A 249089-nucleotide genomic window follows, 5' to 3' on the forward strand; every position below is an offset into this window, starting at 1 on the left:
TCATCGGCCTGGTTTGTGTTTCAATCTCTATGATGTAGTGATCGCTACCCAAGGTGTGTCCTGTGTTTGACCATCGTTCACCCTCGAGGTCTTTGCCTAGCGTCAAGTCTGGGGACGTGTCTACGCTGACGCTATTGCCTATCCTCGTGGGGTCTTGCGGGTTGCTTAGTAGCGTGAGCCTTAAGTTTTGGATTTCTGTCCATAGTTTGTTTCCCTTAGGGGAGGCCGTTCGATATCCCCATGCCGGATGCGGGGCGTTGAAGTCCCCCGTGATTACTAATCCCTTCTTATAAGATAGTCTAATGGCTTTACGTAATAGGTCCGCCAGCCCTGTGCCCCGGTTTTTCGGTGAGTTGTATATATTCAGAATAAAGAGACTGTTGTCCCCCTTTCTGTTTGGGATTATTTCTAACATCACGTAGTCCTCGCTTGTGTTTTCGAGTGCGTGTTGTGTTGCCGTTAGATTTCTATGCACTAGCGCGGCCGTGAACGACTTGGGTTTGTGCTCTTTTTGCACTTGGGTCGACATGCTTTTTCGAGAGGTGTCGTGGGGTCTGAGAGAACTGAGAGACGCTCTTCGGTCTCCGCGCTCGGCTGAAAACGCGTGTTTTTCAACTTCGGAGGCAAGTTTACGGCGCCTGTTCATTCGCTATAACCGAGTGGTGAAGCAACAGTTGTTCGTCGTATCTGAGACGAATTTCCATTGCCCTGATGCATATTCTGACGGTAGCACAGCACTCCTTCGTAACAAACCGATTTACTGGTTTTCTGGTGTCCGATACAATTCATACTGGTATTATTATGCCGCAAAAGCCGTCTGTTATACCTCAAAAAGCCTATCTTTAAAAATGAGTGCCAGCCTTCCCTTAAACGCCTGGTATACTTTGTAGAATCCAAACAAACACTCTCAGTACACCTTTCCGGCGATTTTTACGCTGCAAATTCAAATTCACTTTATTTCTGGTAGAAAGCAAGTATACATCATGAGCAAGAGAGTTTAAAAGAGGATGATTCTACCAAGGAAGACGAGGCAAAAGGCGTTTCATCTACGCCTGACAAGGCCTCGCCTCCTGGCGAGATACATTGCACTCTCTATGCTACAAAAGCCGTTGAAAAAAAGTATGTTACACCATTCATTACGTGCAGAAAACAGAAGCATTGTGAACAAGCATTATATGAAATTAAAACCGTAAGTACTACAGAAAACAAGAGAATTTTTCTTCAAAAAAAAAAAAAGCTTACGTCACAACCTGTTAGTTATTGTGTCAAAAGGTAAGAACCACAGTTGCATAAATATTTATCTCAACAAAAGATTAGCTCCTAACCAGAAAAATTATTACAGTGTCAAAAGCATGAAGAAACAACATTTGTATCGACATATTTCAATAATCTAACAATGAACACAGCAATACAAACGAAACACAAACCTAAATGAGATAACAAGGAGACAGATCATTTTTTTTCTACCAGGAGTACTTTTTTTATCCGTGCTTTATAAGTATATGGTGACTGTACATTCACTGCGATGTCAATAAGCTCTGGAAACAAATTTAAAAGGACAGGAATCTGGTAGTCTAACGATTGTGTACCATAGGAAGTTCTGACTTTTTTCTTAGCAAATGAATTTGCCCTAAAGTTATAGCCGCATTCTTGACGTCGGTACTTCCCAAGAAATTAATTTAGGTTGCTTTTTATTTGAGTGAATATGTTGAGTGCCAAGCGCTGTCGAAATATACTTGTAATTGCAAGTATTTCATTTCCGTCTTCGCTCTGACCCCTCCTGTTCCAACTGTCCTGCTCTATGTATGCCAATCTAGAGCACTATCTCTTATGTCCTGTAGCCTTGTTTATCCCCAATTCCCTTCGCTCCGCTCCTGAGTACACCTGGCTATCGTCGGCGCAGCTGGAAGATGATCATGAGCTTGCCTTGGTTAACCACGTGCAGCATATATGCTGAAAGCATAATTTCTGTCCTTTAATTAAGTGCCTCTCTCTCTCTTCAAACAGTGCCTGGAGACTCGCGAGCAGGCAGTACAAACAACTATTTCTTTCTTGTATTGTGTGTATAAAGCTCTCATTTCCTTTCTCGCTATCCCTCCCGTTTGTACTTCTTGCTATCCTCTCCCTGAACTTTTTTTTTTATTCCGCCGTGCGTAGCTCGAGTGCTTAAGATATTAAATACTTCCTTCCTTTTCTTTTTTTTTTGCAATAAACCCCTACTACTATACAACTACCGCATCTTTCCTTTCCTCCTCTCCACTCTGACCCCGAGGCTTCAAACTGACCAACTATGGCGGCATTTTTTTTTTTTTTGCGAAGATGGCAGTACTATGATAGCAGTACTAACGCTAATGTATTGAAAAAAGTGGTGGGTGGCGCTTCTGAAGGGTAGAGTTTGTGGGCAATTCCTCTGCGCGGGGACGCACAGGCAGTCACTCGAGGCAGGACTTGGTACAAACGGTTTATTCTCACATGGCAGGGGGGCCGGTCGTCGTCGTGGCAGCTGGGTCAGGTGGTCCTTTTGGCAGGGCTGGTCCAGGAGCGAGAGCCCGCGAGCCTGCCCGGTCTCGCCTTATAAAGGCTTTCTCCTAGCCTCTCTCCCACCGCCCCACCACTCGGGAAGAAGGGGTCCGAGACTACTCGCGGTGAGCGGCGCGAGATTTGACTTGCCCGCGAGCAGACCCTACATCTCCCCCCCCTCAAACGTCCGTCCCGGGGTCCGCCAGCAGGCGTTCGATGACCTCCGGGTCCGGGTCCATAGAGTCGTCGCAGGGGGGAGGGGTGCTCGCCGGGGGGCCGCTCACCGCTGGCTGGACGGGCTCCTCACAAGCCGCCTGGGGGAGCGAGGCGCCTGGCTCCGCTGGGGGCCCTGCCGGCAGCGCCCTCCAAAGCTCCTCGGCCGCCGGGGACAGCAGGTCTGGGCGGCTGGACTGGAGGATGCGGAGGGCCGCCTCCTCCGGGCTGACCCTCTGCAGTGGCGCAGCGGGGGAAGGCGCTGCAGCCGCCAAGCGCTTTTCCGCCGCGAAGGGGCTGCGCCTGGTCCCGCCACCTGGACCGCGCGCAGTAAGAGATGACCGCTCCGTTGGCGACCGTGGTCCAGGTGGCCACGTGCCGCAGGACCCTGGGCCGCTTGGGTTGCGGCTGCTCGGCGGCCGAAGCGCCGGCTGGGTGCTGAGGGGGGCCCTGCGCCTGGTCGTCTCTGGCCCTCTTGCGTTGGCCTGCACCACTGGGAGGTGCTCTCCAGTGGTTAGGCATGTGGTTTGGCGGGCGGTGGGGGCCACCGCGGCCGTGGAACCTGCGCCACTCGCGCGGCTCCTGCCGCCAGCCGGGTGGCGCGCCTTGATGGCGGCCACCGTTCGACGGTGGTCTGCCTTGCCTTCTGGAGTCCGAGCCACGGGCGTCGGTCCGCTGGAGCTTCCTAGAAGACATACTGAGAGGGCGAGAGCACTGCGAGTGATAATTGATCGAGAGACACGGGTGCTACCTGGTCCTCAGGTTGTAGCGTCGGTTGCGAACCGCACCGCCACCTGCTCGTCCTCCCGGGGGTGAGATCGCCGCATCGCGCTGATTTTCCACCGCTTCGCAGCCATCGTCCTTGCGAAGGTGGAAAGCCTTCAAATCAGCGACATGCACCGGACCGGCGGTTTCGCCGTTTGTCAACAACCGCAACTGGTAGGTGAGCGGCGTAGTCCGTGCCGTAACTTCGTACGGCCCAGCCCACTTGTGCGCTAGCGACGCGGCGAAACCGCGCGCTGCGTTACTAAGTGGGTGCGTTCTCTTGAGTACTAAGTCGCCCGTGTTGAAAACGACGTGACGGCGACCTTTGTTGTACTGATCCGCCTGCTCCATGCGCGCCACATCGAGGTTTTCGCGGGCTGTTCGCTGCGCTGCCTCCAGGCGCTCCCGGAGCCTTGCCGCGTACTGCGAAAGCGGAGGGGGCGCAGGCCTCGCCGCGTCGAGTAGGGCATTCTCTAGCGGAAAAGCGATCTCTCTCCCAAAATTCAAGTAAGCGGATGTAATACCCACTGACCTGTTCACGGTTGTCCTTGTAGCGAACGCCAGTTCGGACAGCCGCGCGTCCCAATCTCTGTGCTGCTCGGTCGTCGCGACCAGCATGCTCTTCAGATTTCGATTCACCCGCTCGGTTATGTTGCTCTGAGCGTGGTAGGGACTCGTTCTCCTGTGGCGGATTTGAAGCGCCCGACAGGAGTCTACAAAGACTTTGCTTGTGAAATACGAAGCATTGTCTGTAATCAGGTCGGAAGGGAAACCGAAACGAGTGAAAGTCTCCAACAGTTTTTCCCAAATTCGTTCCGACACAAGCTTCCTAAGGGGGAAAACCTCAACCCACTTGGAATAGTGGTCCGTTATTACCAGGATGAATTGGTTTCCGCGTGCGGACCGAGGGAGGGGTCCCATGATATCGCACGCGACCACTTGCCACGGGTAGTTGCTAACTACCGCCTTCATCATGCCAGCGGGCTTGCCCGCCCGCGGCTTGGCTACCTGGCATACCGGGCAGGTACGGGCGTATCCCAGCACATACTTTCTCATGCCTGGCCAGGTCGCGACACGGCATAACTTGTCGTAAGTCTTACTGCCGCTGCCATGGCCTGCCAGCGCTGAGTCATGGAAGTACTGCAGGAACCGTTTCCGCAACCTTCTCGGGACCACGACTCGGAAAGGGGATGCTATCGCCTCTTCCTCGTCAAGTTGGGGGATGTAGCGGAGCAGCAAGCCATCATCGCCCAGCAGATACGCGTCGTATTTGCCCTCAGCGTTCCCGGTGCAAGCTGCGCTGCTCGCAAGCTCGTTCAGCACCCGCTGGCAAAGACCGTCTGCTTTCTGGGCCTCGATCAGCTCTTCTCTACTGACCGCTACTCCCCAAGACAGATTTCTTTCTGCCTCGCTCCTAGGCAGGCGAGCGGTCGCCGCCACGAGCTGCTGTGTTTCCCTTCCGTCACAGCACCGTGCGGGACCTTTGTCCGTCTCCTCTCTCTCCAAACCGGGCGCGACACTCCCGTCCGCCCTCTCTTCCTCTCCAACAGCGGTGACGCCGCTCTTTACAAAGCTGGGCTGCGCCTCTGAAGCGCTTCCACCAGCATTCCATGGTGCGCGCGATAAAGCATCGGCCACCTTGTTCAAGCTGCCCCGGCGGTACTCGATGGCGTACGCGTAACGTTGCAACGTCAGCGCCCATCTCGCGAGTCTGCCTGCGGGGTTCTTAAGCCTCTTTAACCAAGACAATGCCTGATGATCTGTCTGCACGGTGAAGACCGCTCCGTCTAGGTACATGTCGAACTTCGACAATGCGAACATGATCGCCAGGCATTCTTTTTCGGTCACGGAGTAATTCCGCTCCGCCGATGTGAGCGTGCGACTAGCGAACGCGACAGGGCGCAGTTTGCCCTCGTGTTCCTGTAACAAAACAGCTCCAACACCGTAGTCACTAGCATCTCTCTGTCTGCAAGACAAACTGCTTGTTCAGGTCGGGGAGGCGCAGACTAGCGGTATTCGCTATCGCGCGAGCCAAGACAACAAATGCGTCACTCTGTTCCTTGCCCCAGACCCACTTCGAGCCTTTACGCAACAGCAGGTTCAGCGGCCTTGCAAGCTCCGAACAGCGCGGGACGAATTGCCTGTAGAACGCAACCATCCCCAAAAACCTCTGCAAGCTTTTCACATCCATGGGGCAGGGGTAGTTCAGAATTGCCTGCAGTTTGTCATCATTCGGTCTCAGTGTGCCATCATCCACGACAAAGCCCAAGAGGTTCACTCTCTTCGATGCCAACTGCACTTTCTTTGGATTAATGGTTAGACCGGCACGTCTCATTCTATCGAGAACGGAATTCAGGTGAATGAGGTGCTCTTCGAACGACTGTGAGAATATCACAACGTCGTCGAGGTACGCCATGGCGTAGTTGAACCTTGCATCGCCCAGCACGATGTCCATCAGTCGCATGAACGTGCTCGGGGCGTTAGACAAACCAAACGGGAGTCGAGTAAATTCGAAGAGCCCGCGGTGGCAGGTGAATGCGGTTTTCTCAATGTCACCTTCGGCCACCTCAATCTGCAGGTACCCTCTGCTTGCATCTAGGACTGTGAAGAACCTCGCGTTCCCTAACGCGTACATCACAGCCTCGATCGACTGGAAAGGGTACGCAACCGTAGGCGTCAGTGAGTTGAGCTTACGATAATCAACACACAGCCTGACCGATCCATCTTTCTTCGGCGCTAGAACCACTGGTGACGCCCAGGGACTTTGTGAGGGTCTCACCGCACCGGTGTCAATCATCTCGTCAAGGGCACAGTCGAGAAGCTGCCTCTTATGCGCACTTAACGGCCTCGGGTTACACCTGAAAGGGCGCGTATCACCCGTCTGAATCTCGTGCTGAAGCAGGTCGGTTCTGCCCGGTTTCTCCGTGAAGCAATCCGAAAACGGGAGTAAAGTTTCCGCGAGCCTTCGGCGCTGACTACTGGGTCCTGAGAAAGACGCAATAATCGCTTCTAACGGGCCACCGTCTCTCAGCGTCTCGAGGGAGCTCACCTGCCTTTCTGTCGCACAGGTGTGGACAACCACCTTTTGTGCAGGACAGCCGGGCAAGGATGCGCTTTCGAAGGGAATGAGGGGGGCGAGCTGGCTGTAACGATAGCCATTCTCCCCCATGTCGAGCACAATGCCTTCGCTCGAGAGAAAATCCCTTCCCAGAATTACTGGTATTGACAAGCCAGGCAGATAGACGAAGCGATGTCTCCGCTTTCTGCCGTCAAAAAGACGCACTGCTCCCTTTGCCCTTGCCGCCCCAGCTGCTAAGCTTAACGGGGTTTCGGCCGGTCTGACGCGGATGTTACCTATCCGGCAGGCCTCGTACACCTCGTCACCGACCAGTGACAGCGTTGAGCCCGTGTCTACGAGTGCAGAGTAGCATCGACCCGCTAACTGCACTAGCATAAAAGGGCTTGAGCGCGGAACGACTCCCTGAGTTCTACAGGCGAGCGGGACAAAGGCCTCCCCGTCGCCGGCGCGGGAGTTCTTTTCCTGACTAGCGCCTTGACAACCATGAAATTCTCCCGCTGACGGTGAAAGGCCGCTGCCACCAGACATCACCGCCAGCGCCTGGCGTTTCCCTGCATACGCCTAGCTTGGCATTCGCGTGCCACGTGGCCGGGCTGGTTGCAATTCCAGCAAAGCCGGTCATTCACCCGCCGCGTAGACGGAGGACCCCTCGTTCCACGAAGCGGTTGGGGACGGCTCTCCCCTTTCTCCGCGCATTCCTGACGCTCGCTCCGCGCGTGGCCTGTGAGACCGGCACGACGCCGCTGCTCGAATGCGTACGGGTCAAGCGCACGAGGGACAACAGGGGGTTCCGCCTGATTTTCCACGGCCATTACCTCGGCGCGCCGAGCCCTCATCGCGCATTCTCGGCCTCCATCCCATGCGCATCCCGGTTCTAGCGATTCGGCCGGCCTGGGGGGCGGCTGGTAGCGCAGTTCGGCGAGTAAATCCGCCTGCACGGTCTTGGCCTCCTGCGCTAGGGCCTCGAGGTTTGTAAAACTGCGGCCCCGCAGATACGGCTTGAAGCGTGGATGGCACTGCCTGATCACACGCGCAACCTGATCTCGGTCGGTTGCCGTCGGGTCTGCCCTCTTGTACAGCTCTTGCATTGCGCGTACGTACTCGAGGAGGCTTTCCTCTGGGTGTTGGGTGCGCAACGCGAGCTCCTCCAGCATCCGGCGCTCATAATCAGGCGGCAAGAACTCGGCGCGGAAACGATCTTTGAAATCCGCCATCATCGACTGGAAAGTCGGCTGGCAGCGCCTCCATCGCGCCGCGCTCTCGACGAGTGCTACAGGCAGGACCTGCCCTAGCATTACGTCATCTGGGGCGCCCAGAGCCGTCTGGTAGTCCTCGAGTTGTTGTAAAAACTCGTGGACTGATTTCGCGTCCGTGTACCCGGAAAAGGAGGGGGCCTCCATATTTATCCGCGGGCGCGATGCTGTCGCCGATGCTACCGATGCTGCGGCCTGGTTGGCGCCAGCCACCGAACCGAGCTGACGGGCTAATGCGGCAAACATCTCAGTCACCTGCCCCATTACGGCCGCCGCGTCGGCCGTCTCACTACCGGCTGCCCCGCCATCCAAAGCCGTGGCTGAAACATCCTTTCTGGGAGGCATAGTTCGCGCTAACTGTCCGGCCGCACCGGCTAACTGCTCATGGCAACAAGAACATTCACATACACAACAATCTATCTACAAACACGCGGAAATACACAACACAAAACGCCCGAAAACTACATAAATAATACAAAACCCCTAACAAATTTACAAGACTACACAAGTCGCTACTCCGCGAACATTCCGCCTGACCCGCTCCTTAACCCTATCGGTCCGGCGTGGCCCTGAACAAAGAGGGCCTGCCACGAGTCTGGCTGCACATCCCAAAATCGGCAGAGAAATCGTCCACAAGGTGTTAATTAAAGCCGCACGTTGGGCGCCATTATTTGTGGGCAATTCCTCTGCGCGGGGACGCACAGGCAGTCACTCGAGGCAGGACTTGGTACAAACGGTTTATTCTCACATGGCAGGGGGGCCGGTCGTCGTCGTGGCAGCTGGGTCAGGTGGTCCTTTTGGCAGGGCTGGTCCAGGAGCGAGAGCCCGCGAGCCTGCCCGGTCTCGCCTTATAAAGGCTTTCTCCTAGCCTCTCTCCCACCGCCCCACCACTCGGGAAGAAGGGGTCCGAGACTACTCGCGGTGAGCGGCGCGAGATTTGACTTGCCCGCGAGCAGACCCTACAAGTTGAGTGGGCGGGTGGTAGATCACGCCTCTAGAGGCTGAAGGGGGGAAGGGGGGTGGACGGGGAACGAACGAGGTGGATTAATAGCGGCGCTGGGGGTGGGTCGCCTGGGCTCCGGCTTCGCCGCAACAGACAACAGATTCACGGAGAGTGAGGGGGTGTCTGCTTTCTCAGCAAGAAGCGCGGGAATCGCTCCGTCCGTCAATAAAAAAATAAAAACGCGCATTCCCACGAGACACGAGTCGGCGAACAGGGAAGCGGTGGAAACTGGGGTGACAGGAGGAGGAAGCACCAAGAGAGGGAGGTATAGCACCAGAGTCCTTCAAAGCATTGAAGGACTCTGGTAGCGCTTCGCGAAGCACTGACGCAGAGCCGCTCACCTTTCTTCCTCCTCCGTGTGACGCCAAGGCCGACGATGGTAAATTGGTTTTTGAGGAAAGGAAATGGCGCAGTATCTGTCTCACATATCTCGGCGGACTTCTGAACCGCGCCGTAAGGGAAGGGAGGAAGGTTGGAGTGAAAGAAGAGAGAAAGGGGTGCCGTAGTGGAGGTCTCTGGAATAATTTCGACCACCTGGGGATCTTCAATGTGCACTGACATCGCAAAACCGGGAAACGTGCCCTTAACTGCTGCCGTAATAAAAGAACAGTTTGTTGCCTCGTGGGGTTGCGTATTAGATGTACGAAATATGCAGCACTGCGGGTTATCGTGGAAAGTTGCCCGTCGCGCCAAATTGCGCGGACGGTGTCGGATCAGGAACGAAGCGGCCGGAGACGCACTAGCGAGAGCCAAAGAGTGCTTAAGAGAACAGCATATTTTAGATATTTACAGCAGTTCTCAAAAAGCATAGCATGTGAAAGCCTGCCATGCGGCGCGTTTTATACGGTGCCCAGCTGAGGAATGTAGCTACGTGACGAATGTCCTGCAGTTGGCTGCATATCCATGCTGCCTTCCGTGGCCGCCCACAGCAGAAGGCGTAATCGGAACCGTCTCGCAGCTGTTTCGGTGACAAGAGTAGCTCTTCCAACAGCGATAGCGATGAGGCCTCCGTGATGCAGCACTTCTAGCAGTGACGGATGTTTACTACCAGGTAAAGCCGGACCCGCTGGAACCGAGCGTTGACCAGGGTCAAGTTGAAACATGATTCCCAGACAGTTCACCGCTTCCGAAGAAGTCGTCTTCTGTCCTCCACGACTCTTGGGAAAAGACACCTCCCTCCCCTGTCGCCGCCATTCTCAGTACAGGCAAGATTGGGGCCTTTGTTTTGCCCGGCGCCGTCCGGGTGACGCCGTTCCGCTCTATTGGTGGAACCCTGCCGAAGAGGTTTGCAGGCGAGGTGACGATGGACCCCTTTCCTTCTGAAACAAAGGGGAGTCGGCGCCGCTGCCGCCGCTGCCTGTTTGGTGTCGGCGCCCTGCCGTTTGCGAGGCTGACGGCTTTGTGGTCAGCTCGCGGGTCCCTCGTGCTCTGGTCCGCGTTGCTAACGAACACAACAGGGACTAGTTAGCTTAATTGGTAGCTGGGTTCCTCTGCATGCTTCCTTTATAAGAAATGTCTTAATACGACATCATTAGAACTGTCGGCACACCAAAACTATGCCAAAACCCCGCCGATGTCCGAGACAAAATGCGCTGATTGGTCGAGAGGAATTACATGACCTTGTGACGTCATCCCAACCTGCCCACCATTGCAGATGGCAATTGAATTAGCGATTGGTCGAGCTAGGTCACGTGACCTTGTTACGCCATAACAACCAGCTCAGCGGGTTGTGAGCAGCCTAGTTTCTAGATAGCAACTATTGAGACAGATATCGATCGAAATCAAAAGCCAGAAAAAAAATGCGATATACATGCAAATGTCGACACAGACACAGCATAGACGATAACTCCTACTGCAGCTAGCAGCGTCCGAAAAGGAACTGACGCAAACACACACAGAAGTTGCAACAGAAGCTACGACAAGTGTGAAATCTAATGCTATCGATTTCCACTCTTAAAGTGACCTAACCGTCCCCTAATTTTTTTTTTATTTGCCGGCATTTTCCAAGCTTTCACTGTACGGCAAGTATCTGTTGTGCAGTGGCTTCCTTTTGCCATTTGCGCAGTCGGCAGCAGATCGAGTTGTGTACTCGGTCAATACGGCGCGCGCTCGGAAAAACCCCCGCTGCGCGTAATTCTACTGCATCGACTGCAAATATTTTCGAAGCTACGAGTAACAGACTCTCTGGTGACGATGTTGCATTCTCGGATTTTGGTTCAGACGCTGTAACTGCGCAAACCGATCCCGGAACGTTGGCCGGCTAGTTTCGTTTCCTTTTTCCCGTCCGCTTGCGCGGGCGCATCTCGTTTGTTGTTCAGACAGTTAGTTCCGTTTTCGGCCTAGTTCGTTATTTCCCCGCGAGGCGTGCATTTTTGAAGTTCGGGTTTCTCTGATTCGGGCTCTTCGCGCGCTCGGAGGAGTACCGCTGCTCGTGATTCTGCCTCTGCAGCTGATTTTCAAGATGCTCCGAGCGGCAGTGACTCGGACAACGATGTTGTAACGTCGGATTTCGATCCCAACGATGAAATTTCAGAAGCAACGCCCGGAACGGCAGCGCCTGTCTGCCGGCAAGTTTCGTTTTCAGCTCCTCGTCCGTTTGTTTTTTTGAGCCGGTTCACGCGGCGCATGAATTTCATGATTGATACTTTTGTTGTTATCTGCAGTGTCCCTACATCATACGGAGGAGATGTAATTCCACAAAACCTACGAGGAATTGAATTCAAGCCGACCAGAAATCCGGGCATTGACCTTGGACTGACGCTTCGCAGTAGCCCGAAACGGTTTTCAAAGGTTGTGGACTTCTTTCGGTTGTTTTTCACAGCGGAAGTTATAAATACTATCTGCCTGAATACGAACAAGTATGCGTGGATGAACATCGTTGAAAAACCATCGTACGGGGAGAAGGATATATCCTGGAAGGAGGTGACAGTGGAAGAAATGACAAAGTTCATTGCTTTGCTTCTCTACATGGGTGCCTTGGAGTTGCCCCGTATCCACCTGTACTGGAGCACAAGCACCTTGCTCCTGGTCTCCTACCTTCAAAAATCATGCCTAGATGTCGTCTTTCAGCGCTTCTAGCCATGCTCCATGTTTCGGACAATGGGCTGAATGGCGCGACTGCTAAAAAGCTTGACAAGGTGTCGTGGCTTCTAGAACACATCAATGACCGCTGTGCGCATTTTTTTTTCAGCCCTACCGGGAGATTTCTGTGGATGAGGGGATGGTGAAATCGAACGCACGATCAGGAATTCGGCAGTACATGAAAGATAAAATTACCAAGTGGGGGTACAAGTTGGCGGATCCAAAATCAGGATACACTATTCAATTCATGGCATACACTGGAAAGCGCGAAGAACCGAGTGCAAATGGTCTAGCCTTCGATGTTGTCGCCAAGCTTTGTGACAAGTACCTTGACCAAGGTTACTTTGTATACATATGGACAACTTTTATACATCGACATCCCTGCTTTTGCACCTTCTGGAACGAAAGACTCTCGCTTGTGGCCCAACTAGGAAAGATCGACGTGGATTTCCTCCTGAACTCAAAAGTGTGGTAATGAAAGAGTCAATTACGTCAAAACCCTACCATTTTTTTTTCTTACTGCGCTAGCAATATAGTCCTCTTTCAACAAAAAACCCTGTATAAGCCCCCCCTCCCCCCTTTAGCTCTCATAGCCCCTAGCGTTCGGAGCGGATGGGGGCGTACGTCTTCGGGGCCCATAAGGCCTGAAACATATCCACCCACCCACATCCACCCTCCAGAAGCCTCCACCAGCCCCATAAAAAAAAGAACATTAGAAATTAGAGTTGGAATCAATTGGCTTTTCCATTTGTTTCCAAATGTGTTTTCAGTCCATCAATTAGACCCAACCAATTGGACCCAAATGGACCAAACCAAATTAACTTATTAGGTCCAAGGTATTGCATCCAGCAAATGTTCACATAAGTACCTCACAGTGAAGTAGTGCGAAATACACAATGTGAGAAATATTTCAACAAATTAAGATGTAAAAGGAAAACTAATTTCTGAGGACTGCAAGGAGATGCTCTGCTTGGTGCCAACATTTTTACAAGGGAGTTGAAAACTATGAGGCTTTCATGGAAATCAAGGCAAACAGACAAGTATAAATCACATACAAAAAACACTGTATAAACTGGTTCTTGCTCATTTAGCACAGTTATTTCATTTCGACACAAGTGATAGCGCAAATGATGAATACAATTTAGTAGGTTAAGCTGCAGATAGCTCTTATAAGAACCATATTAGTTCCGCCTTGCTTGTCGAATAGGCAAATGCTCACATGGATACACTGGGTGCAGTTTGTACAGACCAATTGGGCTCGCCAGTTGGAAACTCAATTGCTCAAATTAGGAGTCCATCTGTACTATCCAAATGGACAGTACAAACTGCTCGGACCATTGGCCTAGCAGTTGGCCTAGTAGTCTGAGCATCTGCCTCCCATGCAAGAGGTGCGTGGGGTTCGATCCCCAGTGCTGCCGGGTATACACCGGTGATACAATGCATACAAGCTTTCCTGTGACCTTGTGCTCGGCTTATATGGGGTGAAATGTTTGAGAAATGGTTACTGCTAAGGTAAAGTTGTTGCTTATTATCTTATGATTACTTGTGCATTTTGCGACAGTAATATTTTTTATTGCATACAAAATTCTTTTTGATGCTATTGTTATACAGTCATCAGTATAGTAGAACAACAGTATGATGGGAAAATGACTATCTTACTTTATTTAAATGAATATAACGAGAGGGGGGGAGTCTAAGAACTCGGAAGATTTTTAAAGAAATATTAGGATTATAAAGCATTCCCAAACTGTTCAGGCAAACCGAGGACCCTCCCAAAAACACAGAATTAAGGAAAATAAAAAATTGCCTTTTGTTTGGGCTCACATGCCTGGTACAAACATATACTTTATAGACACCATGTTAAAATATGGAAGCAGTGCATGCGTCGAAAGCTTCAGATGCGCGCGCTACAACCGAGCGATCGCAGCAGCAGCCACCATCGCAGCGGTGTGCTGCCGCTACAGTGTTTCGAGCTGCCCAATCCTGTGCCCGTTTGCCCTCCTTTGCTTTCCCTACTCCACTCTATTCATAGCCACCTCTCCCTTTGCATTTGCACAAGTAAAACACTAGTTTGGGCTAGTTAGTTCGTGGTGAAGTAATATCCCTGGTAGCACAAAATGTTGCAGCAACATTGCAGCAATGTTTCACTGCAACGTTGCTACAACGTGGATAATGTCCTCTTGAAATCGCATTCAGGTAACGTTAGCATGCAACATCACAACAACGTTGCTGCCACGTTTCAACAATGTTGCTGCATCATTGCTGAAACGTTTAAGCAACGTTATGTAATGTTTCAGGAAACATAAAACAACATTCCAGTAACATACAATATACGCACGCATGCTGCATGCACACCTTGAAGATTGTGCTCCTGCCGTTCATAGCTTGACCAGCCAGCAGCTTGTAAGAACGGCAGTGCTTAAACAGACAAACAAATGTGCAGAGTGACTAGTAAGACTTTTTATTGCTCTCCGAAGCTTGACCTCGGAACTAATGTAGATATTTCTGGCCTGCAATCGGCAATGCTTTATCCTGCACGAGTCCCTGCTGCGTGTAGCCCAAGTTCTGCAAAGTAAAAAAAAAAGTTGCACTTAAAACTAGGAAATCTGATGGAGAATACCTGCAGGAACAAAAATGTTCTACTAGCTTTTGTATGCAATCACTGATACCACAGACATGTTTTGACAGAAACATGCCATGAAGAGTGCGAAACATGGAACTTAGATGTTCTTTGCAGTGCAGTGCTATGACTGCACAGAAGTCATGGTAAAATGAATTTGTGTCCGCAACCAAAGCACGGTATAGCTGAGAGTCGGCACTGCAAATGGTTCATATCGACACCTTGTTCAGTTTGTTTTTGAACCTTCTGTTGTCCCAGGAGCGTATCTGTGAATAATACTGTGCATAAAAAGAGAAAAACATGAGCAGGGAGAGATTCTATAGAATTACTAGTTCACAATACCACCACGCAGCCGCTGTCATAACTGTTCCACAGGTGCTGTCCAGACTAAGGTCTGCTGTCGGCCAAGTTGAATGTCACAGTACGTGCTGACAGTTGTGCTCATGAAGCGCAATACACTCAAAAGGCATCTTGCACTTGCAGCAGCTGCATCTCTCCACATATTTGACAAAGCACTGAGGTGAACGACTTATGCAGAAACAGTTTCTCACCTTTGCTTAATCCTTGATGGGGCATAGCATAGTCAATCAGCTCCATATGAGTGCACCTTCTCTGTGACTCCCGCAAACTTTTTCTTCGCTTCCACTGAAAAGTTCAAAACCAAGAATGCAGAAGGTTGTGTGATCAGCCATTGCAGCAAATGATATACAAAACCTATTCTACAATTAGAGAGAATTGCGAGCCATGACAAATTTTGAAGAATTCAGTAGAAAGTTAGAAAAGGACAAGTAATTAAATAACTAATTACTGGAATGTAATGGGTCTAAGGGCATTACACTTCATCTTTACTCTAAATTATTTTGATCTTTTTATTGCCATTTGTGCACATTCTTTGCCTGCATATGGAAAAGCAGACTAGTTTATAAAACTTAATTTGAGCCTTGAATTGAAGTCTCTAGGACCTATTCATATGCAAAGAAAAATTGAGCACAGCAGTGGATTTCAAGAAATGCAAACCGAGGCTTTCAGCTACTAGTGATGCTCTGAAAGTGACATGGCTAGATCAAAATGACCTCCGATACTGTTGACGCAAGGTTGTCGTGATCCACATGTGACAGATATGTGAGGTCTCACTCAAGTATTTGAATATCTGTACTGAGTTTCTGAGGGCCCATCACTTCGTCTTCTCGAGAGAAAAACACTTTTACAGTGTCGATTTCCCCAGCGACCAGGAGAAATTTGTCCTAAAAATTTCAAAGAACTTGCCTCTGATTGGCTAGATAAAACTATGTGACAGTTTACCAAAATTGATCTTGATATTCTCACAGCCGTCTTTCAAGAGAGAGAGAACGCTCAAGATCTACATTCCATGCTAACGCAAATAGCAATTTTCATCAACAGAAACTTGACTGCTCATGGGGTTGCAAATGTTGCGAATAGGGAACACAGCAATATCAATTTAAGGCATCCTTTCGAGATAGTCCATGTGAGCCAAACCGGCAATCGTGGCGTGGAATGACAAAGATAATAATGCCCAAAAAGAAAGAAACGAAGATGGGAAGCAAAACACATTATTAGCAGGTTGTTTGCGAGCTCGAGACTTGAGCCCGCGCGCGACAAGAAGACCACAACGGCACTTCAGAGCACTTTTTGTCGCACTAGAACAATTTATTAGTAATTGCTTCCGCTTCCAGCTCTCTCCAGCTACGCTGATATTTTAAGCTTTACACCTCGAACTTCTCAGTAGCGAATAAGGGCCGTCAAAAAATAGGGGAGTACTCTTAATTTGGATCTGTTCATTGGGTAAAGCCATATCAGTCCGGTACACCACACGTCAGCGGCGAAAATGAACTGTAACAAGTAACCAGTCAAGAAATTCTCCGGGCTGCATGTGGAATGGACACCTCCAGAATGCTTCAACCACAGTCCAAAAATACTACGGGGTTTAGACTACGCATCTTTCACCTCAGGCCTTTCCAAGGCATCTGTCTGACGTTTCCGCTGTGTTGTCGGCTACGGTGCTGACCACGCTTGTGCGCAGCAGGCACACTCGCGTCGCGGTCGGCGCTCTTGAAGATTTCGGGCACACCACATTCAACGTTCCAAGACATTCACCCTTGTAGCATAGTGCCCTTCCGGATACGAGACGGCACTGAGGCAAGGATTATCTTTTTCTTTATCTCAAGGTCGGCGTTTCCAAAGTAACAGTGCCGAGGGAGCCATCCGACTCACGCATGGAGCCATCTGAGCCATGCGTAAAATGCGTAAGGGGACTTACCGTGTTTTTCGCCGATCTTATGATGAGGCGCTTTCTTGCGTGCATCCGCCGTAGTGTTGCATCCTACAAAAATGATCTCGAGTTCCTCAGCCCACTTGGACCAGTCGTGACCGGTAATGCTGAGGTGTTGCTCGCAGACCGCCACGTTCGCGCTTCGTTGTTTCCGCTCGATGTCGGCGAGGATTGGCGCGATGCACTAGTCGCTTGCTTTCCACTTACACAAGTGACACGAGCACTTTGACACCATTGCAATGTTTGATTAGGCCCGATTGCGTTATTCGGCGTACAGATTGAGACCGATTGACACCGACTTGCCGCTTCAAGCCGCCATATTCTTTGTTGTTTCACTGTTGCCAACAGGATGTTCGTACTTGGATATACACAGACAACACTTCGCATCTCTTGCGCTGTTTTATTTCATATCTTCGGGCTACACGGCTGGACAGAATATGTATTTTATTTTTATATTTATCGTCTTCACCGCGGCTACGAAAGCGCAATTCCTTCAGGACACCAATCAGCAATTTTAGCTGATTAGCGCGCTTTCCAAAACTAAAGAGGTCCTCCGCGGCTGAAAGCCTTTTAATAAAAAAAAATTGCTTTCTTTATCAACCGCCACATTTTTAGAATTTTTGAAAAGCTCACTGAAACACTTTAGGGACGCCCCATAAATTTTTGTGCTTATTTCGTGCTAGAAACAAAAAAATTCAGGGTGCACTCTGACGATCCATAGTGCGCGAGGCGATAGCCTTTCCCCACAGCTTGCCGTAGGCACACAGAAGGTCATGACCCATGACTATTTGGATAATGACCAACTAGTCATGAATAACTAGTGATGACTGGTTAATGACTACTTTGTCATGACTAATTACTTGACTAACTAGTCATGACTAATTAGTTGACGACTCATTAATGACGAACTAGTCATGACTGGTTAATGACTAACTAGTCATGACTAATTAGTGGACGACTCATTAATGACTAGTTAGCCATTACTAATTAGTTCACTAGTTAATGACTAGTTAGTCATGACTTCTGAGTAGTAATGACAAGGTATGCCTCACTTCAGATGTATGGACACAGACAGGGTCATGGCTGCGAGTATGAGCCATTAATTTTTCGCCTTAATATATTTTCACAGAAACATAAAACAACATTTTGCAACGTTACGCTAACATATGGCAGTGTAACGTTGGTGCTGAGTTGCGTGTGTAACGTTTTAACAATGTTGTTGTCTAATATTGCAGCAACATCCCATCAGTAATGTTTAAACAACATTGCTATAAGTGTGCTAATGTTGCGCAACATTTTGCAACGTTGTGCTAACATTGTAACAAGTTGTTGAACGTTGTGCAACAAAGTACAACATAGGTAACATTGCTGCAATGTTGTGGCAGCATCATGTGCTACCAGGGATGAAGACTACGCAACAAGCGCGGGGGGGTTCAGGGGTCCAGTCGAGCATCTGGCTTTCATCTTACGAAAAGGGCGATACTGCGCTAAAAAACAGACCAAAGAAGAAGTGGACACAACGGGTGCAGTACCCCCCTTTTTTTAAGATGAACATCAACCAACTAGCCCAGCTTACCGCTCTACTGAATATTTGGCTGGCTTCTCCTAACGGCTCTCAAGCCTTGTGGCAAAGGCCGCTTTAACTAGCTTGAAAAGCTAACAGAATTCATACTGTTACTTTCGAATATTATTTGACGTCTACCGCGGAATTTCGTGAATTCTTCATTTTCAATTTGCAGAAATGTAGATTTTCTGTCGACTAACATTAGGGGCCTTAAGGGGGTAAATGGGTTTCAGAGGTGAAATTTTTTGGAGTGAAAAGCTCCACTTCTCGCATGCAAAGCTGAAGGTGGTTAAATGATGCTTGGATTCAACCTCTAGGCTCGCCAGAGGTGTGGCTGTGACATTACACCACGTGACTTGTCACAGCTGTTACCACCGCTCCGACCATTTGCTCTCGCCGGTTGTGTCACTTGACTAACCACGTGATTCGCTCTTGCTGAATAAAGGCTAACTCTAACCACCTAGACACAGCACAGACGTGGAGCCAGAACCGGCCACCGGGACGAGTTCTTCGAATGAGCTTTAGAGGCACCGGGCTGCTTCTAGCGATCCCTACAACAGAGATTGTCATGAAGCCATGTTGGCTAGAGATAAGTCGCAAAGCGGGCTCGTCAAGTTGATGAAACTGATGAAGAACTGGAGGTACGTGTGGAGAAGCAGTGGCACAGGCAACAAGAGTACTCAAGTGGAAAAGGGCAGCGGATGCTGCAAACGTCTCTGCGTCGACATCGGCCACTGGTTCGATTGCCTTTCACTCATAACCTTTTCTTTTTTCGTGCAGAGCATGACATTCGGCATGCTTTTTGAAAGTCTACAAAATACAAAATTTCACGGAAATATCTTAACTAGCTTCGACATTGTAAATTTTTCATGTGCTTCACTGCAATACCAAACCTGCAGAAAGCCTGGCGTGACAACAATACTTATGTTCTGGTCTGCAGTCACTCTTTAAGCTTTACTCAAAGGAATGGTTGGTACCGTGGCATTCTCCAAATATTTTTAGCAGCCCGATATTTCTCAACACAAAATGTCATACACACGCTTGCATAATGCACTCATTAACATGAAGTCGAATTAATGATGGACTAAAAAGAGAAAGTAATTCAAAAATGTAGGAACGTCGCTGTATGAAGAATTTATCTGGAAAAACAATGCAACAAACTGCACGAAAATCCCTGAAGCCATTGTCATGTATGCTTTCTGCAAGCAGGGCAGTCAAGTCAAAAACCAGTTTTAGAAAACTTTCATTTTCAGGAATATTAGAGTTTTTTGTTATATACGGTCGTAACATTTTTAATAGAGACTTCTGCACTGTTTACAGGGAAATTTTTTTCGGGATATCATTAGAAAGACCTTGTAGACAAGAAATCTGTTTTCTAAAATTCGATTTGAGATTTTCGAGATTTGAAAGCCACACCCCCCCCTTAATGATGCCTATAGGTCCATATCACGAAGGCAACGATAGCTTAGAGCTTAAGGGTCACTGCAATTTTTTAAAGATTATAATGCTCATGGGCCATCAGAGCTTCCACACGTGGTTGATTGAGTTAGGACGACGAGCAGCCACGGAAGGCTGTCGTTAAGCACACCATAGTAAATACAAAAAAAAAAATTGTGCAACTACTGATGTGAAACCTGGAGAAGATTATTCGTGCTTTACAATGGTTACTAGCCGAATCCCAGAGGTCTCATCTGTGTGGTAAATTCCAAGTTAGGCCAATTCCATTTAGAAGACAACTGTGCCATGGCCGAAACAAGCCAGTGATTGTTTTAATATGTTCGCAGAAAAAACTGAGTACAGAATGCAAAGCACTTCAACCATGTTTTATTTCAATTTGAAGAATTCTCTACAACACTCATAACAAGGAGACTTTACACATCCATAAAAAAGGGTTAGAAAAATTGAAATTTGGAACCCTTGTTGTATGGTGTGACTTGCATGAAAAATGGAACACCCACATCTAGTCAATCATAGCAAAGACAACAGCTTCACACGACGCACTTTTCATCCTGCACACGCATTATGCAATACTGGATGCGGTGAAAAAAAAAATAAAAAATTTAGTCATGCTTGATGGGTAAAGCCTGTTCATGACACGTCAGTTTTCAGCTTCTATATACATTGATGCAATGTACAGAATAGCTTATTCTACAATACGGGGCAAGAAAAACGATCTACACTATGCATAAAACACTGAATCACAAAAAAAATTTGTTGACCTCTACTCATTAAAAAACAAACAATTGGAAAAAATTCCAAAAGTGGCAGGCCGCAAAATAGGGCCAGGAGGTAACCACCAATTCATGATGGGTCTTCCCAAAGTGTACCCTGATCAGGACTGTTCAGAATATACATGAATCTTAAATACAACAGACCATGGCCAACAACTACAACAAAAAGAAATGAAGCAACTATAGTACAGCAAGTGGCCAGAACAGAAATCAGTTCATTTGTAATGACATCCCCATGTGAATATGGAGGATGCTTTAGCAGCTAGACCACGAAAAAGCAAATGAAAGTACTCCTCTCAAACCTTATCCTGGGTCATCCAGCTTTGGTGGTATTCAGACATGAACAAATGAAATGCTACACCTAACCAGCACATGACTGCACATCACGAATACTCAGGGTTTGGACCATAATTTTGCATTAAATGTGTACAAATGGACTTGTGCCTAGCCCTCTCCTTTTCACTACGTATCCACACTATGTATCCAAGGGCACAACCATGACAAGACAGCAACCCACCTAACCACATGCCATGCAAGCATGAGCAAGCAGCACCAAAAAGAATGAACTGTGCCAGCAATGCTCCACCCCTTAGGCAGATCATGTGGTTATGAAAATGTCACATCTTTGCCCAAGAGCAATGCACCGTGAAATGGCATGGAATGACATGAAACTGCGAGTAGGCACACATTACTGAAACATTCCCTCATTGCTCCAGCTGCAATAAGTGACAATACATGCAAGCTGTTGTACCAATCTGACAGGCAGCCTTAGCTGAATGTGGCTGCATAGAGCATGCATGGATACTTGTTCCACACTGCAGCAGCCCTTGCCTGGACCATGTGCAAAAGATTCAGTAGTGTCTTGCTGCACACACCAATGTATTCCACGCAGGCACGAAAAATTGCTTCCAGCCTTGTTTCACATTCTTGTTTCCAAGAGGCGGTGCCTTCTCACAGTCTGTGTGCCGCATTCCTTTTGAGCTCTGTGCGTTCAAATGGCAGTTAAGTGTGACGCAAGAAGAGCAAATGCCATTCCTCTTGTGCAGTCCTCAAATGAAAGTGGGGAGCAAGCAAGAAACCTGGAAGTGGACGGTGTCGGGAGATGCACCACACCACAGGTGCGTAATAAGCGGCGGCCCTACTTTGTCCTTAGCAGGCCTTGTGCGTACTTTACAGCAGAGGTCAACAGAACCCAGTTGATTGCAAGGTCATAACTACTACATAGTTTTGTCATCAGACCAAGCTGCTTTCTTTTTCCCCAAAGCAAGCCCAATGTTGAGACATGTAAGACCATTACATCACTTTGCCTCAAACCAGACTGCTAGCACCATCACTGGAAATGGCCATTTCTTGGTCAGTAGGTCCAGCCGTTAGAAAATTTTACTTCACTAGTTATCATAAATGCAAGTTTTAACAGAATGCAATAACAGAGATCTGCAGGTAACTTTAGATGGGAAATATGTTGGTGCACCAATGAGAAAGTCACAATGGTCTGACATTATTATCCTTAGCTGGCTTCTTGCTGCTGTTTTATAACTGTGCTGCTGTGCCTTATAGCACTTAATTCAAAGCAGAATTATGCCTCTTTTTTCCAGTGTCTTGTGCAAGTTATAGCACTTACAGCCTCTCACAACAGTAGTGACTTGTTGCTCAAAAAGCTGAAAAATTCAATTTCACTTAGGAATGCATTTTTTATACAAAAGAAGGAGCTTGCGCCTGGAAAAGCAGGAGACCACAAAAACCGGAAGGACAGTGAATGAAACATGACCATGATAACAGCAATGACTGCAGGATTCCCTCTCCCATTTAATAGTTTTTATACATCCTAGAAATGTTGCGTAGCCTTGACATGGCCTTTTTGAGACAGGCACTGAAGTGCTCTGCAGAGGTCGAAGAGCGAAAGGAATGATAGAGAAGAGTCACTCGTGTCCTTGGTCTGAGTTGCTGCTGCTGCTAACCCAGCTGTCCCAGGACCGCAGTTAGCACGGGGAAAGCACCACCCTTCTTTGTAAGATGGTACACTGGGATGAACCACACACGGGGGGCCAACTGGCACACGGCACTAGACAGTCTGTGGCGCCAGCAGTGATCACAGCAAAATGAGTCCAGTGAGGAGCAGCAGGTGTAGCACCTCAACCATAGGACCCGAGCAAGTCTACACAGAATGAAGAACCAGGGAGGGCCAGACGACAACGATGGGAGAGGGCTGGATCCTGTTGTTGCTACCTGCGCTGCAGCAGGCCATTGCTCATGAGCAGTAGCTCGAGCTGGGCCACCAAGGGCAGGTGGTCAGAGGGCACATGGGGGTGTGGGCAGCCCACCACCTTGTTCTCTTCCATCCAGAGAGTGTCCAGGGGCCCCAGCACCCCAAGCACTGACATGCTTGGCCTCGAGAAGAAGATGTAGTCGATGACGCCCTTGAAGTCAAACCTGCATACGACAGCACTAATGTCACATCCCATTGATCCATCAGACCCTGAAGGCCAAACCTGCATGGCCAGATGCACGCTGTTCAGTTAGAAGAACCAAACTTTTGCACTGCGCTCCATTTGAAAAATTGGTCAGAAACATGATTAGTCCTGCAGGAAAGCTGGTGGCTCATCATAAAAGAAAGGTCCATATATTCAAAGTCTGAAAACTTGTAATGGCAGCTGTTATAGCAGTGGTTGTGCTGGCTTTGGACAATAACCAGCCTGTGCTACCGATTATGGTTTGCCTATGTGCATTGTTCAGGGAGTTTTTATGGGGACAATTTTCAGGAGAAATAATTTCGTGCCTGTGCCATCGAGAAGCTAATTTGGGAGTTTAGTGGACAATTCGGGAGAGTTGGCAGGTGTGAGTTTTTCAGAGAACTCAATTCATGCAATCCCAAAGCTCTTAAGCGAAGGTACTGGAGTATATCTCCACTGGTGCAAAGTATAAGCAAGGCCCTCTATTTTCAGGTAAAATCCAGTCTTAACAGATTCTTGTACCCTGAGCAGATTTCTTAAAAATCGGGTCAAATTTAATTTCTGACCAAAACTGCAGCTTGAAGAAAGTAATTTGCACACTGCATAAAGCCAAAGGAACAGCAAGGAAACAAGTGCATGTCTTTTAGTAAAATGCTGATTTTAAACCTCTTTTCATGCTTGGATTATTCGACAGATAAGTTTTACAACTGTTTTAGAAGAGAAGCTGGAACACACGTACTGATAAGACAGCACTACCCATGCTAATGACACTCAGCTCCAAGATTTTGCAGCATGCAAACAAAGGCAGGCAGGTCAAGCACAGATGCAAGAGTGTTGCATATGGGGCTGATAGTGAATGTGGCAAAAAAGTAATTGCAATAAATGAAAAAGTAAAGAAACAACCGACAGATGAGCAGATTCTGATGTCAACTATTAATTATAACAAGTATTTCTAAAAATAACTAGCAAAATACAGAGTATTTTATGTCCCAAGCAAAAAGTGCGGAGGAGTTATTTATTTTTCGTGTAAAAAAAAAAAAAAAGAGGGAAGAAAACGAAGGGCCCAAAGTATAAGGAGCCTTTGTTATCTCTGAAATGACACGAAATGATTGCAGTTAGGAAAGATATGAACCGAAGTAAATTGCCCAATGACAAATTAGGCAAAAAAAAAAAAAAGTCGCTTCTGGATGTAGGCCTGAATCGATGAGGACTAACTTTGCCGCTGTTGTAGTGAACAGTACACAAGACTGCTCTACCACCAAGCTGCTACTGCAGATAAACAGAACACATCAAAGTGGTTACTTACGTATAGTTTGTGTAGGGCATGATTCCATCTGAATAGGCTTCCTTCATTTTGAAAGCGTGAGTGTACGATGTACCAACGAGTGAATTGGACTCTAGGCACATTTTGCGCAGGCAATCCTTGTAACCAAGTTTTTTGAAGTCTGGATGGTCTGATGAGACAATGCCTGTCTTCAGGTACTCAACAACACCTGGAAAAAGAAACATAGCATCTTTAGTCATAAGGTTCCGTAGTAAACAAACATTCGCACATCTGAAAAATTACTTTGGCTTGCATAAAGGGATCGGACACTGCTGGTAAGTGGGACACTGAGCCATTTATGATGTGCTGGTGACACAGTGCACAAAGAACAAGAGATGTTGGACAATGCAAAAAAAAAATAAAAATTTCCAGAGGAAAAGAATGATAGAGATTGTGGTATTTTCATTATGTGTATCAGAAAAGAAGCTCCCCACTTCCAAAAGCTGCTCTTTTAGTTATTACTGGGCTGAACTTCCATAATACTTATGAACATACACCAGCAATGGAAATCATGGGACTCAATGTGTTGTAAGGAAGATGATAATAATGGATGTAAAAGTAATTTCTTGTGATCAGTGTGAAAAGAACACAAGACCAGGAATTACAACTGACTCCTGTCACGATGAGCAATCTCAATGGCACTTCCTGGGAATCTGCACAACAATCACAAAGCAAGCAAGCAAGAAAGAAAAAAAAAAATCTTCCCCACATCTTCGTGTAAATGTGCGGGGAAGCTCTTTTGCAGGGAGGTGTTCTTGTGGGGAAAGTTCTTGCAGAGTTTCTTAAAGGGACATTGAGGAGAAATTGAAGTTGGCTTGTATCGACAGAATACCAGCTCCTAATTACAAAAACGCCACTCTTACTGACAACAAAGCTCTTGTAACGTAGAAAAGAGCAAGAACCAAAATACAGGTATCGCCGCCACAGGCCAAACTCGCAAGTACAAGCGTGATGATGTCATAGGACAAAGCAGTGTTGCTAGAACCAATGGTTCTAGCAACACTAGGACATGAGAAGCCATGAATCACTGAGGCGCAGCCAATGCACGAGCAAATCTCCTTGACGTCGCCAGATGGCGCCACGTACCCGATGCTGCAGGCGCGCGCCTGCTCACTGGCGGTAGGCGGGCTCCCGGTATTCCGCTAACGGTAACAAGGTGCACAATATGCTAAAGGTGTCTATTTGCAAGAACTTCGTTGACGACTTCGAGAACGGGATCCATCGTAATGCTGGCAAAACGCCGGTGCAAACGTAAACAAAGCGACGGTAGCGACGGCTGCAACAGCCGATAAATGCCTTTAACGTGCGGCCGGCAGCAGCTTTCTTTTCAGCTGCTGCTAGGCCGCACCGCTGGCCGAGAACCTTCAGTGCGCTCGGAGCCAGGGAGAAAAAACAACTAGAGGTTGCTACAGAGGAGAACAAATGACAAGGGAAGAAAAAAAACTAGACCAATTCAGTTACCAAGCGGGATGATGCGAGCTTGTTTCATCCCCTCACTGAGCAGCTCATTTCATGCAGAATGTAATCAATACTCTCTAAGAAATTATCCCTCCAGCGACCACTGAATTATGACCATCCAAGACTTCAGTGGCAAAAGAATACAGTGTCATGACAAGAAAAATGCATGTAATGAAAATTGGCTGTGGTTTGACCAATGGCCACCTCGAGTAGAATTTCGGAAGCAATGGCGCGGCAATCGCAGCGGCGGCAGCATCTCAGGGGGCACTTTGACTGTCTAAAGTGCGTAGAGGCGAAAGCGTTTTCCGCACCACTTTGACTGCCTCTGTGGCACAGGTGACGTCACCACTGAATGACATCACACATAATTAAGTACTAATTACTAAGTAATGACAAATTATTAATCAATGGCAAATTACTGATTAATGACTAAGTACAAATTAACTGCTAATTAATGAGGCTTAAGCTTCGCCTTTAGGAGTGGAACGCGACAGCGTGTTGTAGCGCTGCCAGGGAGCTAGTCCAAGGAACGCCACTACCCGTTCGGCGCGATGCCTTGCCCTTTGAACGCAACGCTTTTTGAGGAAAGGAAATGGCGCAGTAATTCTCTGTCATCTCAGTGAACACCTGAACCGCACTGTACAGGAAGGGAGGAAGTCGGAGTGAAAGAAGAAAGAGGGGCCGTAATGAAGAATGAAAATTGTATTTGAGGAAAGGAAATTGCGCAGTAACTGTCTCACATATCTCGGTGGACACCCGTCATTCGTTTGCAGAGGAAGGGAGGAAGTAAGAGTGAAAGAAGAAAGAGAAAGAGGGGCCATAGTGAAAACAATGAAAATTGTATTTGAGGAAAGGAAATTATGCAGTAACTGTCTCTGCGCATGTGCAGTTGGGGCTCTCTGGGGCTCCGCGAAATAGCTCACACCTAGCGTAGTGTTGCTTCCGCAACGAAAGTTACTGCTAGGCCACATACACCTTGCAAGCCACACTGCCAATTCTGATGCCATTACTACATCTCGCAGTGGCTTCTTAAACAATGACTGCACTTTTGAAGTAGTAAACCCTCTACAACAAGCTTTCAATGCAACTATCAATACTAACTCTGCATGAAACAACATGCAGAGTTCGAAATAGCTAGAATACTGCGGCATTTAGCATCACATAATTTCTCATATTGAGGCCACTTCATGCCTGAAACAGATTTCTGCAACACCTACAGTGCAATGCGGAGCAAACTTAATGACCTCATGTTTGCACACTAACTACCGTAAAAACCCGCGTATAATACGAGGTTTTTTCCCATAATTAGCGTCCTAAATTTCCGCCTCGTACTATTTGCGGATCCGAACAAAAATTTTCGAAGTTACTCGATGTTTTGGTTTCGTTTTTGCGGCGTGGCTATGGCTTCGCTTCGCTATTGGCGCGTGGCTACGGCTTGGCTTCGTTACTCTCGACAAACGACGTCACGACGTCGTTTCTTTGTTGATCCGTTGGGTGCGCCGGGGGGTCGCGGTGTGCCGTGCGCCTGTTGACAACGCACGTGCTAGCATGTAAGGCACGCTTCGTGAAGTGGATATTGTTTTAGAGAGCACGATGTCACGGTCTCGAAAACAGTACTCGGCTACTTTCAAGCGATTTTGGCTGCGGAGAACATCGGCAACGGTGCGGCCGGGAGGCAGTTTGGTGTCGTCGAAGGAAGCATTCGTGGATGGCCACAACAGAAAGAAGCCCTTTTCGCGTGCAGCGGAATGCGACAAAGCTTTCGCGGCCGTTTGATGGTTGTGTAAACAAACCGTTCAAGGACGCAGTCAGGCAGTGCTACGCAGAGTGGATGCGCTCAGGTGAGCCTGCAGTGACGCCAACCGGGCGGCTGAAGCGGGCTTAAGAAGTGCGGCATCTCGAACGCCCTCGATGGCACGGAAGATGAGTACATTTGGGATGATTTGTCGGACAAAGAAATGTTCGAAGAAAGCGCTACTGAAGAACAAAGTAATTGAAGTGAAGTGCGGGATGCGATTTGAATAAATGTCTTCTATGAGCTTGTGTTACTCGTATTATACGCGGGTGAAACTTTTTTTCCCATTTCGCGTCTCTAAATCTTAGCCCCGTATTATATTCGGGTTCGTATTATACGCGGGTTTTTACGGTATACTGGTGCCAACCACTGAAACAAGGAAATGTGCAAGGACACCAAAAATTGTTAAATATAATATCAAACTCACCGGACTCTGGCAGGGAGTTCATGTCACCACAAAGCAGCAGTGGAATGTGGGAAGCATCTATTGGAAGCCTACGATGCGGTCCTCCAAGGGCTCCACTCCTGTACATCTGCGCAGCTTCCTCAGCAAGGATGCGCAGCTCCCGCATCAGCAACATCGTCTGGATCAGCTTCACATCACAGTACTCTGGGTCCCAGTGGATGTGAGCCGTGCACACCAGAATTGGTGGCTGCAGGGGCACAAGGCTCTTGTGCTCTGGGCTCCCTGCATGACGAGCAATGAGACAGGTCAGGAGCTTTTTAAAAGATGGCCTTGCCGGCTGCTGAATGGAGTGCAAACAGTGGGCACATCATCTGCACCTCTTCTTTTTCTCTCCATTGAAACAGAAGTGTAGGCCTGATAACATTGCACATTTTAGGATGCTACTCTATGTTTTGTTTTCTTCCTACTTTCTATGAAGATCAGAATCTTGGGACAAGGGAGCATATGTTTTTTAGAAGCTGTTTTCACCAAGACTTGAGGAGAGAACAATATTTACAGTAGACAAGAAAAATAAATTACTACTTATCTCCAGCAACTGGTTAGACATGGGACAATGTTCAAAGTGGGAGAAACGGGCACACATACACACAAACAGTGTAAAGATAATTTATTAATTTCCCAGCACGTTTATTATCACTCTTACAAATGTTCTCCCTCCCAATAAAGGACACCGGTCAATAACGGCGTCTTATTCGATGCCACCCGTATGTGTCATCACCAGGGCAAATGCACTCAAATCTCCCAAAGAGTCTATTAGAGATGCTAAGATACAACAAAATACATGCTTTCGAACACCTATACTCCGTTTCATATATAACAGTCAATGCTGCCAAAGCTAGCGTGCCTGTTCGCGCAGGCTAACTCTATGCCCAATAAGTAAGTCGCCATACAATCGACGTGAACATAGGCATATTTCGTTGCAGCAAATCTCAAGTACTGTGAGTGGCAACCTCCTGCACTTCGTGCTACCTCTTGCCACATTTTCGTTCTGCGACTCATCAGGACTTTTAGAAGTAAGAATAATGTGATGGTATGATTCGTGGCTCGTAGGGTGAATCTCTCTCTCTTACTCCATCCGCACCTAAAAAGTAGTTCACACTATGAAAATTATAGCCAGAGGGCCCGAACACCGAGTGCCTCATAGCTTCGACTGATTTTCAATGCTATCAGATCGTTTTATACCGCTTTTTATTTTTGTCCAAACACTGACCGAGGCTTTGAGAAGAACAAATGATACATGGCAAAGTAACATGGTTTCGTGGATGCACTACTTCTGCAGCCTCCACAGGGTTGCCTGCTATGTATGAAACGGAGTATACAGCATGTGTACACGGCTGAGCCCATCCAACTTTTCAACTTGAACTTTCAACTTGAAACTTTTCATGCAAAACTTTCCGGCAATAAAAAAAAAGAAAAACAACTGCACTGTTAAGGTGGACACTGGGCAGATTTGCAGATAACTGTCCGCTACTGTGCTGGTGGTAGGGAATCGTTCAGAACTTGCCCAGTAGCTTCAGAGAGGCCCTGAAAGCAGTGAATCTCCTCAGCAATGGCGGAAACAAAAGTTACAGACTGGCACCCGTCAATAGTCTGGGCTAGTAGGAGTGATCACCTCTGTCTGAACTTAAATAAGATGAATGGAAGTCATTTTTTTGCACAAAGCTGTTGCTTGGACCTACAGAGTAAGGTGTCAATGCTGCGAAATTGCGAGAATACAGTCACTGCTGAGGAGGGTCAGTGCGAGAAGAGGCTGTCACATTGACAGCCATGCTTGTGCTATTGCTCCGTGTTGACAGATTTCGTGTGAAGTTTAAAAATATTCCCTCGTGCATCTAACGAAAAAAACAGATTCCGAATGAAGTACACTTCTTTTACAACATACTGAGTGGTGTTACCTGTCCAGAAGCAGCTCGGATTGCTCAGAATGGGGCATTTTGTGCAATCGTTCAAACTGATTTATTTGCATAGGCGTGGTAAGGAAAGGTTAAGGGAGGAAGAGGGTCTTAAATGTAAATTTTCAGTAATGAAGTCTCAGTTGTTAAAGGTGCACTGAAGAGGAATCTGAACCCGTATTTTTACCGCCGGAACTCTATCTACACGTTCTCAGCGTTCTTAGAAACTTCGAATTTGCCCTGTGCGGCCTATTTCCCTAATTTAAATCCGATTAAACGTCCCAGTTTCCCCCGTTTTTTTTTTTAATTCCCCGCAGATGGTGGGAGGGGTCGACCAACCTTACAACCAGTCTCGCGGCGCCTTGCCGCTCTTGCGTCGGCGGAGTGATACGTAGTGATCGGAGAAAGCAAAGAGTCCACGTGTATTTTTATTTCCGTGGGCCTAATTGCGGAGTGATACGTAGTGATCAGCGAAAGCAATGAGTCCAGGCATTTTTTATTTCCGTGGGCCTAATTTGCAGCCATGTAGTCTCTGACTACATCTATTTATTCACGGAAACCTAAACTAATAAAAGCAAAAGCAAAGCTGCCACGCCACTGCCTGAAAGGCACTCCATGCGTTGCTTGACTCCTCCCACCGTCTGTGGGGAATTAAAAAAAAAAAAAGGCGGGAGCCGGACGCCAATCCGATTTAAATTAGGGAAATCGGCCACACAGAGCAACAATTCGAAGTTTCTAAGACTGCTCGGAACGTGTAGGTCGAGTTCCCACAGCAAAAAGACAAGTTCAGATTCTTTTTCAGTGCACCTTTAAGAAACGTGAATTTTTGCACAACAATTCTATGTAATTTTTTGTAAAGAGCTTTTAAGAAATTTCGGTGCAGGAATTTTGCTAAAATGCAAAATGCACGCCACTGGTTCATCTTGACATTAAGGAATGCAATAAGAGTAAAATTATCCTCCTGCCTACCATAGATCTGGTTCATCTTGACATCAAAGAATGCAATAAGGGTAAAATTATCCTCCTGCCTACTATCATAGATCTGAAGTTACAAGGTTTTAAAGTTTCCACAACAGAAACGGGAGCACACTTTCCTTCCTGTTTCTGGAGTGGCAACTTCAGAACTAAGTCAACTTCTATGATAAGCAGGATGATAATTTTACTCTCACTGCATTGCTTAATGTCAAGACAAACCAGTCGCATGCATTTTAGCAAGCTTCCTGAAGCAATATTAGCTCTTCAGAAAAGACCTGCATAACAGATTATGTAAATGCACAAGGACTTGCTTCATATGAAATTATTATTAAGGATCAGCACATAAAAATACATGTTCCATGAACGTTTCGTAATTGTGAATTCATAAAAATTTTTTTAGGCCCTCTTCCCTCTTTAAAGAAAGTAAAAAATTTATCAATTTGCCTTCGAATAACATGGGCATGCTTCCATGTTTCTGAAACTCTGTACGCAGCATGTAGAAACACTGTAAGCAGCATGCAAACTTTCACTTTGTTTTCTATCGTAAGCAGAAATAATCGCAAACCAAACTGAGTCCCAGGTGAGCTTACCATCGTTCTATCAATCATTTCTTACCATCCTCCCTTAAATCATTTACAGGCAATATTAAACAACCTCAAATCGATACTACACTTCCACTACATAGAGGAGTTCAGAGAACAGATGTCAGTTCATTTGATAATTCACAGTTATATTTTCGGAACTATCTTCTGATCAATATATTAATGTTTCCCCTCATATAACACCCCACCTAAGGACCTTTAAGGGTTAATAAGTTGGTGACTGCAATGGCAATGACATCCACACCACGCTAGGTATCAAAGGAGTCACAGACTTGACTTGCCCCACTCCATTAAATTTTTTTTGTGCTCTCTGAATGAAGACTGACTTCAAGGAATTTAAAAACCCGGCCCCCCACCCCTTTACTGTGCCAGCCCTAAGAATTTGCTTGGGAGCACAAGAATTTTTTTCCAAATTACTTTATTTAGGTTAGTAGACAGTGCAAAGGAACCAAATATAACTTTGTTCAACAAATACTGCAGCTTGGTCAAGCATTATCTGAAATTTTAAATGCTTCAATAAAAAAAAGAAGAGTTCATTAAGAAATTGTCGTTCACAGAAAATATCAGCCTAGTTGTGCTTTATGTCTCTAAGTGCACAGATATACTGTATAATCTCGCGTAAGGGTTGCACTGTGTATGGGCCGCACCCCCTGTTTTGGACTAGACAATTGAGAAAAAAATACGGTTATAAGATTTTTTTTTAAAATTTGTGTATGGGCCACACCTTCAAGATTCACACCCGAATTAAAAAAAAAAGTGCGGCCCTTACAACAGTTTATATGGAAAGCATTCGGATGCAGCCCATACCATTTTCCACAATTCCTTCTCTGAACTGCAACAGGGCTATCAGACCAATGTTGTCCTTGGTCATGACCCTGTTGAGCATGTCATCCGAGCCATCTGCAGTAGCCATGGCCAGCTGGTTGAACTCCACAAGGTGCTCTTTTATGAGCGTGAACCTGCAATCACATTAGGCAGGATTAGATTATGCAGTGGAACCACATGAGGTATTTCTGCCAAACACCTGCTCACAGAATACATTGCTTTTAAAAACTGTACTTTAGCATGCCCAACCAACAAAGAGGAAGGGTTAGATACTATGCATCTAATACTTGCAGTTTTTGTTATTTAATAACTTGCTGGTCTCAACACTGGGTATTCAGAGAACTGCGAAATTTCGGCATCTACTATGGCTGTTTGTAAGCCAGGAACATGAGCTCAGCCATTCCTAGTGGGCTGCAAAGGACTGCAAAGGGTGTAAAACTCCTCACTGCAGGAAACCAACAGGAAAAAGGGTGTTAAAAGCCTGAGCCAATTTTATGGCCAACTTTCCATTGATGACAAAATTAATGAAGGGACCAACAGACAGAGGAGATATGTGTATGGGCTTTCTAAAAACTACCGCAGTCGTGGCAATAGTCACAAAAAATTTTTTTGGCATGATGACAGGCAGAGTACTGCCAAATTCCAAACAAAAACCTAGCAATCCAGACTCCGCTTCAAAAGTTCCTAAGTTCCCTAGTTCCCTACGCCACTTCAAGTGTGATCGACGCTGCCTCCAAGCAGTGGCGTGGGCCCCTTGTTTCACTCTTGATTACTCAGCAGCCGTTCAAGTTGCAATCTAAGATACCTCAGCCTATGAAAAGCAGTGCACATACCAAAACATGCCACTCCTTCTTTATGGAACCTATCAAACAGGGCATTTCTGTTCAAACTTGTCAAAATACAAGAATAACAAGCATATGGCTACATGGCAAAGGTATGCAATAAATGCTGTTCTCTAAAAACTCCAGCACAGAATTCCCTTTGCTGTAGCAACTTGCTTACAGCGTCTGGGAGTCACACCGGGTGCAAGTGCAAGCAGTGGTGTAATAAAATGGAGGTAGGTGCTTGCTATAATTCTACTCAAACAAAATAATTACTAAGGATTCTGCACAGAAGGATGTACAACTCGTGAGCAACCGGACTGCAATGACTAGAGGTCACAGTCATAAAACGATCCAGCTGCAAAAAGAAAAAGATCAAGAGAATTTTTCAACATAGAAGTGTTACTCACTTGCTCAGTCGAAAGAAGATGGCACAACCATCAACGTGCTTCCGATCGCACTCAGCCATGGTCTTAGCACGAGACTTCGGGGAAAAGATGCCATCGTAACCATCTCGTTTCAGCTCCGGCAGGAAAAATAGATGAAACTGTTCCATTTCTACCTCCTAGAAAACACAAACAAAAAATGTAATGAATGCTGAATTCCAACCACCAGTATATTTGCTTTCTTAAAGGAGTATAGACATGAAATTTTTGGTTGCATGCGTAAGTGTGCTGCACAATTAAACATCTGCCGTAGAAAGCTTCTCTCAGCTAAACTGGTCAACTGTTCGAGCCCAAATTTCACACAGATATGGCATTCGTTCGCCAGAACTGGTTTTTATTGCTTTGTTTGGGGTAGTTACCTGTATCGATCAGAAGAAGTAGATATCTACATCGTCTGCAGAGACGCCAAAACACAAAAAGCCGCTCTCTCAGCGATTAAACCAGTGGCGCCACCTCGTGTGTCGGCCGTTGAGAATTGGCAAAGGAAAATGGGAGGGATGGATGGAAAAGCGGGGAGGAGGAAGGGGGGGGGGGGGGGGGGGGGGGGGCAGCAAGAGGTTTGAAGATGTTTTTTTTTTCTCTTCAAATTTAGCGCAGTTCTGTCCGAACTAAGTTTTTTATCACTACTGAAGCAGTTGAAAAGGCGTCCTCAAACCTCTCCCCCCCACCCTCTTGTAAAATTTCTACGGCCGACAAACGAGACTGCTGCACCACCAGTGCAGAAAGAGCAGCTTGTTTGTTTCGTCAGTGCTGCAGGCGATGCGAATATCCAACTTCTTCTGACTGATTCAGGCAAGTACCCCAAACAATATGGTACAAAACAATTCTGCTGACCAAATGCTATTTCTGTATGAAACTTGAGCTCAAACAATTCATGGTTTAGCTGACAGAAACATTCTATCGTACGTGCATAATTGCGGAACAGTCTGCACACATGGATCACCACGTGGTATTCACCGACAACCGTTAAATAATTCACAATTTATTTTCTTATTTAACCTGTTTCGGTTTCAACAACCGAACGATGGCATCAAAGGTCAGTATAGGTCACATGAGGAATGAAAAAGCTACAATATAATTGTTCCTTCATCGTTTCAATGCACTACAATGCTAAAGTCAGCCTGCCTCAAGCAAACAACAAAAACTGGTTGGGCATGTTGGTTTCTGTGTCCCATGGTAACAGTGGGACACAGCACAGAAGGAAGGACACAATAAAGTGCACTATGTCCTGTCTGTTGTGCCATTACCATGCTGTACTGCCTCAAGGGCTGGAATCAACGAATAAAAAACAGCGATTACAGTCGAGCACACTTATAATGAACCTGACGCTTGCGCAGATTGAGTTCAAACAAAGTTATAAAGTCAGAAAAAAGAAGTTTAAGTTTTAAAATGTGCGCTATGTGGATCTGCTTCTTCAAAGCAGGCCCTATCAAAGTGCTTTCGAAGCTGTTCAGGGCGGTCATGTACTCCCCACAATCTGCTTTAGGGACATGATATAACGTTCATGGTATCTGGTAGTAGGTAGGCCGCCTCGTCACAGTCATCATAAGATTCCTGGCAGTCTGGTAGTGCTCATACTCTGCGTACAATGGCTTCATCAGTTCATGGCTCAGCGATATTTGCGTCATCACCCGCAACAATGAAGCCATCCCTGCTGGCCAACTGTGCATTGCCAGTGGTGGAAATGGCCAAGAGCCTTTTGGAGCAGGCTTTGTAGCAGGCGAAAATTCAATTTTAAGCAGCTTCCCCATGTTTTGTAGCAGGAACCCAACACAGAGAAACAAGTCAAAAATGCAAATATAGAGGGTTTTCAAATAACTTGCACTACGATTTAAAAAATGACAACCGGCTGTACGAAAATTTGAATGGTGCAGGGTTGTAGGCAGTCATCTTGGCCAGGTCTGCGTATTTTTTTAAGTGCGCCAAAACTGACTTATTGTTCAGCGAAGAAAAATGAGCAAAATTATGTACAGTCAAAAGTAGTGTAAAGATTTCTTTGCAAAAGTTGCAGATATGTTGAGAAACGTTGATTTTACTTCAATTTCTTTTTTAAAACTTGAAGCCCGGGAGATTTAAAAATTGGAATGTGACTGTGTTCCTGCATCACAATCTTAACACTCACTCCAAATGAACGAACTGTGTTAAGGGAAAGCCAGAATGAATAAACAGGTCACTGGTCACAGCGATCGTTCTGGGATGAGCTCAACCACTTCGCTTCATCAGAGTCTTATGACGCTGTAGCAGGAGAGTGACTATGCCACCGCCACTTCATGGCACAGCACAGGTTTCTTGCAGTCCAACATAGGCACACTTCTTGCGACGAAGTGTTCTATCGCGCATGCGCAGTCCTCATTTCAAGAAGCACCTTTTCTCCACTAATGGGCTCTGTGTTGCAGTGTGCTTTCCTCGCGCTTTGGTGTTTCTGACAAAGAGACTCAGTTTAGACTTCCTCGCACCGTAACTATAAACAAAGCTTGTGTAGTGGACAACGTCCGGCAATAACACAAGCTTGAGACCACGCAAGAACAATGGCCAACCCATGGAGAATGCCACGCCGAAGTGGCTATGTTTAGCTAACTACTATTTATACGAACCAACTTTCTACGCTGAAAGTTCGCATTAATGTGGTACTACTGTAAAAATAAACCGAAAGCTCGGACGTTGACGGCGCTGTTTCAGCAAGTGCGAACGAGTTCTGTGGAAACAAGCTATCAATTGCAGCACGTCCGAAACCTTTTTGCGACTTGATCTTATGGGACATACAACAATGCTGAGCAAGAGCCCGATAAATCAAGCAGGGCGTGCATTCGCAGTGTTCATTTCGGACAGTGTTGGCAGCGCCATCGAAGCAGATGTGCAAAACATGCGCACATCATGTACCAACAGTAGGCGGTAAGAGGCTGGGAAGCAAAACGGTACCGGGTTCTCTCTCGTCACAAATCGGGATAAGAAGAATTGTTCCTTTGCAGGCGTGCGCGGAGGGAAGGGGGGGTGCCGTGGACCTCTTAACAGATATGGGGGAGGGCGCAAAAGTTTGTCCCATAGTGTTCTCTGCTCTTCAGAAGTCATAAAAAGGTGCAACCATTCATCTATGGCGAGATCTCTGCACGCCTATGCTCTACACATTATGTGGTAGCCTCAGCCTCTTCGCATTTTCTGTAGCTTTTGGTCTCTGGCATAGTATTTCGGCACAGCCTTGGCTCAATTACATCCAAAACCACCAATTTGCAGCAGCATGTAGCAGGTGAAAGGCGCAATTGGTGCAGCATTCCCTCCACTGCATTACCAATGTGTTGCTACAGAAATCCCGAGCATCTCATCACATGAGCTTTAGACGTAGCCATCTGTCACGCCTGGGCCCATGCAGCAATGAAGCTATCGCAAGGCCTTGTGAACACATGAACTACACAGGCTGTCTGTGTGCTGTCTGCTCGTGGTGGCAGTGCAAAATGTGGAGAGCCGATTGGGGCCAGTAAGGCATGCCACATGACTGCTATTTAAACTTCTCTAATCGCTAGTACTGGCTGATGACCAACCGCGCGCAGAAGTTTCGCTTTCAACTCTATTCCTGCGTTGCGCCCACCTCACTTCTTTCCCTTCAGACACCTGTTCAGCCAGCACACCCTTATGCAGTGATCAGTGTTGCATCCCTTAAAGCCTGTTGGCACGTGCTTGGCCGGCGAGTTTACACTGTTTGAATGCCACCTTTTGTTGCTTTTTTGGGTCTGGGTGACGCTCTGCAGTTTCCATAGTCACAGTCACGGGAGGTCGAGTTCACGTCATCTCCTTATTCTAGCCAAGTCGCCCGGCCACAGTTATTTATTGCATCGGAGATGAGGTGCCATTCCCCTAACACGTCTTTTGACGGTAGCACCGCCCTCGTTCATAATAAGTGAGCATTCGTCATAAATGCGGCCGGTATAAGTGGCTCAACTGTATGGCTCAACTGTATATTGCAGCTTTTTCATGCCTCACGTGACCTATACTAAGCTTTGCCATCACAGCCATCGTTAAACTGTTGAAACCCAGACCAAAGCACGTAAAAGAAGAAATTCAACAAATGCCACAGAGTGATACATGTATAGGAATGTGTTATGTACCAGCACAAAGAAGAAAACATGATCAAAATTTGGAGTCTACACTCCTTTAATAAAGCTAACTAGCTGCTGTCAGAATACATGCAGTTCTATATTACAGCTTGTACATATGATGCTAGATTAGGAGCAGGGCCATATCCTTTTACAGCTACCAAATAAAAAAAATGTACTAGAAAAATATAAACACAATATGCTGAACAAAGCAGACGGATTTAAAGCAACAGTATGTGAGCAATGCAACTATACCAGTAGGATTATCAGTTCTGCTCACAAATGTGCTATGTAGCCAAAGAGTCATGCAAGCCTGTTAGGCACCCAGTGTTGTTCAGCATGTTGTACCAACAACAAAGACAGCGCAAAATGGTTGACAAAGTGGCCCTCCTTACAAAGGCTCACGCCTGCTTTATATGTTCAAGCTTATTTTCACTCTAAAAAGGTTTAAAATTCCTTTTAAGAGCAGTTCAGGAAATTACCTGCAGTGAGATGACATCAGCTCCGTAGTGACGGATCTCATCCATGATCCCTTTTCGGCGGTACTCCCAGCTAAGTGCCCAGGTAGGACAGTACCCATAGACCTGCCGAGTGGCATACTTGTCGCACAACACATTGTAACACATTACTGTGAATACAGCTGCAAAAAAAGAAAACATTTTGACATCATTATATATGTGCTTTTAGCAGCCAGGTAGGTATTGCAACATACTGGGTGAATTTTTTTAATGCTTGCAGATTTTTTTATTTTTAAGAATGGTGAGAGAGACATCTGTGTGGTCTGTGCAAGTGGACTGTACAGCAGGATGGACATTATGTGTGTGGCGACCTCAGTAATTAGGCAATTAACAAAAATTAACTTGTCAAGTTTTTATTATAGACTTTAGGGGGCCAGATTTAATTGCTAAACTGAAGGCCAACAACACTGAAGGCCAGCCCAGTTTTTAAATGATCTTAATCGGCAATGTGATTTAAAATTCGAATAAAAAATACGCATCTGAAAGCTTGTTTAGTTGGCTTTTCCGCATTGCATAATTATAAATTGGCATCACTGCGCATGGTATCGTGGCTGAAATCAAGTTAACTTCTACATCAACAAATAAACAAACGGCATCTGCATTGCATAAGAAAGGTGAGCAACACCATTTTATAATTATGCATTGTGGGAAAGCCAACTCAGTAAGCTTTCAAAAGCACATTTTTGATGTTTTGAACCACATTGCAGATTAAGAAAATCCAAAACCATGGCCCACCTTCGATGGTGATGGCCTTCAATTTCGCAAATAACCTTGCCCCCTAAAATCAAAATCAAGAAAGTTGATTAGGTAATTCCAGTTAATCATGTAATTATTGATCCTATCAGGTATAGAATGTTCGCTGTGCTGTACAATTCACCTGCAGAGACGACACCGACATATCTCTCAGTTTTTAAAACAAAAATCTGAAAATGTTCAAAATAAAATCGCCCTGCCTATACGGTTATGGGTACTCACATGATTTGATACACTAATAAAAGAACAATGCATTTTGCATTCAATTTTTGGTATGCTTCATTTTCAAGAACAAAAAGGAGAAGAAAGGGCCTGCACCCTATTTCTTTTGTTGGAATCTAAGTTTACTCCTTCCATTTCTGTTTCAAGGCATAAGGGAGTAATTACTCATTGGCATCCACCCAAGCACACCCATACGTCTACAAATTCTCAGAAACTTCGTCCTGGTCCGGGGTTCCAACCCAGAACCACTGCTTCACCGGAGCAGTCGCTCTACCAACTGAGCAAACCGGGACGGCTAGCATATGGTAGGGCGAGAGCGAATTAATGAATGACTAAGTGCTTCGGAACGGCGTTGGTCTAATTTTTAGGGGAAATCCCCCAAGGTGGAGTAGATTTGTAATAAAGGAGTAATTACTCATTGGCACCCACACAAGTGCAGACGTATGTAGTCGTATGGCTGTGCTTGGGTGGATGCCAATGAGAAATTACCCCCTTATTACAAATTTTCTACTCCACCTAGGGGGATTCCCCTAAACATTAGACCAACTCTGTTTCAAGTGTTTAATTTCATTCTGGAGCTTAGTTCCATCTATTCTTGCACATTTTTTAATGGAAAACTTGTTTTTGTGCTTGTGTTCTCTTTGAGATCCTTTAATATGTGAACTCAGAACAATGGCTTAGCATCAAGGCAACAGATTTAGACACTGACCCTTGAATGCTGCACGGCAAATGGCAACAGAGTACAGTAGAGCCTCATTTATACATTCCAGATCTATACAGTTTACCAGCTCACATGCTCAAAATTCTTAACATGAAAATAATCCATAGGGTTACGGTATTTTTTCTGGTTAATATATTCCCAGATAACATGGTTATCTGGGTAGCATGTTTAAAAAATTTAACAAATTTTGGTAATATAATACTGTTTAGCAGCAAATCACACACTGCAAAAATCTGTGGGGCAAATCTGGGGGAACACCACATGAAGATTGGTTTGGTTTATGGGGTTTAACGTCCCAAAGCGACTGAGGCTATGAGAGACGCCGTAGTGAAGGGCTCCGGAAATTTCGACCACCTGGGGTTCTTTAATGTGCACTGACATCGCACAGTACACGGGCCTCTAGAATTTCTCCTCCAAAGAAATTCCAGCCGCCGCGGCTGGGATCGAACCCGCGTCTTTCGGGTCAGCAGCCGAGCACCGTAACCGCTGAGCCACCACGGCGGCACCACATGAAGAGCTAGAATGTAGCGAAGTTCACCAACCATGGTGGATTCTCTGCAGTGTCTAGGTGCTAAGGGGTAAAAAAAAAAAAAAAAACTGTGCTAACATACAACTGCGGGCCGTTCTCGCGGGCATGTGACATGAAGAGGAGGAATGCAGTGGCTCGTTCGCAGCGCCTAAGGTCAAAGGAGCGAAGCATATGAGTGGGCCAGGTCTGGGGAATGCAGCATTACGATCAAGAACGCAGATGGTCACATGCCACACAGTTTCCTCGTAGTACATAGGCGCAAGGGAGTGAACTATCTGAAAATAATCGGGAAGAGGTACTGGCTACTATCGCCAGTGTCATCGACGGACTCGAAGCGTTGCTAAGTATCTTTTCCACGCTAAGGATGACGCAAAAGTGGACTGAATTTTGCAAGCACTAGAAATGAAGGTGTTGAGAGACCTCTGCCACAAAATGCTAATCGACATTTTTATAAAGTGAAAATTGTCAATAAATGCCTTCGTATCTCATTCAACAGTTACATTCTTTAAAATTACTGTTAGAAAACAAGCTTTCCCGGATGTGTTTTAACAAGGTTCTACTCTATTACACTGTGCATTGGCATACAAAGCAGTAAATGCAACAACAGCCTAGTGTGTGCAAATGCCATGCCACACCAGTAAATTTCTCACAAGAGCAGATACCTAGTAGTTCTATTCTTTACAAAAACACATGCAAAGAAAAATAACAACACAAATAAAGACGTGAAAACTAGTAAGTGAACAAATGCGCTGCAATAAACTTGAGAAGAAACAACACCATGAAATGTTCGATTACAGTAAGAAACATAACCATTAAAGTGATATCACAAGAAGCATGCAAATCACTTTGCTATGTAAAACAAAGTGGTTATGTTAGATATCCCACATCGTTGAGGCTGTATTTGTATCAGTCAAACCAATTATTGCCCGGCTAACAATGCTGCTTCACTTAATGCATTTGCAGAAAACAATTTGTTCCTGAATTGCAAATTCTATGTATGGATGCCAACGTGCAATTGATATAAAGTTATATGCATATGCATCCCTTACAAAGGAGCTAGACTACCTCAGCAATTACTTGGAACTTGCGTTTTCCTTCATACTGCTTCATTGTCCTTATTTACTGTGGCAACAAACAAGTTCAGTTGCTAGCGGGTGCACGTCATTTTTTTTGTGATGCGTTTCTTACATTCTCCTCGCGACATGGAGTCACCCAATTTAAAGCTTTATGCACTTGCACATGATATAACCACTGAATCTGAATGGCAAACAGTGAAATCCATGACCCCTTTAGAGCTCCCTGAATTGGGGAGTGTTAAACATGCAGGCAACACGTCTCGAGTAGCACTGTTCCACATCAAAAAGAGTGAGGAACAAAGGAAGAGGGGTTATATATTTTACCAGGGGCTCTCTCTCTCTCTCTCTCTCTCTATATATATATATATATATATACACAGCGAAGTATACGTTTTGTTAAAGGAAATATTTTTATTTGACTCGACGTTACGATCGGAGGACCGACCTTTTTCAAGAGTGATTTGTCTTCACTGGCATTTCCCCTTTTATAGGGGTTGGATACAGAACAGGTGAGCAAGAATGGATAGAAAGCACAGAAACAAGTAGATAGAAGTTAAAAAGTATACGAGTAAAAATAAAGACATAAGCATGGCTACTGTCGAATGCAATACATAGGCCAAACAGACAACTCCTTCAGATTCAGGTTTAATAACCACCGCTCACTGCTAAATCCCTCCCCAACCACCCTCTTTCGAAACACCTCCGCAAGAAAGGCCATGAGTTTGATAAATTTAAAGTAACAATACTACACAGTGGCTTCAAAAACACTCGTCAGCACGGACAACAAGCTGCATATTTTATTTTCACATTTAAATACTGTGAAAAGGGGCATTAACGAAAGCCACGGCACCCTCACCTCTCTTCTGAGGTAAGAGACCCACAAAAATACACAAAGCACTACTGACTGCGTTGTCTGAGGTCAAACCCCTTTTTGCATGCCACATTTGGGTAGTTACTTCCACTCCCAGTTTGGTTCACTTTCTCACAAAAAAGTAATTGCAATCCTTGAGGTAAAAAAAAGAATTAGTAAGCAGATTCTATAATGCCCAATTTCTGCCAGCAAATTCTGGAGAAGATAAAGAATGAAAAAGGAAGGGCCCCTATAATAGTGTGAACAGAATTTTAGTCACTTAAGATTAAATACGAGCATGCAAGCAGTACTGATTGACTATCCTTAGTACTTAACAAATTAAGAAGATACTATGATGCTCCTTCAAGCCACACAAGGAATGCACATGGTGTGCCACAAAAGGCAGGCCCTTAGCCTCTCCCGACAAATGTATCGTTCTGGTTTACACTACTCACTCGAAGGCTGAGATCGTGTTGGATTCCCAACGTGCACCCATGGCCGCTGAGGCGGTTGAGTGTTGGTGACTGCAAAGAAAACAACACATCAGTTACTTATTGAGCATTTAGAAATATGTGATGCAGAGCTGACAGCTGACCACATGCAACCAATACACCAGAAAGAACAACTCTATGCTGCAGGTTTTTTCATAGGTTTGGACCAGTCATGGCTCAATGAACATGGTGTTTAGGCTTCCAAAAAATAAATCAAAACAAACAAAAGAGGGCAGACTTACAGCCTCAGTATAATTTTTGTCATCCTTTCAGAAGCAATGTTAACAGGACAGCACTGAGTGCTGTTCAGCATTCTAGTGAAGACTCATTTTTGCTTCCAGATAAAGGCTTGCTACATGGAATGTTTTGCATGCTCCACATGGAAAGATGCAGACCTTGATAATGTACTGCATCTAATTGTTTTAAATATGATGGTCTTGCTGAATCGTAGACTACACACCCATAATTTAAAAAAAAAAGAGCGTATCAAAGAATGATAAATATGTAGAAGGCATCTCCTATCAGACCCCCAACATTCCATGAGATCACTTTAAAGATGTTCAGAGCTCAATGAAGCTTAGGCCTAATGACAGCTGCCACGTTCCCGTATTTCCTCCTATGAAGTACAGGTCCATTTGCGTGCGATGCATGAGTGCCTCCAAATTCATTCCTAAAAATTTGTGCACATGTTTTAGTGGCGGTGTAAATTCTCTTAAAGAGACTGTCGAATCAGAGTGCAGTCCTTGTGTACGCAGCAACAGAACAGCCAATGATTTTTTAATGGAAACTTTAATCTATTTCTATCTGCCCATGTCTCTAGTTTATTTACTGTCAGCTGTATTCATCACTCGCATGTTGATACACTAGGGAATGTGCAGGCAATTTGGAGGTCATTAACACAGACCTAATACATAATACATTTTGGAATTATTTTCACTAAATTTTTATTACGAAGAACATAGTGTTTAGAACACCAAGGGTCTAAATACAACTCTGAAAGAAGATCCTTGCAGGGGTTGAACCCCACCACACATACATGAACTGAACGGTTGGACAGGAAATCTTTCAGGCAGTTCAACATCCCCTGCTGCAAATGTATAAATCTGCTAGGAGTGCAGAGCATAGCAATAATTCATATGAGCGCACGGTAAGTCCAGTGCACTCGCTAGCATATGGGCCCGGGGGATGGGCCAGCTAATGGAATGACCGTTCATGGAACCTAGGTATTGAAGCATCCGCGTGCAAATCCCCAGCATTATTTTTCGTGCGTGCATCTCACAAAATTGTGCAAGGGTCTTGGACGACATTTCGTTCCAGACGGGAATCAATCTGATCGCGGCAGGCCAAGAAACAACACGATGCAAAGACGACGCGTTTCGGCGCCCACGCCGCACGCTCGCGCTGCGCTAGTTAGGGATAGCGAGTGGTTCATCTTTGTGGGTCATCACCTGCCTACTCGAAGCTCGCGGGCCTCAAAGGGAACCTCGACTCGCAATCGCGTCTTGTTGGGCTCGCGCCGTTGCACGTGGCGACGAACTGCGCAGACCCTTGGCAGGCAGGCCTAATGACAGCTGCCATGTACCAGCATTTCCTCCTACTAAGTACGGGTCCATTTACGCACGATGCACGAGTGCTTCCAACTGCAGAGCTATGGCAAGAGCCGCTTAAGCGCGCGGTGCCGAGCGCAAGCATCCATCCTAGAGCCGTTGCCAGCAAATCGCAGCTCAAGCAACTACCGAACGCAAACTATTACAAGCCACGTAGCCCATCCGCATCCTGGCAGCAATCGGGCGCTACACGACCCTGGCTCGGGAGCTAGACCGCTGTCGGCATGGTTAACTCACCCCGACGACGAGACTTGAGAGCTGCGATGGCGGCTAAAGAAGGACCGCTTCGAGAGCACCTCACTGCCCTGAGACGTTCCTTTACACGGAGGTCACAACAGCATAGCCGCTGCATGGTCACTCTTGCCTGTTCGTGCAAGACAAAGAACTCAAACACCGTGCCTGTCCTCGGGACCCGCGACACCTCCGCGCCTCTGGTTGGACGCTGGGCAATGGTTGCCAACGCAACCACGCTGCTGTAACGCGCTGGAACGCGGGCCTCGTGGCATGCACAGCAGGCGATGTGCACGCGCGGCCTGGCCGTGCACTCGAGTTTTCGTGGCATCCCATTCTACAGATCTCCTCACGCGTGCTCCATTCCCGCGTTCTGGTGGCGGCCTAGCAGTGGCGTCACGACGTTTTCGCAGGCTACTTGGTTATGAAACACCATGAAGTGAACAGCGCAACCTGGAACAGCGCTGTGTTCGTCATGGCTCGTGAGGAAAAGGAAAAACACTGAGCTTAAAAGCTGGTTGGTCTCAGTCCGTGATGGCCAGAAGCACTGCTCGCTACGCAGAGTGGCCTCCCAACGCTGACAGGTTGTGTCAAATGTTTATTCTTAATAGTGGACAGTTTCTATGGCATAGACACGTCATGTGAAAGATTGTGCCTGGTGCACCGCACAAGGGGCAGGCCGGACATGCATGTCGGGGTACCATTTGTTCAGAGTGACTGGACTGGTTCCCCTGTCACATGGGCATTTCGAAGGCCTTCGAGCCGATAGTCTGTCGACTGAAAAGCCACTGTGCGCCACTGCACGGGCGGTTCCAATGGTCATCGAGTCAACGGAGCAGCGCAGAACATCTAGATTTCGAGGACCATCGAGCGTTGCCCAAGGTTGCTAGCGTTGCTTCGAGCGGCGCCAACGCTCACTTCCGTGTACACCCTCCCACTTTTTTAACCTGAACGCGCGAGCGTCGACTGCCTGGCGCTGCGGCGCCGGAAGAAGAAGGAGAGGAGAAAGCGAGCGAGGGTAAAGGCACGCCCACAATTCGTGCCGCTGTACTAAGGGTCGTCTGCTAGGCTATTCTGATTAGTGCGACGCAACCCCTTCCCATCATCGGCTGTTAAGCATCGGCACCCCAAGAAGCTGAGAACAATTGTTTTTAACCGCTGCCTATAGCGTTGGCGATTCTGAAAAGAGCATACGTTTGGGGACAGCCTAGCATGCAAAAGAAACCAGTTGCAATCGTTACATACAAAAAACTGACTGAAGGGGTTCCTCGCTAGAGCCGCGTTAATTTCGCTAAAGCAAACGCTCTCTAGGCGCTACAGGCAAATGAAGCCAGGGCCTGGAGTCATGCTTGGAACGCTACGCGTTTCCACCAGCCCGGAGCCACAAACACACAGCAAATAGAACATGAAAAAAAAATCGCAGAACTCTGCCACAAAAGACTGCTTCGCAGGGGTTGCTTCGCACGGAGCAGAACAGCCAAGCAGACGACGCTAGCTACAGCGCCATGATCAGCGCGCATGCTCGTTCCCTCTCCCTATTTCCGCTATGCTTCGCCTCGGCACCGCTGCACTGGGCAGTCGACGCTCGTGCGTTCAGGTTAAAAAAGTGGGAGGGTGTACAGTACAAAAGCACGAACAAACATTTCTCTTCTAAACTTTAATGCAAGCAGTAAAATATTAGTCTGTACAATAATTAAAAAATTGTATCAGTCTGGTTTAAAGCGAATTAATTTTATACTGTCCATTGCAAACGACGGTAACGCCAGCGGTATCAGTGTTGCCAGAGCGTTACAAAACAGATACAGAAAAGCGTACAAAAGGCAGCGTCTTTTAAGGCAAAACAACTGGCTTTTAATAATAACTAAAAATCTCCCATGACTAAAAATTTAGTTTAGATTTATAAAAATATTTGTTATTTGCGCAAAATTTAAAGTAGCGATTGTGGCGCCACACAAGCTTGGCGTAAAACGCGAACCATTTCAATGGCCATTGAGATTTGCCGTGTAGCAGCGACACAACTCCTTCGAGTTCGACAGTGATTGAGAATCTGGAAGGCTCTCGACTCAACGTCCATTGAAACTGGCCGTGTGACAGTGTTTGGAGGAAAAGTGAAACCTTGGCCAGAAGCGGCCGCTACGAGCGCCAGCACTGAGCCTCCACGGCAAAACCTTTGCATATGGAGAGAGCCTGCAGTGCTAAGAGTGTGACAGGGAGAGCCAGTTTATTAAAATGAAAGAAGCGGTGAAACAGTACAGCGTAGTACACACACACACACACACACACACACACACACACACACACACACACACACACACACACACACACACACACACACACACACACACACACACACACACACACACACACACACACACACACACACACGCGCACACACACACACACAAAAGTATGCGGAGTATCCAGGTTCGAAACCGACCGCTGCGGCCGCGTTTCGATGGAGGCGAAACGCAAAAGGCGCCCGTGTGCTGTTCGATGTCAGTGCATGCTAAAGATCCTCAGGTGGTCGAAATTATTGCGGAGACCTCCAGTACGGCACCTTTTTCTCTCTTTCCTCTTTCACTCCCACTTTCCTCCCTTCCCTTACGGCGCGGTTCAGGTGTCCATCGAGATATGTGAGACAGATACTGCGCCATTTCCTTTCCTCGAAAACCAATTTTTTTTTTAAGCACACCCGAACGAATGCATTTTTTTTTTAAAGAAAATTTGACCGACGTCTGACTAAAAGGACTCTGAAAGAGCGGCCCGCAAGCGATTTATTTGCATGGTAAGCGAATGTGTGGAGCTTTCGTCGATATTTATGAGAAACAATGCACCGTAGACATCGTGCCGGCCAAATTTTTTCTCCACGCACCCTTCTCCGCGCCACAACACCACAAACTGTCCTATAGCGCCGTTCCTGGTGCGCCGGCACAAAGTCCGGGCCGCGGCCACGGTGCCCTCGTGCGCCGCTGGGTCCATATCAAGCAAACGCGAAACCGCAGCCACCAGGGCTAGCAACAACAGTTTCAACGGCTCCAGGCAGGTCTCCGCCACTGGAACCTGGAAGGATTTCGGGGCTGTACATCGGCCCATCGGCTCGTCACCGAAGAACACGAGCTTGGAACCGGCGGGGAAGGAGATCGTCAATAAAGCGCCAATAAACCCGGGATTAAACATGTCAGGCTGCCAGCACATTTCAGAAACAACGCGATCGGCGAAACGCCGTAATACAGCGAAAAAAAAAAGGGGGGGGGGGGGGGGGGAGCGGACAATAAAAAATATCGCGAAACGAACACAGCCACGGGCAGCGGCGCACAATCGTTCCAAATGCGTGAGGGGTGGTGCGGTCGCTGCTTCGCCTCTCGTCGCGAAACGCAGATCGCCAGCAGACACGACGCCCAAATGACGGTGTGCGGCATCACCATTTGAATGACAGCAATCCTGACGTAGGCGTGGTCCACAAATGGCGCGGGCTCTCTCGACGCGCAACGCAGCTCGCCAAAACAATCGAATGTGTACACGGTATTCAAGCAGCGCTTGCTGACCACAGGGGTGGCGCGAACGCTACAGAGGCGAACCGGCAGCGCACAGTGCTCGTGGTACAACCACTACGGAAGCATCCCTTGCAGAAGGCGTGCCAGCACATGCTACAGGCACAACGCCAAGGGCTGCCGCGGAGAGCCGACGTGGCCGTACGCTGGTCGCTCCTTTTCACGCCATCAATAAATGCGGGCGCGTCCCGTCCTCGAAGAACCAGGCCCTACGCAGCCAGCCATCACCCCGACTGCTGCGCTACCAGCTATTCAGCTAGCCCACCTCTACCGCGGAACGTAGGACACCTACCTTTCCTCATTAGCCTGGTCCGCGCAAGCCGAGGCCGTTGTGTACACCAACGGCACCGGCTACACCTCCCCACGCTACACCCTGAAAGGTGCTTTTCGCAAGTATACTACAGTGCGAAAGCGCTACTGCAGACTTACTAGCTCCCAGCAAGAATCTTGCCTTGTACAGTGCTCCGAAATAGCCCTAGCTTGCCCGAGTTACTCGGGTAAGCTCGGGTTATTTCGGAGGAACGTCGTGCAAGCTGCAGCCAATGGGAGGAAGCTCGGGTAAGTTCGGAGGAGCGTCGCGCCAGCTGTAGCCGAGGCAGGTGGCAATTAAATTTATGACTGGTCACGAGAGGCTGCTCGGGAAGAGCAACATGGGTCGCACAGTCCCGACCGGTGGCTGTGACAGAAACAGCCACCTGCCAGTGCAGTCAGTGGCGCATCGCTTAACCGCTGCGCCACTGCGCTGGTAATGGTATGAGGACTCGCCGCGATCTATGAATGCCAAGTAGAGAATGACCAATTCTGCAGATATGGGGGCATTAACCCACTAATGCCACCGCGCCATATCCGTAAGGAGGAGCTTAAGAGCTGCTTTCGTACGTCTACTCTGTTTAACTACGTTTAAACCCCCCCTTTTTTTCCGCGCGCCCCACGTCAAATGCAGCAGTGCGGAACTCCCCCGTGACTCAAACCGCCTCTATAGATAACGCCGCCGCTCCGTAACCTAGCTAATAGCCCGGAGGTCCTCTGGTTCCTCACCGACGCAGACCCACTTCAAAAAGCTCCCTGACAAGCTCTTTTCCACGCCCACAATTCCTGTCGACGATACGGTCCCCTCCAGCGACATGCAGACGCTTCTGAGAGCTACGACCTCGAAACGCCCCTCCTGGTTGGTGGCGCCTGCTCTTTCAACTGTTAACGCAGTCTCTTTCCTGCATCGAGGCACCCTAGCCGCATCTAGTGTTCCTGTATATGCTAGTCGAAGCAACTGCTCAGCGCCGTCCTACCCCATGGCGGCCAGGGCAGCGTCGACAATAGGGCCTTCGCTGACGGCTTTCAAAATCACAATCGTCTACAGGGCAGCAAATATCGGGGCAGTACCATTTGCTACTACCTTTGACCGTCCTCTCGTGATACTTTCATAACAGTCTTGCTAATTTCTACGAAGCAGCTTCGTCGACGCGTGGTGTTCACACAAGGGGTGCCCTTCTGCTACGGGCCACTTCAACTGCGATAGTGCCGGCGGCGACTGCACCACGCTGCCCACTTATCACGAGGAACTGGCGCCCTGTGTACCTTACGTATAGACTCCGCCGTCCCTCACTGGCGTGCCATCGGCACCGATAGCTTGAAGCACCACAGCGACACCGGCAGTCCAGCAGCCTCGGGCTCATAACCACCCTGAACGCATACCTGGTCCGGGACGACAATGTCTTCATTTGGGCCAACCACTGTACTTACATGTAGCACGAGCCCAGTGAAAGGGCCTCCGTGCCTCGCTTCCCGCGACCGACGTCCTTCTGCGCTTCTCCAAGCGCGACCTCCGGCAGTCATATCTACCAACCCTGTTAGCACTACCGATTTAGACTGAACATGAATGCACTTGCACGTAGTTCGCGCGGCCTAGGTAGAGTCTTCAAGCCGCAGTTTGCTTTCGAGCCGCATAGTGGTCTTGAGAGGCGAGGACGAGGGGTCTACTTGACAGATTTAGTTTGAAAGGTGCAAGAAGTGCTTCACTAAACAGCCGGAAAAAGCAACCATATCGCCTAAAGATCAAGGGTGCACTGAAGTAATTTTACATAGCTACTTTCGCTTAGATTTTTTTTTTTTTCTCGCCGGTCGGCGGAAGGGGGAGCGGGGAGGCAGCCAGAGACGGCGCAGAATATTCGTAGTGTGGTGGCGTCGAGGAGAAAGTGCGGGTGTACACGAAGTAATCTCTTGTTAGGTATGACGCACCCGCGCATTGCTCCTCGTGATGACGATATAAATTAGAACAAAACTCGGCGACAAGAGCTTCACATAATCGCTGAAAATCCACAACTGAACGCAGGGACTGAAGCGTTTATGACTTTTTAGTGAACAAAACCAGCTCTCCGAAAGAGACCAGATGCACATCGTCCGGGGAGAAATGACGTGGCTGTCAGGTCTTCACCCGCACCCACACAATATTTGTGCGGCATTCTGGAAGCAGTATCGAATCGCGGCCCAGGCGCGGCCGCTACGTCTCCCGACGCACAACGTAGAACGCAGACAGACGACGCTCAATCGAGAGTGTACGGCACTGTGCACGCGGTATTTATGCGGCTCAAACGCTACGGAATCCTGAATAAGCGTGGACCAGACTGGCGCCGCGGACGCTACGCATACGCGCAACGCAGCTCGCGACGGGAGACGACGCCCCAATCGACAACATGTAAGAATATTCGTACACGCCATTTAGCGAGGCATTTGTCAATCTGCACAGAAAACTTGCTGTTTTCCTGCTGCCAACTTCGCGATTAATAGCGGACGGAAACAAAACTCGAACAGGACGCGTCCTTTCAAGCGCGCAACCCCCGGCATTTCGGCGGCGTCGCTGTCCCTATTTCCGCGCATGCAGGTGTACAGGAAGCGAATGCCGTGCGCATGAGGGCCGGAGGGTGGACGGTCTGGGCCCGCTTGAGGAGACATCGCAGTGATCTCGAGTCGCAGGACGGCGATTCCCCGCAATCGGGTCAGAGACGCCGTTATCGTGGGTCGGTTCTCCCGGCCGAGACACGGAAGGAGGAGAAGCGGCCGACACGGAAGCCCGCGCACGACGCGGCGCGCTGCGCGTGCGCGGCCGGGCGTACGTGAAGCACGAGCTGGAAACTTGACACGGATCGCGTATGCAAATGAGGCCGCTTACACACACGGCACGGAAGGCCGGCCGAGCAGCCGTCACGATTCCGGAGCAATGTCACGGCCGAAACAAGCGCGGCACACGCGCACCGGCCGATGGGCAGCTGCCCCGCGGCGATCGCCCAAGGCCGCTATACAGACAGGGCACCCACCGAAGTCCACGGTCGTCAGACTGGCAGCCGCAGAAACTCTCTACGCTAAATGGAGTTTTCGCATAGCGCCCACCGTCACCGCGGCAGGTGTCTTCGCTTGGCGCGTAGGTGCAATCTGCGCGTGCGCATTGGCGGCCGCGGTGACGGTAGACTCTATGCGAAAACTCTCATGTCAAGCGTTTGCTGCCAGTGCACGATCTAGTTTTTAGCACGAATGAGGCACGAATGTGAGCACCCTAGCCCGGGAACGTGCTTGCCATCTACTTGTGCCATGAGCTCATTGCAGTATACTGCCCACGGCACCGTGTCGCAATTCGTTTACACGTGCACATTTAAAGCCAGGTGCCAGTTTTCAGCCAGGATCATTCCCCCAATCGGACAGCTCTGAAGAGCACTCCGGCGTCCAGATTCTATTCTGGTTGCAAAAATACTCCTTAAGAGTTTGTCTTACGTGACACAGCGCAGTGCCGACGATCGATGCATTTCAGCCGGAACGCTACTCATCTAACAATACGCTAAGGAAAACGTTAGTGAATGATGGCAATAGGCAACAACGCGAAGGCTGCATATGAAGGGGATTTTGGGATTGCAAAATTGTCCAACACAATGGGAAGTTTTTTTAGGCTCCCCGCCCAGACGCCGGCCAAGAGGTCTTGACTTTTGGCGGCAGCTTCGGCCAGTCGGACGGCCTCTAGTTTGTTCTCTGAACTAGAGCTGAGTAGTAAAGCTTCCCAATGGACCCTTGAGGCTCCCTTGCTGCCTAGCTCTGTATCCCGATTTGCTCTCCCCGAAGTGAATTTGCGCAACTCTATCTGAAAGAAAATTTCTGACGTAGTTGACATTTTCACCGACTCCTAAGTGTCTAAGATTGTCTAGGATCGCCTTGCGCGTGACGTTGTCGAAGACCCTCGCCAGATCTTGACCCGGATGACCTTCGCGTCCCGTGTGTCGGCGTCTAGAATTTGATGCTTTAGTTGTAGCGGTACGTCTTGCGTGGAGAGGTGGGCTGTTGTCCTCCCCATAGTTGTTGCGACGCGTCTGCACAACGTACTCCATTAATTCTCCGGTACACGAGGGTAGTAATATAGGTCTGAGATTCTCGATCAAAGGGGTTTTCCATTTAGGAATTAGGACAACCTTAGCCGTCTTGCACTGCTTAGGGATTTCGCCCGCCTTCCAGCATTTCTGCATGTAGGCAGTGAGCGCGGTTATAGATTAGTTATCAAGACTTCTAAGCATATCGTTACTCACCCCATCCGGTACCGGTGCCGATTTTGCATTAAGTCTACCGATTTCGGCTGGCAGTTCGGATTCGCTAATGGGCCTGTCCAAGTGAGCGTTGGGTGTCCCGTCATAAATGGCGGTGCGTCCTATTTACTTGGTTTGAATTTCCTCGAGCAATTTTTGCTCTGTACCGTCATATTTACGCTGAATCTTTCCTAGATTTCGCCTGGGCCGTTTTACAGTCGTCGGGGTCGCGGAGGTATCTGAGTAGGCTCCACGTTCACAGACCTATATTTCCTTTCATTTTGTCGAACATTGTTTCCTAGTTTTGTCTAGAGCTAAAACGTGTAGCCTTCAATCTCTTTGTTGTGTCTTGCTAAAAAAAACCCCGCAAGCTCGCGAAGCACTCTCGCATTGAATAAAAACATGCTTGCAGCACTTAGCAAAACAAGTCCAGGATACGGTAGATACATAGGGCACACGTAACGCTCCACCGTGTGTTCTGCATGTGCTTCTCTTTGTAAGCACTAAAAGCATGCCACCACTCTGTTGCTTGGCTAGCCGGTTCCTATTTGAACAAAAACGGCACTTAGACAACGATGCTTGGCTGAAGCTGTTTTCGCACACTCCCTCGCGGTTCACTTATTCTAGCCGCCAATCATGTGCGCATACTGCGTTCGACGCAGACAGACAGTCCCGCAGAAGCCGACCATACGCAGAGGTGAGTCTTTTGCCCGGCGAGTCGGGCCGTGTTTTGTGACGATCCCTTTTATACAACCTACCCACTCTACCATTGGTGATACAGCCAGTGGCGCCCCGGCTGACGCACGTACATGCGCACAACAAATGTCTTACGTCACCGTCTCCGGTGTCAAAAGGCGATGCTCTACACACGGTAAAGAAGCAATGAATCGATAAAAGGATAGTCACAAAATACGGCTCCCAAGTAGGTGGGCACGCCCATCGCACTACGCTCGGCCCTGGCGTTCCGCCATTCGCAGAGAGGTATGTACAACGCTATACGTACCAAAGACCAAGTAATTAAAAAAGACAATTTTACCCTGAAAACGAGGTGGGAAGCTACAGCTGCTCTAACCACCGCTCCTCGCGGAGAAGTGTGGCGAAAAACTCGCTTAGACAGCTTGGACGACTGGCGACGAGCTAGGGTATAGACTGGGCGCTCCATTCTCAAGTTAGCCCAGCGCCACCATAATGTCGTTAGCTCACGAAGCCCAGACGCTGACCGGGACATCTCGCGCTGCTCACTGAATAGGCGCAGGCTACAAACTAGGAGTGTGGGCTGCACGCTCCTACGCCAACTGTACCTTCCCATGCGGCTATGAAAGTGACCGAAATTTTTTTCCGAAGTCAAAAGTATAGAGACCATGGCGTTCGCTTTTACGTCGATTACTGGGGCTTTCGTAGCATCCGCGGAAGTCCCTTGTTTCGGAGGGGCGTTCCTCTCGCCATCCTCTGGAGCACTGGCGATGCCACACAGCATGGCCCAGGATGAAACACCTTCGGGGATCCGTACTTTTGGCTGCACATGCTAAGATAATCATACTTAATACGTCTCTATTCCTCAGGGAAAACTTTGTAGCGGAGCAAAGCGAACATCTTTAACACCACTGCTGGGCACAAAGAGTCGCCGCAGCACACAGCCTTCCTGCAATCGCGCGCTTTCAACGGTTTGGCTTGGGGAGGGCGGGTCCGTATAGATCACGACTGTCTGGTACGCATAAGAACCGAGACAAGAGAGTTTTAGCACTGCTTTTGCCGCCTACCACGGCTGCCAGCCGCCTGTGGAATCTGACTCCGAGGAGCCAGGTGCAGCGCCACTACTGGACTGCACACGTGTGGCAGTTCGGGCTCGTCGGCACACGCTACGCTAAACCTTTCCGGCTTTTTATCATGGCAAGATCCGTGATCCGCTACCGCGAGGCGCCATCTGCGCATGCGCGCTTCCAAGAGGCACCAAGAGCGCATGCACAGATGGTCCCGAGGGGCCAGCCTGTCATTGCACAGGCGCAGCTACAGGTCTCCGAAGGCCGTAAGACACCGACCATCCGCCCATGCTTGAATAAGGGTCCACTTTCCTTTTTCATGAGATTTTGAATGTTTTAAAAAGCCCAGCAAGCGTCCATGCGATTATAAGCTGTCGTGGCAGGATGTCCTGAACTTCGTGTCCAGAGCTGGGGCGGAAGCACTGAAAGGTGTGACACGGGAATCCAAGGGCTGCAGCATTACCGCTTGCCTGTACGGCGGCGAAAACGGATCGCTCCATTACGCCTAGCGGGAGTGCGATCGCCATGCGTGCCCGAGGATCGCGGCGCCTTTGCCGACGAGTGCTTGGACCTGACGCGACGGATTCAGCGACAAAGATTAGCCGTGCTTAAATCACCAAGTTTTTCACGTCTTGTCCGCTCGAATTTTTCCTCCGGCATGCGGTTACACAGTATCAAACCTTCCCCCGGCTGCCGCCGTCTTGAATTTAATGATCGGTCGCCGAACCAAGCAAGGGCCCATCATGTGCCCGCACTAGACTTCCCCGCCTGGACCTAGCAATTAAGCGCCCATCCCCCAATATTTAGCGACTACCTTTAAATTTTAGGTGGACGCTCGGTTGGCATTTTCCGGCAGGCCGATCACAGTAGCTGGATGAAGATGACGCTAGATAGCTGACCGCAGAGTTTTAGCATAGTGCGATCCAGTTCGGCAATATGGCATCGAGGGGCCACCTCACCGAATAACGGCCCGCGAAAATCGAACGACAACCACGCGTCTTTTCGCCCCGTCGCCGCCGTGCCCCCTATATAGCGGGTTCCGAGAGCACAGCACGCTTTTTGATCCCGCCGCCGACGATTTGGAAAGAAGGGCCGCCCCCGCTCCGGTCACGACTGGCGGCCGCGCATCGCCAGCTATCGAGGGCGACGCCACATTGGGCAGCGGAAAACAAAGCGCGACAAGTGGACCGCGAACGCGAAATCCCGCGAGGGCGGCGAGACGCCCGGCGAAAGCTCGGCGCGGGCCGACCGTCTCTCCCCACCTCGGAAAGCGCGCTCGCCGCGGCAAAAACAGCGGCCGCCAGCGGTCGGCCAGTTGCGAAGGGAGAACAGCGCCAAGCACGCGTGAAGGCGCTCCTTTGGGCCGCGCCTTGACGCCTGCAGGTACGCTCTGAACACGCATACGCCTTTATGGAGTAAAAAAGGGGAGTAAGCTGCCCTCCAGCGCATTCCCTTTTTTTAAAAAAGGGAGTGCGATACGAGGAGAGCTTGCTTCCTTTTTCCATTCCTTTCTGTTTAGAGTGTAGGCACCAGTCGGGCCGCTGGAAGGTATGCTTTGCGCACTAAAGAAAATGAAGAAAGACTCCCGTTTCTCCGATACTTGCGATCTGAGGCGCTGATATTTACCTCCTGCAAAGAAGAGAGAGAGAAAGATCGAATTTATCAGCTTGATTCCACAGATTACATTTTCGCGTTAGGACACTTTCAAGCTTGGAAAACCTTCACACAAGAGAAGAGAAAAGGACTTGTTTGCAGTTTCAAGCAACAAACAGTTTCTGAGGATGTTATAATGGCACCAAAGACGCTGTCTGAACGCGAATTCCATCTTCAGTCGGGGGGGAAAAAATGAGGGCTGGAGAAGATTAAATTGTGCCACTAATTAGCTTTAAGGCACATGCTTGCAGCCAAAGAATTAACTGCTCTTGAAACGAATACGAGTTGACATCCACCCGAGCGCAGCCATACGGCTACAAAGGAAAGCTATACAGCTTTCTCAAACTTCGTAGTTAAAAGAAGAAAAGCTTTCCTTTGTATACCCGTATGGCTGCGCTCGGGTGGATGTCAATGAGTAATTGCTCCCTAATTAAAAATCTACTCCACCTTGGGGGATTCCCCTAAAATATTTCACCAAACGAACACGAGTATCGCGATATCCGTCGATATCCGTCGCCAACGTTACAACTTTAATTTGGCCGACGCTGACGGAAAAAGCCCGCTTTTCGCGTTCCCGCCGAGGGACCAACCGCAGTCAGACAACTCGAATACAATGTGCGGCCTTACGCATGGCTTGTATAAGCTACCGTTTACCGCATAAATGCGGAGACTTCGCGGGGATTTACGCTATAGATATATATGAAGCCCCATGATAATCACAAAAAAATTCACCGAGTTTACCTCGGAAAATTATTTCGAGAGTAGTTACCGAAGAGAGTGTTACGTGGTTATACGCAGTACGTGGTCTCCAAGTGCTGAGAACAGGAACAAGCAACAAGGTCTATTTTACTTTATCTAACCAGGGATTTACCGTCTTGAAAGTTATCTTGTCATAAATGTCCGCCTAGCTAAGGAGTACCACTGCTCACTCCCTCGCCCTCCTGCTGTCAGGTGGCGCCCCCACGTAGAGCGGCAAGCATCGGAACACGAGGAAGGGGGCTTTTACTTCTGCCCATGACTGAACGGCGTCGTAAGGACAGTCCGACAGGGGCCGTTAATAAGGTAAATGTTCGCGACAATGAGCACAACGTACCGACAAAACAAGCACGTTTGCGAAGCCCTGTCGTATCCTCTGCACCAGCAACAGATATTACTAAGCTTTGCACCAAAAACAAGGTTCGCGAACCGGTTCCCAAATGTCCTCGCGAGTACTCCCAGTCGAGTGTTTCACATTCGACGCCGGTCTTAGAATAGGAACCATGTCAAGAGTATCTGGTGTGCAAATCTTACATTCGAACCCCACTACTTGCAAAGCGTCATTAGCTGTAGAACGTGTGCGCTGCCTTCAACAAACAACCACCTCAGATCTGCCCCTTTCACAATGAGAAGAGCCATTAGCAACACGCAGTCAGCTCTAACTATTACAAGTTTTAGAAGGGGCGTAAAGCAGAGCGCTACACGCACGCTATCCCTATGAAATAAATTCCATCGGGGCAAACAAAATGAATCTACAACTGCCGCATTATCACGCCGCACGGGTACTGACCGAGTATTCGTCAGCCTCGCGACGTGGAACGAGGCCATTAGCGGCCGCTGGGAAACCGAGCTGAGGCCGGCAGGCTTGATCCAAACACGGTGAGGTTGCGTGAGGTCACTTGCCCACCTCCGGCAACCCCTCGCGCGGATGAGGATCGGAGGGAGCGGCGCGAAAACGGTGCACCTCTCCACCGCCGAGGCCACGCACAGCGGCGAACTCGGTCAGCGGTGCCGACGGCGGACGGCCGGGCTTCCACGCAACGCTTGAGCGGGACGTCGCATAGTGAAACCAACCAAGCGGCACCCGCGAAGCAAAAACAAACAGGAAGGAAACAAATACGCAGCCGCTACTAGAAAGGTCCGGGCACAGACTCGCCATAGCGATTTCCGCTACCTCCTGGATTGGAAATACACGCGGCCGCATGCGCCCGCCGTCTCCTATTCCGGGCCGCGCATATCGAGGAGGAATAGGCGCACAGACCGCTCCGGCAACGACCAGGAAAAGTCCGCGCGCGTTCACCCCGAGCGGCAAATCTAATCGGCCTCCATTCCGTCGGACGAGGCGCCGGCGGACACTCCGAGCAACAGCTGCCAGCGCAGGCTCGAGTCCCGACGTCTCGTCGAGGCAGCGGAGATAGGCGGCTGCAGCAGTGACTGCCCGCCCGACGGTCGACCTTGACCCCGGCGCCGGGTGGCAAATATTTGCCGCCAGCAGATCGCGCGGCCTCGACACGGTTCCACGCCGGGCGACACGCCCCCTCCGCAAACGGACGTGCGAACAAAGCGCGCGATGACACGTCAGCGGGGACCGACGCCACTCCCTTCTACCCGAGAAGAAGCCGAAACCACTACTCGCACTTACTACGCACACGACTGCGGCAGAAGCAAGCCAGCAGCCGCCGTTCTTCGAGTCCGCGCAGAGGCCCGAGCACAGATCCGCAGCGGGCTCATTCCCAGAATAGAGAGAGGCACGCCCCTCGGTGGCTCCTCCGAAACGGCCCCGCAAATTATGCGGGCCGCCGCTGAGCTCGGACACGCGATAGCGGAACCCTTTTCCTTCTTCGCCAGCGGACGGCGCAATAAAGATAGCGGAATTCGCGCCGCGGGTCAGTGGGTCACGCGGCGGCAGCTCTCGCACGGCGGAGCCCGGTGTTCCCAGCAGCTCTATTGGCGCATCTCTTTTCTGGAACAATCGCTTCCTTCCCCCCGCGGAAACTTCCTCCCCGGCTAATGGGCAGCGGGAAGAGACGCCACAGAGCAACAATGCCATCGGCCGAGGGCACTTCGATCAATTATTCTGCGCACCTCCTGCAGAAATACGCCGGAGTCAGAGTTCGCCGTGGCCCACACGCGCCACACTTCGCAAGGGAGATTTCGTCTTTTTTGTTTGTTCGCTCAGGGAAGGTTGAGGTCGCGCATGTTGGTTATAAACCGTGCGTTGAGATAACCCTCGGCACTATGGTCTCCACCGAAATCACTCGCAGGCCTGCCCAGAGCAGGCCAGCGCGCGAGAACCTCGGCCGACCACAACGAATCGCGCAATCTCACACGCCAATCCCGAACGTCATTTTCTTGTTTGTTCTCTATGTGCTGAAAAACGGGCGACGCCCCAGAGAAGGCTGCGGCCGTTCGCGCGCACTGAGCGCAGCTACGGACAAGCTGGACACGCCATTTCAATGTCAGGGGAAGAAGTGGATATGTCGCGAGAACCGTTCACAGCATTTGTAGCTTTTGTGCCGAATATTTCAATCCGAAGAGATGCTTGTAACCCGTGGTTCAACACTAATACGACGATATCAATGATAGGAAGCGACTCTACCCCGCGCCAATAACTCAGGTTTAAAGGCAGCATGGAAAAAAAAATTACCATGCCTGTGCTAACGAACTCAAAACACATATTAGGTGGGACATTCTGGGGTTCCATCAGACCTGTTCTGCGAACGGCCAGGGTAGTCCTCTTGAAGTAACCGCTTATACAATGAACGCAAATCGGTTCAATTCATTTTCTGGCACTCTTTATGCTAATGAAAATTCCCCTCCCCCACACTTTCCGCCCCTTCGCAGCTCTACATGCACCTGTCAAGCAGCCAATTGAAGTCTCGCCTGAAGGCGTCCTTTCGGTGACTGACAAGCTGCCTAGTCCGTCTGCCCCTGATAAAATCCCAGCGCAGTGCCTGAGGATAGCTTAACAATGTTTATCAACCAATCATCGGGCGTCATCCAGCAGACTGAGAAATCGCCAATGTCATTCCTGTGTTTAAAAGTGGGGATAGCCATTTACTAACAACTCTTACTAACAACAGCTCTTATCAACAGCATTATCTACTCAAATGTTAAAATTCACACTGATTTCAGTGATCAGATCTGGTAGACCAGCACGAATTCCGAAGGAATTATCTCGTAGAAATCAATAATTCCATTACTCACATTCATTCTAACCTGCATTCCTCAGAAGACACTCACGCCATATTCACTGATCCTATGAAAGCATTCGATAAGGCATCTCACTGTCGGCTTGCTTTTTAGAGCCCTCAATACAAATACATTAGTTATCAGCTGGACAGAATTTTTTTGTTGAACAGATATTTAGCAGAACTTTGACCTTTTTAATAAGTTCGCTCAGGCGTTCCTGGAGACGTACTCGTGCCTATAGTAATCCTTGCTGATGTTACTGGCTTGACCCCCAAGTTGTCTTCAACAGTACGCGTTTTTGCGGACGATTGCGTTTTTTATAAGCCTGTAAAACGTGCATCATACTGCGAGGCTATTCAAAATGACCTCGATAAGTAATCTTCATAATGATGTGACTAGTTGGTGGCTATTAACACTTCTAAAAAGATGGACATGATTTTTCGACTCGCAGAAAGCCTATTTATTGTATACAACTACTGCATACTTCTGTTCTCAAATTATGACTGAACGCCTTGAATCCCTAGAGAAAAAAAAAAAGCAGCCCGATACATCCTATCCGATTCCAACCGGACATTCAATGCGCTTGACATCCAGGTGATCTTATCTCTCTCTGATCTGGCTGACAGACGTAATTATGAAAGTGCAACATGTAGAAAATATTTTGCAGTATGCCCCAACCGAAGCGTCTTTGTCCCACCTCCTGCAAATATTTCTGCTAGAGCCGATAACTCTTGGAAATTTTTTCCCCCATTCATGCGTACTCTTGTTTTCTTCCGCACCGTTATTTGTTGCCGTTCGATCACGGAACAAATTCTTTGATTCAATTGCTACCATGACTCAAACTGAAAAAGGCTAGCTTTACGATCACTGACCGCCATTTATGTGATTCATCCGAGCTGTTGCAACCGGTACATTGTTTGCAGTCACCGTACTTCTCAAGGTTTCTTTTGCAATTTGTTTTCTTATTTCTACATTACCGTAAATCTACACGTACTTCTACACTGCCGTGCTGGTGCTACTCTGTGTGACGTTTCGCGCCCATCTCTTGTCTTTATATTCGCTTTATTTAATGCCTTTAGAGCCTTCAAGGGTGTACTAAACAATGACGATGATCTGAAAACTCACGAATTAACAAACTTTTCGCATATCTCCGACGGCTAAATGTAGACGGGTCACGCTGACCTAAATAATTTTATTAATAGAAAGACAAACTACTCCTTACTATCAGCGATCAATAACGATACTGTTTCACCTTGATTCCGGCAACATTACCGGTTTTAGTTACGGCACTTTACGCGGGAAATACTGCACCCGCCGTTTCTGTAGGGCGGGAGACTCTCCGCGCGACCAGTGGCCGGCAAAAGCTTCACGATGCATTCGTACTCCAATAATTACTGGAGGGCATGGGCGCCTGACGGAAGGCATCAAGGTCGCCGGCCCAGTCACGCGTCAATCGCGATGAACGGTGCCCGTTGTGGCGCCGTCGCTCGTTTCCGCGTTAATGGTTGGCGCCCAGCAGCAGCACTGTCGCTTTCAAGCTCAGCAACAGCGGCCCGGTGGATCCCACTGAGCCAGGACAGTTGTGGCGTGTTTACAGAGGGCGTAGGCAGGGATGATGCACAAAAGGGGGACGGAGGAGGGGACCAGCGACCCAGATCTGGGCGCATGCGCAGAGAGAACAGCCGCTGCCACGGGTCGCCGACACGGCGGCCCCGTTTGGGGCTGCAAAGGCTGCTCGCGGCCCTCCCCTGCCCGCTGCAGATCACCGGCGCGAGGGAGCACACTGCCCGAGGCTTGAGCGGACAGCCCGCAATCGCAGTGTGCGGCTGCAGGCGGCCATGTGTCATCGTAGAGCGTTTGTTACGACAAGCGCGGCAGAGATGCCGACGGCACAGACACGGGACCCACACAGAACGAAACGAGAGCCGCGCGATACGCGGAGGGAAGTGATAAAACAAAAGAGAAAACAGCCACCCACAACTCCGCCGCCGACTAACTGCGGGATGAAAGGAACGAGGTTCGCACGCAACTTTCGTCCACTGCCCGAAAAGGTATACCCACGAAAGTATGCGTGGCGCCAGTGACACGTCACTGCCAAACACACTGCGACAGCTCCATCTTGGAAGGAAGAGAGGCGCGCGGATCACACAAAAGGGGCTCTGGGAGCCACGGGGCGCAGCAGCGTCACGGCTTTGTCTGTTCCCATCGAACAAAGACGCGACGGAGCGCCGTTGATGTCGTGACTCGCGCGCGCAGTACACGCGGCGAAGGAGGGGGTCTCGGGTAACGGTAGAGCAAGCAGAGCCTTGTCCCCTTTCGGCCCGCTGCTTTTTTCCTCCGGCTCCTCCCGACGCACGTCAGGCGCAAGTGTCGTCGTGCGCCAGCGGGGAGCCCCTCCTCGGGCTACCGTGCGCTGTAGGTCAAGGCACCGCCCGCGCACCGGAACGGGCCTGCGCCGCTCCACTGGACTGGGCGCAGCAGCCCGCCGCCCAGGTGGGGAGGAGTAGGGTGTCTCGATGCGCGCGCTCCTACGCGTGGTCATCGCTGCGCCACAGGGTGGCCCACGGGCGAGGAAGCACCCGTCACTCTCCAACCGCCACCACGAATGTGGCACGCTGGCTGCCAAAATGAAATTGGTCCCCGTCTTTCGCGGGCCTAAACGGAAATGAATCACACGACCCACTATTCGTTTCGACGGCGGGTGAACCCTCCACGCGCTAGATTCGTGGAACTGCGTGCTTCGCTTGTGCCGCGGCTTCTGTCGCATTTTAGAGGGCCGGCACAGAGCAGCCGCCGAAACGGCGTAGTGCACGGCCGCCCCGAAACAGCAGCGGAGAGGTGCGATTCACCGCCAGCCGCACCACGCAAGGCACGCGCGTGACTCGGCCACGGAGGTAAACCGGCGTGCGCACGACATCATCTGGACGTCCGCGCCTCCCGGCAACTCAGGTCCAGCGAGCAGCCTTCGAGGGGCCAGCCTCGATCTACGTGCCCAGCCTACGCGGGCACGGAAGGCGTAGTCGACCGGTCCAAACTGCGTGCACAGCCTATCAGGACGTCAACATACGGCACACGCGAAGAGCGCCGGGTGGCCGAGGAATTGTTTTGACAGGACCGGCAATTGCTGCCCGTAATGAAAGGGTGCCGGATACAACAGAAATCAGCCAGCAGGCACGCCCAAACAATATTAAAATATGCGCCGTAAACAACGTCCTAGCGGGTGAAAGTGGCGACTTTTTTTTTTTCTTTTTATGTGACTGCGTGTGGGCCTCGGGCGAGCACGCCAAGCGCGCATGCAAAGCCGAGTAATGTTTTCACCATAAGAAACAAGCAAAGCCGGAGCCGCAGCCAGAACACGCCTTCTAAGTGCGGACACGCACAGCGCCGCGCTGCATAAGGTGGGGCACCTGTCCGACGCAGTGAGGCGCAGGAGCGAGCCCCCCTTAAGCACAGGGGCGCGCGCAACAGGTGCCCTCGAACCGGACCCCTATTACTACTCTGCTTGTTGCATTCCCTTCACGTCCTCCTTTGTGCGTGCGCAGTTAGCTATGTGATAACGAACGACCGATTCGCCTACCAACCTCAGCGTTCGTTGCGCGCACCGCACAGCCATAGCTGCTTCCACCACTCTGAAACCTTCGATGAGAGGAAGGGCGGAAAGCGCCTCTAACGGAGGTACTGCTCGGCTTTTTTTTTTCGGCCCAACGATGACCACGCACGATCGCACACAAACGCATTGCTTATGCAAGCCCAATACAAGCACCACTCGTTGCAACCCCCGCGAGCGACAGGGCGTGACATCGGTTTACTCCGACGTTCTGCGCGAATGATAAAGGAAGGAAAACCGCCGACTACTTCTCCGGGAAAACTGCACCAGTGGGCGTCTTCCCTGACGACTGAAATTGGTTAGGGAAATTTATAGAAATGATGCGTGACGTTAAGAGACAGGAAGAGGGCAGAGTGGGTCAGAGAACAAACGCGGGTTAACGACACCCTAGTCGAAATCAAGAGGAAGAAATGAGCGTGGGCAGTGCAGGTAACACGAAGGCCGGATAACCGACGGTCATTCAGAGTAACGGAGTGGATTCCTAGAAAAGGCAAGCGTAGCAGGGGGTGGCAGAAAGTTAGGTGGGCGGACGACAGTGAAAATTTAGCGGGGATGGGTTTGCCGCAGCTGGCACAGGACAGGGTTAATTGGAGAGATACGGGAGCGGCCTTTGCACTGCAGTGGACGTAGCCAGGCTGATGATGATGATGACATCGTCAAATTAACCCGATCAGCCCGCAAGGCTGGCAGCAGCGGCCACAAACAATTAGAGTAGTTTTCAAACGGGCGCGTTGCCCCGCTCGGAGCCTCAAGGTGAGTCGGCGCAGAGGCAGCACCGGACCATGCAGCTGCGGGGGCAGCGGCCGGGAGCCCTCCTCCACGGGGGGGAGGGAGGGGGGGGCGTCTCGGTCCGGCGTGCAGCGCTCCAATGACCTCGTTTCTCGGCCGCCGCATCCTTGGCCCGCGCCGGTCCACAACGAGAATAGGCGCCGGCGTGCATCAGATGCGGTCCGTCCGTGTCCGCCGAGGGGGATTCAGACGCGCGCACAGGCCGCTCCAGCTGACCGTGCCCTTGCCGCGCCCCCGCGTCATCGCCGCCCGAGTGGACACGTCGCCCGGTCGCCGGTGACCGATTTCCCGCAGTGAGCGCACAGCTCGCCAATGAAAGCACGTCTGCGCCGCTAAACTTTGCTGCTCGTCTGCCATGCTCTTCTTTTCGAGCTGGCAGTCCGCGACGCGTTTGAAACGGCGCTGCAGTTTGCACAACTATACATACGCAGTGGCCCTGGTCAAAGCATAACCTGACGAGATCACGCACGCGTCAGTCGCAAGGCTTCCTGCGTGGGAGGACGAAGCACGGTTTGTTACCACGTGCTACACGCTCAGAACGCGTAGACGCCCCCCCCCCCCCCCCCCCCCCCCCCCCCCCCCCCTCCCCCAAACCATTACCGTTCACTGCGGTACATACTGCACCGAACGGTAATCGTTTGAAATTTTACTTTTTACGCATTTCCCACAATGCGAAAGCAGAAGCAAAAATTAACAGCAGAAGCAGTTAGCGAGAGTTGAACCAATATGATGTTGCTGGAAGTCTACGTCCAAGGGCATGGGTATGCATTTAATATCGATTAAGAGTAATTATACCCGCGCTAACGAATAAGCTCGAAAAAGGGGACTAAAGACCGTGCAGAGCGTAATGGAAAGGAAAATGACATGCGCAACATTAATAAGTCAGAAGAATTGACTCGAGTAGCTGATATTCTAAATAAAATTACTTTGCGCAGGACTTGTAAACGCATACAAAAGGTAAACGACGGTGGTCTTTGATGGACTCGACACCAAGGGAAAAGAAAAGTGGCAGACGGCCGCAAATGCTATATGGTTTTCGGAATGGTGCGGTAATAGTGCGGCCGCCGCTGTCTCAAGGCAAGACAAAGTGGCGAACACTGCGAGAGGTGTCCTTCCTACAGGGCTGATGATGTGAACAGCAATTACACGATTTCACAGAAAACACCGTAGATAGTTATCAAACTGGGTTCACCTGACACACATGGAGCGTTTCCCACACCCAGTATGTCTTCACCACGCCATCCGTAACCTCACACCTGCCTGGACAGTGCTTTTAGCAAGCGCCCACACGGTAGGGCCAACTTCCACCACACTCAAGTTGGTGTCAGTGCAGCTACGGCATCCGTCGTGGCCAGTACTGATGCGATGAGTAGCGAAATAAAAGCAAAAAAAAAAACGGCTTCGGGGCCGCTTTCATGGCCGTCTTAACCAGCGAGAGTGCCCGAACAAAAGCGGCCTAGCATTAGCATTAATATCACGTGGAAACGAAACAATGGAAGGGCCTTCCTCGAAAACTGCGCCCGCGGAAAGATCAGAGACGTTCAAAAGTGCGGCCGAATCAACACGGAGCGCTGCAGTCAGCCGGCGTGCACTGTGTGCAACCTACTTTTCTTCCATGCGAGAAGTCTAAGACGAAAGCGAATGCCCTTAAAGACGACTGCGCAAGCACACTTGAACAGACAAAGGAGAAAATGACCGAGACAGCAGGCACGCAGACGCACGTGGGCCCCGCTGGGCGGAAACAGAGACACATCCCACGCTCGGAGAAACGGGCTGGACTCGCTAATCCTACTCGGATCCCAGGCGGCCTTCAAAGCGATCTTGTTCACTCGAAGCTTTCACCTGCGACACCGGGCCCTCGGATCGCGCGTACGCCGATTTCGCGGGAACGTGCCCCGTGACTGCAGAAATTATTTTAGCACCCCCCCCCCCTTCCTCCCCTCCCCACACACACGCACGCACATTTCTTGAAGGCGAAGCGGGGGCGTCCTTTCGACGCTGCGCACAACAAAGGCGCTTTGCGAGATGGTGCCTCCACTGTCTCCAGCCTGTTGACGGCACCGAGGGCGCACCATGCGCCACGAACGCTGGCTGCCACAAAGTCCACCAGTGCGTCGGAGGAGCCTAAGCGGTGGTTAGCACCAACCTGACAGCGAGGAGTGGCCATTCATTAACGCTGCGCATCACGATCGGAGAGTAGCGACTGACCCAGCTCGTCTAACGTTGAATGCTGAATATCAGGCGCGAAGCGACGCCGCGATGTGTTTGACAACAGCGCTCACTGCTCCGGCGTTGTGAACTACGACAGGGGTACCGGTGGCGACAGCTAGCAAAAGAGCGGTGGCAGCCGAGCGAGACCCACCTGCTGGTCGGCGGCCAGGCAGGGCCCGAGGCCTGCAGCGGGCCGTCGGCAAAGAGGGCAGCGTGACGGGGCTGCCGTTCCTCTCGACCGGGCAGACGAGCGGCGCCGCGACGTGACACAGGCGACTCATGCGGCGGCGCGAGCACTCCGAGCGCGTCAGCCCGAGACGCGTTGGGACGCCACGCGCAGCCGATCGGCTTTGTATCTCGCCCGCGGAGAGCGCGGGAGAGGGGACGGCCCGAGAAAGCCCCCAACAACAACACGGCCGCCGCGTCATTGAATCCGCGACGGCAACGACCCTGCCCGCCACTGTCGAGGCCCCCAACCTTCCCCGACCCGCGGCCTGGCCTCGGGCCAGCATCGCGCGCGCACGGCCTCTGAGCCGACGGCCTCGATCTGACGATGTGGGACCCGCTCGTTCCACCGGTTCATACCGTTAGCTTTTTTCACGGTCTTCGGAGACGAATGGCGTCGCTGAAAGCGCGAGACGCGACGGCCCGGAGCAACGATCACAGCTTCAAGGCCACCCAAATTCTTCCTCCAGGTGTGACCCACCCCTTGCCAAAACAAAGACCGCTAACACCGCGGCGAAGTACGCTGGTACTAAAAGCCTGAACAGGTTCGAAGCCCGTGGAGCTGTGGTGGCGCGGGTACTTATGAGGGGCCCCACATCACGCGCAACTGCCCTTAGGAAGAGGGGGGGGGGGGGGGGGGGGGGCTGCCATCAATTTCCACGCCTGGGTGGTTGGTGAGCGGGAACAGCACACAAACCACAAATTATGTTTGCAGTGACTTGACAGCTGTCTAATAGGGCCTTAAAGAACATGTTGCACAGAAATAAATGCCTCTGGCGTGGGACTTCGTGTTTGCTGAATTTGTGCTACCGTAAACACCGCAAGTCCATCTGCAAACATAATGGACGAACGCCAAGATAAATTAAACTAAATTGATTTTTTGAGGATTTTTTTGTCCCTCATAGCCTGAGTTGCTTTGGGACGTTAAACCCCAATAACCAACCATTTTTTGAGGAAATGAAAGGCGCAGTGCCTCTCTCACGTATCTCGGTGGACACCTGAACCGCGCCGTAAGGGAAGGGAGGAAGGTGGGAGTGAAAGAAAAAAAGGAAGAGGTGCCGCAGTGGAGGTCTCCAAAATAATTTCGACCACCTGGGGATCTTTAACGTGCACTGACATCGCACAGCACATGGGCGCCTTTTTCGTTCCGCATCCATCGAAACGTGGTCGCTGCGGTCGGGTTCGAATCCGGTTACTACGGCTCAATAGACGAGCGCCTTAGCCACAGACTCCCGCGGCGGGTGCGCCAAGATGAAAAGGATTTTTTTTTTTTTAAGGCCAAGATGAAAAAAAAAATGTATAATTCGCTTTCTTTTTCCCTGCTAACAACATGCAGCAGCAGCCGGTGGTAATAGGTTTGATTAAGCAGAGAGAAAAAAAAAAACGCAGCGAGAAAGACGAGCGTGCGGGGAGGGCGTACCTCGGACAGAAGGTTTACGTCACGATGCGTGCGATCCAATGGTGGAACGCCTGCCGTTGACAAGAGCTCGGGATACGCGTGCACGACGCCCGAAGCAGCGGCATCTTCGGCGGCCGACGGCAGAGGCTCGCCGCACGGTCACTGACCCCCCCCCTCGGCTGTTTACAAACAGTACTACCGGGCCGGATAGAGAACCGCCTGGCAGCTGCCCAAGAACGAGCCCGACCTTCGCGGTGCGGTATGTGCTACGCACGCGTCCCGTCGCATCCGGCGCTGTTGGAGAGAGCACCGGCCGCCAGCTGCACTCGAGAGCGTCTCGAGGAGGCGTCAAGCGCTGACGCCGAACCGCGAGCGCGGTGCACTGCACCCCGCGCAGAGCGACGCGAGTTCCGCACGAAGGACACGCGATAAATGCGAGTTGCGCCGAGCGTCCTGAAGATGGGGCAGTAGCAAAGTGCGGCCTAGTGTCATATACAGGAACACCAGTGCGGCCAAGCGCGCAAGCACACACATACGGAAGACCCACTCGAGGCGATGCTGCGGCTGCCAAACATGCCAGACAGAACGGCCTCTGTCACGCTTCTCTGGCACAGGTGCGCTGCTACGGTACTAAGCCGTCGAAACTGACCACTTAGCACAGAGGTTAACACTAAACGTAGAGCAACGAGTTTCAGCCTTTTTTTTTTTTACTCTCTTGCTTAACTTGTAGTTCAAGGGAACACGTGTCAGGTGCGTTCAGGTGAGAAGCTTTCCATAATCGCCCACAGGGCCGCCTTACAATGCGATTACGAGCCGATTTGCCGCTACATCGACACAGGAGAATACGTTCGCAGAAAACAATAAAAGCTTAAACCTCGCAGTCGCGCATTCCACCCATTCAGGGTTTGCCTGAGCGCCAGCAGCGCTACGTGCCCGCCGCCTTATGCATCCCCCCTTCCCCTTTTCTCTGAGCGAGCCTCGAAGGAGCCCCCTGCGCGCTTTGCCGTGCGCCGAGAGTCCTTTCGCGTCATTTATCCAATCTTGCGATGTCGAGGCGCGCGCCTGGCGCGCTTCGTCAGAGATGAAGAGGGATCGGAAAGACGGCCATCCATCCGTGCGCATTCGAATGTCGTCGCCACTCGTCGAATCGGCAGCGGCTCCATCCTTGACATATATACGCGACGGCGGCTCAAAAAACGCTGGACGAAGATAAACAAGCCGGTGAAGTGAGGGAGGGAAAGAAAAAAAAAAGAAGCGGGAATTGCGCAGCCGCCTTCCTCTTCAGCCAAGGGGCACGCGAATATAGAGACGACGAAAGAGGGGGTAAGCACCGATGATGCTGCGTCGGACGCAGAGAACAGGCGCAGCAGCACAACTTGCTGACGTCACCCAAGAGAGAGAGAAGACAAAGGACATCATCCTCATCAGCGCGGCAAGGCAGCACAGCCCTCGAGCTGGACGTTACGGAAAGGCGCAGTCGTAGCCGAGACTGAAGCGTTCGGAAGGCGGCTGCGGATGGCTGCGGCGGCCGCGCACGTCGACTGAGAAGACCGCGGCGGCCAAGATGCTGCCGTTAGCAAAGAGTTGAACGTCACAGGACGGTACTGCCACCGCCGCACAATGTCGGGGAAAAAAAAGGGTCCGCGCGTTGCGTTATTGACGCGCTACAGTCACTGCGCAATGATATATGATGCGCAATAAACACGAAGGTTCCAGGGACAGCATACGTAGCGTTACTTCAGCGGACCGTGGGGAACAGCGCACGGCCGTTCTCACGCTGCAGTTGCCCGCCGGAACGCGATCGCGTGTTCGCTGACATTGCGCGCTGCCACTGCGGCGGATTAAGACGGCAGCGCTTTCATTCCCCGGCTGCGATGCCGTCATAAATCCTAACTGCCAGTAACCACCGGAGACGGGGGAGCGCAGCTGCACGAACCGCCGGCTTGGCGAGTGAGCGAAATTTGAATAAAGACGTCGTTATGCAAATGCATACCGACCGAGTTTTGCGAGGAAATCTCCGAGCAGTCCGACCAACGCCGAAGAGAACGACAGCGCTGCATGCGGTTGCGTTTCCGGACATACACGGGTAGGAGTCGCGGTTCGTTAAATGCTGCTCTCGACAAACTCCACGGGCCACGCTCATTCTGTTTTCGAAATTAGGCCAGCCCGCTTGCCACGCAACTGCGAAACAGAAAGTGTAGCTATTATCTATAATCCGCCACCGTTGATAGCATCGTTCTTGCCTGCATTTCCAGCCGCCCGTCAGATTGGCTAGCACGCCCTAACGTTCAAACGGGCAGAGATCGCTCACAACGCTTTCTCCCACAGGCAAAGCGGCGTGAAAGCCAAGGAGGCCCGCACATACGTATACGTATAGTGTCACAGATAGGCGGCCGCAGGATACGTCGAGGATGCATCCCGCTTCAATTCGCTCTCCGGAGCTGACCGCGCTACGGTAGAGGATCACAACAGAAGGCTCCGGCGGTGGCACAAGTAGAAAGCGTGCCTCTACCGCCAATGCTGAGAAGTGCCCTCCAGTAATATGGCAGCGCTACATGGTGGCGGTACGGCCATAACTCTACAGCCCTGTCCACGGCCTATTTGCGGGCCGCCCAAATACCCGGTGTTTCTGCACACAAAAGAGGACAGCGGCTCCCCTCCCCATTCCTTTGAGAGAAACTGGAGCTGCGACGGGGTATGCGAGGCCGCCGGGCCTCCGACGAACAGGATCCACGCAGAGAGGAACATGCGCCCCTTGGACTGTCCTACATGGGCGGAGAAAGCCCGGACTGGCGCTTCGCGCATGCCGGCGCGAGCTTTTCGGAAAGGCTCGGCGCTCAGTTCACTTCAGGTCCAGCCACATTCTTGCCCAGCGTTCCTCTGTCCAATTACTGTTCGTAGTAAAAAATGATTCGTAAGCTCTTTGCGGCTATGTTAACGCTTGTCCGGCAGAGAACATTTGATTTAAAAATCTTCCCACCAGTCGATTCAAACTCGTGACGTCCGCAGCGAAAAGAAGGGGTTTCCGTCATTTTGATATGACTGGCGGTGTAGCGTAGCCTCTGGGATCCGCGTCGCAAAATCGGTGTCGACGCACGCATTTTACCTCCGAAATCGGTCGGGCCGGCGACGTCTGTATTTCGTATTACAGCGACAGCTAGCGCCCGTTCATGGGTTTCGCGTTGGTGCAGTAGTAGTAGTAGTAGTAGTAGTAGTAGTAGTAGTAGTAGTAGTAGTAGTAGTAGTAGTAGTAGTATGGTTTGGTTTATGAGGGTTTAACGTCCCAAAGCGACTGAGGCTATGAGAGAGGCCGTAGTGGAGGGCTCCGGAAATTTCGACCACCTGGGGTTCTTTAACGTGCCCTGACATCGCACGGTACACGGGCCCCTAGCATTTTGCCCGCATCGAAATGCGACCGATCGAACCCGCGTCTTTCGGGTCAGACTCAGCAGCCGAGCGCCATGCAGGTGACGAGTGCGGGAATGCAGGTGACGCGTGTGGCACAGCGCTTGGTCAGCTCATTTTGAAAAGCTGTCTCCTATTGGTTGAGCTTAGGCGTACATGGAATGAACGGTTACAAAAGATGTATTTTAGGCAGTTAAACATCCTGCCGCGGATGCCAAGCTCTGTTAAGTCGACAAAAATCCCAAACCTCCACGTTGTGTCGTATATATGCCTTCTCCAGATCGAAAAAGACAGCAAGGCAGTGTTTGTCTATAAAAGCTTCTCGGACAGTATATATATTCAAGGCGAACTAGATGGCCAGTTGTTGAGAATGCTTTTTTTTTTTTTTAAGCCGCACTGATGAATGTCAAGAAGCCCACGTGATTGAAGGATAAAAGTCAACCTTATATTCAGGACACTTTCAAAGGATTTGGCGAGGGGTCTATTACTGCTAGGAGAGGTTAGTGGCTTCCCGGGTTTAAGAAACGGCACAGTAACAGCTTTTTGCCAAGCGTCAGGTCTTCTTCCTAGTATCAAAATTTTGTCAAAAAATTTCAAAAGTGCCTCAACAGCAGGCTGGGAAAGATGGGCCAGCATTCCGTAGCGGAATTCGTCCGGCCCTGGAGCGGTTTGTTTCTCAGCGGAGTGCATTCTATTGATTTCTGGGACAGTAATTAAACTATTGTACGGTTAATTTGTGCTGCCGCTAGTTGGGAGCCTTTGTTTTTCGGCTACGCTTTTGTATATAAAAAAAAAAGGGGGTGTGGTGCGAAGAACTAGAAACTGCGGCGAAGAGCTCCCCTGATGAGTCTGCCTGTTCACATATATACTTGTTTGTGAACCAGGTGTTGTCAAAAGAGAAACTGAACGGTGAGAAGCTGCCATTTAATTTTCGAACCTGCTCCCACATTTTTTTTTTTTCGATGTGATTTGGCTGTAACTCCGCCATGATGCTTTCTCAGCGCTACGACGGACGTACCGAACGTTAGCTCTTGCCTTTTTAAAAGTAACGAGGTTCTCCTCTGTCGGGTAACTGCAAAATATATCTCAAGCTTTATTTTCTCGTTTTTTTTTTTTTCTTCCGTGAATTCTTGTGTGTGCCACACTTTGTGGTTTTGTCGCACTACTCCTGAAGATTGAGGAATATTGCACTTTGTCATGGACCTGGACAAGTATAGGTCGCCGCTGGCCAATTTCGTCACCTTGTAGCCAAGACCAAACGCATCAGTTAGATTTAGAGACAATGAATGAAGATATTTTCCTGGCTGGTTTGTCTGCGACTTCAATATGCGTCACTTGGTATCTCGGGAAAACTTTGGTGAAGTAAGCGAAGCCATAAAGAATGCGTGTTTCGGCCACGGTGTCAGCCGCCCACCATGGAGCCCAACAGGGGGGTGGAACAGGAACTCGCAAGCAAACACTGCCGACAGCAGCTGTACACCTCAACTATATAACGTAATACGGCGTAACACGGCAGTTAGGCACACGAGGTTAACCCCAGCCGCCAGGAAAAAAGGAAAACACACAAAAGGGAGCAGGAGACAGGAGAACTGTGAGAAGGGGACAGGAAAGAAATAAGAGGGGAGGACAGAAAAAGGCGACTGCCGATTTCCCCTGATCGGTTCAGGCCGAAGGTGCCGTCTACGGGAAGCTGGGGCCAAAATAGGTGTGTTGCCTCCGCTGAGGGTCCTTAAAGGTCCAACGACTCGGCATCGGCTCAGCCCCCTTTTCACCGGACACGGCTCGGCCACGCACGGTTAAGCGTGGGTGCTCGGGTCCGTGATGGCGCACTGCTCACCAACATCCCCCAGCGGGGATGTTCCTGCGGATGCTCGGGAAACCGTGGTGTCACAAACTCACCACCATCTGCAAGTTGCACATGCCCCTGCGGTGTTCTTTCCTGTCGAGTCAATGGCCCACCACACGGTGCAGAACACACCGCGGTGGCTGGCAAGTGCTGCATCGCTCGAGAAACGCAGCTATCCAGACTCTTGAGACACAGTGGTGAAAACACGCAGCTCCTCCGTGTTTCGTTTCCCCGTAACGCTGCCCACCCGCACAACAATCACTGGCCAGCATGTGAACGTGGAACTTCTCCATTTCAATACACCAACGATACCGACACCACCTGACCCACAGACTGTGCGATATATGCAGCTATCACCGTGACATTTCGAGGAGAGGGGGATGTGTGCCTGCCCTGCACCCGCTCTGCGGTGAAATTCGAAAGGGCAAGCGAGAGCCGCGCGAAGGTTTGCCCCCGAGCGACGAAAAGGGGGATCCGGAGGGGAGGGGGGGGGGGGGGGGGGCAGTGGAAACTTCCAAAATTTCCTGCCACGCACGTAGGTACACCGGGGCCCCGGTCACGTCGTCGATCCTTCGTTCAATGGCACACGCTCATTCCGGCCGGCTTTTCTCCGCTCACCGGTGCGCCCTCCCTTCGTCAGGCGGCGAAGCGATAACGCGGGACGTATATACATTTGGCCAGAGCCCAACTGGCCGTTGGCAGGAGTGGCCGGCCTCCGTCTTCCCTCGCCAGCCCCTCCGCGCAAGAGTGCGCCCCGATGAGAGAATTCGGGAGACGGCGGCCGAAGGAACGCGAGATAAAAAACGGGTCCGCGTCATTATTTCGCGTTCGACTCGGCGAGGCAGGCGGCCGCACAGCGAAGCATTTTGGCCACGCGATGTGCCCGACTACGGAAAGGTCGTTACCGAATTTCGATGCGCCCCGCAAGAGCAACGTTTCCGGCTATAGCTCCGCCCGATGAACATGCGATACATACAGCGATCTCAGATGCTGCTTTTCTTTTATTTTTCCCCACTGCGACGAGGTCCCAGAGACTGAAGTACACAACTTCGATGCGGAACAGGAGATCAGGCTCACCGAAAGGCTCCGTAATGGCGTAGCCAGTAAACGTGACCTCGACCAATACGTTTCTCGTTGAATTCGATCGCCATCCGCCCTTCCTCGATCCGACTGCGGCCCCACGGGACATCACTGTCGAAAACTGAGCGCAGAAGTTCATTAACGATGTGGGCTCGCATTAAAACCTCCTTATTATAGCTTCATCGTAAGCCTCACTGGCGTGTTCCGAGGCGCTATAGGTGTCCAGTACCGACAATGTCATGGTGCGCGTCAAGCTAAGAAGAGCCTGGAGATGCCGGCCAGTTTACACGGCAACATGTAGACCTGGCCGCCAGCATCGCCAATGGGCGCACAGAGGAGTAGGGGGAATCCACGTACAGTCGTGAGCAACACAAGAGGGAAGAAACTTTTTGCACAAAATTGCGAACTTTCTGTTTACTTCTCCACTAGATTTGAGAATGACTTGAATAATATATGCCAGGAGGAAAACTAGTTAGAAAACAGAAAAACTGTACCCGCCACAAGTAATTATGGAGTAATAAATAAATTAATGCCCAGACATTGTTCCCTCTCTCACACCTGTACCTCCCGCTGCACAGTATAGTGGTGCAGTGACGCAAGTACGTGCCCCACTGACACCCACACGAGTAGACGTGACCGACAGTCGGGATGCAATACTTCCAGTGCTCGACCTAAGCGGAATGCGCACAAGTGCAGCGTGACTTTTCGGTCACTCGACGCTTGACGTCGACGACGTTTCCGCTGCAGCACGCGGCGCGCCAAACGCGCCGCAAAAACACGCCAACTCCCGGGACTCACGCTAGCAGCTAAGAATTTGGGAACATCTTACGCTGTTTGGCGGCGGGCCACGAGCAACTAACTCTACGGCAGCTCAAAGATGATGAAATACGCGGGTCCTGGATTCATTTCCGCCCGGAAACTCGCGGTTGATTGCGGCCAATCGTGGTAGTCCCAGCCTGCCCCGTGCAAAAGATGAAATTCCCTGATTCGCTTCGGTTAGAGAGGTGTTTTTATGCAGTGCGGTGAAGAGCAGGCATTCTTCTCGCGATAGGCACGAGCCCCCTGATGTTACTCGCGGTACCATGTACTGGCTCGTTCAGGATTGCCAAAACCTGCGCCCCCAGCGTGGGTAGACCCTCAGCGCAGTCACCGTACGCTCGGTGACCGCCTATCACGGGCTCTCTCCGGTGGGCAGCGACAGACTGCCCTGCACCCAAGAATGTGGCAGACAAACTGGGTCGAAGCGCCGTACGCATTAGCATAACCACGAAGGTGCACCACCGCGTGAAGGCCGCATGACTACTTTCGAGCACCGAGCGGGATTTGCCCCAACGTGCAGCGCAGAGTGCCGCTCGACTCGGGCCGCCGCAGAGGCCTCGGATGTTTCAATCGCCTCGTACGACGGATCGTGGACCGCATGAATAGCGCGACTGCGTTCGATTCCGCTGAAGCGGGTGATCGCCGGAGACGAGCGGCGCCGCCTTGTGGGCCGCCCGTAGTCACGATGCTCACTCCAGCGGAACACCGCGCTACCAGCACAAGAGGGGCGCGCGAGAGGGTGAGCAACGAGGGTGGCACAATGTAAACACCCAAATGCCAGAGGCCCGGAGGCACGCGGTCGGAGCGAACATCGCTTCGGGGTCTGTCCGCACTCCGTTTCCTGCTTCTTGCGGCGAACGAAGCGGGCCATTCGAGGTCCGCGGGGAGGAGAGGCTCTTGCGAAAGCTGCCAGCCCCTCAGTGGCGCCGCGTCTCCGTGTGCTTCGTTCCCTTGATCGGTATCAGTAGCGCGGCATCCATACGCGAGTGGCACGAGCGCACCGCGAAGGCGGTGTCGCATTTGCCTTGGCCGCCAGGACGACCGGACTACAGTTCTGCGCTGCCGCCGCCCAAAGCGGGCGCGTAATACGCTCAGGCGAACGCTTTTGCTCCGCCGAGTGGCCCCCGCTCCCCTTGTGCCCCCCCCCCCCTCCCCCCTTTTCAAGAACGCAGGGGCGAATGCCTCTCATAAGAGGCCCCCTCCAACCAATGGCGCCGACCGATTGTCAATCGTTGGTTTATTGGGGTTTAACGTCCCGAAGCAACTCAGGCTATGAGGGACGCCGTAGTGAAGGACCCCGGAAATTTCGACCACCTGGGGTTCTTTAACGTGCACTGACATCGCACAGCGCACGGGCCTCTAGAATTTCGCCTTCATCGAAATCCGGCCGCCGCGGCCGGGATCAAACCCGCGTCTTTCGGGCCAGCAGCCGAGCGCCGTAACCACTGAGCCACCGGGGGCTGACGAGTGCAAGAGGATTAACGACGGTTTAGCCGGACGTCATGAAAAATCAGTCGAAGCCATTGGCTGGAGGGGGCCTCCTATGAGAGACAGCGCGTTCTTGAGTTGTAGCCGACTATAGCAAACAATCTGAAAGAAGCACCGCATATACTGAGAAAAGGTGTTTTTCACACGCCTTCAACTGACGACTCGGCCGGGTGCCAGCTGAGCCAAGCACAATAAAAAGGGGCGGGGGGAGGTGGTACGTGAAGACGAACTAAGCGGGTAAATCACACAGCAGACAACAGGACAACCCTCATATAGAACGTTATAAGCATGCCATTATTGGAGGTCGTGGGTTTGGATTCTACCGGCGGCACGTGGTCGTTTTCTCCTCTAATTTTTAATCAATTAACGTTCAGCCAAGAAATAATTACATAGTTAACTTTGCCATTAACACCCCAACTTTTTTTTAAACAGACAGAAGCATTCGCCTATGCTTTCCTTGGTTTCGGTGACGGCTTCCTTCGTATGTATGCCCTAACAAGCTACAGCTGCCGTCAGAAGCTGGCAGGACACGCGTGCGCTGGTCGTGTATGCACATTCACTCTCCGGCGCGGTAACGGTACAGAAGGAATGATGGCGAATCCAACGCCTACAGCAGAGTTCGAGCCCGACTTGGTTCCGAGTAAACACGGTGTCCGCCCATCAGACAGCGCCGCGGCCGCATTACGAGCCCGTTACTTTCTGTCTTCGACGCCTGGGTGCCGCCGATCATCGGGCGCCGACTCGTTGCGCGGTAATGCGAATCTTCCCGCCACCAACACGACGCCTGCCGATGGACAGCCTCTGGGGGCCGCAGGGGATTGATTCAGCCGCGATTACCCTCGCACACGTCCATTTGCGTCTCAACGTTTCTATGCAGCAGCGACATCTGATGGGGGCCTCGGCATAAGGCTGTCCATGCCTGTGTCCTTTTCATTCCTTTCTCAGGTGCCACCAAGAGCAGGCGCACGCTTCCGGAAGCCTGCTAAATAGGATTCGCAGCGGCGCCACTTTCACCGGGCGAGCAGTGTGCGAGACGAAAAGAGTTTGCCAAAGAGTTTGCCAACGCCAAAACCTTCTCGCAGTGCACACGGAGGGTTCGGGGGGAGGGGGGGGGGGGGGGGTCTGTCGATGTGCGCCGCGAACAAAGAGTCTCCCCGGCGAGTGTGACCCGGGAAGAAGAGCGCTCGCGGCTAATACGCGCGTGGCAGATGACGCCGCCGCCGCCACCCATTCGGCACGGCACCAGCGCGCGCACGTCAGGTCGCGCGTCAACGCGGCGAGCCGGAAGACGCCTGCCCAAAAGAAGTGATTAACTGCCGCCCGCTCGCAGCAGTGACCCGCGGGGGATTGCGCAACGCCCGCGCAGCTGACAGCCGATCAGGCTGAGAATCACTGCGCTGACGAGAAAACGTCGAATGGCCGCCACGTCGAAACGGGGTCAGGCGGAGAGCCAAGGCTGCGGACTCGGGGCTCCGGACAGCGCTTCCGGCAAGACCGCCGCTGACACGATTCACGGCCCCGCAGGCGCCGACGCCCAGAGAGAGTCGGCCCGGGGCAGTTAGTCCGATTCGCGCCTCGGCCGTGACGACACCGTTCCCGCTTCAGCCGCCGAGAGGCAATGCGCGGGCAAAAAGCCACCAAACTATGCATCGAAATGCCAACATACCAACGCATATGCCCCACGGCTGCTCTACGAATCAGTTTTGAAACGCGCTCGGCCGAAGAACACGTAAGGACGACGTCCACCAGCATACCGGACCAGCTGTCACCCACCCGGTTCAGTATAAGCTCAGGCCAAGGCGTCTCCGCTAAGCTAAATCTCACTAGATGAACTGTCGAGGCTGTTCGCCCAATCACACTCGGACCACATGGCCACAGATGACACATTACACCATTGGTCACAAATGAGAGCGCGCGATCAAGAAGTCGAGTTTTATGCGACGAAAGCCTCTGAAACTGCTACGATGCCGTGAACTCCAAGCAACCACTACTGCAAAGGCACCACCACCGCTTGTTCGCGGGCAAGAGCTCTCAGAGGCGCTTCATACTTTGCACATCCCACGAGAGAGAGGCAACAGTGCAGAGCAGCGACGGCGGAAGTGGGCAGACGCAGGCGACACCTACAATCTCCCTCCTCCTCCACACAGACCCCGTCGCAAAATGGGCCAAAGAAAAACCGCCCTTCCACGTGCTTGCACCAAGTGCTGTTGGATGAACTCAACACGAAACGACCCATTACGACGAATACGACTCGACCTGCTCATTTGAATGGAGCCAGAAAACGTTCTTCCGTTTTTTTTTTAATACTGCACAGAACTCGAATCAACGTATTATTGGTCTTCTTTACAAGAACCGTGAGATACTGCCGCGAAATGTAATGCTAATGCTATATAATTCATTGATACAATCTCATTTCAGCTATTGCCATTTAACCTGGGGTGCAACAACAGCAGGCAATCTTCAGAAACTACACTTGTTACAGAAAAAATTTCTAAGAATTGTTGAAAATGTTTCGCATACCTACCATACGGCCGCACTTTTCTTAAAGTATAACTTACTTCCAATTACTAAGCTTTATGACTATCGTCTGAGCAAGTGTGTGAAAAACGAGGTGTTGAAGAATATATCTTTTCTATCCAAATTAGCTGGTTTAGAAAAACGAGATGCAATGTACAACACAAGAAATATAGCACAATGGAACGTAAAAACATACAGAACTTTCTATGGTAATCAAACATTAGAAAATAAACTACCTCGACTTCTTAACAAACTCGCACAAAACGATATTGATCTCCAAAACACAACACGCCACAAACTGTTCGAATATTTTTTACACTACACCTAACCTTTTTTTTTCTGTGATTTGTTTACCTAATTCTTTCTTTCACTATCATTGTAAGTTTTCTTTCCAGCCAGGACAATGCTGTTGATTTTATGCTGACTACTGTAACCTGATAACAGCTCTGCTATATGTATTTTTTTTCCTTTGTTATCTGTATTTCCTGTATTATCTTTTTTGTGTGTGTGTGTGTAAAAAAAAAACCCACTGCATTGCTGTCAAAGTGGGGGCCCGTGGCCTTGTCAAGCTGTCAAACGGCAGCTTTTACTACGGGTCCCCGCCATCATCTGTACCATGGTGGCAAATAAAATTTGAATTTGAACCGAACCGCGCGAGCCAACCCTTCGCGCTGACATCGAGGCGTCGTACTCGCCGCCGCAAAATACGGTCCCCGTCGAGTTGGTTTCCCTGCATCCAGTTCCGGCGAGCAGCCTGCGCAAGGTTAGTGGGGCAGACAATTTTGGCCAGCAAAAATCGCCAATGGCCTCGGGAACGTGTCTTGCAGGAAATCAGAGCGCGACACAGTTCTCGTGCCGCACGTGAAGAAAAGAAAGTGTCGCAATACCAAAAGACTATATAAGGCCATAGAAGGATACAAAACTTGGAGGACCCTTGAGGGTCCCTTCAGCGGCCTGGGGTCCGTATCACTTTGCAGACACGGCCATTCTCTGCATCCACAGATCGCGGGGAGTCCTCGTACCTGTCCTGGCGCAGTGGTGCAGCGTTCAAGCCATGCGCCACAGCCACCAGGGGGGCTCGCTCGCGAGACCCACGTTGCGCTCTCCGAGCAACCTCTCGCGACCAATCATTAACTTCCGCCCGCCAGGGTAGGCAAGTTGTTATGACGTCAGAAGGTCATGTGACCTATAGGTGGCAAGTGGTCCCACTGCATTTAGACGCCGGAGTATCAGTGAAGAGGAATCTGAACTCGTCTTTCTGCCGCGGGAACTCGATCTACACGTTCCGAGCATTCTTAGAAACTTCGACTTATTGCTTTGTGTGGTCGATTTCCCTAATTAACTCGAATTAACGTCTTTTTTAATTCTCCCCGTACGGTGGGCGGAGTCGACCAACGTGTGGAGTGCCTTTCAGCCAGTCCCGTGGCGGCTTGCCGCTCTGCCATCGGCGGAGTAATACGTAGTAATCAGTAGTAGCAAATATTCCGCGCGTATTTTTATTCCTGCGGGCTTATTTTGCGGCTATCTTATCTGCGAATGAACCTATTTATTCACGGAAACCTAAAAAAACAAAATAAAGCGAAAGCAAAGCCGCCACGGAGCTGGCTGAAAGGCACTCCACGCGTTGGTCGACTCCGCCCACCGTACGGGGAGAATTCAAAAAATAAAGGCGGGAGCCGGACGTTAATTCGATTTACTTAGGGAAATTGGCTACACAGGGCAATAAGTCGAAGTTTCTAAGAATGCCCCCGGAACGTGTAGATCGAGTTCCCGCGGCAGAAAGACGAGTTCAGATTCCTCTTAACTGCACCTTTAACGCTGCCGCGTTTTTTTTTTTTAAAAGGGAAGGCGAGACCCCCCCTTTAAATCCGCCCCTGGGGTACGCCCTCGATGACACAAACAAAACTTAAAAAGAAAGAAGGAACCACAAAACAGGAAATTGGGAATAAAACGGAGATGATAAAAATGCGTTACGGTTGCCACACGACCGGTTCCACCGACGAAAGAGCGCGGACCGTCTTCACCAAAAGTGACCAGGCTTGCTTCTCATTTACATTGCGAATACCCAACAATTGTGGACAAAATTATTTCTGAACTGGAAAGAGCTTATGAACGCAATTTTTCATATACTGTAAGATTTCACTATAACAATTGTAGTGCACCAACTGTCCCGGGTTCCCTACCGGCATGCGCCGACACTACGCTGCACCTGACGACGACGAAGTTGCCCCGCTTTTTTGGTGCTGGCTACGCCTGAATACGCTGCAAGATCAGTCATAGCGGCTCGGTCTCTCCGTGGTCGCATGATAAACGCACCCTTACATACCCTGCATGTCAACCTAGAACTCCGGAGTCACAGTTCCAGGGTCAAGAACTGCGCTTGTATCGAACTCCTTAAGTCCTCCGTGTCGTCCCGCTAGTGCAATCGTATACTGTTCGTGGAAGACGCCACAGTTCTCGTTCGCGTCGACGCAGGCGCTGCAGTATCCATCAGTGAAGCTCTCTGCCGTCGACTCCGCTAAGTCCACCCCACTTTCTGAATTTTCGCACCTCACCGCCTCCTCACAGCGCATTCATCCCTCAGCCGCGTTTACGGCCCGTGTCCTCATTCAAGATGTTTCGTACACCATCGAGTTCATCGTTCTGTATCACACCACATCATCCTGGGATGCGACTTCCACTCGACTCATCGCGCCGTTATTGACTGTGTGACGCCCTCTTGTGCGACGCACCTATCCAGTCTGCCAAACTTCTTGTCGCGACTGATACCGACATCCCTCCGTTTTCTGCTGCTCTCTTGTGCGGGCGTCAACTCATTCAAATGTTTTCTTCATGCCTTCCGAAACTGCCCCCTGTTTCCCTTTGCTGTTCTCACCATCTGCAATGGACAAAGTGCTTTTTATGCCTCGAGCCAATTTTCGTGCCCGTCCGCCGTGCTCCAAGAAATATCACTAAATACACCCGCAGATCTCCCGTCGGCAGGCTTGCATTATTTTGCTATTAACGCTTTTGCTATCGTCAAAAGCGTTCCCCATTGGTTTCTCACCCGCTCGATGCGAGTGATGGAAGTGCTTTAAAATATTTTGCTGCACATTGGAAGAATGGACCATTACCTTCGATATTTCCGTAACAGTACGTTACAGTTTTCCAATATTCAAATTTTTTTGTCTAAGAATGTTGGACATGCAAGAGGTCTTGAAAAGCGAGGGCAAAGGGTTGTTCTTACAAGTGCAACACTATACGCTTGAGCAGCCAACCATGAGACCTGGTTACTTTGGTAAAGACAGTACTTTGTCCTGAGTATGAACGGGAACGACTGCGCTAGGGGTCGCAATTTCACGGAGACAAAATGCGAAAACGTGCGTGTGCCGATATTTCGGTGCACGTTACTGAACCCAAGGTGGCCACAAAATTAAACAGGAGCCCTACACCACAGCGTGCCCCACAGCCAGCGGTGTAGATTCAAAGCACCCCCCCCCCCCCCCCAAAAAAAAAAATACACAAATAAAAATCCGTTAACCAGACCTAAGCTTTTCCGGAAACCGCCGCTTCACGGAGCCTGTTACCAGCGGCTACCGAGGAAAACGCGCTTCTGGGACGTTTCGCGCGCCTGCGCTCACAAAGACATCCCAAAAGCGCGTCATTACGCAATCCTTTTGGTATTACGCGGCTTCGCGCATTTACCAGCGCCAACGTGCCACGAGTGGTTAAACGCTCACCGCCGAACCGGTTACTCGAAACAATTGGTTGACAGAGGCGATGGACGATACAGGCGCCAACAAAGGCTGCTTCTCTCATCCCCGTATACACAGCGACGGGTCTGCTACTCGGCACTGCGCGTATACGTTAGAGCGCGCCAATGAAGCGGATGTTCGGCACGCCTCGCTGCCCAGAGCAGATATTAGCATGTTTCGAACTATTTCCAGAGGAGGAAAAAAAACTTGCAACAGAGGAGCCCAGAGAGTTTCCGGCCCCGGCGGGAGTCAATGGCGCGGCAGGCAGGAAAGCCGCACACACGAGGACGCGCGGCGCAGGCGCGTATACCACTCGCATGCATAACAACGCTAACAAGGCGACGCGACAGAGCAACAACCGTGGGCTGAATGCCACGCCACGCGATGAACGGCCCCGCCGCTGCTGTTGTCGGGGGAAACGAGGCCGGGGAGGCAAATAAGAGCCCGGCTCCCTTGTCTCGAAACAATGCTCCGGGGCTGCGCGGGAGACAATGAGCGACGAACAGGCGATGCTCCACATGCGAATCCCCCAAAGGAGGGGGGGGGGGGGGGGGGGAGAGGCAGAAGCGTGCCGACGACGCGCGCGGGTCAGCGCGACGGAACAGCGCGTCCCACGTTACCGCACGTGTTAATCACGACGTTCGCGCGCTAATTCATGCACGCGCACCGACGCGACGCTGTGGTCTGCCCCAACACGGGCTTTCGCTCCCGCGCTCAAAATCGCGGCCCCCGCGCCAGGGAGAATACAGCCCGCCTTCTCGAAAGGCGCCCGACGCGTGGATGTTAACTGCCCCTCACGCGTCCGCGTGGAAAGCAGCCGAGGCACAATGCAACCGCCCGGTAGACAACGTTGGGCGGCGGAAGAAGCGCTGCTCGGCGCCCGCACTCTTGTCCCGCCGGCCTAAATCGAGCGCGACGCGCAGTCCGACGGCGGCAGCTGACAAACGCGGAAATCGGGGATGCGCGCACCTGGGCGGGGAAGCGGAAGAAACGGCGACGCCCAGCAGGCAGCGCGATCAGCGCACGCGGAGGGGGGAAGGAGCGGCGCGCACTTGATTCAGGACTCTCTGACGGACACGCGACGACGGCGTCCGCAATAAAGAATCGCAGGCATAATCTCGTCAAGTGCGACGTCTCTGGGCGCACAACGCGGCAAGCAAATGAGATGGCTCAATCGACGAACGACGGCCCTTCTCGCCAATTCGAGCCCGGCACTGCTTTTTCCGCCGCGCTAATCCGAGCGGTCTGCCGCAGCACCTGCGTTTCCGAAACCGTATACATCGCATGACGAACGTCAGTCGCAAAATGCACTGCGGAGTCCGCTTGTCTCGCGTTAGACGAGCGCTCCCATTCGCGACGCCTGCTTATAGTGTCCACGCGCACCTCGAGAGGATTATGCGGCGGCAGCGACGTGTCGCGCGCACCGAGGTTCCATCAGGAAGTGGCAGAAATTCGGCTTTGCCGCCTCACCAGTTTACGCCGCAGACAAGCGCGCTGTCACAAACGAAGACGCGCGCAGACAATGACCGCCCCTCGGCGATTGGGGCCAGCTGTTGTGAAATGCATAAGCGCCAAGACAAGAGACCGCTCGCGTCATCGGTCACCCGGCACAAGCGGAGTCCGCGCAGCCGGATACGTCAGGTATATTCGAAGCGCCGCGGCAGAACAAAAAATAAGGCTGGCCCCTTTTCCGCTCGGCGGAGTGATCCCTCGCGCCCCCTCGGTAAGGGACGAACATGTATCGTTCCCGGCGAATAAATGCCTCGCAAAGTGCAACATTGCGCAGGGAGACGGAAGCAGCATGCATACATGCATGAGAGCCGGGGCGGCGAGGTCGGCCATCCCGCGGCTGCTCCCGAAGCTGATTGACAGCGCGGCTTGGCGCCGGCCAAAACAACGCGGCCCGGAGAAAGCAGCCAATGCCCCGAGGTGCGCACGCACTGCACGGCTATATCGGGCGTCCCAAATGCGCGGCCAGAGCGAACAGGCCGCCGATCGGCCCAGGGCGCTCTCTCCGGGCTTCCTCGTGCCCACCACGAGTTCGCTTAATTCGCTCGGCTGGCGTTATCGCCGCCCCGGGGAAGAGAGTCAGCCACGGCAGCACACTCAAATGAACGAGGAGCACGCGATAAACACGAGAACTACAACGCGGGGGCCCTCTGCAACGCACGCTGGCGTCGCAGCCCTGCCATTTTTCCACGTTCGGATACGGGCTTCCTCCACAGTTCGAGCCTTCGCCAAAAGCAGGGCAGCTGTCGCGTGACTGCGAACCGCGGAGTCAACGAAATCCGCGAGTTTTTATCAGTACGAAATTTAAAACGATTTTTCTTTACGCGCTACATATCGGACGCGTTGAAGGCGATCGACGCAGGCGCGAATAAGAACCTCCGGAAGAGTGGCGCGCAGACGGCCAAACGGAAGGACATCTTAGGAGTGCCACGAAGTGCTGGCAACTAGAAGACATTCACAAGCCGCAGAATAAAAAGCGGAAAAGAGCAAAACAAAAGAGTCCATCCAACCAACAGCGTTCCTGTGTCTGCTTTGCACCAACTCTATACCCGCCGCGGTGGCTCAGTGGTTAGGGCGCTCTGCTACTGAGCCGGAGTTCCCGGTTACAACCCGGCCGCGGCGTCCGCGTTTCGATGGAGGCGAAAATCATGAGGCGCCCGTGTGCTGTGCGATGTCAGTGCAAGTTAAAGATCCTCGGGTGGTCGCAATACGGCACCTATCTTTCTTCTTTCATTCCCACACCTTCTCACCTTTCCTTACGGCGCGGTTCGGGTGTCCACCGAGATGCGTGACAATTACTGCGCCATTTACTTTCCTCAAAAACCATTTTTTCCAACTCGACAAAGACGTTTCCCAATCGCGCTGCGGAAACTGCGCACAGCGTGCTTTCAACAGAAACTGCCAACAAAACGCAGGCAAGTTAACACGAAATGGGCAGAGCCCATGCGAAAATCCTTCGAGAATCAGGTTACTCTCGCACCACTGAAACAAGGCAGGTGAAATTCCTGATGCGCTCCGTCGGAAACGATTAGGGGGCCCGAAGCTTTACGCGCAGAAAAGGAGATGAAACGGCGAAACGACCGGGGATGGTGCGCTGAACCGCGGCGCTCGCCGGGCCCCGGCCGCAGGCCCGCGGGGCGGCGGCCAACCGGCTGGGCGGGACGCGTCTGCCGCAGAGCCCGTTTCGATTTCAGCGCCAACGGCCGTTCCGCCGACCTGATCCAGTTTCGCGGAGAGCCTTTCCTTGGGCGCGACCGCGCCGCCTGGCCGGGTCACACGGCCGTGCCGGCTTCGTACCGGCCCCGCTGGCCCCCGGGCGATAACACGCGCCGACGCTGGGGGGGGCCGCACAATGCGCTTTTGTGCCCGCTGTCGCCCGGTGTCCCCCCGCCGCTTTTCCACCGCTTGCGCCACTGCTCGCGACGGAAATTCAATTAGGGCTGGCCCGACCCGAGCGCCGGACACACACACACACCGACGAGGGTCCCGCAACAGTGTCCAAATAAAACGCTGGTCACGGGGAAACCGAATCCCAGCTTCTTCCGTCTGGCGCCACCTTCCTGGTACGGCGCCCAACCAGGTGTCCATCCCGGCGATTGAGGTCGGCAGTGCGGACACTTCCGCGCAACGGCGGCAGCACCTGCGGACCACACCTGAACGGCGCAAATTATGTGGGACGTTTCCCCTGGCGCCCGCACAAAGGCGCCGCAACAAAGACAGAGCCGCGGGAAAGGGGGGAAAGCGGCGATGACGGGCCACTGGCGCGCGCATACACGCAACAACACCCGGCACTTAGCGCCGAGGCGAGGCCCTGTTTCCACACCGCCCCGCCGACTCCGGGCTGTAATCTATACCCAATCGGCCGTCACGAAGACAAACACTACGGGTCGCGCACACGGGCGTCGGCGTCCTATTTCGCTTCCCGGTAGCGAAATCGAAGGAGAGGAGGAGGACGGATATTTGGCGGACCGTCTTCGTGCGCCATCTCGCACATTTGCGCCAATGAACATGACGTAAGAGTCTCAGAGCGTACCGCCGCTGCGCCGATAATGCGCGCGTGAAGAACGTTGGCGCGGCAAACTGAGTGCTCGCAATACCAGGGATACGCCCAGCTAGAGCGCCAGTGGTTATCCTCCATCTGTTATCATTCGTTTCAGAACCGCTTACCGTCCAAACACGTTGGTGAATAGTAAGTAGGCATATGATAGAAAAGACGTGCGTCGAGAGATATCGCAGGACAACGCAGAGGGACACCGAAAGGAAATATCGAGTCAGGCTATATCGGTTAATCAGGGTAACAAATGAGTCGCTTGAACAGAGGACTCGCCTTTCGCAAACTGGACAAAAGACGTAAAACTGGCGCAGCGAAACCCGGTAGCAGGTCCCTCCAGAGCAGCCGGCCACGGTTCGGCAGACACTATCAAGTGCTCGCTAAAAGATGTCGTCCGCTATATGGAAAGCCACATATAACGAATTTTTCCCGCGACAGAAGCTATTTCGCCAGAATTTCATTTTGCGCAGACGAAACAGCTGCTAAACTACGTAACAAGTTATAATGGTACCTGTAAAGCTGTTACGAAAAATTGGGGGAGGAGGTGGGGGGGGGGTTAAATGTTGGGTAGGTATATTGCCTGTGTGGCACTGCGTTGCATAAACAAACAAAACGCAGTGGGCCCGCGTCGATGAGGCCCAACACGGGCTGCACCACCAGGAAACGTATTCCTCGTCAGGGTCTGAACAAAGCGCCCGGCAGACTTTTCTGTGCCCCTCACCTCTTCTCGGCGTCGTCACTGTGCGCTGCCATCTTTCGTTCCGACAGCATCCTTCACTGCCGAAGACTATACGCTTTCGAAGACTATACGGAGTCGGCAAGTTCATATAGCAAGCCACGCGGAGGTGCCAGAATGCGCGGAACATTGCTGGATTCCCATAAAGGCCAACCCACATGGAGCGAAATTGCACGACGAACTTCGCGCGGCCAGCAACAGCGCGGCGTGTCGTCGCCGTACTGCACCACATGCATGCGGCGAAAAACAGGCGGCCGCCGCCGCTATGGGTTCGGTGTTGCTAGAAGTAGCGCGCTTTATTTCCTCAAACGCTGAAAAAAAAAAAAAAGCTTTGCATTTGCAATTAAGCCATCATTTACTCAATGACGGCAGAGAGAACGAATTATTGTTTATTTTTAACGTTCATTTGACATTTTTTGTCCTTCTTCACCAGAACATAGAGGACGCTAAAAAACGCCCAAGCTGCCCACACACAGTGTGCACTGGTAATCGTGATCAGGTCTAGCCGCGACGTGCTGCTGTGCACGGCTGCTAGCAATTTACCACTGTACACGATGCGCGCAGATTTCGTCGCGACGTTCGCCGTAGCTGGCCAACCGAGTCCACGAGTCAAATGCAGCGGGCGGAAGTTCGACACGGTCGGGCCCTGATTGGTGCGCGCTGACGACCCGCACTGGCCGCTTCCGGCGAGCGGCTGGCCGCCAGTTTTTCGCAGGAAAGTCGCTTCATGTGGGTCGGCCTTTATGCCGGCTTAGCCTGTGGAGCAAGCGCCCAGCCAGTTTTTCGACACTGTGGGGATGTAACAAAAATTTGGGATGGGGTGCGGGGCTGAGCCTTTGCATTATATTCGACATTAAGGGAACTGAAGCGCAAAAAGCGACAAGGACGATGAAAAAAGAATTGCAGGACAGACGCTCTGCGCTTGACCTTTGCTTCTTTACATCGTCCTTTTTTATATCGTTTTCTTGCGCTGTCTTCATCATTTAAAAAATGAACTGTATCCAGCTCACCCAACTCAGAATCAATATGAGGGTGATGGGCATCGCCCCGGTCGAAGATGAATGCGTTTCTCCTGACATGACGCTCACACGCTCCGTCACTTTCATTGCGAGCAAGGAACTAAGCGAAGAACTTTAGCAATTAACTAAGAAGCCGGCTGCGCTAAATGTTTTACTGCTTTGAAAAACAAAGTAAAAATCGGAGCGGAGCATTTAAATGTGGCTCACTTAGCTGACTACTATACCGTCGCGAAGTTATTGCAGTAAGCAGAAAGCACTCGGCCTCTCACTGAACGCAGCGTCAGGCGTACATTTCGCGTCTGGCGTCCGTTCACTGACAAGCAGCGCGACAATCTCGCTAACCAAGGTTCTTGACTGCGATAAGACCGCTTCCGAGAGTGGCTTCTGGCGCCTTTGGCGCATAGCAGCACGACACGGATCGCAGCTGGACGTATTAGGGCAGAAAAAAAACGCCACAAGCCAAACAGTTTTTTTTCTCGCCTACAACCACAGCCTGCGCAGTGGGCATCGCTGCTGACGTCAGTCCTGTTGCACATCCGTGTTGTGGCGCGCAGGAGGCCATCGTATTCAGCAACCTCACCGGCGCGAGCTCCCGGGCATCTATAGTTTGGTTTTTGGTTTCATGGGGTTAAACTCGGGCTATGAGGGACGCCGCAGTGAAGGGCTCCGGAAAGTTCCACCACCTGGGGCTCTTTAACGTGCACTGACATCGCACAGCACACGGGCCTCTAGAATTTCGCCTCCATCGAAATTCGACCGCCGCGGCCGGGATCGAACCCGCGTCGTTCGGGTCAGCAGCCGAGCCCCATAACCACTGAGCCACTGCGGCGGCCGAGCACCTACAGCGTCCTGAGCTCAAACCGCTGAAATGCGATCCAGTGTTCCTTAGTTTCGTCGTCATCACCGCTGTGGCGCCTGTAATTCGTCGAGAGTGATGACGATTGATTAGGTCACTGAAATGGCCGTTCCTGCCAAGTTGCGCGGGGCGATGCAGCTGGCAACTTCATTTGCGATTTACTCGACTAAGAAGCCATTTCTCCGCGTGGAATAAATAAAAAAAAAAAAAGAACTGGAAGAGTACGGATGGCATGACGGCAACGTAGCCGAATGGAAGCGCACATTACCGCAGGATGTCAACTCCTATAATAGTATGTACGACTACTCAGTTTAAGCACACTGCACACAACTTTCTGGAGCCGATTTAAAAACAGCACTTCCAGATTCAGGAATGAAAGCCTCGTACTCAGCGGTTCGATAAGACAAACCAAAAACGCGCCCTCAAAAACAGCCCCGCCGCACCTCATTATAGACGAAGAGCCATGCAGCAAGGTTCCACGGCAATGTGACGTAGTGCACAACAGTAATGTCTGCGCGCGACCCCTGCATTACGGGCTTGCGTACGCACGAACGCTGTGCGTCGTGAGTGCACATAACCTGACGTAACGCTGCGCCGCCTGCGCGCGTGTCTTGCGGGCTCTCGCACACCTCCGTGAAACCCTAGGACGGCCCTTGCAGTGCGCCTAGTACTTTCGACAGCGTAGTTAGTGTGATCCTCGGTGATATATAACAGCTCTTAGCACGATATCGTTAACTGGGCTAGTAGGGATAACGAATTACCTTAACCTATAATCTAAACATGTGCATTAAAGTTCATCTCGAAAGAAGAAAAGGACATGCCATTCAGAAATCCCAACAAACAACCTACGCCTAGCATAGTGGCTGCAACGACTACTAGAAAAGAAAAAAAAAAGACCTTTGAAAACACTCGCCGGCACGCGTACACAGATTATAACAACGGCCGTGTGGCATTTCTTCCCGACCTCAGCGCTCGAAACATTCCAGGCACGCGGACGAGCGTTTCCGACCCAAACTGCTTCCTAGTCTTCAATTTACTCTTGTCGTGAAACGCCGCGCCCTCCTTCCTTCGGCTGGCAATTTATCCCGCCGACGCGACAACAAACTCGCGAAAGCCTCGGGCGCGCGTTCCGCGTTTTGGACGCGGCGAGTCACAAAGGGACCGCTATATAGCTGGGTCGGACGGCGCGCGGTTCAGCTGCGTCAGGCGGAGACGGGCGCGAATCCACCGCTGGAGAAAACGCGCGGAGAGCGGGAAAACCGGGCCTGGGCCCGACACAAAGCGCGGAGGTATGCGAGCAGCGCCAATCTCCCGCGCCTGGGCTCGGCTCCGTTTCGGCGCGCGCTGTCAATCCACGGACAAGCACGCAGCTGGGCGCGGGGATAATTGACTCGTTGCGGCGCTTCGGCCCGCGCGGGAGAAAGGAACGCCCGACTTCGGCGCCAAACGGAAGGAACGAGGGCAAAGAGCGCCGAGGGGGGGAAGGCCCGCGGGGGCCGATTGAGAGACAAACGAGACCGGGTCACGGCGGCGGGGGCCCGATCTGGGCCTGCGGCGCGGAGTCAGTCGGTTAGCCAAACCGGTCATTCGGCGGCGGGGCCCCTCCCGCAAGCGTCAAGAGGCGCCGCGGCCAGCGTCTCGAGACGCAGGCCCCGGCGGGCGCCCGGTTCCGCGTTTACGCGCGCTCTTCGCAACAAGCCGGAAGCGAAACGCCGCCCTACATTCTGACAGCCGCGGCATTCAATCGCGCACACGACGCTCAAGGCAGAAATGAAGAAACAGCCTCCTCTTGCGGGAAAGGAGGCGGGATACGCTGGCGAAACACCATCAGATACTATAACCTGCCCCGATGCTCCGCTTCTGAACACTGCCCTTTGACAACGCGAGCGATTGTACGAGCCCGCCACCTCCCGTGCAACCGAACAAACACGGGAGAGAAAGCTCACCGCGCGCACATGCTCGCAGAGCCACGTACCCTTTCGACTACGAAGTAAGTTGCCCATCGAAGTCCAGTGGCCCTTCAGGCACTGTCGTCGGTGCCGCAGCGCTGCTGTCTCCAGGTGACGTCGCGGAGGCTAACGCTAGAGGTGACCGCTGGCTCTTATCGGGCGTCGCGTCCAATCTCGCTCCTCAACAACGACTATCTCGCGGTCCACGGTGCACAGCATTATCGCAGAGGTTCTGTTTTTGTGGCTCGAGCTGCTGCTGCCGCATCAGCAGACAATTAAAGGGAAGTGAGCACTGCAGGCCGACTCTGGCTGCTGTTAAGAAGGACCACTGTTATTAAACGTCGATTCACAACAATTGCAGAGGAAACTTTGCGGTAAGCCCAACGTCACTGACATATCTGGTGCAAGGGCAAACACGCAGTTCCCGAGGTCTTCCAATGCCTTCCGGAAGAGTGTGCCTTTACAAGCAGCCAATTAAAAAAGGTCGGCTCCCGAACGTAACTGTACCTCCGTTAAAGTACCTACACCACCAAAGACAAAAGCTGTTCACCGAACAACAGACCTCGCGGCCAGACGTCTTACCAAGAATGCGCTTCGATGGCCCGGTGTCGGAAAGGGCCGTGCGGCCGGCAAGCTCTAAGTGGTAATTTATGCACTGCACGTATAGTCGCGACGTCCGCGGCTGGGCTAATGACGCGACGGTGTTTCAAGCAGAGGCGTCCTTCCTGCACGCAAGCTTCATGCGCCTCTGCTTGGTACGCGAACAGCGCCAAGTTCCAACCCTGCAGTGCCAATAAATAGGACGAGTAAATTCGGGGCGCAGATTTGGCGGAAATCGACTGGAGCGAGACGACGGAGGACGCCAGCAGCGCCGCCGGCGGCGCACAGGGCCACACGCGGTAGGTGCCGGCGGACGACAGGTGACGCCCTGAGGATCATTCCGAGACGCGCGCTTGGGGTGCGACCCCGCACGGGCTGCCCTCGGCACACGGAAAAGACGCCCGACCGCCGCACACGCCCCGGGGCGGACACGCACAAAGCGCCGCTCGGCTTTCGTGCGGCCGTGCCACAGTGCACGCGGAGACGCCACGACACGCCGTCACCCACGCAGCACTGCACCGCCGGACACGGCGCTGCTGCGGGGCGGTCAGAGGGGTAGCTCTTCCTGGTCAGCATCTTGGAGGAAGGAGCCCTCCTCCCACAGACACAACTGTGGCGAGTTGGCCCGGCTGATGAGCGCGCGTGTGGGACGCGGCGAGCTGTTCACTGCGTTTTGGTCAACAGCCGCTGCGCACCACTGTGCCCAGTTGAATATTCCGGACCCGGTGGTCTTCTCACAGACAAAACACGTTCAAACGCATCGAAGGTTGACGTTTTCGAAAATACAAAATAAATTACTGCTCACTCGCAGCTGCATCGCGCGCTCTAAATACGCTCGAAACAAGCTGCTTGACGACGCTTCCACCAATGCAGCGATATTAAAAGATGTTAGTTTCGCGGCTGCGTCACAAAGGACCCCGAGTTCGAGCAGTGTGCGACCCGTCATGTGGCAGCGCAAAACTGCGAAACAAAACCCGCGAACGATACAAAATAAAAATACCCTCTCGTACGAATCAATCGATACAAAGAGAGTGTTGCTTTGATTTAACGCCAACTCGCCGGCGTGTGCCAAGAGATCGGCGCTGGAACGAAGCTCTTCAGCCGCTATGTCCTCCGCCAAAAACGACTCATTCCTGGACACGCGGCGAACAAAAAATTTGGGCATCGGTAGAGCGAGCCAGAGGGGAAGCAATACAAGCGGGGATTTTAAGCGAAGCGACGAAAATACCTCGACAAGCAGCAGCCGCTTCCACTGCGACATGCAAAAAGGGCCGCCCGCGAGAAAAGAACGGGGGAGGAGGGGGCTAATAGCCGCGCAAACGACGGCACCGCAAAGGGAGCTGCGCAAGGGTACGCGCGCTCGCGGCGGCGACGATTAAGACGGCGCGCCACGGAAGGCCGGCGCAAACAAAAATGCAAACCAGAGGCGCCGTCAAGCGCGCATCACCGCTCGCAGGAAGACGGCCGAGGGCCAACAGGCACGGCGGAAGGCTAGCCGACTCATGATTTCGCGGGTCGCGGCGGCGGCGGCAGCGTCAACGCCGCGGAGGAGACGACGACAAAAGGCGTGCCAAGGACGAAGAGTAGCGAGTCGGCCAGCACGCGAGGGGCAGACAAAAGGGCCCCCAAAGCGCAGAAGCCCGCAACCGATCTCCACAAGCTACCGTCGGCTGAGCGCGGACGAACGACGCTCGAATGCGGACGTGGCTGACGCACCGTGAGGAGAGTGCGGCGAAAAACTGGAACGCCAACAGGGCTGCGAGAAAAGCGCAGGCGCCAAGGAAGGGGGCGGCTAGTGTTCGGAAGCAGCACACAAAAAGGTCCCCAAAGACGCCCAGATTGGGAAGCGAGACAAGACGCACAGGGTCGCTGTTTGCTGAAGTATGGAATGAGAGACAGCAGCCACTAAAGTCCGATACAACTCAAGAACGAAGCGACAGATGCTCCTCAAAGGTTGCAGCCAATGGCGTGGATCGATTTTCACGACGCCGCGGTTAATCTGGTTAAGCCGCTACAATTCCCTTTCATCTGCCACCCCCTGCGATGACACGTTAGGCGGTCTAAGGGGATTCACGCAGCCATGAGAATCGGTGGAAGCCATGCTTTGAGGGGCATTCGCCGCTTCTTTCCGGAGTTATATCCGACTATAGACTGTACCCTACGTCCGTCCCCTTTCGACAGAGGTGCTCAATTGGACCTTGTTGTTGGGCTAGTTGGTACATAGTTTTTGCAATAAGGAACCTCAACACAAAACGGACGCAAGCCCGTTTTCCACTTCTCTTGTGTCCGTTTTGTGTTATGCTTTCTCATTGCCAAAATCGTTAGAGGTGCTTTCGGCCTCAGAAAAAAAAAAAAAAACTGCACTGCCTATGGCGAGCCGGAATTGCGGACCGGACCAGATCGACCCCCAGGGCCGCATTCTCAAATCAATCCTGGCAGGGAATGTTTCGCTTCCAGTCTTCCGACACCACTAACTTTGCGCCGTACCAGCATCGCGCTTCGATTGGTGCCCGAGCTGCTTCGGCACTGCGTAAGTGCCTCGAGGCGATTCGGAGACCAAGCAACGGGCAGTGTAGCGGTGCTGCAAGCGGACTAATGCCGGCATCAAAACGTACAGTCAGACTGGAGCACAAGCCACCACGGCGCGCCTGCTGCTTCCCGAGTAGCGCCAAACGACGCTTCCCCCGAGCACCAGCCGAAGCGCTGTGCTGGAGCGGCGCGTAAGCGTGCTGGCGGTGGAGCGGAATATGGAACGCGATACCATCTCAAGCTCGGACACGAGTCCCAGCGTGGGCCCGCCACTGCGAAGCCACAATCGATCTGCGCTGCCAGCTCGTCGCTGAACGCAACGCCTGGTGGTCAGAGCGGCCTCGAAGAACGCGTCCAACGCAGCGAATACCAGGCCCTGCGCTTCGCAGTTCCACCGGCAGCCAACAGTGGACGTCTTTCCTTTTTATCGGCAGATATATTTCCAGTGGAGCACCGGTGACGCAAGAGCGGAGATACCTCGGTGGCAGACCCCGTTCCTTGGAAAACAACTGCTCGGAGGACAACCTCATAGCCGCTGCAGCGCGCCGTGGGGTATCACGCCAGAGATGAATACGACCTCGACGCAAGGCACGGGACGCGATAACAGGGTACCTGCCGTCCTTTCCCCTTGTCTCCTTGCTTTGTGCAAGTCACTCTGACCTTGCCTCATTGTCTTTGCGCGCAGAAAAACATTGGCACGGCGCAACACCATTGGCGCACCTGGCAGAGTCGCACAATAATGCGCATCCTCGGGTGCAGCGACAACAGCAACGAACCACGCGAGGACATCTGAGCCTTAAATTATGCATCGGAAAAAGACGAACTTTCATTTTGGCGGCGAAAACTGCTGCAAAGAAACGCACGCAGATTTTCAGCTGACATGACGTCCAGCTGGAGAGCTTTAGCATGGCGGTGACGTAATGGTGCGGACGTAAACTGGTTTCCGGGATGCCAGCTGCGCATGCACGGTGGCAGGTGTGCGTCCCACCTTGCTCCACATCCTGCCACTGCGTGTGCACAGCAAGGCATACGTTAAACCGGCACAGGTCTGCGCTAACATGTGCCCGTTATGATAAAACTCTCCAGTAGTACCACCATCCAATGCTACGCCTATCAGTAGAAAAGCTCGTGCCTTTTGTGACCAGACGTCCCGTTTAATACAAGATAGTCCCGCATTTGGGAGATTTAGTTCCCCCCATGACCGGAGCTTCAGTCTCAAAGAAAACCAAACACATCCAGTCCCACAAGGTATCCGCACCTCATTCTTCCCGCCGTCAACGAGAAGAGTAAGGAGAATCCGCATAGCTTTCACATTACTGCAATGTCTGAACCAAGCTGAATGACGAAATTCAAAGGAATATTCAAATTGCAGGCAGAGGCAACTGACAGTGGAGCAAACGCACATTTGCCTGTGCCCCCCATCGGTGCGGGGCAGCAAATAAAGGCAGTAGTTTTACTCACGGCAATCCCATATTACTCCAGGCCAAACTGATGCAGACTGCTCATCCAGTTTCTCACCGTGAAAAATCTCACTGTACTGTGCGAAGAGTGCACGCCAATTTGCGTACGGTATTTTTTTCGCTTGAGATCGTAGAGTTTTAGCATAGCGGGGACACACTACCGCGCATGCACAGCGGAAGGTGCGCACCATTACCTGGCCACTATGCAAGACTCTTAAAACAGTTTTAGCATAGGGAGACGTACTAACGTAGACGTAAACAAAACCAGACAGATGCCAGCTGCGCATGCGCAGTGGCAGGCGCGCGTCCCTATACCTACCCACTGCGCATATACGTCTCCGCTGTGCTAATATACTCCCGAAATATTTTCTTGCGATTATTCCGCACCTTAGAGGACACCCTATTCGGCCGTTCGCACAAAAGGCTCCAGGTCGCCACACAGCGGCCGCAAGCAAGGAACCAGGCCGGGTCCGTTACCTTTGGAGAAGAACCGTCCAGTTTTCAAGGATTATCCCAAGGGTGGTACTTACCTGCAAAAGAGAGAAAGAAATACGTTATAAACTCGTGCATCAAACGCACTCGGACTCATTACAATCAATACGCTCGTGGTTTGTAACAGATAACGACGCTGCGCTTAGTACCCCGTATAGCTCACGTCGGAAGCGATTTTCTCGAGCTCCCTCGCTCACACTTGTCGATTTTTACGTGCCCGAGCAGTACAGCGCGCCGGAATGGTGGGCTCCAAATTCCCTTCCACAAATCTCACTACACGAGCGTTTTGCATTTCGCCAATGAACATGCCCCTGCGCCACTGTTTACATATGTTTAGTTTAGTTTATGGGGTTTAACGTCCCAAAGCGACTAAGGCTATGAGAGACGCCGTAGTGGAGGGCTCCGGAAATTTCGCCCGCCTGGGGTTCTTTAACGTGCACTGACATCGCACAGTACACGGGCCTCTAGAATTTCTCCTCCAAAGAAATTCCAGCCGCCGCGGCCGGGATCGAACCCGCGTCTTTTGGGTCAGCAGCCGAGCACCATAACCGCTAAGCCACCGCGGCGGCCACTGTTTACATATCCAAAAAGAACTACAAAATAGTTCGTGCTCATCCAACGGTGCTAAAAAAACTTCCACGCCGACAGGTTTCCCGGTTCACGTGCAGCCCGAGTGTAGCGAAAGACACGCGGTCGACATGCGCTGCAGGTTACTCGTTGCCACTTAAGCTGAGATGGAACGTCACCGCTCACGGGGACCTGCGCCTACTGAACTGCGCCAATGATGACCAAACGTGACCGCGGGGCAACAACCCGCGACTGAGCATTATTCCGCGGCTAGCTGCAACAGCTGCGCACACGCGTAGCAAGGTCCCGGCCGAGTACCGATGCTGGAGGAGCGCGGACAGCAAGCGCAGGGACACGCCACAGAGGGTGCGCTCGGGGTCTCGCGGGCCACAGCGGGAAGCCCGTACACCTGCCACGCAAAGCGTGACCCGCGCGAGCGCCCAGTGCCAGCCATCGGCGTCGCGGCCCGGCGAGGGCGAGCAGCGCGCGCCAGTGCAGTACCCGTCGCCGAAGAGCGCGGCCGGGAACCGGTAAAGGGACGCGGGGCCCGTTCGATCAGATTCGGCGCTGCCGCTTCTTCCACCCCCTCTTGCCCTTGGCTGCGCGGTTACGTCGCGGCGATTCCCAGGAAAGAGCCCGCTTCTCCCCCCCTCCTCGCCGTGTCGTTAACCTTGCGCAGCTTCTCGGACGCCGCGAGCACGCTCGTCCCAGATTCGGGGGCCCCCCTCGCGCGATCGCCGCCCGGCTATAAAAAGCCGCCTAGATGCGGGCGGAAAGGCACGAAAACGGACGCCCAGTCGGGCCGATGGCGGCAGAGACAATGGCGGCAAAACGGGGACACCTTCCGGGCAGAGACCGGCGCTGCCAGGGGCCGAAGCGGGCTCGACGACAGACGGAAGCTCCCAGAGGCTAAACACGCCGGGAAAGCAGCCGAAACGCGAGATGAGCAGCGAGCGAAATCGACCGGGAGCAAACGGGCGACACCGACCATACAGTTCTCATGCCACTCGCGCGAGGCGCTTATCCGAGCAAAATCGCAGGTGTTACGCACGCAAAGGAATCGTTCGCTCCGCTCACAAAAGACGAGGGGGGAAGGGGCAAATGAGCGCCGCCGTAAGCAGAGGCGCTGAAACAAAAGGGACCGAGAAGCGATGCGCTTTGCTGCGTCTCTCGCGGGCATGCCGGGCGGCGGATTACGCGCGGCCGTCGGGAGATTTTCCCGGGGATAGGCGCTTTCTTCTCGTGGAAAAGGGGCCCCCGACCAGCGCTCACGGCATGCGGCTAAATCGGGCCCCACGGGGAGAGGGGGGGAGTGAGGCTGGCCAGACAGTTTCCAGCGGCGCGCTTATGCAAATGCGCGCACTAAGGAGGATCCGCGCGACGCATTCAGAGCGTGACAGCGACGAGCCATTTCCCTTTCGAGTGCGCGTTTCGCTTTTCTTTTCCTCGTGGAGAAACACAAAACGCGCGTCCACCATTTTGGGCCTTCTTCCGTAAACAATACTTCGCGCACGAATCAGACCGCGAAGCAGCGCGAGACGGCCGCTTTGGCCAGTCCGGTCGTTCACCTGCCATCCCCCCCTTCCTCTCTCTATGGATTCAAGGCCTGCCGGCCGTCAATGGCTCGATGACAAATGGCTCGGCTGACCTAGAGAGCGGCGCACGATCAACGGAAAGCGCGCCGCACGAGCGTGCGTATACGGCCGCTTCCGACACGCCCCACAGCTGCCTGCCGCCGAGGTGCGAGAGTGGCATTGACGATAACGCTCCCGCATAATTGGCCGCCACGCGCAGAGTTACGGCCGCTGGGGCGAGAGACGCCGCTTGGGCATACCGTCCGATAAGGGAAGCGGCACACCGAAAAGACGCCTTCATTTGAATAAAACCGCCGACCGGCTGAGCCGCCCACGTGACCACTGGAGCGGCGAAACTTGTATCTGATACACAGACGCCACGAACAAAAGACGTCCGACCGTGCAACGCGTGAAGTAGTCTTCGCTCGTTCTTTTCGCTGACGTGCATAAGCCGTATTCTAAATCCGGCATGGGTAACTAGCTACAAGCGCTCGTCGTGTGTTTTCCTTCAAGTGTCTCGTCATTTTCTGCGCTGTCCTTCAATCAAGATTAACTACAAGCCAATATTTCTTGCCCCCCTCCTCCCCTTGTGCCGCAAAATGCTCGACTATATTCATTATACGGTTCCAATGAAACACATTACTTTCATCATATTTTCGAGCAAACATTAGCGTGGGTTTCTCAAATTCATTACATACAACACTCAAAGCCTTGAATTTCATAACGATATATTGTTAGGAAGGCAGAAACTGACTGCGTATTTTTCGACTTTAGACGGAGATTAGTGTCTCACTCGACATTAATGCAGAATGTGGACAACCTATAACATCGATAGCGCAGTTAGAATCTCTGTCAAAGGTCATTTAACGTCCAGGAAGCAAAGTACTGTGTTGAAAGGAAAATGTTCATCTGGTGTTATTGTCTCGTCCGGAGCTTCCCGCGGGGAGGTCTGCTACAGACCCGTACCGTACTTCATTTTTTATTACATTTCATGCATTTTAGTACTTCCTTACGACTGCGTTTTGAATGCAAATTCGGCTGGCGGGACGGATTCGACTAAGCTGCAGAACGGCCTCAACCGTGTAGAAGCTCGACGCTATGATAATGGCACGGTTTTCCAATAATGTGCGCGCGTTTACGAGATTAGCCTCCAGAATGGAGAATCGGTATTAACAACCAGATTGCTCGAAAGGAATCCCCACTTAGGTAACACGGGGTACTATGATAACGTAAACATCGCTCATGGCCAAATCACACTGGTGGCGTTGTTCGTCGCTTGGTTTGAACAGCGCAAGAACGTTTGTTTAAAGCTTTTCTATGAGGCCTTACATGACAAAACTGGCACCAATGCAGCATCCTACTCGATCCCACGGCGTTAGAGAAATTTTCACGGCCCTCGGAACACATGCTTTCTTGGACTGTGGGGTCAGCAAGCGGGATCTTCGTATCTGCTCTCCCTGCAGTTCTGCGAACGGGTATAGCGGTGCTCGCAGCTGCTCCCACGCTCCACTAATCAACATGGCTAATCAACACTCCACTAATCAACTCCTCCACGGTGCACCTGTTTCCTCAAGAATCGGAAGCTGCTGTCGGAGGATGTCGCGAGTTGCACAACTGCGGATATGTTTCTCGGCGTATAATCCCCCCCTTTCCTCTTCGCAACAATTCATCCGCGCGCCGCGGGCATATAGCTCCGAATGCTGGGAGAAACCTTAACGCACGATATAACGGTACAGTACTTGCGAAGCTACTCAATTATAGACCCCACCATTAGCCGCCCGTTCGAAACTGACGTCTCGGATAACGGCGCTGTCAACGGTGTCAACGTCGCAGTCAGGCAGCGGTCAGACTTGCAAGTTCGGTGTCGTCTCCTCTCCGCGCAACCCAGTACTTCAGGACGCATACAGCGAAGCGCTGGTTGTTCCCAATTAAAACAGAGCTTCCGCACACAGCCGCTGGGCGGCGGATTCGAGGCCCTCTCTGGGACGGCTCTCAAGACCGCGACGACAGAAGAAAAGCGAGCTTGCAACAAAAAAGGCGCCGCGCTCGAGGGGCGCACTTCGGAACATCTACAGATTAATTTCGCTCCTCGGGAAACAAGACGCGCAACCAGGTGGTCACACGCGCGGCTCCGGCACGAGCGTCTGCACATTCGACAGCGGCGAGGAACTGGAGGGAGCGCCGGAATAACGTCCGGACGTAACTTCGGGCCGTCCGAGCGCAATTAAATCAAACAATTTCAATTTCAACACGTCGATTCAACACGTCAACTGTCAAGGCAACAGCATGACAGCTGCAGGGCAACGACACTGCTGAAGGGAACGTCCTCGTTCGCCAGAAATAAAAATGTTGCCCCTTCTTTCTTGAAACTTGCAGAACAACAAACGCGGACGATTAACTTGCGTACGCAGCCGCAGTTGCGCAATCCTTCGTACCACACTTGGCACTACGCAAAGCACGAACTCCTCACGGCAGCCGGAGACCTGACGTGCTTCAGTCCTTTTTTTTTTTTTTTTAATGGAACGAACATGCATGCACAATGTTTGCGGAGTGGTCGACATCGCAGTCAGCGGCGGCGAACGGCTAAAAAATTTAAGTCTTAGGTGTCTGCGTTGGAACCGAGAAGCTCAGTGCGTGGGTACAGGGCGTGTACAATAAATTCAGCCCGTAACCATATCGTGAGAGCTGAACAGAACTTCGCTGTATTCGACCCTAAATGAAACTCAGAGGAACTTGCCGCAAGAAAAGGTCACAGCCAAGACGACAGGCGGGAAAGACAGAAATAAAGAAAGGCTTCCTGGCGGATAAAACGAAACAACGACGAAACGCTCTTATTTGCGTTTGTAGGCTCAGTAACCTGGAATTACGCTCCAAACCTAAATCCTTGCATGCCGGCATCCATTAAACAAGCTTTCTTTTGTTGCCAAGGAAAAAAAAATCGCCTAGCGCGGAATATCATACAGTAGCACTAGTTACTGTGGGCACTTAAGGTCCTTACGCACTAGAGACCTTCACCCTAAAGGCCTTTGGGTAAAGACCTGAGTAAAGGCCTTTACCCAAGTGAAGGCCTCCTAGGAGTACACACCTGACAGGTCCCGGAAGGCATTTGCCATGAAGGCGTTCACTTAAAGGCCTCTGGGTAAATACCCGGGTGAAGGCCTAAAATCCTCCACACAGGTGAAGGTCTGCCCACGACCCGGTGGGCCGGCTGCCAAAAAGCAGGCTTCAGGGACGTACCCTCTTTGCCAAAAGTAACCGAGCAACAGGTTCTTGCTTCTCAAACGTATAACGGAGCATTTACAGCAGCCCTAAAGAACGAACGGTGACATAATGCAAGGACACGGTCTCCCCTTTCTTTACACAGAATCAGGGCTTAGGGGCTGCCATGAGTGCTTCGCTACGCGGCTAAGAAACAAACCACCTGTGCCGGGTTGCTTTTGGCAAAGACTACGTACATATACGTATGCCCGAAATCTGGAAAATGCACCTACTTGTGCTACTGCACTAAAAAGGGTCGTCCCCCTCTTTAATCATGTTCTTTTTTTGTTCTTCAGGGTCGACCTCGGCGGCCCGTCCACTTGCCAATGTCACGCGCGACCCCGTCGAGCAGCCAAGGGAACGGAAAGGCGGAGGGGGACACACATATCGCCGTCGTGTCGTTAGCGGCCCGTCTCTCCCCCCCACCCTTCTTCTCCCAGAAGCGGAGCTTCCGCCTCCTGTCCGTCCGCTCTCGAAATTCGGCGGCAGCCCGCGGCGAGCCCACCTGCCGGACCTGCGGGCCGATGTGGGTCGCCCGGGAGCCGGTCTGCCGGGGGGAGCCGCCCGAAAGTGGGCGTCCGCCATGGCGGAGAAGCCGCAGGCGTACCCAGCGAACGCTCGGCAGAGGGAGAGAGAGCGGAGAAAAAAAAAATGGAAGCTGGTCAAGGGGCCAAATATGCCGCGTGTGTAACTAACTGTCCGAATTAGTTAATGAGTTTCGTCGTCTACGCAAGCGGGGACCTTCAGCGACGCGGCGAAGCCCGTGCCCGCTAGGTTTGTCAAATGTGGGCAGGAGCCGTCGCGGGAACAACCCGTTCCAATGAGTCAGCCGCAGCAGAGGGTTCGAGGAGCCGAAAACACAAATAGTGCCCTCGCTAAGCGAGCCCGGATTCACCCGGCAACTGGTTCTTCTGGGTAATTGTAATTATCCCCCTGCTCGGTTCCGGGTAAGGCGAAGCGGCCCGCTTTTTGGAAGCCGCCGTCACACACGACCGCTCTCGCCGAGAACGATTATCGACTGCACACCCCGCGAACGGATTGGCAGAGCGTGCAAATACACGCCAACTCGCCAGTCGCCTGGTAATGTTGGTCAGTTTCGGTTAGTTGGTTAGCGAGCAAAAGATTTTGCTCACTTTAGCCCGCTGGCTCATCAATGTCGCCGAGTTTGAATCACCCGTTCCCGTACACGATCTTCGCCACTTGGTCAATTAGCGAGCTGTGCCCTGTGACGCTAGTTCGGGCAGTTCGCACAGGCCAAAGCGGCCAACGATTCAAGTTTCGCGAGGCCACGGAGCAAAAGTTATTTTCGCGACACCAGGTATACGCCCAGCGTGTCCATCACCGCTCTCAACGCACACTGTAGCGACGAAAAGCGCTGGCCTCGTTCGTCCGCAAGGGAGAAGCCCCACTGCGATGCCGAATGCACAGCTGAACGCTCAGAACGCTCGAGAGGGCCAACAAGCTAGCCTGCAGGTTTTCCGTGCCTGCCAAAAGAGGTGTTGAAGAGGAGCTCTCTTACCGCTCTCGAGCCACAACTGAACATAAGGACTGCTGCGATTCGCGAAGAGGAATGTCCGAAAAAGATCAACATCTAGGTACGAAACCACGCTCCACTTGGCAGTTGACAATAGAGGCTCTATAATCCTTGGAGAGACATTTATTTTGCTGAAGATAATAAGTAGGTAAATGGAGAACAAATTCCCTCCCGTGTCTAGAGGCCAGCAGGCAGCGCCGCGTCAGTTTCGGCCGGCTCAGGTCCACACGCTCGCTGGGAAATAGCGCCCGCATCGAGCGAGAAAGCAACGCGGCCTCTGTCACAGCGAGGACCCCAGAGGGAAGCGAATGAGCTTTGACCAAAGTGGTGTCTCAAGGTAGGTATAAAAAAAAGGAAGTGGACGGGCATCCAATCTAAAATTTAATAACAGTTACACTTAGCCGGTGTTCGGACAGCGATGATGGGTCAATGCCCATATATGCGGAATTGGTCATTCTCTGTTTTACAGTGACAGATCCTTGGTTTGGTTTAGTGTGGTTTATGGGGTTTAACGTTCCAAAGCGACTAAGGCTATGAGAGACGCCGTAGTGGAGGGCTCCGGAAATTTCGACCACCTGGGGTTCTTTAACGTGCACTGACATCGCACAGTACGCGGGCCTCTAGAATTTCTCCTCCAAAGAAATTCCAGCCGCCGCGGCCGGGATCGAACCCGCGTCTTTTGGGTCAGCAGCCGAGCACCATAACCACTCAGCCACCGCGGCGGCTGAGTAGTTCTTGGGTCATACCATTCCTGGCGCAGTGGAGCAGCGGTTGAGCGGTGCGCCACTGCCCTGCGATGGCAGGTGGTGACACCTGTGGGGCTTGTGCGACCAAGGTTGCTTTTAATGAGCAACCTCTCCCGACCAATCAAATTGAACACGGCCACCCTGACACGGTAGGCAGTCTGCTCACAATCCGAAGAGCAGGCCGCCAGGTGTGTGTGCGCGCCTGGTTAGGTTGCCCACAACTCCGTGGGCAGCCAGTCAAAAGGCAGGCTTCAGAAAAAAACAAAAACAGACAAACAACGGTTAAATGCGGGGGATGACCACAACAAGTGCTAACGCACTAAATCGACAGCACGCTGCACCACATGCCATGGAACTAATCACACGACCGCATCCTCGAAATGCGTCGCCGTAAAACTGACTACGCTGCGCCCGGCCCCGCTGAAGCAATCTAAGACCCAATTTAAGTGAGATATTTAGGCGCACGCCAGTCAACCCAGGGTCTTCGGGCACTCGGATGCGAAAAACGGCCAAGTACACCGCTCTCCGATGATGAAAGCTGGAGAAACGAAACGGCAGAAAAAAAAAAAAAAAGGCCACAACAGAAGCGCGAGGAGGCGGCGCGTTAAACGGAAAGACGTGACGGCCGCCTCCTGTTGTCCCTCGGGGGCACAGTTGGCGCCCTCCTCCCCTCGTGCCCGCTGTGCGGTACCGGCGGCGCGTTTCGAGCAATTGCGCCCGCTTACGTCACTTCCGCGCGCGTGGCCCGGCGCGCACCGTTCGTGCAGCGGAAACGGCAGCACCGGGACGGCCCGAGAGACGCGCAAGAAAAAGAGCAAACAACGGGTCGCCACGCAGGCACAAAAGACGCGAGGGTCACCCGAGGCCCGACAGCGCGTGAGTCACGACCAGGCGGTCAGTCGCGCGCCGCTCTTCTTCCCGAGGCGACACTTTTTTTTGGCCCCTCTCTCTCTTCCGCGGTTTCGTTGTGGTCGAGAGAAGTGGGCACAGGCCGCCGCCACGATGCACAGTTAGCGGTTTATAGCATATGTGCCACAAGAACGTTGCAAGAGCCCGCACCGCGCAATGAGCTGCGTCGACCTTGGCGAAACGTCGGAGCAGCGGCGCGCAAGGCGACAGGACGCTCTTCCGCATCGCAGAAAGATGGGTGGCTGCGGTAGCCCTTTCACGAAAAACCTCTACGTGGTGTGACTGATGGCCGGACTACATGCCTTCGACTGCTCGCGACAAGCGGCAGGTTTAATTGAAGCGCGTCCAAATGGCCCCTCTCGCCAGAATGAGGACGGACGGACGTGCTACTCTGATCAATCAGGGCGGTGGGGCAAATCACTCCCTGTCTTCCTTTTGTCCCCGCTTCGTTTCACTGCCGATAACATACCAAAAGGCTGACAAATGCCCCAAATGCAGCTCAATAGGAGACCCTAGGCCCGGCCAGCGTGTTGACTGGTGCCTCCCGCCGACCAGTAATTGGTATCATTTGCCGAGTTAACTCCCTGGGACAATTGCGTTTATTTCCAACCAAGCATTAGGTGCGGACGAGCCTGTGAGCGCAAGCTCGCATCAACCACTCGCCCGACAACCATCGCTCTGGATTCCTTCCTATACCGCTTTGGGACGCACGGAGCAGCGGCCTACCCAAACCCCTCCGTCGGGGTGCTCCGCGCTCCTGCCGCGGTTGGAGAAGAAATGGACGCCGTGTTCGAGCATGGTTTCCGTGATTACACGCTGTTACGCGAAGACAAACGCTATATCATTTCCAGCGCATCTGAAAGAGCAACATTTTAACACGTGTGCTACGGTTGCCGCGAACGAAGGCCTCAACGCTATATATACAATATACAGGGTGTCCAGGACAACTTAGCCAATGGTTAAAAAATAAGATATTTGAGGTAGGCCACGGAAACCACTTACATACAGCTACCAGCCGGCTTGCGCATCTAGGCAATTTTTTTGTTTTGCAATTAACTAATTAGCAATTAAGATAATTTTTCTAAACGCGTAAATACTGACTTTGGACAGTAAATGTGAATAGCGAAGTTGGAGAGCACCTTCAGAAACCCCCATTCTATTTATCTGCGATAAAGAAAGCCTCACGTGTATCTTTTTTCCGAGCTCCAAAGAAAGTGCACGAAATACAAAAAAGAAAATCACGTGACTAGCGCATTCACGCGTCATGATTGTGCTGCTCTCAATCCTGGCTCGAGTGAACGAAATCAGCTGCTCGCAAGGCGCGACGACCCCACTGCTCCGGCAGGCCGATATGTCGACGGTGGTTTCGACGCCCGCGCGAGCCAGTCTGAAAGCGTGACGCCCGCAAGGGACTCCCTTCAAGGGGCCGGGTATGCTGCCCAAGTCCTGGGGTAGATTTCCATCATTAAAAATACGGAGTACTTAAGGTTGGCAACAGAAACATATTCCTGCTTCGAAACATGCCAAGTTCTAGCAGTTACGAAGATTTTAACCGAGGTTTCAATCTCCTACATTTGCTAACCCCTAGATATCAGGCGCCAAAGTCTCCTCCCATTGCTAACTGCATCAAGCTATTATGCTTTGCAGAGGGAATATACCTCCGTTGCGAAGAGCAAGCATTCCGTACATTTAGTTATCGAAATCTACTCCGGGACTTGAGCAGCATATATACTCTGCCCCTAAGAGGCAGTGCGCTAGAGGACAGCTTGCACCCTTTCTACTCCCATATCTGCGTATTCGCGTTTAGAGTGCACACGACTCAACCGTCGGCCATCGGACACAGACAGCAAATCGGTCTGCGTACGGTAGACTGGTCCTGCATACTACTCCTGCATACGCTCCTCTCGATAAGCAGTCGTTGTACAGATAAGCAGTGCTGTACAGTGCATGACACTGAAATTTCCAAGACACACCATACGAGAATCCCTTGTTCAAGTTCAGGTGTTCAAGTTTGCAAAGACTACTACCATGCTACCACCCAACGCAAAAACTGACTTTCGCCGGTTGCACTACAACGGGTCGCTTGAGGCACTGCGTCGCCAATGAATATGAATAAGCACATGACGAACGACAGGCTTACTCCAGCACGGGCATGTTGTTCTCCTCGTAGGCAGTTCTTTTGTTCGAGCCACAGGAAACGTGTCGGAAACAACGTCCCTGATAAACACCCCTGGTGCCGTCACACCAGCCGCATATTTTCCTGCTACGCGCCATTCGGCGCTCGCGTCAAAGTGTAAATGCCGACCGTGGCACCACAACACTGTCGTCGCCTGTCGCGAACAGCCGATCCGGCACAGAGCAGGATCCGACGCGCGATGGCGCTCCACACGGCAACGAGCACAACACTCGTATTATGCGACCTTCGCCACGTGGCTGATGATCCAGGCGGTCTCTCCTCCCGCTCCACTATGCGGTTTTCCTCGCAAGCACTGGCGGCAGCGAAGCGCCAGATTTGGTATAGGTCCTAACACAGCACCCGCCTCTTGCATATCGGCACTGGAACAAATTTCTTTCTCCCCCACCTGCCCGCGCCCTCATTGTCTTCCCATCCATCCCTATGAGGCCGGTTCAAGGTCCCGCGAAAGAGCGACTCCTACGCGGCCCCGTGCGGAACGAGCAGCAGGGCCAATCAATCACGCGCAGCACACGGGCAGATCACCGCCAGCGCTCGCGCGAATCAATTTCTCGTCTCGAAGCGGCGCGCGGGCAGGCAAAGCTGCCTCGGCCCCCTTTCCGAAGAGAGCGCCGAAGAGGCAACGCTGGCGCCCCCGAAAGCGCGGCTGGAGCCGGGCAAAGCCGGTCGCCGAACCCCCGCGACGGGAGCGCTGAACGCTTCGCGCACGCTCATCAGGACGCGCGGGGCGGCGGCCACAGCGCAAACAAACCGGCGCTCACGATCGGGCCCAAATAGATGCCGGAAGCGTCGCCGGAGCTCGGCCACGCGGCGCCGACAGTCGCCGCTCGGGCGTTATTATACGCGCCGGGCGACGCAGCCATGACCGCAAATGAGCGCCGCGGACAGGCATGACCTGCGTCCGATCCCGGCGAAGGCCGAGTCGTGCGCCGTCACTGGCCGCGACAGGCCGCCCCCGTGGGCCACGGCTCGAGCGCCACGGAGCACGCTCCGCTTGGCCGCGCGCGGCCTTCCGCCCAAGCGCGGCTCATCGGCAGCGATTTTACACCCGCGCCAGGGCCAGGAGAAGAGCGCCTACACCGCGGATAGAAACCCACTGGACTGACTCCTGACGCTTGTGCTGGGAGAACACGGTACCCAAAACAATGCCCGGACAACGAGGCGGACACAAACCGGCCGAGTATAACATAGTTGTTAGTTGCCGGTGAAGGAACAGCGAAAACTGCGCCGCAAACACAGGCGCCATGCGTACGCCCCGTTTAAGAGAAGACGCGGCCCCTGATTACCACGAACGAACGTGCCTTCCAGAAAGATGAGCATGCGGCGGTTCCATGAAGGCGACGAGAGAAGAGCTCTCTGTCGGCGTCAGCGATGGGTCTTTCCGCCTTGGTCACCACGCGCGAGCAACCAGAGCGGTTCCGCGGATGACTGCCGTGACAGCGGCGCCCATTGTCTCGCGCGGAGCAGCCGAACGTAAACAGACCATCATCGAGGTCGAAGCGGGGCCCCCCAGATCTGGTTCAATGCTGGGCGCGCACGTGGCCCCGTTCCGATAGGCGGGCCCGTAATCCGGTTGCCCGGCTCCCCGTTTCGGGGCTGCCGTCGGGCACTCCGCCGCCGCTGATTGACGTCGTGGTGGGACGACGTCGCCACGTGCGCAAGCAACTGTACGCCGCCGACGGCAGTGCCGGGTTGCATTCGTAACCTTCCTCCACAGCCCAGCTCGGAGGAGGCAGCCGTATTCTCCACCGCAGCGCGCAGATTCCGAGTGCGCACGCGCAGAGCCTACTAGAGGAGATTTCGATAAGCATCGCCGCTGCGCCTACGTGAAGCCTTTGTAAAACGCTCAGAGGCCAGGGGGGGAGGGGGGGGGGGGGGGTTGCTTTTGGGCCGGGCCACGTGGATCGTTGCACATCCCCAGCGTTCCAAATCTCCAGAAGGTAAGAGGAACTCTGGTCTTCCCCGCTTCGGGCTTCCACTTATGCTGCAAGAGCCCCACTACAAGGCTTAGAAGCAAGCCCTCCGGCCTGGGCTCTAAATTTTTGACAAAGGCTGTACAAGGCAGTCAAGAGTAAACCCAGGAGCGCGTGATGGGTCACGGCTCTGCATAGCAACGCATGAGAGCGCTGCACTGCGCAAGAGCTAAAAAAAAAAAAAACAATCACGGCTAACAAGACCACTCCACGCGATGCCTGCGCCTGTTCGTTAGTTCGCAGGTACCTAACATATGGCGCATTATGGTACACTCTTAGAAAAAAAAGTTGGTAAAAAGGTAGTAAGTGCAGCAGTTACTAACTCTGACTTCGTTTTACTACTTTTTATCAGCCATTTACTACCCTCTTCAAGGTATAGTAAAAGTAGCCCTTGATACACCTTTTTACTACGGTCGCTAGTTACTACCTATAGTTAGTAACCGTTCCTTTAACCCTAAAATAAAGTCAAAGAATATGACACAGATTGGCGTGCTAATAAATTGGTTTTGTAATTAAACATTTCTGCAGGGGCTTAGGTTAGGTAAACTAAGCTGTTTCTACAATCTCAACTACATAATTAACGCTGGTATCTTAGCTCAACCGGTAAGAGCCACTAGCCCTGTAAATTAGAGTCTGATTTACGGAGTATATAAGACTGAGATAGATTTCCCTACATGTGCACACGCAGTGCGCGAGTGTAACTGAACGAGTGTAACTGTAACTGTGCTTTTCCTGTATTCTGAACCTCTGTGTGCGCACGGTAAGGTTGTTGATGCCATCTCGCATAATTTCTACATGTAATGCGTGATAAGCTTAAACCTAAGTGTGTGATTTACGGCCGGCACGCTCTGATAGCTCTGTCTAGATTCGGGAATTAGTCAAATTGACTATGAAGCTTTTTTTTTTTATTTTTCGAGTGCGCATAAATATGACAAGCCACGCCAGCACACCGTACGATGAGTCTAGCAACATATGCTAGTTTCTATTCATTGTCTTAGTAAATAGTAGCTTCCCGTTACTAACTGCAGGTAGCAGTCGTTACTACCTTCCAGTCACTAACTGCCGTTACTAACAAGTTAGTAACATATGTGACAACCAGTTACTACCCTAAAAGTTAGTAAGTATACTATTACCTTTTTTCTAAGAGTGTACATGACGCACCGTATGCAGGCGCGGTCACAATATTACGGAGCACGCTTTGGCGTTTCAAATCCTCTTACGCGTTGCGCAGAGAAGATACGATGGTTTCTAGGGTTCATATGACAGCGCACCAGCGGTATGTCTGAAGTATAGTCGTGCCTCGTTAATATGGACACTTTAGTCCCCGAGCAAAACGTCCATTAAAAGAGTCGTCCGTAATGACGAATCAAGAAAATAATTTTCAGAAAAAAAAATATATATATATGATTACGGTCTGCTTCTGGGCACAGGGGTGGTCAGTAAAATTGAACTTCGACGCTAATTTGGGAGCTCCAAGTCCATTATTCTGGTCGCCGTTATGTTTGAATTTTTGTGATGCAGCTGCATGCGCCTATCAATCTTTGAATGTCAAATACGCTCGATCATGCATCTCGTGGCTGCATAACCAAACTCCTACTACGATTGTTCCCGCCCAACGACCCCATGACTCAGTCGGTTGGCAGATGCTGAATTAGGCTGTTTACGTAGCACAAGCTGCAGAGAGAGTTTTCTTTGCAGCCATTCATAAAGCACGCAAAGGGGGAGGGGTGCGGTCTCCGCAACTTTGCACTTTTAAAGAATGAGAGCAAAAAAGAAAAGGACCATCAGCCAGTCATCAGGTCACATTTCACGACGACCCGCGTTCGCATAATCGGCACGCACATTGAGATCGCACAAGTTCAGGAACAGTGCGGCTTCCATGCCACTACGTTTTAATGGACGGCAGACATGCACACACACTCTCGATAAAAGCACTTGTCTTCTTCGAGCGAGCTCACCTCACAGCAGCCTAGGAAACAGTGGTTGTCATGGCCAATATGATCTCTCACCCGACTAAGAAGTACGTCATTAAGCCGTAAACACAAACAATCAGGTGAACCCCAACGTTCACCATAATAATGTCGGAGGCGATAACTGGATATAACAAGGCAGACGAGCACAGACGCCCAGTATATTCGCATGGTCTCTACTATACCTACACTTCCTTAAGCGACTTTCCAAACCAGACACGGGGCATCTGAATGCATACACGCTAACTAAGTGCAAGTGAAGGTAATGACGTTTTCCACGAACCGACAACGGAGCACAGGAGATGCAAGAAACGCGTCCCACAACCACATGCCGGAACGGTACACAATTCGACTGCCATTCGGCGGGAACTGTCGGACAGAAGGTGCGCGACATTTTAGGCCGCCCTAGGATGGCTATCTAGAGAAAAACTGTAGACGCCTCTCGAGCGTTTCTCAGCCACACATACCGACACATCTAGCGGGACTATGCTACGCACAGCGGCACGCGGTCGGCAAAAGCTCTTCGCGCTCGCAGCTCTGGCGAGCGTTTGTGCAACGTGGCCACGAAGGCCGCTCAGAGCGCACCGGTGCACGAAACAGATCGCCCACGTCGCCAGCGTACGCAACGGGGCGCCTCTTCTCACCAGCGCAGTGATTGCGGGTTCGGGTCCGACGAGGCGCGTGCCGCCGAGCGCGCGCTGTGTTGCAAACCGCACTTACGCTCGACGCCTCCGCGCCGCGCAAGGGGGCTGCGGCGCGGAATAGAGGACAGCCGTTGAGACGAGCAAAAGAGACATCCGACGAGAGGGACGCGCCGATCGGACGGCAAATTCGCGGTTGCGAAGACGCGCGGCTCAGACATCTGCCAAGCGATGCATGGACGCGGGACCAGGTTCTGTTCAGCGGACGCCAGGAGGTTGCCATTTTTATAGGCTGACAGTACCCACAGCCTCGGTGCAAATGCACCCAGCGCTCACATGTCGTTTGGTGTCGCGGCAGACGAAGCGTGCATAAATATGCGTTTTCCCATTAAAGCTGTCGGAACTTAGCGTTGCGTGCGTTTCAGCAGCTCGGAAAGCAGCGTCCAATTTGACAGCGTCAGCGGATCGTGGTCAATTTGAACGAAAGCGCTGACTGGTTTGCCGAATGACAGGCTCGAAATTTTAACACGCATGCGCAGAACAGACTGTACGGTAACAGCGAGACGCATGTCTTACTTCATCCTCTTTAACGCGAACTTTCCCCGGAAAAATGTTCCGACCTGACCACGTTATTAAACACGAGCGGCAATTACTACACTGCAAACTCAACTGCGCATTCCATTCGCCGTTTTTCGACGCTGCCAACACTAAACAAAGAAGCGCCATAACAACGCACCCGAGTCTAAAAAATCGTGCTGCGTGGAGGACGGTGTTATCGGCGATCTAAAGTTGCCCCCCCCCCCCCCCCCCCCCCTCCACCGCTTGCGCTGCTTTCCATCTCTTCCTCGTTATTCGTGATGCGCTGGAGGCTAGACGCGTTCTCGCAGGCACTGCGCGGGGTTCGCGATGTTGCGCCGGGTGACTGCGCTTTGCGTTTTTTTTTTTGGTTTGTTCGTTTTTTTTTGCGGTGCGCGTAATCCCATTAGTGCCGGCTTAGGCGCGCGCGAATCACCATGCTTGCTCGGCCCGCTTATAATCTGCCGCTCCATCGGCACCTGCTGCAGTTCGTGACGTTCAACAAATCCATCTTGCTAACAGCCGCTGTGACACGATCGCAGTGCATACAACGCCGTAACGCGACAAAAAGCGCACTTTGACGGGAGAAGGCGCAAGAGGTGGGAAGCCATTTTTAAAGGAAGATAGTAGGTCTCCTGTAACAGGTACAACGGCTGCATTTGGCTCAAATGTTCATTGGCAAATGACCGAAGAATTGGGACGACTAACTTGTCCCGTTCAAAATGGGCCTCAAGAATACGCTCTGCCCTTAAAGTGACACTGAAGGCAAACTGAAATAGGCTTGTACCGATATATTATCGCATCCTGAGGACAAAGACGCACCTCTGACTGAATATGGATCTCTTGGAAGCTAGAAAAGGCCAAAAATTGCATACAGGGGTCGGCGCCACCGACCTATTCGAAGCGTCAATCACAGCTTTGTTATAATTATTATTATTATTTTTTGGCGCGGATTCACTTCAAAATGGTGGTCATGGAGTCATTTTCAGTGTAGACGTCGCGAGTTCGAATCAACAGGCGGGAAAATTTTAAAAATTAAATTTTCTCAGCGACAGATGAGTCTCTCGCTGCCGAATAAGCATCAACACACCAAGAAGGGGCCTCATAATCGATTTTTAGAACTAAAATTGAATGGTATTGTGCACAGCCTTCCTCAAATCAAGTCCTATAGATTCTCAGGAAAACTGATGTTTCTTGGGGAAAAACAAAACTTTTCAAAACTACAAGACGCCGAGGCCAGCTAGATAAGTAGATAAATGTCGTGACATGCTCGAGGCCCGCGAGGCACATCTTCGGAAAAATGCGCACGAGGTCGCGCCTCTGACACGCCCGCTCGAGATCAGGCGTTGACAGTTCGTTAAAACGTCAATTTTCCACGCCTCAGCCGACGATCCACGTCACACTCGCCTGACAGTTTTCTGACGTCTGTCGCCCTTTAGCGCCAACGTTGGACGTAAATGTCTTCCCTGGCGCCGACCCACTCGACAGTTAAGCAACGTGTGGCAGCAGCGAAAAAGTACAGAAAAAAAATTCGCGTTAACGCCTTTCCTTCGAGCAACCATCAAGAAACGAGGGACACATCCTGCGAGCAAACAACAACACCGCTGTGGCACCCAACGCGACAAGGTCGGTTTCTCTCGCGTGCAGAAAAATAACAAAAAAAAAAAGAAAATCACTACGCGCCTCCCGGCTTTCGAAACGGCTCTTCCGGGCGCAAAGGTCCCGTACCAGGCACTGAGTCATCATCGCGGGAGAGAGGGGGAAAGAACAAAAACCCCGGCAACGACAAGGAGAGTTGGTGACCCTAATGGGGCAGTGCCGCAATGAGAAGGCCCACCGAAGGAGGCGGCCGCCCCATTAGGACACGCCGGAGGGGGAGCCATACTGCAGGCGTCGCCCTTGAACCGAGGTCGGCTTCCCGTGTCTTTTAAATACCCGCTGATGACGGCCGAGCAATTTACCATCGTCCCCCTTAAACACCCCATCTCCGCACCTTGCGCGCGGGGGAAACGCATTAGAGTGCGGGTAAAATGGCTACACAGCATGGCACCCGAGCATGCACGGGCAGCGAAATCGGGCGTTAACAAGCGTGTTTTCTAAGGCAGCTACAACATCGCACCCGCAGTGTCCAAGCAGACAGCAACCTCATGACCCCCTCCCCCTTAAGAAACACAGTAAACGTGCAGAGTCGGCGCTGAGAGACTGCGAGACGCGCCTGAAGTCGACAGAGTGCACCCTACTCCCGTTTCACCAAAAGTCTAGGAGCTGGCGCGAACCGACTGGGGACAACTAAGGGCGACTTCCGCGCCGAACATACCATCTCCGCTGACGGGCAACGGCGCCTGCAAGAGCTCTGCTAGCGACCGATGCAATCGGGGTGACCAATGCTCAGGCTTTCAGCTCCAGACGCTACAAACATCTGAAAAACTACATACAAATCAACCGCCACAAACACTGCATCCAATGCACCAATGTGCCGCTATAGTAATGGCGACGATCCAACGCCGGTTCGTCCGTGCAACAGGTCAGCGGAACTTCTTTCAGCAGAAATAGAGCCCATTGAGAACTTTCAAAGACGAAGATTTTAACAACTCTCCGCAAACGTTATGTTTTGTTATGTCGCAAACGCGCAAATGACAGCCAAGGGGATATATTCGTGGAAAGCATCTAATTAACTTATCATAAAAATCGCGCCTGGACAAAACTGTCACTAATTTGGGTCCATTTTACGGCGACAAGTTCATCTTTTGCGCAAACAGCGAACAATTTTTTGGCTGGTGTGCCTGCCCGTTCCAAGTGCACTCTACAAGAAATACGGCAACAGCGCTTACCGAAAGAGTAGCATAGTAGCTGGCAGTCGTACGGAAGGAAACCGCCTTTGAGGGCACGGGAAGTCAATGTTGACGTGAGCACTGTGAACGCTCAGAACCGATCGTAACATTTGTGAAAAATGATTGCGTCGCCGATGTCGGAAACGCAATGCCACGCAAGTACGGACGGACGAACGAAGGTTCCACGAAAACAAGGCTGGCAGCCTTCGTCTACCGCTTTCAGTCACAAAGTACTATCCAGACGGAGGAATGCTGTAAATTACAAATTCCATGGCTAGACTGCAAAATAAAATTTCACCCTCCCAGCGATTCAACATCCAATTTCTGCCCGGTCCTAATCTGACCACGTCGTGACTCTACAATGTATTCAAGATGTTAAGTGGTAGCTATTTTGATCAATTGCCTCACGAATAAGTCATTATGCGTTAACAGCCAAGCTTACTCTAGGCCATTTAATAACATCGATGACGGCAAAACACACGAACGAACAGCGCTCGAGAAACGCGAAGACGTCCACCTTAAAAGGCGTTATCTGCAGTTCTACGCGGATTGCCTCAAAGGGGTAGAAATTTAATCTCCAGCTATTCGCAGCACATTATAGCCCTGCAACAGCCGAAGCCGACCCAAAACAAGACACGTGCACTTATGTGAGTGCCGTCAACGAAAGGGGCTATAATACAGCTCAGACAGACAAGCAGCTCGTGCTCTTCGTGGCTAACACATAGGCCTCGAGACCTCCACTGAGACGACTTCTATCCCGGTCGGTTCCCCTATCCTCAGCAGCACACCTCACTCCCTGCCGCACGTGGAAAGACGGGTACAAGAAAGTGGTCCGCGTCCAACAAGGCGGACACATGACAACGGCGCATGTTCCCCCCTGTGGCTGGGCGGACGAACGCCCACTGGCGCAGGGTCGTTCCAAGCTGCATGACGCACTCGTTATAATGCGGCTCACGAGCGGGCACGCGCGCTAGCCAGGTCAATCACCGGCCGGGCTTCCTCGGCACCTCGCAGTCGCCGCCGCGGGCGAGAAGAGCCGCGCGGCCTCGGCAATCAGGGAGCGGAGGCGCGCGTCACGGCCACGAGATCAAAACAATGCAGGCACGACCGCGGCGCCAACTTATCGGGGCCGCCTGGAAAGCGATGACTCGCCCGACGAACCTTGGCGATGCCCTTGGAGGGGCCCTTGGAGAGAGACGCCGTCAACCACCGCTGCTGCCCCCTCGCTAACCGCACACTGACCCAAATACGAACGCGCGCGGTCAAGTTATACCGCCACGCGGAGGGAAAATAACCAGAGAAAGGCCGAAGGACAAGGGACGAAAAACTAAAGCAGCTAATAAAAACTTGGCAAAAAAATAACACAGGCCGGCAGGCAGTCTCACAGATATATATCTAAGGTAACAAACTGTTTCTCATGTCCATTGTTCTACTTCGGAAAGTTTTGCTAAAATACTGCCACGCGTTTAGTGTACCACAGACAACGAGGCAAAATCTCCGCACGACGAGATTCGCAGCCGGTCTGGGATACCGCGGAGATTTTTTCGTTAGCCATTTGCAAAACCATGCGACCGTGGCTCGATGTCACGAACACAACCGAGTCCGTGCTCCGCAGTTTATTCCCCACTTGCGACCATTCCTTCTTTTTCAATGTATTGCCCACCAATTCAACATCTGAATTCAGGTGTCGTAGCCCCAACGAATTACACTGCTCGGCTCGCTTTTCCGCTGCATTTTGTTTTAGCAGAGTGGAGAGCTGGGCGAGTCGGTAGACGATTGTACACGACTGTTCCTGTCCCGTGTCTCCGTCCTTTGCGCTGGTTTTCCTTCTACAAACATTTTGTTCCTGTACGTGTCACACGATGATGCCACTGTATTCGAAATACCCGCGCATTTTACAGATGAATTCCGCTCGTGTGAACCGTTCGCCGATTACAACAGAGTGTCATCTGGTTCTTTCTTGGTCGAAGTTCAAGCACAAAAAAAAAAAGAACGATGAGGGAGAAAGACCCACGAGGGGCACAATCGAATCGGACGCCTCTTGCGGCGCCGCTACTCAGCACGGGTCGAACGCACGCGACGGTCGTCGACTCATTACGACAGCTGCCCTTTCAAAACACTCGTCTTGTCCATGTGCCAAGTCGCCCCCACAGGGAACGACGCGCTTCGGAGAATAAAAAAAAATGGGAGGGGGGAAGGTAGCACTGCACGCCGACGCTGAGACAGCCGAAATGCGCTTTGAGATTCCATTATCGCAGTTACACTGAAATGCGCTATCGGTCACATATACATGCTTGCACCGCAGTCGGCGTAGTCCACACAAAAGCAGTGGTTGAGAGAGGAGCACTCAGAAACGATAGAGGCTCTCGATGTGCCAACGAACTTCACAGTGAAATGCCTAGACTTGACCGCGCACAGATGGAGCTTGAAAAAGCACAAGGGAATAAACATATCAGCAACGGCACGACGGCTGCGCCGTTTGCTTTGCATCGCCAAATCTACTGAACGATCACACGACACGAGCCGGGGCGCATATGACTTGGCTTCCACCAGAAACGTGCTGCTGCGCGCTTCGTATGTCTGCACGAAACAGTTCGTGGCAAGGCCAGGCGCGAAAGTATTGGCGGCCAAGGCTACTTGGCAGCGAAAAACAAAACAGAAAGCTCACCAGAGTAGTTTCTCCGCAGAATTCATTTTGATGCTCATTCGAAAAAGCAGCTCCACTGCTTTCCCGTACCCCTCAGATACAAACACGGCTCAGTGACCCAACAAAAGAACGACACCACTGTCCTCCGGCAGCGAAGCAGTCGCTAAAGCAGAGATAAGTGCATGGCACTAGAAGCTCCGCCAGATACCCCTGCGCTTTCACATTTCCCGTAACAGCCGAAGCAACAAACGATTTAAACCTGCGCTCCGTACTTTTCTTTCCCTCGAAGTCGATGCTTTTCGCGCACTCCAAACGGCCATTTCTTAGGATGCTACGGAGAGAACTGCTCGGAAAGCTAGGGACAACGGAAGTGGCGCACAAAATGAACTCAGCGACGATACCGGGCAGGCAACGACACTCGTTAGTTTTGGAGTTTAAAAATAACGTCACCCTTCCCACACTGCATGTGGCACATGGCGGGCATCAAGAGTGCCCACACCGGGATATCCCACAGATGCGCGGCGACAACAGCATAGACACATGGCTGAAAGAGCGGCCGGCGTGCCCGCCCGCGGGGGGCGCGCGGGCACCTCGGCCGGGGGGCACACTCACATCGGAAGTCCTCCCAGTCACGCAGCGGAGACACGGGCGGCGTCGGGTACGCGGCGCGGCACAGGGCACAGGCACAGAGCGCCGACGGCGGAGGCGGACCCGGTCCGCCGGGGGCCGACGCGGCGCGCTCGCGCTTGCGCCGCTTGCGGGGCTTGAGCACTCGAGGCAGCGGAGCCTGCGGCTCGTCGGCGGCCGCCAGCGCGGAGTCCGGCGTCGACGGCGGCGTGGGTTCCTCGGCGAGCGGCTTGCGTCCTCGTGGCGCCAGCACCAGGGGCGAGCCCTGGGCGTGCAGCGCCAACTGGGAGAGCGACACGATCTGCTCGTCGAGCGGCGGCGACGGCGGCAGCGCGATGAGCGGCACGCCGGCCCAGGCCGGCCGCGGCGGCTTGGCGATCAGGCAGGCGCCCAGCAGACGCTCGGGCCCCACCGACACGCGCATGCCGCCCAACACACGCACGCTCTGGCAGGCCGCGCGCCGCCCGCCGCCGCCGCCGCCGAGTCGAGAGGGCGAGGGGCCCGCGCGCCCATTGGACCGCCGCTGTGGGTCACCCGAGGAGGGGGCCGCGCTAACGGGACGCTTTCGCCGCGCGAAAGTGGGGCCCCGCGACGTCCGCCTCGCCTGACGGACGCGCACAAGAGACGACAGAGGACTCTCGGACAGCCGCAGCTGCACGGCTATAAGCATACGAAGGCCCGTCCCTGAAGCTCAACCACAAGGCATGCTGCGAGCTATGCCACAGTGGACGGATACCTGGCAGACGACTGGGAGGGGCGCCTGCAGACGTTCACTCCTGCACTCAATGCACCCCGAGCTCAACCCCAGATAGCCAGAACCCGAAGGTCCCGACTACTGATGTGCCTAGCCCAGCGTAAACGCAACAAGCCACACACATGGACAACGAATAAATAATTCGGTAGAGACACTTGAGACTGCTTGGCGTGGGAATGTTAAAGCATTACTGTCCCTGGGTGCATCGACACCCACATACGCGCCTATGACACCCCCCAGAACTCTGTACGACGAACGGCTGCATCACAATTTTGATACGAAAGACTGGGAAGGCATGCAACTGGAGGTGCATATGTCGTAGGTTGCAAGCTAGCCTCCAACTTGACTAGCACATGTAAGTACATGCAACGATATATCGTACGACGGTACCCGGAACGCTGTACGACGAAATAATGCGTCCCAATATTGGTACGGATGTCGGGAAAACCGGCACCACATGGAGGTCGGCCAGTGGCGAGTACACATAGACAAACTACATGTGTATGATCCTCTGAAGTGGCGGTGTTCGGCTTGCTGTGTGCGTCGTACGGCAACTTGATGGCGTCACCCATTTTTCTTGCATCGCCGGGATTTTCTGTACCACCTGAGAGTGCACACAAGCCGCCGGATTTTCTCGAACTGGGACACTAGTAGTAATGCTTTCGCATTAAAAAAAGAGGATAACTCAGACTCATGAAAATTGTGGAGGAAGTCATTTTCGGACGGACTTGATAACCACAGTACCGAATAAATAGAGAAGGACTGCACCTCAAAACAGGTTACGACGACAAAATAAAATGACCTTCAAGGTAGATTCCAAACAAAATACCATTTGCCAGCGAATAAAGCTATCGCCGTCGAGAAATGAACAACAGTGCACGGAAATGACAGCTATTCGCCGCCACTCCCCGCGGTGGCTAGTGGTTAGTACGTTCGGCTGCTGAGAGCCCGAGGACGCGGGTTCATTCCGGGCAGCGGCGGCCGCGTTTCGATGGACGCGAAATGCAAAAAGACGCCCGTGTACTGGCCGATGCCAGCCCGCAAAAAATTCCAGGTGGCCGAAACTGACTCGGAGCCCTCCTCTACGGTGCCCTCTCTTTCATCCTTCATCCCTTCCCCCACGGCGCGGTTCAGGTGTCTATGCCGAAAGAGAATGCGCATTGTCTCACTCTCGGCAGATACCTGTACCGCGCCGTGGGGGAAGGGATGAAAGAGAGGGCACCGTACAGGAGGGCTCCGAGTCAGTTTACAGCCAAAGGTTTCCCGACAGCGCTGCCAAGACTATGGTGCAGCGCCAGCCCAGTGAGAAGCGAGTGCAAAAAGAGCCTTCAGATCGGAAAGATGCAGAACCCGCACATAAGCTTATCGCCGTGAAACGACGATTGCTCGCACTAAGCGGAACGAGAACAAACTTTGACCGCCATCAGACTGGAACGAGGAAGGTGGAGCCCGTTTCATCTGTAAGCAATTTCGCAAAGGCCCAGCCAGCCGACTGTGCGAAACGCGACAATAAACCGTTTCAGCATCCGGCAAATGGACCACCACGCCGCAATTTCGCTCGCGTTGCATTTCAGTCCTTGCATTTTAGCCGCCGCAGAGCGCCAGGCAGCGAGCGCGCCATACGCGGCCGAGGAAAGAAAAACAAAAGAGTAGCGACGACCCCGAGCTCGACAAGACGAATCTTATCAGATACAGCTGCCAAGTGAAAGCGGCCAGACAGATGCGCCTGCTATCCCTTTCGTATACCACGGCGACGGAGATTCTCGGAGGCGCCCACTATATCCCCGCACAAAAAGCCACGCGCAAAGCAAGTGTGGCGCGAGGGGCACGATCTGGCGTAGCGATCCGCGCACCAGGACGCACCTACACTCAGATAATTTTCCTCCGCAACCGACAATAACACATTACTCTATGATAACAGGCTCTTTCCCCCAGTGCCCACGAAAAAAAAAAAACAAAAAAAAAAACACCAAGCTCGAGTGCTGACGCTGCCGGTGAAAGAACGGACGGATACATGGCTTCAATGCCACGATACACCCTGGAAAGCGGTTTCACGGCGCATGGGCGGCTAAGGCTGTCATGTGTTCTGCGGTAAAAGATTTTAATGTCGGGAACGTTTGGAAGCAGAGAGCGGGTTACAAAATGAGGGGACGGCTCGGCCCTGGCGACAAGGCTGGCTTCCCCCGGCGAGCGGAGTCATGCGGAATGACCACGCACGGGTTCACTAACGCTGCCAGCGGGCGCACTCGACACGCTTCTGAACGCGACCTCCTGGCAAGCGTGTCACCTGTTCCGGTTACTCAAGGCACCGCGCGGTGACGCAGCGGCCGAGACACTCCGCCGCCGCCGCCGCCGCTGGGCGCCAGGTGGAGACTCTGACTCACGGTCGAGGCGCTCGAAATCGACACGGAGGCGAACAGCTCACAGCGACCAAGCCCCGACACTCTGCTGCGCGCAGTGAGGAGCTCGAAGGCACGACGCGCCGTTGTCTTTTCGCGGTTAACTTGAGCTGCCTTCTATAAAATACACAAATATTAATGCGAAAAAGGCGTTGCGCATTACAGTCACTGAGATGATGACGACAGCCCGCGCTATATATGTGGCCCGGATAGCTGCTTTCGCCCACCACCGATGCAATACATAGTTAAAATGTAAAAACTTAGGATAATAAGGCTTGTTCGCGGGCTATACTGTTGTACTGAAATGGACACACACACTAAGACAACGCAAAGACAGGACACGACACACGCCAAGGTACCTGGCCTGTACGTGTCTTCCCATCCCGTCTTGGTGATGTTTATGTGCTCTAAAAATGCGCACATTTCGCTGTCCCCCACAAAAATTCCAGCAGTCTATAGACTGTCTAAAGGAATGTTTGTAAGGGAGCTGGACGCAGGCCTTTACGCAGAGACATTTCGCCTCCATCGAAACGCGACCGCCGCTGCCGGGAATCACGTCTTCGGGCTCAGCAGCCAAACCCCGTAATCACAGAGCCACCGCGGCCAGCAACCGTCTCCTCTCCAACACTGCCTCAACAAATCGAGGTTGCATGACAGCCTCCGGAGCAAGCCAGTACGGCCAATTACCACACGCGTGCCACCCGCGCATATACCATCGTACACACAGCTGGAAACGCCTCGATGTGTGATGCTAGGCGAGACACTCGGCACTGGCGAGCCCGCGCTCGGAATCAAGTGGAGCATTCACACGCGGCTCGCACATTCGCGCACGTCAACTTGGCCGCGTGACCGTGGGCAGCACATGGTCGCAACCAGTTCGCCCGCCGCGAGCCCTCGACGGGCGGCCCGTTGCGCCGCCGCGAGGCAAATGGGTCGAACGCTCCGCTGCGCCCGCAAATCTAACCCGACTCAAACAGACGAAGAGCGGGCACGCGCGCGGCATAACGCGTGCGCACGAATAAACCGTGCGTCATACGTCGCATGCGTGACCTTACCTAGCCGCGCGAGCGGAGCCGAGAAAAATTACGGGAATGGGCAAGAATGTGGCTAAGGTTCTCCGACGAGGAAGAGAGAGAGCGAAGCGCACGGCGATCGAGAGAGGAGCGCCCCCTGACACAACACGAGCGTAATCTTCACAGCCCGCCCAAAGTGGGCGTCGAGTCCAGACTCATGGGCCGGAGAGACAAGCGCGAGCTGTCCATACATTCGGCCTCACGCACGACTGCAGTTCTCAGCAATGGACGGTGGCGAAGACACTTTGCACTGTCGAAGGTCCAGCCAAGGTACGTGTGAACTGGTAGCAAAAGCTCCCACTGAAGTCCACACGCCCGAAAAATGGTGGCGCTTCAACGTCCCCTGGGAGATTTGGGGGAACCCGCTAATTTTGCCGAAATTTCTGTAAAATGAGGTGACGTTATAAATACGCAGGTTTCTGTCGCGGATTACGAAATGATTTTATCCGAGTTCGCAGTGGTCGCACTTCTCAGCCCACGTCAGCTTCCGGCTCGCAGTTGAACCGTCTGGTTCCGCACCAGCAGTGCAGACCGAGCCCAGATGACATTGTCTGCAAATACAATGCCATGCGGGATTCGGGATTCGATCGGGATACAATGCGGGATTCGATCCAGCGACGCTCAGCTAAAGTGAACTAGAACAGTTCACTTTAACTCGGCTCAGCACTCGAGCGCCATGACCGCCGAGCGACCGCAGCGTTTCAAGGCCACAACCGCGATAAAAACAAGGCCTGTACTCACGCTAGCAGTTTGAAAGCTGTCGCTTGAGGAGGGCACGAAATGCATTATGCAGTACAGTCGGTGAAAAGTGAACATCGTTTTTAATTAATACGGCTTAATCATCAACAAAGAAGTACCTATTGTTTCACTCAGCTGAAATGGCGTATTTGCTTCGTATAATTTTGCACTACGACTGGCCCCACCATTTGACTGCCGCGCTTCATTCGCACCGTCTCCAGGCTGTATGTCACTCTCAACTGGTTGCGGAGCGCAATCGGACATCGGCTACCTCGCCTATATTTTAGCCCACGGTGCAGCCTGCTCGTAGCACACATTCCAGCTTATCAATGGGAGTTGATGCTTAGACTGCCAACGCGTTCGAGCGCCACCGTATAAATGCGCCACCCAGTCAGTCCAGTGGCTGAACAAGCCTGCAACGGTGGCTTCGACTCAAACACAGAGAAGGAGGGAGGGGCGCTAGCAGGTACGGGGTGGGGTGGGGGGACTTTTCAGTACGTCTATGGGCCCGCGCCAGAGGATCCAACTGTGTACTGGCAGGGAAGATGCGTGGGCAGCAACGATGCGTCTCGTGTGCTGTCGTATTCCAGAGGCGATGCGGTCCATCCGCACGCTTCTTGGCTTTTTGGAACAAAATGTCCATTTCTGGCCAGTGAAACGGCTCTGCCGTGAACGTGAAAAGTGGCGGCAGGGGAAAGGAAAGAAGGAAGAAAAAAAGGAAGAAAATGCGCGCGCGGGCAGGGACAATGGCATCCAGAATTAGGCGTCGGACTGCACGCAGCGTGACTAGCGGCAAGCCGAGGGAGTCAAGCGGAATGACCAAACGGATCAAGGAAGCCCCCCTCCCTGCCCACGGGAAAGAAAGAAAGAAAGAAAGAAAGAAAGAAAGAAAGAAAGAAAGAAAGAAAGAAAGAAAGAAAGAAAGAAAGAAAGAAAGAAAGAAAGAACGCGCAACGGCCCGCGGGAGTTCTGGGCCAAGGGCGGGATCGTCGGGGACCCTATTGTTTCACCAACGGCATTGTCTCCTCCGGCCGCCGCCAGCAGGCGCCGCGTATCGGTGTGCGTCGTGCGCGTGGTTGGTGCGGTGGCCATCGCGCGCGCGCGCGCGCGTGGCACCGAGGCGCGACAAACCAGAGCACGCGGGCCGCGCACACGGCGGGCAGCCGCAGACAAGTGAGGAGGAGGAGGGGCACACGAGGTCACGTTGACGGAGTGGACCACCGGCGCGACATCGTGCTCGCGCCGCGGCACAACAGTCGTCGCCGCCGTCCCGAAAGCCGACACAATTCGAACAGGGACGGCCGAACAGCAACCGGTAAGAGTAGTTTTCCCGCGCCACACTGACAACAAAATGGGGTTCACCAAGGTACAGCAAAGCGAGCGTCTGTACACTCTGGCTTACTTTCGGCTAGGCTGCGTCGCTGACGAGAGGAAAAAAAAAAATTCAGGCGCCAAATCGGCATAGTTTTTCACGTTCAAACAGAATACAAGTGAAACTCGGTATTTTTGGCTACACGGCGAGAAAGAAAAATGAAAAGGACAGTGGGGGGCTAGGAAAGGCGCGGCGCGATGGTGCAAAAAGGATCGCCAGAAATGACCTGGGGAGTGCATGCAACGGTCATCATGTCAACCCCACCACGTGCTCCACGTCCGATCACAGCAACCGATGGAAAGATTCTTGTCGACGGCGGTGTCGCAAAATGAGTAAATATAAGGTTAAACATAGCTACAAAGAAGTCAGCGAGATGGCAAAAAGATTTCGTCCTAAACGACATTCTTGTAAAAGAGGAGCGACCCGAACGAGCTGTTTAACTGTACCTCCAGCCAAGGGCGTCCGCAGAATTTTTTGCAGGGGGGGGCCCCATTGGTTCTGGCGCCGGAGGGGGGGGGGGGGGGGGGGGGGTATGTTCGTAGCAAAAAGGCACTATTTGCGGAGAAAATTTATTTATTTATATATAAATAAAATAAATAAGTAAAATACACACATGAAAGAAAAAATACAAACAGCAAATTAAAGCGAGGCTAGGAGAGATACATTGGAGTTTATCAACGAAGAAACAATTAAAATTAATAAAAATGCAAAAAGATACTATCACTTCGTGGAGAAGAGTGCTCAGTCTTGCTGCATACGGGTTCTCATCACATCCATAAAGTTCTGTGAGGCCGTCATTGCCTCCTGGTGCCATTGGGATTTTACATGATCCCTGCACGCCTCGTGCATTTTTCTGTAGTTACTGAAAGCGCGCACGATAAAACTACCTTGAGTACCCCGGTGAACACGCGGAGGAAAAATGACGCAAAAACGACAAAAGGCGCCTTTCGCTGTCGCTGAGTACGCAAGCCAGGGGGCGTAATCTCCCAGCCATAGATGTCGAAAAGGCCTCTTTCCAGGTGTTACATCCGTCTTAAAATCATATGTAACATTTGGCGACCATGGCTTAGTAAGAAGACGTAACTTCAAAAAGTCCGGTATGCCAGTGAGTTTAGCTTTGCCTAGAAACTCTCCTAAGTCATATTCTTGAGGCAAGTTATTTGTTTTCTTGACGTTGTCTCCGGACTTCAATCCCAAGCAAGGAGAAAGGGAATCGTCTCGGCTTACTGCGTGACCGGAGCTTGCTGGTGGAGTTACTTCCATGGAGACGACGACGTCAGCTACTGTCCGGTGATGAAAGGTTGCATCGCTCTGGTCAAATCCGGACTTAAATCCCAAGAAAGGAGAAATGGAATCATCTCGGCCTGCTGCATCACCTGAACTCACTGTTGACAGAGTCCCTTCCATGGAGTCGACGACATCAGCTACTGTCCGGTGATAAAAGCTTGCATCACTCTGTTCAAATGCTATACCGTTGTCACATGTCACACCAGAATCTGGAGGGGCGCATTTGGATAATGCTTCGTCAGACAACCGCTGACGCTTGAAGAAGCGTCGAATGTCCATCATTCGGGACCGCGCGAGACAAAGCTGGCTATGGAGTTCCTCGGGGTTGGTAGTATTAAAAATATATACACATTGATTGGAAAAACGGTTGAATGCGTACGTTGAAAACAAAAAATGACTATATATACAACGAAAACTTATTGACAAGATAAATGCACGCTCGCAGCTTCATACACCTCGCTCCATCTTGCTCGCGCAACCGCACAGTCGAGTATTTGCACACACACTACTCGCCGCTCGTCGTTTTCTCGTCCGCTGTCTTGGTTGTTCTCAGCTTCGTTGACAACCGGCCACTAAAAACACCGAAGCACAAACACAGAGGCGCGCACACGCAAGGAACGCCGCGCGACTTCCGAGGGGAAGGGACACTCGCCACTCCGGTCGGAAAATTTGTTTTGTGTGTTTTTATGGGGTTCAGAGCCCCAAAACGACTCAGGCTATGAGGGACGGATTAGTACAGAGTTCCGGATAATGTCGACCACCTGGGTCTCTTTACCATGCACTGACATCGCACAGTACATGGGCGCTGTTGGGATTTGAGGCCCAGCCAGAGGTGACAGGCGAGCCAGGCAGGCGCCATCGGGCTGCCTTGACCAAAGGCGCTGGTTTCCGGAGAAGACGCAAGGAACGCTGGTGTGGGGGCGCCTCTGGAGACTGCGTCGCCGTGAACAAAAGCAGCTAATCCCCTTTGCCGAAGATTCTGAAAGCGGCGCTTGTACCGAACTGCGCTCTCCCATGGATCGGAGGAGACAGCGAGCGGCGGCGGCGCCAACTCATCGCCCGCTTGCCCTTGAGCAGCCCGACAAAGCGGGGATGGACACGGCTGATTTGTCCCTCCCTCCTGAAGAATTCATCGGTGGCCGGGGTGTGCACTGTCTGCCTCCGTGTCGCTATCTCTCTAGAGATCAAAGAAACAGGCACACATCTCAAGACAGCTCGAAACACATGCTCGCCGGTGCCGCTGTATGTCTGCAACGACGCGTCCCCGGACGCGGCACTTCGCAGATGTGACCCAAAGCGTGGAAGCGGAGCCGCTTTTACTCTTTTGGCTGAGCGCACCGCCGCCCCTGACGTGCGGCCATCACTCACGGTTCGAGTGAGTGATTTTCCAGGGGGGTGCAGCCGCCCCCCCTTGCCCCCCCCCTCCGGACGCCCATGCCTCCAGCCGAGCAAGTACATGACAGAGAGCCCTTTCCTCAGGCTCCACACGACTGCACTGTGCTGCTCTTACAACTGCACTCCTCCACCTTCCATTACTTCAGGTTGTCTTCTTCTGGTTGCCCATTTGCTGTAGCTTTCTGCCCCTAAATCCCTCGGGTTTGACCAATGAATGCATGCCTCCAAGTTTGGCCTGACCAAGACGACGCCGCGCCGACGTGTGAGTGATACCGAGTGGTATGGAGCCATTAGGCGGTGCCGCGCGGATCGCAAGACCTTTTCAGCGCTGGTGATCTCGTCACGGAGTCTAAAAGAAGGAAATCCGAGGACCAGTTTTTGTGCATCCCTGCGCGAAGACCAGGGGCTCGACGAGTTCCCTCTTCGAATTCCTCCTAAAAAAGCACGTACGCTTCGGTATGGGCAAGGGCAGAACAAAGCCACTGGCTGCAACGACCGACTACCCCCAGTAAAACTGCGGGAAAATACGCGACACAAAATAAAGTACAGGTTGAAGCATAACGAAGGGGTGCACATTTCTGGCACGAAGGCAACGATTACTTCCAAAGTGTGGACTGCTCCTGCCCTGCGTGTAGTTTTCGTCTATAGCATGATACAAGTTAAAAAAAAAAAAAGCAGTGCTAACACTGGGCCACGGACCGCGGCATCCTGTATTACTCCGCTGGCCGATCGTAACAGTAAATGAAGCCAGCTTTTTAATGTTTGAGTTTGACTATCTTAAACAAGCCAGGTATCAAAACTCTAGGGCTATTTTTTTTTCTTGTGACCAGCCTCTTGTTTAGGTATACAAGAAAAGTTTCAACAACGGACTACTTTTTCGTCGCGGAGGAATTCTGTGCAGAGGTCCTGAATGTGGGCGGAGCTTCCCTGCATACTCCCCGCAATACGTTCGACGGATAAGTGAAAATAAATTTGGCTCTCGTTCGCGTTCACGCTGCTCGCTCCTCTGAAACATCCCCAACAGCGCAGCTGAGTGGCTCGCGTCCTGGACAGCGAGCGAAGCACTCGTCTAAACGCAGCTACAGAGCCAGACCGCGCTCGGTCACCGGCCGGCGCCGCGCAAGCTCCAGTGGACGCGGGTGACACACTTATTTCCCTGGAGGCGCCGCAGCGGCTACCGCTGAGCCGGACGCGCCGCTGGCATTGACCAATCCTACGCCGCATCGCACGCTGACGTCACGCACAATTCCCGGGAGGGGGCACTCTATTACCGAGCCCGTACGCAATCGGACTCCCTCAGCACACAAGCCGTCCGGCGCAAGTAGGACGGGCCGAACTCAAAACAAACTGATGAGCGGTGCGAGGATAGGATAAAACTAATGCGACGCTCGCAGTAAAGGCCGTCTCTCGCGATCAGCGGCGACCAAATAACAATTTAGCAAAACGTGTGTGGATGGGGCTAGATGGTGCATAACTTTTTTTTTTTTGGAATGAAATGACAGTGCAGAAAGACACATTCACGAAAAGGCCGAGAAACACAAGGACGCGCTAACTTTCATCTGTGTTTTATGCGCCGCCAGGCCATCAAATATATGTATAAGCAAACCATGGAAACAGACACACGCAGCACTGCACAATATACAATGACAAGCCACGAAAACAACAAAAAAATCCCAAGAACCGTTCAAGAAACTTGATTTCTGCCTTCAAGAGCTTGACAGATGTACATCTACTTTAGTTAATGGGGTTTTAACTTCCCAAAGCGACTCAGGCCATGAGCGGCGCCGCAGTTCCTAATGTGAAAAGCTTCTAACAGTGGAGAGGTCGCGATAAAACGGCACGTGAACTGTTAAAAGCTTTACACGAGGAAGAAGGGAGATAGATATATTAGCGATATCTCTGTCAAGCTCTTTTAGGCGGAAATAAAATTTCTTGAACGGTTTTTGTGATTTTTTTCTGTTTTCGTGGCTTGTCATTGCAGGTTATGCAGTAATGCGTTTATCTTCGTTTTCATGGTTTTGCGTATATATTTGCTGGCCTGACAGATGAGAGTTAGCGCGTGTACTTGTCTTTAGGAGAGCTAACTGCTTAGCTCGTTGGTTCTTCAGACATATTACCGGGATTTTTTCAGCTCAACGAAGACACAGACAAGAAAGCGCCCGTGTTGTCCTCTTTATTGCGTGTGTCTTCGTTGCGCTGAAAATCCAGGTCATATGTCACGTCCTTGTCTTTCTCGGCCTATTCGTGCGTCTTTCTGTGCCATTATTTCATTCCCAAAAAGACCAAGTAATAATGCGACGAGAAATCTCAGGACGCCGAGCAAAGCGGTGCTGCCACAGACACTTTTGCAAATGATTTAAGCAGAGTTTACCACGCACACACACTCTCTCTCTCTCTGCGTCTGTATTGGCTGCATTTTGGTGCCCACGTTGCACGCGAATCGATTGCACGTTCTGAAAATGATGCCCGAGAAGACGGCTGGACAGTTGCGACAGTGCAGAACAGCAGATCGCGCGCGGCTACGCGGGAACTTGGAGGCAACGGGACAACGGTTATGAACACGCGGCATAAGTCTTTTTTTTTCCTTTTTTATTATTTTATGTTTGAACCAACCGCCACCACTACTGGCAGGAGCCAGCAAATCGCGACGAGCGCGTCGACCAATTGCTGTTGCTGTTCAAACAACTATAAGTGATCTCCCTGCCGACGCAGTGCACTACTGGAATCCTGCGCGCACCGAAGCACTCGCAGAGAAATTAATCGCAGAAGAATCCACCCCAGCCAACTGCGTAGGAGGGGCAAATAAATAAATAGGGTCGCACATTAGCGCAAGTAGCAGCGTTCACTCTAGTTCGCGGCCGTCCGCGTCAGGAGGTCGAGCCGCAGAACAATGCAGTGGCAGCAAGAGTAGGGAGGTAATTCGTTACGAAAACAATGCCCTCGGAGTAATCAAAGAAGGGGAATGGCGTCTGCGGCTAGCTGGATATGAGAGCGACTTGGACGAAAGGAAATTGCCACGGGGGTACAGGGGTGGGGGGCACTTATCCAATACAAAATTTGGTTACTCAAGTGCTCAACAATGACAACGACAAAAAAAAAAAAAAAAAACCTCATGTGTTCCCATGACCAACAACGCAGCCAACAGCCGGCGCTGCCCACGTGGGTACTGAAGGCACCAGCGTTTGGCGCGAGAAGTCGGAGCAAAGGCTCAAATTACGCGCCCAGCAAAGCCGGGATCAGCGCGGGCGGGACGCCACGGACACAATCGACGCGAAGACCGCGAGCGACGCAATGCGGTCAAAGCCCAAAAACGAAGCTACGCCTGCCTGTCCATCGGCAACACGTAACGACCTCAGTGATCGCTTCGCCGCACGGGACGTTAATGGATCTGGTATGGTGCGCCTCTAGCCCTCCGATGAGTACGCGGGCTTAACGGCATGTGTCCGGCGAAAGCTTCCCCACGCGCCTGCAAAAACGCCAAGCAGCGACGGCACGCGACCGCTACCAACCGTCGGAGGCTTATACAGGTCCTCTACGGAATCGGTCGAGGAAGAGATTCCCTGGAGGATATCCATCGGCTGTTTCAGCCTATGATCGGCACGACCGCCTCTTACAGATAGCAACCGTCCATCCAGCGGGCCACACGATTCCCGAGAATAATTTTCGCAACGGAACACGGGAAAAAGACACCGAAAGGCGGCAGACGCGACAACTTCGTCGGATCACCACAGGCAGCAACGCAACCGGAGGGGTGTCACGCTGCAACTGAGCGATTAGAAGAGCGCACAGCACGCTCAGCTTGTTTATCGCTTGAAGACGGCTGGTACAAGGAACGAGCTTGTGAATACTAACGCTTCGTAGCTGTTACGTTTAAACGTCCACGCCAAAATAAGTCTCTGGTGCACGAATAGCCCCCAAACGTGTCCCCTGCTCCTCCCCCCAGAAAGGTACACGAGGCGTTGCGAAATCACCAACCCCTCTCCCAGTACCGCAGAGCGCTTTAGGACGTCAGCGAACTGCTCTGCCCTCCACCGCACCAAGCGGGGCACGGCATTCGCCCCCTCCGGCGCTTCTTCCTGCCCGATATTCAAAGGACCCCCTCGCAGGAAGAGAGCGGCTGCCGAAAAAGAGGCGCGCCACAGCGGGCCCCGCTTTGTGGGTCAAGCGTGGCCGGCAGAGCGCGCAGCGGGACAAAGACAGCGCCCCCCAACCGGGGGAAGAAGAAGCCACGCGGCGCGCGCATGCGGAGTGCCCCCCCCGCCTCGGATGGGCAGAAAATAAAAGCGGCGGGGGCACCTGCTCCGCAGTGTTTGCCGCCGGAATAAACTGCTTTCTGTGATCCCTGCGCGCGCACGACGACGACCGGCCCGACACCACGGAACGACGGAACTACGGCAGTAACGGGCGAGCCAGATGAGAGCTCGCTCTCGAAATCGCTCGGCGGAGAGTTCCGCGTGCGCAGCTCCTTGAGCGCTACACCAGGCGTCGATGTGAAAACCCCAAAGCATCCCGTGCATCCCTGGCACTTCGAAGCTCTGAAGGGGTCTCACAGTGCGCTAAGATACTGCACACGCCAAGACGCGAACTACGCGGCGCCTTCGAACGGGATGGTGCAACCTTTGTCAACAGTAGCGAGCCCACATGATTTGCTTCAAGCCATGCGGCGCATCGCTACCCAACATGCCGGCAGTTTTTAGAGTCACCAATTATTTGCCCTCTAAAGTCGCTACGCATTCAACACTCCGCGCAGCTACGCTCTCGTGAAATAAGTAAAAAAAAAAAAGTCTCACGCCTACTCCAGAATCTAAATGCTATACCTGGCTTTCCTTATTTACCCGCTTGCGCTGACAGGGCAACACGCACTGCGCAGCAAGAACATAGTTTGACTCAACGTGATTCCGCTGCACATAAAGTCGTAGCTTTTCTGCCTCGGTGACCATTACACGCAACGCGAGCGCCACGCGATCGAGTCACTGCTAGACACACCGAATGTTGCGTCGCTCAGAGTGACTGAACCGCTGGCTCGTCCGCGCCTAAATTTTGCATGCGGGTGGCCTTTGGCTGCGAGTTTTGTGTGGTACCTCGTTTCAGCGGTGTGCTTACTTGCGCTGAATAAATTCATCTACGGCATAACACCCGGGTGCTCTCCAAGAATAACAGACATCCCCACTGCTGAATCTACCAGGAAGTCTGTTTTTTCGGATTGCTGATACCAAAGCGATGTCACCACCAATATGCCGAGTGTTCCAGCGGACATTTTACAAAAACACCTGAACCCTTTTCAGGAATAAACTTTTAGCCACGGCGGACGTCGTTGCGAAATATATGTATGTATAAAACATCCTAATAATTAAGCAGCTGATTAGCTAAAATTCGCCAAATAACGTTTAGTTAGCCCAGTCTGGTGGCTGCAGTGTCAGCGAGGAGTTCGAAACCATGGGCAAGACAGTGCCATATCAGTTATTGAACCAAAGACAGTCATTCTCTAGAGTTCCGCAGAGCGAAGAAATCCGGGCGTTTTTCACCGCACAAAACCGAAACTGAGCGCATGAGGCGCGCAGGAACTCGGGCACAAACGCAACGCCCGCTGATGACGGGTTGTAGTGCTTACTGCTAATTCTTTTGCTGCGTGGTCGTTACCTTCAAGAGCGACTGAGCAAATGAAAGTGGATGCCGTGGTACAATGGAGCAGGCAGTTAGAACTTGGCGCCGCAGCCATCGCAACACGTCATCAGCGGACGTTGCGTTTGCGCCGAGCTTCCTGCGCTGTTTCGCTTTCTGTACGAAAAAAACAAAAAAGCGTCCGATTTCCTCGCGCTACTGAACTTTAGAGAGAACGACTTTTTCTTCGTTTCAAAAACTGATATGGCATCGTCTTAACCATGACTTCCAAGCTCCCCACTGACCGCGTAACCACAAGGTTGTGTTAAACAGAAAATTTGAAAAAATCTTGAATTGGCTAATTAATGATGACAATTTAAAAGCAAATGACGTACACAACGACTGGCAGTCTGCCCCCCAGAAGACCTTCCTTCTATCACGAATTCCCTATTTTTTAAGTTTTTTTTTTAAACGTACACTGGAACTCAGTACCGGAAATAGGGTCTGCGAATGAATGCGGTACTCATACAGTCACCACAGATGCTTCCACTGAAAGCAACGGTGTTGACGTCACTCAGACCCGCCGCGGTGGCTCAATGGTTAGGCCTAGTGCTCGGCTACTCAGCCGGAGTTCCCGGGTTCGAGCCCGGCCGCGACGGCCGCGTTTCGATGGAGGCGAAACGTAAAGGCGCCCGTGTGCTGTGCGATGTCAGTGCACGTTAAAGATCCCCTGGTGGTCGAAATTATTCCGGAGCCCTCCACTACGGCACCTCTTTCCACCTTTCTTCTTTCACTCCTACCTCCCTCCCTTCCCTTACGGCGCGGTTCGGGTGTCCACCGAGATGTGAGACAATTACTGCGCCATTTCCTTTCCTCAAAAACCAATTTTCATTTTAAGTCAGTCAGTAGGGAAGTAAGTCCTGGAGGCTAACCCACGGCCACACCTCGATCGTGCGCGCGCCTGGTCAAGGCGATATGTGGCTACGATGACACATAACGATTGCTACAAAAAACCCTACCAGACTCCAAATCTGTGGTAAGTTTTTTCTCCATGGGCAAAACGCTCATTAATGTTGGCTTCTGCGACTCGCGCACCTGATATGCTCCTCGGCAAGGAAACATCCAGCACGTTTCCGCTCTCAGAAAACGATGCGCAGCAATCGGTGAAGAAAGGTTATAAACCACGCGGTCTAGGCCCGCACGGGCTGCATTCAGGTGCCGAATTTGCATGCAACTTGGCCCCACGATGTGGTCAAGTGTTGGCTCAAGAAGCCCCGCAGTCGCGCGATGCGGCAACGCCGTCAGCGCCCGCTTTCGAGCGGAGAGTGCCTCTGCACGCGGCTCGACGACCGGCCGGCGCCCGCCTCGCTGCACTGCGCGGCAGAAACGGGCGAGCCCCGTCAGCGAACTCCAATGCGCGCGGTGACATCAGCCACGAGCAGCGGGGGCGCAGGCAGCATTACGCCATCTGGCCCCAAACCGAAAATAACGGTAGCCGCGCGTTCGTGCGACGGCCGGACGGCTGAATTGGGTCGAACCTGTCGGGCATCGCCCAGAACATCCGCACGCGCGTGCCTGTCCGCCGCCGCCCCCGCCGGACAGGAAGCGATGAGCGCTGCTACGAGGCGGCGCTTTCTCCGTCACCCCCACAGCCCGCGATCGCGTCGACAGGTGCCCTGGCACAGACCGGCATGAACAATATGCGGTGGCCATCCCTGATGGACTAATCATCGCCGCGTGAGCAATGCTAAAGACCTGCCACACGGTCTAGACAGTTTGCGCTTGACGCAAGATGCGCGACGCAGTCAGTGTTGCAGAAGAGACAGAGCCCCGTGAAATATGAGCGAGGCCGCTGTACAAACTTGGCCAAACATGGGCACGCCTAGCACAATGAATGATCACTACGACCAGCAACAACGAGGTGAGCAGGTTGAGAAAAAGTGATGTTCTGTTTGCTTTTATGCATATTTTTTGGACTTTACTACATAAGAATCTACAACTTTGCTCTTTGAAAACACGTGTCCTCGAAACAATGGCGGAAGACAGCAGAGTGTATGTATGCAACTGGGGTTATTCACAATGAATGTTTACCAACTTGAAGAGTTATCTGCATTGATTTGGGTTATCTCATTTGCTTGCAAAAATAATCAGCCCTTCCTGACAACAGATTATTATTTTATAGCTTACAGCCACAAAGTTTTGTTATGTGTTTGTTAGTTTTGTTTTTGCGGCATACTGTTAAACTATGACACACAGTTTGACACTACATGCTCAAGAAGCATGCCTTGAATGGGCATTAAACTGCTGCTCCATTCAAATGCCTAATGCTAGTTTTACAACACTGACGTTCTGTCCCTTTAATGGGATATTAAAGCGGATATCTACTATGGGTATATATTGTAAGATAAGCTGCATGCAGCACAATTAGAAGTTCTGGCCAGGTTCTTTAACATTTATGCACCTGCAAAACACAGAAGTATAAAAAATCCCTGGCTACTCAAACAGCCTTAATCTGCTCATGCAGATTAATATGCTGAACATCATTTTTGACATCACAGTTTTCAGCTCATTAAGCCAGCATGACGAAGCCAGCCAAGCACATGGGTAATTCTATCCCAACAAACACCAGCAAAAACCCAATCAGCATCTGCATGATAATGTCACAGCTTTCATCTTAATTACACTAAGGCCATATTGAAGGCACTTATTTCATGAATAAAATGCAGTAAATGTATCCAAAAACCTGTGAGCATGGTAAAGAAATATTTACATCTACAGTACCTGCTAGCAATATGATGATGCCAGAATTATTTCCATGGCCGTTTTTACTGCTATGAAATAAACAAATTCAAAGTTAGTGAAACAAAAACAACAATAAAAAGTTAAATTATCTACCCTTGGCCACAAAACAATTAGGACAGAATAAACTGTGATAAGAACACACTGCCAAACTGAAAATACTGCCCCTTAACTAAAGAAAAATATAAAGCAGGGCCTCATGGTACTAAAAGAGAGGGCTTGTCCATTAGCACACTTGTTGCAAGGCTGGCCATATCAAATACCATAATAATAATAACATTTAATAAAAATATGCTTTCATAACCTACTGCAAAAAAGTCTAAGCTCACGCTCTCCGAGACGAAAAAATCGCGAAAATTGGTTTTGTGAACATTACAATTTCGATACCTGCAGCTAATATTCCTTTAATTCACCAGGTCTTTCACCTCGTGGACCAATATTCTGGCCGCAGAATCAACTTATAACATTACTGTGAGCTGAATTCCAAGCAAAAACAACGTTTTCTCAAAACACCCATTTTTTTACTTCTTGCTAGTTTGCGGCAGCAATATCTCAGCCTTCAAGGCAGGCAGAACCAAATTTTTATTGTGGCATGTAGCTAAGAGTGCAAAGCACACAATGTTAGAAACAGATTTTTGTAATTTATGCTTTAAAATTCTGTAGTTCTGCTCTTGATCACACAATAGCTTACTCACATCTGAAACAGTAACCTTTGAATTGCTATAGCATTGCTAATATTTGTTACATCAATAAAAGTACTCCTGACATTGTATTCCTTATGCTTTCAAGTACCTAACGATATGTCAATATCAATTTCTCTAGCACAATTATTTTTTCATTCTTTCTGCAAATTATGAAACATTAACTTTATTTATCTTTGTAACTAATTGGCCTATTTTTTAATTAGATATTTGAAATCAATGCAAGAAAATAAATAAGAACAGTAAATTTCATTAAGTTTGGCCAAAAATTTTAAGAAACAGCATTGAGAGCCACACCTCCCTGACGGGAAGAACACAAGTTGGCAATTAGGGTGCAATGGTTTCATAGGTTGGCATAGCTGGGCTATTTAGTTTCACATTGTTTCACTAGCTTTGAATTTATTTTATAACAGCAGTAAAAAGGACCACGGAAATTAATTCCAGCATCACAAAATTGCTTGCAGGTACTGTAGAAGCAAGTTTTCTTGACCATGTTCACAGGTGTTTGTATACAATTACTGCTTTGGTTTTATGGCTTTATGGAGTTTAACATCCCAAAGTGACTCAGGCAATGAGGGACACCACTGGATAATGTCAACACTCTGGGGTTCTTTAACGTGAACTGACATTGCACAGTACACAAGTCTTTAGCATTTTGCCTCCATCGAAATGCGACTGCCGCGACCGGCATCAAACCTGCATCCTTTGGGTCAGCAGCCGAGCACTATAACCACTGAGCCATCGCGGCAGCTCATTTACTGCATTTAATTTATGAAATAAGTGCCTTCAGTAGTCTTCGTGTGATTTAGATGTAATTTATACAGTTCTTGCAGAGCACCAGTGTACCTTCCTTTTTTCTGTCAGTCCGTGTCAAGCTCTGCTACAAGAACCACAAATACAGAGCTACCTTGGAACATTTAGGAGAAGCTACATAGGCATTCTGGAGCAGTTTAGAGTAGCTGTGTTCCACTTCTAGAGGTGGCTCACCCATCAAGCAGCCAATTTTAAAACAAATAATTACAATGCGAGAAAACAATCTTGGCTAACACCTTACTGCCTCAAGAAAATTCCTTGCCATGGGTACCTTGGAACTGTCACTACCGAAGCACTTCTGTTGTCTTTATCTAGTGAAGGCTGCTAGTGAAGGCTGTCCTGAGACAACATTTCAATGTGGTAGGGATAGCAATACACAGACAAATTCAAAGAGCACAGGGTATTTTTGAGCTCAAGCCCATTGGCTATAAACACTGGAGTTGCCAGATGGGGAACCTTCAATGGTCTGGCAATGTAGAGGAATACCACTTAAAGTGATGTTACTTGTTCACCCTCGGGAATATGGGGCACACAAGCAGAAGCACGCAGTAAACCTCAAAAATTGGAAATCAGTTTACTAAAATTTCAGTCCCTTCAAAGCCCCAGTCCAATCAAGTTTTGGTGGTGAGAAAAGTTACCACAGTAATTTTACCACATAATTAGAGAAGCCAGCATGTCGTTGACAATGTAATTCATAGACATTGGTAGTGGCTTCCATGACTACAGGAGCACGTGAATGCTGTGCTCATTCAACGCCACCGCTCACCTACCATGAAGTCGTTCAATGACTTTCTATGGTCCCAAAATTTTCAATGGAAATTTAAAAGAAGGAGCTGAGCAGCCAGGACACCACTGACTGGCTAATACGTTGACTTTGCTCGCGGCTTCAGAGATTACAGACACAGGCAAATACTGCGCCACTTATCTGCCGCTGTTCATCTTGAAACTCAGACTTTCGGTGACCCTGAAACTTAGCATACAAGTTTTACCTGAGAATTTGAGTAGCAGCGCAATCAATGTGTGAGAAATGCCACAGTACAGAACATGGACTAAGGCGGACCTAAAGGTGTTCCTAACTACGAAGCTAAGAAATTTGTGCTGAGAAGCACAGTACTACTTTGACCATCATTTCCCACACTGAATTCTTCCAAGCTCCACATGGATGCTGGCTAGCGTCAGGCGAGTGGTGATGAGCTTTGATCAGCGGGTCACATTGAGGGAGATGTGTTAACGTGTTCTACAGACGTTGAAACTGCTGAAACTGCCGCAACGACTGGTTATGAAGCCACATGCAACAAGCATGTCTGAGCTAAACCCTCCTGTTAGACCTGAAAAGCAGTTTTGCTGAGTGCAGTGGTGATTGCTCCAGAGCGTTGCACACAGTTCCACAACAGGATTCCCTGCTTGGTTTTCCCATTTAGCTTCCAAATTCGAATATCTAGTTCACTTCGTCTGACAGATTCCTATTTCTTTTTTGGCGGGACATTTTGGCAGCAGCGGCTGCACAAGAGATTGCATATTCATCAGTGACAGGTGGCATTAGGCTTGTCTCCCACTTTGGGCCTGGTATCAGTCATATCAGTACGACGCAGTAAATCTCATTTGGTGCAGAATGGTGCAGTTGGCACAGGAATGAAAGCACTGAGAAGGTTACTATTTAAAGCTTCCAAGTTCACCAACACTTCTTCCACTAGGTTTTGAAAAATCCTGCCTGTAAAATTAAGACAATAAACCAACATTCTTTTTTAGGTTAGGCTTAGCATTTTGCTACAAACTACAGGATCATTTCATGCTGCTCAGCAAGTAGCTTTCATTACTAGCAATATGCATGCTGCTACTGGGAGAGGTAGAAAGCGCAAGAAAAAACACCTCGAACAGGAAGCACTCACCGACAAGATTGTCCAACAGATATGCCAGAAGCTTGGCAGTCCCATTAGGTTCATTGTACATGCTGAGCAGTTCTGGGGCCAATGGGTTCCCTTTCAGTCCTACAGCAAAACAGAACAAGGTAATATAGTACACAATCACAGAGGAATACCTTTCAAAAATTTTCGCCAATAAACTTGCCGAGGTTTTTTTCAAACGTTTATACACACATCTCAATGCAGCGATGGCCAAGTGGTCTGAGCATCCGTCTTGCATGCGGAAGGTGCGGGGGTTTGATCCCCAGTGCTGCCGGGTACCCACTGGTGATACAATGGGTACAAGCTTTCTCCTGGTCTGGTGCTCGGCTTATTTAGGGTGAAATGCTTGGGAAATGGGTCTCTGACCCCACCTTGAGTACAGGAAAAAACCTTGTACAATGGTTTTTTCTCTCTGCGCTCTTTTCCTTTTTGCGCTGTTTTTCAGCATTTGTGGTGTCTGTTCTTTCTATGACCGCCGTCTCTTTTCACTGTTTTCAGCGTTTGTGGTGTCTGCCCTTTCTATGACCGCCATCTCTTTGCGCCGTTTTCAGGGTTTGTGGTGTCTGTTCTTTCTATGACTGCAATCTCTTTGCACTGTTTTCAGTGTTTGTGGTGTTTGTTCTTTCTATGACCACCATCTCTTTGCGCTGCTTTCAGCACTTGTGGTGTCTGTTCTTTCTATGCCAGTCATCTCTTTGCACTTCTTTTTCCCAACAACATGCTGTACCAACTAGCTGAAATGTCTATTACTTCGATTCAAAAAACTTAGTGCTAGTAGTAGTGCTGTATTCCAACAATCAGACTGATATTGTTGGAAACTGTTAGTGCGTCTGCATGAAAGCAAAGTTAACTCAGTACGGCTGGGATGGATGTGTCCAGACTTTTGATGGCAGAAGGTGGGAACGGTGCCAGCATATACCACCGTGTGGAAAAATGTATATGGGAATGAATGCCTGCCATGCAGTGATGTGTTTCAATAGGGCAGCGAGGCTTATCATGGACACAGCCGCGCATAGGACATGCAATGACTAGGTCAAGCCTATGTTGTCGCTGCATAACAACCAATTGATGCAATGGATGCCCTTACTAGGCAGAACTGCCAAACAATCACCCACAAGATAGGGGACAGGCTGGTCCAGAGCAAAGGAACTGCCCATACTAATCTCTATCAACATTTCAAATACAGAATGGAAGATAAACTTATGTATGCATACAGCATCAACTGCAGTACCACAAAGGGGGACCCAGATTTTTTTTTTTTCAGACAGTGTCCAGCAATGAAACCTAGCAACATATTGCCGGCCGACCTCCTTCCTGCCAAAGAGCACCAGCGCACACTGAAGAAACGAATTCGAGGTGCTCATCGAACGCTTATGGAAGGCATTGCTGTTCAAGCAGCAAAGAAACCCCAAGCTTTTCTGGGCACACGTCAACTCGCAACAAAAGCTATCTCAGTGAACCTCCTTTCACATTAATAGTGAGACAGTATGTTTTCCTAGCCGCATCTCCAAAGCATTCGATAGCCATTTTCTTGCATTTGGACTGACCATCCCATACATGGGCCTGATGTGGCATAATTTCCTGCAGAGCCCTTCCCAAGTGCCTACTCTGTCCTCTCTCACCATAACTACTGATGTCAAAGAAGCTTGCTCCCGCATCAAACCATTCCTTGCATTGACGGCATTGATCCCCTGCTCCTTCAGTGTACAGCCTCTTATATGGCACCTACACTATGCCGCATGTTTCAGCGCATTATGAACTCATCAGTGGTTCCTTCTGCCTGGAAGGTAGCTCACATCACACCAGTCTACGAAGGACATGGGGCTCGTCCTGACCTCTTGTTCTCCTACCGCCCAGCTGCGGATACACCTATCGTGTGCCGCACCTTTGAGAGGATATGAGCACCAAAATTCGCAGCCATTTGGAAGACAACAGCCTTCCGTTTCCAACCCAACATGGATTTCGCTGGCAGCGCAGTTGCGGAACCACTCTTGGTGTGCTGGTTCACACATTCAGTGCTCACCTTGAACAACCAGATAACATGTGAACTTGTTCAATCAAATTTTTCTTGTGCTTCTGATCATCTCCCTCACCGTGGGCCTCTGTCCAGTGCTGCAGCCAAAGAACTCTCTGGAACTATTCTTTCGTGGCTGGATTCATTTGTCTGTAGCAAAACTCAGCTCGTCGTATTCTGAGGAGCCATTTCCACGTCCAGTGCTGTTCTGTCCGGTATACCTCAAGGCAGTGTTCTTGGCCCTACTCTGTTCTCAATCTTCATCGACAGTATCGCTGACAATCTGAAATATCTCCTTGCTCGTTATGCTGACGACATTTCGTTGCTGTAGCCAGTTCACATCTCAGCTGACTATCCGGCTCTTCAAATAAACATCAACATCTATCACTCCTGGACACGAACACCAGCTGCCCATAAACATTAGCAAGTCTTCTACAATGATCTTCTCAACCTTGCGCCGTCGCCACACACCGCCAGTGTTGACCCTTAGAAGCCAGCCCCTTCGTCGCCTTACTACCACGACAGTCCTTGGCATTGAGCTGGATGCACGCTTGCCCTTTTCGTCTAGTGCACACCGTACACTTACCAAATCCAGGCACATGCTGGGCTTCATCGCCCGGCTTACGGCAGACATGCCTCCCAATGCATTCCGGTGCCTTTACACTGCCCTTGTGCTTTCCATCCTTGAGTATTGCTGCACAGTCTGGCTACCTGACTCTGCTTCTAATCGCATCAGCTTTGCCAGTGTCCAACGCTGTGCTGCATATACATTCTATAGCCGGAGTACTCCACATAACCAATGTCCACCGTGTGCAAAGATGTCATCTGCGAACCCCCTCCGGCATGCCTCCTAGCAGGCCTCCTCCTCTCGTGTACAAGGGGCCACAATGCATCTTTTTCGTCGCCTGACTGCACCAGGTCAGCAAATGCTGATTGACGGGCCACGGCCAAATCGCCGGACTAGTAACGTACAACCGCTTATAGCACAGACTGTACATCACAAATCTTCCTGGCTTCTCCCTGCCATCTCTCTGTGGCGACGTTTGCCTGCCACCTTCGCCCCGTCCTTCCCCTTTCATGCTTCTGATCTCCCATATATTGTGAAGGCTGCACAATGGCTATAAAGTCTTTCATCTCCCTCTCGCTCCTCATATCCCACATCTTATCATCCTGTACATCTTGGGTCCCAGGTCAGGGCCAGCAAGACTTCATTTTGCTACCCATGCATGCCTGGGCCACCTACCAAGAATGCTAAATAAAATTATTATTATATTATTATTACAGGAAGGGAGCCTGCCTGGAAAGCTTTCTTGAACAAGCAGTGAAGCACTGTTTCGTCACCCCCAGTTGCTCTCCAAGTGTCCAGGTAATGGCAATCATTGCACAGCTCCCGTTCGTAGGGGCATCCAGAAAATTTGTAGAAATGTCTTCCTGGGGAGTTTTTAGGGAGTTTTTGCAACTGTTTGAACACTCCACCACAAAGCAGCTGTTTTCTGACATCGTTCAGACCTTATAAGCAGCAGAGTCCTGAACGATCATGATTATCATTCAGACACTCCAACTACGTTTGAATGCATGATGCTGATAGTGAATTTTTATGGCGCAAGGGCATCTGTGGCCAAAGAGCGCCATGGCACGAGGTGTTTTCTTCTACTCATGGTGGGGTCAAGGACCCACTTCCCAAACATTTCACCCTGATTTAAGCCGAGCACCAGGCCAAAGGAAAGCTTGTAGCCATTGTACCACTGGTGGGCACCGGCAGCACTGGTAATCGAACCCCGCACCTCCCGCATGTGACGCGGATACTCAATTACTTTGCCACCGCTGCACCGAATGCAAGGAGAATGAGCACTGACAGCCCCAAAACAGTTTCACATCGTGAATGATGGGCAGCGTGATCATCACAATGCTCTGGGCTAAGAGCTCAGTTTTTGGTGAGAGTGGTCTTTTTGTAATTACAGTCTCAATCAAGTGTGTGACTTCGTTTTTTAAAATACTTGAACAACAATTTTAAATAAGCAAGAATTTTTGAATGAAAACAAACCCCCGCGAGTGGCCTGGAAGGCGGCTTCACTTGACGTCAGTGAAGACTATCTTGGCAAGTGAGCCGCACATGCGCTGTGCTGTGGGTGCAGCGTGACAGTGTGAGTGTCGATTCCACTGACGCACCTTCAGTATTAATGGCTCGCAGCTTACCAATGGCCTGCCACCGCGAGAAAGGCCTCATCAGGGCGATTTTGGACAAGCACAACACATCGCGCTTCGATAGTATTACGAATATTAAGGCTTCGCGATTTATAAATGACCGATGAAGTGATTGTTACAAGCAGGAGGGTGCGGGAAGGGGCAAAAGCACAGTGTCAGCCCAGTTAAACTATGGTTTACATGCTTCAGCCTGTTTATACAGGAGGCAAAAAATACTACCGGTGTGCATCCACCAGTACCTACAGCATTCTGCTTTGCATGCATTCCCATTCCTCCAAGTCAACACCTCATGTGCCCACTCCTGTGGCACGTGAGTAATTGCTGCTTTCAGTTGCAGTGTGTATGAAGACCACTGGCAGAGGTATCCGCACAGTTGTCTAGAGCAGTTCTGCAGCACTGTCTGCACCTGCCATTGGCATCTGGGTTCAAGGTAGCTTGTCTCTGAGCATGCACAAAGTGTACTGCCATGTCGTTTCGCATCCAAGTGGCCGCTTTTGCTGCACACTACATTCGCTGCCTATTTCTAACAGCAAACAAAAGAACTGACGTATGGTGCGTGTTGAGTCATGTGCAACACGTGTAACAGGCATGGCGCGCACCACTGTTTCAGTCCACCGTGCATTGTGCATCTGGCAGTACATGGAGTGCACAGGAAAAGACAACGCACTCCGTAGATGCTTTGTGACAAGCTAGCTAGAACCTAGAGCCCAAAGGCAGATGTCACTGACACACTGCACTCCTCCAGTGCTTCAGACGTGTGTGAAAGTCTGTACCGTTTACACATTTACAGTAATCTCCTTTCAATTTTGTGGATGCTTCACCATCAAGGCGCTTGGCCGGCCAGTGGAGGCCAAGGATTAACCGCCTAGTCTCTGTGTTCGCTGGAACACATTGTGCCACTGCAAATGGACAGAGGCACAATGAGCATGCCACATACAGCATGTGCTCGTGGGTTTTACAAATAGATTCCACGTGGCTCGGATTTTACATAACCAGCTTTTGCCTCCAAAGCTGTTGACCTTAGCAGGAACACATTAGCAGTAACACATGCTGAAGGGGATGACTGCACAACCAGGGCACACAATGCTCATGTGCACATGAGTTGTCGTGCATCATTAGGTTAGTGCCAAATTTTGTGTACCTCTGTTGCTATAATGAACAGTTATACCCATTGCGATCACAAGAAATTAAGAGAAAGGCACTGAGACTTGTCTTGTATCGGCACGTTTTCATGTATCAAACTTTTCTGAGGACCCCTTCAAATTCAATGTATCCGTGTTCAACTGTATATCATGAGAGTTATGGAAGACAAAATACTAAAATTAGTGTACAGAGGAAAACATTGCAGAAGGCTGCAGTGAAGCCTAAAATTATGGCATCAACTTACTTGCCTCTATTGGTTATAATGCCAATTTGTGAATTGTTGCGACTTGCAGCATGACTGCAAATAAGTGCCTTCTAAACTGAACAGTAAAATCCGGTCCCCCACTTCCCCCCTGCAGTTAGCTTTATTCACGACTTGGTAGTGAACTGAAAATAATGCCGCTTAGTTGGTATTTGCACTACAGCTGCACTTCTGTCCTGAGCAGGTCAGTCTTGCCACATCTGAGTGAATAATATATAACACACCAGTGTCACTGTTCAACCAAATTTCAGTGACAACTGCTACAAACGATTTGAATCTCAAGTGAAATCTTAGTCATTTTTACTGGCACCACACTTCGCATTTGGATACAGAGCAAACAATTTGTTTGGCTCGGGATGTCCAGTTTACATAGTCAGAATGCATTTGAATGCACAGGGTCCATGCTGGTCATTGAAAATCTTGAAAACCCTTGAATATGAATAAGCTGTTTCTGTGGGTCCTTGAAAACTCTCAAATTTCTCGTGTATTACAGGGTGTATCATTTTTTATCTTAATGACAGATGTAACATTACAGGAAGAGAGCAGGAGTGGGTAAGGAAACAAATACGAGTTCATGATATCTGAGCTGGATTTGAGGGGGAAAAAAATGAGCATGGACAGGGCATGTAAAGCAAAGAGAAGATAACCAATGGTCCGTTGGGGTTAATGGAATGAATTCCAAGAGGAGGGAAAGGAAGTGGCAGAGAGATTAAGATGTCTGCGACGATAAGGTGGCCACAGCTGGCACAGGGCAGGGTTAAATTGAGGGATATGGCATAAGCTTTAGTCATGCTTTTGACATAGTTTACCTGGCGTAAGTCATCCACAAGTCCATGTGGGTCGTTAGTGTAATTGTAGATTGGTGATGAACAAAAAATGCAGCCGTGAAAGAACATTTCCACCCACTTTTTCTTTCTGTGTGTAAAAATGCGTGTTGCGGAGAGCTGCACTGCCGTATCCAAACAAGGTGTTGGATCTGGGCCACAGTGATTGAATCCACCACTGAGTGACACCACTGGGCATGAATGCACGTGCACATATGCATTCATACCTTTTTGCAAGATTATTTATGTGCCCTGTTGTCGACGTAGCCAGTGATTTTCAGCCATTTGTGACATGATTCAGAAAACATTCCTTTAATAAACATCTCGTAGGGTACTTAGGTTTTGCCATCTTTGCTGCTGCTCTATCCAAATTATCAGACTAGGTAAGCTGCTCGATTTGAGCACACCCTATAAGCAGTAATGTAAACAAACCCCCAAGGTTATCCAATGATTTTTCAAACTGTGCTAAAAACAGCAAACTTGGCTTAGGCGCACTGGAAGTGGTGGCATCACATCCTTAGTGGTTCCGGAAAAATTCGCCTTTGCTCAACGATTATGAGCTCCTGAAGTTCTTCGTACAGGGAACTGCGGAGAGTTAAACTTTTGTTCATTCTGAGCCAAGGGCATGGGAGCGTGTTGCAGGGATTCGGCATGAATACAAATTCACCATGGAAATTGATGGAAATTAAGAGGAATTTCCTGCACATCATAGAGAGAGAGTGAGTGAGTGAGTTGCTGTGGACAGAGCAGGTGCAACTTTCTGCAGACAGATCACAAAGGAATTATGGCCGTCCTTAGCTTCTGCAAGGCATGATTACCGTGCTATTGGAAATTGTTGGAAGCAGCTTTGCTGAGTCTGATGGTGTAACAAAACTAATGATCTGACATGGATGGTAGAGATCAATGGTTTGATGAACACTGTTAAAGAGAAAGCATAACACATTCTCAGCATCAATGGCGCACTGGAAAAAGGAGGAAGCTGAGCTTTTGTGAAAACTGCGACTGAAGGGCAACTTAGCTTGTGTAGTGTCATTGCTAGAAGTATTTTTTGCAGCAAAAGCTACATCCGTATTGTACTGTATTGTATTGTATTAGGTTTTATGGTGCATAAGCAACTCAGACCATCATGCGCCAAACACGTGGTATAATTTCTTTAAAAAATTGGGTGTCCTTGGTGAAGGTCCTTGTCTGGACAAGGACTCCGAGGAGCCCATCAAATCAAATAAAGACCTCAGCCTTCTTCTCAGGCCTGAGAAAAAGGATAAGGTGCATCACAAATTGTGCCAAAGCACAGGGTAAGAATTTTTAGAGTTTATAGTTTTTGTTATATTAGTTTGTTTAAGAATGCTGCTTCTTTCAGGAAACTAAAAACAGATGAAACATCTACAAGTGGATTATCTCTTAAAAGTAAACTGGGGTGGAAGGGTTCATCATAAAATACAGTAAAATATTTTTTCTTAGCCGTTCGAGTTCTGTGCACAAAAATAAAATGCGATATACTTTGAGCTCACCTCCACATTTCTCACATAGAGGTTTGTCTTGTTTTGTCAGTAGAAAGTTGTGTTAGGCGTGTGTGTCCGACGCGTATGCACCATAAAATTACCTCTATAAAATGTTCCTGATGCCTACAAGATCTCCATTCTCCCAGAAAAGCTACATTCGTGATATGTAAAAAATATCTATTTGATAACCTGCTGTGTTTGTTCATCCTTGAAAAAAAAAATAGCGGTGAGAATTTCAGAGTCCTTGAAAACCCTTGAATTTCGCAGCTCTAAACCAGCACGAGCCCTGAATGCTGGAACATCCAAAACATAACAAAAAAGCACCACTAATTTCCAGCTTATTATAAATAATGGACATTATTGCTTTACCTTGTTTTTACATGCCCAAAGTAGCTTGTAAATTGTAGACATATACTTCAGCCTTTAAAAACCAGCAGTAACCACACTTCTGCCCATAAAGTTAAGAGGGCTTTACCAGACCAGACTTGACCCTCAAGGAACCTGAGAGAGTTGTCTTGACAATCAGCTACCACTTATCAAACGAAAAAAAACTCGGTCTCCCTGCAACACAGCATCGTTCTTTCAAGCAGACTTCTGATAGAACTGGAGTGCTTTACACTGCCAGTCACTCGTGACATCAGTTACTGAGCTTGAAACATGCTCATTGTAAAGGGTCATCGATGATAACTGGTTGGTTGGTTGGTTTATGGGGTTTAACGTCCCAAAGCGACTGAGGCTATGAGAGACGCCGTAGTGGAGGGCTCCGGAAATTTCGACCACCTGGGGTTCTTCAACGTGCACTGACATCGCACAGTACACGGGCCTCGAATTTCTCCTCCAAAGAAATTCAACCGCCGCGGCCGGGATCGAACCCGCGTCTTTCGGGCCGGCAGCCAAGCACCATAGCCACTGAGCCACCGCGGCGGCCTATCGATGATAACTGCCTTCAATTCTATAATTCAAATGTGCATCACAATGAAAGGCCACAATATGAGTGATTAAAAATGCCAGTGTACTTTAATTAGTCACACATTTGTGACAATTTTCTAAACGTTTATTTTAACCTAGCTAAGTAATACCTGCCGTTTTGTTAAGTATATCTCTCTCCTGTGGCGCCCTTGGCCTCGAGAACAGACCGTTCGTCCTGCTCCCCGCATGCTTTTTTCTTTTTCTTTCAAGGCGTGTCTAGCAGATAGAAGAAAGAAAGAACAGAAAAAGCTGCGCTGCACAATCTTCTTGGCCTGTTGGCTAAGAGGCGAGTAGCATCTCTAACACAAGCCAATGCTTCATTTTATAGCCAATCTAAGGGTAAGGAGGTCACTGCAATTAAGGTCACTTAAGCCATGATAGTTGCTCCACTCGCGGCAGGCTTGACAACCTAAGGAAAAACCTTTAGGTGTATGGCACACGTAAAATGTCTCTCTGATAATTCCCAAAATCTAACTTTAGCACAACTAGCGCAATTAAAATAATTCTGCAAACCATGCAAATAGATGACCAGGTGAAGTTCAACATTTTCGCCTGTAAGGCATGCGAAGTCAAGCACAGAACTGTAGAACAACCATAAAAGGATTAAAAAGTGATTTGTCAAAGATCCTTTTCATATTTTGAGAACAGCATTTTGAGGATGCTTCAACTATTTTTCTTGGTGCCAGCAGCCAGTACACCATGAGTGGAAATAATTTGGTCAGGCTGAATGTCTCCTCCAAGTAGGAAGATTGTGTGCATCGTCTCACCTAGGGTGTGCAGGCGAAAGAGCCTTCCCAGCTCATAGGGGAGCACTCGAAGATGGTTGTGATTCAGATGCAGCTGGCGCAGTGTCACCAGATCACCGAGCTCAGCTGGTAGAGAACGCAGCTTGTTGCAACTCAGATCCAGATGCGTAAGACATACAAGCTGGCCAATGCCTGGTGGTATACGCTGCAGGCAGTTGTCATTCAGGTACAGACAGCGCAAGTGGGACAGAGACCACAGGGCGGGGCTCAGGTTACGGATGATCCCTGAAACCAAAGAGCAGGCTTACAAAGTGCTACTGTGGCAACCAGCAGCACTTAGAGACCGCAGTTACCCACAGATTACAAACAGACATGCACCTACAAAAATTACACTGATGCCAGAGGTGAAAATGCATTAAAAGCTCCAGTTTTATTCAGTGAGCTTGTGTTTTATCAATACTCTCATGTTTTGTCAATTAGACCAGAAGCTGTAAAGCTAATATGCATCACTTTTGTCATTTCTGGTCTCTTTAGAACACGTCTTCTAAACAACTAGCCACTGGAGCCAAAAACCACTCCCAAGATAACGAGGTTAATCTTTTCTAAATGCTATAGAAGCAGCTCTTTATGGCAAGTCGTTTTTTTTTTCTTTTTTAGAAAACTTCGCAAAGGCAGGCAAGTCGACCAGAAGTACTGTTTTATGCACTCTGCCTACAGCTTGCAAAAACTTGTTTTTTTAGGCCAAGCGGGAGGGTCATAGTGATTGTGCAAACGTCAAAAACGGCCATTGGCCGCCGCTTGCAGTCTTTTAGTTCTAGCCTGTATATCGGTCATAAAACCATTACAAATTGATTTAAAAAACTGCAATAAGTTGAGCCCACTCATAGCCAACATGACCTTCATGCGCTGTTCCTTTATTATATCCGGATGTCCGCAGTGAGTGGACTGGCCATAGTACAGATGACCGCCGCAAAGTGGGCTTTCGTGATGTGCTGTCTATGCGATATCCGCGAGTCGTCATTGGCTTGGCCAAGTTTTCACGCCGGCTGGCACATTTTCAAGTGTCGCGATAAGCTGGGCAATCGGCACTTTGCTTGTAGGCCTAGTGCGTCGCGCGATGAAAGGCCGCTTTTAAGTATGGGGCATGTAACAGCCTGACACAAAACTTATACCCACAGATGTGGTTATTTCTGCATCTACAGTGCATAGGTTTTGTAACAACACCGTCTTTGCTGAGCTCTAACTGGTGACACCCTTTTGCAGATGATCTCGCCGGCAGCTGCCGCGGTTTTCGTGCACAGGGAACGTTCCACATTGTCCAAGCTTTAGTCTTAGCTAGAGGCAATTTTTGAGGCAAATAAGGCACAGGGACAGTTTGTGAGCTTAGCAAGGAAGGACTTAGTGTGAGATAAAGGGTCTTTTTGGGAAGCTCACATGAAGCACTAATGTCCGTGAGGCACCACCACCTAAGGTGGCCAGGAGCCTTAAAAGCGCGCGCATTTCACGAAGTAGGCGCTCGAGCTGCTTTAGCTTGTAATGTTCAATCTGGCTTTTAAGGAATCTGTCACCAGTGCATGCGGGGTAGGCGATACCCGGAATAACTAAAAAACCCGCTCCAGCACAGGCTGCGACCACGTCTCTTCTCGTAGTTCTGTTCAGGCGCGATAAGATCTCTCTCCATGATCGGCCATAAATAAATATGCAGAGTCCCATGTGCGGAGTCCCATGTTTGACAGATACCATTGACAAACAAAGGGAGTGCCACTCCTCCTCTGCCATGAGGTGGTTTCCCAAAGCGGGCAAGCTCCACAGTTAAGTGCGCTGAAGCCAGGTGATGCTGCATACCAGCGGTGGACATTTTAATTTCTTCACATAACCCACGCCCTTTTCACAGTCTTCGCGTAAAAAGCAAATGCAGTATCGATGTTCATGTAGGAACGCAATGAAGACCATGCAGCGTGCCCCTGAGCGCGAGTTTCTAGTGCCTGCATATTCGCTGTAACCAAATTCTGTATCCGCAGACATCCATTCTGTGCGAGATTCAGCGCCATAGCACAAATGCAGATTCTGACGATGGCATCGTCTTTGTTCATACTCAGTGAGTGTTTGCAAGTGCAGTCAATATAAGTGGGTTCGATGTATTTTGGGCGTAAAATGCCAGAGTAAAGCAGACAAAAGGTAACCTTAATCTAATGACAGCACAGAGTTTATATAGCTAAATTAGGAGCAATAATTTGATGAGGTGCCAAAATTTGTTCCAGCCTTAGATGGCCCTAACCTCCAACCAGGTTACCATGACTTGAAAAAGGTAAATCAAGGCAGACACAGGGGTAGGCTAAATAGGAAAAAGAATTTTTGATCTCCTGACAATATCAAATGCTGAAACCTTCCTAAATGTTATTCAGTTACTGATATACATCTGTGCCCTTTTGTAGGCCCGGAACAGCTTGGTTTTCGAAGCTAGCAGGCATGCCCAATTTTTTTCAGAGCTTGCACTAGCTCACTTGCATTTCTGCTATAAAGATAAAGCAGACTGCACAACTTCGAACTTTTCTAAGCTCATGATTCTTCACTCTTGTGTAATTATTCTGGAACATTTGCTATTGGCTGGAAACTTTGAAAACATGCATAAGGCTTTTTAAGCCACGCATTTTCATGTTTCCTATCAGCAGCGACGCCAGTCACATGCAGTGTTGGAAATCAACAACACTTGCTGTGCTGACAAGAGCCAAATGGAAAACGAGCCTTTTAAGCATGTACTTGACCAAATCTTCCAGGAACAAGAACATCATGAGCTTCTGAAGAAGTGACTCCACAGGCAAATCCAAAATGCCAGCAAAGTCATTTGACCGTGTATACTCTGGTAGCACACACCAAAGAATGCCTTCCCTCAAATGCAAATCTCTGAATAACTATCTTAGACGCAGCTCTCACAATCAGTGATGGAACAATGTCCCACATTAACGCTCTGCGATATTCCTGGCGACATCCCCTGGGTGCTACATTGTGATATCGATGCATGATGCAGACTGTCACTGAAAATACCTTACAACAGATCACAAAGGAGGCTACAAATGCAAACTGACAAGCAAAGCAGCGCAATATTGACACTGGTACTGAATACATGGCCAGGGCCTCAACTTTCTACGACAAGAAATTTTCAATTCTGCGAGTTTAGAACAAAGAATCCACGAAACTCTGCGGAAAATATCAAATAATGATGCAGAATATTGCGTTATATTAGAAACTAAAGTATGAATATAATGTGTTTTTTTTTTTTTTTTAACCTGAGCTTTTCAAGGTAGCTAAATGGGCCGTGAATTTAGAACAAAGAATCCGCGAAACTCTGCGGAAAACATCAAATAAGGATGCAGAATATTGCATTATATTCGAAACCAAAGTATGAATATAATGTGTTTTTTTTTTTTTCTGACCTGAGCTTTTCAAGGTAGCTGAATGGGACTTTCGCCACCAGGCTAGCGAGCCGTTAGGAGAAGCCAGCTTTAAATGACCTTGGGGCAAAGCGAGCGATGTGCAAGTGAAAAGGAGAACGTGGCTGTGAATATGGAAAGGTGGCGGAGTGGTTCATTGAGAACGAGAAGAAAGAGTTGAGCGGAATAGGGAGAGCAAAGGAGGGCAAATGGGCACAGGACTGGGCAGCTCGAAACCCCAATTAGTGGGGCACAGTGGCGACAGCAGCTGCTACTGCGCAGTAGCCGGATGCGTTATTAAAGTATTGGAGGCTTGATGTCGCTCAATAGTGGCACGCGCACCTGAAGTGCTGCCTCTTACAATTCCCTGAAAAATGCTGAAATCTGCGATTTTTTGCGGATTTACTGGAAACTAGGAGCGTCTTATACATGGCCAGTGGCTACTAAATAGAAGTTTAAGTGCATGTTGTTTCTGTCCTCCCCTAGATAAAAAATGAAGTAAACAAGTTTTTGTCTTAGAGTGTCTTACCCGCTTCTTCCATATTTTAGCGCACAGTCTGCGCGTTTTGGGGGTGCACTCGTCTATGGTTGGCCTGAACAGTTTTAGACTGCATTATAATCGTAACAATATTTCTTTTAAAGTTCTCCCCAGTTCTCGAACTTCCCACTCACGCTATATTCATGCAAATAAGGCAAAATACTGAACTTTCCATCACACCATCATTCCTACTGATGTCCACATAAACAATAGTATCACAAAAGAGAACGTAACTACAGCAAACAATTCCCTGAAAAATGCTGAAATCTGCAATTTTTTGCGGATTTACTGGAAACTAGGAGCGTCTTATACATGGCCAGTGGCTACTAAATAGAAGTTTAAGTGCATGTTGTTTCTGTCCTCCCCTAGATAAAAAATGAAGTAAACAAGTTTTTGTCTTAGAGTGTCTTAGAGGTTAAAATCTCGAAAATGTCATCTTTTTCTTATATTCAACTCATTATTAAAAAAAAAGAAAAATGTTGCTCTCTCTTTCAGCTTAATCAATACAAAGATCCAAAGCTACTGAACTAAAATGGACCACATACGCAGTTGGTCTTTTTCTAAGAGTTCTATTCCATGAAAGCATCAAAAATATTCATGGTTTTGCAAAAGAAATATCTCAGGGGAAATAAAATAAAACAAGCTCAAATGAGCAATGCAAATCAGTTGCGAAGAAACATATGCCTCAAGATGCATAGGAAGTATAGGCCTACTCTATGCCCTTAAAACTTTAATATCAAAAATACTGCATGCTGAAAGTGCAGGCAGTCACTTTCAGGGCAGGCATGCCTTTAATGGCTGCATAACTAAACAGCAAAAACCATCAAAACACCTTAAAATATATACATGGTGTACATAGAAGCAATTGCACAAAGCACACCATTAACTTTTGTACACAGTTGCATACACCGCCAACTCGCAGCTTTTTCTCAGACTGTGCTTAACTAATGGCGATATCTCACTGCAAATAGGGTGTTTTTTTTTTTTACACCAACTTGCAAATGCAGCAAATAATACTTCTGAAAACAGTCAGTGTAGTAGCACGTCCACCACAATTTTCTTGCAGACATATTTTGACACCAGTACTAATGTTAATCTTTTTCCTGAACTTCTAGCAGCATATCTTCAAAAAAAAAAAAAGAAATTTTCTGGCAATTTAGCACTCCTAAGCATGAAATATTGTGCAAAAGCACAGTTTTTTGCTGGTGGACACCACCGTAACATACCTGAAAGCGCAACTGAGGTGCGTACTGACCCAGGGAGCCAGCTATGCATGTCTTCGTGGATGCGAACATTTTCATTGTCAAAGCCAATTTAATTTACCCAATGTACGCCGGTGGCCTATGCTCCAGTGCCGCGTTTCTGCAGCAATGTTGTCAACGCCAACGCGTATCGTTCTGGTGCCTTGTTTCTGCCACAACGTTGTACGCGCCAACGCATGTAGCGCACATCTCTCTGTCACTACCGCCACACAGCTCAAAGCACGAATATTAGTCTGATAGTAGTATTAGCTAATGAAGAAGACAATGTGCAATGGTGACAGCTTGTAAGAAATTAGTAAAAAATTAACCATTGGTACATCTCTCGAGTAAAACTTTTTGCTGGGCTAGTTGGTGCTTCATTCTCTTGGGTGAAAATCAGTGCAACATAAAAGTGCTCACAAGAAAAGAGAAACACAGGACAAGATGCTACTAATAACCGATTCTTTTATTGAAAGGCACAGATTATTTAGACAGGTAGTCACAATGCCTATCAGCTGCAGAAAACCTCAGAAAGGCGTAGAAGGCCATAAAAGCGATAAAAGGAACATGTGTGACACAGAAATTGGCTAAAAGTGATAAAACTGAACGACGAATCTTTAAAAGTGAACAGTAATATGACGTGTTGTAAAGGGCCAAAGAAGCATGTTTCATTCAATGATGATTGGAAAGCAGAGAACTCAAAACAGGCGAATTATAAGATTAATTTAAAAAATAAAACAGCATAAAACCTTCAGAGATGTTTGCGTGCATCGAACAATTCAGACAGTTCTTTCTTCTGAACGTATGTATGTTGTGCTAATTTTTACCTAAAAGAATTGGTAAGTATGTTTCATTGAAAGACTAATGGATTGGCTTACTATTTAGGCAGAAAAATATGTGTTTTGAATCGAAATAATAAATTCCGCCAGAAGGGGTTCAATATCTGCTGCGGATTTTGTCCTCTCCAGCTGCCTACAGTCGAACCTCAATATGTCGAACACGGACATAATGAATTAGTAGCTACACTGAACTCTTCCAAAATATTTTAATAAACACCTGCAATTTTCACCTTATATACAGAATGCAGTTGGCCATAACACAGATATATCGAACTTTAAGCACCAAACGGTGCCATTCGAATGGTAGGCAGCAAGCTTCACTGCACTACACAGGTGGCTGGGTGGTGATGTGAAAAGCATTTCCGCTATGGTTTGCGCCTTCATCTCGCAGGGTGATCGACATGCATTCGTGCCTCTCGCACCCTTCAACAGCACCCCAGATGCAGCAGCACTAATGGTTACAAACTGTAACCATCCTGCAGTGTGGCTATCACATAGGCACGGAAGATTGCAATAGCTGTTGTTCTAGTGTACTGTTTTCCATGCAACACTGCTCTGAAATGGGGAAGCCACCCAGGCTAACATTTGGCCTGCTGCTACCATGCGCTGGTGGGTGATGTGCAGGGAAGCCAACCTAACTAACATTTGGCACTTTTTTTTCACAGCTTCTGAAAAACCTTAAGGCTTTCGAAAACCTTAAGCAATGCTAAAATCACAGAAAGGCCTCTCTGTTCTCTCCATGGACCAAGAGTTGCTTGAGTTGTCTTTCTTCCTAAGACTAAACTAAGTGCTGTATAGACTAAACTGTATAGACTAACTTTACAGTCTTACTTTACTGCAGGAAAATAAACAGAGCCTCAGCTGACTCGACAGAGGTTAATTTGCTTTTCCTTTAATTCAAAAGTATTAATAATTTCAACAGGTGCATAGAGATTTCCTTTCTTTTCTTATTATTTTCCATCATGAAAGAAAGCTTGTTGTTCTCAACTTAAGTCACACGCACAATAATCTGAACTTGAAATTAATAAAGGACAGGCTTTGAGTGCCAGTAATGATGCTGAAGGCATTAACAGAAACTTCCCATTAAGCTTTTGGGCATCTGCCAAGAAAGACTTCATTTTTTAATTGACCATTCCCCAGCCATGGACATCTTCGTCCAGTAGTCCAAAAATGGGTTATGCCTGCCCCACTTCCCAACAACTGGTATCCAGAAGCACCTCAGAGACTTTTAAGAGTACCTTGCGAATCTTAATCCAAAAGAGTCTTCCCTAACTGAGTAACAGGAGCAGGGAAAGCAAATGCACATTTAGCTTTTGCTCTTTCTCTCAACTTAAACTTCCTACTCCATTTTCCCTCAGCCTGTGCTTTCATGAGCATGACCTTGCTCACCAACCCTGTAGCCAGTGCTTTTTGGCCATGGTAACCTGGCTCCCCACCTTGAGCAGTGGCGCTGGTGGCAGTACAGGTTAATACCACATTATGTGAGCAACAGTACCACATTATGATGACACAACCGAGGGAGGGGGGCATGAAAGAGGAAGACCTCTTGCACTCCATTTGTGAGCGCTGCACACAACTTGGCCAAAAAGTTCATGGCAGTCCAGCATGCCTGTTGAATATAACAACTCAATAAGTTCAAAAGGTAGTAGGGGCCTCTTTACAAAGCTGCTTTCCTGACATTCCTAAACCACCTCCAGTAATTACAACCACTACAAAGCCATGTGAAACAGCCCATGGCCACGTAAGACCTGCACTGGCTGAGATATCTAACATAGAGCAGCAAGTCAACGAATGAGCTGATCTATTAGATTGGGTATTAAGCTAGACCTATTAAATCAGATCAATCAGACCCGACATGTTTCAACCCAAAGCAGCTATTTTCATCTAGGCAGCTTTTTGAACAGGAAATGACATCAAACAGAGGAGTGCCCTAGGGCATGCACATGTCACAATTCACAGTTTGCCCATGTGATAGATGAGAACATGGCTACTTGATACTAAATGTTGTGTTACCTGTTATCTCCAGCTCTGGCCATGTAGACTTCTTGCCTGCAGCAACATCCTCTGGGCACATGATGGTGTGTGTCCTCCGTACAGGGTTACATTCTTGCCTGTCTCTCTCCCTTTCCCTAGCTGCCTTCGACATGAGTGAATCTGAAGTCATGAGAATAAAGAAACCATGGAAATCAATGGGAAGCTCAAACACATGAATATAACAAAATAAGAAAACCCAAAAAATACCAGAAAAATGTCACACTATCCAGAGGCCTTCATCACTAGCGTAATTAGAATATTCCCATAAATGAAGAAAGGAATTATGACAAACTCTGCCTAATGAACACTATATCAAGGCATGGTACTCACTAACCCAGTGAGACCATTTAAATCTATTTTTAATATGTCGGAAAGCCCTAGACCTTGATAAAGAATGAACAACGTTACTGTGGTATCTTCCCAAAAAGGTTCTCACACTAATTTTTTGCAGCTATTTACATAAAAGACATTTACAGCGGGGCACAGCTGGATTACTAAAAAGACAGTTTGCTGCACCTGAGATCTTTCGAGAATTTTCCAGGCTGCTGGAGCATATCCTTTTGCCCTCAAACTGACCTTACCCATTCTCACTGCAAAAGAAGTTTCTTGCTTGGACAACTATTCAAAAGGATTCCTGCACATTCAGTTGACAACTGTACTACATTTCCTGGACTTCTCTCTGTTAGCTGCAATAAATGGTTTTTAAAGATAATAACCGAAACAATACAATATGTTGGGCGAGCTGGTTTCTGACTTCCATGACTACAGCGCATTTGATGGCACAGAGAAGAAGACACACAACACGCACAGCGCTGCGCTGCGCTCTGTGTGTCTTCTTCTCCGCACCGTCAAACGCGCTGTAGTTATGGGAACCAAAACTATTACAAAATATCAAAAATAGGAAACCAAAACTGGCTTCCGACCAGCACATGACATTACAAGTGAGCAACAACGCCTTTTTAGAAAGTATCTAATAAAATTTTATGCATGCGTTGAATGGCTAAACTGGCAACTGTAAATGATAACTCCATTCATTACATCTCTGACAAAATCCAATGACATTTTTTTGCGCCGAAAGCAATGAAGCATATATCAACAAATTGCTCCAATGAGGCCACAAAATGGCAGGGGCAGATTTATGGGTCGCTAGAGGTGGTGGTCCCATTTGAATCATGCATTTTATGGACTTTTGTCATTGAAAAAAAAAAATGGGGTTAAGCACTGTTTTTTTATGTAAAATTTCTTGTGGGGGCACCCCCCCCCCCCCCCTTCTATCTACCATTCAAAAACCATTCTACCATTGAAACTATCTATCTACCATTGAAATTTTCATTGAATCTATCTACCAAAATCTATCTACCATTGAAATTAGTATGCAGTGAAACATAACGCTGCAAGTTGAAATTTAGCATAGAAGGCCAGGGGAATGAGGGAAGCCTATAGTGAGTTTTGATAAATGCACTAACCTAAAAAAAAAAATACAGTAGAGCTGCCCTTTAGAGAGCTGGTGTGAAGTCCTACGCATCACTTTTGCTTTCCAATGTTGACCTTGTCATCAAATTTTTTTCTCAAGAAATTTTTTAAAATATGCAAGAATATAACCAACCACTAACGAGAAAACTGACAGCAGTAAACATGGCACACATTTACTCCTTAAAGCAGTGCTTTGCCCGCCAACCATACATAAGTGGTTCACCAAACTTCACACTGAACTGCTCGTTAATGATGCTCTAGAAGAGAACATCTCAAGACAATGACATCACCACATACTTCCTTGTGGCAAAGTTTCACACGATGAACAACAGCCAGACTATATGGTTAATCAAATAATTAGTGTTGTTTTTTACTTAAGGTAAAATAAATACCCCTAATTCTTTCTTTTCCCACTTGCGATATAAGTAACAGCCATTAAAATTTCATTGCATACTTGGTGGCTCAGTCATATAGCAGTCCTCTGTATTGTCATTAGTATACATGAAGTAATTAGACATCTTGTACACATTATTTGTAGCAGAGTCAGCTATGAGTATAATTAAACACTGAACACATAACAGCACCTTTCAGTCTCATTACAACTGGCCTACAGCATGAAGACTAATCCATAAGTATGGTGACATCCAAGCTTGAAAGGAAGAAAAGGATAACAGGACAGATGAACACAATGAAGCAGCAAACAGGAAACAAGGAACTGCCTCACTGTCTACTAAAGTTATGCTGCCAGTCCACAGAAGCCGCAGATTAACTCCATACCACACCAAAAGTTTGCATGCTGGCTTCTACATTGAACTCTGGCAGAGAACGTTACATTTACCAAGGGCTGTTTACAATGAAGAATCCCCTTCTTTACTTGTTAGGTTATGCAGATATTGAAAAATGCTTCTGGAGGTTTTTATTTTGCATTTAAAAGCCTGGGATGTCTTTACAACACAAAAACGCGTTATACAATCCATCAATTAGCCGTGTAATAAATTGATGAGCAGAAATTAAAACAGCAAAAATTTTCATCCAGTGCAGAGTCCTGGAACATTTGACTTACAATGATGTGAGTTGCCCCTCTTTCTCCTGCCTGTATGAGCTGCAAGCAAAATGTACACTTTGTTAAAGTAACCTGAATGTAAATGTTACCCACCACATGCATTGCAACTAGGAGGTGAGCTAAATGGTTCACGATTTATAAGTTGGTCAAGCACAATGAAGCAGAAGGAGGACAATGGACAAGTTATAACTTGAGTGCAAACATGCACTGTAGTCGTGCCTCGTTAATATGGACACTTCGGTTCCTGAGCAAAAGTGTCCAAAGCGAGTTGTCCATAATAACGAACCTTGTAAAACAAAAAGAATATTCTTTAAAAAAAAAATAAATGCTTTGTGAGTACAGACTGTGCTGGGCAGAGAAGTGGAAATCAGACAATCTTGGAAGTTTGACGTGTATTACTGTCATTGCCATTTTCACTGAAATCGTGCGGTGCAGAGTGAAGCACATTTGAAGCGCCTAGTGGTCCACGAGACGCGTGATGGCGCCTCTTGGTGTGATGAGAGAGCAGCGCACAGACAGAATTTTTTTTTTGCAACCATTTCTGCAATGTGGAAAATGGTAAGGCACGTTGACCAGGTACCTTGCCACAATAAAGCGTGAAACCACACACATACAAAAAAAGACCATTACTACAATATTTGCCCTTTCGCACTACCTTTCGTTGGTGTGCTACGCTAAAAATGCAGAAGGCGGAGCACCTGGAAGAGGCCCGTGGGGTTTCTTACACATCGCTGTCCATATTAACAGGACAAGAATACATGGGTCCCAATGGATTCCGCACATTTCCACCCTGTCCATTGTCTGGACAACGAGTTTCCATATTAATGAGGCGTAAATACATTGAAAATGTTTGGTCTCCTGAAAAACTGTCCATAATTCGAGTCGTCTGTATTAACGGTGGCCGTATTAATGGGGCACGACTGTATATTCACCCCACAGCACAGTGCCTAGCATCAGGTCCAACTGCATATTCATGGGACCTCAGTTCTGTAACCAGACAAAGGCAATGTATCCTCCCGCTGAGTAGGTGATGTTTTTTCAGCTTTGCTCCAATTAAGTTCAGCAGTTAAAGATAAGATTCCAACTCTTTCACAGCAGGGACCTATTCACCCATCTGGTGTCTGCCGTATTGCTATCACTTTACTCACAGAAGGCACAGCTCTTTTAAATAATAACCTTGTAGTAAAGGTCACCTGTGAATAACAAATACTGTAATCTATCATGCTCTCTAGGCACAATTAAGTAACACTGGCAGTAAACCCCTTCAACAAGTGGCAAAACCTACGTGAAAACACCTGCTGCAAGCACTCAAGTGTAACAAAAAAATTATTCTCTCAATGTGTACATCCACAAACTGCAAGGGTTCTATTCAAAATGTTAGGTCGTCAATTTTACAGTACAGTAACAAAGGACCAAGTCATTACCTGATCCATTTAAACCCAGAATATTGTTACACAAACATACATAAAAAACACTAAACCAGGGATGTCTAAAGTGCCTGCGTGACATTATTGTCGCATAGGGGCAAGGCAATGGTGCCGTTATCACTATGAAAATCAGTTTACACTGAAAGCTTCTGTAAAGGTGAACAAAATAACAGTTCCATCTCGGCACTGACGTGGTCGGCGACGTATTAAATACGTAGCAAACAACTACACATTGTTTTAAAGATAAGAAGCTATTGTAATGGCCAGAACAAAGATGTGCATTTAAATCGTTTTCTTGCTATGGATACAAGTGGATGACACAAATTCAAATGCCTTTTACATGGAAACTATCAGCTGCCTAGTTTAACTACTAATCTGGCATTATCATTTCGCTATCAGTCCATACTGTTAGCATTTCTACATGACACAATTAAAGAGCTCAAGAAAAAAAAGAAAGACCAAGGAACGTTCACATAGAAAACAAACGCACAACTGCCCAGACCGCAACAGTGGCAGGAGGTATACTGGTATATGACTTAAAAAAACTGCAGTTGCTAACACTGGGCCACGAACCGCAGCATCCTGTATTACTCTGCTGGCCAATCGTAACAGTAAATGAAGCCAGCTTTTTAATGTTTAACCATCTTAAACAAGCCAGACATCAAAACTTTAGAGCTTCTCATGCTTTTATTGTTATAACCTTCTTATTTAGATATACAAGAAAAGTTTCAACAACGGACTACTTTTTCGTCGTGGAGGAATTCTGTGCGGCAGTCGTGAATGTGGGCGGAACTTCACTGCAGACTTAAGTTGTATCTGACTCCTTTACACCGAGCAAAAGTGTGTGTGCACCAGCTCAAATTGACACATTAATTTATTAAAAATTACCTGCAGCCCTATCAAGGCATTACTGCAGGGGCAATATATGACTGCACATCTTCTACATCCAGCACATCATTATTCCGACAGTGCAATCAGCAGACTTGCCTATCGCTTCAGTTACCTTTGTTAACACCCACAATACAATGGGGCACAGCAAAGGTGTGCTAACATACCAACTGGAGAAACTAAGAAACTGAGAGGAGCATAATGCTGCAAAAAAACAGTATTTCAAGATCACAGCTTATCTATAGGATCATGCCAAACTACCAATACACAAAATGCCTCAATGTGGTTAAAATGCAGAACTCATAATCAGCATAACTACGTCCACTGCAGGACAAAGACTTCTCCCATATCCCTCCTATTAGCCCCGTCTTGTGCCCACTGTGACCACCATATCCCTGCAAACTTCCTACTTCCTGCTGTATTCATATAGAAGCTGGTGGATAAATACTTCACCAGGGTGGCCAAAAACAGGATGCAGGACTCAATGTGCCATTTTCAGTGTGATGTCTGGATTCTAATACTCCAGGATTTTAGAACTGCACAGCATACTAAAAGATCGAGGACACAGAGATGAGAAGACACACAGGCAGCACTTGTGAGCATGTCTTCTTGAGTAGGCATCTGTGTTGTGTATAGGGTCGTCCACTCTTAGAATACGCTAGCGCATGGCCGTGCTCTTTGGAGGGTCACTGCGTCCGAAACGGCTGCGCATCGAAGCGAAGCGGCAGATGACGCGAAGCACCACGTCCAGGTACACCTGCTCCTGCGCCACTTTGCTGCGATGAGCGACTGTGTCGCACACGGTGGCCTTCTGAAGAGTGCGGCCATGTGCTAGCGCGTTGTAACTAAGAGTGGACGACCCTGTACCTTCTCACTTATCTGTCCTTGTTCTTTCAATGCACTGTACTGTTCCAACATGCGTCATTCCCAACTAGCCGAGCTAGCTGTTCTGGCCCTGCTCTTTCAACGACATCGGCTTTCCTGCAAGGATATGGGTTCTGGACAGTGAAACAATTTATTTCAAAAGGTGTACCAAATCTCTGACACAGCACAGTGGCTGCAAGAGGAGATAAAAGACACAAGGTCGCTTGAGACCACACTTCAACCATAGAAGCATAAAGGCAGGCAAACAGACATTTCACTCGCAGTACCTAACATCAATAACATTACACATCTCGAACGTTAAAACACCACGGGCGTCTAGGTCGCGGAGAACTCGCTACCGAAGTGGAGGTGCAGTTGAAGTGGCAGGAACGGTGCTGCAAATCTAACAGTTTAAGGTAATCGCAAATCCCACATTATAAGCACCCAGCAAGTCAATCAGCAACACGAACAACAGCTAAACTAAGCGATATTGTCAGAAACAAAGCCCTCCTTGAATCATCTGCGCCTGCCAGTGCCCTGGTTCACTGGTTCATAGCTGCCAAGTTGAACGACGCTCCGTATTGAGAACCACGAAACAAAGCGATCCAAATGCTGTCGAATCTACTGCGCTGAAGTAGCTTAAAAACGATTAAAAAGATCACTTACGCCTTGCGTTTGGGTAGTAATAGTAAACCATCTTGCCAGAGCCCGGAGGTCTACGTCGATGTTCGAATTCCTCTCTGGCAACACCACGCGCGTCCCGAGCCTCGAGCTCTCACGAGACCACTGCGGGTTTTCTTCTTTCTCTTCTACCGATACACGAAATGATGCTCAGCGTTTTCGGATCGTGCTCAAGCACGCGTGCACGCGCCACTGTTGATGAGCATTGCTCTTGAACGTTCACTCAGTTCGCGCTATACTTTGCGCGACAACACGGAGTAACGAATCCGCAAACACGCATGAAAACGCTTGTGAGGGGTATTCCGCACAGGCTGAACGAAGAAGCATGATCGCCAGTGAAATAGTTTACGGGAAGATTTCAACTTTTCAGTGCGGTAGTATGACAACCAACATCTGCCTTGGCGCGAAAGATGCACACTGATCTCTTCATAGAACACTCGGAACGCCTGCTTCTCTTGGCCACATACGCAGCATTTCCGAGGTAAGGAAACAAGGCTTTGAATAATTATAAATCATAATTGTAAGCATGCGGCGGTGCAATGACACAGGCCGTCGTCATTCACCGCCGCCGCTCCAAGCGGATATGCCCGCGTAGACTCTCCGCATCTCTCCTTCGTACGCTCTAGCATCTGTACGAAGCACTGCTAAAAAGAAATACAGGATCATGAATATCATGCGTTTACGCACCTTCATTTAATAGCGAGTGAACCGGAGCCAACCGAGACAAGTGTGTTTCGAATTTCACTTTTTTCCAGATGAGCTTGCGGCATAGGCTGCTACTTTCCCATCACGATATTCCAAAAACAAAGTCCGTCGCAAGAAAACACAATATTTTTATCGCTGTATAAGTAACTCTAACGTGTCTTAGAAATTATAACAATATTATTTTAATTGAAATGCAAGAATTTGCTTTTTACAGATTAGAGAATAACATTGAATAACGGATTGAATAATTTGTCAACCTTATGCTCTTATGCGACCACACAAAGTCCTTAAAACATAGCAGCCACAGAAACCTACGCTAAAACTCGATTATATTCTGAAACAATTCAAAAAATTTTTACCAAATTTCGCGTCCTCTAGGAATAATTGTAGTACAAAATTTAAAAATAATTTTTAATTAAAAATGTGTATTTTAGTTTATTGTTTTGTTTATAGGTAGCGCTACAACTAGCAAGTTTTATAACATTTATTACTTAAGTGGTTATTTTTGGCAGAAGAATGAGAGGCGAGTTTTAAAGCTATTTTCATTATAGAGCTATGGCAATCATAATATGCGGCGGCGCGGTCTGCGCGGTCCTGTATTCGGCTTCAGATTCAGAAACATGGCCGCGTACGTTGCTACTCGGGCGTGCTTATGGCTAAGTATGTAAAGGTTCACGTTGCTGCTGAATCGCTGACATGATCTCAGCTTGCACAGTACATTCATTTCTTTTCCAGGCTCGTCTATGAGGACATTTGTTCGTACTCACGCCCCATGCGTGGCATTCGCTGCTGGAGAAACGCTTCAAGTAAGACCATTCCGCTGTTCATGCCGCTAGTTGTGTGACTGGATTTTATTGATGCAGATACGGTCATATGTCACACAAAAACACCAGAAGTTAATATTAGCCGCACAAAAGCGGAACAGGCAGAGGAAGCTTGAGAAACCTCCTGAAAAAAACAAGCTTGCATGGATGAAGACTTCGAAGTAAGTGGTCCAGTTTTTCACTGCTTTTCGCCTACGGGCTGCTGCTTTCACCGCATCGGCACTGTATGCGACTGCAGTTTGTGCTTGTGAGCTTTTATTTTTCGTTTCCCTCTTGCGCAGAAACCTCCTCATAGGGCCTCGCAGAGAAACTTACGAAGATCGTGAGAAGGATCCACCGGTGGACGACGTTTATTTCACAGACAAATACATGCCAACAGTATATCTCGCCGCTGAAGCAATAGCAATGCACAGAGAAACCCACCATCCAACTGTTTTAGGTGACCCGGACGCCCTTCTTTACGCATTCGTCGAGCTCAATTTGAGCACAAAGAAAAAGGTGCGATGTCGTTGCCGTTGCACGTCAGTTTGCTAGCGATTATCGTCCATCCTTGTGCATCCCCAGACTAATTAAATGCAGTTGAAACTTGTTATAACGAAGTTGAAGAGGCCCGGCGATTACTTCGTTATAGTTGTAGCTTCTTTATAGGCTGTGTTGACCGAGCTTCCAAGGGGAATTGTCATTCCTTCGTTATATCCATTATTTCGTTATAAACTTTCTATAACGAGGTTCGACTGTATGGACAGAGAGCTGAGGTCAAAGATAGTGTTTTAATTCTATTATCTTCGCCCGTATTCAGAGGTTTAGTTTTTTTCCACAAACCAGATGTGTGTATGGCAGAAGTGCTTAATTGCTTACTTTGTGGAAAAACTTGGCTGACTTGGAAAGTTGAACCATTCACACAGACGGGAGTGCCCTGTTATGGTAATTGCTGATGAATGTTAATTTGTACTGCCATTTATAAACCATGTTTACTGATAAGTGTTCATGCTTTAACTTTTCGTGACCAAATATAGCAAAAAGGTGGAAGTTACGAGAAGTGTTTAGCAGTGCTCTTGTGCCTCGTGGTGCATATAAAAATGGGCATCAAAATAAAGACAAGCTTTTTATTATTGTTTTTTTTTTTCATTTTTATGGTATGTGCTGTCTGGGGTGGAATTTAGTAAAATTGCATGTGTAGTGCATCATGTAGTATGTATTAGTGATTTTAATCTGTTGTTAACTTCAGTCACACTGCACTAACAACTTCTTATGGCAGACTGACTGAACTCTTGGCTTCAGAGTAGTATAAGAACTGCGCACCTAAGGATATGTGTTGTTCTTGTTGCACAGTGCATAAATATACTGTTAGTGATTGGTAGTTAAATTACGTCTTTAAAAGGAGACTGCTTATCCATGAAGCAGATCGTCTTATCATCAGCTAGATGCTTTGCATGTGACATCACAAGTGCAGTGATTGTCCATGCATAGCTTCCACAATGCATGGCAGATTATGTTGTGATAAGCAGATAGTATGTTTAAACAACATTTTTGCCTTGTTCTGCTGATCTCAACATGGTGGCTGCTATGACATCAGTGTAACCCATCTATATCAAATTTAAAAGTATGTTGAAGTGTTTAGGAGGAAAGAGAGAATAGACTTTATTAATTAGAAGAAGTAATTTATTAAAGTCAGAAATTAGGCATGTTTCTAATTATTATGTGTGAGACACTGTGACTGTGCTAAAGATGGTGTTCTGAGCTTTACACACGGAGTTGCCAATTATATTGCACAACACATGTGGAACTACAGCTCACCCACTGATGAAAGTTCTTCGAGGATAATTGTTAGAAGAAGAACTTTCATCAGTGGATGAGCTGTGGTTATGGCACTCGGCTGCTGACCCGAAAGACTTGGGTACAATCCCGGCCGCGGTAGTTGAATTTCAATGGAGGCGAAATTTTAGAGGCCCGTGTACTGTGTGATGTCAGTGCACGTTAAAAAACCCCAGGTGGTCGAAATTTCCAGAGCCCTTCACTCTGGCGTCCCTCATAGCCTGAGTTGCTTTGGGACGTTAAACACCCATAAACAGATTATTGTTAGCTGATTTTTATTTTTTTTTTCTGTTTGGGTCAGCTATGGTCTTGAGTGTGTGCACTTTTGAGTGCAGTGGGAATTGGTCCAATTTTATTAACTTTTGAACTGACCGTAGTAAGATCCTTCTTGGGGTAGGGGTGTTTGGGCTCCAAGTCCTCTGTGTTTTCTGACGTCATTCTTGTGGGCATTGCTGCAGACCAAGTTTCGAGAAGACTTTTCAGGGACTGTACTGTACAGTCACCCATTCACTATCACAAAAAGAGAGAAGAGGATTATTGCCCTTTGCAAGGTATGTAGTATCATATTTGCAAAAATATTGTGCATGCATAAGTGTTAATATTATCGCATGAGAGGCAAAGTCTGGCTGTGCGGCACATGCCTGCAAAAGTTGACGGACAGTTTTCTTTTGTTTGTCAACTTCTCTGCCTCGTACTGTGTTTCTCTCCACTGCTTGTTAACTTTCATTGTGATTGTTGTTGCAGAATACTGATGTGGCTACTGAGTCTCTTGCAGCAGGAGCAGAAGTGGCAGGTGGCACAGTTATCATCAAAAGGGTAAGAAAGAGCTCTAGACATCAGGTCTGATTGTAAAGCCTGCAGAGTTGCTGTATGAAGTGAGTTGTGTGTTGCCACTTACCACTAAATAACTTAACTGCTTTAGGATTTTTGTACCTGCCACGGTAATTTAAGGCCTATGGCATTCAACTGCTGAATCCAAGGTTGTGAGATTGAGTCATGACCACAGTGGCCTCATTTTGTTGGAGGTGAAATGTGAAAATGCCCATGTGCTGTGTAATATCTGTGCATATTAAAGAATCCCAGGTTGTCTAAATTAATCTGGAGCCCTTCACTATGGTGTTCCTCATGGCCCACATGCAGCTTGGGTTCTTGGACTTCCACATACCAACATACTATACCTGCTAACTGATGATTACTGTGGTTATCCCCTTTTGGAAGCTATTGTGAGCACCTTGCCCTCACGTCGAAGCAGTCTTGAAACTTTTGGAATTCACCCTTCAAAGCTACCTTTAAGTTCTTTCAGAAGTCATTAGCAGGGAAGGGGGAAGGCATCTAACATTTTAACTAACGGTGTTGTATTGTGGCTCTCTGCCTTGGTGCAAGTCCTATGAAAATTCAGATAGCTTAGCCCTTTTTTTCTGCCATTTAAAGGGGTAATGACATGGTTGATCAGCACACTGCAGTTTTGTATTCTAATAAATAATGCAAGAGCTTGTTATTCTATATTCTATTTCTAAATCTTGAGTGCCCGAGACATGCTGCATGTGACCCCAAAAAAAAAATGTGACTACAAAGCTCCTCCCATTGATACTGACCACCTTACTGAAATATTTGAGTCGTGCGGGCTTTGAGGCCAGCAGACTTGACTCCCATGAAGCCACAATGGATGAGTTGTGTCCCTCATATGAGCGACTGATGAACAGTAAGTTACTGTATGAAAGTGAAAATGTTAGTGCAGCTTTTGATGAGTAAAGTGAAAAATATGCTTGAAGATGCTACAGAAGAATGGAAGTCTGGGCGAGTTGGTACTGATTCATAATTTTTTTGCAACAGCGCTACACAACGAGCAAAGAGTGACACAAAGCGCCGTCTTTGTGTCACTCTTTGCTCGTTGTCCTCGTTGTGTAGTGCTGTTGCAAAAAAATTATGAAGATGCTAAGGTGACAGTGAACTGTGAAATATGCATGGCTCACTTCTTTGCTGGCTTCATAGCAATCAAAGCAGTGAGCGTAATAGAAACGGTAAGTGTAGTCAGCGCCTGATCATTGCTCACCACCTAAATGCAGACAGCAGTGCAAAAAAAGTGAGAGGGAAAAACAAGTTACCAGCAACAATAATAACCTGTGTGTGTGGAAAAAAAATCCAACGAAGGCATCTGTTCGACATTAGTTCTTCCACATTTCTGCCTGTCAATTGTCCTGCATATCTGAGGTGTGTTTGCGTTTCTGAAATGTTCTGTTGGAAGTGAATTAGGTGTGCTGCTGCCCTGTTGGCAAATTGTGTTGCTGCCTGGCTCATGTCGCAAATTTTTGTGGTAGAGAACAGTGTACAGTGAGAATATATGCGTGCTACAAGAGCATGACCATCAGATGGTGCTGTGAAGTTCTAACCTTCCTGGAAGTTTGAATGGTTATTTTAGTACACTGCAAATTAAGAATCAGTAGCACCACAGGGAGCCTTCAAGAAATCAGGGTGACTTTAAGGTCTATACACGCAGCCAGCTTTCTGTGGCTCTGCAGCCAAGGATAGGCATGAAAGGATAGGGGATGGGGCTTTGTTCCATTGCCATGGGGAGTGGTCTGTATTAGCCTTAGCAAGCCTGCACCATCTCCCACTTTATGCCGCCGCACCCCTAGCCAAAACCAATGACAACCCACCCCCCCCCCCAATTCGTGAACAAAAGCATGCCTCCTTCCCTTTCCTACCTAGCCTTGGCTGCATAGCTACAAAAAGCTGTCTGCGAATATAGTGTCTAAGTGCTGAAAATTCTACACTTGTTAGAAAGAACAGCTCAAAATTGTGAGAAGACATGTCCTTCCCATTAATGCTAATCTTTTATCTGACCACATGGTGTAGTGAGTACCAAGCTGTAGGGCATAGAGGTTATTAGTTCGAATTCAACTAGAAGTTGTTTTCTTTTAGATTTACTTTGCCAAGCAAAATGTTTGCCAGTTATTTCCTAGTTCCATTCTTTTCTTTTTTGAATCCTGCTTTTTTATTTCAGCAACCAGTACCTCCCAGTAACCATCATTCCATTATGCTGCACCTCATTGTGTTGAGCGTCACACTGGGCCCATAATCAGACATGTCACTGGGACACTAGCTACCAGTGGCGCTGGGTTTTGCAGTAGCGTTCGACCAGCGCAGCACAGCATATGCTCGATTAGTACACACACGCAGCTTCTCAAGCATGCATGAAGCTTTAAAGCCTTCATACTCTACAGTTTTCTCTGCTTCTTTTATGCTGCAAGTTGGACTTCTCTCTTGCAAAATCCAGTGCCACTGGGGTCCAATGCCACTCCTGATTATGGGCCCAGTGTGGCATTGTACACTGGGACACGGCATACTAGGACACTTGGTACCAGGTGACACTGGTTGCTCAAGAAAAACCTGCCAAGATTTAAAAATTTTAAACTATAAAATAGCATAAATTAAAAAATGTGAAGAAAAAAATGGTGTTAGGATTCCAACCGACCACCTCCTGACTGTTAGCCAAACTTTCTGAGCCAAACTTTCTGTCCACTGCGCAATGATACCAACTGGAAGATAAGGCATCATTTTTGCATTAGAAGGCTCACTGCATTTTTCCAAGCCTCGGGATCATTCTTCAGGTTCATTCAAGAAGTTGTGGCTGCAGGTACACGATTGTCCTGAAGGAGTGCTAAAGCTGCTTGCCAGCCCTCGTGAGGTGCCATTTTATACTGAACTTTTAGGCACATTGTAGCGTATGTGGAAAAACCCTGTAACGTGAATTTTCATAGCATCAGTTGTTTGGTCATGCTGCCATATTGCATACGTAATTCTCGCTACACACAGTGCTCTGGCGTAAAACTTCTTGGCAAAATGTGTGGTGTAGCTTCACAGTCGGCCAATGGAGCACTGAGGACCGCATTTCACTTCCAACTAAACAATGTATACCAGGTCTTTCAGGGAAACCCGCCACTGATATAAAAAAAAAGGGTTTTTGAGGTCGACGTAAGCTTTTTGCGGCATGATAATACCGGTGTTGGTGGACGTTGGAAAACATGCGAATCACGTAAACTGGTGAAGTGGTTAACTAAATTCTAATATTGAACTTTTTAACTATTACCAATAGGCACCTGATTGGTAGCCGGCTGTCAGTGCCATATCGGTTTTTAGAATTTTTAAAACCCTATGCCGTCTTGGCTCAACCAATTTGGGCTCTTTCTCCTGCCATTCAATGACTCTGGGTCTGCGGAGAGCACAGAGCAGCGTCCACCAAATCGTGTCGCCCCCCCTGTGCTCTCCGCAGGCCCACAGTTTTTGAATGGTCGCAATCGGTCGCATAGCAACAGCGCGGTATACTAGTATACCTTACCAGGAACCAAGAAAGATTGATAGAAAGTGTTTTAAGGACTCTTAAAGGGACTCTGCAATAAATTAATTGCGATTACGTGAAGCAGACGAGAGGTAGGCATTCCATCACTCATCACCCCAACGCAAGAATTTTTGAGCTAGCATCAATAACAACGCAGTTATAGACGATTAAAAATCACGCTCCTCTTCTCCCCCCTTAACTCGTATGCGCAGAGCGCCAAGAAAAAATAAAGAAAACGGCTCTGGGACTGGGCCCCGCCCATGAATACGTCATTCACTGACATTCGGTTTGCGACTTCCGGTTGTCGCACCCAGCACCCCAGCAGCAGCTTCGGCAGCGTATCTCCCCTTCGCCTTCCTGGATCGCGGCGCACGTCGGATTTCTTTGCTTGTCGCTGCGACAAAGGCACTGCGAGTGGTTCCCGAACTCCCGACAGAAAGAGGCGGCAGAGGTAAATTGAAAACATATGCATGAAGGCAATGCCCTGGCTCGCGCTTGCCCAAGGGGGTCGCGTGACAGCTTGAGCAGACGATTTTCATGGCTACCGGAAGCGTACCCGTGACGTCGTGGCTGCCGTGGCTCCAGCGAATGGCAACGTATGGTGGCCTGCCGACGTCACGGGACTAGTGACGTCTATTTTCCCGATTTTAGTTTCAAAGTCGGTCACTATGAAGACGCCAATCGGCCCGCGAATTTTAAAAAACGCGGTTTTTAAAAATTCATAATAAATTGCCGGCTCAGCTCCGAAGACTCATTCTTGGTGTGAATGCTTCTTAGTATCATTGCTAAGCATTGAAAACATTTACAAGTGACTTTTAGTTCATTGCATAGTCCCTTTAAGATAAAATTTGCTAATTCGACCAGTTATTTTCCGATAATATCAGAACGTATTGAGATATACTAAAACTAATTATAGTTTTGAAAAGTGGAGGAAGAAGTACATGCACACGCCTAATTTCATTACGTCTCTAATTAAAAAAAAAATTCATTCCAAGACCCGCGTCTCCCCTTAAGTGACAACTTCAAAATCCTTTAACTCAACTTCTATGACAGGCAGGATGATAATTTTACCGTTATTGCATAGCTTGATGTCAAGAGAAACCAACGGCATGCAATCTAGCAAGTTCCCTGTAGCAAAATTTTTTCAAAGCTCTCGGCTAAGAGTTGCAGAACATACTGCATAAGTGCAGGAGGACTTATTGTACATAAAATTAAATTAATATTTGGAATCAGCACGTAAAAATATATGTTCCCTGAAGATTTCATTATTGTGACTTCGTTAAAATATTTTTCCAAAGACTCTTTTTCCATCCTTAATTATGCAGTCTGGTCCTGATATCACCACGTCATGACTGTACACTATTTCCAAGATGCCAACCCTGGTTTTTTTTCCCTTGTTACTGTAAGAATTCATTCTGTAAACAAATCAGCTAACTTTAGGGCTTTTTAAAATGGTGATGCATGTAAGACGAGCAGAGAAATGCACATACGTTCTGCAGCAGTCCCGGTGCTTCCATCTGAAAAACACTTTTCTACGTTCATTTCTCATGCCTGATTTGGAATGGTTCTGTGTGCTTTGCCGCCAGTCGGTCAAAATAAAAGCTCCAGCCATTCACGGCGCATTATAGCCCCGACACAAAACTGTTTGTGTACACATTATTGTAGGCCGTAAATGAAGTGGTTAATTTACTTCTAAATGTATGCTTTAATAACCACGTGCGACCGGTGATTTCTTTTCTGACAATCACAACGCAGGCACTGTGAACATGTCCACTTCTCTAAGCTTGCATATTGCACTGGAGGGATCCGAGAAAAAAGGAAAACAGGAAGTTGGGGTCATGTGTACCAGTTTGGGTGTGCAGAAAACTCAAGAATAAAAAAGGCTTCATGAATTCCTTGGGTTTTGTAGAACTCAGTTGGGAAACCTGTTGCTTTCTCACTTATAGCAGTATAGGTTTTTGTAGTATCACTTTCCACGACACAAGAACGTTGCATTGTAACCTGAATTTAACATGTCTCATTGAGTAGAAACTTTGCTAAACCCTCTTTGCAGATACTTGCTGGGGAACTAGACACGAAGCATTTTGACTATATATTGGCTCATGTGGACACTATGCAAGATTTGCCTCAGTTGAGAGGTCTCCTGAAAGCAAGGTTACCATCTGCAACTAATGGTGAGTGTTTTGAAAGTTCTATGCTACAAAGTGGTGTCTGTAATCACTGCATTATGCAAGCTCATTGGTGCCTTTGTCTTTACACACAGTATAAATGCGAGAGTCTTTTTTACATTATTGCATGTGTGCTTTAGCTTGTCAAAGCCAGGAGTTGTAAATTTGTACTGCACAGATGTAGCTTCACTTAACAATTAGTTGCAGCACTCTGACTTTAACACTGGCAGCTGGCATCAGTAATGGATGCTGCTTTTCTGTGGTCTCTGCGCTAGTCAGTGGTTTACTACATGGGCTACTTTTTTTCATGCACACATGGACGAGGCTGGTGCTGGTGAACACTCTCAAAATCAGGTTATACACAGCATAAATACCCCAAAAGTAGAAGGTTGGACAGCCGCAACCGTTGCTCAGTTGGTAGAGCACTGTACACGAAATTCGGAGGTCATGGGTTCGGATCCCACCTGCAGCATTTGGTTGTTTTTTCTTTTACTTTCTAATCAATTTTTCTTCAGCCTTAAAATAATTACACTATTAATGTACCATTGATCAACACCACAAATAAAAAAAAATTTCCTTATGCTTTCCTTGGTTGGAGACTGTTAGTTTCCTTCATCATTAGGCCTTAATGGGACAGAGTGGAGTGACCTCGATTGTTATCCTGCTTATAATGACAAAAAGGCTATTTTCGTAGGAAATGGAGCTTGTAAGCTACAAACGAGCGAAAAATGAAAAAATATCAGCACCGCTGCCATTTCCAAAACCAAACTGTGGTGATGTCAGGAGCAGTTTTAAGCATACTGGCTGAAGCTGATGGAGTTGTTTATAAAAGAAAACGAAGGATTGTGCCTCTGAATTTTAAAATAAGTTTTGTTTCTCAACTTTTAATGCACTTTTATTACACAAGAAATATAAAAGGAAGAACGAAACACGAAAAAAAAAAAGAAGCAAACCCGAATCTGTATCACCAAAGGCGGCCAGTTCTGTTCAGTTTTGGTTTTGGCTCTTGTAAGCATTGCTTGCTCCTTTGAGGTTAGGTCACTAAAATGCAGCCTGCAGTTCCTAGCTAGGACCTCGTTGCCAGGATCATGAGCAAGACCCATGCTAGCATCGTCACCATGGAATTGATAAACGTGCTGCAGTATCTGGCTGACAGTAGATTTCGTTTCGGTTTTTGCCAGACCATGGTGCGGCCTCTACCAGTCCCATGTTGCGCTTTTGATTCACCCTAGTAAGTTGTCACCATCTTTGGGATTCTAAATCATTTTGTTAAAAAACCGTTCAAACTTCACCTCCAAATTTCTTGTCATTAAAAGCACCTTTTGCTGCTGGACAAATGTCTGCAGAGCCACAAATATCCCAATCATCAAGTTTTAGTGAGAACAGGGACCCAGTAGAGTTGTCCTTGGTGCACCTTGAACAGGCCTCATTTGTTTTGCAAATATGGTGGTGGCAAGTGGCATGGCCTAGTAAGAAAAAACACTCATTTTGGTCTTGTTTCATGTCTTGTACATTCGCTCACGTGTCTGTTTGCCACCTTTCCTCCCGTTTACAGCAGTTCCGCAACTCATGCACCATGATGTTACAGTGGATGTTCTGCCACTCTGTCAGTGACATATGCAAAAGATGTAGGCCGTGAAAGATCTAGTATTTGTGAATAGCGCATTTTTCTCACGGAAATACTGACGACTATGTCAGTTTCGCAAACTGCACATTGTTCCAAAATTTACCTGTTCAAACCCCATTGTGCCTTATGTGTTTTTGTATGTGCTCAAAACGAAATGTTAGAAATTGAGCATTCATATGCTTCATTATTATGACTGTGCACAACCTGTGCAGGTGTTCCACTACTGTCATATGTTGCTGGTTCTTGGAATAGCATGCTTTGAACCTCCTGTTGAACACAATAAAATAATTGCCTGGTGCAAAAATCCATTCAAACACTTCTTGTGGCTTATTTTGGGGCCTGGAGAATCTGAAAGGTCCTGGTTGCAGTTAAAAACTCCAGTTTTGAAAATCGGGGATGGCTGGTTTGTTGAAGACAATTTTGTGATGTGTTGGTTGCTTTGTGCAGTGATTCATAACCTTGGCTTTACTTGAAATTTAAGATTGCTGCTTCTCAGGCAAGGTGGTTGTGCACAGGTGTGCATTATGTTTATTGGCCTGTTCTATTTTTTTTTTTTTTTTTCGAAGGGAGAGTGACCAATGACCTGCCAAGCTTGGTGCGAGGTTATTTCAAAGGGGTTGATTTTTCCTCTAAGAGTGACCAGCGGGAGCTGGACTATGGCTTTGTTGAAGTGCCCGTGGGAAAGGTAAGTAACGTTGGCCTCCAGCACACACGTGCAAGCGTGCGCCGCTCAGAAACTGTATCAGCACACCCTTTCCTTGGCACGAATGTTGCATCAGGTTTCACGCTCACTGCTCCTTGACTAGCCTCTCCTCCCTCCTCCTCACTTTGTACAGATTAAACAGCGGCTAATCTTTCGGCTGCAGTGAGTGCAAATGAGGTCCCAAAAATTTAGTCACTGTTACTATACGTTGGATCTGTGGGGCATGTGGCATTGTTGTGTAGTCTAAATAATCAAACATGACCGAAGGATAGAGATAATAAGCCTTTGTTAGCTGGCAACTTTGCATGATCTCACAGAAGATAGTTTCAGATGAAGCCAACATGGTGTACAGCTTATGTCTGTGAAGTGGTAATTACCAAGCACATAAAAAATTGTTGTACATTCAGCATTTGCTTTGTGAACATGACTAGCTGCTGTACAATTCGCTTTGGTGTTACCTTAGAATTTTGTTTCTCTTTTGTTTCTGAACAGCTGAGCATGCCAACTGAGCACCTGACAGATAATATCAAAACTCTCCTGGCTAACATTGATTCATTCAAGCCTAAAGGAACCAATCCAGGTAATGTAATTATTGCCTTTTGCCTTTCTTTAGCACAACAGCTATGTGAACAAGTTGAACTGGATTTTGAGAACTGCGCAGTGTATAGAGCATGAAAAGTCATTTTTGTTCTCCGGTATACTTTCCCAAATGAGAAGCTTCTTTTGATAAATTTTTGTTGTTTACCATAGTGATAGAAATTTCCCCCCAACTTCGGGCACTTGCCTTCATGCACTGTGACCAGTGGGCTAATAATAAGCATATTTGCATTCATTCAGGAAGTAAATTCAGTGAGCAGATTGTTCATGCATTTAAAGAAGTCTGCAAGCACTAATTTGAGCAACTGTAGCAGTGTGAAGGTTAAGGTAGGTTCCTGCTATCGTGAATTTCAATTAATACAATCTTGCAAGCAACGCATGTGGTTATCACAACAGCCCAGGCCAAATATTTAATGAGAGTAGCATTCCTTAGATAAGAGTGCTCCGGGGGGCTGTGTGTCATCAATGAAGCATGTGTGTTGGCCAGCTGGAAAATCAAAATCTATCCACAGCATCATGACTACTGTTGTGACGGCTTAATCACAATGGCTGAGTACGCATGACGTAGGGAAACGAAATTCTGTCGTCACCACTTGGCTTTGTTGACAACACACCCTCTGATCTCTATTATATAAGCTCCAATGCGCTTCCCGGTCAGCGTATGGCTCTCAGGAACCGGCAAAGCATGCCGAGCAGCGCAGTGGTAGTACGTAGCAACCATGGCTTGAGGTGCAGTGCTGAACTTCACAATTTTTTTTCTCGCTTAAGGCAAAAAAGGCTGTGAGAAAAAACGCTGAGCAAAATTTCAATGCAACTAACTATCTATTGAGCTACTATTTATATTTTTACTAGGAAAGCCTCTTAAAAGATGCATTAAAGAAGATTCTGAGCTCATCTTTTTACCACGGAAACTCAGTCTGCACGCTCTGAGCATTCTTATAAACTGTGAATTATTGTCCTGTGCGGTCAATATCCATATTAAATCGAATTAAACTTCCCGGCTCCTGCCCTTTCTTTTTGAACTCACCTTCGAAAAGAGGAGGAGTCAGCCAACGCTTAGGGTCCTTTCAGCCAGCCGCATGGCAGGTTGCCGCTCTAGCCATCGGCGTAGTGATCAGCGAAAGCAAAGAGTCCATGCGTATTTTTATTTCGGTGGACCTAATTTGCGGCTATGTCGTCTGCAACTGCAATTATTTATTCATGTAAATCTAAAAAGCAAAAGCGAAGCTGCCATGTGACTGGCTGAAAGGAACTGCATGCATTGGCTGACTCCTCCTCTTTTTGAAGGCGAGTTAAAAAAAAAAGGTGGGAGCCAGGACGTTTGATTCGATTTAATAGGAAAATTGGCCGCATAGGACACTAATTCGGAGTTTCTAAGAACGCTCAGAGCGTGCAGATCGAGTTACCGCAGTAGAAATACGAGCTCAGATTCCTCTTTCATGCACCTTTAAGTTCAACATTTTTTCTGAAATATACTGTGTTGTATCATACTTTAAACCATTTAATGAGATAGTACACGTTATAGAGAAGTGCCGAAGCATGTGATGTTGCTCACCAATGCTGTGGAAAAGTATAAAAAGAATTGCAAAAACAGTTTTTTTTTTTTTGAGGGGGGGGGGGGGGGGGGGGGGGGATTATGACTTAAAGCAACACAAAAACTTTGCACTGCAAATTTTTGGCTGTGCGATTAAAACCCAGATTGCATATTCATTATGTCTAAAAAATTTTCAAGCGCAACAGTAAAATATTTGATTTTGCACTCCTCTGAGAAATCAGAAGGGCTGTCACGTGACCAGGAAATTTTTTTCACCAAAGCTATTTAGGGTAATTACTTTAGCTGGTTCAATAACGAGCGACATTTATCAAGCAGATTGAAGGGGGTCGAGCGCAAACTCTTGTACGTTTGGCATGGAATGATCCAAAGGTTGTTTGTATTAGTTGAAGATATCTTGAAGCTATTTTTTTCTTTTTCTTCTGTCCAGGTACATTCATTACAAAGGTCGAACTGAAATGTCCACCAACTACAGAGAAGTTCCAGATTGCGTGCAGTGAATTTTTAGATCACTATAGAGATGAAGAGGAAGAAGTTGAAGTTGAAGTGCAACAATAGACCGAACACAGTCAAGTGAGACATCGGTCCATGTAATGCTTTATTAGCATTGTACTAACATGTGTACATGAATAAAGCTTTCCTCAACCGCTCAGTTGTCGAAAATTTCAGTCCAAACACAGCATACGAAAAAAATCATGCTAGGTGCAGGATCTAATGAGCAGCTATAAGGTGTTGAAAGAGGTTTTATTTTTCTTCCTCACTTTGTTTATCCAGATTATATCGGAAGTTAATGCTCTGATTACACTGTTGTGCTGCATTTTTCTATGCCCTGGGCCTTTTTTATTAAACAGCTGTGGGGTTTTTGCTGTCTATACTATTTTCAAGGGTACTGCTGTCCTGAAATCATGTTTTCATAATGCTCTTCATCTGCTTCTTTTGCTGCAAAGAATGGAGCATGACTAGACTGGTGACCAAAGAGTGGTTGATTTTGGAGATGTGCAAGATCACAAAGAGCACCATAAATGGAGAAAGTGAAGTACATTATCAAAATGGTAAACAGCCATGAAAATGCATGGAGGGTTCTTCACAGTGTCCTCTGTCGAAATGCTACTTTTAATTGGTGAACACCTACTCACCGTCATTCATTCATTTCATGACGCACATGGTGAAGGAAGATACATCTCTGACCGAAAATTCGGGCTTACTTGATTATTCGTACTCCCGCATGTCCCATAGAAGCAGTGTGTAACGCTGACAAATTTATGACACGTTGCAACTTGTTGCTTGATTCTTGTCCTCATTCGTGCCCACTCCACCGCTTAGTTCATACAGTGCTCTATTGATTCACACTTCAAGAGGGATTGAAATATTTTTTTATGATGAGATCCAGTTCTTCTAAACGGGAGATCTCTTTAAGTGGCAGGGCTAGCATTCTTTGTGGATTCGCATACGTTTTGACTGCATTGCATACGTGTGATAGCGAGCTTGTTTCAAGCACCCGATGTCATCGGCATTTACTGGTAAGTGCGTTGTCATGGGAACCACTTGGGAGGGGGGTTGCGGTGCAAGGAGGAAGGTGTGACGTGAGCAGAGAGATGCGTAACCGGTGGATGGTTACCGCAGGAACCATCCGGAGGGTGGTTACAGTGGAAGGAGGAGGTATCAGAGGGCAGGGGATGGTTACTGTAAGAGGAGGAAAGCATGGAGAGAGCGTCGGAAGGCGCAACCGGTCTGTGGTTGGCACGGTGTGTGGTTGGTTGCCACGGAAACCAACCGGAGGGCAGTTACCCTGGATGTACGAGGAGGGTTACCATGGAAGGAGGAGGGTCTATGGCAAGAGTGTAGGAAGGCGTACCACGGTAACAATCCAGAGGGTGGCTACCGTGAAAGGAGGAGGGAGGATTTGGCGAGAGCGGAGGAATGCAGCACGGTCCATCTGTGGCAGGCTGCTGCGAAACGCGCCACCCAAGGAGAGGATTGTTTCGTGAACAGCGGCGGGTCTGCATGGCAGGGAAAAGCGCAAACATTGGGCACTTTTTTCCAATGCGGTTTTCTGCCAAATCACCTTGCAGAGCAATTTATTCGTGACTGTTTTATCCATTTTGATCCTGTTTGTTTTATTGCACTCCTGAGACCATAGTCCAGGGGTCAAGACATTGTTTTTCAGATTTGTGAATTTTAAATTTCTTGTTTGAAATTTGCGTGCTCTAGTTATGACAACGGACACTGCATCACAAAAATTCACAACCGAAATTTGTGCTTTGCAAAAAAAAAAATGTTTTTGCCTGTAACACGCCAGCAGAAATGCAGTGAATGTTGAACCAGCCTTCTGGCACATTTTCTCAACTCTGCAACCTTTTCACAAGATTCAGAGAAAGTTTATATATATATTAGACAAAATTTTCTGAAGATATAACAGTGAAATTTTGTGAGAGCAGTCAGAAAATTATGTCTAATATAGTCACAATATTTTGTGTAAATACATCTAAAAATAAAATAAACTGGAGGGAACAATTAAGCTTCACTTAATGGTATGGCACGATAGCTTCAATGGATTAATGCCCATATATGCGAAATTGGTCATTCTCTACTTGACATTCATAGATCCCTGGGAGTACTCGTACCACTCCTGGCACAGTGGTGCGGCGGTTAAGCGAAGTGCTGTCATCCGTGGGGCTTGTGCGACCCAGGTTGCTCCTCCTGGACAACTTCTCACGGCCAGTCATTATTTAACTACCACCTGCCTCTGCGGTCAGTTTGCTCACAATCCGGTGGGCAGGTTGTGATGATGCCACAAGGCCATGTGACCTAGTTTGCCTTTCTAGGTTGCTTCTCTGGGGATTTTCTGCTCACAATGCCAACTATGCCGGATTTTCTGCTCAACGGAAGCCTTGACGCTATGGCATAAAAATTCCTGCTGAAAACTACGTTCCTCAACTTGTGGCAAGAAGACATCAAAAACATTGTGGAGAAAAGTCAAAAGTATCATTCTCTTGCATCATGTAAGACTGCGCTTTCTTCAAGCATCAGCAGTTCTTGCTTGCTTAGTCCTGCTGCGACTGGTACGCTCAAATCTGTGATGGTCTTTAGCATGTATTGGCCAGCACTCAGTACTTGTAGCACACCAGACTGTGGTACAAATGTCCAATTCTGCTTCACACATACAGTCGCATTTAGTACGATTATGAAAAAAATATGAACTCGGGCTGTACTTGCACCATTATAGCTTAATTGGAAAAATGCGGTTTTATTTGAAGACATGTGTTGTTGATTTCTTGAAGAACTTGCCTTTTGGCTAGTATTAAACAAGAGGTAACTGCAATCTTGGAGCTGCATCGAAAGTGCATCACAAAACTTTCACTGTGTGTTCACTTGGCTTGCCTTTGTTTGTGATCACTAGGCCAGCATGGCCTGCCTGCTTCTATTTTGGTGCCACACAAATAGCTGGGCTGGCAGTATGAAACACTATTGCACAAGGCTTCTCGTACCTCACACCTTCGATTCTGCTATGAAGGAAATATTCCGTTGGCACTACTGTTTGCTGCTATGCTAAGGAGCTCGAAGTTGTATTGTTTTATACAACTTGTCTTCTGAATAAATGCTTACTTTCATTCAGTTACTGAAAAGAACAGAGTGACTGCAATGTCAAAAATATTGTCATCACAAATTAACAAAAAAATCATTTATTACTACTAACCAATTACTAGCAGTGTGTTACAATTCTGCTTGGACCTTACGCCAATGGTCTTGGTAGAAACAAATATGTGCTCAGAATTAGTCTGATGACTCTTTTTTGGAGCATTAATAACTGTGATATTTACTCCAGTTTCAGTTGCCCACACTAATGAACAGTAGTTTAAAATAGAGGGAAAAAGTGCATTGTAAAGCAGAATACTGACTGAAACTGGAAGTGCTGAGCATATAAAACCGATAGTTCATGATATCTTGCTGACTAAATATTCTATGTGAGCATCCCACGTCATGTGTTCTGAAAAGTGAATGCCTAAGGTTTTTACAGATTTGACAATGTCTATCAGAGTGTCACCGAGTACCAGAGGGGGAAGCTTGAATGCTTTGTTTCTGGAGTGGAAGAGCACGGCATTAGCTTTATTTACATTTAGTTTTAAACCAGTTTTATACGCCCAATCTTCAATTTTGGCCATGGTTGAGCTAGCCCGGCTGGATAGTTCAATGCCTGAATAACCAGAAAAAAAACAGGCTGCTGTCGTCCGTGTAAATGAAGAGGTGTGTTTACAGTTGGTGCTTACTGGCATTTTTTGCAGAGCATTCTCAGACCATACTTCGTTTTTTAATGTGTTAAATGGAACTGATTGATATAAAGGCCATGTATGCAAACCAAAGTGAAGTGCAGGTCAAGTGAAGTGAATGCTGAGTGATACTAACAAAAGAAGTTTACATTACTTGTTTAAAACATGTGCTGTTTCACCTTTTCTTTGAGGTAGCACTCTTCATGCTGCGTAGGATGTTAAATTTTTTGTCACTGAACCTTCCCACAGCACTGCTATTCTGCCAGTTGCTGGTGCCCCACCTTGTCAAGCTGTTCTGACAGCTTTCTTGCAAGCACATCCATTAACACTGTATATGTCAAAAAATAAACTTTGAATTTGAATACTTGCTTGAAGTGCATTTCACCTTGGCTATCTGACAGGGGTGTTAAATAGTTTCATGCAAGTCGGCGTCTGTATCTCCTCGTATGTTTAGTTGTTCTCCTGTCTCTCCCCAAATGTACCAACTAAGCCAGCTTTCTGATCCTTAAGCCTTTATTTGCTTGTAATTTCACATTATGGCAGTTGGTACTTATGCTGGAAAATGGCCACTGTGCACGATTGTGTTCTGTAAACAGCACAGAACCACAACTTCTGGCTAACCAGGACCACCCAGCAGCAAAAAAAAGTTGGCATTTGATGAGAATGGATAATATCACCATTAGACCGAACCCTATCCATCAGTGCTGTGGTGTAATGGATAAGTTTTACATCTTTCAATGCAGAAGGCAGCAGCTTGAATCCTCTTGCTGTAGTTTTTTTCTTTTGTTATGCTCAAAATTAACTGCTAGTCAATTATTTGCGATCTCCCTTGGGTGTATGCTACCTTTTAGGCCAGAGGACACCAGCGCATCAGTAATATTTGTTAAATTTAGTTGACAGTGTGTTCATGCATGCACGACTGCAGGTGCAGCAGGTGGCATGCTTAGAGTGCATCCAGCTAAAAAGAAATCTGTACAGGCACCACGACTTCTGACCTCTTTCGCACGAGTAATCACCTACCTTCAATTCAACGTTAGATTTCAAGTTTGAAAAAGCAGGCTTTTTTTTAAATGCCTTTTTTAGAGCGAAAGCTCTCCTATGCCAGGTACAACTTCCAATTTAGCATCAATTCGTCACTGTGACCATCAAAGCCTAGCAAGGTAAAACTAGGACTTTGTCATTCTGCTATAGCCATGATATACAAAAGATGGCATGGGGGTATATCTAACCATCAACTAGCATGACCACAAGCCATCAGTCATGCAACCTTGGAGTTTGACCTTTAGAGCTGATTCGCATCTACTGAAGCGATAATGTAGCAATGACATCACACCATTCTTCGCTATAAATACCGCCGGCTTAGCTTTCACTTGTCTACTAGGTCAGCCGGGTTGAACCTCAGCCAATTTTTTTCATCACTACAAAGCATGGACACTTGTCAGGATTGTTCAACGTGACAAAGGTTACAAGGCACCTAGTGATGCCGAATTAATGCAAGTCAGCTGTACCTTGTTTGCTTAATATCTTTGTGTGGGCTAGTCTGTAATTCATCATGGAAAATGGCAGTGCAAAAGAAACGAGGACTTGTTCTGTGGTCCACGTTTCTTTGATGTTGCCCTTGTTTCCTTTGTGCTGCCATTTTCCATGATGTATCTTGGTTGTGTTGGAAATTAAGTCCTAAATTGTGCAATACATGACAGGCATGAATACAAATAAATACAGAAAAAAAATGCTACCAGTGTACAAGTGCAGAAGCTACACTGAGCAAGCTAGTGACCACCATTGTGCCATTCTGCAATTGCTGTTCCCACACTTGGTGGCATTCATGCAGCAACTTTGGGTGGCCCATCCACAACAGCTACAATAACGAACAGAGAAAGAAATCACTCAGTGCACAGTGGATGTTAACTAACAGCATGGTTTATTGTCATAATAGATGCTTTGCCTTTAGCAAAGCAGCTCTCAGTGCACACACTTGGTCAGGTTTTGTGGGACCCACTGCAGCAGACAGAATCAAACTAGTAGTTAATGGTAGGGTGAATTTGAGAGCCAGCAAGACACTTCTGCAGATGTTCCAGAATCTTTGTGAATATGAAACTGCCCGCAGAGCCCAAAAGCAGATAGGAAAGGTCTAGAGAACTGGCTAGTACGCTATGTGTGGAAAGTGCTTTCACTCGAAGCATAAGTGTGAGTGCCCTGCCATCAGATGAGTACATTAAGCTAAGTGAAGGTGAGACCAGCTTCACGGTATGTCAAGTAGATCTTCTCAATGGAGTTCACATATGCAGCTGTACGAAGGTCCAACCCCAGGTTGTACTTCATGGCAGTGCGCATGATTTGCTGTGTTAGAAAACAAGGAAAAAAAGTGAGTATTTAAGAAAATCAAGGTCCTCTACTGTAGAGCACAATGGAAAATTTTGTTTTCTGTGCAGCATAACAGTTACTGAACTTTTTTTAAAGCACTGTATATAAGTTAACAGTCTTAAAATGAATAAAGCTTTCATGCATTAAGTGCTACCAATTATTCTTAGGTAAAAATTAATAAGGTTCACATGACTTCAAATCTGTGAGCCTGAACTAGGATGAAGATGGCCTAGCTCTCTGCAAAAGATAAGGGAAAAAACACTCTACTCACTCTTGCTGACCTCTCCATGGTGTAATCGAGGCCAGAATGTACAATGTCCTTTTCAGATGCACCCTGTACATACAAAAACACATTTGAGTATACAACAAAAAATTAAGCTAAAGCCTTTGTATCATCAGTAGAAATTGTCTTTTTGAGACAAATTTTAACTTTAGCAGTTAGAACCAACACCACAAATGTCAAGATAACATTTTAATTTAACATTGCACCGTAGCAGACAGTTAATCACACTGAACACCTTTGAGCAGCCACAGTCATATAGGCAGACAAAAAAAAATGGAAATAATATTTATGGGGTTTTATGGGCCAAAGCAACTCAGGCTATGAGGGACGCCGTAGTGGAGGGCTCCAAATAATTTCTACCACCTGGGGTTCTTTATTGTGCACTGACATCGCACAGTACACGGGCCTCTAGCATTTCGCCACCATCAAAATGCGACTGGTGTAATTTAACGGTGTAAGAATAATTGAAATTGCACTATAAAAACAACAAAAACTTCCATAGGGCTAGTTATATGTTGGAAAAGAAACACCAAGTGGAGAAAATTGCGCTAGCCAATTGGAAGTCGTTAAAAAGGCCTCAGAAAATGGTGGAATGTGGACGTTCCAAGAGGACTTCATAATAGTGAGTCTTCCCTAACAGGCGCCATAATAGGCGTCTTCCCTACCAAGGTGTACAGAAGACGCCAGCTTTCGAACAACACCAAGATGGCAGCCACAGGGGACGCAGTTGCAGGAAGCGACCGGCATGAAGTTCTACGGCATTTTGCTCAGAAATAACCATTTTGACGCTTTGGACGTGTCAAATATATTAATTTTTTAGTAGCTGGAGGTCGAATTAGACTTTGAAACATTGTAGGTAGGTACTTTAGAGTATACTGAACCCAAATATGCCATTTTAGAAAGATCAAAATTTTCACATTTTTTTACCATTTCAATGCCCTGCATCTCCCCTTAAGGGAGAAGCTTTGAAGTGTCGTACACTCCATCAATAGACATGACAGCAAGACTTAAATAGCGTTGGCACCGCTTGACCCTCGCGACACACTTTAAAGGACTGTTAGGCTGCTGAGAACTAGATCGGTTAGGAAAACGAAATCACATGTGGTATACTCACGGAGATTCTTTTCTGGAAGGATTCACTCGGCATGATTGGAATACGGCCACCAGCCTTGCCAAATCTCCTCTCCAAGGATTCTTGTACACTCTCTGCAGAATAAATATCAGTATGCTATTCAGATTACCTCGCGAAAACACTTTTGTATTGTTAATAAAAAGCTGCAAAAGTTATACTATGAGCTTCACAAATCTATTAACATAAACCAGTTTCCTTTTTCCACTCCTGAATGAGAACTAAAGGACAGAACTCCCTTGTTCACCTTAACTGAGTTGTGAAGCCATAGTTGTTCATTTCATCAGAGTACCATTGCCCTAATACATGTTTTGATTGCCCTCGCTCGGTAATAAGCGCATATTCGTTACAGCAGTGGTTGTTATAAGTGGGCTAAACAGTACCATTTGTGAAACATTACGCCAAAACAAGTTTCAAGTTTTGCTTCTACTCATTCAGCTTCTATTTTTTTTTCTACAGAAATGCCCCGTATCAAGTTCGCATTAGTCTCTCCATTCAGCTAATTACTTCACGAATGCAACACACATAATTGCTTCGACCAGAGCAACTGCCACGAAACAAAATGTATAAAAAAGGGTTCGCACCCAAGAGATGGTAATTGGACTCCCTTTCATACTTGAAAAGAAGCCTGCCATAGCTGACATGATTCAAATTCTTGAGCCACTCAAAGTAGCTGACAGTCACACCACCGGCATTGATGTACAAGTCGGGAATGACCAGAACGTTTCGCTCCATCAAAATCTTGTCTGCAGCAGGTGTGGTAGGTCCATTGGCTGCTTCAGCAATAATCTAAAACAGAAACACATTCAAACTCATGCAATTATCACTGCAGTTGCATTAGACCTTCCTTCCCTGCCTCCTTCCGAGCTTTCAGACATCTTACAGCACAGAGCACACGTTTGTTCCGTTAAGAATGCACAGTTCACAAAACAAAATGTTGGAACCAAGGGATACACCTGTCTCAGTAACAGCACTGTCTATCTGTAAGCTACGCAATCTTTTTTTTTACTGAACAATTCGCAGACTGTAAATTAATCGGCTACTCCCATGGTTACAGTGGCAGGTGAGAAATTTCCTATCCTGGTTAGCTCAGTTGTCCAAGCAACTGCTTTAGGCAGTCAGGAATAGCAGATTTGATCTACAAACAAGGGAGAACTTCAATGGCACCCATGGAAGCAAGAAGGGCCATTTCATCCATGGCTATCTAACGATAATTCTGTCCCCAGTTTTCCATAAGACTGAACTGCAAAATGCACGCAGGTTGAATTTAGCCCTTGTAAAACACGACATAATAGAGATATGTTATTACCTTGCACTTAAACTTGTTGGCATTGTCCTTTGTGATTATCTTCTCAAGTGCAGCTGGAACAAATATGTCGCATTCTTCATAAATCAGATTCTCGCCTTTGTAAGGCTCTGCACCGGGAAAGCCATTGATTGTGCCATTGTTCTGTGGAAACAGAATAAGAGCAATAAGTCACTCCTTCACTGTCCCATTTTGCTTTTGGATAAAAGAAATAGATTACAGGCACTGATTTCCTTGCATACAAAGCACAGCTCTAGTGTCAACCAAGAAGGCTTGGAAACCAAGTCGCCCTGGACATCTCTTCAACACAAATAACATATGTCGAACGTCGTTACGGCGAACAGATAAAAAAAAAACGCAAAATAGTTTGATGTACTTAAAATGCTAATATAAAATTCCCCCCAAAGCGCACGAAAGAACAGCGGAATTTAGTCAGTGAAGAAACGACAACTTAGGTGGCCATTACTGGAGAGTAGAGAGTTACCTTTTTCCAAAGTTTTAGTGCAGTTTCGAAGCTGCTTGCGACAATAACGGAGGCCGCGAAAAACCGAGCGCTAAACGTCAGTAAGGTTGGCTCCCCCGCACAGCACCAAACGTCAAACGCCAGCTAGGGCAGCTTCTCTGCAATCCAACAGTGTCGCGTTGAAAGTGGTACCCCAGAACGAAAGCTATCACCATTTTCACTGCCTGCCTGACAGCCGATGTGGGCACAGAACAGTTACTGCAAAGCTACAGCAGTCTGCGCCGCAGCTTCCAGGGTGCTGTCGATGAGTGAGAGGCGGGAACATGTGCCGACAACACATAAGTTCACGCCCCATTTTGCTGTACAAATCTCTTCTACGACTCTTTCTTGCCAGAAATTATAACAGATTGAAACCAGCTGCCCCCCTCTATTGTCTGCATCCAACATGATGGAAAATTTCCTGTCTGCTTAGCCCAATCATTTTTTTTTCTTAATGCTGTGCCCAGATCATTTTTGTTTTTTTTTTGAAAGCCATGCAGTATATGTTCAGTGTATGCGTGCACTTTGTTATCCGCTTTCTTTATTTTGCATTTTCAGATTTTGTTTTCGTTCAACCCTTGTGCTCACCCCCTCTAACGCCTCACAGGCCTTGAGGGTAAATAAATAAGTAAACCCTCCACGCTGCTACAAAATCTGTGGTGCTGTTGGTGAGGGCAAGATAAAGATGCGAACCATGGACTGAACCACGGCACGAACGCTTGCTTCACCACCACTAGTCACTTGCGCAGTGTGGCGAAGCCTACCGCCTGCCATCCAAGCAGGCACCGCTTGGCGCTGAGGATTCAATAAATCCGCTTTATGAACAACCGCTTCCCATATACAAAGTAAAAATAAAAAGTGTGCTTAGGATGAATTTGATGTAACTAAAAGTTCGTAATATCAATGTTCGACATATCGAGGTTCGACTGTTCTTTACTATGGCCTACATTAACCATACTCATTTCGATGAAGTTTATGACAAAATTCGAAAGTGAAAATATAATAAGAACCATCCTGTAGGCTGAGGGGAGGCTTCCGTATATTTACCCCACATAGAGAGCATGGTTCCCTGCTCACCTTAACCCTCATCCAAGAGCCAAGCATATGTAAGCCCTTCCCCCCAATCTCCCCTCATAAAATCCCTAGCTACACAACTGAGACGATCCACAAAACAACATGCATGTGCACCCACTCAGGTCCTTCCAGATGAGCAAATCATGTTCACACGAACATTTCCGCTATTTGCTAACATATCTAGTAACCAGGTCAGTTACGGATGCTGTTTAATACAGTGCTGCCTCAGCACTATAATGCGCAGCGGTCGAAGTCTACAATCAAAGAATGAAGTCCACTGAATAGCAACAGATATCACAGGTCAAAACGGGATCCACAATATCCACAAGTATTTGAGACATTTTAGGCGTGCCAGCCTGACCCTAGTGGCTCATTTGGATGTGGCATATCGCTGGCACAATGTAGGGTGTCAGAGGTTTGTATGGCCACCTGGGGGACAGCTAGCTGTGTTTGCCTACACACCTGGTGGCATCCTGACACAATCTCTGTTCATCACAAATTAGCCATAATGGCCACAATAAAAACATGGAACACATGACTACTCCCTGGACTCAATACAAATGAAGTTGCACACCATGACTGTTGGGTCAATGGGTAGTGACTAAAGCAAAAACACTGAAATTAAAAAGTTTTGCTGTGCCAGCATTTCTTTAAACGCAAGCTGTGAACAACAATTCCCACTGAAAGTAATGCGAGGCAATTCTTACAATTTTCCATTCTTCAATCTCCTTAGGGTCAATTCCATTAGGGTTGAAGATGGAGCCATCCACTTCCTGGATACCGATGCATCGAGCACCAGCCCTTGTTAGGTAGCGCGTGCAGTGCAGTCCAACATTTCCAAGACCCTAAATAAAAGCAGTACTTGGCAATTCATACTTATCGACAGAAACACATCTGCAAAATATGCACTTTAATTCCCTAGCAGACTTGGACGAGCTAGGCTCATCATAAGCAGACTGCCATTTCTGGCTCATAACGAGTCAAGCTTGTCATGTGTTTTCTGGCACTCTGTCTCTGGTTTAAGGGGAGACGTGGCTTTCAAATCATGAAAATCTAAAAGAAAAGAAACAAAATTTCGAAAACACCACATTTCGTACCTATCAGGTCTTTTTGCCGTATAAAAGCGTGTAAGGGCCGCACTTTTTTTTTTCCAGATTCGAGGGCCAATTTTCGGCGTGCGGCCCATACACGCGATGTTCGAAAAAAAAAAAGTTTTTAAAGCAAAAACACACCAATCAGGGAATGAGCAGCATTTATTTTATGTTCAATCGTATCTTTTTTTTTTTAATATTTCCTTCGGGAAAACAGGGCGCGGCCCTTACACGCGTTTATACGGTAATTAAATCCTGAAAGATGTTCCCCAAAAGTAGCCTAGAAGTGAAACGTTTTTAGTGATCGCAGGCAGCAAGAATTTGGTTGAGGTATCTGTGAAAATGCCAGTTTTCTCAAAAGTGCTTTTGACCCGACTCCCCTGCTTGCAGAAAGCATAACATGACAATGGGTTCATGAAATTTCATGCGGTTTGTCGGATTGTGTTTCTTGATAAATTCTTTATGCAGCAACGTTCCTATATTTCTGAATTACTTTTTCATTTTTCACTCTGTCACTAATTTGAAATGAGGGCAATGAGTGCATTATGCAAACATGGATATAATGCTCTTTGCAGAAAAAACTCGGTTGATAAAAATATTTGGAGAACGTCACTGCATGAACCATTCTTTGGCTAAAATGCAAGTGAGACTATAGGCTCCCACCACTTTGGCTTTCATGGAAGTTTGCTACAGCAATGAAGCACAAAAATATAAAATGTCAAAGCAACTGAAGATTTACGAGCAAAAATTTGTATTTATTCATTTAGTGCACTTCCCACTGAGTGCGCCAAATTTCATCACTATAAGGCAAAAAGTAAAAAATTTCACCAGCAAAACCTACGTCCCCCTTAAGGCAAGTGGGCTCAAACAAAGCATTTCTTTTTTTATTGCCAATAAAAGGCTACACGGGTATTAAATGACCGTTTTGGTACCATTTTCAAAAACAAACGTGTCCATTAAAGGTACACTAAAAAGGATTCTGGGCTCGTCTTTTCACCGCGGTAACTCTATCTACACACTACAAGCATTCTTGGAAACTTCGAATGATTGTCCTGTGCGGCTGATTTCCATATTAAATGTAATTAAGCATCCTGGCTCCTGCATTTTTTTTTTTTTGAACTCACCTCCGAAAGCAGGAGGAGTCAACCAACACGTGGAGTGCCTTTCAGCCAGTCGCGTGGCGGCTTGCTGCTCTGCCATTGGCTGAGTGATACACAAAGCAAAAAGTCCATGCGTATTTTTATTTCCGTGGGCCTAATTTACGGCTATTTTGTCTGCGACTGAAACTACCTATTCACGAAAACCTAGAAGACAAAATAAAAGCTAAAGCGACTGGCTGAAAGGCACTCCAAGTGTTTGCTGACTCCTACTTTCAGAGGAGAGTTCAAAAAAAAAAAAAAGGCGGGAGCCGGGACGTTTAATTCGATTTAATGGGGGATCAGCCACACAGGACAATGATTCCAAGTTTCTAAGAATTCTCAGAGAGTGTAGGTCGAGTTCCCAGGTAAAAAGACAAGCTCAGAATGTCAGTGCACCGTTAAGGGTTAAATAACTGCCAAGCTGGCTTGCTTTCTACACACTACATTTAAGCCCATATGTGTGCACAGGCCTCTCTGTAGAGGAGGGCCAATGCTCATGGTAGCGCCTGTTCACACCTTCAGCAGAGAAAAATGGGGAACAAATTTTGTGCCCCCCCCCCCCCACACACACGTTATGCCTATTAGAGGGCAGTGGCACCCCTTGACCCCCCCCCTCTGTGCACACCTATGCTTAAGCCACACAGGTAAGTCACGAAATTCTCACCTGGACAATGAATGTTTTGCCACCCCACCCTGGGGTTGTTCCAATCATGCTCATGAAGCTTGCTTCATTGATGAAGTTGTCAATACCATGGAAGACTCCCTGAGCAAAAAAAAAGCATAAGTAGCTAAGTCAAGCTGCACCTGTTCCTGCATAACGGCATTCAGCAATCCAAGACATGTGACACAGCCAGTGACATGCAACGTACCCGGCCAGTGGCAGACACCCGGCCATGAATGCCACCCTGGTTGATAGGTTTGCCAGTTATGCACGCATGCGAGTTCAAGTCAGAATGCCCTGGAAACGAGACAGGATAAGACCACAGCAAGGAGGTTTGAAAAATGTTGGTTCAAATGTTGGTTCTAAGTCCTGTTCACTCCATCAGATAATTCAAAACAATTGTACACAGTCTGGTAATTCAACCAATAAAACGCTTTGAATTTAAACAGGCAGAAGTAGCACCCTTAAACAGGCACCGAAATGAATTCTTTGGTGCAGAAGTGTACAGGACACTTAAAACCTGTCAGCCATGCTTCAGCACTTCCACGTCTTTACAATGCAGTAAACAAGAACCCCAGTGACTACATTCATGCTTGCCTCAACTACAGCAAGTAATGTAACAATAAATTGTGCGTCATTCTGCTGCTAATGACTTAACCAGCAGCCATACTGATAGGCAAGGCAACATGATGAAGAAGTTTCTACCAAAATAAATACCAGCAATGATTATTGCATCAAGGTTCTATAGTAATGTAATGAATGATGTCACCAGTTGCACTGAGAATGCAGGCAGTAGAAGAGGCCCCACTGACGGTGATTTTTACACAAACAGAATGCATCTAGACGTGCATAAAAAGTAGTACACATTGGCTTGAGGCTCTGGGCTCCAGTTTCCAGATGCAAATTAACAATGTATGAAATCATCTCTTGTATTATTTTAAGCAATGTACATTTCACAACTAAATGAAAAACTGACCGACAGAATCTGTAAGTGAATGAGCCAGTAATGGCCTAAAGAGCTACACCCAACATTTTTCTGTGTTTTGTTGGGTTTTATGACACATAAGCAGTTTACATTACACTTACTGTAATAACAAAAATCACGTGTACTGACTCTGCAAACTACAAACACGACGAAGTAAACTAATCCCAAAAACAGGACCATGAGCCTACTGAGAGGGCCAACTTCTCCGCAGCATGTGTGCACTTGCAGTGAAGCTCACTGACCAAGCTCCTGTGCCAATTTCAATGAGACAACCTCAAAACAGCTGCGCATCTGAGAGCAACCTTAAGAAAAAACCGAAATTGGTTGAGCATATCATAAAAAAAAAAAAAATCATTAGCAGTAAATGACAAAACCTATAAGCTCTAAAATAAATAACATCAGCATAAATACTATAGTGCCAAGCACAGTGCATACCAATGGTTTGAGAGTAGGTGTCTGCAATCCAGCTCATTTCCCTTTCACCGGTTCCCATGTCAGGTGCTGGCACATCAACTCCAGGCCCTTAGGTAGGAGCAAGCATATGGTGACCAAATATCAGGCAGAGGACCATCAAGTTAAGCTCAGATAAAACCACAGGTAAAAAGCACAAGACACCTGTGATGAAGCATAAAAGGTATACTTTTATGCGAAGGTGCAACAGCTGCTACTGTGGCCAAAGGAGACACACAGAACATGGCCATTTATGAAGCAAGAAACTATGCACTACAGTGATAAAACAGCACTCATGTTTTAGAGTCTAGTTCACAACTTTTGTGGACTTAGATGTTCACAAGAAGGTCTGAAACGTAGACAGGTGTGACCAACCTTGCATAACAAAGAAGTTCAATAACTTAACTGTAGGAAGCAATGCAAGTATGCAACTATGCCATCAACACAATAAATAAAAAAGCAATTACGTCTAACATCTGTCTAACATTCATTAACCCTAATCTAAATGTATAAGTAATGCCACACAATGCACCTAAATACAGATTAAAATCAGAAAGATTTAAATGCACCAATAGAGTTTTTAAAAGTTTTACAGAAACCATCAACACAACTGTCATCAAGAAAATACTCAACATACCCAGGAAGCCCTTCTTTGCAAGTTGCAAAGCAAAATTTCGAGTAATTTTTTCAAGCTCAAATTCGCTGAACTCTCTGGGGTTGATCTTCAGCCCTGCTTTTCCGCCACCAAAGGGGACATCTACAACGGCGCACTTGAAAGTCATGAGGGCAGACAGAGCTTTGACTTCGTCCAAGCTCACGTCTAAGCTGTACCGGATACCTGCAGGGAAACGTGTAAAATTTTTAGCAGCATTCACAAGGCCTAAATAGAAATGAAAAATTAAGCTCAAAACCAAAGAACATACAGAACCATTGACCACTGTGCTCTTTAAGTACACATAGCAGGAGTACACTCCCGGAAAGTAAGACAAAGGTTACATAGAAATTAGATGCCTTTCTTTCCTGCCTTTGTCAGTGACCTAAGAGAAGTCAGTACTCTGGTGACAAAGCAGATATGCCGGTTTATTAAAAGTGAAAAGCTGTTAATGAACGACAGCAGCCTTAAATTTTAAAAACAGTAGTGGAACTACATCAGAGTAAATAGTCAACTATGAATAATTGGCCCTGATTAACTATCCAGAACTACATAGTGACAACTAAACCATGAAAGTAAACTGCTAAGGGTCTGCTTCTGATAGTGCACCGACTGCAGACAACAGAAGCAACTGTTAGCACTTTACCTGCACATATCTAATGATGGAGCCATGCATAATACAACAGCAGATGTCAAGAAACAGCTCACTACATTGTACCTCATTCTTCGTAATTCCATATTATAAAAAAAATTTCAAGATGAACACTTTCAAGCCACCCCTGGTCACACTACTAGTTCTAAAAGTCTGCAGAAATGTCCGCAACGAAAGCTTGAGCACAGGAATGCCACTACACACGAGATTTGCTATGCTAAGCGCAAATTGCCATTAAGCATTAAGCTCAAACGATGCTAGATGGTGAAAGTCGCCACAACCATTTTCGTTGCACAGTACAACCCTTCTGACCTACCACCAACGCAGGGCGAACCTAATACTTTAAAAAATAAAAATCGCACCAGACGCGGAGCTTTCTTGAACACGCATCTAGCACATGGCCTATCCTATCAAATAATGAGCATTTGTGACCTTGAGCTAACGGCGCATAGGGCTATTCGGCTATAAAAACCGCAGTTGACCTCCAAACGATAGCGTAAAACGAAAGGCAAATCCTCTGATGAATACAAAAATGAGTAAGTCAAGCCTCAACGTCACACGTTTCCTTTGTTATTTATGACGCGTACGTGCAATACATCATCTCGCTGTCTGTTTGAGAGAGGAATAAAGAAACAAAGAGCAGAAGCAAAAGTGCACGAGGGAGTAAACTTTCTCACCACCCGGATGGGCGCACACGCCAAGCCCTTGCGGCTGGCACGCATGCTTGGCATTTTTTGCCCGTGAGTAAATCTCAAAGTTAAAATTTTAAGTCACACAGCACTCGCCAAGTCCAGCTTAAACAGGTGGCCGGGCAACGGTCCCGTCCGGGAACCCGTTGGAGCTGGGCGAGGCGAGTCACGAGCGCCCACAGCCGCCGTTGCGGCTGCTGTGCGCATAAGGCGGAGGTGCTCGTGCGTGAGGTCGCGCCTTGGGGGGAGAGAAACCCACCTCCTTTGCAGGGCGTCCGATGGTGGCTGTGCTGTGCCCGCCACCCGTTGATCATCACGTATTCCCCATTGTCCCTCTTCAGAGGAAAGGACACCTCGAGCACCGCATGGCAAGGTCCGAGAAGGGCGAGGTATCCGCGAACCTTCTTGCGTTTCTCCTCCAGGCTGAGCTTTCCTTTGAATTCCTCCACAAGTTTGTCCTCAACAACTTGCCAGCCTCGGTGGTAGAAGTACTCAACCATGTGGAAAAACGACGGATCCTCTGCGTCCTCCACATACTGCAGCTGTTCAGGCATCTTGTGGTCCGAGTAACTCCGCCGTTGGTATTGTGAAACCATGGGCGCGATCGCGGACTTGACGGCCTTCCGACATATTCCTGCCTTACCGTACACGCTAGCAAGTTGGCTCAAGGTGACTGCGCCGCACCTCAACATCTTGAATGTGTATGCCTTCGGTCACTGCAAACTGAAATCGGCCACGCTAAAAAAAAAAGTAACTACGAAGCTCTAACTCCTCTACCCATACAGACGAACCCACTCTCACTTTTTGGGCAGGGCTTGGCAACTGGATACGATTAGTGCGAATCCAAATATATACCTCATTAAGTATACGAGTGCACCGCAGCGCCAAAACGGCCAAGAAAGAAAACGTAGAAGCTGGCAAAAATTCACAACTCCTTTCTACAATTTCATACCAATTCGCTCGCGTAGCTGCTGCCTAAAAAAGTAAATAAAAATTAACACGCGTTGTAGGCCACGAGTAAAGGTAATGTTTTTGTTATCGTTTGAAACATAAGCGCGGGAGATTTGAAACCCACAATTGTTTGGATGCATTTTGTCCGTTGCCGCGATATCAGTGCTCATTAAATAACCCCAGGTGGTCGAATTTATTCAAGAGCCCTCCACTACTGCGCCTCTTTCTCTCTTCCTTCTTTCACTCCATCCCATCGCTCACGACGGGGCAGGGGTGTTCGCCGAGAGTGAGAAAGTTACTGTGCCGTTCCTTTCCTCCTAAGCAATTTTCCATAGCAATGAAAACCGCTAGCTTAACCTGGACGTGCAGCTTCGGAAGGTACGTGCTCGCCAAATGCCCATTCAAAGGGCCATTCACTGACTTTCCAATATGGGATTAGAATACTGGTCGCAGTTTTGTTCACCCCCTTCTGCATGTTGCATGTACTGCACGCATAAGCGGCATGTAGGTCATTGTGAATGCTTTCCTCTTATTAATATAACGATAACATAATAAAAGGAAGCAAATGAAACATATGACGTACTAATTGCCCCTCATGTTGAAGTCACCATGCCTCCTGTAATGTAAAAAGACGTTATTGTTTCTAGTTCGAAGAGGTGAAAATGAGGAGGATGAGGAATGACTCATATTTGGGACACGGCGTTCAAGCCATGGCCACTCTGCATGCATATATTGACTGTGGCCACGGCTTACGTACGGAGCTTCTCAAAGTGTATGTTTAAAAATTAAGCAAAGTCCGTTGCACACTTTCTCGCATGCATGCTTTTAAAGAAAAGAGGTCCATGCATGGTTTCACACTAGAGTCCCGTATCATTGCTGCATTGCACTGCCCTGCTCCACTCCTATCTGCACCGCACGGGTGGAGTGCTTTGGATGCAATTGTCAGCATAAGGGAACAATAGAACTAATGACATGGGCTGTGAGACACCCATATCATGCTGAGGGTGAAATGATATGGGTGGCGCGGTTGGAATGCGCTTCCAGCAACATTCTTTCAATAATTGAGATTGGCTACCTTGTGATCATGGGGGCCTGGACCATTACTTTCTTTACTTCGGGTTCGCTTGAGGTGACATTTGCTAAGGTCATTTATCCAATGGCCCGCGTAGCCTTCCGCATCCTGCAAAGCACACTTGATTGGAAACCAAATTCCACACAATGAACTCGCAGTCTCGCTTAATTTGTCTCAAATGCATAACAATCAAAGTTAATAGCCTGAGCCGCTTTGGAAAGTTAAAGACTGTATGCACATTTGTAAAATAAAATGAAGTTTGGTAAACCACATGAAACCAAACCATGAAACCAAACCATGAAACCAAAGTTAATAAGAGGGCTTTCGCACTGTCCTAATCAACGAAACCTCCATGCCAAACACAGCCAAGCGCGTACCGGATGTTACCATCGCTTCCGTTAGTATACTTAGTCCTCCATTTTATCGACATGCATGGTCTAGTTCTTACGAGTAAGACTGGACGGAAGGAGGGCTTGAGGAAAATGTCACTGTCCGCAGAAGTGTTGAGTGGAGTGCTTCCAAAGCTTTTCGACAGATAAACGTCACACCATGCTCACGCATATGCTTATTCTGCCGTGCCAGCCTGTTGTTTGTCCTCGGAGCCACCATCCCATCCCCTGCCTTCTCGCTCCTCGTATTCCTCCCAAGTGTATTTTCTACGCAAAGGGGGCCTCTAAATAGGGGTTTTTGAGGAAAGGAAATGGCGCAGGTACTGCCTCACTTCTCGGTTGACACCTCAACCATGCCAAAAGAGAAAGGAGGAAGGTGGGAGTTAAAGAAGAGAGAAAGAAGCGCCATAGTGGAGGACTCCGGAATAATTCCGGCCACCTGGAGATGATTAACGTACACTGGCATCGCACAGCACACGGGTGCCTTTTGCATTTCGCCTCCATCGAAACGCGGCCGCCGTGGTCGGGTTCCGTGCGATGCCGGTGCACGTTAAAGATTTCCAGGTGGTCTGGAGCCTTCTACTACGGCACCTCTTCCTCTTTTCCTTTTTTCACTCCCTCCTTCATCCCTTCCCTCAAGGTGCAGTTGGCGTTTCCACCGAGGAGTGAGACAGTTACTGTGCGTTTTCCTTTCCTCGGAACCGATTTTTTTTTAAGGCGACTTTTTGCTTCCCTTATGTTCTGGTATGGTGCATCCTGCCTCGCTTGAACTGTGAAAAAGGCTTGGTGCGCCAAGCTGTGAGCGCGAAAGTGTCTCACGAACAGTCGAAAAAGCTCTGTCCGGCAGGGCTCTTTAAAACTATCCAAACTAAACAGCTGACGTTTGCCATCAAAAGCTGCACCCGTGATCATCGGTATATACATAACCCCGAGCTTTATAGCACGCTCCGCGGTCGTATTGCAATGTGTACCGAGCGCGCCGTTCCAGAGACCGTCGACAGAAGTGCTCCGCGCATCGCTTGGCACGTGGTCCTTGCATCTCTGCTGCGCGCATGGAGAGGCTCGGTGGGGATGCTGGCGCGATTGCGTATCGGTGACTCGTACGACAGACACTGGAGAGGCTGAGCAGACGGAAAGGAAACACCGTGAGATAGTAGAGCGCGTCATCGATAAGAAGCTCCATTGTCCCGTGCCGCGGCACTATAGCCGTGGCTCACGGCAGGCAGCTGGAGCGCGTGTGCGCATTGTTCAGCCAACGGATTGTTCGTGGAAAAGCAACGAGCGGCGCGGCACATGTGCGTTGCCACCTTTATTCAGTGCCCAATTAAACCGGGGGCACGCTGGGTGCCTACAAAAATAAAGTACAGCAAAGCGTTTTTCACACTGCACTTGAGCCCGTGTGTATGCATGCGCTCTTAAGGCGTAGTGTACGCAAGTATACGTAGCCCGAACACCTGCTACTTAATTTGAGGCCTAAGCGTGACATGAATTAAGCAAGGCACTAAATAAGCTAGAGGTACGAAAAATTAACTTCATCTTATTTTAGGACAAGCTGGTGTTTTAGCTTTTTTTTTTTTACTGCGGAGCCATATACGCATGTTGGAGAGGAGGAATAACCGCAAACTTGACAGGACTGAAGAGCGAGAAGAGGACAGGACGAGCGGTAACTGGCCAACTGGCCCAAAGCTTCCCCTTGTTGAATACCGCTCGTCCTGTCCTCTTCTCGCTCTTCAGTCCTGTCAAGTTTGCGGTTATTCCTCCTCTCCAACATGTCAGACCAACTGGCCCAAAGCTTCCCCTTGTTGAACCATATACGCATGATATAAGTGCACACAAGCGCTCACATGACATGAGTTCCTGTGTGTGTCTTAATTCATGAATGTGTCTCTGCTACTGCGAAGAGCTCCTTTTCAAGATAAAAGATGTTAAGTTGTAATCTTCTCGTTACACGGCGAGGCAGCTTGGTCATTCTCGTCTTAAACTGGCCTCGAACTCCCAGCATACTACGCTAGCCTTAATTCCACTTTTAAAGCTTTTATAATTACCAATGGCTAGCTGCACCCCTGGCTACCGCAAGTATTTCTCATGTAATCTAAACGGCCCCAACTCCGGATGACTTTAAGAGGGATGTCGGCCCAAACTCCAGCTTTCGTGCTGAAGTACGTGAGGAATTTGCGTTATTGCTCTGACAATATTTGTTACATTTATATAACTGCTGAAAGGAATATTTAAATTCGCGTTTTTAGCTTTTGTTTTTCATCAAAAGCCTAACCCACGAAATTTTGAAATTTTGAAACTCGGTAGTTTCGGCTTGAAAACATGTATAAAAATTTTATGAACTACACGTTTTACCATTTGACGAAGGGTTAACATCTTAAATCACATTCGTTGTAAAATTGTTACCATAGTTGCAAGGGATAGAAAAGTAACTCATAAAATAATGGCCCAACAGAGTCATTAAAATCACTGAAATACAAAGTGAAAAATTTTTACATTCTGAATTTTTATAATATATTACAAAGATTTAAAAACATAAAAGTTATGCGACCTTAGCATTTTCTGCACGCAACAAATTTCCTGGAAATCTGTTGAGCAAAGTTAACTTTTCCTTTCACGTCTAGTTAGATTCGTTCATTCGAGGCAATGTTCCTCTTCTGCAAAAGTGTCTTGAATGTCTACGCGTGAAATGATCTAGACCCAGTAAAAAAAAAAAAACTGTCTGCCGCTTAGTAACGTGGCAAATTTTCTGTTCGGTTCCCATGTGCACACTTAAAGCGTCTATAACTGGCACCCTCAAGCCGCTACGGTGGCTTTGTGGTTATTGTGTTCGGCTGCTGACCCGAAAGACGCGGGCTCGATCCAGGTCGCGGCGGTCGAATTTCGATGGAGGTGAAATGATAGAGGCCCGTGTATATGTATTGTGCGATGTCAGTGTACGTTAAAAAAACCCAGGTGGTCGAAATTATCCGGAGCCCTCCAAAATGGCGTCCCTCATAGCCTTAGTCGCTTTTGGACGTTAAACCTCATAAAACCAAAACTCACACCCTTATACACCCCTCAAAGGGGGAATTTGCCAACAACCAAACGTCAGCTCGATAGGCCCTTTATGCACAATTACGCTAATTCTTAAAAGCAAGTTTGGATGGATAATCACTGTTTGAAAAGGGTGCGCCAAGTACCATTACATGAGTGCTTGAGTAGTTACCAGTCCCATGCGTAATATATTTTTTTCCGCATTATAAATATACAAAGGAGCTATTCCTCCACATTACATGAAACCCTCCCCACCCACAACATTGCATAAAGACACGATAACACAGGATACATTGCATAAATTCCGATCACAAAGGTTGTCACGATATCGGGCACTGAACGGTGCTTATCTACATAGAATGAAGACCGTAAGAGGGGAGTGCGCATACGTATGGCTGTAGCGCACCATAACGCTCTGTATTAATTCAATAGCGTTAAGGGTCCCTTTCAGCGGACAGCCCGGCATAGTTGGTGTCGTCGCCGCGGTGTGTGTGAGGAAAACCCGGACTGGTCGAGAGGGTCGTGACATCACACGTGGAGTTGTGGAATAAAAAGTGGTTAAAACATCAGAAAATTGGGGATTAGAATGTCGCAACATGGCATGACATGGAAATATATAAAGTAGAATTGCTCTGAAAAGAAAATTGGAGTAATTAGTCGGGAATAGATTCCCTGAACATTCGGTTCCGGGTCAGACACGCCTACCCCAGGCCACGCAGGCACGATTGTACGGCTTGGTTAAAGCGGGGCTTCGTGAGCTTGTTGTGTGGCGAGCCTCTGACGGGACCCGTTAACGCAGTTGCGTCATGCCCTTAAAGGCGGAGCTTAAGTGTTCCCCAGAGTTTTCATTCGCTTACACAACACCGAGCATATAAAGACCACATATCTGACCTCGCGTTAAGGCTAGAGTTAGAGTGGCAATCATTTGTCGTCCAAAGGTATCTCATTTTACAACAAACTCCTCACGGTGCACACAATGAATAGAACTGCGCGCATGTCGAAATGCAAACACCTGTTTTCAGAAACACTTAATTCGCGCCGTATTATGTGCAGCTGTATGAAAGGCTAAAAAAAAAAGCCACAAGACCGCTTGCAGACCAGCAATCTCCACAGGTACGTACGTTGGCAGTAGATAAAATCTGCGCGGCCTTGGACACCTGCCGGCAGCGCTAGCGTTATGGAACCGCGTGACGAGGTGCTTCAGGGTGGTGTTATAACTCGAGTAGCAGCATCCCACCGCTGCCACCAGTTGTTATAACTCGAGTAGCGTGGCCAGTTGTTGCGTCACCATGGGGGCTCGTCCGGGATGGGGAACAGTCTGAAGCTTCGAAGGTTGGGGATACGAAAACAAGCAGGTTTAATGGCACTTTTTTAAGACACTTATTTACATAATGAAGAAAAGAGCAAAGAAACAAAAAGTTAAGAGTTCATAACGTCGAGCGACTGGATGAGCCTATTACCCAAGGCCCAGAGCCTTCGTTCTCACTTTGGGTGCTGGTTAAATAGCTAAACCCCTTCACCAGGTGGCCTTTCAACACGACGCACAGGTCGGCACAACACAACACAGCAAACGGAGGCACCTGTTGCAGAGTCCACACGTGGGAATTTGGCGAGGAGGAAACGCGTCTGCGGCTCCTTCGCACTGCGGTGCAACATTACTGCGAACAGCACGTGTCTATCGAACACAGGTGTGGCATGATGGCGCCGCGGCCGCAGCTGCGCTGGCTTCCTCTGAATCGTTCCGGTTCCTCTCAGACGAGGTGAATCCTTTCTTCCCCTGTCGTCGGTCCATCGTCCGTCGCTTCTAGAAGGGAAGGTCGTTCGCACCGAGCCGAGCGTGGGAAGAGCTCCATCGACCACTTTCCAGCTAGTCATCCTTTTTGGTGGGGTCATCTTGGGGTCAAACGACCTTTCGAAATTTCCGCTGTTGAATCCGCCACCGTTAGCATCGCGGGTCTCGAGTTGGGTCGTAACAGTGGCCTTCGGTATCTTGTGCTCATTTTCCACGCCACATCGCTGTCATGCGGTGAAGTCGACCTAACTAAAGCCTATAGCGGCGACCCTCGCGTGGCGAGCTTCGCTGCCGAAGGCATTGCGGAAACAAACTGTACCTTAATTTTAATGAGCGATTGTTCTCCTTATAGTGCACTGGTAACAGGATCAGACATGTTAGGCAGTGGCAAGTTTCAAAGCACCGTCCTCTGCTGCTTCGATGCCACCGTGCTCGATGCGAAGCAGGTTAGATCTAGCAACGCCTAGCGAGCGATGCGCTGCAAGCACGAGTGACACGTCGCTGCAAGAAGCATGTCACTAGTGTGCGTGAAATGTATTCTTGCTTTTAGGTTACAGGTAAGCTTATCTGTTGCCATCTTTTATTTATCGAATTGTCGATATATCGAACTATTTCGCGGTCCCCTTCGAGTTTGATATGCCCGAGTTCAACTGCTAAACTATTAGGGGTGTTATTCTCTAACATCCTTTTTAGTAAAATTGCAGGTGTTGAAAGCATAGATAGCAGTATTCTTTTGAGGGCTTATATTTGTTTACAGAGCAATTCCAGGCCGAAAACTAAACATTTCGGCAGAACGGCCCAGTGTGTGGTTCGAAATCACTTATAATAAACCGTAATACATTTTCTGCATACTGTTTAAACGAGGAACGTAGCGTAGATACAGCACACAGAAAAGGCGAAGACACGACGGGTGCTATGTGTACTGTCTCAACGCCACGTTCTTCGTTCAAACAGTATGACAACTGTCCCCTCAGTTTACTTTGTTAACATTTTCTCCAACCAAAACTTTCTAACTTTAATTAATGTACCCATGTTTCGGAGCCGGCTCGGCTCCTGCAGGGGTGGGAGTAGGAGGGTATTGGGCACGGATTGCGGCGTTGTGAAGGGTGTGAGAGGGATGGGGCAGGGGAGGATGTATATTATAGGCTTGTGGTCTGCGGCTATGAGTCACGGCGCCGGTTTCTGAGGGCTATGCGGGGGCGGCTGCTGGTGCACTTTTTCCTATTTGCTTTCCGTTTCTGTGAGCTGCGGAGCGAAGTCACAGGGCATACACGGAGGGGGAGGTCAGGTTGCCGCTTAAGCTGTTTACATTGTTCCGATGATGACGACGACGATGATGATGAGATGATGATGATGATGATGAATTTTTATGGCGCAAGGGTATCTGTGGCCAAAGAGCGCCATGGCACAAGGTTGTTTCTTCTACTCAAGGTGGGGTCAAGGACCCATTTCCCAAGCATTTCACCCTAAACAAGCCGAGCACCAGACCAGGGGAAAGCTTGTACCCGCTTTTTCACAACACCTTTCTCCTTCCATGGTAACCACTTTCCAGACAGTTACCGTTGTAACCACCTTCTGGTTACGCATTCCCACGCTCTTGCCATACCCTCCTCCTTCCACCGTAACCCTCCTCGTCCACCCAGGGCAACTGCCCTCCGGTTGGTTTCCGGGGCAACCACAGACCGGTTGCGCCTTCTTATGCTCTAGCCATACCCTCCCCCTTCCAGGATAACCAACCTCTTGGAGATTCCTTCACTCTCGCCACACCGTTCTCCTTCCGCAGTAACGACCTTCTGGATGGTTCCCGGGGTAACCACTATCCGGTTACGCCTTCCTATGCTCTCTCCACACCCTCCTCCTTCACTTCACTTAATTATCTTACCCCCATGATAGGGAGTATTACATAAAGGGTGGGTCACATGTCGTAGAATAAATTATGCGCACAAGTACAAGGGTAATCCCAAAAGTATGGTCTCCAAAGCGGTGTGGCTGCAGGAAAACTATTAGAGCAACTGTTGGCCGCACAGCTCTGTTCATTGCTACCTCCTCTCCCGAAAGAATCTATGGCTTACCCATTCTGGACGGCCAGTCTGGGCGCCGCAGCAGTTTGTGTAATGGAGCTCCCGCTTGTCACTACCGACAGGTGCGAAGTTCGCGCAGTTATTCGATTTTTGAACGCAAGAGACATTCAGGCTGTCGAACTTCATCGCCAATTGACGAAAGTGTGTGGGGACTCGTGCATGGTTATCAAAAACGCCCGCAAGTGGTGTAGGGAGTTTACAGCTGGTTGCACTGAAATTAACCAAGAAAGAAGTGGGCGGCTTTCAATTTCCGACAAGACAGTCGAGAGGGTTGAAGAATGGTGCGAAAATGTTCGAAAACTCCCCGGAGTTGATCTTTAATGCTCCAGAGCTCGAATGAGAACGAACGATGTATCAGCGGTCATATTACGTCACAGCCATGGCTCGGTTGATGAAACCGGTAAACCGGAGCAGCGCAAGATAAGAAATTCAATTATAAATTATTTTGCGTACTCGAACAATAGAGCTTCAAACTCCATTTTGTCAATAAACATTTTCAACAACAATAGCGGTCGTAGGACAATACTACGTCTATACGTGGTGGTACATGTATTCTGAATTATATGCATCATTACAGAGAAGAAAGCGTGAGACTAAAATGAGGTTTCCATGTTCCAGGTGCTTCAGCGACGACTCCCTCATGTTGGTGGGCACGGAAACAGGTTTTGATCGAGTCGCTGGCGGCGCAGTTCTGGCCTCTGGAACTGCGGCCGTTAGTTTTCCGCTTGCACGGCGAGCGGGAAACGGTGGGCGGCGGAGCATCGGAGAACGGGAACGTCGGCCAGGAGACGGCGAACGGTGGGAGCGGAAATGGTAACTAGGCGAAGAGGAATCCGGAGGCGGCTCATGTGACGCAGGCGAGGAGGACGGCGGAAGATCGTACGACGTCTCATGCCTATAATTGTACGGACGACGGTCGCGACTGCGGCACAAACTATAGCCACGCGGCCAGCGACTCCGCAGGCGTAGCAAATAGGTCGATTGCCTTGCGTGCGCCAGGGGTTGAGAGGCTGCGGCTGAGATCGTGGGCGGTCAACCGGACGATAAGTAGGGGGTGCAGATCGCTGGGGCTCTAACAGGTGGTGGGGAGGCCTGTAGACAGGAGCAGCAGGTGAGGGCCGCGGTCGCACCACAGCATCAGCTATATTAAATGAGCTGCGATCAATGACTGCTGAGGTGGTGGAGGAGGAGAGGGCAGAACCTCGGCGACCTGCTCCTGTATGACACGCTGGAGGTTGGGAGTGAGAGGCGGCGCAGGCGTAGGTGGGCAGGTAGACAAGCACAGCTGGCGTGCGACTTCCTCACGGACAAACTGCTGGATGTGCTGGAGGAGAGACGGGTGGTCCAGAGCACCGTCCCCGGGAAGAGCCAAGCTGGAAATTGTTGCCTCTTGAAAGCCGGCCCGGGGGGTGGAAAGGCGCTGCTTCCGCAGCTCATCGAAGCTCTGGCAGTAGCTTATGACATCGGACACAGATTGGGGATTTTTGGCGACCGGCATCTGGAAGGCGTCATCATCAATGCCTTTGAGAATATTTTTGATCTTGTCGGCCTCGCTCATGGAAGCGTTGATGCACTTGCAAAGGTCGACGACATCTTCTATGTATAGCTTGTAAAGTTTTCACCGCTTTGTTGTGCCCGACTGCGCAAGCGTTGCTCGGCACGAAGCTTACGCACAGCGGGACGGCCAAAAACCTCTGTGAGGCTGGTTTTAAGATCCGCCCAGCTGGAGATGTCAGCCTCGTGGTTGCGGAACCACAGATTGGCAGCGTCGATCAAATAAAATATAACATTGGTGAGCTTGACGCTGTCGTCCCACTTGTTATATGTACTTACGCGTTCATAGGAGGTCAACCAATCCTCCACATCCGTGTCAACCGTGCCGCTGAAAATGGCTTGGTCACGCTGCCGCACTGCGCCGGAACAGATGACAGCCAAGTGAAGCGGAGATGCAGATTGGGTGCGGAAATGGGAGGCAATGCACGGCTGCGAAGCTCCAAGGTGAGGGGATCGCTGGCACCTGCACCACGTGTAGTGCAGGACGTCTTCCAAGGTGCTGCGTCGCGAGCGACTAGCGGAACAGTCCCGGTAAAGACTAGAGGCAGCGGTGTTATGATTGTACTTCTGGTCACGTGGGCCCGATCAAGCAGCAACCGAGAACGGTCGACAAGGCCGACAACCTTGCGACGGCGGCAGACCAGTGTAGTGCTTGTGATGCCCCTCCCCCTCCCTAGCCTAAGTGGATTAGGGCAGCGGACTCCCTCGACCGGGGTGACCACGGCGGCAGCGGCGAAGGTCGAAGACCGGCGAAGGCCGAAGATACGGCGAGGGCTGGCGAAGGCATTAGCAGCGGCGGAAACAGCGACGGAAGCAGCGCCGACGATGGCGGCGTCAGTTGGCCGAGTCTACCCTTGGGTCGCCGAACGACAAAGTGGTGCAAGGTCAAGCTGTTGCTGTTAATTGAAAGACGGCTTTGTCCTCGACAAATGTCTCGTGTTTTGGACATCCGGAAGGGAAGAACGAAGGCGTTCGTTCACCTGCTGGTAGACTGCGGGAGATTCATTTCCAGCAGTGTTTGATTACTCAGCATCTACCCCTTCCCATCGACCGAGCTGTGAGAGAGCGGGACAGCCCATCACAGCCCCTGCCGTGGGTGGTACCACCGGCGTCCACATCTGCCCATACGATCGGACATCGTTCTTCGAACTTTATTCCCCAGTCAGGGATCTGGGGAATCCGAACCCGATTTAACTAGGCTGTGAGTGCGGCCGAGAGAGGCCCGTTAACTCCCGTCGACTCCGGTTGGCGAAGAAACATCCCGCAAACGTCCACACGACTGAATGTTTTTACTATAAATTCTCAACCAACAGTGTTCAGAGCACGCATAGGACGCGGCTGATAGGATGCAACCCTTTTGGTTGATGCTTGCAATTCAAAGACGCCCCTCGTCTGTAAAGCGGTTCAACTGAAACAGCCTGCGCCCACACACAGCCACAGCTGTCCATGCACTTCGCATGTTTCCGGAGCCCATTTTTTCCGCTTTCGAGAGTTGTTACTACAGCCGACAACAACGCAGTGGTAGCCAGGTGACCTCAAGTCTCGATTCATGGCGATATCATGCAAAACGTGCAGTTCAGTCGTCTACATAGCGAGTATTTCAGAGAGAGACAGACGCCCTTTTAACAACGCAGGCCGCGCAGCTGCCCTGTCCTGTTTGGAGCACGACAGAGCAGCACGCAGCTAGCCTCCCCAGGTGTCACCGAACATTAGGATAACGTTATAAAAATGTTATGCAAGCCACAGTAACGTTATATGTGGCGCTATAATAACGTTAAAATTAACATCATAAACATTTGCTTAAAGTTCCATGTAAACATGGTTTTAGTATAACCTTCGAAACATTATTATGATATTGGAATCATAACTATAAAACAACATAACAAATATATTTTAAGCACTGGGTTCCAGAACTTCTCCTACTCTTCTCACAATGGACGCGTTTTTCAACTAGCAGTACTTTGCAACTAAACCTCCTATAGATAGTGTCCACCATAAATTGCGTGCATGCACAGCCCCATTATTTTGTCAGAAAATTTTCCTTATTACCTATTCTCCACTATCACTCATGGCGCATCCCTCAGTAATGGGTGTATAATCTTGATGGGATTGCGTCCTTTCGGAGGTGAGTGTGTACCGTATACGAGTTGCATGTTGTGCTGTATTGTGGAGATGAAAAGTCTCGCCCTCGTTGCTGCATGGTCTCTGCAAAGCGTTGATGAAACTTTGTACCGTCACACTGTCGAACCTGCATGCTTGTGCATGGTTTCTTCATCGTTTTCAATGATGTTAAATTAATGTTGTTGAAATGTTTAATGTTCGGAAAGGATTACTTGAAGATTTATTTGCAAAATTACAAAAAAAAGTTAGAAAAACAGGACATAAGAACATTCAAACAGTGTGGGACCAAAACAAAAATGTAACATCTTTGTAATGTTTCGGTGCTGCGTGGGTCCGGCCCAGCAGCGCGCGGCCTCGTCAGGCGCGTGCCGCTGACCATAGCAGCCTATAAGGTCGATCACTTGCTTTAGATCACCGTTTGCTGTTGCATGGTGCCGTGCGCACAGGTCATCGTCGCCTGCGGCCGTCTGCCATCAGCACACGTCGCCTATTGCCAGCTGTGTTCTTACTGAGCAATGCATGCTGCCCTGTCACCGTTTGCTGACACCAGGCAAGCGGCAGGAGAGCCCATCACGGCGTTCGTCGCATTCATTCCTTTTTTCCGCGCACCTGCTGCGGCGGGGGCCACGGGACAGCGGCGGACGAATGACATACAGGGTCTGTTCTGAAAGTAGAAGGACTCATTTTTTTTAAATAAAATTTATTCATGAGAGTAGTAAAAACGATTAGAATTTTTCAAAGCAGCACCCTTCCGCACCTACACGCTGCTGCTAATGAGTTTTCCAGTTTTCGTACGCCTCTAGGAACGCCTGTACCCGAATGCTGTTTAGCTCCCTCGTCACGGCCTGTTGAACCGCCTCTACCAATCCGTGATGTTTCCCCTTAAGCATCGATTTTATTTTCGGGGATAGAAAAGGTCTGGCGGGGCCAAGTCGGGGCTGTAGGGGGGCTAAGGCAACGTTGCCGCCTTGTGCTGGGCAAAAAATTGGGGTCCTCATTCACATGATGAAGAAGATCCTGGCAGATCGCTTTCGCAAATCGCAAAGAAGCCTAACGCGGGCTTTCATGTTTCAGATGCACGGTTGCCTGCGCAACGCGCAGTGCCCTCGTTTCTGTCAGGCTGACCCTATATGGAACTCCGCACAATCAAACACATTCTCCTTCCATTTCGAATTACCAAAAATCACTGATCTGGAACCGGTTCGAACCTTTTTGAACCGGTTCAGACGGGTTCAGAACAAAAAAAAATTGAGATGGGTTTTTAGTCAATCTTGTAATGCTGTTTGCTTTTCTGTGTGACACTGCTATACAAAATAAAAAGCAAAAATTTGTTTTATGACGCAAAATCAAATGAACTCAGAATTAAGGTAAATAGACTATGTATATATACGCTAGAATCCATCTGATTAGGGACGTAAAACGAAACGCTGGTGGATTTTTCATCTACAAAACCATCCAGCTCCACCAGTTTCAGAGGCCCCGCCGAGTGAGTAATAGGTCACCTCTGGGGCTTCGTTCAGGAATTTCTCCTACATAGAGTACACAGGCGGGCGCCGTCAGGACCGCCGCATGCGCCCTCTACATTATAGCACCATTTTACGAGGAGTGGGCAGGGGAGGGAAAAATACTCTCGAGCACGTGCGCTGCGCGACACCCCACTGTTGCCGTCCTCCCCTGGGCTGATAACCCGGCGCGCGTAGCAACGTCCGGCCGCTTAGCCACCGGTCAAGCGTGTGTTTGCGTCTTTACAACAAAAGCAGCAATGTTGTAAGGGACGCCAACATCCTCTAGGCATCAATTTTTTATTGCCGGTTGCGACATTTGTCAACGAAAGTAGCAAAAAAAAAAACGCCGCCAGTATGTACGCACACCATGTAATGCGAAGGTCTCAACGCGTCTGCGATGTCTTCACCGCTTTCCCGCCGGCCCCAAGTTTCATTGGCAGTGGACGTAGTTGGTGAACAAAAAAAGATGCCCAGGCTTAGCTTGGTTAAGCCAAGGATGCGTTGCATATTGCGCGGTCTTTTTGCGCGAGGTATTGCTTGGCGGCACTCTATTTTCTCAGCAGCTTTTACCATGCTCGGCCGTGCTTTTTTTTCTCAGTGTTTTTTTTCTTTTTTTTTTCCTTTCTTTGTTTATTTTTTGTTTTCCTTTTTTTCCCTGTTTACTGTGTTTGCAATTCTCACCAAGAATCGCCATCATGTTTACCTACGGTTTTTCTTCCGGCTGTCGTGACGTCACGTCACCTTACGCAAGCGGCAGGAGGGGCCGAATTTCAATTTCATCGCGCGTATCTCCGCAAACGACCACTGCAGTGATCATACGTGGGTTCGTTTCGGTCATGTACTCGCTGTTTTTGCCAAAGCGCTCAATTTGTGAACTGGGTACTCTGTCGCAAGGTCTGCATCTAAATTATCACACTCGCCATGGCCAAGCAGGCAGCGAGAGCGTTCGTGAGAAACTGTGCTCCACGAAACACTAGATATTCGATTGCTCTCCGCGATGCTGAGATTGACACACGTTGCTTGCATTTTTCCATCATGCAACAGACTAGAGGCAACCGGCGACAGAAACTACACGCGTCAACTACGAGCATGGCACTCACCGATGCTGATCGTTCGCTCCGCCGAAGAATGGTCGCCTACTCCCGGTTGGTTGTTGCAGGCTTTAATAGCATAGCACACGCGTGGATGAACACGAGGTAACCCCCCCCCCCCCCCCCCCCCGCACGATTTATAGACCTGGCAGGAATAGAACGGGCGAATGACACTTCCAGAGATCACACGCTGCTTGGTCAGCGTGTGACTTAGTCAGCGTGTGACTTAGTCAGCGTGTGACTAGTCAGCGTGTGACCCACGGACTGCAGATTATCAGCCCACGATGGCGTCGGCAGTAGACGGCGCTCGAGTAAAACAAACATGGCGGCGCCTAGGAATCAAAACTAAAATCGTGTCTACCGGTTTACCGCAAGACTTCTGAGCATGCGCAGTGACATGGGAGGCCAGCCGGGACCAGTGTGCGGGCTCAGCCGGCGTCCGGTAAACAGGTTTTACGTCTCCGTTTATATTATCGGCAGCTACGGAGAGGCACCTTTCCGCCGCCGCAAAACCGACTTGCCAGTGACCCCACCGCTATACCTCCAAAGTCTTACATGTATATTTTGTGTAAGCACCCCCCTCCGCCCAACCGTCTCCCCTCAACTGCCCATCCCCCCTCTCCCTCCCCAACAAGAGCCTCGTGGGAACGCTGGCTCTCCCTAACAACCAAGAGCTTACCGAACAGTTTCCTTAAATCACCTGTTCGACATCGTCTTTGTAATAGGGTTTACATACTCGACCCCTATATAAGCTTAGTATATGTTAAAAACGCCACAAATCGTGGCTTCTCGCTATAGTATGATACAACTTAAAAAAAAACAGCAATTGCTAACACTGGGCCACGGATCCCGGCATCCTGTATTACTCCGCTGGCCGATCATAACAGTAAACGAAGTCAGCTTTTTAATGTTTGACTATCTTAAACAAGCCAGGTTTCAGAACTCTAGACCTTATAATTTTTTTCTTGTGGTAAGCTCCTTATTTAGGTATACAAGAAAAGTTTCAACAACGGACTATTTTTTCATCGTGGAGGAATTCTGTGCGACAGTCCTGAATGTGGCCGGAGCTTCACTGCATACTTAAAGGGACCATGAAAAGAATTAAAAGACGCTTGTAAATGTTAGAAGTTATGCTCAGAAGCACTGACACCAAGTATGAGTCTTCGGAACTGAGCCGGCAATTTATTATGGCTTTTTAAAAATCGCGTTTTTTAAAATTCGCGGGCCGATTGGTGTCTTCGTAGGGAGCGATTTTGAAACCAAAACCGGGAAAACAGACGTCACTAGTCCCATGACGTCGGTAGGCCACCACACGCTGTCATTCGCTCGAGCCGCGGCAGCTACGACGTCACGGGCACACTTCCGGTAGCGGTGAAAATCGTCTGCTCGAGGCGCCGCGCGACCCCCGGAGGGCGTATTCAGAGGAAGGTGATCCTCGTTGCGATTGGCCAACCGAGAATAGACGTCACTGCTCTACTCTACGTCACTCTGTGGAGACTTTTCGGGAACACTGCGCTTCAACCGACAGGGAAAATCTCAACTCTTCTTGAAAATCCTTGCTCAATATCCCAAGGTATCCCAAGGTGCATTTCTTGCTCGCTTGTTTTTTTTATTTTTTTGCCTTGAGCATGGAGACGGACACGTGCGATGGCGTTGCTTCAGCGGTTTGCGACAAGGCGTTCTTCAATACTAGTAATTTAAAAACACCCATCAAGGATATTCATGGGGAAGGACGCGGTTGTTGCTGCGACGCGTCTTTTCTTTTTCTCTTTCCTCTGATCTCTCTATCTGCACGCGGCAGCGGTGGTGGCTCGGCTCCAGCCAGTAGGCAGGCCCATGCATCCTTCTCCCAGTCACAACAGCATGTAGTAAGGCACGGCCGTTCTTGTGCGACTTACGTCTGAAGCATTTTGTCGCCCTTCGTGACCTGCGACGGCACCACGACTTCGAGGAAGAGGTGGAGAATCTAGTATTCGACTCTAATAAAGGTAAGAAACGAAGTCTGCATGCACGCACGCTGTGATTAAAGCAATAAAGGGCCAAAGCGGGATGCAGTCGCGCGCTTAGATTACCGATTGAAAAGTTGCAGTTTATTGACTTTTCGAGTGCGCGCATTTTAAGTTTGTAAACACAGAGCGCGTTCTTTTTTTTTTATTTACGGGCTTACACTCACCTGGGGAAACTTGCACGTGGTTTTGTGCACAAAAACTTAGCGATGACATGCACGTTTTTTAAAGGAACCATGAAGATTTCAATGGGCTTGGTCTAGTGCGACAGATCTGCAGAGGTAGCCTTTGCGGGCATTCGAGTGAAATGTGAAACGTAACGTACTATAACCTTTGAAAGCCATGACTTGTCATAGTCATTTTGCACTTATTTGTAATGTAAGGTGTATAGTTTGTACAAAGTTTAGGTAGTCATAGCTTTGACTCCTAATCATTCTGAAGTGTAGCATGACTCAGCACTTTACTAGTAACATAAGGTGTGCAGAGTTTGTACAAAGTTGCGTAGTCATGCCTTGCACTCATGACTCGTCATTCTGCAACATAGCATGACTGTGCACTTTAATGCTTTGGCATTCTCGCTGGTAAGCAGTCTTATGTGTGTCTGCAGAATTTTTTTTTGGTGTCCTAGCTCCTCCATAAGCAAAGTGACAAGCAGTGCACTCTCTTTCATATTTAAAGTGGCCACTGCAGGAAAACTGGTCCTTGCAGCAGACTCGCTGCTACAGGCCTTGCTTATGCTTTGTTGCAGGCATCTGCAATGTCTCGACAGGACACACAACATTGTCGCGGCATGCACTGGCTTAGCAGCGCTGAAGCCATGGCAATCGCAACATGCAGAAGTGTGTAGGAAGAATGCCCAGCATTGTTCTGCCTTTAGAAGTCAACAGCGCTGACCTGAATTTGTGGTCAAAGGACAGGGCCATGTAAAAGGTTGCTGTGCAGGAATGAGTTTTTGCAGGGTGTAGTAAAATTGAAATACTTCCATGTAACACTCCGTGTAATAACTTAACCTGAACTTAATAATTTTCTCCAAAAATTGTTCCCCATGCGCTATAGCAGGAAAAAACAGTAAGCGAATGACTGATAAATTTTTAACAATAAAAAAGCTGGGAAATGCAGTTTTGCACTGCAGGCAAAAGGCTAAAAATTTGAAGCTAAATCTGTGATTGTCATGCGCACTTGGCAGAGGCAGAGCGCCAGTAGTAGTGCGAGAGTACTGCATATGTGCCCACTCCATAGCACATGCATTTTTCATTAGTGTATGTAAAAAGTACAAACTTTAATTTGGCCTTGCTTTTCAAAAAATGAAAGTAGTGTGATACACAAAAAATTGACAGAGAAGTTTTGCCGAAATTTTATAAACGTGCAAAAGCAGAATTTCATGAACATTGCCTTGTCTTGTTACTTTACTGTTGGCTTTCTAAGGATGCCTTATGCCGTTATTCATGTGCTATCATTGTGTACACGTTTTTATCAAAATGGAGCCCACCTTTGTTCACGCCTCAATTTTTAAAAATTTCTTTTTAGTCATGAGAGGTCATGGACTTAACATCATATGTTGGCATCGTGTCATAACTATGTTGCAATGCTGCTGTGAGGCTGTGGTTGCTATGTCGCCGTTGCTATGCTCTTGGCACAAACCCACATACACATCGCAGGATCTTGCTCGGGGTTTACCGTTCGGAATTGTGCTTTCACACTAATAATTAACTAATACTATGTGGAGTGCTTAGTTATGTTTACAATCTTTCTGTTTCAGGATTTCGCGCCTGGAAAGACGGAGAAGAAAGCAAAACTTGCTGCCATTTTATAGCTTCTACAGGAAAGAAGGAATGTGCACCAAGGGTTTTTAAACGCTACCTGCACTGCCACCATTCCGGCTCATACGAAGAGCTTCCTATAGAACAGCGCCAAAGGCAGGAAAAGGGGCAAGGAAGCTGCAAAATCAGCAAACACTGCTTTGCTACTCTAGAGGTCATGGAGAAAGAGGGCAAGGTATATGTAGTGTTTCAAAAGAAACACTACGGACACTTCAATGAGGCCTGCCACCAAAGGCTGTCCCAGGATGATTCCAGAGGGCTTGCAGGTTAGCCACTCCTCTTGTACAAAGCATTTGTGCATGCTGTGTTGACTGTACCGGAATGTGAAAACGTTTAGAAGCTACACTCCACCAACCTTTCATAAATGGGAGACGAAAGTGCAATAGAAATGTATTTTAGGGGGAAGATATTGCTCATTAACTCGAGTGATCATTTCAATGATTTTTATTCTTCTGCGATGCATCTATGGCACGAAAGAGGTGGGACAACACGAAAATGCCTATTGTAAAGTGGGAGAAGGCATGTCCCACAAAACGAGGGGGCGGAAGAAGTTATAGTAGGGCACAGGTTAAGAACCCAGTGGCCAATGCCCCTCAAAGGAAGCCTGCCATCCAATGGCGTCGACCGATTCTCATGATGTCATGGTTAATCCTAGGGGGTAGCACTGCAGGAGGGTGGCAGATGAAAGGGGATTAGTTATGGCTTTAATTGGGTTAACTGATGAAAATCAGCTGACGCCATTGACTGGGGGGGTCTTCTTTAAGGGCCATCTGCCACTTCGTTCTCGAGTTGTATCTGACTGTAGTGCAATTCACTTGAGCCTACTTGGTCGCATCGAAGGGTGAAAAACAATTGATCCACGGCACATTGCATGCACAGCACAGTCTGTACGAACTTCATGCCGTTTAGTTTAGAGATGCTTTGTGGAAGGGGTCCAGTCTTTCGAACTGAACATAATTAGGAATGTCGTCTAGCACTGAACTACTCCAATGTCTGTTCTTTTGTTTTTCTGCTGGTTTCATTGACTATCCTAGGTCTGTCGCTCAATCGGCTGACGTTGAACTTCATCCGTAAGAAGTCGGCTTGAGCTCTATGAAATGTGTCTTGAATGACTGACAGTTGCACTCGATGCTAGCCTCTTTTTTTGGCTGCCTGTCAAAAGCGTAGGCATTTTGTTGCTGATCAAAGCAACGCCACCAGTCTAATGGTTGTATAAGGGCCATGTTTTTTCTCATAAGACAGATCGTCTGCAGTGAACTTTCATTAATTAGAATTATTTGGCTGTTTTGGCACTTCATCAGTAACGCTCGCAGGAACGGCTGTGGTTTGAGTGTTCAGCTACTAAGCTGGAGCACCCGGGTTAGAACCCGGCTGCGGCAGCTGAGTTTCGATGGAGGCAAGAGGTGCCCACGTGCTGCGCAGTGTCAGTGCCCAAAGATCCCCAGGCGGTCGAAATTATTACGGAGCCCTCCACTACAGCACCTTTCTCTCTTTCTTCTTTCACTCCTTCTTTCCTTCATGGCATGGTTGAGGCAGTTACTGCACCATTTCCTTTCCTCAAAAACCACTAACATAAAACACAAGCCTGCACAAGAGTTGAAATCGCAAAAAAAAAAATGAACAAGCAGCATTTATATTTCAGTTTATGTATGACTGGCATGCCCTCCAATTGTCTCTGACTTAGCAGCAGTCATTCAGGTGTTGAAACTGAAACAGCATGAGAAAAATATTCACTTAGAAATTATTCACCTGGCGTAAGTGAATTCTACATTGTGACTCGTGCACACTATTGTCTTGTGCACAAGTCCAAAGAAACAAAGTTCGCGTTCAAAAATTTGGTGTCTCTACTCCTTTAAAGGTTGCTGTCAGGCGAATCGGTGCATTTTTTGAATATGCAGAATGAAATGGGACAGGATGAGAAGCACATGTCCTTATTATTTTCTTGTCCACATTTTCAGTGCTGTTATATTCCGCATTTATAACACGCTGTATATAACTTCCCTGTTTTGCATTGCAGTATGCAAGTTTAAACACTCAAGCTCATAAAAATAAAGTCCATCTGGCTTTGAAACAACCATTTTGTTGTGTGCTTTGCAGTGCCACAAAAGTGAAATGAAAGTAAGATGAACTGTGTGTCACCTGTGAAAAGGAACAAAGTGGAAGACGAAGGAATCCGACCAGAAGTATTTGTCACTTTATTACATGGCTGTAGGCAGATGAACCAGAGATGTTAACAGTTTTTTTCTGTACCATTTTCAGGCTGGTTAGCAGAAGGAGTGCCAGAAAAAACCATTGTGCACAACATCCGAGCAGCTACAAGTGGATCAAGCCCACGGATGCAACTTGTGACCACTAAGGACCTCCGTAACATTGCAGATAAGTTTAGGATTGGAAAAACAGAGCAGAGAGATCCAGACGATTTTAAGAGTGTTGAATTATGGGTCGAAGAAATGAGGGCAAAAAATGAGTCACCACTGTTGTATTACAGGAAGAAGGGTGACCCCAACAGTCATGATGGTGACTTTGAGCTAGCATTAATGACGTTCCCACAACGAGAGCTCCTTTATGAATTGGGGGCAGCGAAACTGTGCACTGACTCCACCCATGGCATAAATAAGTACTAACTCCAACTGACAACCCTGCTCACAATTTCTCAAGATGCCTTTGGTATCCTGTGTGCCTACTTGATTTCAAAAAGGGTGAACACGGGCACTGTGGTGAGGTTTTTCGAGGCCATCAAAGAAAAAAACACAATACCATGTCAGGCATTTATGTCTGATGATGCCCCTGTTTATGGCAGTGCATGGGAGCTGGTGATGGGTCCCTTGAAGAGTCGACTGCTTTGCAGCTGGCAGGTGCTACACAACTGGAGCACGCACCTGAATACAGTCACAAACAAGGACTGCAGGAGTACAACAAGGGACATGCTGCACACTCTGATGAAGTGGACAGATGAGACTGAGTCTCAACAGTTGCTCCCTGCACTTCTTGGTATCCACTCCAAAGAGCATCAGCTTAATTGCCTTTGGCTTTGTCAGAAATTTTGAGAAAACATACGCAAAGAGGGCATGTCAGTGGGCTTACTGCTATCGGCAGTACATTGGATTAACAACAAATAATCACTTGGAGTCAAGGCACTGAAGTACTCTCACTTTGGTGGCAAGGTAAATGGGTGATTGGATACATTAATCAAAGTACTCTTCAATTTCACATCCGAAAAACTTTACAACAGGTGTCAAAGGAGGAGCAGACCACCGCAAATCTGCCCTATTTAGGAAGCATAAAGTGGGGATTGAGCTTTCTAAGTCCAGTACTGAGAGAGTGGGAGATGGCCAGTGGCATGTAAAGTCGCAAAGTTTGGTGAACTTCAAGCACACAGTGGAAAGAACGAGCAAATCGTGCAGTGGCTGTGAGCTTCATTGTGAGCAGTGCGAGGCTTGCCACAACATGTACACAAGTACGTGTTGACCATGCAACGCATGTGCACATGTACAAGCACATGCATGCTGTTGCTATAATGGAGCTACACTTGTGTCAGATGCAGAGCAGCCAGAAAGTAGCATTTGACTGTGCTGGCATTTGTAGGCCCTGCCAGCTGAAGATGGCAGATTTCAGGTGAGGGATTAGGATTATGTTATGAGCTAGTTGGCAGGCTATTCTGACAAAGTGCTTTAGCATAGCAAGCTCAAGACACAGCAGGGAAGAGGAGTGTCATTTGCTAATTTTCTTGAAGCCCACATGGTCATGAGAAAGGTGCGCCATCATATCCCATATCAAGCAGCACCATTGACGGTACACTACAGGCCTCTGGTATTTCTTTTCTAGTCATTCCTTTTTCCCAAAACTTTCCTCCTAGGAATGGAGAACTCATCCCGCCACGGCGCCTCACTGGCTCTGGCGTTCTTAGACTGCTTACACGAAGGCTGTGGGTTTGATCCGGCCATGGCGGCCACATTTCAGTGGAGGCAAAATACAAAGATGGCCATGTGCTGTGCAAAGTCAGCGTGCATTAAAGGGCCCCAGGTGGTGTAAATTAATCCAGAGACCTCCATTATGGTGTCCCTCATAGCCCATGTGCCGCTCCCGAATGTTAAACCCGACAATTAAGAAATTGAGATATTTCAGGCCCCTCATTCCCTACTCAGAATCTGCTTGTGTAAGTACGCCCTCTCTGGCACTGCTCAACAGAGAACTTCTGACAATTGGCAAACATTTTTCATCTTCGGGAAATTAGTGCACTCATTTTCTTGTTCATACCTGCCTTGCATTCACTATAATTTTATTTCTTCGTCATCCCTGCTTGATTTCATTTTACCTGCATGTGATGCACTCATAGAGGCATGCGCTCTTCAATAATATTAGTATGAAGTGTCGCTCCATGCTGCATTCCTCTTTGTTGCGTCGTGCTGTCACAGTGCACCGCCCTTTTAGGACATCTTGAGAAAAACAGCGCTTGCAGACAAAGGACCAGAACAAGAAGGACACACAAAAAAAAAACAGCGCAGTTGTGTGTCCTTCTCGTTTCCTTTGTCTGCAAGTGCTGTTTTTCTCAAGATGTACCCCAACCAACTCGCCCAGTAACACACCTTGCCTTTTAGAACAGTTGAAAAAGTATTCTTGACAAAAGGCTAAGCCGTAGCTGTCATCTTGCACACTGAAAGCTGCAGCGCAAAACTACTATTCATCTTATTTTGCAAAGAGAATACTGCTGCAACAGAAAAACAGTATTACTCATTTTTCAGAACATTGCTGGTGCAATTTGTGACACGAACTTATATTGCCATGGTAGAAACAGCCGTGAATAGCCTTCCCTGATATGATAAAGCACTTCATAAATGAACTTGCTTGGCTCTTACAGTGTCTCTCCACCAGCCTTCCAAGCAATGAGCCTTCTGTTGTGTGATGGGAACACTGTGCCAACTTTGTTGCCTAGAAATTCTAACATGCCCCTATTTGTTGAGAAGGCAGCTTAGATGAAACATATAGTGCCCAGTTAATGTCATTTATGAAAAATGCTTCAAAGCCCAACTGCAACGAAATTATAATTTGGCTAGAATGCCTGTTAAAGGGGCCCAGAAACACAATCTTAGTTAATTGTTTTGCCTGTTGATTGCATACAGTGAGTTATAATGGTGCTATTAGCATCGGTAATACCGCGTACATTCCGTTTTTTAATATTTTAATGTCCTCCCAAAAACAACTTCATGGCTCTGATGGTGTCGCCACACAGTGGCGGGTTTCTAGCAGCGGATATGACATCACCTGGCGCGAGCTTGATGACCGGACAAACAGTAAATATACTGCAAATTGTGTGAATAAATAGAGACACATTTTGTTACCTGTCTGCGTTTTATATTAGATCAACAAAAACAATTTGTTTGTCTTAGATAAAAGCCCTGCAAAGCAAGTAAAATAAAAATACACCACCAGGGGCGCTCTGGCATGGAAACAACGCTGCCAGTCTCACAGAGAGCAGGCAACCATGGACTACAAACTTCCGCGACGTGCTCTGGCTGGCTGTTTTGATTGGTTGCGCCAGGTGCCGTCATTGGGAGAGCGAAATAGGAGTGGGAAGCCCCGCCAAAATCGAGTTGAGGGCAGCGTTTTGTTTGCTTGTATTTTGAAATTTCTTCATTGAATAACTCCCGTTCCTGTGCATCGATTCCTGTAATTCTTTTTAAGTCGGCATCTGTGTGACATAAAGAACCCACCTGAAGTATAGCCGGTATTCCCCCAGGCTGTGTTTCGCAGCCCCTTTAATGTGCTGGGTGTGTCATAAAACTAATCATAACAAAGTTTCATGCTTCTGAGAAAACTGACACTGTTGCTACAAGTGTTTAAAAAGCTGTGTAGTAGACAACGTGGCATGTCCATATAGGCAGATACGGATACCCGAGTGCCATACGGCCTCATGTCTGGCCCATTGGGAATGAACAGATTAAAGACAGTGTAGAGTGAAAGGCTAGGGGCTAAAATGTGGCTTGGCAGTCATGGGTATGGTGCTGCGCCAAAGTTGTTAGGAATTTGTTTCAATCCTGCAGATGCTGATTTCTGTTTCCATTCCAGGTTTTTGTACACCATATTTACTTAAATAATGGATGCATTTGCATAATAAATGCTTTCCCTACATCAATCATCAAAATCTGGGGAAAGTTCAACTGACCACACCATGTTTTACACCATGTAATAAATGCACCAAACTTACCATTCTAATTTTTTCCCACAAGAAACTGCATCCATGATGCAAGTAACTGCAGTATTACAGGTTACAGAATGAAGCACTGTCAGCTGTATTATGTGGCCGCAAGACTGCCTGGCGCCATGTGAAGAGGAATGCTCCCAAGGCTCATCACATCACATTTACTCCAGTATCCACATATGGCACCCGTTTCATCCTGCACGTCACATTCACCTCGGGCTGGTGATAGCCTGCCAGCTAGATTAAGAATGTCACAAATAAAATGTCTACCTAACTGAAAACTGTGGTTGTATATATCGGAGATTTTTATTGACTTGTGGCAGTCTACCTGGACAGGTTATGGTAATGCAAGGCAGCCCATTATGCACAGCATATGAGTGCATAGGCGCCACAACTTCGCATCTTTTCCAAGGGTTCATGTCTTGCACTATTGGGTGTGACCCGACCCATCTTTCCACAATCCTCGCGTAGTTAATAATAAAGTGCTCCTAATCCTTTTTTGACAGTCAAAATGTATTTTCCTAGGCATATTGGCAATCTTCAATTTGTATTTCTCCACAGATTTGGTACTTCTGAGAAGTTGGACGGTCATTTTATAAATGATATATTTTTAATAAGCTAGCAGATACTATTCTTGATTTAAACATTTGCAGGCATATATACGCTGCCATTGTTTGCCTTGATAAATACTGTGTCCATTGTGTAATCATAGTACAAACACGTTAATTGATTCTAAAGGATGTTAATGCTGCTTAATTACGCTGTACAAGCCCAGCTGTGGCTTTGGAAAGCTGCCCTTCCTTGGACTCTGACATTAAATACAACTTGTACTTGGGAAGGACTAATCTTACTGTGAGTGTAACGACAAAATTAAACAAATTCCATTAGACGCTGGTATGACCCCGCCTGCGGCAGTTGTATTCCGATGGTGACACACAACAGGCCCAGATGCTGTGCGATGTCGGAGCACGTTAAGGGCCACTGTTGGTCGAAATTACTGGATCCCTCCACTGTGGCGCCCCTCATAGCCCGAGTCGCTTTGGGACGTTAAACCCCATAAGCCAAAGTTAGCATTATGTTCCTGCCGGACCGAGCAGCCGCTGACAGGGTCAGACTGTACGAATGGGTACCATCAATCACTACGTGACACCCCCACTCCACTCACCCGATGAAATCCCATCCATCAGTGACACATCCACTCCACCCTTCGACTCAGATTTGCAACCGCTTGCCAACCGCCTCCTCCCGCCCTCTCTTCTTCCCTCTTCCCTGCAATTTCGTGAAGGTGGATTTCACTCCCTCCACTCTGTCACCTGAGGCTTCAGACCGACGGATTATTCCAACATGGGGGGTTCTGATGCTGATGCACTAAAATGATATTTTTGAAAGACAGCTACAGTTTGTTACATGTTAAGGAAAAGAGTACTCGCTGTACCATGCAAAATGCGAGATCATTCCCTGGTGTGCACACACTGCATCACAAGGAAGTATATTTGGCACCTAAATTGAAATGTGCAGTATAGCGAGCAGTTAGCAAGCACCAGGTGCTGTACACAGACACGAGCACAAAATGAACACGCTTATTACCAGGCCCTCTCTGTGCACCCTCCCTATACATAGTGCGAAGACTGCTTTTGAAGCTAAGGTTGGTCACATTGCAAAGAAATAAAGACAGCATGAACATGAGAACCGGACACACAGCACTGACAGAAATCTCGACAGTCGGTGCTGTGTGTCTGGTTCCCGTGTCGTCCCTTTCTGTTCGGCGACCAACCTTAACTAGAACAAACAACTTGCCCGAACCCTTGCTTTTGAAGCATTGCATGCAGTAAGTAGCACGCAGTACAATGCACAGACTGAGCCATGTGTGTTATTGTATCAGCAGTAAACCACGTGCAAAAAAAAAAATCAACAGCCAATAACTACAGTCGGTAAAGCGAAATTTGAGCACAGCTCTTCACATATTTTAGTTTTGCAGTATGCTGAAGTAAAGAATTCCAGAGAGCCACCTGCCCCAGCGAGAGGCAGTGATAGGTGACATTTGGCCCTGAGCACTTGGCTATCACATACTTTGTATAGACAAGTTCTGTCCCGCCTCATACGAACACCAAAACACCTTCTTGAATATCTTTTTCAATGAAGGCAAATACACTGGCTTACACAAACATCGAAATTACTTGCTATTAAATCTTAATAAAGTGTTCAGTGTCACACTATTACGATGCTATATATCAATTTATGCATGCCAGCACATCATCTCTGGCTGAGAAAGATCTGACAAATCTTGCTTTTTGACAGTATGTGGGCACAGAGTCATTGATTGCAAAGACCAAATATGACTATACCAGCAGAACGAGAACTCAGAGGATTACCTTAGAACTCATGTGCCTTTGAAAACATGCAGTGAACATGGAAACAATTTTATTTTTAAGGTGCGCCGCCCAGCGTATGCACATGCGTTCAGAGCACTCTTTCTGCGCCATGAAGGACGACTCGGCCCCAAGAGCAGAAGTACACACTGCCAGTGCATTCCAGAACATTTAATTCAGATAGGTACTACATGAGACGTAAGCAACGTATCTATAGCGTTCGCACCGTGCAGCTTTATTACTTCGCTCTGTCCCGAGCATTTTTCAGTCCACTGAGGTGGTTGCGAGCCACAGGTGGGTTAGTCTTGCGATTATTCTGCCGACAATTGCTTCTCTCTGTGATCTAGCAGATCTACGCCACCTCGCACCCACAACAGTCGTCAACTGGTACTGTCACTATTCGGTGTCCAGATCAGTCTTGAAGGATCGAAGGCGGGCTGGAAACGACATGCTGCAATGTTCTCCAACCCTTGCATCACGAGAAAGTCAATGTGGCGACATATCACAGCCCACGCACTGCATCGTGATGATTATAACAAGAGTTATATGCACAGATATTTTCCAGAATGAGCTGGAAACACCCAGATCAGGGACGCCAGTACTGGACGGCGCGGGCTTGCGTCCTGCTCACTCACCTTTAGGGACGCATGGGAGGTAAACACGCATTCCATAGGCGGTCTACTGGTCACAAACAAAAAAGGGGCAAATTTAAAGAACTACACACGCCACAAAGACGAGACACCGACGAATACTTCACTCGCAACAGCCGCCGACCGCGATTCGAACGTACGTAAACAACCGCCATGTTGTTTTTTTTTTCTTATTTGCTAACTGACTGTAGGGGGCGCTGTAAGAGCGCTAGCATCATCATCGCGCGTTCCCTCAAAGAAAAGTAAATATAAATAGCCGAAACCAGCAATAAACTAGAAAAAAAAAGCATTAAACGTTAAAAATTGCAACATAAATAAGAAAGTCATTTATGCAGTTGACGAAAATCAACACACTCATTCAAAGGAAACGCCAACAAAATTGATTCATAAAAATAAAACGAAAATATAAATATGCATGTTTTCTTCTCCTTGGTTTTGACTAAAGCTAGGACGTGCGACTATTTTTTGGCAGTTTTCTAAATCGGGTAGCTCAGTGCGACCATAAGAAAATTAAGGCAACAAAACTAAAAACGTAACAGGGGCACTGAAGGGTCAACATTGCATCGTCAACAATATGTACGCTTTCTCTCTTGTTGCTCATCCCAAGCTTATTAATTGAATGCATGTCAATTTGCTGTTTCAAAGCAGAACGGTCTTCTATCACTGTAGCGGATTGAACCGAACCAAATTTTTTTTTTGTTCCTCTTATTAACTTGTACCTGCCTTCTTAACTTGTTTACTTCTGTTTTCAGCCGTTTGTATTCTGTGTTTTATATCTGTTGTTTTCTTTGATGAATCCCCCCTATGTAATGCCCGCATTGGGCCTTTAGGGTATTGAAATAAAAAAATAAAATAAAAAAATAACTTTCACTTATGCAGCTCAAACTCACATTATTTATTATTTGAGTGTAGTTTTAATGACATGAAACCACAAGTACCATTATAAAAGGTATTTTTCATCAGAGCACTTCGGATGGACTAGAAGCCTTACTCCCAACAGTGTACAATAAAGCCATTCACACAAATCATGTTGGCAGCAATGCTGAAACTGTGTGCGTCCACCTTACTTGAAACTGCAACGGATGCAAGACAGACAAAATTTTACCATTCAAAATCATAATGTGCCGAGATATTGCTGCAATCTTGAACGTAACCACGCTTGCCATTACAATCAAAATGACTCAACAGCACATGCAAACATGAGAATTTTTTCTTCACAGACATTTTGACACTACATTTAGTTCACTATTTATGCAACTTCCGTTTATTTACACGATGGACACGAATATTCACATGCACGCCAGTCTTAGCATGAGTGCCATGCGTACGTAATTGTCGATATGCACCCCGTCACACATTGTGCATTTGCACATAAAAATACTCATGAAAACTCAACAAGTGCTCAGCAATTACTGCAGCTTAAATGGTAAAGCACACAGAACACGTCAAAGTTATGGTATGGTATAGAATATGGGGTTTAACGTCTGAAGGCAACATGGGTTATGAGGAACGCCATAGTGCAGCGCTACGGATTAATTTTGACCACATGGGGCTCTTTATCGAGCACTGATGTCACTTAGTACACAGGCGCCTAGCATTTCGCCTCCACTGATAGGCAGCTGCCGCAACTGGGATCGAACCCGTCCTTGGGAACAGCAGCGGGCACCCTAACCACTCAGCTATTGCGGCGGGGCAACGGCTAACCACATTATAAGCAACCAAAAGTCCAGGTCTCTGCTTTATGTCTTACATGTTGCCTAGGTATCGTCTACTTTTACTATATCTGCAATCTAAAAATTAACGATAGACAACTTCCCCACTCCATCTAAATTACTATAATTGTCCCATGCCCTTCTTGGTTTGCTACACACTTTTTTTTTTTTATTCGAGTAGTCTGCCGTGAGGCATAAGTTGAGAAAAGGGGGAGTGGAATGTAGGTTACAGAAAGTTAGAAGAAGGAGTGGAGACCAGTTTCGGCGAGGTACTCGCATAGGCTGCTGGTGAAGTGATTGTCCATAGTCCACTTCACATAGTCCCCGTCGCGGTTCCACCACAGGCCGACCTGATAATTTTTGGCTAGTTTTATCAAGGTGTCATACAAGTGTAACAGCTGCCACAGTATGAATTGTGGATTCTAAGAGAAAAAAGAACTCACAAATTTTGCACTAATTTGAACAAAAATATTCAGCCAATATATGCACAACAGGCATACACCAATAACATTTCTACCGCAAAACCGTGAACCCACCGTACCGAGGGCCAGTAATAGAAAATCACTGGCCGCCGCGGTGCCTCAGAGGTTATGGTGCTTGGCTGCTGACCTGAAAGACGTGGGTTCGATCCCGGCTGTGGCGGTCGCATTTCGATGGAGGCAAAATTCTATAGACCCCTACAAAAATTCTATTAGTCACCCCTTGTCGTGCTAATATGCAGGTACCAATTATTTCTGTAACATACCTCTTATCATTTCTGTAATACCCATTACTAGGTCTTCAAGAAAATAATAACCTGAAATGTAGCAAAGAGCTGATGGTTGTCTTTTCATAGAACATTCTTCACAGCAGCTCTGCTTCTGAAAGGAGCACCTCATTCTTTGTGGACTCAACTAGTTTTCTTCTATTTTAATCACCATGAGGTCAGAGTACTCCAGTAACACTCTGACTCCTGATATGCTACACTCTAGTGAGCCAGTTTCACAACTCATAAAAGAATGATGAACTCAAAGGTCTGCCACAAACATGTCATGGGCTACATCTTTAATGGAGTAGAGAAACCAAATTTTTGGATGCACATTTCTCTTTACGCTGATGCACTAGGCAATGCTATACACAAGCCACCATGTGGATTTTAACTTTGTCAGCTAAATAATTTACAATTTAATTTTTTTTTCTCGTGTCATCTTGTTTCGGTTTTTAACAGCCGAATGACTGCTCTGAAGTCAGATACATGTTCAGGTCACATGAGACATGCAAAAAGAGATATAATCGCTGCCTGTTCACTTTATGTGACTCCAACTCTTAGACAGGTTTGTGTACGAGTTGATGCAAATAACAGTGAACAAAGCTGCAACAATACTGCTGTCTTTGTATGCCTCACATGACCTGAACACATCCCTGACATCACAGTCGTCATTCGGTTGTTTAAGCTAAAGCAGTGCGAGAGAAAAAATGCAATTATAAATATATTGCCTCTTGTCGCAATCCATGCAGCTGTCTAGTCTTTCTAAAGTACTGCGCATCATTCTAACCGAAAGAAACAACTAAAATTTTGTTGTCTCTACTCCTTTAATACCTACTGGGCCTTGACAATATAAAAAGCACCTAAACATATCAGCGAACTGAGCTGCCAACCTTCAAAAATGTATCCACAAGCTCTTTTCACATTGTGCTTTTAAATATGTTGCCTCATACTCGTGATATACATATGTTCTGACTGTGCACATATACAAAAACAGTAATTCAGGAACCAGCAGACCCACCCATTCAGCAGCATGGCAAGCGAAGAATGAAAATTAGAATGCAGCTAGAAAGTAAAGGCACAGAGCTTTTTCAGACCTTCTAATTTGAATACTTCAAACTTATGTGGCCAACTGTAAATGTTTCCTTACTGAAATCCCACACTCCTTTAGACGTTTGCCATAAACCAGAGAAAAATTTGTCAAAATGCTTCCCTCTAAAAGGAACAACCAAATATAAGCAGACAAGCCATGTTTACATTTCATGCATTTTTAAGCTCTTCACTGTATGCAGAGAAGCATGTCACATGCATGGCGTGTTGATGTTTGGTTTATGCTGCTTCTTAACTTTATATTGAAAGGTCATGGCTACTCTTTTTTTGTGTGTGTGTCCATTGCCCCACAGAGCTGCCATCTATGGAGCAAGCTTATTTGCATTTAAAGGTCGCTTGCCTAGTCACTGCTGACTCCACACAAAACAGATTTTCCCCTCAAAACTGGCAACGTGCAGTAAAAGCAGGCGCGCAATTAATGTGACACCTCATACACTTCGTAATGATGCAGTGGCCTACATAAGGCCAAGCCAGCATGCTATTCATGTATGCGCACAAATTATATTCACTTATACAATGCTAATGTCAAAAAGAAACCCTTCTAGCTACAAATGTTAATGCAGCGCATTACGGCATGCATGGCATCCAACGTCCCTGTACAACATACTTTTACTAATAAGGCTAAAACAGTGCACCCTGCACAAGGATGAAGGAAGATGAGACAACACGCAGCATCTTCCTTATGCAGGTCTGCTGTTTTTGCCTTATTATGTCATACCAACTTGCCTATCAGTCTGTGTTTTTACTAACTGCTGCAGCAGAAAAAACAGCTGTGAAATTTGGAATGCATTCACGGCGTCTAGAAATTGAAGCTCAGAAAATGTAACACACAGAAAGTGCAAGAAACTGATCATCCGGAGTGTTTACGTTTCTCTCTGTGTTGTGTTTTACTTACCCTGCAATAACCCAACATCGTTCCCAAACAAACCCAAGGGCCACTCTGGCTACGCAGATGCTGAAAGCCTAAGTCAAGCCTCCCACTTCATCACAAACCATTACAGAAATGACAGAGCAAGCAAAACAAGTTTCGGCCTTGTCTGGCTTTATTCCAATGCTGAACGTTACAAGAAATACACCAAGAACCACACGTTCTACTTAATGAATATAAACACTTCACCAAATAGATAAAAGAAAAGCAGCTTTCTAGATATTCAAAGGTTCGGTGGTGTGACCATACTACGCCATTTGCTAAACGCCTATCAGCGAAGAAAGCGGCGTACAGTTCATGTGGCACGATGCGTCGAGTTGCGTGAATTAAGTCTCTCCGTGGGCAACGCTACGGCGTCGTACAAAGCAGCTGTGGCCTACCGTGTGCTTTGCGCAACATGGGTGTCAACGCGAAGTAATCCATTACAGCTTGGCTAGTTGGTGGGTAGACACTGAAGGCATATCAAACATTATGACGGAAGATGTGTTGTCCTTTCAAAGGCTAGCGTGTATACGTCCATTCCGCCTTCCTTCCGCATTTTATTTTTTTTTTTAGCATAGCTTGTCGCCGGTGGGCACACATGCAGGACTCCAGGAACATAGCATATATGTACCGCAACTGCCAAATGGCTCGCAGTACCCACCATTTTTATGCATACGAGCTCATCCTATCAGTACGTAGAGGTCAGAATCAGTTACGCGCAACACAAGGAAACATAATTTTCGACACTCATCCAATGCTTCAAACCATTGCCTCCTTCTAGAGGAGGCAATGTTCAAACACGAGATACAATACCGAAAGGTGCCGAAGAGAACTGAAGTGACCTTAAATTCAGTCAAACACCGCCTTGCTAAACGTCTCTAGGGGCTTCCGATATCATACCACGGCTGGAACAGGTCGCACTGCAAACTTGCATAATAAAGACAACACTAGGGCACTGGGGTACAAGTCCGGACGTTAGCGCGGTCAATATTACTCGTCATTGCACCAACCTTTGATGACTTTCACGGCAGCACTTACTCCACACGTCAATGCACCGCGCGGTAAACAGCCATCGCAGCCATGTCAACAAACCACCGTGGCGTTGGCGATGACAACGATGGTCACCGTGGCAACCGTGGAGACGCCAGCGACCTAGAAACTATGGCTAGGGACGTTTCAAAATTTTGCGACGCCATCTTTACCTAATTTTGCAACAAAAAGTACCCAGAAATGTACCTAAACAAACGCCATTTTGGAATGACGTCATTAAAAGTCACGTGACACGAGGATCGTCTTCCTCCATTTAGCCTTACGCCGCGACCCCCTCGGGCAAGCGCGGGCCAGGGCATTGCCTTCACGCATATGTTTCCAATTTACCTCTGCCGCCTCTTTCTGCCGGGAGTTCGGGAGCAAAGAAAGCGCCGAGACCGGAGAGACGCTGACGACGCACGCTGCTCCTCGGGAGTGCGACAACCGGAAGCCGTGAACCGAACGTCAGCGAATGACGTATTCATGGGCGGAGCCCAGTCTCGGATCTGTTTTCTTTATTTTTTCTTGGTGCTCCGCGCGTATGAGTTGAGGGGGGAGAGGAGGAGCGTGATTTTTAATCGTCTATAACTTCGTTGTTATTCATGCTAGCTCGAAAATTCTTTCGCTGGGGTGACGAGTGATGGATTGCCTATCTTTACGTAATCTCAATTAATTTGTTTCATAGTCCCTTTAAGTTGTATCCGTCTAGTACAGGGTGATACTAAGATCATGGCTATATGGTGATGACGTCACCCTCTTCTGATCTGATAAGAAGAGTAGGATAAAAAAATCGGGCTTATAGATGAGTTGGGAGCACTTCGTACCTGCACGGGAACAAATCTGGAACATATTTGTTGCGACACTGTTGCAAGTGCCGCATTCTGAGAGGGAAAAGGTAACATGCACTGCATGGAATTTTTGTGACTTTTCTGGGGCGCTCTCAAAGGAAGTCTATGCATCGACAGAATTTCTTGCTCCCTTGATGGTCGGGTGAATCTGCCATGCACTTTTTGTCCACCAACTAATTCAGGGTTTTTATTAGTTTGAATCCACAAATTACCCCTTCTTTAACGTGCACTGACATCGCACAGTACACGGGCCTCTAGAATTTCTCCTCCAAAGAAATTCAGCCGCCACGGCCGGGATCGAACCCGCGTCCTTCGGGTCAGCAGCCGAGCGCCATAACCACTGAGCCACCGCAGCGGCACTAGAAGTTCAATGGGAGGGCCCAGCGAAAGTCGTTCAAAGTCTGTCCGACACGAACTATATAGCGAGCATGCCCGGAACGCGAAAGGCACAGCAAATATACCACACCAACCTGCTCAACCATACCGGGAAAGAGAATGTCGCTGAACGTTCCTGAAGAAACACCGTTAGATATTCCGGAGCTAGCCGCACCGAAAATCGGTGACAGCACTGACCTAGCGATCAAGGCAATGGTAGAGGCTACTGAGCTCAGTGTTGATCAAAATAGAGATTTAACAGAACTCTTGCACGGATTCAAAGACATGTTCTCAAACATGGCAGGCCGTACTACCGTCATAGTTCATGACATCGAGCTTACTTCCTCTCATCCCGTACGTTTGAAAGCTTACAGGGTATCGCCTCGCCAAAGAGAACTTATGGACCCAATAAGCCATAAAACGTCACATGGACATCAGCGAGACATTTACGCTGGACATTAGACACCTCCACCAGACATCTATTTTAGTACCGTTTACCAAAAATCTACGTACCTACAGCACCAAAATTAGTGTCCAGTCCGTGATATAGTACGTAGTGCAGACATCCAGCTCGACATTTACCAGATATTTGTGCATGGTGTAAGTACACCCAGGCTACGTAGTCTATACATCTATATAAAGAGAATATGACTATACATAGACCAATAATTTCTCTTTAATGGTGCAGTTGTAATAACTGAAAAATTTTGCATAACAAAAATTAACTTCCTCATCCTACTGTTCCTTAGGTCATCTCTTGCCTAGAGACTTCCGCTAGCATGCTATGATAATGCTAACATAATACAAAAAGCATTATACTAAAATAGCATTATAATGCAAAGAGCATTATGTTCACAATGCCAGCGGACTCTCACTGGAAGAAATGCCTAAGGGACAGTGGTATGAAGACCTTATATTTTTGCAATGCAGCACGTAATGCATCGGTGCTTGCAACCCATGCTTTATGCAATTACGCATGATTTACGAAAAAACGCAATTTCATTTTTTCCTTGACCCATGCCAGGCTTTGTTATTTCAACTGTGATGTTATTAACCGAAGTTAAAAAATAACAAAGCAGGCATGGGCAGCGCATGTAACGTGAAGGCAAGATAACAACCGATTATCATTGGGGTAACGTCCTGGATTCAGAGAGAAAGCAAGCACAGCAGAGAGGATCAGGTCAAGTGGGCAGATGAAGTTCGGAAGTTTGCTGGGATAAGGTGGCCGCTGCTGGCACAGGACAGGGTTAATTGGGAAAATTTTTGGCCAGCAGTGGACATAGGCTGGTGATGATAAAAAGTGGGGTAAAGAAGTTTACTCTAAAGAAAATTGAGGTCACACATTTAGCTGCACAAATGCCAAAGATTTGCTCAGTTCAACATTCCAGTAGTCAGTTATCATTGCTTGCACGACTAGCAGTTTTAACATATTTTTGAGAAAAATTAAGTCCCAAAAATTTGTACTTTAATAGTTGGATAAATTGAATAAAGCATGCTTAATCAGAAAAAAAAATGGTTATTATAGTCCTGGCTGCTGAATAAAAAAAAGTTTTTTAGTGTGGCCTTGCACCTTAAGCTCAGATAGCTTGCTTTGGCTGCAGCGCAAGGTATAAATTGAAAGTAAGAACAGTAACGAAATAACAATGCGAATCCTGACCACAGTGACTGGCATTTTAAACCAACTGCGTCCAGTTGAGTCAGAAACCTGATGGGTATGCATTCAGATTTGTCTTTACTACATCCAATATTTTTTTTCTTTTTAGGCAGAATAATGCCGTGAAGCGAGCACGAACACACACAAACATACAGGCAACGTTGGTCATGCCATAAATTTGTAGTCAACAGCAATTTCCAACCTGAAATGCAGTAAGGCAACATGAAATATCGAATGATTGAAAAATGTCGAATTCTTAAATTATATCTCACTTACGTTCCCAGGACGTCACAAGTAATATCTATGAGGAGTCTAGGTTAAGGCAGATATAATGTTATGGGTACGTCTCCAGCTTTTCCACGAAAAAGGTTGGCAAATAAGACGTCTCAGAGATTTTGCCTCGGTACTTAGACTTATAGACTTAATCCGTACATCTCTGGGAGGTTTGTGGTTTGCTGGGGAGGCCGAAATTAAAAGAGTGCTTGACCTTGACGTCATTGAGGCTTGCGAGAGCGACTACACCTCACCGCTCATTTTGGTGGAAATCCCTGGCAAGGAGCCACGTCCATGTATTGATTACAGGAGGCTAAACCTCATAACCAAGGACCAGACCACCCCATACCCAACATCGAGGACAGAATTGAGAAAGTTAGCAGTGCTTAGTATATCTCTACGTTCGACCTCGTTCGGGGCTACTGGCAGATGCCACTGACCGAACGTGCAAGTAGATACGTAGCATTCATCTCGCCCGTAGGGACATTCCGCCCTATTAAGCTTCGGCTTAAAGAACGCTCCATCCTGCTTCTTATCCCTCATGGATAAGGTGTTGAGGGGACTGCACGATTTTGCCCTGCCGTATCTAGATGGCGTGGCGGTGTTTTCCGGTTCGTGGTCTGAGCATATCACGCTCCTGCTAACAGTTCTTGAACGTTTTCACGACGCGGGCCTGACAGTGAAAGCTCAGAAATGTCAACTTGGACGTGCAGAGGCGACCTACTTGGGTCACATAGTGGGGCGAGGCCACCGCCGACCGTATGAGGTGAAAGTGACTACTGTCAGTAATTTGCCACAACCGCGCACTAAAGCGGATATGTGCGGTCATTTCTGGGAGTAGCCGGCTGCTACCAGCGCTATATCCCACGTTATTCAGAACTTGCCGTTCCTCTCACTGATGCTCTCAGAAAAACAGAGCCGCAGGACGAAAAAAAGGAAGAGGTTTTCTTGGCCCTGAAAAGTGCGCTGATGAGTCAACCTGTGCTGCAGGCACCCGATTACTCAAAGCCATTTGTGATACAGTGCGACACCAGTGACCGCGGCATGGGCGTGGTGTTGTGCCAGAGAGCCGCGGAGGAGGAAGAACATCCGGTGCTCTATGGTAGCCGTAAGCTGACGTACGTTACGAGAAGAAGCACATCGCGCTTCCGAGAAGGAATGCGCCTGTCTTGTGTGGGCAGTGCGGAAACTTGCATGCTATCTTGCCGGCTCGAGGTTCATCATTGAAATGGATCATTGTCCTCTCACGTGGCTGCAGACTATGTCGCCTAAAAACGGCCGACTGCTCCGCTGGAGCCTCGCACTGCAGCAATACTCTTTTGAAGTTCGCTACAAAAGGTATAAACTGAACTGCAGTGCCGATGGCTTAAGTCGCTGCTTTTAGTAAAAATGATGGCCTCGGAGATTCTGGCTTGAGTACATTTTTTTTTCCTGACATAGGTTTACTATCGCCCTTTTTATCTGACTTCTTGAACTTTTGTGTGTATTTTTGGAGAATGTTCAGGTTGCTCTAATTACTGCCGTAATTGTGGAAGAATGGCTTTTCAGCCAGAAAGGCTTTAGCCTTTCTGGCTGAAAAGAAACCTGGTGAATCTCAGGGAGAGTCCTAGCCCTTGCCTGCTTTGTAGTTGTGGTTTTTTGTGTTGTTCAAACTGATGCTATCCAGAAGCCGTCATTTTCAGAAGAACTTCCTGAAGAAACAGAGTACCAGCAACAGTGAAGCACATGGTGGACGAAATCCGCACCAACTATCCCTCTGAACAATGGTTGTGGACCTTTGTTCATCGGGATCGCTGGCGCCGCCGGGAAGCTGTTACGTTTCGAAATATTTTGAGCTTCGAGAGTGGTTTTCAGATAGACATCCGCTTGTCTGCGAAAATTCCTTCCCGCTGCTCCCACGGGTTCGTGGTGCTCTTATGTTTCAAATTCCTCTGTGCGTCGAGACCGCGGCGTTGAGATGGCCGTCCGCTGCCTGGGAAGGTTCATCACAGCCATCCACTTCGGCCACAGCGGCATGGTATCGTGAGTCCGGGGCGACGGCGGTGGTGATTCACGGCGGATGCGGCAGAGGTTGTTACAGCGAGCAACGGTTCTGAAAAGACTTATCTTGCCTTGTGCGGAACCCTATGTGCGGGTGAAGCTTCGGCATTCCGTTCCCACGGAGAGCTGTGCAGTTCAGGTGCCTGACCTTAACCAGCCTTAACCACCACTTGGGTCTCCTTCCGTGCTCGTCGTCACTGCTGCAAGAACGGCCTGTACAGCATTTTGCCGGAAGTGGCGAGAGTGTGTCAAGGACGTTCTGGTGGGCGGTTCTCGAAGACTGGGCACGTGACCCAAACGACAGTAGTTGGACGTTTTTAATTGAACGGAATTCTCCAACTATAGGGACCTACAGGAACGCATTTAAAAGGCCGCATTGCTCAGTTTTTTGACGACCGAAATCTCTTTGATCAGCATGTAAATAAATCTCTCTTAAGCTTCTTTATTCCTCGACCTGTCTCTGTATCGGCGTCAACCGAGACGCCCGAGTGCCTGCAGCCCGGCTTCTGACTTGGATTTTCGCTACCCGTTGAGTCCGCTATCGGAGCAGACACGCTCTCGTAACACCACTTAAACTCCACCAATGGTACCCCTCACTCTATAAACCACAGTGCCGACAGTGTGGAGGAATAGCTACGGCTTTTCACATGGTGTAGGGATGCCAATTCAATCCTGCTATTGACGCACTTCCTAATTCCAATTTGGATTAGTGGGAGCTCCCATTGTGCACAGCGAGGACCCTGACCAGTAATGAGGACTGTCTCGCAGGGCCCATGCTGCGGCGCAAGCCAGTGGGCTGCCGGAATAGGCAGACCACCCAAGGCTCCGATAATTGCCATTCTTTAAATAAAGTTTTCAATCAATCAGTCTCAAGAAAGGTGTGGTACTCCTAGGATGCTAACAGGACGCCGCTTCACGGATATCTTCCAACAAGAATATTTTGAATGCGTTTTGTTAGCTGGGTTATCTATAGTCAAAATTAGAATTTCAGCGCGTTGTCCCACCGTTCTGTCTCCTTTTATCACTTTTTGCACACTGAAAGATCGCCTCTCGAGTTGGATCGGGCTCCCGCCGATCCAACTCGCACAAAGGTAATCTGGGCTCCTGGCCTCCAGAGTCTACAGGGCAATGACGGGGCCGCTGATGCGGCTGCCCGAGCGCTCACACACCGGGCTCCCCATCTTAGCTCTCCTGGATCAGAAGCTCATAAACCGCTTCTGCGGTTCCGCGAAATCTTAATGCATTACTGCGATAGCCACCGCCTATACCCCGCACCTGCCAAGGGGCTGAGTAAGGCGGAGGAGTGAACTTTGCGGCGCCTGCAGACAGGAACTCTTCTCTGACCTACCATCGCCAAACACTCTGATCCAAACACAGATGGGCGCTGCCCGTATTTTATTTATTTTTATTTATTTGAAATACTACCAGTCTCTGGTTGAGACCTTAGCAGGTGGGCATTACATGTATAATACAGGGTAAAGGATAAACATTTCAAAAAGCGGCTGTGCAAAGGACAACAATAATGTAGACAATTCATAGCTCAGAAAAACTGAAAAGAAGTTTGACAGATTTCCACAAGCAATCCAAAGAAAAAAGCATGCTAGTTCAGAAACATAAACATAATATAAACATGGGCATAACACATCGTATACTCCTTGAAGTTGAAAAAAAAAAGCTTTCTAACCACAACTCTAGCTTTAAAACGCGCCTTCTAGTTCAGAACAAAAATTTGAAAATGAATCAGCGTTAGTTATAGATGCGTCTAGACGGTTCCATTCCCTTGTTGCTAGCGGGAAGAAAGAATATTTGAAAGTGTTACTGTGATAAGGATATTCGGTTAGCGTATACGCGTGCTGGTTTCTTAATGAGGAGAGATCTGCGATATCTTTCACTTAGTGTGGGCATGTAATCAGAATCCTCACCCTCCTCCTACCCCCACCCCCACCCGAGAGGCATCCCAGAAAGCAACGGACCTCCCCATGTGCGCCCAAAAAGGATGGAATGTCCCAGTCCCAGTACAGCATTTATCAAACGTTTCCAGACCATAGAGGCAAGACAGAAACACAAGCAAAAAGGCAGTGCTCCCACGAAAGGTCTAGACAGGTTTTTTCGAGAGTTTTAAGCAGCAACAAAAATGAATGCATTTTGGCCACAGAAAGGTAACTCCATGGGTATAACGTTTTCCGTACCAATGGTTTTCAACAAGAAATAAAAATTGAATGCTCGCTCTCTTTACTCTCTCCCTCACGCCACAAGCTGCGGGGAGAGAAGGTTTTGCTCTTGCACTCGTCGTTTTGAGAGATGAAACAGCAGTTTCATTCGAACAGCCGAAGGAAACGGTAAACCCCGCATCTCTCTCGGCGCATGCGTTTCTCGCACGTGGGCCGTCGGCTCCATGCTGCAGGCAAGCGACGTCGGTCTGCATTTTCATCGCGCCACCGGCAGCGGCGGTCACCAGCTTTCCCGCCTTCTAGCGTTTTCCCAGCTTCCGCCCAACTTCAACATTGTGTGGTGGTCCCTCCAGGCGTCTCCGACTATCGGCACTCCTCGCTGCGCCGCTGTCTAGCAGAAGTGCAGTAATGGCTTCCCGTCGCTCGCCCGGCTTCCTTGTTGGACGGAAGCCATTTTGCGCGCGCTTATTCACGCTGCCCCAGACGTTCGAGCACAAGCCCCAGCGAGCGGCAGTTCTTGCTCGCGTCACTGAGGGCTGTCGTGGACTTCGTAGCTACGGATTCACGGCAGTTTTCCCGCGCACCTCGGCGTGCCCATACCATTCCTTTTGGAACTGATGCAGCGGCGGCACATCGCAAGTCCTTTGCGCAGCTTCGCGGCCCTATGCCGCTGTTCGAGGCGGCGTTCGCGGTAGCGGAGTTCGTGGCAATAGGCGACTCCTCGCACGCACCCTGCATTCCTCAGCGCCTCCGACGACTGCAGCGCGTTGGTGGTGGCAGCGTGGCCATCTACTACGGTCATAGGCGGGAAGGACCTTCGGGGACCCACCACTCTAGCTCTTTCTGTGAGCCCATGGATTAGCCTGATCTACCTACTTCGCCACCGCCCAGCCATCCTGTCGCAGCGGTATAGTTTGTACAGTGTTCGCGTGATTATATTGACTATCCTCCACCGGATTAATCGGGCCTTGATCTCGACTCCCACGCTGGACTGTGCCGCATGCGCGGTCTGCCGCACCATGGATGCAGCGTGCCACCGCACGTGTGTACCTGAGCATGTTCACCTTCCCGCCATGGGTCCAAGCAGTCTTATCCATGGGCGTCCGGAGGGGGGGGGGCAAGGGGGGGCGGCTGCACCCCCCTGGAAAATCACTCACTCGAACCGTGAGTGATGGCCGCACGTCAGGGGCGGCGGTGCGCTCAGCCAAAAGAGTAAAAGCGGCCCTGCTTCCACGCTTTGGGTCACATCTGCAAAGTGCCGCGTCCGGGGACGCGTCGTTGCAGACATACAGCGGCACCGGCGAGCATGTGTTTCGAGCCGTCTTGAGATGTGTGCCTGTTTCTTTGATCTCTAGAGAGAAAGCGACACGGAGGCAGACAGTGCACACCCCGGCCACCGATGAATTCTTCAGGAGGGAGGGACAAATCAGCCGTGTCCATCCCCGCTTTGTCGGACTGCTCAGGGGCAAGCGGGCGATGAGTTGGCGCCGCCGCCGCTCGCTGTCTCCTCCGATCCACGGGAGAGCGCAGTTCGGTACAAGCGCCGCTTTCAGAATTTTCGGCAAAGGGGATTAGCTGCTTTTGTTCACGGCGACGCAGTCTCCAGAGGCGCCCCCATACCAGCGTTCCTTGCGTCTTCTCCGGAAACCAGCGCCTTTGGTCAAGGCAGCCCGATGGCGCCTGCCTGGCTCGCCTGTCACCTCTGGCTGGGCCTCAAATCCCAACAGCGCCCATGTACTGTGCGATGTCAGTGCATGGTAAAGAGACCGTCCGTCCCTCATAGCCTGAGTCGTTTTGGGGCTCTGAACCTCATAAAAACACACAAAACAAATTTTCCGACCGGAGTGGCGAGTGTCCCTTCCCCTCGGAAGTCGCGCGGCGTTCCTTGCGTGTGCGCGCCTCTTTGTTTGTGCTTCGGTGCTTTTAGTGGCCGGTTGTCAACGAAGCTGAGAACCAAGACAGCGGACGAGAAAACGACGAGCGGCGAGTAGTGTGTGTGCAAATACTCGACTGTGCGGTTGCGCGAGCAAGATGGAGCGAGGTGTATGAAGCTGCGAGCGTGCATTTATCTTGTAAATAAGTTTTCGCTGCATACATAGTCATTTTTTGTTTTCAACGTACGCATTCAACCGTTTTTCCAATCAATGTGTATATATTTTTAACACTACCAACCCCGAGGAACTCCATAGCCAGCTTTGTCTCGCGCGGTCCCGAATGATGGATATTCGACGCTTCTTCAAGCGTCAGCGGTTGTCTGACGAAGCATTATCCAAATGCGCCCCTGCAGATTGTGGTGTGACATGTGACAACGGTGTAGCATTTGAACAGAGTGATGCAAGCTTTTATCACCGGACAGTAGCTGATGTCGTCGACTCCATGGAAGGGACTCTGTCAACAGTGAGTTCAGGTGATGCAGCAGGCCGAGATGATTCCATTTCTCCTTTCTTGGGATTCAAGTCCGGATTTGACCAGAGCGATGCAACCTTTCATCACCGGACAGTAGCCGGCGTCGTCGTCTCCATGGAAGGAACTCCACCAGCGAGCTCCGGTCACGCAGTAAGCCGAAACGATTCCCTTTCTCCTTGCTTGGGATCGAAGTCCGGAGACAACATCAAGAAAACAAATAACTTGCCTCAAGAATATGACTTAGGAGAGTTTCTAGGCAAAGCTAAACTCACTGGCATACCGGACTTTTTGAAGTTACGTCTTCTTACTAAGCCATGGTCGCCAAATGTCACATATGATTTTAAGAAGGATGTAACACCTGGAAAGAGGCCTTTTCGACATCAGTGGCTGGGAGATTACGCCCCCTGGCTTGCGTACTCAGCGACAGCGAAAGGCGCCTTTTGTCCTTTTTGCGTCATTTTTCCTCCGCGTGTTCACCGGGGTACTCAAGGTAGTTTTATCGTGCGCGCTTTCAGTAACTACAGAAAAATGCACGAGGCGTGCAGGGATCACGTAAAATCCCAATGGCACCAGGAGGCAATGACGGCCTCACAGAACTTTATGGATGTGATGAAAGGCAAGCAGCTACCCGTTGTACAGCAGCTGAACAGAGCACTGCACGCGCAAGTTGAAAGGAACCGTGAGAAACTATTTCCAATAGTTTCCACCATTGTCTTTTGCGCGACGCATGACTTGCCGATTCGCGGCAAGCAGTCCGATAGTGGAGTCTTCAATGATCTGCTTGACTTTCGTGTAGAAGCTGGAGATACTCTACTTCAGGAGCACTTCGCTTCTTCTGCTGGCAATGCCAAGTACACTTCTGTCCGCGTCCAGAACGAGATCATCACAATCTGTGGCGACATCCTGAGAGAGCAGATAGTTACCGAAACTAACAAAGCGTTTGCTTTTTCCGTTCTTGCTGACGAAACTGCAGATATTTCAGGAAAAGAGCAGATGTCTATAGGCGTTCGCTTTATTGACAAGGCGGAAGTCGAAGTGTGCGTTCGAGAGCAGTTTTTGGGATTTGTAGAGCTGGAGCAATTAAACTCCGCTTGCATCGCCGCGGCAATCTTGAAGCTTTTGACGAATGTCGGACTGATTCTTTCGAACCTCGTTGGACAGGGGTACGATGGATGCTCTACAATGGCTGGAAAAGAAGCTGGAGTGAACAAAATTATACAAAAACAGTTCCCGAAGGCACTATTTTTCCACTGTGCAAGTCACAAACTAAATCTCGTCATCAACGATTTGAACGACGTCTCTGAAATTCGAAACACAATTGGGATAATCAAACAAACCATAAACTTCTTCCGCGAGAGCGTGCTCCGGAGAAAATTGGTGCCCAACATTCCGATGCTGTGTGAGACAAGATGGTCTGCAAAGTACAAGTCTATTAGGATCTTCTCTCAGCATTACGTGGCCATAGTCGAAGCACTCGAGCAGCTCGCGTCCACGGAATCATGCTCGAACGCTGCAACTAGACAACGAGCTCACATCCTCTACTGCGCAACAACAAGCTCATCTTTCATCGTCTGCTTGCATATTGTAGCGAAGTACAGCGCTCGGCTCGAACCAGCTACGAACATTCTGCAAGGTGTATCCATGGACTTCCATTCTGTGCATGGCCACATCACTGAGCTACAACGTATTTTTCGCGGCCACCGGACAAACGCTGTAGAGGAGTTCTCTAACATCATGAATGCAGCAAGGGAGGCAGCCAATCACTTAAATGTGGGGATATCTGTACCAAGACAAGTCTCTCGTCAGGCCCACCGAGACAATTACGGGATTCAGTCGCCAGAGGAATACTACCGTGTGGCAATATATGTGCCGTACTTGGACTCCCTCACTGCTTCTTTAGCTCGGCGCTTTTCTGAAAGCAATGAGAGGAGCTTCAAACTTCTCCAGCTGCATCCATCAAAAATGAAGCACTTGAGCCGTGTTGAGTTCGCTGTTCTCGCCGAAGAACTCCAGTGCTTTTACGGCATCGACAACTTCAAGGAAGAGGCCATCTCTTGGTACGAGATGTGGTGCAACAAAACTGGGGACCCATCAGAAATAACTTACTGCGAGCTTCTACATCAGGCCAAGACATTCTTCCCTGGTGTTGCAAAAGCCATTGAGGTGGCTCTGGCTTTGCCAGTTACTACCTGTACGGTCGAACGCTCCTTCAGTACAATGAGGAGAGTGAAAACGTGGCTACGCTCAACGATGACAAACGACAGACTGGACGGCCTTTGTATGATGAGTGTGCACCGAGAGCGTGTAATGAAGCACAGAAATGAATTTATCACCAGTGTCATCACGCAATTCGCCCAGAAAAATCCGAGGCGTCTACAGTTTCTGTTCAAGGAAGACTGACTGAGTGACTGTCGTTGCGTATTTGTGAACATATTGTGCTGTGTGCTGGTCATCAATCCGGGTGTGTCGAGAACCCGTATGCAGCAAGACTGAGCACTCTTCTCCATGAAGTGATAGTATCTTTTTGCATTTTTATTAATTTTAATTGTTTCTTCGTTGATAAACTCCAATGTATCTCTCCTAGCCTCGCTTTAATTTGCTGTTTGTAATTTTTCTTTCATGTGTGTATTTTACTTATTTATTTTATTTGTATATAAATAAATAAATTTACTCCGCAAATAGTGCCTTTTTGCTACGAACATACCCCCCCCCCCCCCTCCGGCGCCAACAACCAATGGGGCCCCCCCCTGCAAAAAATTCTGCGGACGCCCTTGGTCTTATCCCCACACTTGCACACAAGAAAATAAAACTCCCAGGACCGTTATGAGGGTGTAACGCGAATGTTTGAGCGTTCCCTGTGCTGTCAAAAGGCGCAGGACAGAAGGCTGCGTTTAATTCATAGTTCCAGCTGTTGCAGCCTTCTATTTCATCCCTGGGTTTCCGTACGCAACGTCGTCAAAGTATGTTGGTTTATTTAATTTATTTAATTTATTTGTTTATTTAAGCATACTGCAGGCCTTTTTCGCACTTTTTTTTATTTTCGCCTAGTGGAACTAATTTTTTTTTTTCTGTATTGATAACACGTCGCTGAAGCTTGCTCCGAGTCTCTAAGCGTGAGGGGGTTTCAACTTGAAAATACGTGACCTGAAACTGCGTGTCTGCAGCGTACGCCCATCTCATCTTTTCTTTTGTCACCCAAATTGCTCTTTACATATATACGTTTGAATAACACCATCTGTCGGGCTAGTTGGTTGCGTTCCATATGTATCAGCAGCGCGAACACAACACGGGAAGAAGAAGGTGAAGAAGGTAAAGAGCGTTGAACTTCCAACTTTTATTTGAGCAAAACTGAACCCGCACTTTTATACACATACCAGGTAAAATCCCACCAGGGGGGTAATCAAGGCGCGCGATCGAATTGGGACCAACACGATGTCCAGGGCATCAAAATGATAACTACAATCGCACTATACAGAGACTTCCATGAAATTAAGCATAAATGATATGCGGAAAAACAAGACAATGTAAAAACGGGGCTGAGTGCGCGCAAATGGAAAAATGGAAAAACAGAGTTGAGGGCGCGAATTTTACTAAAAAACATGGGAAGGCAAGAACACGGTAAAAAGGTAAAAACAGGGTTGAGTGTGCGCAAATGGAAAAATGGAAAAACAGAGTTGAGGGCGCGAATTTTGCTAAAAAAACATGAGAAGGCAAGAACACGGTAAAAAGGTAAAAACAGGGTTGAGTGTGCGCAAATGGAAAAACAGAGTTGAGGGCGCGAATTTTGCTAAAAAAACATGGGAAGGCAAGAACACGGTAAAAAGGTAAAAACGGGGATGAGTGCGCGCAAATGGAAAAATGTAAAAACAGAGTTGAGGGCGCGAATTTTACTAAAAAACATGGGAAGGCAAGAACACGGTAAAAAGGTAAAAACAGGGTTGAGTGTGCGCAAATGAAAAAATGGAAAAACAGAGTTGAGGGCGCGAATTTTGCTAAAAAACATGGGAAGGCAAGAACACGGTAAAAAGGTAAAAACAGGGTTGAGTGTGCGCAAATGGAAAAATGGAAAAACAGAGTTGAGGGCGCGAATTTTGCTAAAAAAACATGAGAAGGCAAGAACACGGTAAAAAGGTAAAAACAGGGTTGAGTGTGCGCAAATGGAAAAATGGAAAAACAGAGTTGAGGGCGCGAATTTTGCTAAAAAAACATGAGAAGGCAAGAACACGGTAAAAAGGTAAAAACAGGGTTGAGTGTGCGCAAATGGAAAAATGGAAAAACAGAGTTGAGGGCGCGAATTTTGCTAAAAAAACATGAGAAGGCGAGACACGGTAAAAAAGTAAGCGATGCGAAGGGATGAGCGCCAACAATTAACACGGCTAGAACGAAAATGCAGTGTGCCCCTAAAAACCAGGTAAAATCACGTGAAACCAGAGAGAAAGGTGATTTCTTTTTCAGATAATGAGATGGAAGGGGTGCTTACGCAACCTTCCTTGAGCCCTGAGATGTAGGTAGCTTCAATCAGTTCGCGTGTTAGTTGGTTTTTATGTTTCTTTAAGACGGTTGCTTTCTTAAAATGAGGAATGCATTTCTTTTGGCTGTCACATACGCGGCAATGGGCGGGCAGGTTCCTCAACGGCGCCCCAGTTAGATCGTTCCTATATGTTCCATTAACCTTTCGTTCAAGCATCTTCCTGTCTGGCCTATGTAAGCCTTACCGCAAGCTAAAGGTATAGAGTATAACACCCTCCGCACAAGGCACGAAACGATCTCGGTGCCTGGTTGTACAGCTACTGTTCTTTTCTTTTTATTAACTTTGTTAAACAGGCTTGACAGGCGCAGAAGGGCTGGAAAGACTACGGTCTACGCTTGCTTTTCTGCCAATTTTCTTCAGATTATGCGAGATTTGGTGCAGGTATGGCAGAACGGCGACCCTTTTGTTCCGCTGTCGCGTATCATCCGGGGCTTCACATTCAATTGCTTCATATACTTATCAGGACTTTTTTTTGCTACAGACGAAAGGAGAGATTGCGGGCATCCTGATTGCGTCAGCCTCAGCACTTGGCTCGAAAAACCGTCCTGCAACCTGTGTTCACAAGATTTTCTGAGTGCGTTCTTGAAAGTTGGCTTCACGGTGTTCCTTTTAACAAGTTTTGAATGGGCTGAATCGTAGGGTAGGGTGGGCTTATTGGCTCTTGGTTCAAATAACCAGTACACATGGTCCTCTCCGAAAAACGACTTTAACTCTAGAAACCGCATGACGTTTTGTTCTGGGAATTCATGAGTAACTTCAAGAGGTGATATAGTATTAGAAAAAGTGTGGAGGACTTGAGTTGCTTCTGTTTTAAATGCTTCAGTGTCGCAATCTAAGAGGACCAGGAAGTCATCGACGTACCGGAAAATTTTGAGAACGCTTGAAGACTCGAGCTTGTCCTTCAAGAATCTGTCATGCATAGCCAGGAAAAGGTCGCTCAAAATGGGGGCAATGCATGACCCTATACATATGCCTTGCTTTTGTATGAATCTCGAACCGTTCCACTCTGTCACTGCTGATTTTAGCAAATTTTGTAAAATAAACAACATCCGAATCAAAACTAAGAAGTAATGCGAAGAAGCTGTGCCAACAACTGAATTTAGAAAACCTTTCACTCACAATACAAGGCAAAAAGACTGGCTGTCTAGAAATGTTTTTTACCGCGAAGACGCACAAGACTGGATGCCCTTTGCGTGTGATTGTGTCTGAGAAGTTAACCTGGCAAAAATAAGTCGCCAAGTTTCTTCAAAGCAACCTCAAGCGACTTCCAGTCAATGACCCCTTTCTTGCAAAAAACACCGAAGAAGGTGTCAGATTCTTGCACGAAAACAGAACAAGATTGTTCAATGGCTTCTCCATTGACATAAAGGACCTGTTTTATTCCATTCCTCAGGATGCCCTCATAGAATGTGTTCGTGACGCCATCGATAGACACGGTGTGGTGGCCTTCCAAAATGAGTGGCGTTTCTGCGGATGGCTTCATTGAATTGCTATGCGCTTACCTAAAATCAACAGTGACAGAGTGGAATGGTTCGAGATTCATACAAAAGCAAGGCATATGTATAGGGTCATGCATTGCCCCCATTTTGAGCGACCTTTTCCTGGCTATGCATGACAGATCCTTGAAGGACAAGCTCGAGTCTTCAAGCGTTCTCAAAATTTTCCGGTACGTCGATGACTTCCTGGTCCTCTTAGATTGCGACATTGAAGCATTTAAAACAGAAGCAACTCAAGTCCTCCACACTTTATCTAATACTATATCACCTCTTGAAGTTACTCATGAATTCCTAGAAGAAAACGTCATGCGGTTTCTAGAGTTAAAGTTGTTTTTCGGAGAGGACCATGTGTGCATGGTTATTTGAACCAAGAGCCAATAAGCCCATCCTACCCTACGATTCAGCCCATTCAAAACTTGTTAAAGGAACATCGTGAACGCACTCACAAAATCTTGTGAACACAGGTTGCAGGACAGTTTTTCGAGCCAAGTGCTGAGGCTGACGCAATCAGGATCTCTCCTTTCGTCTGTAGCAAAAAAAAGTCCTGATAAGTATGAAGCAATTGAATGTGAAGCCCTGGATGATACGCGACAGCGGAACAAAATGGGTCGCCGTTCTGCCATACCTGCACCAAATCACGCATAATCTGAAGAAAATTGGCAGAAATGCAGGCGTACACGTAGTCTTTTCAGCCTCTCTGCGCCTGTCAAGCCTGTGCAACAAAGTTAATAAAAAGAAAAAGAACAGTAGCTGTACAACCAGGCACCGAGATCCTTTTGTGCCTTGTGCGGAGGGTGTTGTATACTCTATACCTTTAGCTTGCGGTAAGGCTTACATAGGCCAAACAGGAAGATGCTTAAACGAAAGGTTAATGGAACATAGGAACGATCTAACTGGGCCGCCGTTGAGGAACCTGCCCGCCCATTGCCGCGTATGTGACAGCCAAAAGAAATGCATTCCTCATTTTAAGAAAGCAACGTACAGTCTTAAAGAAACATAAAAACCAACTAACACGCGAAATCATTGAAACTACCTACATCTCAGGGCTCAAGGAAGGTTCCGTAAGCACCCCTTCCATCTCATTATCTGAAAATGAAATCACCTTTCTCTCTGTTTTACGTGATTTTACTTGGTTTTTAGGGGCACACTGCATTTTCGTTCTAGCCGTGTTAATTGTTGGCGCTCATCCCTTCGCATCGCTTACCTTTTTACCGTGTCTCGCCTTCTCATGTTTTTTTAGCAAAATTCGCGCCCTCAGCTCTGTTTTTTCATTTTTCCATTTGCGCACACTCAGCCCTGTTTTTACATTGTCTTGTTTTTCCGCATGTCATTCGTGCTTCATTTCTTGGAAGTCTTTGTACATTGCGATTGTAGTTATCATTTTTATCCCCCTAGTGGGATTTCACCTGGTATGTGTATAAAAGTGCGGGTGAAGTTTTGCTCAAATAAAATTTGGAAATTCAGCGCTCTTTACCTTCTTCCCCTTCTTCTTCCCGTGTTTGTTCGCGCTGCTGATGGATGGATGGAAAACTTTATTAAGCAACTTAGAATGCTCGTTTAAGGTGCATCAACTTTCGGCCTGCATTCTTTTTTACTTGCTTCATTTTGCAAATTTCTCAGAGCTGGAGAAAAAAGTGGCCATCATTGTATGCATGGCGCTGTAGTGCTGTACACTGTGTATTAAATGGTGCATACATTTTCGTCTGGTGTTTGTATTCATTCAGATTCGCACCATTGAACGTAAGTTTTGTTCGGCACAGACTTTCAATTCAGTCTGTATTGTTTTTCTTTGACTGAAACATGACTGCATTTTGATTGTGGTGGTGTATGGTGCGGCCCACAGCTAGTAAACCGAAATGACTTATGGCGCTGCTATTTGCTCTTATATGGGCCAAATCGGGTGACTTTTTGAATACATATTTCCTTTGTGTGTAAAATGGCAGGGCATTTCACGTAAACGGATAAGTGCAGAACGGCCGAGCCAGCACGCATTCACACGAGTGAAAAGGTGTATTACACGCCTGAAATTTGGCACATATATGTGCGCTATGCCTGCAGGCTGCATGAAAAAGGATGAATAATTTTATTGAGCCAGAGCCGAGAAATCAAGCATTAACCTTTTGGGGCTTTCCATGGGACGCACAACTTTTTGGACATTGCTAGTTGTGGGGACGTTTTTTAGACGTGTTCGGGAAAAATCAGCACCGCCTGGGGAGATTACAGATGTCCCGATGGGCCATTTTTGGGAGATTTTGAGGAGGTTTTGTGTTTGTTGGGATGTTTTGGTTTAGTTTGGTTTATAGGGTTTAACATCCCAAAGAGAGACGCCGTAGTGGAGGGCTCCGGAAATTTCGACCACCGGGGTTCTTTAACGTGCACTGACATCGCACAGTACACGGGCCTCTAGAATTTCTCCTCCAAAGAAATTCAACCGCCGCAGCCGGGATCGAACCCGCGTCTTTTGGGCCAGTAGCTGAGCACCACTGAGCCACCGCGGCAGCCGTTGGGATGGGAGACTGCCCTCCTCAACTGCTCCACACTGGAGTCCCAAGGGCTCTAGCATAGTCCTTCAATTCTACGGCTCTAGTAAAGCGGGCGCGAGACAGGGCCTCGTCATGTGGTGTCCCGGACTAAGGATACCGACCATGTAGTGGGGTCTTCTGATCCCCAAACTCTCTCCGAGTATTAAAAAAAGTTTTTCACCACCACCAGTACCACCTCTCGCCACCGGCTGCCGATGCACGCTAGAATACCCGGGGAGGGAGGGTACAGAGCTTGGATGGATGGATGGAAGATAAGAGCGATCCCTTTAAAACGGGGTGGTGGCAGTTGCCACCATGCTCGGAATTTTTATTTTTAACTGTTATAAATTGGCCTTAAAATTCGCCAGTTTCTTTAAATACATTTTCAGTCCTGCACTTCTAACCTTAAGTCACCTCTCTGCTTTTGAGTCACCAATCTTCCAGTCACTTTTTGCCAACTTCCACTGCAATTTATTTATGACGATTGTAATGCATATCTCTAAATGCTTGGGCATCAGGGAGAGTGACTGAGCCTGCATCGACATGTGGATGGACACCTGGATGCCATCACATCCCAGTACGAGGTGTTCAATTGTTTCTACAGGTTTACCACACAGATTTACAGATTTCCAATCCACCGAAGCGTCATATGCAGGAGTGTGAAGCAGAGGAGGGCACAAGTATGAAAAGAAGTCACCGGCTCATCAAGTTTCACGACCAATTGTGGGTTCTCTGCTGCGTGCAGAAGTGTATTATTCAACTCTGGTATTCGTGACAACACAACGTAGTGACTGAGAAAGTTTACCTAGTCTGCTCAGAAGGTGTTCCAGGGCACCTTTACGAAACACCAGGTGGTCAAAATTATCTGGAGCCCTCCATAATGGCATCCCTCATGGCCAGAGTCGCTGTGGGACATTAAAACCCATAAACCAAACCAAGCTTAATTGCATACACTTTTTAAACTTGGCTGCAAGCCTTACA

At 48.5% G+C, this 249089-nt stretch overlaps 4 protein-coding genes and 3 long non-coding RNA genes across 13 annotated transcripts; 3 read left to right on the plus strand and 4 right to left on the minus strand.

The window, feature by feature from the left end:
• Positions 1 to 14354: 14354 nt before the first annotated feature.
• On the minus strand, positions 14355 to 17262 carry LOC149351639 (uncharacterized). The gene is made up of 3 exons (XR_016289501.1): positions 16813 to 17262; positions 15086 to 15179; positions 14355 to 14479 (listed from the first exon to the last, which is right to left on the minus strand). It is a non-coding gene; the product is annotated as an uncharacterized LOC149351639 (long non-coding RNA).
• Positions 17263 to 20194: 2932 nt separating this feature from the next.
• Positions 20195 to 165051, minus strand: twin (CCR4-NOT transcription complex subunit 6-like twin). Of its 4 annotated transcripts, none has more exons than XM_089580973.1 (12): positions 164766 to 165051; positions 160219 to 160257; positions 157662 to 157802; positions 149621 to 149884; positions 139919 to 140018; positions 42886 to 42956; positions 38244 to 38401; positions 33638 to 33792; positions 32389 to 32540; positions 28074 to 28334; positions 24376 to 24562; positions 20195 to 23049 (listed from the first exon to the last, which is right to left on the minus strand). In XM_089580973.1, the coding sequence occupies exons 3-12, from the start codon at positions 157792 to 157794 to the stop codon at positions 22842 to 22844; spliced, it is 1689 nt and encodes a 562-aa protein (XP_089437099.1). In that variant the 5' UTR covers positions 157795 to 157802; positions 160219 to 160257; positions 164766 to 165051; the 3' UTR covers positions 20195 to 22841. The 4 variants fall into 4 exon arrangements, with proteins under 4 accessions (XP_089437099.1, XP_089437098.1, XP_089437101.1 ...); XM_089580972.1 differs by lacking the exon at positions 164766 to 165051 and adding an exon at positions 164064 to 164109 and having other exon boundaries at positions 42886 to 42954; positions 139920 to 140018; XM_089580975.1 differs by lacking the exon at positions 160219 to 160257.
• Positions 135339 to 179060, plus strand: mRpL1 (mitochondrial ribosomal protein L1). 3 transcript variants are annotated; one of them, XM_089580978.1, is made up of 12 exons: positions 135339 to 135638; positions 143233 to 143314; positions 164449 to 164559; positions 165519 to 165589; positions 165647 to 165768; positions 165889 to 166105; positions 167881 to 167973; positions 168167 to 168238; positions 173815 to 173935; positions 176123 to 176241; positions 176752 to 176839; positions 178839 to 179060. In XM_089580978.1, the coding sequence occupies exons 4-12, from the start codon at positions 165527 to 165529 to the stop codon at positions 178964 to 178966; spliced, it is 1023 nt and encodes a 340-aa protein (XP_089437104.1). In that variant the 5' UTR covers positions 135339 to 135638; positions 143233 to 143314; positions 164449 to 164559; positions 165519 to 165526; the 3' UTR covers positions 178967 to 179060. The 3 variants fall into 3 exon arrangements, with proteins under 3 accessions (XP_089437104.1, XP_089437105.1, XP_089437103.1); XM_089580979.1 differs by lacking the exon at positions 164449 to 164559; XM_089580977.1 differs by lacking the exons at positions 135339 to 135638; positions 143233 to 143314; positions 164449 to 164559 and adding an exon at positions 165334 to 165443.
• Positions 179061 to 179404: 344 nt separating this feature from the next.
• Positions 179405 to 183038, plus strand: LOC149351642 (uncharacterized). Its single transcript, XR_016290617.1, has 2 exons — positions 179405 to 179460; positions 181013 to 183038. It is a non-coding gene; the product is annotated as an uncharacterized LOC149351642 (long non-coding RNA).
• Positions 183039 to 184578: 1540 nt separating this feature from the next.
• Gdh (glutamate dehydrogenase, mitochondrial) lies at positions 184579 to 196487 on the minus strand. Its single transcript, XM_089580980.1, has 11 exons — positions 195913 to 196487; positions 194298 to 194498; positions 193646 to 193732; positions 192434 to 192522; positions 192229 to 192327; positions 190042 to 190179; positions 187762 to 187902; positions 187037 to 187241; positions 186438 to 186529; positions 185312 to 185374; positions 184579 to 185016 (listed from the first exon to the last, which is right to left on the minus strand). The coding sequence occupies exons 1-11, from the start codon at positions 196343 to 196345 to the stop codon at positions 184897 to 184899; spliced, it is 1668 nt and encodes a 555-aa protein (XP_089437106.1). The 5' UTR covers positions 196346 to 196487; the 3' UTR covers positions 184579 to 184896.
• A 5945-nt stretch (positions 196488 to 202432) lies between these two features.
• On the minus strand, positions 202433 to 211341 carry LOC149351644 (uncharacterized). The gene is made up of 2 exons (XM_089580981.1): positions 211252 to 211341; positions 202433 to 209310 (listed from the first exon to the last, which is right to left on the minus strand). The coding sequence occupies exon 2, from the start codon at positions 206527 to 206529 to the stop codon at positions 206113 to 206115; it is 417 nt and encodes a 138-aa protein (XP_089437107.1). The 5' UTR covers positions 206530 to 209310; positions 211252 to 211341; the 3' UTR covers positions 202433 to 206112.
• A 1392-nt stretch (positions 211342 to 212733) lies between these two features.
• LOC149351645 (uncharacterized) lies at positions 212734 to 221548 on the plus strand. Of its 2 annotated transcripts, XR_016290616.1 has the most exons (3): positions 212734 to 213230; positions 215008 to 215334; positions 217328 to 221548. It is a non-coding gene; the product is annotated as an uncharacterized LOC149351645 (long non-coding RNA). The 2 variants fall into 2 exon arrangements; XR_016290615.1 differs by lacking the exons at positions 212734 to 213230; positions 215008 to 215334 and adding an exon at positions 215341 to 217251.
• The last annotated feature ends 27541 nt before the right edge of the window (positions 221549 to 249089 follow it).

This window comes from Amblyomma mixtum, chromosome 3 (genome assembly GCF_055824585.1).
Source record: "Amblyomma mixtum isolate Tamu chromosome 3, ASM5582458v1, whole genome shotgun sequence".
Lineage (NCBI taxonomy): Eukaryota > Metazoa > Arthropoda > Arachnida > Ixodida > Ixodidae > Amblyomma > Amblyomma mixtum.

Coding starts and splice junctions, on each gene's coding strand:
- LOC149351644 (XM_089580981.1), bottom strand. CDS start 206,529: ATGAGCGAGGCCGACAAGATCAAAAATATTCTCAAAGGCATTGATGAT.
- twin (XM_089580972.1), bottom strand. CDS start 164,094: ATGGTTTACTATTACTACCCAAACGCAAGGC. Junction 42,955..139,919: donor TCTGTTGGACAATCTTGTCG/GTGAGTGCTTCC, acceptor TTTTCTTTGCAG/TCACCAACACTCAACCGCCT. Junction 38,402..42,885: donor AACACGATCTCAGCCTTCGA/GTGAGTAGTGTA, acceptor CTTTTTTTGCAG/CTGTATTCACAGTAATGTGT.
- mRpL1 (XM_089580977.1), top strand. CDS start 165,353: ATGCGGCGGCGCGGTCTGCGCGGTCCTGTATTCGGCTTCAGATTCAGA. Junction 165,444..165,518: donor TCGGGCGTGCTTATGGCTAA/GTATGTAAAGGT, acceptor TTTCTTTTCCAG/GCTCGTCTATGAGGACATTT. Junction 165,590..165,646: donor CTGCTGGAGAAACGCTTCAA/GTAAGACCATTC, acceptor TTATTGATGCAG/ATACGGTCATATGTCACACA.
- Gdh (XM_089580980.1), bottom strand. CDS start 196,345: ATGTTGAGGTGCGGCGCAGTCACCTTGAGCCAACTTGCTAGCGTGTAC. Junction 194,499..195,912: donor TCGGACGCCCTGCAAAGGAG/GTGGGTTTCTCT, acceptor GTTTCCCTGCAG/GTATCCGGTACAGCTTAGAC. Junction 185,017..185,311: donor CCATGGAGAGGTCAGCAAGA/GTGAGTAGAGTG, acceptor TTTCTAACACAG/CAAATCATGCGCACTGCCAT.